Source organism: Eretmochelys imbricata, chromosome 4 (assembly GCF_965152235.1).
Source record: "Eretmochelys imbricata isolate rEreImb1 chromosome 4, rEreImb1.hap1, whole genome shotgun sequence".
NCBI lineage: Eukaryota > Metazoa > Chordata > Testudines > Cheloniidae > Eretmochelys > Eretmochelys imbricata.
Window position 1 is genome coordinate 85340555 of NC_135575.1, and position 288358 is coordinate 85628912.

Here is a 288358-nt window from a genome sequence, read left to right on the forward strand (position 1 = left end):
GGGAGCATTCTCCTCCTGCTAACCAAAAGCAAGTGCAGTATTAAATGCAACAGTTGATGAGAGAATTGCTCAGAGGACAACATCCAAAAAGAGAACTAAAGATGTCCTTATCTTACTATCCTTCAGCACTTAAGGATCTGAGTGTCTTGGCCAGTAGACACCACATCTTTTAATTTAAAAGATTAAATGGATAGATTGAAGAGCTATTGAAATGGCAGATGCCTGCATGCTCTGCTGCAGTAGGTATCTTCTGAGGGGCAGCTTTGTATGCCCGAAGCTGCAGATCCTTTCAGGAGGCTGCTGGGGGCTGACTTCCTTGCCTTCCAAAAAGAGCAGGATGGGACTTACTGCTAGATTCGACTTCGCTTCAGAGTGGCCTTTGAACATACATATTCAAGCATTTGCAGTGGAAAATCTCTGGGTGCAAATTCTAGTCTTCCATAGTTACTGCCCCCAAACCCCCATTTAATCTCAACAGAGAGCCATTTTGGAGGTTTCTCTGGCTCATCTCAGAAATTCCTATTCACACTTGTTTTCATTCCCATTGCTGTGAGGTGGCAGTTTTTGAGAAGGACATCTCACCCTTCAGAAGTTGTTACTGCTACTCTTGGAGGGTTGTAGACAGACAAATCATTTAGATGCCACCTGATAAGCAGTATATGAAAATGTCACGAATAAAATAAAATAAAAACTCTCTAATTCACAAGAGTTTGAAAACACAAGTCAGGCAGTATCATGGACAGTGCATGTGATATCATGATTTCTGCCTGCCAAACAAACCACATCATGTGCATTGCTCTTGTCCTTTTATAACCTCTCTAGTTAGTGTTTTGGAAAACTGAAACTCTCTGTTTTACCACCCCTAAATCAGTTTTGCATTTTGGGTTTGTGATTTTCCACAATGTGACCTAATGAAGTACAGACAGACTTGAAATGAGTAACAAGGAAGTGATACAGTAATGGTTGGTGAAAGTGCATAACTGAGAGAATCAGGTTTGAGATTTTTACTTATAGCCTGATTCTTCCACTTATATTTGTGCAAATCAGGACAAGCTACACTGTGATCAATGCATTTAATAAGTGTGAGGTCAGAACCAAGCCTTTGGCAATTTTGTTTTAATGCATTAAATAACACGTCATAAATATCACTGATTTGACTTGTTGGTGTATGAAAAGTAGGTCAATGAAGCTGCCCGAGTATCCCTGGCAGGTGATGTACCCATTCATTACAGCAAGACTACACACATGATGAGGTAACTTGTGAGTAGATTCATAGATTCCAAGGCCAGAAGGGGCCATTGTGATCATCTAGTCTGACCTCCTGTATAACACAGCCCAAAGAACTTCTGCAGAATATTTCCTACAACATATCTTTTAGGAAAATCATCAATTTTGATTTAGAAATTGTCAGTGATGAAGAATCCACTCTTGGTAAATTGTTCCAATAGTTAATTAGTCTGTAAAAAATTTATTCATTTCCAGACTGAATTAGTCAAGCTTCAGCTTCCAGCCATCGGATCATGTTATACTTTTCTCCACTAGACTGAAGAGCCCATTATTAAATATTCAAACTCCTGTAGATACTTATAGGCTGTGATCAAGTCATCCCTTAACCTTTTATTTGTTAAGCTAAATAAAGTGAACTCTTTGAGTCTATCACTTAAGGAATGTTTTCTAATCATTCGTTTGGCTCTTCTCTGACCCCTCTCCAATCCAGCAACATCCTTCTTGAATTGTGGGCGCCAGAACTGGACACTATTCCAGCAGCAGTCACACCAATGCCAAATACAGAGGTAAAATAACCACTCTATTCCTACTCAAGATTTCCTTGTTTTGGCATCCCAGGAGGGCATTAGCTCTTTGGCCACAGCATCACACTAGGATCTCATGTTCAACTGATTATCCACTACAGGCCCCAAATTATTTTCAGAGTCCCTGCTTCCCAGGATAGAGTCCCCTAAGTTGGGCCTACATGCTTTGCTCCTAGATGTATACATTTGGCCATATTAAAACACATATTGTTTGCTTGTACCCAGTTTACTAAGCGATCTAGTTTGTGCTGAATCAATGACCTGTCCTCTTCATTATTTGCCACTGCCCCCAATTTTTGGGTCTTCTGCAAACTTTAATGGCTTCTTCAAACTCATTGATAAAAATTGTTAAACAGCATAGAGCCAGGAACCGATCCCTGTGGAACCATCCTGGAAACACTCTCTCAATGATGAATCCCTGTTTACAGTTACATATTGAAACCTGTCAGTTAGCCAGTTTTTAATCCATTAAATGTGTGCCATGGTTAATTTTATTTTGTTCTAATTTTTTGATCACTATGTTATGCAGTATCAAGTCAAATGCAAGTAAGGCTTGTAGGATTGGACCCATAAAGAGGACAAGGAATTATGCATAGGTCTATAATACTATACAGTAGTAGTTAGGGGGCTGTTCTGCCTTTTGAATAGCAAAGAAGTGAGTCTGTGGCTGCTTTTCTGAAAAGCATAGCGTCCATTGATAAATACTCCCTCCCACATGACACTGAACACATCCTGTGAGATTGAGTGCCTTTAGCAATTTTCACAGGTGTTAGCACCTTACAAGATTGAGCCCTTATGGCCCTACTTTCAGAGATGCTGATAGGAAATTCCACTTTTCATTTTACAGGAAATTTGTTTTCATTCCAAGTCAGAACAAAACCAAATATTTTTCCAGTTATTGTACAATGGTAGAATGAAAGTGAACAGTAAATAGACAAATGATTCCAGGCTAATAAGGATATTGAACACAGCTGCATCTCTCACTAGAACACAGTACTTAACTTATTTTCTAGATCAAAGTATCAAACTGTTTCATTATGATACAAACAGGAGACACTTTGATCTAGGAAATAAGTTAAGGCATTTCAATCCATATGAAGTACAGATTGAAACGCCTTGACAACCTTAAAAATAAAATGTTTTGATTACAGTGTCTCATCATGTCACATCAGTAGTAGTGTTGGATCATATTAAAGAAGTTCTGTATTAAAATCACAAATGAGTTTGATTCCCCATAGTTTAAATTCCAGGGTATTACTAATTAAGAGGTCTCTTGGTTTTTGGTACTGTTTCTCTCCCTCTGTGTGTGAAACTTGCAAGCTGCTAATTGTGTTAGTACATTCTAAGACAGAGTCTGTTCTCAAAGCAATTCTTTGTAACAACAACTACTCACACAGAGAGAGACTCAAAGCAATACTCTGTAACAATAGAAACAGCACCCAGAGACTCCCCGCCCTTTTGTTGTATTCATCTCGCTGTGTTAACAATTGTGATTAAAATGGAGATAAAGGATGTATGTGGATGGATGCTTGGTGTGGATAATAACTGAATAATCAGGGAGGTGCCAGCCTAAGAATCCAGTGTCCATTGGCTGAAGAAGGCGTCAAGTGGAAATAACCAGAGGACCCCCGGAGGGCAGACTGGAATCCACCCAACAGCCTCAAGAATGGGAGAACCAAAGAACAAGATAACATCTGGCAGCACGGAGCCGTCAGGAATGTGCCATCTGCTGATTGATTCAGCAACAGCATGATGAAGCAATTCCCATAGACTGGCATAGGAAGAAATTCCTATAAAAATAGACTCTAGAAAGTGAGAACTTTTGGGGGCTGATTCTGCAAACCAAATTCCAGGAGCATCAGATGTGCATCTGACAAGGCCCTTCTCCCTCCTCATACCTGGCCAGTGGCTTGGCATGAGCAACTCTAAGGCTGGTAACTATGATAACAACCTTGCAGAACCTCTGTGTGTGTGTGTGTGTGAATAAATATGAGATTGAATGGAATGTTATAGCTATAACTAACTACTTACTTTGATTCTTTCTGTATTCACAATAAATGTGGTATTTTGCCTTTTCCCCTTTAATAAGATCCTGCTGGTTTTTACTTTATTGGTATAACAGTAGCATATAACATTATCCACTACTCATGATGTGTCGAAATAATGTTCAACATATAAGTAAGTAAATTAATGTAAAACATTTTGAAGTGAAAATTGTGTTTCCAAACAAAACTTACCTTTTTTTAAACAAATTTTCTGAAATGAAGAGCACAGTATTGAACCACAGTCTCCTAAGCACTGCACTATACATAATTTCCCTTACGGTGAAAAAGGAAGTATCTTGTATAACTCCCACCATCATTTTACAACAAAATGTGAGTACACTAGAAGAGTGGTTCTCAAAGCCAGTCCGCCGCTTGTTCAGGGAAAGCCCCGGCGGGCTGGGCTGGTTTGTTTACCTGCCGCATCCGCACGTTCGGCCGATGACGGCTCCCACTGGCCGCGGTTTGCTGCTCCAGGCCAATGGGGGCCGCGGGAAGCGGCGAGGGATGTGCTGGCTGCCCTTCCCACAGCTCCCATTGGCCTGGAGCGGCAAACCGCAGCCGGTGGGAGCTGTGATCGGCCGAACCTGCGGATGCGGCAGGTAAACAAACCAGCACAGCCCGCCAGGGGCTTTCCCTGAACAAGCAGCAGACTGGCTTTGAGAACCACTGCACTAGAACAGGATCAACATAGCAGTGGTCTAGCACCTGGAATATTTTTAAGCTTAAGATTGAATAAATAGTTCTATGTTCTATATGACCATTCTGACCCTGCCTGGGATAGAGGGCATGATAACTGGATGAAGGAATTATGTAGATCTGTGTGAATAATGGATGTTTTAGTATTTGGTCATTACCCAAAAAAATGGTTTCCGGTCAAACAAAATGTTTGATTTTGAGCATTTTTAATATTTAGTCTTTTAAATAAAATTAAAGAAAATTGTTAAATAAAAAGTAGTTTCAAATTAAAAACATTGAATTTTTCATTTCAAAGGTGTTAAACGAAGGTATTTTGATATTTTTAATGTTTCTTTTGACTGAAACAATTCAGAAAAACAGACATGAATTCATGAAATGTTTTGGTGTTGCTGAATCAGTATTTTTCACTGAAAAATTGGGCCCAGCTCTAGAGTTACAGCTACGTGGTCTTCTCTGAGCTTTGATCTTTCATTTCAGGTGGATGATTCCAGAACTCTGTCCTAGTATAGTTGCTTACACTGAAAAATCTAGTCACGAGGATGAAGTGTACCTGATTTTCAGAAATGTTCAGCACCTTGTTTCCACTGACGTTGGTGCAGTTCTTAAAAATCAATTATAAAAAAAGCTTTCCTTATATAATGCTTTTCTTTTGCTGTTGAAAGACCAACAACATTACTCACAACTTTACTGTTTCAATGGTCTATGTCAAGGGCAGAACTTACATGATTCTATTTGACAAGAGATTTAAATAAACAGAGTGCATTTATTTCATTACCCATCTAAATAACCAACTTGTGTGATACCTGGAGTTGTGAGCCTGCTCTGTGTATATCTGTGTACTGTGTTCCTACACGTTACTGGCTCCTGTTGTCCACCCTTAGGAGTTGATTGTAGTTTACTGGGACTTGTAAGCTTGTTGTTTAGTCCAGATGAACCAAGGGTTCTGGATACCTGGTAGCATGTATCGCTGTGTGCTACGGTGGTTATAGTCAGAAACAGTTGATGGAACCCTACAGTAATGCTGCTGTGATCTTTTGGCCACCTCCTGCATTCTCCATTTGACACCTTACAAAGATATCAATGGGGGTTTCAGGTGACTTGGCATCTCTTTGATGTCATGACATGTCCTCCTTTGGTGGCCAGATATGGTCTTTACAGTGGCAGTTCTGGGTGCTTGTTGTGCAACCCTAACACACAGAATCCACTTTTACTAACTGTGGAAGCTAAGGTACTGAATCAACAGCTTAACCATCTGGTAAGCCTAACTAAAACTCTCTCTGTCCCAACACGTCTAGTTTATTAACTCTCCCATCCACCTATCACGCTGCTTTGCTGCCTGCCTAGGAGTATCTAGCTTTGCTATCTTATAAACTCTGGAGTGCATACTGCCTCCTACTCACAGATTTATTGTCTAGTTTTCTCCCTGTGTGTGACCAGATGCAGGGGACTTGCTGCTCATGGGAAGGAGTAAGTGATTTGGGGCAAGAGGCTGATATATTTAGGGCCAGAACCGTTCCTTTCATAACAGGAGAAACATGCTAAGCAATTTTATTGAATTCAGCAACAGCAAGTTCTCTCTTTACTACTTGCCTTTTTATTTTTCTTTCAGTAGTAGTCTTCTTTCTCCTCAGAAACTGCAACAGCATCTTGTTTTTCCTTGAATTCTTTTCAATGGAAGCTGTTTACTCAATCCAGTTACTAGTTTCTGAGTTTTGTGCTTTTGCGGAAGAGCCAGGGGACCGTGTTTAGAGTTGAAGGTTACTGAATAGAAAGAGATTGCTAACGCAACTGGTACTAGCTATCAAAATTCAGCCAGTTCAATTTCCCATCCAATGGTGAAGGGTGGAAAATTAGATATTGGCTCAGAGTAAAGTGAATGGGGAAGGAAATATGAAGGTAGTGAGGGAGAATGGGAAGACCTGGGAGGATAAGACTCAAACCAAGTTTGATGAGAATATCAGTCAGCAGGAAAAGAGAAGGAAATAGTAGTATTTAAGACTGGGATGAGATGCAAAGGGCCTAAGTTGTCACTGCAGTATTTAAGTTTTATGCCTCCGATACACCATTGAGCTCAGTGGAAGTACGTTGGCATAAAATTGGAGTAAAACTGTGGTGAATCAGGCCTGTTCTGTTTATTTGGAAGTAAATCTATAGAATATCTAGCATTGGACATTACTGAGACAAGAAATATGTAAACAAATATGGTAGTAGAAAAATCACTAACAGATTTTGAAAATATGAATTAAAATCATCTGAGGTTGCATCATGTGTTAACCAACCTTTGACAGAACCCAGCAAAAAAGGAAACCATGCCATGGCTGCTTTTTTTAACTTCATCCAGCAAACATATGCTGAGCCATTTGCATGATTTAGAATATCTTAATCAGTAAAGGGTGCTTTAATAATATCTTTGTTATGCTATACAAAGCACATGGGATCTTTTATAAGAGAGAAGGCAAATACACCATATTTATTGGGAATACAACAGTTAGCATGTGCTTTTCAGTCAGACACACATACACATCATGCACACAGTCCTGCCAGTTGATGTTTTTATAGTTACGATTCTGTTGTAGCTTGAGTCAATCTAATGGCCAGTTAGACTGAATACGAGCGAGGAGCTGGGCTCTGTCGGTCGCGATGCTCCGAGATTTTGGCAGGACCCAGAGTTTCATGTCAAAACACCCCAGCTTTATACTTGTAAATTCCCATTTGAGTCCATCATTTTGCAATGTCATCCTGTAATCATTAGTCTTTAAGTGGTGGTAATCTTGCGGTTTTCCGCTGTTATCATTTGATGGTTATTGTCGGGCTTCCCATCGTTATCTCCCATTTGTTGTCTTTCCTTCGGGGGTGGTTGCCTTACCTTTGAGGCCATCAATGCTGCTAACATGTTTAGCATCTGATACAATGGATGTTTTCTGATTGTCTCCTGGTGTTTCCAAGTCTCTCACTTTTTCTTGACCATCTGGACATTTGTGATGGCTTTCACACCTTATCTTTTCCTGATGCATGCCTTCCTCATTCACACAAACAATCTCTCACAGAGAAGACAGCAGTATTTTATATTCAGCAGAATACATTGTAAATTAAACTTCACTAAATCTTGTGGTCAAAACAGTTTACATTGTGGCTCAGGTCTCTAACATTCCTTTAATCTAATTAACATAGACACAACACAAGATCCTGTCTTTTACTCACTAAATCTTAAACCAAAGAAATGACTAGAGGGAAGTTTATAATGCATATAGGAAACAAGATCTCAGTCTCAGACAGTCATTCCTTTCTTTTATTCAAAAAGGGTGGCTGGCAGAATTAATTCAAAGTTTACATCAATTTTTATAGTACAATTATAAAATCCTGTCCCTACATCTTCCTTGTCTACAGTGTACCTTAGATTTTAGCATAGACAGAACCTATTATGACAGTAGACACTACTGGCTTTAAAATAAACATACCATATGGCCAGGATAAATTTTGAAAATGGGTGTAAAGCTTCACATGGGTGGTTTTGCCTTTCACGCTGCACCTGTGAAAATAACCATATGCATAGCACACAATTTCTACAGATTCAGACAGGTGGTATACTACTGTGAGCATTTTCTAAACTTTTCCTAAGAGAACAGAAAATCTGTACGAACAGATGGAAGCTTGGAAACCCAAGTAGGTCAGTTTTCTAAAGATATCAATTGTGCCCCTCAGAGTTTTTTCTTCCAAGTACTTGATCATCTCCTGACAACTTTCTTGCTGCCTTTGGTAATTTATTCCACATACTTTACCTAATGTCTCTGTTAACACATTTCATTTTCTTGATAGTTACTGCTATTTCCAGATCACTAATAAAGATGTCAGATAAAACCAGGCTTCATGACAATTCTTTCAGTAACCTATTCATCACCTCCTCCCCAATACAATGCATTGGTTTTTGTTGTTATTCTTATGTAATACCCCTTCTGCTAGTTAGCAGTCCATGGGACAATGTAAAGCACCACCACAAAGTAGGCTCTGCTCATCAGCTGAGAAAAACATCGGAATGGTTATTAAATCTTTTAGTGGCTCAAGGTCAAAAATCTTCATCTGCGTCTCACCAAGTGACCACACAAATAACACACCTGAGTGACTTCAAAATGGAAGCACCACATCCTGCAGTGCTCAGTAATCAAAGGATCCTTTTCTTTGTAAAGTGAATTCAGTGCTCTTTAAAGGTACCTCACTGACAGTTCTGAAGACTGAAGTCTTCTATACATAGAAAAGATACAGTGTACACAGTGGGTAGTAGTACAGACTCCATTGTCAATGTGCCTGAACTTCTCCTAAAGGGACAATTTATAGGGATGAGAGGGTAGTTCTGTCTCCATGCTGATTCAGCCCTTGGCATCTCTGCTGAAACTACAAATTGTGATAGTGGTTATATTGAAATGAACAGTGATATGCTAGGATCTGCCAGGAGATAAATCTATTTTATTCTATTCAGGTTCTTAGACCATGCTGATAATCTGAGATCAGAGTACTTAGTTCTCCCAGTTCACACTAGCCATCAATCAGCTATGAAATTTTGGACAGTACTGACCTATGCTAAATTTGAAAAGGTGAACTAGAGGTGAAAGTCTTCACATGGGACTGGGAATTAGGACTCCTGAGTTTTAATTCTAGCTATGAATTAAATGATTTGCAGGGTGGCTTTAGCCAAGTCGTATAATCTCAGTTTCATGTTCCCTACATGCAAAATGGCAATAAAATACTTTCTTACCTACTGCACAAGTTTATGAGGATTTGGTGATCAGATTCAATGGTGATGGGCACGTTATAAGAATGTAGATTAGTGTTTTGGTAAAGTGCTATATAAATGCCACATATTATCAATGATTATCTAGGGCTCTCTACTCCTCCATAAGCTATTTTTTCATGTTAGTCCCCCTAGACTGTCAGCCAACGATCCACTCGAATCTGTATAGAAGAGATGAATGTCACAGCAAAAGATAATACATTAAAACCAACACAGAAGTGTAAAGACAACTAATAAGTCACTAACTACCACTCACAATGAATACAATCATCATTAAGCATAGGCCAATTACGTTTAATAGATTAGAGGTTTTACAAGGAACATGTCCAAAGCAATCCTTGTGTTTAAAGTCCACATTTCTGTATTCTTTATAACTACTTAACTTTTTAAAACAAAGGAATTAATTATGAAATGCAAACAGCAAAAAGCAACGGTGAAAACAAATAATGCAACAAAAACCCCACTGATTCCAAATTAATTTTGAACGATTTGACCCAATTAGCACTGGGTATTGTTCACATGAAGGTTAATTTCCAGCTGTTTACAGAAGAATACTGTACTCAGAGGCCCTGATCCTGAAAATACTTGGGAATACTCACATAAGATTACTCACATGTGTAAGCGTTTGCGGGATTGAGTTCCTATACTGTTATTTAAATAAATCCATTTACAGAATTAAAAACCCTCTTCCTCTAATATGGCAAAATGCTTCTATTTACAGCTCTCAGAAATCTTTAGAGCTCTTGAAACCACACAGGCCAATACCAACTCTTTTGTACTCCATGAAAAAAGTCAAGTTGAAATGAACGGAGCAACAAGGATTCACTCCCTTACAACAACAACAAAGTACCCAAAACTAATACGTAAACAGATATCATTTCTGGCTTTTTCAGATATAAAACTTTTTCCAGTTTCAGTAAAAATGTCAAACAAACCAAACGCCCATCCATAGCTATATGTCAACAAACCAAACACCCACCCATAGCCCCTTCTAGCTATATGCCTGGCTCTGCTGTAACATAGAAAAAAGGAGACATTTAAATCCAAGTCTCACACGATGCACAATTAGCTTCTTTTGCAGTAGCATTCCCTTTTTATTTCTTGGATATCCTGCACACTGATGGAGAAAACAAGTGGTACTTTTGAGTTTAAGGAAGTAATGAATGCTGGAATTTGCACTCTTGTTATTTGTTTCATTGTGCTTATCTTATACTAAATTTACTTTAAAAACAGAATGTTAGGTGCAATGCTCCACCATTTGAACTGTACAGTTACACTACGGTCTACTGCTAAACATTTCTCAGCCCAAGTGCTTTCTTGCCTTTAGACAGAGGCTTTTTTCAGCCTCCCATGATTTTATTTCCCCATCTATAGCTGATAATGATTTATTTAGCCAGCTTGGCTGTGTTTGTAAGAAATTTGACTCCCTTTAAAGAGAGAGAGAGAGAGTTATATCCAAGAGGGCAAAAACTCTTCAGGTGATTAACTGGTACCTGAAGTTAATGTGTCTCAGTACTGGGGAAGGAGTGTCCACCAAACAGTCTTCCTTTAGAGCTCATCACTCCAGTTAAACAAGATGAGGGACCCAGAGAGAACACTTAATCTATTTGGGGCCTGAGATCATCCTGCAATTCCCTTTCCCCCGCTGTATGTAGAGCCCTGGGGGCCAAATTCTTTACTGATTTACACTGTTCATTCCTACTGACTTAGAGGTTGTATGGTGCATAGACTACTCCTGGGGGAATTGTGCACCAAAAAATTAAAAATTTGGTACCTAAAAATTTTGCACACAATATTTTAAAATTCTGCATATTTTATTTATCAAAATAATGCAATATAATCATGCTAGTTTCAATTATTTTGATAATTTATTTAAACTACAATACAATGGATGTAGAATGGGAGTGGGGAGCATTGGAGAAAATCCGCAAATCCCCTTGCCGAATAGTAATGTAGCTAGGTTTGACCCTTTATTTCTAGTTATTTGTCAACAAATAGATGCAGCCATATGCTCAGTGTTACAGCACAGAAATTGAAGAGCAAATGGGGGCTGGGGAATCAAACTTACAATTTATACTGGCTGCTCACCACCTCCAGAAAGGTCAGTAGCAAACAGTTCATGGAGCAGAGTTTGATAGGAAATTTTTTCAGTCCAAAAATTTATTTCATTTCTAATCACTAAAGCATCATAAGCATTTATAAGGCCACACTGTTCTTTTCACCACTCTGGCCATGTAAAGGAGCCTTAAAACTTTTACACCTGTTTTATACTCCTGAGGAAATTCACAGAGACAATGGGAAGAATTTACTAAGCAGGCAGGCTGCTATATTCTGCTCCGCCTGAGGGTACAGAGTCTGCTCCACACCTATCTCCTAAGAAACAACTTGATGCCCTGCTCCTCCATGCTGAGCATGCTGCAAAAGCAAGCAAGCAAGGACAGAGTGTCTCTCTCATACATGCACAACTGCCCAGACCTCCCCACCCCCAGCAATGATTTACGTCTCTACTGGCTGCTCCAAATACCTGAACCGACCTTTCTGCGCTGCTGGAGAGGGGCGCGTGACCACTCTCGTGGCTTCCCTTTGCTTCCCCATCAGAATTCATTTTTTTTTTCAGGGAAACAAAGAAATCTGCAGCGCGGGCGGGGGGGGGAGGGGACGCAAAAATTCTGTTCATGCACAGTTACACAAAATTCCCCCAGGAGTAATAGACATCAGAGAATTTGTCCACAGAGACTAACAGATACTCTTACCTCTAAGTTGTGGAAATTGGACACTGGATCGCCTTCTGTCCCTAATGAAGCGATTGCCTAATCTTGATCTCATTGAAATCAAAGGCACAGTCAATATATCAGAATCTCACAGTCATTACAGTGAGACCAGATGAGAGAATCTATTTAAAATGCACTTCAAAGTCATAGATCTTTGTCACTAGCATTCGTGAAAGAAAATGAAACCTTAAGTGAGAAAGTGAAGCCCTTGAAGAATAATTGAGAGTGGTAACCTACGCATTTTAGTTATAATTTAACCCAGGTTGAGCTACAGAAATCTAAATTCTGTTTAGGACTTTATATTCTGTTTTGGAAAAGAAGCATGCCGCTTCTAGAAGTTCCGTGTTCAGCAGGGTCTGTCCTTATACATTATTATACCCCCTTTGGTCCCTTGTGCAGCAGCATGTGGACCAGTTACTGTTAGTCCCTTAATCATAGTTATGTACCTATTCTGGTGTAAATTTATTTTAGTGGAGCTGTTTTGATTTACATGAGCTGAGGATCTGATTATCCATAATTGTTATCAATCCTTACCAGAAAATATATTTTTAAAGTAAAACATTAAAATGTTCTTAACTCTGAAATAACTGACATGGTATTTTAAAGAAGGAATTACAATTGTCAAAGTGCAAAATGATTACGGCACAAATAAGGATTTCAAAAAGTGCAGGGTGACAAAAAGTGCTTTGGTCTTAACTGAATGTGAAGAGCTACAAAGGGATCTCACTAAACTGGGTGACTGGAAAACAAAATGGCAGATGAAACTCAATGGTGATAAGTGCAAAGTGATGCTCATCAGGAAAAAAACAAGTCCAACTACAAACACAAAATGATTGGACCTAAATTAGCTGTTACTACTCAAGAAAGATTTTGGAGTCATTGTGAATAATTCTCTGAAACAATCTGCCCAATGTGAAGCAGCAGTCACAAAAGCTAATAAAATGTTAGGAACCTCGAGCAAATGGATAGATAAAACAGAAAATGCCACTATATAAACCTACAGAACCCACACACCTTGAATATTCTATGCAGCTCTGGTTGCTCCTTCTCAAAAAAAGATATTAGAATTGGAAAAGGTATAGAGAAGAGCAATAAAAGTGATTAGAGGTATAGAACAGCTTCTACAGGAGGAGAGATTAAAAGGACTGGGACTGTTCAGATTAGAAAAAAGATGACCAAGGGGGATATGATAGAGGTGTATAAAATCATGAATGGTATGGAGAAGGGGAATAGCAAAGTGTTATTTACTCCGTCACATAAGATAAGAACTAGGGGTCAACTGACAAAATTAATAGGCATCAGGTTTAAAACAAACAAAAGGAAGTACTTCTTTCACACAATGTACAGTCAACCTGTGGAACTCATTGCCAGAGGATGTTGCGAAGTCAAAAGTATAACTGGGTTCAAAAAAGAATTAGATAAGTTCATGGCAGATAGGTCCATCAATGGCTATTAGCCAAGATGGTCAGGGACACAAACCCATACTCTGGGCATCTCTAAACCTCCTCCAACCGCCAGATGCTGGAACTGAACAACAGGGGATGGATCACTCGAAATTGCCCTGTTCTCATCATTCTCTCTGAAGCATCTGGCACTGTCCACTGTCAGGAGACATAGACTCTTGGTCTGACCCATTAGGGCGATTTTAGGTTATTAAGTACTTAACAGCGACTTTCTGTAATTTTTCCCCACAAAAAAAATTTTTTTATTCTTGAGCTGCTCACTTTGGTGTGCAGCACCTGAGTACAAGGAATGCTCACAGCATCCTCTCCCTGGTCCTTCTTTGTGTTGGTATTACAAGCAGGTATTGCTGCGTTCACATCTTTTCCCCCTCAGCTCACACTGTGTGGGTGTACTGTACAAGCTACACCGCCACTCCAGGATGAAATAGGTTACCAGTGACTTGGCTGAATACTTTTATTTCTCCATCTAGTGAAATTACATGAAATAACGTGTCCTCTGCTTACAGTACTTGACAACTGGCCCTGTGATTATTCCTAGAAACATTGCAACATGAGGAGGAAAAGCCAAGGGGCATGTTAACAGCTTTTCGGATAAGTACTCAGGCACCTAGATAAATACTTCACCACTGTGAAGAGCTACTCAGCTGTTTGCAGATGCTTGAATTTTCGCATCTGTTCCTCATGGTGTCTTTGAAATTTTTCTGGGAGTAATTATGTTCAAAATATACATTAAATAGGTTCAGTAGTTTGGGATCAAATGTCAGTGGGACTTTTTCAAACTTGGAGTTTGCAGGTTCTTGTACCACCAGTGCAATTGGACAGAGAGACAAAGAGCCTGACCATCAACCTGAACATCAACTGCTTCTCCCATTGTCAAGGAGCAATTCCAGACCATCCATCTTTCCCAACATCTAGCATAACTGTAGGTCTCTTGTGGAATCCCCAGCTAACAGGATTCCAAACCTCACTTAGTCAGTCCCTAGTGTCAGGTAGACCACAGCCGAGGCAAGTATTGTATACGCTTTAGCAGCTAACGTTTTTTTGCCTCTAGCACCTGGTGTGTTCCAATAACATCTCCCAACATCTTTCAACACCATGCTTCTCCCAGGGCCCCAAACACCCTGATCCTAACTGTCAGAGACGTATCCTTCCCCACCCCCCACAGGAGGAAAAGAGCAGCCACTGAATCACCATTAGCAGGTTCATCATTCTGCCCTTTCCAACACTGCTCAGCCAATTCATCACTCTAGTAAACTTTTCCTTGTTCAGGAAGAGCCACATACATCATTCTTAGCCTCCAAATCCTCAGACCTCTATCCTGTGACAAGTACCCTTAACCAAATACCAAAATTCTCCTACTACTTGAGATGCCAACCACTCAGACCAACAGTACTTGTAGCTCCCAAAGCTACCCCATGACCTGATATGACCTCCATTCTAGCTGCCAAATTCCCAAACACCCTTATTGCCAAAATCCATCCTACACCTATGTGGGTGTTGGTGGTCTGTGATATACAGGAGGTCAAACTAGATGTTTTAAACACTGGTCTTAAACACTATGACTTTATGACAACTTCCAGTGTTAAGCTACTCTTAACTGAACTTCCTCCCAACTGCCAAAACCCACCCGCGACTCATAGCCAGGCACCCCAGCTGCCCACATACCAGCTGCAAGAATCCCAGGGAAGAGCACTCTCCCATTTGCCCAAATTCCCTTGCTGTTGCTCACCTTCCTGACACAGTTCTCCAGCCACACCTCTGCATATCTCATAGCCACACTATCCAAATGCCAACAGCCTTGCAAGGTCCCATAACATAAGGCTGCCCTCACTTTCCTGGCTATCAAAACCAACAAGACACCCCAATAACAGACCCTCCCCTCAAGAAGCTTAGCATCTAAATTAGAAATAATGCAGGCAACGGAGGGGAGGATGCCACAGAACCAATGACTTTCTTCATGTTTGGCACCTCCCTTGTTAGTTCCACATTTTTAAAAAGCTTAGCTATTTGTAGCAAAGCTTTAATTGTAATTTCAAGGCTCTTTGCTCTGCCTGGAATATCAGCTCTAGTAAACCTCTATTCTTTCTCCCATTCCACTCATGTCTAAGGCTACAAATTTATTGCACAGATTGACAGCATAACTAAAGACGGTGTCAGGCTCTACAATCTGAAGCTCATTATCCAAAGCCACAGGTCTTGAGTCTGCAGAGTCTGAATATGCTTGAAAAAACTAATTTTACAGTTATTTATACTACCAACGCAGGAACATATTATAGAAGAAGTAAGGTCTGAAGTTGCTTATTTCCAAACACTTCTCAAAAGTGTCAATTCCAAACACCATTAATTGTCAGCTTTTATTTAGAGAAACTCGTTTAGCACTCAGGGAAATTTTTCATTCCATCTAGATACACAGAGCCAAATCCATTCCAGGTGCAACTCCTCTGACTGCCAGTGGAATTATACCTGGGCAGAATTTGGTCCACTCTCATTCTTCTTACATTTGTATTTCAATTATGTGAGTTTTAGGGCCCAGGAAAGTGAAGGACTAGCAATTTCAGGACAGCAGGCAAGAGCAACAAGCAATGTTGCCAACCCCTTCCCCCTGCTCAAAAATTATGGGCCAATCGTGAAACTGGCTTGCAAATTACGAGATTTATTTTTTATTTTAAATTCTCATTTTTTGGTCTGTTTTCTGATTTTCCTGGTTGTATTTCAGAAAACTCAGTCTAAAATGCACAAAATAATACTTTTAAATGCGGGGAGAGGATTCCCTTTTACTTCCTCAGTATCTTTCCTTGATCCCCCCTCCTCTCTCAGCTATGCCCTAGGCCTGCAGCACCTCCAATGGACACTCATGGGACAATAAAAATAAATGGGAACATTTTTATTAAACTTTTCACACACACAAAAACCCATTCCTTTTTTGCTGAAAAATTTCAAATTCAGCTCTAGGAATGACTCCCCCTCCCCTGACACTCTCCCCCGACACTGCACTTTCTTCTTACATGGATATTTGCCCCTCTAGCTCCCACCCATGGATACACTCCCCTGCCAACCAATATCCTCCCCCCCCCCACAAATCTGGACATTGGTTCTCCCCAACATCTGCCGCTGTTCCCTCCACACCCACCCCAGGCACAGTGACTGCTGATCCCTGCCCAGCCATTACCCCTGGCTCTCACCCAGCTTTCTCCCCTTGGATACTTCCCTGACCAATTGTCCTCCTAGTTCCCATCTTCTGGATATGTCTCTTCCATATAGCAGCTCAGTAGCAGTGGGATACACAGGGGAGAGTGCAAGTGGGCTGGAGCTGAGTCTTTGCAGGCCAGAGAGGAAGGGGGCAGACACTCCTGGGATTCCCCAACTCCTCCACCCCTTTGCTCATGTGCCCCTGCTGCCTTCTTCCACTAACTGACACCCCAATGCTGTCTATCACCCTAGGCTGCTGCTCCCAGGCTTTACAGAGGAGGCAGCCAGTGCAGCAGCATCCTTTCCAGGCTGCATCCAGAACTACAGCCCAATGCCTACCCTCTTACTCCCAACAGAGCCTCTAGTAGCTGCAGCCAGAATTGCAACATCTCTTACAGCTGATGCAGAAATTCTGAGCTGCCAGGAACTTCTTGTGAAAGCACAAGAAGCCAATATTATGGCTGCAAAATCATGGGGCTTGCAACAGGGTGACATCCTGCTTCTGTCTTCACAGACTCAGAGACCTTCAGTTGTTAAAACAGCCCAGGGAAGTTGGCTTACATTTGTTCTTACACAATAACTATTTCCACTTTCTCCTAAGTTCTCTGCCAAGGACCGGGATGAGCACTCTCTTCCCAGAGATCCTTTATAGTCTAACTCTGGAAGACTGTATTTCCTTCCTATGCCTTCTTAGATCTCCTGTGTTCATGGACTAATTTGCTCATTAGTTCTTCCCCAGCCCATTCTAACACACTAATTAGGCCCCATCAAGTCCACCCTAGGGGGAATTAATTCGTGTTTTTGTGACCAGAATGCTGGCTCAGCTTTTAGTTCCCAGCACTCTGTAACACACCATCGTGTCTTGCCTGTTGATCCTATTTTTAATTTCTTTGGGCTCTCCCTCCCTTGCCATAGGTGTTACGCCACCTGAGTCTATTCTCACCCCAGGATGGTCATCTGGGGTCCCCTTGTGGGGGTCTAACCCACAGAAATCACGTTTGGTGGGTGGAGGTCACCCCCACAATTCTGTTTCTGCCCACAAGTCCTCACACTTGGGGGCAACCTAGGGGACCAGCCTCCCTACTCTTGACCCATTCACTTTGTTGTGGGGCCTGAGGCCTCTCCTCCTCCACCTGGTCGCGCAGGGTCCATGTTTCTCCAAACCCTCCAAACTGTCTGGGCTCGGTCTCCTTGGTGTTCTGCCATGTGGGGTGGGGGAGGTTCTGATGACCACTCAACCCCAGCTACCAGTCTTGGGCTATTTACTACCCCTGCCTCAAATACCATATTTTTCTTCTCCTCCCTCTCTGTTTCTCAAGGGACGCTGCTTTCATTCCCTTCCTGATGGCTTGTTGTCCTAACGCCCATTGTTTGCCCATCCACCTACTTTCAGTTTTGGTATTTCTTCTTCTCAGTTTTATTTCCTTCCACCTGGGTTTCATTTTCCACTGCTTGGGCTCCTTGGTTCCACACTGTGCCCTAAATGGGAATAGGATCCAATCTGTGCCCAATACAGTGAGGAGGGCAACCTGTCTACTACCCCAAGCTGTTTCCACCCAAACCTTCCTTGGATCTCCAGGGGTAGCTGGGCCAAAGGGTAGCACCACTTCTCCCCATGGATACATTCCAGTTCTAATCCCCATCCTGGAATCATCCAGTGGGGTTTCATCAGCTCCTGCTGGACTAGTAAACAGCTCAAGGCTGTGTCCACTAAGTCTCTTAGCTTCCTCTTCCCCACTATGGTGGATGTGGTTGACAGTTTTTTTGCTTTCCCTGCCAAGTGGTCCGAGCACAACCACATTGCTCATACATGCAATGTTGCTGGGATAAGTTGTCTCTTCTTATGTATCCCTGATGCCCACACTGGTAGCAGGATGACCCAAGCCCCCACTGGGGGTTCTTCTGGGCTCTTCTTTTTTCCCTCCAGGCCTTTTCTGGGGGCAAGTTCCCCTGCCTTACTCCCCTGGTCTGCCCCCCTCCCCCGAAATGGTCAGCCTTGTTTCCTGGGGGCGGCTGCCCCTATGGATTCTGTCAGTTTAACACCCCCTCCAGTGTGGCAGGCTGATGTGTCCTGACCCATACATGGGTGTTCTGAGGGAGGCTCTGTAGAAACTGTTCAAGGATCACAGCATCCATAATCACCCCCAGATTCTGGTTTAAAAATAATAATGTTGGGGTTCTTTGCATTTGCCTTCTCTGTTTTTAGCCTTTTACTTTTTCAAACTTTTCTTTGTGTTGCCGTGAAGGCTACAGTGTACTTTAAAAAAATGGGAACTGAGGTTTTCATGCATTCACCTGATTCCAGGGACCAGGGCTTTAAGAAAAAACACCAAATTTCATGGATTTAGGAAAACATTGCAAGAGTTTTCAAGACTGAAGCTCATGTGATGTACTACCTTGTGTAGTACATGCTGAAGCAGCTCCTCCACCGCACTGAACAAAGGGCTGCATTTTTGAAGCTGAAGGACTTAAGTTTGAGTTTGGAATATACAGAACATCTGTTCTGAGTATTGATAAAGAGACATGTATACATGTTCTAGGTTGAACAAAAGAAAACATTACCATTCTATCCCATTGGTTTCCCTGCCCTGAGAATTTTCCCATAGCCCTATTCAGCAAGTGAAGCAGAAAGAGCCAGAGAAGGATTGAGCAAATCTAAGGTTTTGTCTACACTAGCACTTTTGTCGGTCAGGAGTGTGGAAAAAAAACCAAAGCACGCCCCTGACCAACCTAAGTTTCACTGACAAAAGTGCTGGTGTGGACAGTGCTATGTCAGTGGGAGACGCACTCTCCAACCGCTGCTCGTTGGGGGTGGTTTAAGTATGCCAGCAGGAGAGCTCTCTCCCGCCAGCACGGAGCGGTGTGGGAACCTTACAACAGTGCAGCTGCAGCAGTACAGCTGTGCCACTGCAAGGCTGTAGTGTAGACATAGCTCTGGAGAGGAAGAAAACAGTTCTGCCACCCAGCGATTCATTTTTTTTCTTGAGACTGTTAATACTCATTTATAGGAGAGAATTAACGGGACTGTATTCATTCTGTGTCTTTGGCATGTTCTGCAATGTCAGATTTTGAGTTCCTCTGGCAAAGCAGAGAAAATAATAATTTTTGGATAACGAAAATGCCATTTAAATCCTCAGATTTAACAAGCCAGCAGGCTAGATTGTATGGAAACCATGTATAACCACGCTTAAGGCCAGATGCTCAGCTGGTGTAAACAGATGGCCTTCCTTTGAAGTCCGTGGTGCAACACTGGTTGGCAGCAGTTGAGGACCTGGCCCTTAGCATCATAATGAAACAAGCTGCCTAGCTGGGATGTACAGATGATATCAGTAACTATGCAGTAGGAAATGAAGCTGAAGACAGTTTTATACTATTTAACTGTGCTGTGAAAGAGTCAGTTCTGAGCTTAAACAGTTTAATACAAATGTTGCTACATAAAAATGAGGGATAGGCAAACCAGTTTTGGATGTAATAAGAACTGGACTGCACCTTTCCTCAGAATTCAGATCAAACCTTTACTGCAGTTCGAGTAAGTCCAGCTATTGTTTGTTTCCTCATTTTCATGCACCACTACCCTCTCTGGTTTGGGCCAGGGCTGGAAGCAGAAGCAATGGAATACAGTGAAAGGGCATCCCTCTGGAATTCTCTGACTAGGACAAATGATAATATATCAGAAATGCTGTGAGACAGTTTGCACTCCTGAGACTTCCAGTTCCATGTCAGGACCAAAGAAAAAGAGGTGAGCTTTGGAGAAGTACCTAAAGTTTTGAGGTACACCCATCAAATTCATTGATACACGTGCTATCACCTCAGACTGCAGAGAACTAGATGCTTTTAATTGGACATTACAACAGCTTCAACAGAGTACACAGGGGATTGGTTCATAGCAGGGACAAGCAGCACTCCTGGAAGTTACAGAATTACAAGTAATGTCTGAGCTGACCCTTAAATAGATGGTGCAGATGGCATGCCACTCTGAATTAGTGAAACTGCAAGTGATACAGCAAGATAGTGCTGGACGCCTGGTGCATCAAGTAGGGAGGAAATCTTTCCGCTGTGAGGAAGAGAGAAATAAATGAAAACTCAAGAGGATGCAGGTATTGTTTTCGTGAGGGAGAAATGCAGCTGTTCCAGAAATGTAGAATCTAGGACAGAAAAGGTATTGACAGAAGAAATAGGCTATTGGGAACTTTTTCTGTGTTTCTGGTCCCAAGCTAAGCTTAAAGGGTTAACCCAAAGACAATTAACAATGTTGTTTAACTATGAGATAATTTGGGAATGGATGCAGCTGTGGTGTCAGACGTCCAGAACAGAGGTTTAAAGTGGAAGTGAAGGAACTACATCTGTTTTTTTGCTTCTACTTCTCTGTTGGTGCTTAGTACCGTCTGCAAAATGAGTTAAATGATATATAGGTATCCAGAGTCTACCCCGATAAAGGCTAGGATTACTGGACAGCGTTTTCTTTGAATACTACACTGCTCAGATAAAGTCTAGACAATGAAATGGATCTCCATGAAAGAACTGCATGGAAGAAGATGGAATTATATTGAGGAATAAATTGCATTAATTGTGGCATTACATGTTTGGTTATTTCCATTAAAACAAGAAGTCCCTAGCCTATGTGGTCAATGTGGCTGGAAGATTCTTCATAGTGGTGAGAAACTAGAGCAGAAGCAGAATGGCATAACATAGTCATGGGATCATTACATGTAATCTTGTCTCCACGAGGGATGGTTAGAATCAGGCATTTAAAAAACCAACAAGGGTCAAACCACAGGATACATCACTTAAAACTATCAAGTGAAATAAAAATAATTAATTACTATGGTGATTTATCACTCATATGGCACCCAGAAGGGACAAGCAAAAAGGAGGAGAGAACTTGTGTTAAGCCTGTAACTTTGGTAGTTTCATGATTTTGTTTGGTATATGTCCCCTTTGATACCTGTCCTAGAAAACCAGGTTAGAATTCATAGGCCATATAGAATATGTGGATGTTGAGCAGGGATCTGAGAGAGAGTGTGACAGACTAGGTGAAGGAAGGAGTTTCAGGTGTATTGTGCTGCTTGGAAGAAAGCATGAGTGGAAGAAAAACACTCATGAGTTGGTTAGACATAGTGATTTGAAGAGGGGCTAACCAGGGTGAGAGGGGTGGCTAGTTTTGCAATAGCATTTTGGGAGGAGTGGAATGGAACAAGGTAGGAATCAGGAAGGCCGGAGATTAAAAGATTGTAATAATATAAGAAAGATGATCAGGGTTTGGACAAGGGTTGCTATGGTAAGAATGGGAAGGAACAGGTGGATTTTTGGAGATGATGGGGAGAAAAAACTATCAGGATTTGGCATCAGTGTGAGCAGAAAAGGAGGGCGAAGGTTTGAAATGATATAATAATATTTACTATTTAGAGATATTGACAAAGTCAAACATTCGTATGACACAATAGATATTGCAGAGTATCACAAGGGATTAAACTTTCAAGCAACATCTCTTTCTACCTCTAAACATTAAATTGCAACACAATGCTAACTAGGGAGAGGCTAATAGCTACTATGGATGCCTCCATGATCTCTCAAAGCCTTTACACTATTCTTACCACCATCTAAACAACAACTATTTAGAACATGTAAAAGTATTACAGATTTAATCCCCTTCATCCCCATACCCTACTAAAGAGAGTTAAAATCTCTCTTCTTACATTTGTAAACTAAACTTGCTGCTCTGGTCCATCCAAAATGCTGCTGCCATTATCATCTTTCTCATCCATTGATTCAGCCATATCCTCCATCTCTTTGACACCTTCCTCTAGCTCATTCTAATACTGTAGATCAATTTCAAACTTCTTGTCCTTGCTTCCATGGTCCCACACCACACAGCCCCTGCCTACAGCACTGGTCTTGTCCCCTTTTGCATTCCTGCCACGCTATCTTCTCCAGCAGTGATGACAGCCTTGATGCCTCTTTCATCTCCTCCTCGGCAAATGTCTCCGTGCTTTCTTCCATGCTGCCCCTTGTGCTGGGAATGTGTTCCCTAAATCTATTGTCCAAGCTATCTTCCTTGCCTCATTCAAATCCTTCCTTCAATGATTCACTTCTGCCATCACACCTGTGTAAAGTGAGGGAGGAGAGGGATATTAAATACATAGATTCATAACATTTTAAAATAAAAAATTATTCTGGAGCCATCACGTTGTGTATACATCTCACACAGTAGCTACAGGATAATGCTACCGTCTCTCTTCTCCTTATTAACCTGTCTATAACCTTTGTCGAGTTCTGAGATTCCTTTATAGTCATGCTGAATTTAGAGTGTATTCGCTTCTGGACTGGAACCATGTCTTTACATTTGTTTGTTTGGTTGGTTTTACTTGCATATTTTTGGGCACTCACAAAATAATAAGCTACAACAACAACACATTATCCTTGAAGGCTTGTCTTTCTCACCCTAATTAATTGCCTTGTTTGACTAGCTTGTTAGAGAAAGCCTCTTTCCATGTTTACTTCACATAGGTTCAGAACAGCAATGAAATTTTCCAGTTTGTTCTTACTGGTGAGAGTTCCCTTCCTTAAATTGCTCAACTCTGTCCTGCTTGTTGACTAATCACCATATACACTGAGCTTTTAAAGCTGGGTTGAAAGTTCAACATTTTCCAGTTTTTCCTCGACTAACAAGACAACATTAAGAGATCTTAGCACACAGCATCCCTTGTGACTCATTCATTGGTTTTAACAACACAGATTTTCCTCTCACATAAGTACATTGTACGGTTCCACGTGCTACAGAATCCTCCAAGATGCCCCAGAAATGTGGACTCATTCTAACAGCTATACAAAGGCAATACAGCTTTTTGCTAAACTCATTTATGGGGAAAACACCGTTACTGTACTTGCTTTATCAAAGTGTTATTTTGGCAGCCCAGGTGCTTGTGTAACATATACTTTGAAGTGCTGGTATATTGTTTTGTAAGAGAAAAACAGTGCTTCATAGGCACAGCCTGTGGCAAATAATGGTGTGGAGGCGCACCTGGGGAGCATCGTCCAGAGACAATGTGTCTCAGACAGACAGAACATTTCTGCAATTCCTTTGATGTGCAATACAAGGAGTGATAATTACACCTCACTAAGGATCTTCTCATCTAAGTTCAGAAGCTGGAATTTTGGCCAGCCCTTTCATGAGGGAAATCATGCCTCACCAATCTATTAGAATGCTTTGAAGGGCGAGGGGTCAACAAACATGTGAACAAGGGTGATCCAGTGGATATAGTGTACTTATATTTTCAGAAAGCCTTTTATGAGGTCCCTCACCAAAGGCTCTTAAGCAAAGTAAGCAGTCATGGGATAAGAGGGAAGGTCCTCTCTTGGATCAGTAACTGGTTAAAAGATAGGAACCACAGGGTAGGAATAAATTATCAGTTTTCAGAGAGAGGTAAACAGTGGTGTCCCCGAGGGATCTGTACTAGCACCTGTGCTATTCAACATATCCATAAATGATCTGGAAAAGGGGTAAACAGTGAGGTGGCAAAATTTGCAGACAATATAAAATTACTCAGGTAAGTCCAAAGTTGACTGCGAAGAGTTACACACAAAACTGGATGACTGGGTGACAAAATGGCAGATGAAATTCAATGTTAATAAATGCAAAGTGCTCTTCAATGTCTTCATCAATGATTTAGATAATGGCGTAGAGAGAACACTTATGAACTTTGCGGATGATACCAAGCTGGGAGGGATTGCAAGTGCTTTGGAGGATAGGATTAAAGTTAAAAATGATCTGGACAAACTGGAGAAAGTCTGAATTAAATAGGATGAAATTCAATAAGGGCAAATGCAAAGTACTCCACTTAGGAAGGAACAATCAGCTGCACACTTACAAAATGGGAAATGACTGCCTAGGAAGGAGTACTGCAGAAACAGATCTGGGATCATAGTGGCTCACAAGCTAAATATGAGTCAATAGTGTAACACTGTTGCCAAAAAAGCAATCATCATTCTGGGATGTATTATCAGGAGTGTTGTAGGCAAGACACAAGAAGTAATTCTTCTGCTCTACTCTGTGGCCTCAGCTGCAGTATTGTGTCCAGTTCTGGATGCCACATTTCAGGAAAGTCCAGAGAAGATAAACAAAATTATTAAAAGTCTAGAAAACATGACCTGTGATGGAGGATTTAAAAAAATGGGTTTATTCAGTCTGGAGGAGAGAAGACTGAGAGGGAACATAACAGTTTTCAAGTATATAAAATGTTGTTACAAGAAGGAAAAAAATGTTCTCCTTAAACTCTGAGAATAGGACAAGAAGCAATGGGCTTAAACTGCAGCAATGGCGGTTTAAGTTAGACATTAGGAAAACTTCCTAACTGTCAGGGTGGCTAAGCACTGCACTTACCTAGGGAGTTTGTGGAATCTCCATCATCGGAAATTTTTAAGAGCAGGTTAGACAAACAATTGTCAGGTATGGTCTAGATCAGTGGTTCTCAAAGCTGGTCCATCGCTTGTTCAGGGAAAGCCCCTGGCGGGCCGGACCGGTTTGTTTACCTGCCGCGTCTGCAGGTTCGGCTGATCGCGGCTCCCAGCGGCCGTGGTTCACCACTCCAGGCCAATGGGGGCTGTGGGAAGGGTGGCCAGCACATCCCTTGGCCCACACTGCTTCCCATAGCCCCCATTGGCCTGGAGCGGCGAACCGCAGCCAGTGGGAGCCGTGATTGGTTGAACCTACTGATGCGGCAGGTAAACAAACCGGTCCGGCCCGCCAAGGGCTTTCCCTAGGCAAGCGGTGGGCCGGCTTTGAGAACCACTGGTCTCGATAATACTTAGCCCCGCCATAAGTGCAAGGGACTGGACTAGATGACTTTTTGAGGTCCCTTCCAGTCCTATGATTCTAAACCTGAAAGCCTTTAATTTAACTCATTCTATTGTGCTTATTAGCCCACATTATTATTAAGTGCATCTGGAATATTATGAAAGATTTCCTAATGCCCTGTAGTCTCCCCAGACATAGAGCTAGAGGGCCATATGAGTGATAATATTTTGTTAAAACAGGCTGAGTTAAAGACAAAGACAAATTCTCCACTGATTAGCATCTTGGGAAACCCTGTTGACCTCATGATGTCAGTAGGACTGGACAGCGTCTAAATGAGCATAGAATTTGCCCTGGAATTTAACCATACACCTCTGACTTCCTTGGTTTGGTTGGCATGAGCTTTTTCTTTACAACACCAGTATGTGAGTGTGATTTTAAACGTGTGTGTATATTTCTGAAACAACATTAATTTAGGTGCCATTCAGAAACTACCTGGTAAAATACAGGACAAATATTATAAAGATAATAAAGAATGCAACATGCCTTTCCCTTCAGTTATAATATACATATATTACATACAGTTCTAGGCAAGGCCAATTCAAGCAGATTGGGAGTGCAGATCACAAGTGGCTCTTCTGCAGATGCTGCAACAATTGAAAGTGACATGGAATAGTATAGAAGAGGAAAAGAATGATGGATCCTGTCCAGCCGGTTTCAAAGAAGTCTACTCTTAAAATCTGGAGTCCTCCCTTCTCCAAATTCATTCAAAAGGACTATTTGTATGTAGAGAAATGTGCTTGATGCCAAATTCATTTCAAATGGGGAGAGGAGCCATGTTGGTGCAGCGAGGGATGGAGGGAGAAAGGGAATCAGCTAATAGAGAAGTCTCAGATTTCAATCTGCCATTCCAGATGGGTCCAGGATGACCAGAACAGTTCTGGGTTGCTTGGTCAGCTTTAGTGAAATAGATTTTGGAGACATTTGGTCACCTCTCCTCTCAGCCCGCTCCATGGATCAGAGGAAGGAGGCAGACAGTAAAGCTGCTTAGCACTTGTTTTCCAGAGGGACATGAGGAGCTAGAAGCAGTAGCTCTAAGAGGAGGGGAATCAGGCACACAAGGCCAAAATTCAAGAGGAGCTGGGGCATACTCAGGGTAGGAGCAGGGCAGCAGAAGCCCGGCAAAGAAGCAGCAGTAACTGATTGACTTCATGGGGAGAGGAAGAGAATTGATTTGGTTTGGTGGTGTTTTTCAGTCTGTGATTTTTGTCACTTTTCCACTTATATAGCAACTTGGTAGTATCCCCTTAAATAAAGTGTGAGCCCTCTAGTGGCACTCTAGTTTCACTGTATTCCTGGATTAGGATCCCATCCTTGTCACTAATTGGTGTGTCTTTTGTTCTTTACACAATAAATATAATATGAAGGACTCAAACAGGCACAGTGGGGTCAAAATAACCATATTTACTAACTATATACAGTAGAACCCCGGAGTTACAAACTGACCGGTCAACCACACACCTCATTTGGAACTGGAAGTACCCAATCAGGCAGCAGCAGAGACCAAAAAAATAGCAAATACAGTACAGTAATGTGTTAAACATAAGCTACTAAAAATATAAAGGGAAAGTTTTAAAAAAGATTTGTCAAGGTAAGGAAACTGTTTCTGTGCTTCTTTCATTTAAATGAAAATGGTTAAAAGCAGCATTTTCCTTCTCCATAGTAAAGTTTCAAAGCTGTATTAAGTCAATGTTCAGTTGTAAACGTTCTGAAAGAAAAACCCATAAGATTTCGTTAAGAGTTACGAACATTTCAGAGTTACAAACAACCTCCATTTCCGAGGTTTTATTGTACAACATACAAGGATCAGCTACAATATACATTGCTTCTCTGGCAGGTGTATGTACACAGACCACAGTGGATGCTACCTGAGGGCTCACAAACTATTTAAAGGGATACTACTCAGTTCCTATAAACTATGCCAATTTTTGTTGGGGTGAGGGCCAGGGGAAAGTCAATTCACTCTTCTTGATGTGCATGAGAGCTGAGGGACTCTACATTCCTAAGATTGGCTCTGGCAACTAGATAGAAAGTATCTTGAACCTACACCTGTGCTCCTAGAAAATCTTTGAGCCACTTTTGGCCCAGTGCTAGGAGAGAATCTTTGGGCCATTATAAGCCTCAGAAAGAGAGCTGAAGTTCTGAAGTGGGAAAATATGTTGAGGGGAGGAAAGGGGGCAAGGAGAACAAGGGGTAGGAAAAGAAATCAGAAAGAAGGATGCTGAAAAGAGTGTGGGGGGTAAAAAGAACCGGGGGGAGGAGAAATACAGGGAATATAGGAAAAGAAAATTGGAGTAAAGATAAGAAGAAGCAAAAGCAGAAGAAGCAAGAAAGAGGTGACAGACTTGGGGGAAGGGAGAAGCAGGAGGGGAATGTATCTGAACATTTTTGGGTGACATTAGGTTAAAAGGAAAGTGAGAAGGGTGACCAGCAGAGAAGAAAGTCAGCCAAGGACGCAAGTGAAAACACACGGCAGCAATGAGGAATATAGAAACAGAAGGAGTAAGGAACAGAGAGAATTTTTTGTTTTGAAGAACTGGTCTCCCTACTCAATAGCCATCGCCTAGTCTGTGGAATGAGGAGTGGAGCATGCTCAGAACAAACTGCAGTGATAATTGAGCCTATCCTAATTGCAAATTCAACTGTTAAAAAGTAAGTGCAAGTTCCACTCCCTTTTTGGGTCCTGAAAGAGACTTTGGGGGCAGAGGGGAATAAAAAGAACAGACGGAGTCTACTGAAGAAAACTTCACCATCCTGGCTGCCACCTTCATCATGTCGTAGGGCCCTGGGCCTTCATCATCATAATCATGAGAGATGTCCTTTCCAGACAGGGCCAAAGAGGGACCCAGATGACACCGCCACCTCTATCAGCTCTAGATGAATCCTAACCACCACCTGGGATGAAACAGGATCGGACTTTAACAACGACAGCAACACCACCAGCTCCAGCTCCTCTCACCTAACTTCTTTCCCCCACAAAATCATAGAATATCAGGGTTGGAAGGGACCTCAGGAGGCCATCTAGTCCAACCCCCTGCTCAAAGCAGGACCAATGAGGGAGGCAACCTAGTGACAGAGGATGTGGAAAAAGCTAATGTACTCAATGCTTTTTTTGCCTCTGTTTTCACTAACAAGGTCAGCTCCCAGACTGCTACGCTGGGCATCACAAAATGGGGAAGAGATGGCCAGCCCTCTGTGGAGATAGAGGTGGTTAGGGACTATTTAGAAAAGCTGGACGTGCACAAGTCCATGGGGCCGGACGAGTTGCATCCGAGAGTGCTGAAGGAATTGGCGGCTGTGATTGCAGAGCCATTGGCCATTATCTTTGAAAACTCGTGGCGAACCGGGGAAGTCCCGGATGACTGGAAAAAGGCTAATGTAGTGCCAATCTTTAAAAAAGGGAAGAAGGAGGATCCTGGGAACTACAGGCCAGTCAGCCTCACCTCAGTCCCTGGAAAAATCATGGAGCAGGTCCTCAAAGAATCAATCTTGAAGTACTTGCATGAGAGGAAAGTGATCAGGAACAGCCAGCATGGATTCACCAAGGGAAGGTCATGCCTGACTAATCTAATCGCCTTTTATCATGAGATTACTGGTTCTGTGGATGAAGGGAAAGCAGTGGATGTATTGTTTCTTGACTTTAGCAAAGCTTTTGACACGGTCTCCCACAGTATTCTTGTCAGCAAGTTAAGGAAGTATGGGCTGGATGAATGCACTATAGGGTGGGTAGAAAGCTGGCTAGATTGTCGGGCTCAACAGGTAGTGATCAATGGCTCCATGTCTAGTTGGCAGCCAGTATCAAGTGGAGTGCCCCAAGGGTCGGTCCTGGGGCCGGTTTTGTTCAATATCTTCATAAATGATCTGCAGGATGGTGTGGATTGCACTCTCAGCAAATTTGCGGACGATACTAAACTGGGAGGAGTGGTAGATACGCTGGAGGGGAGGGATAGGATACAGAAGGACCTAGACAAATTGGAGGATTGGGCCAAAAGAAATCTGATGAGGTTCAATAAGGATAAGTGCAGGGTCCTGCACTTAGGACGGAAGAATCCAATGCACCGCTACAGACTAGGGACCGAATGGCTAGGCAGCAGTTCTGCGGAAAAGGACCTAGGGGTGACAGTGGATGAGAAGCTGGATATGAGTCAGCAGTGTGCCCTTGTTGCCAAGAAGGCCAATGGCATTTTGGGATGTATAAGTAGGGGCATAGCGAGCAGATCGAGGGACGTGATCGTTCCCCTCTATTTGACATTGGTGAGGCCTCATCTGGAGTACTGTGTCCAGTTTTGGGCCCCACACTACAAGAAGGATGTGGATAAATTGGAGAGAGTCCAGCGAAGGGCAACAAAAATGATTAGGGGTCTAGAACACATGACTTATGAGGAGAGGCTGAGGGAGCTGGGATTGTTTAGCCTGCAGAAGAGAAGAATGAGGGGGGATTTGATAGCTGCTTTCAACTACCTGAAAGGGGGTTCCAAAGAGGATGGCTCTAGACTGTTCTCAATGGTAGCAGATGACAGAACGAGGAGTAATGGTCTCAAGTTGCAGTGGGGGAGGTTTAGATTGGATATTAGGAAAAACTTTTTCACTAAGAGGGTGGTGAAACACTGGAATGCATTGCCTAGGGAGGTGGTGGAATCTCCTTCCTTGGAAGTTTTTAAGGTCAGGCTTGACAAAGCCCTGGCTGGGATGATTTAACTGGGAATTGGTCCTGCTTCGAGCAGGGAGTTGGACTAGATGACCTTCAGGGGTCCCTTCCAACCCTGATATTCTATGATTCTATGATTCAATCCCCAACTAAATCATCCCAGCCAGACCTTAAAAACTTCTGAGGAAGGAGATTCCACCACCTCCTAGGTAACACATTCCAGTGTTCACCACCCTCCTAATGAAAAAGTTTTTCCTAATATCCAACCTAAACCTCCCCCACTGCAACTTGAGACCATTACTCCTCGTTCTGTCATCAGCTACCACTGAAAACAGTCTAGAGCCATCCTCTTTGGAACACCCTTTCAGGTAGTTGAAAGCAGCTATCAAATCCCCCCTCATTCTTCTCTTCCGCAGTCTAAACAATCCCAGTTCTCTCAGCCTCTCCTCATAAATCATGTGTTCCAGGCCCCTAATCATTTTTGTTGCCCTCTGCTGGGCTCTTTCCAATTTGTCCACATCCTTCTTGTAGTGTGGGGCCCAAAACTGGACACAGTACTCCAGATGAGGCCTCACCAATGTTGAATAGGGGGGAACGATCACGTCCCTCGATCAGCTGACAATGCCCCTACTTATACATCCCAAAATGCCATTGCCTTCTTGGCAACAAGGGCACACTGTTGACTCATATCCAGCTTCTTGTCCACTGTAACCCCTAGATCCTTTTCTGCAGAACTGCTGCCCAGCCATTTGGTCCCTAATCTGTAGTGGAGCATGGGATTCTTCCATCCTAAGTGCAGGACTCTGCACTTGTCCTTGTTGAACCTCATCAGATTTCTTTTGGCCCAATCCTCTAATGTGTCTAGGGCCCTCTGTATCCTATCCCTATCCTCCAGCACATCTACCTCTTCTCCCAGTTTAGTGTCAGCTGCAAACTTGATGAGGGTGCAATCCACACCATCCTCCAGATCATTTATGAAGATATTGAACAAAACCGGCCCCAGGACCGACCCTTGGGGCACTCCACTTGATACTGGCTGCCAACTAGACATGGAGCCATTGATCACTACCTGTTGAGCCCGACAATCTAGCCAGATTTCTATCCACCTTATAGTCCATTCATCCAGCCCATACTTCTTTAACTTGCTGGCAAGAATACTGTGGGAGACCATGTCAAAAGCTTTGCTAAAGTCAAGGAACAATATGTCCACTGCTTTCCCCTCATCCACAGAGCCAGTTACCTCGTCATAGAAGGCAATTAGATTAGTCAGGCATGACTTGCTCTTGGTGAATCCATGCTGACTATTCCTGATCACTTTCCTCTCCTCTAAGTGCTTCAGAATTGATTCCTTGAGGACCTGCTCCATGATTTTTCCAGGGACTGAGGTGAGGCTGACTGGCCTGTAGTTCCCCGGATCCTCCTCCTTCCCTTTTTTAAAGATGGGCACTACATTAGCCTTTTTCCAGTCCTCCGGGACCTCCCCCGATCACTATGAGTTTTCAAAGATAATGGCCAATGGCTCTGCAATCACATCCGCCAACTCCTTTAGCACTCTCGGATGCAGCACATCCAGCCCCATGGACTTGTGCACGTCCAGCTTTTCTAAATAGTCCCAAACCACTTCTTTCTCCACAGAGGGCTGGTCACCTCCTCCCCATGCTCTGCTGCCCAGTGCAGTAGTCTGGGAGCTGACCTTGTTCGTGAAGACAGAGGCAAAAAAAGCATTGAGTACATTAGCTTTTTCTACATCCTCTGTCACTAGGTTGCCTCCCTCAGTCAGTAAGGGGCCCACACTTTCCTTGACTTTTTTCTTGTAGCTAACATACCTGAAGAAACCCTTCTTGTTACTCTTAACATCTCTTGCTAGCTGCAACTCCAGGTGTGATTTGGCCTTCCTGATTTCACTCCTGCATGCCCGAGTAATATTTTTATACTCATCCCTGGTCATTTGTCCAATCTTCCACTTCTTGTAAGCTTCTTTTTTGTGTTTAACATCAGCAAGGATTTCACTGTTAAGCCAAGCTGGTCGCCTGCCATATTTACTATTCTTTCTACACATCGGGATGGTTTGTCCCTCAATAAGAATTCTTTAAAATACAGCCAGCTCTCCTGGTCTCCTTTCCCCCTCATGTTATTCTCCCAGGGGATCTTGCCCATCAGTTCCCTGAGGGAGTCAAAGTCTGCTTTTCTGAAGTCCAGGATCCGTATTCTGCTGCTCTCCTTTCTTCTCTGTGTCAGGATCCTGAACTTGACCATCTCATGGTCACTGCCTCCCAGGTTCCCATCCACTTTTGCTTCCCCTACTAATTCTTCCCTGTTTGTGAGCAGCAGGTCAAGAAGAGCTCTTCCCCTAGTTGGTTCCTCCAGTACTTGTACCAGGAAATTGTCCCCTACACTTTCCAAAAACTTCCTGGATTGTCTGTGCACCGCTGTATTGCTCTCCCAGCAGATATCAGGGTGATTCAAGTCTCCCATAAGAACCAGGGCCTGCGATCTAGTAATTTCCATTAGTTGCCAGAAGAAAGCCTCGTCCACCTCATCCCCCTGGTCCGGTGGTCTATAGCAGACTCCCACCATGACATCACCCTTGTTGCTCACACGTCAGGTTTTTCTGCAGTTTCATATCGGAGCTCTGAGCAATCATACTGCTCTCTTACATACAATGCAACTCCCCCACCTTTTCTGCCCTGCCTGTCCTTCCTGAACAGTTTATATCCATCCATGACAGTACTCCAGTCATGTGAGTTATCCCACCAAGTCTCTGTTATTCCAATCACATAATAATTCCTTGACTGTGCCAGGACTTCCAGTTCTCCCTGCTTGTTTCCCAGGCTTCTTGCGTTTGTGTATAGGCACTTGAGATAACTCGCTGATCGTCCCGCTTTCTCAGTATGAGGCAGGAGACCTCCCCTCTCGTGCTCTCCTGCTCGTGCTTCCTCCCACTTCCTCACTTACCTCAGGGCTTTGATCTCCTTCCCCCCGTGAACCTAGTTTAAAGCCCTCCTCACTAGGTTAGCCAGCCTGCTTGCGAAGATGCTCTTCCCTCTCTTCGTTAGGTGGAGCCCGTCTCTGCCTAGCACTCCTCCTTCTTGGAACACCATCCCATGGTCAAAGAATCCAAAGCCTTCTCTCTGACACCACCTGCGTAGCCATTTGTTGACTTCCATGATTCGACGGTCTCTACTCAGGCCTTTTCCTTCCATGGGGAGGATGGACGAGAACACCACTTGCACCTCAAACTCCTTTATCCTTCTTCCCAGAGCCACGTAGTCTGCAGTGATCTGCTCAAGGTCATTCTTGGTAGTATCATTGGTGCCCACGTGGAGAAGCAGGAAGGGGTAGTGATCCAAGGGCTTGATGAGTCTCAGCAGTCTCTCCATCACATCGCGAATCCTAGCTCCTGGCAAGCAGCAGACTTCTCAGTTTGCCCGGTCGGGGCGGCAGATAGATGATTCAGTCCCCCTGAGGAGAGAGTCCCCGACCACCACCACCCGCCTCCTTCTCTTGGGAATGGTGGTCATGGAACCCCCATCCCTAGGACAGTACATCTCATACCTTCCATTTGGCGGAGTCTCTTTCTGTTCCCTTCTTTTAGATGTATCATGTAGTCCACTTTCTGCATTAGTACCTGTAGAGAGAACATGAAAACGGTTGCTTACCTATATCTGCGTTGCTGGTACATGGATGCTCCCCTTTCTTCTTCTGGAAGTCACATGCTGCCAAATTTCTTCACCGTCCTGTCCCTGCTGTGCAGCCTGCTCTGAATCTTCAGAGCATTGTGTCCATAGAAGCATATCCTGACATCAGTTATGCTGTTAAAAGGACAGTTATGACCATCTTTGCTACTAGGAGACTGTCAAATGGTGGAGGGGAGAGGTTTCATTCTAAAGACTCTCTCCAGTTAAAGGGAAAGGAAACAAGGGATGTAGTCAAAATGAAAGTCTTATTTAATACGGAGAGAGACAAGGTGGGTGAAATAATATCTTTTATTGGACCAGCTTCTGATGGTGAGAGGAACAACTTGGTTCAATTACAGATATTATCACTCCCTTGTCTCTCTAATATCCTGGGCCCAACACAGCTACAACTACATTGCATACAACAATGGAAGTGATTTAATACATTACATTTCAAATGCTTTAACTGTTTTTCGTTCTTTTCTTTATCTTTTAGTGAAAGTTAAAAGGATGTTTAATGGTGTGTTTGCCATAGTACTAAGCAGGATGCAGTCTCAGTATACCAAACCCCAGACCTTGTTTAACACTGTTTAATGTGGGGCACTGACTGGGTTATGTGAACACCTTTGGCCTATATATTCCATCTAAATTAATACAACAGTCCTTCCAGTATTGGTCCCCCCACAACCCACTGCAGGTTCTGCATCCTATGCCTGAAACTTGGTCAGTCTTTCTGGTCTGCTCTTTGTTTGAATTCAGATTACTTTTTTTTTTTCTAGTCTTCCACTTCACTGTGGAATTTAGCATTCATTAAGGAAAAAAAACAAAAAAACAAATCTGTTCTATTATCTTCCACAGACAATAAGTTATATATTTCCTTGATTTTTCAACAGACTGGAAATACTCACATTTTATTATCATCTTCATTATAAGTTTTGATTCTGCTGTACTGCAATTGGCCTTGCGCTTCAATGATGACATCTTTTCTGGGTTGCTGCTTCCAAATTGTTTCTGAAATAACTTAATTGTGCAACTAAAACACACACATTGCATGCTTATTGGAGGCAATAACACATTCACATCCAATATTGTCATGCAAATATAATTAATTTAATGATCACGCATAGAAAAAAGTATTAAACAACAGTTGATCAAATTAGTGAAACCAAAATTATGCTCTTAAAAAAGGCATTGACATCATTGTACATTGCCTAACACTGGAAACATTAACCTTGTATGTATATCTATAGTAACTTTATGTATGTTCATATAGGGATGCAGCGTGTCTATAAGGCACAGCCCTAAGTATGGGACACAATCCCTCCCTAGGCTTGTCACTGTGCAGATGTGCACATATGTAGGCTGATCCATGAGCTCTTCCCACCTTGCTCCATCATCAGCTCTCCCCTGCCTCCTTGCGGGGCTGTGCACTCCCAGGACTGCATGGTGGGAGGCTCCCCTGCATTCACGATTGTGGTTAAGCCTTTGCACCTTTCCCAGTGCTCCATGCCCCCTTCCCCACTGCTCTCCTACACAAGAGCCAGTCACATTGTGGCACTGAATATATGATATAATCATTGCTTTAATTGTATTTATTGGCATTTTCAGTACAACTTTCACTAGTCTGGAAGAATAGTCTGGAAATAGACTAAGAAATTATACTTAAACCAGGTATCCAGATGCCAGAACATTTAAATCAGCAGTTCTCAAAGCACGGCCTGTCAGCCGCATGCGGCCCAATTAGCACACAGTTGTGGCCCAGCTTAGCTGTGTGCTAAAGGCCAGCATGCATGCCAGGGTATGTCAGGTTCCCGGCCTTCCAGCGCAAAGGAGTCCGGGCTGCCCTGCTGCCTGGCTCAGAGTGGTCAGGGCTGCTGGCCCACCCCGCATGGAGGGAGTCTGGGGTTGGGGCTGCCAGCCAGCCCTGTAGAGTCGGAGGTCCGGGGCTGCTGGCCAGACCTGCAGTGTCTTGGGCCTGGGGAATCTGGCCAGCCCCACAAGCTCTGGGGTCCAGGGTCGGAGTACAAATTGCGCCTATGGCCCAGGTAACACATTGTGGGCCACATATGTCAGTAGGGATTCCATCAGAAGGGATTCAACATGGCAGGTTGACCTATAATGATATTTCTGCGAATAACCCACTGTTAGGTTGGGTTCACTTTCATATGTTTTGTGAGTACAGGAATCCATGTTGGTTCCAAGATGGAGTTTTTATGCCCACGTGAGCTATACATTAATTTTCCCCACTCTTTTATTTCTTCTGGAGTTGTAAACAACTTCCAGTCAGAACTGGTTTTCCTAAGGGGTTTGCCGGGCAAGAGTATAAAAGAATGCCCCAAACATGGCCTCAGGGATGTCCATCTGAGTGGCAGCCAGGGATGGTCACGGGTCCTACCTGCAGGCATCTATCCACCATAGTGATAGGAGGGCTAGGGATTTTCCTTCAACAGCTTCCTCACCTGCAAGAAAGGGAGAAAGAGAAGATACATCATCTGCCCCTGTTCTCCTGGATGCATCATCTGCTCTACCCCGTGGTCCTGAAGGAACATCAAGGGACTCCTTGGAGATCCTCTCCAAAGGCTTACCATTAGCCAGAGGATTGAGGTCACAAGCAACCACCGTTGCTTCAATCCAAGAGAAGGGTTTTTTTTAATATATATATCTGTTTATAGGGTTGAGTTTGCGGGTAATCACTGTATTGTGTTATTTTGATGTTTATTCCCCTTCTTATCTGTCCCACCCTTTGTTATAAACCCTTCAATACACTTTATTTGATTTTATTTTTATTGCTTGACTCCTCATTATTTAGGGTGGGAGTGTCCTCTTTGCAGGAGAAAGGGGCCCTACCAGATGATAGATGCTGGACAGGGAGGCTGAATCTAGGGAGACAGGAAGCATAAGGGTCTCTTGTTTTAACACACACACACACACACACACACACACACTCCTCCTTTGCCTTTCAGTCCTTTCCCCCTCTAACACCACCCACACCTGAAATAAATCAAAGTAGGAGATGACTTTAGGATAGGGAGACCAATAAATGGTGCATCTTGTACATTTGGGGAAAAATAAAATCAAAATGTGTAACAAATAAGAGTTAGGCACAATAACATACATATTTTTGACTGTGAGACAAGCCAAACTCTCTCTTTATGTTCTTGTATGCACCCATCAATATAATACCTGAGCCCTCACACAGACAAGGCGAGAAAGTCTGTTTAATGGCACTGTGTACACGCACATTGTCAATTAGATAAAAAAATAAAAATTATTATACAAATCAATTAACATTTCCAACCTCTTCAGTTTGAAAAAAGAAATCAACCCCCCCTACCGGTAACAAAAAATCCCCACACACTTGGCTACACCTTATTCCTCAGACATATGTGTTTTCTGATAACCCCCCTCGGCCTGAGGTAGGCTTTGCTAAACCAAAACCATGTGACTTAGGTGACCAATACTAAACTATCAATCCTGCTCAAACATCAAAACTGTAACACAAAGATTTATTGCAAAATTTCATCATAATAAGGAAAAGCTTAGTGGACATTTTTTTTCAGATTCAAAATTCATAGCCATTCTGTAGTTACATGGAATATCTGCCAATTCAAAAACAGACAAATGTCAATTAAAATGTTTTTGCAAGATATATTTTACCTCACATCTTTGGCAATGGTGTAGAGGTTCAGAGAAGATGATTTTAAGTGAGTTTTGTGCTTGCAAAAATTTCTGGATAGATAACAATGGAGAAGAAAGCCTTCTTTTTGCAGATCAAGTAAAGAGTGGGAATTAACCGTGCAAGCATCCACAAAACACCCTGACCCTGACAATATGATTTAGTTCTAGAGTTAGAATTTTTAATGCTGGAAGAAAAGAAGTACTTGTGGCACCTTAGAGACTAACCAATTTATTTGAGCATGAGCTTTCGTGAGCTGTAGCTCACGAAAGCTCATGCTCAAATAAATTGGTTAGTCTCTAAGGTGCCACAAGTACTCCTTTTCTTTTTGCGAATACAGACTAACACGGCTGTTACTCTGAAATGCTGGAAGAGTAATTCATTCTTCATCCTCACTCACTCCTTATTCTGTCTTCTGAATTTGCCAACAAGAATAACTGTTAGTGCTAATATGATATTTTATTGGTAATATGGACACTCGTCTCCTATGAACTCAATTGAAGCCACCAACTCATTTCACATAAGTCACTAAAAATGAGCACCTATCAGATGGCTAACACAACCTGCATAAGCTTAAGCAAAATGGTGGTTTCTTTATAGAAGATGATGCGCTCCATTGAAGTCAATTGAGCTAGATTGATTTATACCAATTGAGGGGATAGACTTACATTTTCTATAGTGAAATTGCAAATTTGTTAAAAAATGACTCCAAGAGTATGTGAACTTAACAAATTGCAAAAACATAGATATTATATTATTATTATTAATTATTTAACCAGTGCCATGGTCTGCTATGAGTTTTAAAGATCCAATAAAAGGCAGGCCCCTGCTCTGAGGAGCTTCCACAGTAATTCAGATATAACACAGCAAAGAGTAACAATAAATTAAAGAAAAGGAGTACTTGTGGCACCTTAGAGACTAACAAATTTATTTAGCTCACAAAAGCTTATGCTCAAATAAATCTGTTAGTCTCTAAGGTGCCACAAGTACTCCTTTTCTTTTTGAGGATACAGAATAACATGGCTGTTACTCTGAAACCAATAAATTAAAGTATGTGTAATGTTACTGCTACAATGATTAGGTTATGTCATAGACCACATAAAAGCTTACAATTCAAGTATTATGCCTTGGCTTACTATCTTTAGCCATGTCAATTACATTAAACAGAGATGCATCTGTTGATAAAGATGTTGGAATGTACACTGACTGATATTTAAAAGGAATCCACAGTAGGGAATTGGGATTTTAAGGGAGCACAACATTCCTTCAATTAGCTTTCAACTGATTAACCATTGGACTACATCAACAGTGTCAACAAAGCGGCTGTAGGTCTGATCAGCGTAACTCAAACTGACAGTGCTAGAAATTGCTGTCTGGTGTGTAACTGTTAATTACCACAGCTGACTTGTGAATGAAACCTGTGCCATTTCATGTTCAGGTTATTGAAGCAGAATTTTTCCGCACCAAATCACAAAGGTCTTGGGACGGCAAGAATTAGACATGATGAAACCGATGTCAAGTGGCAGATGGAGCAACTCATCCAATTTCATTTCTTATACAAATAAACATACTTATCCATCAATGCTGTTATACCAGCAGAGTTCACTATTTGTTAAAGAAACCCCTTGGTCAGGAAAAGATTAAAGAGCTTTGTCTAAAAGTATTTTTATGACAATTAGCTTTCTCAAAATAATGGCAAATGTTAACCTGTTGCCATTGATTAACATTTTGGTTTTAGGCTTGCCCCTTTTGAGGTGGTTGCATTACAATACAGTGTGATCTGATGTGTCTGTTAACATACATTGTGACTGATATACTGGCAGCTGGGATACCTTCGGGAGTTTTTTCATTTGGTGAGGTTATAGACATAGGACCGTGCATACAGGTGCTGAACCATTCATTCTGCTGCCTCTGACTCACTGGGTCAGGCCAAATAGGTCTTACTGACATTGCCTAAAGGGCTGGCTGAGACTCTTCTAAAGCAGGAGGGGCTAGAAGAAGGAAAAATTTCTGAAAGGGGCTCTAGGAACAGTCAGGTTCAGGAGGTAGCTCAACCTGAAGTTCATGCTTGTTTTTTAGTTAATAATAAAGGGAAAACCCTAGATGGGGGCTGGAGGGGGGGCGTGAGTTTTAACAATATAATCCCTTTGTAGTAAGAGCAGGTAGGAATGCCATCAATTTAACGTAAGTTACTTCTAGTACACTGAAAAGACTTAATATTTTATTTGATCTCTGCAAAAACTGAGAGTAATTGAGAAAGCAAAGAACACAAAGGTTCAGCTTCGTAGCAGACAAATCTATTTTATTGTTTGGAGCCCTAATCCTCCCAATCCTACAATGAGAAACAATTTTTGCATGTGATTACAAAAAGGTTTGTGAAACCTCCTCTTCACATCCTACTGTATGTTGGTTTTCTAGTATTAATGACAGATTTTTCAGTATGGATGCAAACTATTTCAGTAGCACATTAGGTATAATTTAATAGAAGCCAGCAGCTATTAAAGTAATTTCTCAGCAGGGATACAGTAATACTTCAAAAATCCAAGGACTTCATTAGTGCTCGCATTTGGAGTTCTTAACTTCACAAGATAAATTTTAAGCTATTGTGGGGTAGGGAAGAAAGGAAAATTATCATATCTTGCAAAGTCTTTAGACAATGCTGGAGGATGCTCTAAAGATGTGGACACTCACATAGGAACAGCTGCTGCCATGTTTTGGGCACTTCAGGGTCTCTGTGGGACATTATGACATCAGGCTTGTTATCAAGCTGCAGAACTACAGAACCACAGTTATACCCACTCTATTGTATCCGTGAAATTTAGGCACTGAAGAAGTCTGAAGAGTGATGGACTGATGTTTTTGATTCTGGTTGTCTTCCTAAATTCTCCATATTAAAGTGGCAGGACAAAATCAGCCATGAGGCTATTTATAGACAAACCCAGAAAACTCTTCCATCAGCATTGTTTTAGTTTTGGTAGCTTTCTTAGTAGAGACATATTATTGGAAAGGAAAACCAATGAATTACAAAGCTTGTTTACCAAAGAATGCCACTACACTGTTGGTGATCACATCATCACCAAAAGCTTGAGTGGTGTAAATATTCAGGCCGGTTCAGGCCAGTTACCTTCAGGACCTAGCTAGAGATTGAGCCAGGTGGTGCTTGATCTGCAAGGAGGTTACATCCCTTTGAGATTTGCCATGATGATGAAGATAAGTAGAATGGTCCTTAGGGAGATCAAACATGTTTATCTTAAAAATTGGCACAAACAGGGGAAGAAAATTTCATATAACACAGTTATTGTTCATAGATTCCCTTACCCTATGTCAAATATCTGTAACTCACACCTTTAGTCAGTAGTGCTGGTCCTGCCTTTCCCTACAATCACAAATGTATAGTCTGAGTAACTAAAAGCAAGTCTAGCTCAGTGAGTAGCACTTACTTATGTGAGTAGTACTTTAATAGGGGCTACCCTCAGAATAAGGTACTATTCAGTGAAAGGGAAGCAGGAGTGGTGTGATGATTTGGGAAATCTATGTACAGTTTATGAATTCTCTTTGACATGGGGGGGATCTTTATGTGTATCTGTCAGACTGCAAACTCCATTTTGAACGTGGGGCTTCCTGCCTTTGCTGTTGTCCTTTATCTGCATGTTGGACTGAAATTTCAAGGGATGATGGCACAGGGCTGACAATAGAGGGATGTTAAGCCTTGGTTGTCCTCTATTTGAATAGAAGCAACCTTGGAGAAAGAGCTGGCTGTCACTCATAACAACTAGCCTGGCCAGGTGGAAAACAGATAATTTGATGAAGCTGAACACAAGGTCACCTGACAAAGGAGCTAAGAGATTATAAAAGACAGGGTCTCTTACCAGCCATTTTGAGAAGAGACCAGAAGCAGCAGAAGCTTGGTTAGGAGAGCAGAAGGGCATTGACTGCAGAGCTCAGGGGAAGGGACTCCATGACTCTATGAGAAGCTGTGTGAAGGAGCAACCTGGACTACTCAGAGGACTCTGCCCTAAAATAAAAGAACTCTGTGGACTGGTGAGGAAACAGACAGGGAAATGGGTACAGGTGTGTTTATTGCTTTTGGAAGGAGTAATGGTGTTTAGAATCCTGTGCAAAGTCTGTCTGTATGTCTGTTTGCTTTTGCTGTCGCATGACCCTGAAGAGTTAAACTGTAAACCACAGTACCCCAAGGTGGAATTATGGAAGAGGGTGTATCTAAGATAAAGGAACTCTGGTGTGCCAGCTGTAACTCTATGGGCTAGGCAGTTGGACTGTATGGTCAGAGATCTCAGAAGTGGGTGCTTGACATCTTCACACCGAGAAAGTGCCTAGAGATCCCAGCCAGGGACAGTGCCTAGACTCTGTTCAGACTCAGGAGGCCTAAAGCACACAGGGCCGAAGGAGGTGGGTTCCAAACACAACAGCCTTGTGAGTGCCCAGCCAGGGAGAGCTCAGCCAGGGCTCTGCGTGTCCCCCAGGCGGGCTTGCAGTTAATAAAGCAAAAACTATCTGTAGGTAGAGATTTTACAACTGGTACTTTCAAGGTGTCCTTTGATATTATTGTGTGAGTTCAGTTGCCAGTTTTAATTATTTGTCTTAGCTAAATAAAGAGCCTTGAATGGATATAAGTTTGACCTATTTTTCACCTTTTAAAGCTCATCAGATTCCTGCTATTTTTCTATATTAAGATTTCTTTATGTACATTGATAAAAGCACTTTGATCAGACCAAGTTTGGTTGAAGCTGTCTTCATTACTAGGAAACATTTTGCAATCAACCTTTTTCATTTCTCTGATGTATTTGTTCTAGTCATATTGATAAAACCGCTTCAGTTTTCCTGTCTTTGCTTTTGATCAAATTTTAAATATTGAAAGTCGTGTTCCAGTGTTGGATCATATTAAAGAAGTTCTGTATTAAAATCACAAATGAGTTTGATTCCCCATAGTTTAAATTCCAGGGTATTACTAATTAAGAGGACTCTTGGTTTTTGGTACAGTTTCTCTCCCTCTGTGTGTGAAACTTGCAAGCTGCTAATTGCGTTAGTACATTCTAAGACAGAGTCTGTTCTCAAAGCAATTCTTTGTAACAACAACTACTCACACAGAGAGAGACTCAAAGCAATACTCTGTAACAATAGAAACAGCACCCAGAGACTCCCCGCCCTTTTTTGTATTCATCTCGCTGTGTTAACAATTGTGATTAAAATGGAGATAAAGGATGTATGTGGATGGATGCTTGGTGTGGATAATAACGGAATGATCAGGGAGGTGCCAGCCTAAGAATCCAGTGTCCATTGGCTGAAGAAGGCGTCAAGTGGAAATAACCAGAGAACCCCCGGAGGGCAGACTGGAATCCACCCAACAGCCTCAAGAATGAGAGAACCAAAGAACAAGATAACATCTGGCAGCACGGAGCCATCAGGAATGTGCCATCTGCTGATTGATTCAGCAACAGCATGATGAAGCAATTCCCATAGACTGGCATAGGAAGAAATTCCTATAAAAATGGACTCTAGAAAGTGAGAACTTTGGGGGGCTGATTCTGTAAACCAACTTCCAGGAGCATCAGATGTGCATCTGACAAGGCCCTGCTCCCTCCTCATGTCCAGGCCACTTGGCTAGTAGCTTGCCATGAGCAACTCTAAGGCTGGTAACTATGATAACAACCTTGCAGAATCTGTGAGTGTGTGAGTGAATGAATGAATGAATGTGTGAATAAATATGAAATTGAATGGAATGTTATAGCTATAACTAACTGCTTATTATGATTCTTTCTGTATTCACAATAAATGTGGCATTTTGCCTTTTCCCTTTTAATAAGATCCTGCTGGTTTTTATTTTATTGGTATAACACCAAAACATTCAAGAGGGGAAAAATCATCCTTTAGTTAGTAGTTAGGCATCATGGTGATAGGAAGCTTAGAAATGCTAATGATAGATAGATACATGCAGGTAAATTTTGCTGCCTCATTCATAGACAATGATGCTCATGCTGGGGCATAGGGTTCAGGAGCCCACCAGACACAAATGTCAACTATGGAGGAGAAAGGACAAGTATCTGTCTTATATGGTCCTCATAACGATAGTATCTGAGCACCTCTAATTGATTTTATTCTTACCTCTGTGACATAGGCAATTAGTGTTCCCATTTTTAGAGAGGGTGAATTGACAGGGAGACTATAAGTGATTTGTCCAAGTTCACACAGGAAGTCTGTATCATAGCTGTGAATTGATCCCAAAATTCCAGTCCAATGCTTTACCACAAGGCAAGCCTTCTCATTTTATAGATTTTTTTAAGTGGTATAACTATTAGGATAACCTATTTACAGCTCATTCCTCAGCTGTAGGCATTTGGAAATAACCACCACCTTATCTGTGCCTGCAAGGAATAGTTGATGATATAATGTTAATATTGAATTAATATTCCCAAGTTTTAAAGTGAAGACATGGATAAACATCTCCCAATTTTGGTGTATACATGGATGTGTTTGAAATCTGAACCCAGATCTGGATTTCACACATTGTCCCTATCATTATAAAGGCTCATGTTACAGGAAGAGTGGCAGGCACCATAGATATCCATCCTATCCTACAGTAGTACCATAAAATACTCCAACTTGATTTTTTTAAATAGCCTTTTAAAAAATGAAAGTAATATTTTGTTTGCCTCTGTCTAGCTAAAGAATATTCCAGCAGATTAAAATCCAAACTAATGGGTGGGAAATGTTCATATGGCCTTTAAAACTTCCATGCCAGTTTAAGCCTGTTGTTAAAATGGTGGCAATAGAGATTGCTTAAAAAACAAGAGCTCATAAGAGAAATTTTTGCACGGACTGTTAACTATAAACAGCTTGCCTTGGCACTGCTGTAGTTACAACAATTTCCCAAAATGGCCACCACAATACATATTTCAGTAATGAGGCATAAAATACAGCATGGTTATCACAAGGTAATCCAACTCCTATATCAGCAAGCAGGAAAGGATACAACTGTATATCCATAAGGATGCGGCGTGACTAGGCTCTGGAGTTGTCTATTGTTGTCTTGTTAATTATGTCATTGCGTGTTCAAATTAATTATTTAAAAGAATCATATATGGATATGCTTTTGTTCTCGTAAAAATGCTAAATTATAAGCAGAGTCAGGGTGCAAAACTAATAATCTGCTGCTAGAGTTTCGAGCAGCCAGTCAAATACTCCTTGGTATAAATTATTTGATAACTGCCGTTATTTTTCAGCCTTGCTATTGTAGTTTAATGTGCTTGCAGAATAAACATTTCCTGAATGTACATTCTATTGATCATGAGAGAGATGAAGTAGCCTCTCCATATCTGTGATGAGATTACAAGCAGAGAGAAATTTAAAGTTTTCTTGAGCTTGCTACCAGTCTCAGTTAAATGTTTGATTGGAATATTTATATTGTATGTGTTCCAGGGTAGCCCAGTCTATCCAAGAAGAGCTTTATGAGAATGAGTCCATTTCCGCCCGCCTGTAGGTAATTAGCTGCCTACGTGGCTGCTTGGCAACTAACTGGCTAAGAAAAGGCTGCCACAGGTCAGTTATAGGGATTATTTCTAGAGAGAAGATGCAGGAAACAGAACAGGAGAACTCCTAAGGAAAGACTTTAGGGGGAAGTTCTCCATGACAGCTTCAGGAGCTCCAGCCTCTGAGAAGCTGTATGTCGCCTGGAGAAGAGCTGCTGTCAGCAGGTCCTGAGGAGGTCCTGGCCCTAACAGACGAAATCAAGGCTGAGAGTATCTTTCAGATTCAAGGGCCTGAATATGGGACTGGTAGACTCAATTGATGTCTGCCTGGGTGAAGGTCTTTCTTGTATTGCTGTTGAACTTTCTATTAATAAATGAGACCCTTGGAAGACGGCTACTTTTAGCACTTAAAAGCCTGGTTAACTTACTGATGACTTAACTGGGAGAAACTAAGGTAGGGTACCTATAGTGCTGCACAGGAATGTGTGGGAATGGCACATTATTATAGCATATACAAGGCTAAACGAGGTCTGGAAGGGAAGAGCTAGTTGGAGCACTTAAAGACAATGGGCTCAATCTGACAACGTGTTGAGCATTCCTCTAAGGGAGTGAGTTATGTCAACTCTTGTTGACTTCAGTAGATGATGAGGGCAATCATGACTTCACGGGGAACATTCAACACCTTGCAGGATCAAGGCCGTTGTATCTCTGATTCAAAGGGAATGAGAAGCTGCTGCTTCACCTCTTGCCTGGACTGTGTAAAGTGTGGCATTTCACTGTTCCCACCTGAACTATGTAGCCATCTCTACTGGCAGATGTGGAGCAGGGTGGAGGAAGCATAGCGGTATGACTCTGTCCCTTCTGTACCCTTCCCTGCCCAATTTGGTGAGGCTACTGCCACTGTGGCTACTGTTATCACTTAGGATACAATGCTGCACCATTGAAGTGAATAGAAATGGAGCTAGTGACTTTAATGAGAGTAGAATCAGGCTCATAATCCTTGCATTTCCTGAGCAGAAAGAATGCATTTATGTCTGGTCCTTGTACATGGATGCAAGGAAGGAAAGCTCATTGTGCTGTCTTCCCCCTCCTCCCACCTGCCTTCTCTGTATCCATACAGGGATGGACACAGTTGAGCCCACAGTAAGCAGTTGTTTGAAATAGGCCACATCAACATTGTGTCAAAATAAAATGCTTACAATTACAATAGCTTAGTCTTTATTTAAATTAGCTCTTTAAAATAATATTGGAGCCTGATCCTGTAATGATGTATAGTAACAATGTGACTTTGTAAGGCTGGGAGTCTGTTTTCCAGATACACCTTTTCTATTGTTTGTTTGTATTGTACTGATCTCCTCAGTAACCTGATTGAAGATAGTTCATAAAGTTACTGCTAGGCAGGTGTGATCTGTTCATGTGTAATATAAAAATATATTAAGGAATTATGCAGAAACTCATGGGACAAAATAAACATCCCCTTGAAGAGAAGGGGGCCAAAAAAAAAAAAAAAAAAAAAAGACTTACAAGCTATAAAGTGTCCAGTAGTACCAGCTTTGGTCACTTATGACTGTCCTTACTGTGGCGTAGATAGGCGATTGTGAGTAGGTCTTCATTCAGGAATGATGTTTGACAGGTTTTGGTAGGAGGAGCTGCTGCTTATAACGGATGCTTTCTGTGAATCTATAAGCAGTGGTGATCTGTTTCCCATTTATCTGCCTAGTTCCTAGTTGCAGAATAACTCTCATTTAGTAAATTCTTAAGAGATTGGAATTCTCCTTATGATAAAACAGTACTCAATAATAAGAAAAGATTCTACAGATACATTAGAAGCAAGAGGAAGACCAAGGACAGGGTAGGTCCGTTACTCAATGACTTTAGTAAGGCTTTTCATACTGTCTCACAAAGTAGGGAAATATAACCTAGATAGAGCTACTGTAAGGTGGGTGCATAACTGGCTGGAAAACCATTCCCAGAGAGTAATTATCAGTGGTTCACAGTCAAGCTGGAAGAGAATATCAAGTGGGGTCCTGCAGGGATCAGTTCTGAGTCCGGTTCTCTTCAATATCTTCATCAGATTAGACAATGGCATAGAGAGTATACATATAAAATTTGCGGATCAGTCTAAGGTCAAAGGGGTTGCAAGTGCTTTGGAGGATAGGATTAAAATTCAAAATGATCTGGACAAACTGGAGAAATGATCTGCAGTAAATAGGATGAAATTCAATAAGGACAAATGCAAAGTACGCCACCTAGGAAGGAACAATCAGTAGCACACATTCAAATGGGAAATGAGGGCCTAGGAAGGAGCAGAAAGGGATCTGGGGGTAACAGTGGATCACAAGTTAAATATGAATCAACAGTGGAACACTGTTGGAAAAAAGCAAACATCATTCTGGGATTTATTAGCAGGAGTGTTGTAAGCAAGACCAAGAAGTAATTCTTCCACTCTACTTTGCACTGATTAGGCCAGAGCTGCAGTACTGTGTCTAGTTCTAGGTGCCATATTTTAGGAAAGATGTGAACAAACTGGAGAAAGTCCAGAGGAGAGCAAAAAAATCATTAAAGGTCTTAAAAACATGACCTGTGAGGGAAGATTGAAAAAATTAGATTTGTTTAGTTTGGAGAAGAGAAGACTGAGAGGGGACAGAGGGGACATGATAACAGTTTTCAAGTATGTGAAAGGTTGCTACAAGGAGGAAGGAGGATCAACATTAGGAGGAAGGAGGATCGACATTAGGAAAAAAACTTCCTGTCAGGGTGGTTAAACATTGGAATAAGTTACCTAGGGAGGTTGTGGAATCCTCATCATTGGAGATTTTAAAGAGTAGGTTTAGACAAAGACTTGTCAGAAATGGTCTAGATAATATTTGATCCTGCCATGAGTGCAGAAGACTGGACTGGATGACCTCTTGAGATCCCTTCCAGTCTTACGATTCTATGATTCTATCTTTCATTGTTTAATCTGCTATGACTCTCCTTAATTAAAACCTCAACTTTCCTCCCTAGGCTATTGATTTTAAAGTAATCTTTTACCTTGAAAGTTTCTTCCCATATCTTCCTGTATTAAGTCTGCTTATCATCTGTTACATATACTGCTAGCTATCTTGAGTAATTTTGTATATGCAAACTTTGCCACCTCACTGTTCTTCCCCTTTTCCAGATAATTTATTAACATGCTGAACATCAGAGGTCCCATTGTAGATCCTTGGGGGACCCCATATTTACCTTTCTCCATTGTGAAAACTGACTATTTATTCCAACCCTTTGTTTCCTATCTTTTAACCAGTTACTGATCCAAGAGAGGACCTTCTCTCTTACCCCAGGTCAGCTTACTTTGCTTAAGAGCCTTTGGTAAGGGATATTGTCAAAGGCTTTCTGAAGTCCAAGTACACTATATTGACTGGATCACCCTTGTCCACAAGCTTGTTGATATCCTCAAAGCATTCTAATAGATTGGTGAGGGATGATTTCCCTTTATAAAAGAAGTGTTGACTCTTCCAATATACCATGTTCATCTGTGTGTCTGATAATTCTGTACTTTGCTGTAGTTTCAATCAATTTGCCTGGTACTGAAATTAGGCTTACTGGCATTTATTGCTAGGGTTGCCTCTATAGATTTTTTCATAAAATTATTAAATTAGCCACCCTCCAGTCATCTGGTACAGATGCCGGTTAAAGCAATAGGTTCAATTGTGCCCACATATCTATTCAGGGGACACCATCACAGGGCCTAATAACATCAGCCACACTATCAGAGGCTCGTTCACCTGCACATCCACCAATGTGATTTATGCCATCATGTGCCAGCAATGCCCCTCTGCCATGTACATTGGTCAAACTGGACAGTCTCTACGTAAAAGAATAAATGGACACAAATCAGATGTCAAGAATTATAACATTCATAAACCAGTCGGAGAACACTTCAATCTCTCTGGTCACGCAATCACAGACATGAAGGTCGCTATCTTAAAACAAAAAAACTTCAAATCCAGACTCCAGCGAGAAACTGCTGAATTGGAACTCATTTGCAAATTGGATACTATTAATTTAGGCTTAAATAGAGACTGGGAGTGGCTAAGTCATTATGCAAGGTAGCCTATTTCCTCTTGTTTTTGCCTCCCCCCCCCCCCAGATGTTCTGGTTTAACTTGGATTTAAACTTGGAGAGTGGTCAGTTTGGACGAGCTATTACCAGCAGGAGAGTGAGTCTGTGTGTGTATGGGGGTGGGTTTTTGGAGGGGGGTGAGGGAGTGAGAGAACCTGGATTTGTGCAGGAAATGGCCTAACTTCATTATCATGCACATTGTGTAAAGAGTTGTCACTTTGGATGGGCTATCACCAGCAGGAGAGTGAATTTGTGTGGGGGGGTGGAGGGTGAGAAAACCTGGATTTGTGCTGGAAATGGCCTAACCTGACGATTACTTTAGATAAGCTATTACCAGCAGGACAGTGGGGTGGGAGGAGGTATTGTTTCATATTCTCTGTGTATATATAAAGTCTGCTGCAGTTTCCACGGTATGTATCTGATGAAGTGAGCTGTAGCTCACGAAAGCTCATGCTCAAATAAACTGGTTAGTCTCTAAGGTGCCACAAGTACTCCTTTTCTTTTTGCGAATACAGACTAACACGGCTGTTACTCTGAAACCTGTCATTATGCAAGGCACTGCATTTAGCCGTATGGAGTGGAAATCTATCAACTGCATGAAAAAACTTGCACAGATACAGACAGACATCATCTTCCTTTCCAAATGCAAACAGATGGACATCGTACCAAAAGGACTGAAGGTAAAAAATCCATTACAATCTACATACCACACAGACTATGCTGACAGCTTGTGCCACACGCTCTCAAAGAAACTGCGGAATCACCTGATCAACATCCTCTACAGCAAACAGGGAAAGATTAAGAATGAGCTCTCAGAACTGGATACTCTCATAAAAAACCAACCTTCCACACAAACTTCCTCGTGGCTGGATTTTACTAAAACTAGACAAGCCATTTACAACGCACACTTTGCTTCTCTACAAAAGAAAAAGGACACTAAACTTTCTAAACTACTACATGCTACAAGGGGCCACAGCAATGGTTCCCTCAACCCACCTAGCAATATTGTTAACCTATCCAACTATACTCTCAGCCCAGCAGAAGCAGCTGTTCTATCTCGGGGCCTCTCCTTCTGCCCCTCCACCCCCATGAACATGATACACTTCTGTGGTGACCTAGAATCCTATTTTCGACGTCTCCGACTCAAGGAATATTTCCAAAATACCTCTGAACAACATACTAATCCACAGAGGTCTCCCTACCAACACTACAGAAAGAAGGATTCTAGGTGGACTCCTCCTGAAGGTCGAAACAGCAGACTGGACTTCTACATAGAGTGCTTCCGCCGACGTTCACGGGCTGAAATTGTGGAAAAGCAGCATCACTTGCCCCATAACCTCAGCCATGCGGAACGCAATGCCATCCACAGCCTCAGAAACAACTCTGACATCATAATCAAAAAGGCTGACAAAGGAGGTGCTGTTGTCATCATGAATAGGTCGGAATATGAACAAGAGGCTGCTCGGCAGCTCTCCAACACGAGTTTCTACAAGCCATTACCCTATGATCCCACTGAGAGTTACCAAAAGCAACTACAGCATATGCTCAAGAAACTTCCTGAAAAAGCACAAGATCAAATCCGCACAGACACACCCCTGGAACCCCGACCTGGGATATTCTATCTACTACCCAAGATCCATAAACCTGGAACTCCTGGGCGCCCCATCATTTCAGGCATTGGCACCCTGACAGCAGGATTGTCTGGCTATGTAGACTCCCTCCTCAGGCCCTACGCTACCAGCACTCCCAGCTACCTTCGAGACACCACTGACTTCCTGAGGAAACTTCAATCCATCGGTGATCTTCCTGATAACACCATCCTGGCCACTATGGATGTAGAAGCCCTCTACACCAACATTCCACACAAAGATGGACTACAAGCCGTCAGGAACACTATCCCCGATAATGTCACGGCTAACCTGGTGGCTGAACTTTGTGACTTTGTCCTTACCCATAACTATTTCACATTTGGGGACAATGTATACCTTCAGATCAGCGGCACTGCTATGGGTACCCGCATGGCCCCACAGTATGCCAACATTTTTATGGCTGATTTAGAACAACGCTTCCTCAGCTCTCGTCCCCTAAAGCCCCTACTCTACTTGCGCTATATTGATGACATCTTCATCATCTGGACCCATGGAAAAGAAGGCCTTGAGGAATTCCACCATGATTTCAACAATTTCCATCCCACCATCAACCTCAGCCTGGTCCAGTCCACACAAGAGATCCACTTCCTGGACACTACAGTGCTAATAAACAATGGTCACATAAACACCACCCTATACCGGAAACCTACTGACCGCTATTCCTACCTGCATGCCTCCAGCTTTCACCCTGACCACACCACACGATCCATCGTCTACAGCCAAGCTCTGCGATACAACCGCATTTGCTCCAACCCCTCAGACAGAGACAAACACCTACAAGATCTCTGTCAAGCTTTCTTACAACTACAATACCCACCTGCGGAAGTAAAGAAACAGATTGATAGAGCCAGAAGAGTTCCCAGAAGTTACCTACTACAGGACAGGCCTAACAAAGAAAATAACAGAACGCCACTAGCCGTCACCTTCAGCCCCCAACTAAAACCCCTCCAACGCATTATTAAGGATCTACAACCTATCCTAAAGGATGACCCAACACTCTCACAAATCTTGGGAGACAGGCCAGTCCTTGCCTACAGACAGCCCCGCAACCTGAAGCAAATACTCACCAACAACCACATACCACACAACAGAACCACTAACCCAGGAACTTATCCTTGCAACAAAGCCCGTTGCCAATTGTGTCCACATATCTATTCAGGGGACACCATCACAGGGCCTAATAACATCAGCCACACTATCAGAGGCTCGTTCACCTGCACATCCACCAATGTGATTTATGCCATCATGTGCCAGCAATGCCCCTCTGCCATGTACATTGGTCAAACTGGACAGTCTCTACGTAAAAGAATAAATGGACACAAATCAGATGTCAAGAATTATAACATTCATAAACCAGTCGGAGAACACTTCAATCTCTCTGGTCACGCAATCACAGACATGAAGGTCGCTATCTTAAAACAAAAAAACTTCAAATCCAGACTCCAGCGAGAAACTGCTGAATTGGAACTCATTTGCAAATTGGATACTATTAATTTAGGCTTAAATAGAGACTGGGAGTGGCTAAGTCATTATGCAAGGTAGCCTATTTCCTCTTGTTTTTGCCTCCCCCCCCCCCCAGATGTTCTGGTTTAACTTGGATTTAAACTTGGAGAGTGGTCAGTTTGGACGAGCTATTACCAGCAGGAGAGTGAGTCTGTGTGTGTATGGGGGTGGGTTTTTGGAGGGGGGTGAGGGAGTGAGAGAACCTGGATTTGTGCAGGAAATGGCCTAACTTCATTATCATGCACATTGTGTAAAGAGTTGTCACTTTGGATGGGCTATCACCAGCAGGAGAGTGAATTTGTGTGGGGGGGTGGAGGGTGAGAAAACCTGGATTTGTGCTGGAAATGGCCTAACCTGACGATTACTTTAGATAAGCTATTACCAGCAGGACAGTGGGGTGGGAGGAGGTATTGTTTCATATTCTCTGTGTATATATAAAGTCTGCTGCAGTTTCCACGGTATGTATCTGATGAAGTGAGCTGTAGCTCACGAAAGCTCATGCTCAAATAAACTGGTTAGTCTCTAAGGTGCCACAAGTACTCCTTTTCTTTTTGCGAATACAGACTAACACGGCTGTTACTCTGATACCACACTTAGTAGTTTTGCAGTTTCATATTTGAGTTCCTTTAGAACTCTTGTGTGAATACAATTTGGTCCTGGTGACATATTACTGTCAAATTTACCAATTTGTTCCAAAACCTCCTCTATTGACACCTCAATCTGGGACAGTTTCTCAGGTTTGTCACCTGGAAAGAGTGGCTTAGGTGTGGGCATTTCCCACAGATCCTCTGCAGTGGAGACCAAAGCAAAGAATTCATTTAGCTTGTCTACCATGGTCTTGTTTTCCTTGAGTGCTCCTTTAGCACCTCAATCATCCAGTGGCCCCACTGACTGTTTCGCAGGCTTCCTGATTCTGATATACCTAGAAATATACTTGCTTTCAGTTTTTGTGTCTTTAGCTTGTTGCTCTTCAAATTCTTTACTGGCATATTTTATTATATTTTTACATTTGACTTGCCAGAGTTTATACTCCTTTCTAGTTTCCTCACTAGGGATTAAACTTATTTTTAACTTTAGGCACCTAATTTTGAAAAATTGGCATTCAATGCTTGACATCTCCATCATGACATTTCACAGTCTTCTGAAAGCCCCAGTGCCTGGAGTTACATGAATTCATGAGAATCTCAGCTTTCATTTTTAGAGAAGTTTCTAGCTGTCATGATTGCAAAGAAAAGAAAAGCTTGAAAGCTTACAGAGAAAACATGAGCCCTAAAGACAGGTTTCAGAGTAGCAGTCGTGTTAGTCTGTATCCGCAAAAAGAAAAGGAGGACTTGTGGCACCTTAGAGACTAACAAATTTATCTGAGCATAAGCTTTTGTGAGCTACAGCTCACTTCATCGGATGCATGCAGTGGAAAATACAGTGGGGAGATTTATATACATAGAGAACATGAAACAATGGGTGTTACCATACACACTGTAACAAGAGTGATCAAGTAAGGTGAGCTATTACCAGCAGGAGAGCCGGGGGGGCGGGAAGGGGGGAATCTTTTGTAGTGATAATCAAGGTGTGAGGAACAGTGGGGGGGGAATAAACATGGGGAAATAGGCTTGAATAAAGACTGGGAGTGGATGTGTCATTACACAAAGTAAAACTAAGTTTATTGTATTCAGTTTGCAAATTAATTCCAATTCAGCAGTCTCTCGTTGGAGTCTGTTTTTGAAGTTTTTTTGTTGATGAATCACCACTTTTAGGTCTGTAATCAAGTGACCAAAGAGAGTGAAGCGTTCTCTGACTGGCTTTTGAATGTTATAATTCTTGACATCTGATTTGTGTCCATTTATTCTTTTACGTAGAGACTGTCCAGTTTGACCAACGTACATGGCAGAGGGGCATTGCTGGTACATGATGGCATATATCACATTGGTAGATGTGCAGATGAACGAGCCTCTGATAGTGTGGCTGATGTGATTAGGCCCTATGATGGTGTCTCCTGAATAGATATGTGGACACAGTTGGCAACGGGCTTTGTTGCAAGGATAGGTTCCTGGGTTAGTGTTTTTGTTGTGTGGTTGCTGGTGAGTATTTGCTTCAGGTTGGGAGGGCTGTCTGTAAGCAAGGACTGGCCTGTCTCCCACGATCTGTGAGAGTGATGGGTCGTCCTTCAGGATAGGCTGTAGATCTTTGATGATGCGTTGGAGAGGTTTGAGTTGGGGGCTGAAGGTGATGGCTAGTGGCGTTCTATTATTTCCTTTGTTGGGCCTGTCCTGTAGTAGGTAACTTCTGGGTACTCTTCTGGCTCTGTCAATCTGTTTCCTCACTTCAGCAGGTGGGTATTGTAGTTGTAAGAATGCTTGATAGAGATCTTGTAGGTGTTTGTCTCTGTCTGAGGGGTTGGAGCAAATGTGGTTGTATCGTAGAGGTTGGCTATAGACAATGGATCGTGTGGTGTGGTCTGGATGAAAGCTGGAGGCATGTAGGTAGGCATAGCGGTCAGTAGGTTTCCGGTATAGGGTGGTGTTTATGTGACCATCGCTTATAAGCACCGTAGTGTCCGGGAAGTGAATCTCTTGTGTGGACTGGTCCAGGCTGAGGTTGATGGTGGGATGGAAATTGTTGAAATCATGGTGGAATTCCTCAAGGGCTTCTTTTGCATGGGTCCAGATGATGAAGATGTCATCAATGTAGCGCAAGTAGAGTAGGGGCATTAGGGGATGAGAGCTGAGGAAGTGTTGTTCTAAGTCAGCCATAAAAATGTTGGCATACTGTGGGGCCATGCGGGTACCCATAGCAGTGCCGCTGATTTGAAGGTATACATTGTCCCCAAATGTGAAATAGTTATGGGTGAGGACAAAGTCACAAAGTTCAGCCACCAGGTTTGCTGTGACATTATCGGGGATACTGTTCCTGACGGCTTGTAGTCCATCTTTGTGTGGAATGTTGGTGTAGAGGGCTTCTACATCCATCGTGGCCAGGATGGTGTTTTCAGGAAGATCACCGATGGATTGTCGTTTCCTCAGGAAGTCAGTGGTGTCTCGAAGATAGCTGGCAGTGCTGGTAGCGTAGGGCCTGAGGAGGGAGTCTACATAGCCAGACAATCCTGCTGTCAGGGTGCCAATGCCTGAGATGATGGGGCGTCCAGGATTTCCAGGTTTATGGATCTTGGGTAGCAGATAGAATACCCCAGGTCGGGGTTCTAGGGGTGTGTCTGTGCAGATTTGTTCTTGTGCTTTTTCAGGGAGTTTCTTGAGCAGATGGTGTAGTTTCTTTTGGTAACCCTCAGTGAGATCAGAGGGTAATGGCTTGTAGAAAGTGGTGTTGGAGAGCTGTCTAGCAGCCTCTTGTTCATATTCCGACCTATTCATGATGACGACAGCACCTCCTTTGTCAGTCTTTTTGATTATGATGTCAGAGTTGTTTCTGAGGCTGTGGATGGCATTGTGTTCTGCACAGCTCAGGTTATGGGGCAAGATGATGCTGCTTTTCCACAATTTCAGCCTGTGCACGTCGGCGGAAACACTCTATGTAGAAGTCCAGTCTATTGTTTCGACCTCAGGAGGAGTCCACCCAGAATCCTTCTTTTTGTAATCCTGGTAGGAAGGTCTCTGTAGGTTAGTATGTTGTTCAGAGGTGTGTTGGAAATATTCCTTGAGTCGGAGACGTCGAAAATAGGATTCTAGGTCACCACAGAACTGTATCAGGTTCGTGGAGGTGGAGGGGCAGAAGGAGAGGCCCCGAGATAGGACAGATTCTTCTGCTGCCCTAAAGGTTCAGAAACCTGAGGGAATAAAGAGAACCACAAATTTATTTTAAAAATCTCATTAATTTTCACTAGTCTCATGATTTTTAGGGCCTGATTCACGATTTTTGAGCAATTGGGGTTGACAGTACAGAGGCATTAACATTAGTGTTCTTCAGCTGCCAGGCCCCTACACCAAGTTTAATTTAGGAGCCAGCCTACCTCCAAAGTCTCTGTTTATGTGTAACCAGTTGGACTGAGCCAGTTCTTTGTGGAGAAGAGAAGGAGACTGCGAATACAGGAACATAATGGAAAAATAGAGGTTCCCCCCCCATCTTTAATTTCCACCCTCATAGATGAAAATCTGGAAGGAAGGATTAAAATGGGGACCATTTAAAGGAGAATCTTGTTTTAAAGGACATTTGTGTATTTTATTGTTACTATCATTTGTTTTCCTTGCTGCAAAGCATAGTGTGTACCTGGGGTTATAAAATCTTGCCTCAAGCAAGCTGAGATTTCTATGATCAGAAGAGGGGCTGCTAAATTGACGAGTAATTTAAACATGATTATTTTTCTTTAAAAATTGGAATCTATATTTCAAGCAGTCAGCTTTGTATAAAACAACAAACAACGAACAAGCTTAGCACTCTACCAAACTGGCCTTGGCAAAGATGTGGTATTTTTTCTCTTTAAGAGAAGAGAGCCTCCTTATTAGACTGCCTACCTTATCTTCTATGGAACCCATTTATAGAAAGCACATCATCAAAAAAACAGCAAAAAAATTATTGAAATGTTGCAGGTTAATATGCTTTCCAACTGCATTTTCTCCCTAACTCCATGGTAACACTTCTCCCTAATTATTAAGCAAGTGCCCACATCTGCTTACACCAATGGGAGAAAAAAATGCCCAATTTTCAGCCCAAAGGGCTTTCGTATGTTATTTCTGGAGCATGCCTTTCTTTGCCGTCACATGAATATGTACTTGATGAAAAGAGCTATCCAGATTAACAAAGAAGAGAGACCTCTTAGTTAACTTTACTTCATACAACAACAGGCTTTGCTTAATAAACCCTCCATTGTTGTGTGGCTTTAAGCAGGGATCCAAGCATGGAATGTAATGTATAATGACAACACAAAGGTCCCTGGGACATTTTAATATACACCTGTACTTGTTAAATTTTTCCAGGTTATTTTTATCCTTCTCCACAAGAGATAAAATCCATATTATCATTCTGTAATTGAACTGAGCTTCAACCCTTTCCATATTTTTAACACTTATTGAGGTTATTTACCTTTTGTTCTATACCTGTGATCTCCCTCTGTATTTAAAGGAGCAAAATAGACAGGCAAAGTGGAGCGGGACCCTTCTTTGTCATTACTATTCCAGCTGCAAAGTGTTTGCAAATAATCTCATTGCCCTTGTTTTACTCTCTGCACAGACTCATCACTGACAAAGAACTCACATCCGCATACTGTGCCTTCTTAATGAAAACAAACTACCTGGGACACAGAATCCCAATAGCTTTGGACAGGTGTTATCAAGTAGAAAAGCACAAGTAATTAGTAAGCCCTCATAGTGATGGTCTGTCATGTTTGTAACTCAGTATCTTACATTCTTACTTCTATTCCAGAGATTTCACGTTCAGGTCCCAACTGAGGCGCACACATGCTTCAACTACCATCAACCTAGTCTCTCTCATACCACATGGCTCACATTCAGAAGTTCTTTCAGATGAAATTAATGTGCATATTGCAGGCCATTTAAAAACAGTCATGGCTCGGCCAGTTTCATAGCTCTTCCCCATATTCAAAACTATATTTTACATTTGTCCTTTCCCCAGAAGAATAGTATAATTATACTACAGACTAAGCACCTGTCAATGTCCGCTGAAGTGGGTTAACATGTAGAGTGCTCGACGAGGCCTCAGGCGTCCTGGCTTATATTCCCAATCGGTCTGTGGCCTGCTGGATGACCATGCACAAATCTCTGTGCTTCAATTTCCCTGGCCTACCTGGATAAAAGAGATGGGTTGGGGGGATGCCTAGATACTACAGTGACTGGCATTCTATAAATACCTTAGTAAGTAGATAAATGAGCATCATCTGCCCAAACATCAGTGGAGAAAAGCTAGCAGAGATTTAACACAGCCAGAAGTTGATCAGAAACCTCCTTTGCTTTGAGAAAAACAAGCTGGGGGAATCCTGACAACAGTGGGGGCACATAATTGTTTGTGTAGGCCCAATTTAAGTGACTTTATAAAATAGCTATGATTGTTTTTGGAAGATACGTTTGCAAACTTATACTTTGATAGTATTGATCTCTCTATGTTGTGGAAACAAGCTGAAGAGATTGTTAGAAACCTTTTGTGACGCTCTGTCCCTTGGGGGAACCCCCATGTTCATCCTTGTAAAACGATTGTGTGGTATCCAATGCAAAGTTTGTCACATCGGGTGTCTTTGGAAGGTTCATGATACACTGAGTATTGTTGTTACAGCAATGTTATAGGTTATAATTTCATGTATATAGTTATGAGGCTGAAAATGTGTCTTCATGGTGTAAAATAAAAAACTTTCCAAGAGCAGAGAGGCAGTTCACACCTCATCAGGGCATGTATGGGACAAACCCAGCTCAGCCTCACAGGAACAAAGGATGCTGGCCTAGGCAGCAACCAAAGGATCTGTTGGACTCGAGTGAGTCACCCCCCTTCCTTTGGTCAGTTTGGGACAGCGATAAGGTAATGCTCACCTGGCTCTGAAGGGGGGGGAAGCAAAGCCAAGAGGGAAGAAAGAACATGATAAAAGGGAGAGATGCTTGCCATGCTCTTCTTCTCTCTTCCACCTCCATCTACAGACATCACCACCAAGCGACTGAAGCACTGATCAAAAGGGGAAAGTCTGGCTGAAGGGCAACCAGCCAGCCTGTGGTGAGAAGCACCTAAGTTTGTAAGAAGAGGAGTACTTGTGGCAGGGCATTGAAAGTGTTAAGATCAGCTTAGAAGGCATTTTGTTTTTATTTCATTTGACCAAATCTGACTTGTTATGCTTTGACTTATAATCACTTAAAATCTATCTTTGTAAATAATAAATCTGTTTGTTTATTCTACCTGAAGCAGTGCATTTGGTTTGAACGGTGTCAGAGACTCCTCTTGGGATAACAAGCCTGGTACATATCAATTTCTTTGTTAAATTGATAAACTTATATAAGTTTGCAGCTTCCAGCAGGCATAACTGGGCACTGCAGGATGGAGGTTCCTAGGGTTGTGTCTGGGACCGGAGATATTGGCTAGTGTCATTCAGTTGAACAATCCAAGGAGCAGCTTACGTGCCAGAGGCTGTGTGTGAACAGCCTAGGAGTGGGGGTTCTCACAGCAGAGCAGGGCAAGGCTGGCTCCCAGAGTCAAGGATTGGAGTGACCTAGTAGATCACCGGTCCAGATAAGACCAGAAGGGAATGTCACATCTTTATATATCCCTGTTGCAGAGTTCAGATAAAGTTTTACTTCAGAATGATCAAAGTAAAATAATATATTTCAATGGTACTTAAATTTATCTGTTAATTTTTTTTTTGCAATACCAATGGATGATTGACATTCAAACAGCATATGACACTGTACACAGTCGTTATTTTAAACATAAAAATATAAACAAATGTATATACTTTTCTAACCTAATTAGCTCTTGTACTTTGGTTATTAACCTTATAATTAGAGATGGGTGATAATGTTTAGAAAAAATAAAACCAAATCATTTTATGAGTGCATTAGGTAACTAAGGGTGGATTATTGGAAGGAAACATAATTAAGCCTGAGTAGTAACCATTTCAGTGATTTGCATTCCACCCCACATAGTCTATTAAACCATTTCACAATATTTGACATTGTATAAATATTATCTTTCATAATATTTAAGCCATTTTAAAATAGAAACCTTACATACTCATTTAAACCTCCATTGGCAAATTATTGTGCAAGTGTATAACAGGGACAACATGCTTATCTGATTTTTCTTCCTAGTTAATTTTAGGAATGGTAAAGTACAGAAATTGTTATCTCCAAATTTGATTGAGTTCTCTTGGTCTATCAGGAGAAACAAGACATCATTGGTATGTGAAAATATTTTACATCCTCATCGCAACTTTAACATCTCTCTCAATAATTCTTTTTCCAACTGTCACAAAAAGCAGAGATGACCTTTTGTGTATTTTGCATATTTATTTAGTTTTAGTTTCTCTCCCTTTTATCATTTTCTTTATACACTTGTGTGTGTGTGTGTATATATATATATATATAGAGAGAGAGAGAGAGAGAGCTGTTCAAGCCATTCTAATATATCCTTATAAAATCTAATCACTAAGCCATTTTGACAAAGGTTATATTGCAGCCATTATGAATAACAGATAAGATTAACCCAGAACAATTTGACTCCCTCCTAAAAATCTTACCCACATGTTGTACTGTTCAAAAGTATGAAAGTAAGAGCCCCTCTCTACTTCACTACCCATTTAAATGTCTTCTCCACATTGAGATAAAATGGTGCATTGATTCATGTACTTGCTTGCACAGGCTACATGTAGGGATGTAGCTCAGTAGCAGAGCATATGCACGTGTGAGACCGGTATGAAGACTAGGTATGTTCCAGTTTTGAGGAAGGATGGTCCGGTGATTAGCGCACAAGCTTGGGTTGGGAAGAACTGGGTTCAATTCCTGCTGCATCACAAACTTCCTGCTTCACTCTGGGCAAGTCATGTGGGATACTGAGGTAGAGAGAGACTATCTGTAAAATGGGGATCACAGCACTGCCCAACCTCACAGGGATATTATGAGGATAAAGACATTAGAGATTGTGTGGTGCTCAGATAATACAGTGATGAGGGCATGTAAATACCTATGATAAATAAATAGGATGGTACCATGCAGATCATTCCTCTGTCAGGGAATCAGCAGTGCCCACTGCACTACAGCTGTGCCCTCCGCCCCCAATCTCCTCACTGACCTTTGCCTCTCTTGCTGACTTCTCCTTGTGGATTTCCAGCCATCAACTTAAACTCAGCATAGCCAAAACAGAACTTCAGACTTTTCCCCTCAAGCCCTCCTTACTCAGTAACTGTGGTCAGCAGCACACGTCACTCAGGCACTGTTTTTGACTCAGCACATGCTCCATGCCCACCCCTCCTGCCCATTTTTAAGTGTTGCTGCTCCATCCTACATAACATTTCAAAGATCTGGCCTTTCATCCTTGCCCAAACCACCAAAACTCTCATCCAGGCCTTTATCATTTTGCATTTTAACTCCTGAAAGTATTGCTGTGCAGAGAAAGGTAATTCCATTGCATCAAGGATTTCGATTATTTCAGAATTTTGTTTTGTTCCTATTGAAAACCAACAATTTCAAAATTCTCCATGAAAAGGAACGGAACCCTGGCTCTGGGGCAGTCTGACAGCTGCCCTGCAGCTGCAAACCCTGAGAGCCCTTGGGTCCTGGATTCAGAGGCAATCCTCAAGTGGGCTACTGAAGAGCTTGGAGCCCTAAGTTCCTCTGCAGCCCAGCAGGAGGGCTGCCAGTGAGCTGGCAGGAAACTAGGCAGGTTTTGAAACCTGCTTAGAGCAGGCTGGGAGTTTGGAACCCTGCATGGGCTCCATGGGAAATTAATCAAAATGGAACCATTTCTGTGACATGTTTCAATTTCAACAAGTCAGCAAATTCTGATGAAAAATAATGTATTGTCAGAATTTTTCTAACCATCTTTAACTGCAATGTGGGACACCTGAAGTCTTGGATCACACATGGAAGAATTATTTACAGTGCAAGTTAAATATTAAAAAAGGAAAAAAAGGTGGAAAGTTTGAAATGTTTGATACAATGTAATTTCTTCCAATATACGCCACTTCAAATTTATGCCTGCTCTGAAAACTGTTCACACTACTTATTTTCAAATTGGTGCACTGGGGCTTACGCGAATGAGTCATGGTACCACTAATGAGCGGTGTGAGTGCAATTCCTCATACATACTGCAAAATTCTTCTCCCCAAATGAATACTCAACTATTGATAAAGAAATTCAAAGTTGATCAACAGCAGCAGGGGGGTTACAAGAGATGTTCATGAAACAAAACTATAATCTTTGAGAACTTTTTTTAAAAGCAAACTGCTTGCTTCTAGCTTTGATTACAGTCATTATATTTGTATAGTCATGTTGGTAGCTAATCCTACAGACATTTTTATTAAGTTATATAAGGTTGCCATCCAGTAGGCCTCATTGTACCAAAAGCTCATGCAACATAGTGTCACGAGTGAAGAATATTTGTGGTGGGTTAGACAGCAAATAGACATTGATCTTTGATATTCTAAGGCCTGCTTTAATAACACAACTTGTGACAAAGGCATTCAGGAACTTACACTATTACTTGATATAAACTATCCTAATTAGTCAATTTCTCTCAAACTAGCTCTGCCATTTTAGGTTTCAATCAAGATCAAAGCAAGTAAGTTACACATTCACACTTCAATATGCTACATCTATATATACAAATCCTTGCTGACAACTGAACTTTATTTTCAGTAGCAGAAGAATGATTAGACCTGTCAAAAATTTGTTAGCTTCATGATGGGCTCCATGAGCACCTTTTTCTCTCTCTCTTTCATTTTTGTTATTTTATACACATTTGTGTGGATTTGAATGCCAAATTTTAGGGGGAATTCCCCCCCCCCACACACACACCCCTCAAAATTAAACTAAGCAAGAGCCATAAAGTTTTGCTTTGCATCAGGTAGAAACCATGCAGAACCACTGAGTTGCACATGCTTTCCAAATGAAGCCATCAATCGGCCCAAGTTCACAAAAAAGCCTGTCCAAGTGTGCTCAAAACTAAGGTAAGGTTAACAAACATCTGCAAATTTGGCCCAGTGTTTGTTTTTTTTAGCAAAACCCAGAATGAAACCTTCATACTGATCTCAATAGGATGGTGTTCCAAGACCCCTCTCACATGAATATGTTGATCATCAAGGCTTTTGAAAATCCCACTAGGCTCCTATCTCCATCTTTCAGCACCTAAATACCATTAAAATTCTGGCCCTGCAAAATTAAGTTCAGATTTCCCCCCCAAAATATTTTAAAAGACTTCTGCAGTAGCTCATTCCATGATCTGGCTGTGTGTACAGCAAGCTACTAATAAGACAGATGAACTGATTGATCAACCTTCTCCCAGCTTGTAAATTCATTGAAATTTCACCTAACCATCTCTGAGAAAGAACAAGTGAAAACCACAACAGTGTGAGAACAAATTGAAGGGAGCATGAGAATCTTCATGTTGCTCCTCTCAGAGCACATTTAATTCATCCTCCCCACCTGTAACTACAATAAGCACAACGGGGTGGGGGGAATACATAAAGTAAGCAATTTTTCTCACAGTTGTTTATTTTAATGTATTATACACAATGCAGGGACAAGTCTCATAGGCATTCCCTGTGTGCCGTCTACCCTGTACATTGAATGAAGCGAGGTTCTGCTAAAATGATTGTCTAAATTAATTAGTTTTTCTTTTGATTTAACTGAAAGCCCCTATCCCTGACTTTGGGCACTTTTAGAGCAATTAAAATGCAGCTACAAAAACAGAACTCACACCATGGAAACACATTGTGGACTGCACACGTAACAATTGTCACCCGCAATGCCAACATGTCTGACCCCTTTACTCATGAACTCAGATCCCAATCCAAATGTCCAAGAAACAATGATGATCACTGCAACATGCTCTACAAGTGCCATGTCACAACCCCTCAGCCTCTTAAGCTGTGTGTAAATGCATAGACACAAGGATGCAAAACTTTAACGGGGGCATTTTCCTGACGTTTGAGTAGCTAACTTTGCACCCGCAACAGTCTTTAATGTAGATCGTGTATGGCATTTATTTGTTGAAGTTTTCCCAATTTTTTGTGGAGCAATTTATCTAGTAGTAATAATTGCTGGTGCAGGGCCCAACTGTGCTGGGGGGAAAACGGAAGTAAAACCCTACACTCTACCCTGGGGCTTCTCTGGATTGCTGCTCTGGGAGTGGGGAGAGCAGGTTAAAGAGACCCTACTGTTCTTCACAACCTTCGTTTACCACAACCTACAGCCTATTATACTCACTGTTCTGAACATTTAGGATTCGCAGTACTGAAATTCTTTCCCTGGACTGCCGAAGGGCAGTCCTTTCCTTAAACGGAGCTAGATGTAACAGCACCATCTAGCCCACCAAGATTAATATTCGTAGTTATTGTAGCTCATGCTAAAAGCAGTATAACCCCCCCAACACATCCCTTGTGTCATAATGAGCTCACAAAACAAACTGTTAAGATTCCTTAGAGGCTGTCTGAGACCAGTTAGGAAAAGCAGTTGCCTTTTGGTGCATCATGTTAAAATTGTTGCAGCAACTGCAAGCCTTGGTGCGTTCCTTGAAAGTTTTTTTTCAGTTGCAGGAGTAGAGAGTACAAAAGGTTGAAAAGGAACCCCTGGAAATCAAATGACACGGTTCCATGGCAGCATTCAGACTCCCCACAATTCCTGACTGTTGAGGGACCAGGATCCAGCCAAACAGCAACTGAAGTGTCAAGTCTGTGTTTTAAAAGGGTTAAAAGTTTCACCAGGTTGTTTATTTTGCATTCCTCAACATATTCATTGTATTTTTAATAACAAGTTTGATCAGAACCATCACACTCAAAGCAGGCAATAGATTCTGGCACTCATGACAAGGCAGCATGTACTGCATTTCTTCTCTACTGTTCGAGGGCAGGCTAACTCTTCACCCTCCCAAATAATTTTACAGCACATCATCTTCTCTGCCCTTGATCTCTCCCTTCCCTTAAATCAAGGGTTCTCAAACTTCTTTGCATCAAGACCCACTTCTGACTACAGGACCCAGGAGGGGGGACCCAAGCCTGAGCCCTCCCAAGCTCCACCACGCCAAGCGGGGGTGGGGCCAAAGCTGGAGCCCAAGACCTTCAGCCCCAGACTGGGAGCCTGTAACCTGAATCCCACCACCCAGGACTTCAGCCCTGGCCGGTGGGGCTTGGGCTTCAGCCGCAGCAAGTCTAATGCCACCCATGGTGACCCCATTAAAACAGGGTTGCAACCCACTTTCGTGTCCCTACCCACAGTTTGAGAAACTCTGCTTTAAATAAATTACCAGTATAATGCCCTTTTGTCTGTAAAAGAAATCAGTGGGTAGAATACTTTGCCTAATAATATAGTCATTGTAAAGTTATTAGAGGTATTCAATCTGAGATTAGGTAAGTATATGGAAAGTAGAATATAGAGTTGGTCCTCATTGATGCAAGGAATTGAACCAGAGTTGAATGCCTTGCATCACTTGAGAGTAACTACGCTATCCTTTATTTTTTATACACTTACCTTTTACAAATGACATCGACTGCACTGTGATTCCATTCATTTTCTACTGCTGTCCATTTTTCACAAACCATAATTAAAAGTTTGGGTTTTTTTAGTCTCAAAATTTACAGCAGTTTTCTTCATAGACTAAAAAGCTTGATTGACTTTCAGGTTTTCCCAACTTGGTTGATTTAGATGTAAATTTAATTTCAGTTAAAGCACAAACCCGTTGAATAAAAATGTATGCTCCCGTTTATATCAACCCTTTGATCTTGCTCACCATTTTTGTTCTGTTTGTTGTTTAAGAAAATGTCAGTCTAGTATATTAGACAGATTGTCACCTCTCCCTTCTACTGGGGTCATGCCAATTAGGAAGCAGCTTTAGTTTGCGCAGAATTATGTTTTCCTCACACTGACAGGGTCCCATGCTGGTTAACTTTCAACGTTGAATCCTACAGCTAACCAACCACTAAGCAATCCTGAGCAAAAACTGTCACTGGTTTTACCATTAATAGGACAGTCAGGGACTGACCCAAAATACTGGCCCAGTTTATTAAAGATTGCACCAGTAAACTTCCCAATCAGCTTCTCAACACAAGATTAACAACTCTAAGCCATTTAATAAACAGATGCTTTTATTAACAATGTTATTTGAAATAATTGTTATATCACGGTTCTTTTCTCATGGGAAGAGATGTAAAGGAAAAAGGCCATCTGATCCAACATCCCAGTCCTTTATTTGATTTATCTTAATCTCAGTCTCCTGCTTTTTCACTATGTCATACAAAAAATCTACTATAATTCTCGTTTATTTACACTTTCAACTGCAATTGCATTGTATTAGTGTAAATTATTACATGATAAATAACCTTTGCATATAATATTGCTATATTCCATATTTACTAATGAGTTCCTAAATTTTCAAATGATGTTCATTAGATTTTGAAAGCCTCACCCCCATGGGATACAATTTATGTCCATAATTTACGTGTATATTTTCTAAAACCTCCATAAGGTCACCTTGAAGTCTCTTCTTTTCCAACAATCTTTATTACCCTAAACTGCATCCTATGTATGGACCCAACCCAACACGCTGCAATCATTGATTGGAAAGACTCCCATTTACTTCAATAAGAATTCAGGCAAACCCCATGGCAATAAGATCCTGTGTAGTGCTGTGTATTGCAGTGACCAATACACCACTTAACATTCCAATGAGATGTAACAAGTGCTTTGTACAATAATAGCATCACCTTCTCTTGTTTTGCATTTCATCACTGTTTGCTTTTTTGACTACAGCCCAGCATTGGGCTGATAGTTTTATTTATGTGTTTTTACATTTCCCTTTCATTTGCCCATCTTATACGTATGTCAGTGAGTGGTATTATCTCTGACAGCACGGTTACGTAGGGCCAGATTGCAACATTTAGTCACTAGCTCATGTTGGCAAAGGTGTAGAGCTGCATTGTCCCAATGCTCGCTGGCACACAGGGGAGTGTGCAGGCATATCATCTATGGGGATGCTGCAGGCAACTTCCCTCTGTTCACCAGGCCAGGAGCAGAGCGGGGTACTTTGGCCCAGCCCCTTCCCCACTTCCTTAAGTGTGGATTGAGCCCCTTGGGGTACATGGAGGGAAGGTTCCTTCTTCAAGGGGCAGAGAAGCATCTTGCTTCCTCTCCCCACCTGTGCACCTATTCTGTACCAGAAACAACTGGCCCTTCTGTTTTTCAAACTCCTTTCTAGTTCTATAAACAAACACAGAGCAATAAATAAATAAGTACAAACAAAGTAGCTAGTTCTACCATGGCACATTTCTTTCCTTGCAGACATTTTATATTTATCAAAGTCAAATATTTTGAGCCAACTATGATGCAATAATGAATATTTCAGTAGTAGATTTTTTTCTTCAGTGACATAGTGCTTAACACAGCAGGGTCTGCAGGAAATAACACTGGAACATCAAACAGTGGAAGTGAATTAGCAGGAAAGAAAACAAAATAACCAAAAAGCAGATGCACTCTTTTGGCAACACTTGTAAGAAGTTGCATGTATGATACAGGAAAAAAGTTGCTTGTGAAAAATACTTAGCAATCTTCCGAAGCTTTTTATATGTATTTTTTGCTGTGGGTTTAAATGCTTCACAATGTAGACATTTGGTAATTCAATTACTTCAAATCTGTTTTCAAAAGAAAACATGAACTAGTGAGAAGGCTACTTAAGTTTTGTACCTATGTTTATTCATACCAGCCAGATTTCTTTTGAAAAGCAAAACAAAAACAGTAAGGAGACGCACACTCCCATCTAGTGGGCATCTGACATAACTGCAGTTTGATTTTTGAAGAAGGAAAATGTGCTGCTTGGAGCCAATATTACACAGTACAAAATAAAGAGAGATTTCAAAAAAGCTGCACTGAATGCCTTGCCCTTTTTTGTATAATACATAACAGATACACAGAGGAAAGCTAAAGTATTTTATTAATAATTTATTGTCAGTAAGAAAGACTGGCTAATGATAGTTTTCAGTAGAAACCTTTACAAGACCATTGCATCACAAATATACAGACACTATAAAACCTGTGTCGTGGTGGGTTTGGTTCTAAACAGGTATGCAGAGGGTCCCCAACACACTTTCCAAGAAGGGGAAAATGTTTACAATTCTAAAATACAGCAACCCCTTTAAGACATTTCCATATATCTGACCCAGAAAATATCAGATCTCGTCTAACCTATGTACAGCTGGAATCACATGAACATGCTGAAATCCTTATAATGAAATGCCAAACCTCAGAGGGAAGAAATGAACAAACAAACATACAGTGAAGCCCTGATTATAATAATAGTCAGGGTGCTAGTTTAATGGCACACTAACACCACTAGATTCAGTGGAAAATAAATTCACAAAATATCTACAAAATCTAGTTAAAACTATTAAAATCAAAACTGTACATAAAATTTACAAAAAAGATTGGAGAAAATTAATTTGCATTAGAACTATATAAATACATGTATCATGCTAACATGGTGAAGTGGTATGTGGTTTGTTTTTTTAAAATTTCTTTAACAGACAAAGTGAGTACAAAAAACACTTTCAGAAATGGCACAGCCAATGGAAACCTTTGATCTGTCCAATTACAGTAGGTCAGGAAATGGAAATAGGCTAATATGTTGAAATGAGCTGCATGATCCAGTGCAGCCATGCCAGTTTTAGCTCACTAAACAAAAGCGGTCAAGCACTGCTGCTAAGGAAAAAAAAGCTCCTCGAGAATCCTTAAAATTCGTTAAAGCCTAGGCACTTTTGTTGAGCGTGAGTGTCAGACTTCTGTATGTTGTTGGGAATCAAGTGGAGGAATTGTCACATCTTCAAAGTGGCCATCATCTCCACTCTCATAGTCACTCATCATTACCTCAGACCCCATTTCACAGCATGCTGACACATCGGAGCACGAAGCCGTGGAAGTGTACACAGACAGGGACATGTTGTCTACAGTGGGTGTTTCGAAGTCTCTATTGTACCCTAAAGTGTAAGGAGCATAAGGTTCTCTATAATTACTGTTGACTCCACTGGTTGTGTTCTGAGGTTCTGACATATCTGCTGGGTAGTGATGGGGAAGGTATTGATTAAGGTTGAACCTCTGTCTGCTTCTTGTAGAAGAACCCAAGCTGCTCACCGCTGGCATGTCTCTGGGTGGCTGTATTGATTCAAACTGGTCACTGTATTCTGGTGGTAATGGTGGGAGCTCATCAGGTGCAGGAAAGTCATCAGGTGGAGGTGGGAAATCGCTTTCTATGTCATAGCCTCCAGGATAGTAATCTGTATCAATGGCATTTGGATCTGTGTAAAGGGGAGCTGGCTCTTCAACCACCTCATAATTCGGGTACTCCTGGATACCTGGCAGTTCAACACTTGGCATCCAATCTGATGTATCCCAGTGATAACCTGCAGTGTGAAGTTTTTTTTTGTTTTTTTTTTTTAAAAAAAAAGCAGTATTAGTATTTTGCCCTCAAAGTATACTTGTACTGGAAAATCAACACACTGTACTGAAGACAACATGACCACTAGTAATAAGGACATAATTTATGTTAATTACTTCTGGAGCAATCTGCTCCTGGTTTCACAAAGACATTTAACACAAAACAACTTCATAGTACGCCATGCATTAGATATTTTATTATTTTGCCCACATTTAGAGTTTTAATATTTTGAACATCTCTCCAAAAGTGGGAGGTGCTGCAGTTCACATATGAGATGTACCGACACACACAATGGTATACAATCATTCTTTTGGTAAAAAAAAAATAAAATAAAATAACCAAAACAGCCTCCCTGAGGAACCTAAATTCCTGCGGAACAACATTTGTTGTGTAGTTACTGATTACACTAATATCAGTAGTCTTTTTTCCTATGAATATATATATTTAGCATATATAAACCTTGTGTTTCCTACTAAGAGTAGTAATCTATGTTTGGTAAAGTATATAGACGGTTTAAAGTAACTTTACCATTCTACTTAAGATTAACATACTGATTCCACTAATTACTGTCCTTCAACCCTATGACTTTTTCATTAATGGAATCCTGCAGCATATAATTATTACACATATATGTAAAACCTTTTCATCTCAATTAGTAAAGACATTTGCATTCAAACATAAAAACAAAATCACAAGATTAAATTTATCATGCATAAATAACAGAACTGCTCCCTATTTGTAAGCTTTTTTTCTGAGTAACTATAAAATGCTCCATTAGAGACTGGAAGCCAAACTAGTATGAACGGTGGAAAAGACCACTCAGTTTAAAGCCTTTTTACTTTTCAGATAGGCACTAAAAAGGAAAAATGTTACAGGATCTAAATAAGATGCAAAGTCTAGCAAATAAATAGTAATTACTGCAAACAAATACACAGCAAACAACTGAAGGTGAGTATTAAAACCAAATATTAACAAAGAGTTAAGTGAATATCAATGAACAACAACATGCAGAAGTCACCTCTTGAATTGCTGAGGTCAGGAACAGCAAAAGACTCTTTAGATGCCAAAGTGAGAAGAAAAAAGGAGAAAACATTTGAATTAGGAATCAAATAGGTGAACTAATGTGAAGGCACACAAATAACAGCTGTACAGCATGTGCTGCTTCTGATGGACATGCTACGCTCCCTTATTTTTCTCTATTATAATATTGGGGAGGGCAAATCTGCCATTAAGGGCCTGTCTACACTGCAAAGACACCTGTGGCTGGCCGGTGACAGATGACTTGGGCTTGAGGGACTCAGACAAAGGGGCTGTTTAATTGATTTACGGTGTTGGTGTTTGGACTCCAGCTGCAGAACTAGCTCTGGAACCCTCCCACACTGCAGGGTCCTAGAACCCAGGCTCCAGCCTGAGCCCAACCTGAGCGCAATTAAACAGCTCCTTAAGCCTGAGCCCCATGAGGCCAAGTCAGCTGGCTCAGGCCAGCTGCAGGTTTATAATTGCAGTATAGACCTACCCTAAGTTATACCTGTGCAACCAATGTAATGGGTTACTGGGGTAACAGAGTGCAAAATTTGCTTCCTGTCCTGTTGAATCTAGAAGGGCTGGAGAGCCTACCTTAGAGAAATGGATTATGAGAACATGGGGAAAGAGAGAATGAATAGAAATTTAGAGACTTCTCAAGATACTGCTGAGCAAAGGCAAAAATCAGTCCTTGCTTAGGCAAAACTCCCATTAAAGTAATTTTTGGGAGTTTTAACTGAATAAGGGTGGCAGGATTTGGCCTGATAATTGCTTCTTTGTTCTGCATGGTTTTATATATAGTTCTTCTTACAAACAGCTCTGGGTTTTCTTTTTAAGCACAAGTCTATCACTAAATGCAGAGAGATGATGTACATTTGCAGGGTATTTGGTGAAGCTTCAGGGTAGTTAAAATATCAACCCAGGTAAAATATTAAATGATTAAAAATAAAAACCTGAGTCTCTGAAGAATTGTTTTAAAGGGTACTAAATGTCTGCATCTCTCCTTGATACTTGGCGAATGTTCAGATCACTTGTAACTCCAAATAAAAATCCCACAAACATCAACTTTTCTCATTTCTAACCATTAGAACCACAGAAAATTGCAGTAACCTAATTTTTTCAAAGGTTTCTTCCCACCCATTCTCACAACCCTGCCCATTTATATGTGGAATACACTGTGATTTTGAAAACCTTTGATCAAGCACTGGAAAAGTATACTAGTGAAATGTTTTCCTGGCACTTGTAATTAGAAGGGGAAGTCTTTGCTTTAATCTACTTGCCCTTCTGTTTATATATTTACTATAAATACTAGACAGTACTCGGTTTTTATAGGGCAATAATTCAAATGGCAGCCACAGCTACAATAAATAATTTTATATTCTAGAGGTGGCTTCACTCTGAGCAAGGGTTTAACTGATAAATCCTTTCTAGGAAAGCGTAATACTTCCTTTCAAATTAAGGAATATGGAATAATCAGAGAGGCAGGAATAAACTTTTTCTCAGTAGCTGATCCCTGGATTCTATTTCAGTCCAATGCCTAAATCAGCCTCTGCAAATCCATGGAGGGGATGGGAAGGAATGGGTTATTTGCATTCCATTGGATCCTCTGGCCTGCTGAAGGCAACAGGTCTGAAATGGGATTCCATGCAGTACATAGGGTATGCACTCCTGCATGGACTTGACTATCTAGTCCCTACCTCGACTATCCAGCTCTCACACCAGAAATACCTTGGTTTTGCATGTAGGGGGACCTCCACAGCCACAAAGCAAGGGCCTGGGATTTGATCCACAGTCAATATTTTGAGCACATCATTTTATAAGGAAAGCAGTCTTTGTGTTACAGATTCTCAATATACCAAAGAGTCTGACAGACTCATTGGCAATGTTTTGTATCTTCTGGAGATTACTGAGCGTAAATAATTACATTATTGAAAGTTGTGTTTGTGTGTGAGGATGAGAATAGCGGCTGTGCACTGGCCCAGATCCAAAGACCACTAATGTCAGTGGTCTGATTCTCACAGACTTCAAAGGGCTTTGAATCAAGCCCATTGTGCCTAAGGCAGGCAAAATGCCAACTGGAATGCACGAGTCCCACCGCTCCCCTTTACTTGGTGCAATGTGTGCCAAATCTCCTCACTGCTGGCCCAGATCTGTTACGTGGTTTTGAAGGACAACTAGCCCATGGCAGCCTTCTCTTCCCACCCTGTCTACATGCTAGAGCCTTACGTAATAAGCCTATAAGGACTAGGATTGTGCCTGACCCGCTGCACAGGTATTTGTGCAGAGGAGGCACCTCCGAAAAACAGGCCAAATTTTGTTAGGTGCCTAAATTTAGGCACTCACATTTGAAAAATTGTAAATACATTTTATATATCTGTACTGAGAATATATACAACACACAGGAAAACAGACGCTACTAAAAATACACACATTTTTTGATCAGTAAACAACATTTTATAATTGCCCATCTACTTTACTACCACATTACTACAAGACAAAAACATGCAATATTCTGCCAAAGCAGTAAATAAAAAAGTGAAAACACATATATACCTTCTTTTTCCACCGAGTCAACAACAGCATTGACAAGGTGTATTACAGTCACTATGGAAGCTTGTAAATGGTATGGAAGGAGCAAATTAAAACAAACCTATAGTTAGTATCAATTTAAACAGCATACATGTATATAAAGACATCACAATAAAAATAAGTTTTCAGTGCTTTACTACCTTAACAAATAACAATGTAATATTAAATTATATATATATAATCTTTAATTTATTCTTCTGTATAAAGGCAATTTGATACCATAGTTAGACCTGAAACCAAATAATTTATGCACAGGGTTCCTTTGGTTAGATAGGAATTTCTGAAATGTTGGGTCACCAAATGACTGTAGCTGTGGTACTTATTCTAGAAAGATTATAAAATGGACTTTTCTAAAGGACACCAATGGGGAGGTTAAGGGTATTGAACTAGGGCTCCCATAATACGTATATATATATATATATATATTCCACTTTAAAACCAAAAATTGTTGGGGAATCTTCCAATGAAATGGGACTGAAATATAAAAGGATATAAAAGAGAATGAACAAGGAAAATACCAAGTATCTATATTTTACCTGAGCAATGTGTTTTTATTGTAGCAAGCTGCACTAGTAAGTTAAGTGGTCTTGTGCATAGCTGAATTTCAAAGGCCTTAGCACTTGCAATGCCAAATCAGTGTCACAATACTATTCTACTTAAAAAAAAGAAAGAAACAAACAAGAATGCAAACAAGAAGCTTACTAGACTGTTTGTGTGTGCGCTCTCTGCCTAGGGAGGGGAAAAGGACCAGGAGAAAAAGGAAGTACTCTTGCAAAGTCAGATTCTACCTCATATACACATTATATATGACTACTGTTCTGGCCAAAACTGTTCTAAACGAAGGTCCAGACTTGCCGTTGCTTCATGTCTAGAACTCCTACTCAAGCCAATGGGAGTTTTGTCTGCCTCAATGGCTTAAAGTGGATTAAAGGTTAGTCTCTCCCCTATAACTACATTTTCACTGCCTTCATTACTCCATGTAAGATATTACTTGACATATGGTACCTTTCACATCTACCTTTAACCATTCACTTTCCCATTAATATGTGATTGAAATTCTGGGCAAAGATATTTGAAAATTATGAGGTGAAGAGTGCTATTAATTCAACAGCAGCTTGCTTTTTAATGAAAACAGAAGTTTAAAAATATAATACCTGCTTACATATGTCTCAGCATTTTGCCAATAGACTGGATATCATTTTACTTTGATGAGCTCTAATATATACCACTGATACACACAACTTCACACTAATAAAAAGACAACATCATTCTACTTTGGTGAGAAGTAGAACTTAGTTTGTTCCTAAGTAATTAAGGAAGCTCAAGTAGATACATAAACAGACATCTTAATTTAATCATTTTGGATTTGTTGACACAGGTAAGGTTACTATCCATTTTGAAAACCGTGTTCAACCATTATCCTTAACCTTGAAACTTTGTAAATAAAAATGATGTGTTCATATAAAAGCAAAAAGTGTCTGTAATTAGAATGAAAATAAAATTGAGTGAAAGCTTCCCAATTAGTAAAAAGCAAAGACTGAAAATTAAGTTCACTGAGTAATTTTTGGTTGCCCAAAGTCACCATCAAAATACCATTTACAATGATTATAGAATAACATTGGCATGTTTTTGATATACGGAGGTTTTCTATATATTCATATCTGGTCACGACAAAAGCCAGATAATTACTACTATACTTCTACAGCAAAATCCCTTTTGCACAACTTCCTTCATTACTAATATAATCAAACTTACAAGCAGTCCCTTAAACTCTGCTCTCACTCAGTATTGATCTGATCCATATGGGAGCTGAGGCCGCAGCAAGAAAAAAAAAAGGAAACAAATGAAACTGTAACACCAAAAAGTTTTACTGAAAGCTGAATGTCAAAGCTAAAACTACACTTGTGCAGAGGCTAATTTTTTATAGAGCAGATATGGATAAACTTGTAACCAATGATTACGTATATCAAGAAACTTTTGTACTTCCTATCCACACCAAACACCTAATTCTGAATTTGTCATTGTTAGTATTTTACAGTGGAATAAATATTTTGTCAGGATACAATACTTAACATGAAATGTAATACAGCTGAAACACTTATTTAATTTTACAGGTTTAAGTAGCCTTCAGGAACTAACCAATAAAGTAAAGTATGTATTATATAAAATCTATCTATCTATGGATATAGATAACGATATACATCTATATGTGGTGACAGGCAGGGAGGGAACAAATGAGTGTGAGCAATAGAAAAGAATGATTAGGCATTACATACCATTGTCATCACATGACTCTGACTGGAAGGAGCTAAGGGACTGGACCTCAGACATACTTTCTCTAGTGCTGTAAGGATGAGAGGCCTTTTCCTCCAGAGGCTTCTTTGAAAGGCAAGGATCAAGATCTACTACTTTAGCTGAAAGCAAAAAGAAATGTAACGTCACAAAATTAATATACTCTGGATTGAACATCTTCATAAAAATTAATGCCCCTCAGCAGTCTGGAAGTATTTGTGACAAAACCTCAGAGCAAAAGGCAACTCCCATAACCAGTAAAATATATCCGTGTAAACTGTTCCTCATACGTGATGCATCTTGTGTCCTGCTGTTTACAATAAAATCTAATGGACTCAATATTTTATCTTTGTGTAAAACACATTCATAAACTCATAGCCCTATATCAGTACTACAGACTCAAACTCTGAATTCTAAATATAGTTGTACCACAAATATATTTTAACAAAAGAAGATTGCTTACTGTCATAATCAAAATCCCAGCTAGGTTTCTGAATTGAGTCACTGTCTGAAGGAGAGTTAGACGGAGGTGGGGGAGGCAAGTTAGGTGCCACACTGCAGACAGCTACTGCCTTTCGGTGGCCATGTACAGAATCTGGGTTAAAGGTACTAAACTCCGGATGCTCTGGGATGGTCGATCCCTCAAAAGAATTCCTATCAAGATTGTTCCTGGAGTCACTTGGAATGCTTGGAGTATAAGAAATGGGACGAACAGGCACCTGGGGTGGGATGTCTGAGTAAATGTTCTTATTCAGTTTTGAATCAAAATATGGTCTTTGCAAGAAAGCTGTTGTTGTTCCCAGGTGTTTATCTTCAGACTCTGGCTGGCGTTTCTTCTTTCTACTGATCAGTTTGCGGCAGAAAACAAAAATCCCAACTAATAATAAGATTCCCGCTATGAAAACAATAATTCCGATTACTTCTGCTAAGCTAATGTTCCAAGACGTTGAAACATATTTATTGAGAACAATCTCTGCACAATATTTTCCTCCAAATCCATGGCTACAATTGCAATGATATGAGCCATGTGTGTTTTCACAAAGGGCACCATTGAGACATGGGTTTTCTGCGCATTCATCAACATCAGTCAGGCACCTGCCAGAGTAGAGAAATAATAGTGAACATTGATGCTACTTAACTAATACTACATGAAACTCCTAGTACTCAGCAGTTGTAGGTTTGTTTTCTTTTTTAATATACGGAATTTACATTTTACTGAACAATTTCTATTATATTGTTTTCTTATGTGAGTCTTTATTTTGCAGAGTACAGATACCACTTTTATCTGAATTTTTTCACTGCTGTTTCCCTCCAAAATAATAAAAGGGGGAATCCATTTTATACTTTCCTAAAATATAAGCATTTCAAAGATGACAAGGCTGAGACACCAAATTTTCTTCACTATTTCTACCTTGTACCATCAACATATTATCTGAACTGCTTTGTCTATTTCCAAAGTAGATTCCAAGTCCCTAAACCCTTATCCCATAATGGGATCTACTGATGTGACATTCCACATAGGTATAGGTTTCTGAATAAGTGAATCCCACTGGAGGAGCTGGATCTTCAACTGTCAGCTTCATGCCTCCTTATATGTGTTGGGCATGTCACTTTGATTGTGTCAAGATGAAAAACTATTTTATTTGGGCAAGATTTGGCCATCCTTATTTATGCTGAGCAGCACCTTATGTTGCAAATAGCAGGAGAACCCATGCTTGAGGTGGGATAGGGAAGTTCTAATGCTTTTTGCTGCCAAGCTGCTGCAAAATTATGTTTCTGAGCAATTTGCTCGGAAACAACTGAAATATAGTGTGAATAAGGAAAAAACATTGCCGGAGTTTACAGAATGAACTGCAAATGACATTTTCAATTTTCCATGAAGGCATAAGTTGATTAAAAACAGATTAGGATGAAACTGCCTCTTTTGATCCTGATACAAAAATGTTAGTGCTTCCTTATTTACAAATGTACAAACTGAAAATATTAACATACTGATGAGTCTTTCCTCCTCCCAAGAGGAAGGGAAATTAGGTCTATAAATTCAACACTAGGCTGATATGGAAAAGACAGTCCTAAAAGAAATTCTCTTCTCTTAAGACAGTGCGGTTACAATGATCAAATGTGCAAAGAATACAGCTTCCAAATTTATGTTGTTTGCATTGTGATGTACTACTATGAGAGCTTTGAAGTTTTAATATTTTGGACAGTATTTGTCATGAAGGAATCCAGATATATCTCTAATGTGTATTTGAGTAAGATATAAACATTGTGCATACAAGGTAATCACCTATTTTAGAACTATTAAGGGTGAGAAATACTGAGCATAATTAAATCTGAGTGACAGAATCCTCCTGCAATTTTTTTTTTCATAGTTACGAAATTCTAAGGGTTCTGGCCCAGGCTAAATGTTCTTATGTTTGTACGAATCAGCTATGTGCTAATAAAAGTAATGTTGCTAAAACTGTAAATATAACCAGATGTACAAAGCTACTAACCTTTCTCCACGAAAACCAGCCTCACACTCACAAACGGGCCCATCCAAACTATCAATACACTTGCCACTGTTTTTGCAAGGGTTATCTTTGCAATATGGACCCAACTGACACCTGGAAAGGGAAAAAATGTATAAATTACTACTTCCCATAAGTGGTACAAACTACAGGCCTGATCCTGTAAGGTGTTGGGTGCCATCAACTTCATCTGACTTCAGTGGACACAAGGGTGTCCTCACAGGGTCAGGCCCTAAATAAGTAAATGGGAGAGGATATACAGACTCTTATTTATATTGTAGGACCCCAGAGGCATTCTTGTTACAGTACCACATTATACATTTATATGAAGAGTATAGTTATTGAATGTAATGACTGCATTTTTATAACAATGAAGACGTACCTCTGACCACTGTACTGTCCTCTGCACTGGCAGACAAAATCATCACTGACCGAAATACAAGTGCCACCATAAAGGCAAGGATTGGAGGCACATGGATTGACACTCACTTCACAATGGGTTCCCATAAACAAAGCAGCACACTTGCAATAATAACCTAAAATCAAGCAAACACTGTATGAAAGGTATGCCTTTAGTGCATTCAAAGAATCTACCATTTCAAACTTACCGGGGGGGGGGGGGGGGGAGGGGAGAAGGGGGAGAGGGAGGGAGAAGGAGCAGGGTTTGCAGTCAGTATCTCCTTTGAAGGGAAAGGAAGTCTAACTTCTCAAGTTTTTTAATCAGACAAATAGAAAAAACAACATGAAATGGCATTTGGATAGAGACAATATTTGTTAATAGCAATATAAACAATTCCAGAACCCACAACCACTCAACAACCCTCTTAGAAAAAACTTTAAAATTCCTCCGGGGGCATCTCCAGCTGGCCCAGGATCAGAGGATTGGAAAAGTGACTTAAAACAACCAGCAAAAGAATAAATAAAGCCTACCTCCATTGGGCAGTGGATTACATGCGCCTCCATTCTGGCAAGGACTGCCTGAACAGCCTTCAGTAGCAATCAGTAAACATCCAGGAGATACATCTACAGATTCTTCCATATGTGCATAATTCCGCGGTTTGCTGTTTAGTGGTAGCTCTTGCCCATTAAGTACAATGGAATCCATACATCCTCTGAAACCATTGCTGACCTGTGGACTCCTCCCATGCCTTGTACCTTGTTGCCGAACATGTCCACCAAAAAACACATGGTTATCTAGGTTTAGTGTTCTAAGCGTGCCAGGAGCAGTACCAGATGCAGTGTGCACCCTGTCTAGAACCAGCCGGGCATAGTTTCCATCCACTTCAAGAGACACTGAATGCCAATGACCATCATTAATCTGAATACTCTGAACTGAGACAATGCCAGGACCACTGCCGCAGTCAAATTTATATTGTAGCCTCCCATGGTGAATCTATATAGGGGAAAAACAAAAACAGAATAAACACCAACATATCATTAGCTTTTCTGTTACTCTTGACAATCAACCAACACTGTCACCTTAAGCAAATATGCTAAATATTTATGCCAGTAGAGGTTTCCAATTATGTTAAAGAAATGACAAAGCATTATTAGATGTTCATACGGCAGGTTTATTGATGTTATATTTCAAACACATTCATGATGATGATGATGAATCATTGCGCATATGGCTCTTTGTCTGGCTTAATTAAAATGTGTGTGCTTTACTTTGTCTTTATTTTTTCCTGTGGTAAAGGACATGACAGATTGTTTGAAGAACCAGGGTCTCCCTCTTCAATGTTCCCACTTGGGAGCTGTTTCAAGAATATATCTTAAATATCGTTTCTGTATGATATATCAGTATATTTAAAAAAGAGACTGATCCTTATTTTAAAGTTGATAGTTTTAGACAAATACCATCAGCTGCAACAAGAGCGAAGGATCAGTTTTATTAAAGAAAAGGAATTATTACACATTAAAAAATCTTTTGATAAATGTTTGCTGTCATCTGGATAAATAACAAATTTTTTTACTTTGAAGGCAATAGTCATTATGAGAATTCTGCAATGGTGGAATTATTAAATCTTTAAACTCTGGTAATAAAAATATCTTTTAATTCGGCTGATGTAAAAGCAAACTATGAGGTAGAGATCTATGCAATGGTAGATTATAATATACCTCTAAGATACTATAGTCTGTTCCTCGGGCATACATGACAACTGCATGGGTTGAATATGTTCTAAGCCTCATTGTGAGCTTCATTTCCTCTTTGTTTTCATTTTCCAAGAGACGATATTTTACATAGCTGCTCCCAGTAAATGTCACCGATGAACCAACTGATGCTTAAAAAAGATAGACAAGCATGAAACGATTTAAACACAAGATTAAAGCCAAAGTTCCCTTTCAAAGTACCGCAGACTTATCCAAAGACTTATCAGAATTAAAATCTCACCATGACACTGGCCAGGTTTGTCACTATGGCAAACACAGGTGTACTTTCCTTCCTTAAGATCTGCTATACATTCAGTACCTTCGGGGCATGAGTTTCCTTCACACACATTATTCACAAGGGGGCACTTCCCTTCTGTAAAACAGAACAAGTGGTTTATTTTTCGGGCAAAACCACCTTGAACTTAAAATACAAAACAAAATTCTTAACTTTAGACAATGGGAGAGTAAAGTGGTAGTTACGTTGGGTAATTGATAAGAAAAATAGACTAGGCAGCAAGTACATTCGGTAGCTATGGAATTCCTGAACAGTCATGATTTCAACTCCTGCCGGCAGAAACTCTGAAACAAAAATGTGCCTGTTTACTGAAGTAAATCCAGATAGATATTATTTTAGTGTGGTTTTTTTTTAATCCCCCAAACTGTGGAGGTTTTGTTTTTTTGTTTTTTTAAAAAGGCCATCAAAAGATGTGATCCCTCACCTACTATAAAACCTTAGTTATTTTAGAAAATAATACTGTACCTATTTTTTTTTTTTAAGATTCATAGGCCAGATCTGCACCTGCTGTAAATCAGCATAGCTTCATTTACTTCCAGGAAAGGTCCGGCCTGATATCTCTTGTTCTGCAGCCATGTTTTACTATCCCAGTTGAAGGTAAGGCTCCTGGCACTGTCCAGATGTTGTGTGGAGCAACATTCTAAGCAGCACCCGGGAGATAGACAGGTGCTTTGTGGGGACTTGCATGTCAAAAGACAGGCAACTATCCTAGCCTTCAATCATGAAGCAAGGTAGGGCTGCAAAATGGGATGTTCACTTTTATAAAACAAATAAGTAGAATGCTTGAGAAACAAAAAACCCTCTTATGGGTTTACACTGGATAAGCTATCAAAATGTGGACAGCTGTATGTGGGGCAAGAACTACCCTGAAATCATTTCCTTATTCTTCTCTTATTTAGCATGAAATGGCGCAATCGTGTCAATGGTGGCTATAGCATATTTTTAGTGTTTGGACTATTAAATGAACGTATCATTAATGTCTCTGTTTTTTTGAAATGATACCATTTATTTTCAGGGTACATTTTTTCCTTACCTTTGCAAAGACAAACTGCTGTTCTGTGATGACGTGGAGTGACAAAACTCAGCCTGGCTGTGCTGTGGGTTGACATGGAATTCTTGTCTACTGTCACTTTTTCTTCACAAAATTTCCAAGGACAATCCAGGCCTGCACAAAGCTTGTGGAAAATGTCAAGTATCCGGACACCTAAGATCTCTTCAAGGTCAGCTACAGAGGAGTTTATCTTCTGGAGCAGAATTCTGGTTGGATGTTGAGAACTAATAGATTTCTCAACAAGCAGTAGTACATCGAGGTTTGAAGGAGGATCAGAGGGTTGCAAACTAACAATCTGTATGTCACTTCTTCTCACACCCAAAATATTTCTTAAAGCTCTCTGGAAATTGCGCCAGTAGTCACCAATGAATTCTTCAGGAGCGAGGTTTGCAAAGCGTATAGCAATGCTGTGGTTTAGCAAGTCTTCTGTGATTTGTCTGATGTGCACTGTAATGTCAGCTGCAGTAGTAAATCTTCCATCTGTAACAGTGACATTCAGGAGGTACTGTCCTATGTCTAGCCTTTTGTGTGCTATCAGTTTACCACCTGTGCTAGAGACAGAGAATAAGGATTCCATCTTGGGATCCAAACTGTATGTTAAAGTATCATAAACATCTTGATCTGTTGCATGGATTTTCCCAATGACACCACCTGAATATTCGTCTCCAAAGGCTGTAATAAAGATTTCTAGTGGCAGAATTGCTGGAGGATAGATGCTCTCCTCAATAATTCTAATGTCAATGTAAGTCAAAGATGACAACTGTGGTTTTCCATTATCTGCCACCTATTAGAAAATAGAGAGATAAAGAATGGATTTTTGCTTTGTTTCATCAGCTTTTAACAGAAACATTTACTATACTGTAGAGACTAAAACACCCTTGCAACATACTGATTCAGGAACATATATTGTTTTTCTTATAAGAAGATGCCTTATTAAAGTTTCATACATAACACAGTGCTTGAGAGAAAACCTAGTAGCAACAACGTAAATAATTCATAATCAAAATTATAGATTATGTATATAATTATGAAATTATTTATGTATTTCTATTATCTGTGCAATAAAATTTAAACTGATAAAGCAGCAAGGACACTGTTTAATACCGTCACTGCTATTTATTAAAATAGGGGGAAAAGTTGTCAATGTGAAGCTCCAAACACACTATTACACAATACTAGCCACTGATTCATAGTTTTCAGGCAATAATATCACAGCAACTATGAAAAGCTAAAGATCTGAAATAAAGTTTCAAGTCCTAGTGATTCACTAAGTATCTAAAAAAAATTCAGATAATCAAAGATTAAACAGATACACTGTTTATAAGAGTAGATTTCTTTGCATTTCCAGGTATGTGTTAACAAATAAGAAATGCACAGTAGCTGGTTTCAGACAGCAGATGGCGCTTGAAGTATTCTTGTATTTCAAACATGGAAATATCCTACAAAGCCACAATGATTCATGCAACAAACATCCAAACACATTTCTCCATACAGTCATTGGGAGAACCTCAGTTAAAACAAATCCAAATTGTGAAATGCCAAACATTACATTAAATTGAAAAGGCAGAAAGTTATGTTTAATTATATTGTGTTTCATGATTTGTCATTGTGATGAAGAAAAACATCCTGTGATGATATTTGCTTCAAATAACTATAATAATTATCTTCAACAGTATCAGACTGTGTAGCTGCAACAAAATCCAAAGATTTTTTTAAACATGATGCCGGCAAACCTACAACCCATTCTAGCACAAGGACACATATTGTGATACAAAGAGAGGAAAAATAGAGTGAGATAATCTCCTCCCCTCCTTTCCCTTCCATTTTTCTCTTCCTTCCCTTCTCAGTTCTTCTCTTTGTATTACCTCTCTGGAGCAGAGTTCTGTCACAGACAGCAAATGTGAGCATTGTAACTCTAATAGCACACACAATACAGAGTGGCACAGGAAAATCCTATGTTGTAGTAAAAAGCATCCCTACAGTTATTGTATTACTGCTAGAGAGGGTTAGTGCTCTTGGAGACAGGCACAGGAAAATAGTTTTATATTTTCATACAGAAACAGAAACCCAAACTTATGAAAATCTGAACATAAGATTATAAAAAGGTTTTACACGTATGCAATAATTTACCATTTTAATATAGTATAATTATTTTAGAAAGATGGGCTTATGTCTGGAAAGCTGACTTTTAGTAACCCATATGTTTACAGAAGGAGACAGGACTCAAGCACATGTTATGTTTGGTTTTGCCTAGATTTCTGACTGGTTGTTCTAAAACAAAGGGCAGAATTCAGATCTGGGGGACAGGTAAAAATGGAGAAAAGAGAGAGAATAAAAAAGAACAAAGGGGCATGTAGAAAAAAAGTAGTAAGAAGAATTAACTAATGTGGCTATATTTAAAATAAATATATTGATAGTATTTTAAATGGAACTGGTTAGGAATTTTGTGCCACAACCTTTTTGCCAGAAACTTCTTGTGGAAACGTATCAGTTCAGACAGTGCTTTAATCAGGAAGGTTTCTCAGGTCCAGGATGGAAATTTTTGTGCAAACCAGAGATACCCACCTCAAAAAAGCCTACCTCAAAACCTGCTCTGCCTGGTGCCCTAGCCACGAGGCTATAGGATAGTCTTTCCCTCGCTAAGTTAGAGTACGCACTTGGGATGTGGGAGATTCAGGATGAAGTCCTTGGTCTGACTCAAGACTCAGGTACAGCAGGTCCCCGGTATACATTGGGGTTGTGTTCTTGAAAAGGGCAACAGATACCAAAACGACGTATACTGGGGACCCGCTGTTACAGCAGTGGAGTAGGCAGGAGGGGACATTTGGGTGGGCGGGCAATGATGGGGTGGGGTGCGGAGGGGTAGGAGTGAGCTGGCCGCCTCTCCACCTGGTCTTGCGGGGGAGGAGGCATGGATAGTTGCTCGGCCCAGAGGCTCCTAGAAAATTGGGGGCCCCCAGAAAAACGTCAATTGTCAGAGGCTGTTGGGGGACAGACTGACACAGAGAATAGCTCTACAGAGGCATCTGAAGGAGCTCTATCTTTCTCTCGATCCAGGGAATCTGTAAGCCTTAGGTAATGCAGGAATGTATAGAGACTGTTTTTAAGATCTGTGTTCCTCAAATGCTTTTCTTACACCGACCACCTCCTCCCTACATCCCAAGTCTTGGGCTGCATTCAAATGAAGATTCTGTCTATACTGGTTCTTATACTGGTGCCCATTACCATAGCATCTGTGTATGACACTCAAAAGTAAACCACAGCTCTCTCTTTTCTCTTCCTGCTTAGGGTAAGTATGGTATGGTATGGTTGTTATCTCAATATGAACTGAACCAGCATACACAGAAGAGTGGACAGGACTTCTCCAGGCCCCTGCATTAAGAAGTAGGAGGTACAGCTTATCTGAATTTTTTGATGAAGCATTATTTTGTCTGAAAATGCCAATTCGTCAGACAAACTTTCTGTGGGAAAAGGCTACTTTCAACAGGGTTTCTGAGGATGGAATTCCTGTTCAAAACCAGAGAGAAAGACACTCACCCCAGAGTAGCCTGGCAGTTAGCCGAGCGGTTAGGGAAGTGGGAGACCCTGGTACAAGTCCCTACTCTGACTGGTTCAGAGGTCTCCCACATCCCAGGAGACTTCCCTAACCACTTGGCCTAATACCTATTCTTGGGTGCCTCTCTGTTCATGGAAAAAATGGGAAAGGTTGCAGTTTCATCCCATTGTGGAAAAGGAAAATGTTGGAAATCTCAATTTATTTTTGCAGAATGGGAAAACAGTTTCCACATCCAGCTTTAGTGGAAAGCAAAGCTCTGTTTTCTCATGCATGTTAAATATTAGTTACGGGAATAATCTGGAGCTTTGGGGAGAGAAATTGTTATTGGCTTTTAAAGAATGTGTAGGAACAGAGCAGAAGATTTCTCCCAAAACAAGAAGTCTAGAAATGTCTGAGTCAAATGAAGTAAGTCCTGAAAACTTGTAAAATTTTGGGAAAACTTTTTTAGCCCTAGGATCTTGATTCCTCCGTTCATAGTTATCTTATTTATCAGATTATAGCTGAATTAAATAACATCTGATAAGACAATGAAGAGTCGTCTGATCTTTTCTTATGGCACAGTCATCTAATAGATATAAAAACGTATCTGGGAAAACTAAGCTATCAAAGAAAGTGAGATTTATTGAGTTAGATCATCTTCCCTTTATTGTAGATTGCTTTGATAGCAGCCTGTTGGGTTAGAGATTAAGCCAAAGTATAAAAAACATCTGGCACTTGAAAAAGTTACAATATCAGAGCCAGATCTTCAGCTGTTGTAAAATCTGTGCAGTTCCATTGATTTAAAGAGAATCAATGAAATATGCTGATTTACATCAGATGAGAATCTAATCCATTGTGTGGAAACACTGTTACAATACAACATGTAAATTAGTATCTGATGTGTATCATAAGAACCAAAACTGTATTGCTATTGTACTTATATAGAGCCATGTGAAAAGAAGATTGTGCTAAATAAAAGTGTTTTTTAAATCATTACGTAATATTTCAGCGCTGCAATGCTGTGAAGCCTTTATTAACCCCTGTTATGAGCATGTGAGCATTCTCTAGCTTATTCCTCCAGGTTTCAGCTGGAAGCCACAATAGGAAGAAGGATGCAACAAGACAATGCCCTCTATTACCACCAGTAGATGGTCTCAGGAACAGCACTACAGATCTAAGGCAGGGGTTCTCTACCTTTTTCTTTCTGAGGCCCCCCAACATGCTATAAAAACTCAACAAACCACCTGTGCCACAACAACTGATGTTCTGCATACAAAAGCCAGGGCCGGCATTAGGGGGTAGCAAGCAGGGCAACTGCCTGGGGCTCTGTGCCACAGAGGCCCCCACGAAGCTAAGATGCTCAGGCTTCAGCCCAAGGTGGCAGGGCTCAGGGCCCCCAGCTTCAGGTCGGGCTTCAGCTTTCTGCCCTGGGCCCCAGCAAGTCTAACACTAGCCCTGCTTGGCTCTCCTGAAACCTGCTCGAGGCCCCCCCCAGGGGGCCACAGACCCCTGGTTGAGAACCACTGATCTAGAGTATGGCTGTTTTCATGTGCAGTAAAATGCCTGATAAGAAATGAAGAAGAGGGACAGAATTCTGAAAAATAGACACAAAACAAAGGGGTGAACAAACACCCTAGGACAAATGTTCACCCTATTTACTCTTCACATATGCCTTAATCCTCCAATGAAATCCACAAAGACAGACCCCGGACCTGCTTGGAGTCCTGCTGATGGGGTTTGCCTGTGGAGTCAATGGGGTTTGCCTGTGGAGATCTCATTGCAAGAATCACTACTTGGGATATACGGGTCATATCACCAATATGCAAATGGCTATCCTCCAACCGCAGGGAAAAAGTGAACTGGGTAATTAAACTGGTTAAAAATGCAAACTGGCTAGAGATAAGTCTCTCATACCTTAACATGGAGAAAATAATGATCCTTCACTTTGCGTTTCAGTGCAACAGATGTGGTAAGCACTCCTTGGTGGTTAATCTCAAAAGCGTTCTCTTCATTTCCACTCAGCATGGTGAAGATGAAAGGTGGACCATTATGGGAAGAATCCTTATCTGTCACTGTAAGCTGGAGCACACTAAATCCAACAGGCTTATTTTCCTATAAACATATACGAACATTGCATCACACAGATTCATTATAACACTGTAATTAGCGAGATACTCTGATTTGGATTTCCTTTCCACAACAGAAAAAAGTCAATTGGTATCACAGTAGTGTCAAACAACAGTTGTTTTTTCTACTTCCTGGAAATTTTTCCAGTTCTTCTGGCTTATTGTGTTAAAAAATGTCTTGGCCTTGAAACAGGGCTGGCTCTAGGATTTTTGCCACCCCAAGAAGAAAATTTTTTGGCTGCCCCCGCTTTTTTTATGGAGAACTTTGAGCACCTAACTATTTTTATTTTCATATGCAAGGACAAAGGCATAAACCACAACAGGCAAACAGACAAGTTAGCTATGATCAGTCATCAACATGAGTGAAATATGGTTCAGGGTTTCCCTAAGTCAGGAATACTTGCTTATTTAATCTCTTTTCCAGTGCCATTATGTTCTGCCCAATTCAAATTTGTGTCATGCCCCTGGCATACATATGAAGGGCATACCCAATGAAAAAAAGTTTCTTATTTTCAGAGAGCTACTTTAATATCATGTTATTTTGTTATATTTTATTCTGAGTATTCCTGCTACCTCTATCTCCTTGTTTCAAAACTTAAATCCTCAAAACATCAGTTCACATCTACCGTCTGTACCCTGTGAGATGTGAATGACATTTCCTTTACAGCTGCTCAGCCTCATCTCTTAATCAGCCAAAGAGGGCTATGGAGCTACATGAATTAAATAATGGTCTATGTGCAGGAGTACAGAACACCTACTTTACAACAACAGAGCAGCCAAAATATAGTTTTCTAAGCATAATCTCTATCCGTGATTAGCAAAATAGGTCAATTTGTAATGTATGTATTTTTAAGCTGTACTGTATATGTATGTTGAATGTTGTACAGTGTAACCCAAAATAAAAATAGAATAACGTACATGTTAAAAGTGACACAGCCTATGAATGAAGTATTTCTCTGCAACTTTTGTAATAAGGCTGCACAATATGGTGCTGATTTTACAACACTTATTTACACTGATAAGCACTTAGGTAAACAGTCCCATTTATATTAATTCAGCCTTAAATAATAAAAAATATATATTTTTTTCTGTTGCAAAAATTTTCAAGTCACAGATTAAATCCAAAAACTGTACTTAGTTTGATTGTCATAAAATCTATAGTGCTATGTTTAGATGTGCTAGATTACCTGGATGATAACACTATAGTTCCCCTTTGAGAATACTGGAGGATTGTCATTTACATCTGATACATCAATGTTTACAGTAGTTGTGTTGACTCTGGATGGATTTCCATTATCTGAAGCTTGAACTGTCAAGGTGTATCCTGAAATCTTAAAAAAAAAACAAAAAAAAACACACATTCATTAAAAGAAAGAAAAAAGTGACAAACTGAAGAATTTTTATTAAGTGAGAAAAATATTTGAACCCACATAATACACTGGTACTTCAGACCAAGAACAAAGCTCTAATATATATCAAATACTACAATTAATAAAAGACCCTCTTCCAATCTGAATAAAACAAACACAAACTAATGCCATAAACAGATGGCGTCACTTCTTTAAAGTGTCCGTATTGAAAAAATTACATTTACCTATATTTTAAAACACCTGAAGTCATCAGAATTTACATAAATATCACCTCGGAAAATAGCAGTGTAAGTTACCTGTATTTTAATCGTACCAACTGAATTAAAAAAAAAAAGTATAAAACTTACTTACCTCTTCTCGGTCTAGAAGTTTAGTCACTTTTATTTCACCGTTGGTATGGTCAATTGTAAAAGGACTCCCCTGATTGCCATCTATAATTGAGTAGTGAATGTGACTGTTTGAAGGTCCATCAGCATCATCTGCCATAACCTAGAGGACGTCATATTTTCATTTAAAACTCATCTAGGTAGATACTGGTGCTCTTTCAATAAATTAATTCTAATGGAAAGCACAGCTGTTTCAAGTCTAGCATATTACAGAGTTATTAAGGCAAAAACTCCAATATTTGGATTTTACGGAAGTCAGCTAAATTAATTTCCCTGGAATCTCTCTGAAAATGAAATCATAATTCACATAAATGGACTACAACTAGTACAAAATATTCTGCACTTTCCCTATATGTTTTATATTCCCAGTTGTGAAAGATTTCTTAAAAGGTTAACAATTTACTACATAGCAAATCGGTATCCATTCATTTGTGGCCACCTTCAAATTAATATTTATTTCTCCAAGAGAGAAACTATGATTGGCACAACTGAATAAAACAGAGGAAAAACAAAAACAAAACCACATGATAATACGTACCGTAATGACCAATTGTTCAAGCATGGCATCCTCACTTATTACTGCTGTGTAGGTGTCTTGGCTGAACACTGGAGTGTTATCATTGATATCAGTTACATTGATATTCACTGTTACAACATCACTTAGTGAAGGTGTGCCTCCATCTGTGGCTTCCACTGTCAAGTAATACTCATGGGAACTTTCATAATCCAGGCTTTCAATAATAAAAATGGCTCCTACAAAGAAAAATCACATATTTTCATACTTTGATATTACTGTACTATTACATACTATTGCTTTTCAGTTTGTTTTAATTCATTTCCAAACAGCCCAATAACCTGATTAATCCCTGTGTTACAACAGTGTAAAATGGGAGATACACAGCAATGAAATGCTAGAATCTCCTTCCTTAGGGGTTTTTAAGGTCAGGCTTGACAGAGCTCTGGCTAGGATGATTTAGTTGGGGATTGGTCCTGCTTTGAGCAGGGGGTTGTACTAGATGACCTCCTGAGGTCCCTTCCAACCCTGATATTCTATGAAATCAAACCCTAAACATTTAGAAGCTACTGCTGCTGGAGCGAAAAACTGTCTCGGATCCAACTCACTTTCTAGGAAAACAAGAGTCAGAGAAAACATGTCCTGTTTTCATTTTCCATCAAAATAAATAAAATATGAGAAATAACCTTTGATTTCATTTAAACAGAAACCAGCTTTGATGTCAAAAATACAAGAGTATTATGTCAAGTGTATAGTACGGAGTGGGAGCAATAGAACTGCCTGGGCTATACACAGGTTTTGTAACAGTAGAAGGATTTTGGTTAGGAGTCTGATTTTTTTTTTTTTAAACCAAAATGGTACCACACTGTTATACCAGACACAGTTATATTTACATGAAGGTGCCTAATTCCAGTATAGCTTGTTTCTCTTCCCATATGAGAATAAGTTATACTGGTATAAGCACTTTTATACCAGTATAACTACATGTGGGGAGTGGGGAAGGAGTTGTACCATTTTAACAATAACCAAAGTAGTACAACTTGTGTGTGCAAATAAGGCCTTAGGAGAGAGAAACTCTTTTTCTTGAAAACACCTTTTGCAAAAAAGCTACAGAATATACAGGACTTATGCTGTAAGGAGAACTGAGGTATAAGTTACTCTTTACTAAAGTAGTAGAACTGGACACAATTTTCAAAAGCAACTAATGACAGGTTTCAGAGTAACAGCCGTGTTAGTCTGTCTTTGCAAAAAGAAAAGGAGTACTTGTGGCACCTTAGAGACTAACCAATTTATTTGAGCATGAGCTTTCGTGAGCTACAGCTCACTTCACTGGACGCATACCGTGGAAACTGCAGATGCACGGTATGCGTCCGATGAAGTGAGCTGTAGCTCACAAAAGCTCATGCTCAAATAAATTGGTTAGTCTCTAAGGTGCCACAAGTACTCCCTTTCTAAAAGCAACTAAGTGACTTAGTTCCGCAGTCCCATTGACTTTCAGTCCTTAAATCCTTCATCTTTAGGCTGGATACATTGATGGGTAACATAGCTCTATCTTTCCCTAATGTCATACCAACTCTTTTAAAATTTTCATCTTTGAGGACCAATGATCAATTTTCCTTGTCGGTTTAATCTCAGGTCTTTCTTTGACAAAACCTCATTTAGATTATACATAATGGCTTTTATGAACAGACTGTTACCTGTAATTATAGTAGTTGTTTTTTGTTTATGTTTGTGTTCTTTTATTTTTGGCATCGTGGAGAACACACTGGTTAGGAAACTTCTACTCTACTTTGTAGACTAAGTAAGGGTATCCTAAATAGCAGCTATCAAAAACATTACATACAGTTAATTTTTCATATATTACACTCCTTTCCAAGACTATTTTTAAACGAATGAACATTTCAGCAGACACTAACAAAACACATCAGGCTAAGATATCACTGACTTTACAGGACATATGTTTTAAGTCTATCTGCTTGGCTTATCAGTTGCATGATGTGTAATAACACTGCTTGGTGAAAATGATACAGCTAAATATACATTAACACACATGCTTCTGTTAATTCACCCTTATGTTCTGTTACCTGTTGCTGAATCAATACTGAATTTTCCATGTTCATTTCCACTGACTATTGAATAGGTGATCTCAGCATTGGCTTCAATGTCCCTGCTAGCAGCATAAATCTGAAGAACTTCTGTTCCAATTAAAGTGTCCTCTGATACAGTGGCACTGTACTCTCTATATTCAAATACAGGTGGATTGTCATTTATATCCAAAACAGAAACCACAAGACTACCAATAGAGGACAGTCTTCTAGGTAAACCCTGATCTAAAGCTTTTAAAGTCAGAGTGTACACTGCCTGCAACTCCCGATCCAAAGGCTTCTCCAACCGAACAATTCCAGAGAATTCATCAATAGAGAACTGCCCATCAGCAGAGTTCACTAGTGAGTAGCGAATTTTATGGTTCATCCCTGCATTTAAAAACAGAAAAGCTTTTTATGGAACATGAAATGACAGCTAAAATGCATTGCTATAGTGATTAATCTAGATTACACTTTTTCATGTGTATTCTTAACACTGACATGCACATTAAAGCAAATTTATATAACTACAGTGGCTACAGTCAAGAGTAAAAGCTACTGATATGGTATAAACTATATCATAAGCTATAGATTTGTAACTTCTACTCCAGAAAGACTGAAGTAGCTATCTGTTTTATTCACAGTCTCTGTTAATATGAAAATATCGGGTAGTAATAGAAATTTAATTAGAACGTCAAAATGTTAATTTCTGCTTTAGAGGGTGAAATCCTTGAAAAATATTATATTATACACACACATACAAAGGCCAGGTTGCATCAAATAACTAGTCTCTAATCCAGTAAGTTTATTTAAGAATCAAGTACACAAGATGAACGACATTCTCTGGCAAGAGTTCTGTATTAAAATAACAACATAGCATTTTGTGCCATTCAGTTTGCTTATGAGCCCCAGAGACTGGCAAAGTATGAAACTGGCTCTCTGCTGCTACCTTCTATTATGCAATTTAACTTTATCATTATAAATAATGTTTTTCTTAGCACTGAGGCAATACCAAATATTACAACTTGACTATCAAGACTTGACACGTATGGGACAGTGTTGTGCCTTCAAACACAGAACTCATACGCTTCTGTAATTCTCCTGTTGAGTTTATAAGCACAAAGCGTAACTCTAAGTTAGTTTTAATGTCAAATTCAGGCCATATTCACACAGCACTTTATAGCTAAACAATGATGAACTACTTATCTCAATACCACTGCATATCATATAACAGTACAATACTGTATGATTCTGTCATGATCTATTAGACTGAGGGTCATTTTTTAAAAATGTGACTTCTGTTAGACACTCCCTCGAGAACAGAGAGCCTGAAAATAAGGACTAAGCCAACGAACTTACAACATTGTAAAATTAGTGTACGTGAGAGGAGACTCGGGCCCACACTTTTCACTCCCCTCCATATTTTGCACACAATTAGTTACAAATAGAGCTGGCTGGGAATTTTTTGATGACACAGTTTGTCAGAAAATACAGATTCATCGAAACCTGATATTTCTCAGGACTAGGATGGAAATTCTCATCAAACCAGACAGAGGGAGAAACCCACCCTAGAACAGCCATCAGCCTGGTGCTTAGGGTACTCACCTGAATGTTGGAGACCCAGATTCAAGGCCCTACTGAATCAGGCATAACAAGGACTTAAACGAGGGTCTCCCACTTGCCAGCTGAGTACCTTAACCACTGGGCTACTGGCTATTCTGTGGTGGATGAGCCTCCCTCTTCCTCTGTTTTTTTCACAAAATAAAATCCAGAAGATTTTGGTTTCATCCCGATGTGTAATGGGAAAAATGTTTGAAGTTTCAAATTTTTTTCAAGTGTGAAAACTATATCCTGCACAGCACTAGATACAGGCACAAATACACACTTTCAAAGCTACTAAGATGAAAATTGTATTGAATTTACTAGACCTAAACATACCATTTAGCGACCTGATCCTGAGAGGTACTGAGTTCCTACAAGTTCCACTGAAAGACACATCTACATCTCCACTAGCTAATGATTACTATAATTAGTAAATATAGTTAAGTAACATGTACCTGCATCCACATCTGTAGCCTGCACTCTTGTCAACAGTGTTTTAGGCTCAGTGTTTTCAAACACTGTAATGGAGTAAGGATCAGCTGTAAACTCTGGGGCATTATCATTCACATCTTCTAGAGTGAGAATAACATTAGCCTTGCAGAATCTTCCTCCTCCATCTATGGCTTTGACTAAAAGATTATAAACTGCTTGCTGCTCACGATCAAGTGGTGCTAATGTGGTCAGTTCACCTATAAACAGAACAACAGATGTAAAATAAATGGACTTACTTGAGTCCCCAGAATTAAGCATTCCAAAATGATTTGTACCATGATGTTTTTATAAAATCTTTCTTCTTTTTTACTTACAAAAGCTAAATAACCATTTTCCTTTTGAGGATAATTTTGTCAATGGCTGAGACAACAGCTGCACTACACTAATGAGCCCCATATTGGGCAAAACATGTCAATGGCTGTCTGTTCAGCTTATAAACATTAAACACTGAAACCTTTTGCTTTCTAAAAAATTCCTCTAAAATTGCAATTGACCAAATATGTAGCACGCAAAACACAGAACATATACATCTATGCATACACATACATGGTGCATTATTTGAAAACAAACATTTTAAATAAAAGAAACGTTTGCATCCTTGCTTTAATGAAATGCAAAGTTAGAAGAAAATGTATGACATGTTATCCCTGGAGTGAGGAAAGGAAGAGATGGTCATGTGAAGGTTACAAATGGTTTGGAGTAAGGGAAGGCGGCAGCTTCATTATGTACTAAAAACAAAAATGAGAGTTTTTGCCAGTGATTTGGTAGGGGAGACCTCCCCTTTGCCCAAACACCTAGGAAATCCACAAGCTCCTCTCTCAGGCCATTAAGTTGCAATCCTTGCATGGGGAACCTACCCTTGGCTCTGTCCCTATGGCTCCACTATTTACTTTGCTTTATTTTTGTCACCCTTTGCTTCTGCACCCTGCATTGCATTGGACTGGAGAGTGGGATGCTTAGGCCCTCAAAGTGGTCCAGCTTGACCTAACTCTTGCTTAAGTAGCTCTGAGTGGCATGGAAACCAACCAATAAGAGTGTGACGGAGTGCAGACCACTCACTTAATGCTTCCAAGCAAGCCTGGGGTGGTTCTGGTTCACTCATCCTATTTAATTCCCTGCCACTAGCTGCAAAGCTTTGAGAACACTGGACCTCCCTTTTGCACTATTTTCTATGTGTACAGCAAGATTTAAATCCAGCCAGAGGGTTGGCCACCAGAATCTGACTGAAATGAAACTTGCTATTTTTCAGGTCAAAAGCTATGGTTAATAACCAATACATTAAATATGAAAAAGAACAATATTTAAGGTATCCTTTTATTCTGAACTTCTTTGGCATGAAGTCTGATAGCAATTAAAGAAACATGACTTTTGGCTTCAAGGTGTTTTATATTTTTCAAGAACATAAGAATGACCATACTGTGTCAGACCAATAGCCCATCTAGACCAGTATCCTGTCTTCCAACATTGGCCAGTAGCAGATGCTTTAGAGGGAATGAACAGAACGGAGAAATTATCGAGTGATCCATCCCCCGTTGTTCAGTCCCATATTCTGGCAGTCAGAGGTTTAGAGACACCCAAGGCATAGGGTTGTGCTCCGACCATCTTGATGGACCTATCGTCCATGAATGTATCAAATTTTTTTTTTAAAACTCATTTTTATCCTCGGCCTTCACAAAATCTCCTGGCTATCCACAAGTTAATTGTGTGTTCATTTCTTTATTTCTTCTCCAAATACTGAATGTTTACTGTTTTCCTCTAAAACAATTTAACATTGAATTAACATTTTAAAAATAAACAACATTTGTTTTTGTGCATACATATTGATTTAAGTATCAACATTTACATACATTTTATTTAGTTGTAAATATTTTTTAAAAGGTAGTGTATGCAACTTTATATGTAATATTATATAGTCTGAATTTTACCTGTGTCTGGACTGAGCTTGAATTTTTCTGCTCCAGTGCCATGCAGTGTATAAGTAATTTCTGCATTGGAACGAATATCTGCATCTGTAGCAGAGACTTGCATGATCAGTTTGCCAGGAGGGGCATCCTCTGGAACAGTATCAGTGTATAAAGCCTAAAAAGTTTTAAAGAAAGATTAAAATGCATTAGAGAAGCAATGCTTAATTGGGGAGGGAAAAGAGGACAAGGACAGATGAAATTATCTGCTTGACATTAGAGGATTCTGGAACATGTGAAGTGAACCAGAGGCTGAAACATCTGAAAATGATAAAGACGTGATTTTCTAATTAATTGCCTCACCATTAATAAATTGTTCAGTGAAGTAATTATTTATTACTGACATTCACAAACTCGAGGATTCTGAGTGCCAAGGCACAGCCAAGAGCTTCAAACACCTGAACATCTGATTAATTATTTCCTGATATCCACACCCCTACTGTTGTGAATTTCATTCAACTTCCTATCTCGAGCTACTGATAGGTCATATTGCCCAGGTCTGGTCTGACTTTCAAGGAATTGATTCACCCCTTTTATAAAACAGCTTAAGACCTATAGGTCTCCAGTTAAAAACAGACACACAACACATACAGGCTTTAAAGACGTAGGTGAGATCTCATCGGTGAGATGGCAGAAGTAAATTTTTTTTTTAAATCAGAAAATCAAAAGTGGCAAAGGATGGCTCTGTCAGCAGGCTTGAGGACATATATGGATTACACAATTTTAGGACTTTGACACTGCAATTTCCTTGCCTGTACAACCCTTCCACTCCTATCAAGGATAGCTCCGGCACCACTGAGCACAGCACTCTTTTAATTCCACCTCTATTAGCATGTGCACAGCAGTATCATCCTGCCAAGTGCAGGTACCTGGACTTCTTTGGAGCCACACTTCCTATGGAAATCAGTTAGTATCCACTGCCATGGCAGCAGCATAAAGCATGCTCTCTCCTTGCTTTATCTTTGCAATGCCTGCATTAACATGGGAACTTAAGAACTGAAAATCAATTCACTGTCTTCCAATCCTCCGCATAGTGGCACAGTGAGTTATGAATAGGTTGCTAGGTCAGCCCTATGAGTTTTTAAATTATAGTGAAATGTAAAGAGACTGCCCTTATTCAGCAACCTCTTGTCTTAGTGGCCCAAATAATTTCTTCTCCACATTTATTAGAAAGTCACTTCCATAAAAAAAACAATTTTTCTCAGTCTCTTGAGTGGTCACCTAGGATAAAGAGGATTTTACAATGGAAGTGTACATATACTGAAAATGGCTGCCCATGTAAAATTCAAGCCTACCTTTTCACAAACAGGACTGTTGTCATTAGCATCTAGGACTTTAACCTCAACCACAGCTTTTGTTGCAAAGGTCCCATCAGTAGCTGTAATGTTTAGAAGGTAATTGTCCTTTTCTTCCCTATCCAGAGGTTTTCTGACATAGACTTTCCATTCATTTTGCAAGTTTTCAATTGCAAACTGTCCAAAGGGATCACCTCCTAAACAGTCAAAAATGTGTCATTCAAGCAAAGAGATAATGGTACTATTTAGGAGAAAAAAAAAAAATCTAAAAAACCCCAACAATCACACCTCATGGCTTTCTGTAAAAAAAAAAAAATCTTGATTTTTTTTTTTGGGGGGGGGAGTAGCATTTTAAATCAGGTTTTATATAAATACACATAAAAAGAATTTAAGTGCATTCAGTATTTGCTATTAATGTTGCCATGGTGATTAATGTAGCATTATAGAGGATGACATATTTAAACAATTACACTAAACAGAAAAACATTTTTAAAAAAATCTACTGAAGATTAATTAAAACTATGTTCCATCTATTATTTTATGGATTTTTTTTGCTTTGTTTTTCATTGCACTAATTTATTTCAGTCTAACTATCTCCTCCTGTAAATATAAATATCACAAAGACAAAATGAATGATAACTAAACTATTTTAAAACAAGGTAAGTAAAAAAAGTGATCCATCCTGATGGCTTCTGAAACATTTTAAAAATTCAAAAAATATCATATATGCCCCATTTCAAATATTTTGTAATCTTTTTAAAGCGGGTTACCTCACTTCATTCTAGTTTTATAACTCAAGTTAATATTAAATGTTTTAAAACATTTACCTGTAACATAATAGGTGACTTGTCTGTTAGATTCTTCTGTATCAGCATCAGTGGTACTTAAGATAGCAACCACACCACCAGGTGGATCGTCTTCACTAACTGTCCCTTTGTATATCTCCGCAGTAAAGCGTGGAGGATTGTCATTCACATCTGTAACAGTAACTTCAACCACTGTCATAGAAGACAACTGAATTTTTTCACCACGATCAGATGCAACCACTGTAATTTTGTACTTATCCCGTTTCTCATGGTCAAGCGCTTTGAGGGTGGTAATCCAACCTGTTTCCATGTTTATGGCAAAAGACTCTGTGACTTCCAGTTCTTGTGATGGATCTAAACTATATGTAACCTGCCCATTCAGTCCTGAATCCAAGTCAGTTGCTTTCACTTGGATGACTCTTGTTCCGCTTGGCATGTTTTCAACAACGAATGCTTCATATGGACTGGACTCCAAAACCGGTTTATTGTCATTTACATCTTTTATCTGAATGCTTATATCTACTGAGGAAACAACATTATAACCTTCGTTCGTATAATGTGCCAGCACTGCAAACTGATACCACTTAGTTGTCTCATGATCAAGACTCTTCTCAAGTTTCAGTCTCCCATTTTGTGGGTCAATCACAAAGCATTCATCCCTATTGCTTTCAGGAGTGTTCCCTTTAACTAGAGTGTATACTAATGTTTGATTATGTTCTGCGTGTATAACATCAATCTCAGCGCCAATAGGAATGTCCTCGGAAACAGTATAAGAATAAAATGGCTCTGCAAATTGGGGAAGAGTCACTTCTGGTGGGAGTATTCTAATATAGACAGGAACCACTGATTGTTTTTGGGGAGATCCACCATCCCGGGCTTTAACAAAGAAACTCAGAAACTCATTTTCTAAACCAATTAAACTTTCTTTTGTAGTAATTACACCAGACAAAGGATCAATTTCCAAATTCTCGTTGACACTTTCAGACTCTGCTTCAATGGCATATGTAATGTCTGCATTTGTACCCTCATCAGCATCAGATGCCAAAACTTTAGTGATAAATGTTCCTCTTGGAACATTAGATCCAATATTCACTTCATACTCTGTTGCTCGGAATTGAGGGGCATTATCATTATCATCTGTAAGTATCACATTAACATTGCAAAAAGCAACTTTTCCTCCAGCATCCTTGGCCATTAAACTAATAGAAGTTACTTTTTCTGTTTGTGTTTCACGGTCAAGCTTTTCAGAGGTAAATATTTGCCCTCTCTCATTAGTATAAAATCTATCTTTGGCAAAGTCATTTACAATATGATAAGTGATTTGTCCATAAGTCCCAGAATCTTCATCTGTCACTTTAACTTCAGTCACCAAGGTATGCAATGGAGCATTTTCAGCTAGTTCCACTTCATATTCATTCTGACTGAAAACAGGGCTATGCAAATTGGCTCCAGTAACAGTTATCTGTACCTGAGCTGAACTTCTAAAGACCCCATCAGACACAGACACATTAAGATTATAAAGACGCTTCAGAGTCTGTTTGCGTGGGTTTGAGATGGAGATAATGCCAGTTTTGCTATTAATTACAAAATTCATGTGATCATTGCCTGTCAGAATTGAATATTCCAGTTTGTTTACATCTGAACTGTCTGCATCTGAGGCTTTTACACAGGTTACAAAGTGTCCACGGGGAGCCAGTTCACTAATTTTAGCTTCATAAAGCAGTTGGTTAAATAATGGTGGGTTATCATTGAGGTCAGTTATATTGACAGTTACAATGATGTCACCGCTCAATGGGGGCATTCCACCATCTATGGCCCTTACTAGTAATTGGTGTTGCTGGATCTGTTCATAATCCAAAGTTCTTGCCGTTAGAATGAGCCCACTGCTGCTATCTATGTGGAAATACTCGTGACTCTTGCTATTATTTTCAACCAAGTGATAGGAAATCCTTCTGTTTGTTCCAGAATCAGCATCTGTAGCACTAACTTGTACAACAGATGTTCCAATTACAGATGCCTCAGAAAGGACTGCAGTATAAGATAGCTTTGTAAACAGAGGATGATTATCATTTATATCTTCCACTATTATATCTACAAACACCTCAGCGTGAGCCCCAGTTAGAGAGTCAGTTGCTCGTATGCTCAGTTTATAGGCGGGATGGGACTCAAAATCCAGAGTGGCAACAACAATTATAACTCCAGTATTGAAGTTGATAGTAAACTGATTGAAAGGATCTCCATCTGTGATACTATAAAACACCTTAAGTCCTTCTGGGCTGTTTGCCTGTACATGGACAACAGGGCTATGCAACTGGATGTTTTCAGGTATCTCTGCACTATAGAAAGGCTTTTCAAAAACTGGCATGGCTTTATTCATAACAGTGATTGGGACTGTAACTTCAGCAGAAAAACTTGGTTCTCCTCCATCTTTTGCCACCACTGTGACAAGATATTCCTTATTTAGCGTGTCTGGTTCGAACTGTCTCTTGAGTGAAATCTCACCAGTGGGCCCAATATGGAAGTGTTCATGATGGTCTTTGAGGTAATAGCGTACCTCTCCATTACTCCCTATATCTTTATCTACTGCTGTAACGCGTCGAATAACATGGCCCACTTCAGTGTCTACTTTAACAGCAGCATAATATGGAAGATTGACAAAAACTGGAGCATTATCATTTACATCTTCTATAGTGACCTTCACCACAACATGTGCAACTACTGATGGTTTATGCTCCTCTGTCACCTCTACCACTATATCAAAAGATTCTTGTTGTTCTCGATCAAATGGTATTCCTGTGGTTGAAAGTACTCCTGAAGTGTAGCTGATTTTAAATCTACTGTCTGGATTTAGAATATGATAAAACAAAGGCTCATTTATTTGATTCCCTACAGCAGTAATGACAGCTATTGTTTTCGCCTCAGTGGAATTCTCTCGCACTACTGCAGAGTAGGAACTCTGTGTGAACTTGAGTTGACTTGCTTTGCTTTCCTTCACATTAATTTTTACAGATGCAGTGCTTGCAAATCTCCCATCAGATGCTCTGACTGTTAATTCATATCTGCTTCTTAACTGAGTTGTATTTTGTACAGTTATAGTTCCAGTCTTAGGATCTATTGAAAATTTGTCTCCAATATTGCCTTCAGTGACAGAATAAATTAGTTGTGAAAAAGCTCCTGAATCAGCATCTGTAGCATTTACGGTAATGACTTTCACTCCTTTATATGTAGGCACCAAAAGGGATGCCTCATACAACTCTTTTGAAAACACAGGAGGACAATCATTGATATCAATTACATAAATAGTAACATTAGCTGCATATTCTGCAAATAAATGTGGTGTCCCCATATCATGTACTTGTACTGAAAACTGGAAAATGTTTGTCTCTTCGTAGTCCAAACTCATAATGGTACGGATGGCACCAGTGCTAGAATCAATGGCAAAATACTTGTGCACAGATGGTTCAACAATTTGATAAACCAGCACAGCATTTGATTCTTGATCAGCATCTGTAGCTCGAATTACTAATGGGATATTCTTGTCAGTTAGAACTACACTGTTAATTGAAGCTGATTCACTGATGATTCCCGTGTATTCTGCCTGCATAAAAACTGGTAAGTTGTCATTCTCATCCCGAATATGCACCAAAACAGTTGTATTAGTCGACAACCCAGCCATGTTGGTTCCCTGAACAGTTAGCGTGTAAAAAGACAAAGTTTCAAAATCAAGTATCTTCTTAGAGATGATGACACCTGAGTTTGGATTGATATCAAAGGCATCACCTACATTACCATCTTTTATCTGATAAACTACAGAAGACTGACTATACGCAGTAACCATTCCAACAAAGCTACCAATGCTGACACCTTCAATGACTTCTGTAGAATATTCCTTCAGTGTGAATTTTGGTGAGGCATTATCAGAAATTGTGACAAAGATAAGCACTGACGTTACTTCGCTCATTGGAGGATTTCCTTTATCTGTAGCTTTCACCATCAAATTGTACTCTCCTTGGTTACTACAATCTAGTTCTTTTGCAATTCTAATAGTGCCCAAGATTGGATCGATAGTAAAAGAATTTCCAATATTTCCTGCAGAAAAAAAAAAAGAAAAGAAACAAAAAGTTAACAATGAAAGAGACAAAGATAAATGTACAAAAATTAAGAGTCTGTGCCCAACTGGCCATAAACTAGAAGAATGAATAAATGTTGAGAACCAAGGGAGGTATTAATGTTTCTTAGTTTTGTTCTAAAACAATTTCTAGTCATCTGGAATTTTCCTATAAAGAATTGTTAGTACTAACTTTTGTTTTACTGTAAGATACTTTGCTTTAACATAACTGGAAAAGTTGTCCAGGACTAAAATAAAATGCAGAAATGTAGACTGTCTTAAAATATGCCAAGTTTTCTATAACCTTAAAAAAATTACAGGTGATGTTACTTCTTTAAATCAATCTTCTTAATGAGCTCATGGTCAATCAAATCAAAGCAGCCATTAAACATAAAAACATATTTAGGAACTCAGGTTAGTAGCATTATAGTTATATTTCAGGAATTAAAATTAATTGCTGCGTTTTTGGGAAAAAACAGTGCTTTTAATGTGCTCAAGTGCATCTCAATTAACTGTTAATACAAATATCCTTTAAATCATTACTTCTAAATTAAAGAGTCCTTAGTGAATTAGACACTATGGAATCCCTCAGTAATTGATGAACATCATTCAGAACAGCGATGCACATATGACATGCCAAGTAATACATAACAGCGAACTGACTGACACCCGTAGTAACCTCAAATAGCTTAAACAATGATGTCTTATGTTACCCACGCTCTTTTAATTAGTAGTGGACTGGGTAATGAGAAAGACCACAGAACAATCAGGGGCATACAATAGAATTTCACACAGAAGTTAAAGGACCTTGATTTTGTAGATGACTTCAATTTGCTATCCCATACCCATAGGATTTTACATGCAAGCCAAAACAAACCATCTGCAAGAATGAAAATCAACACCAAGGAAACAAAAACCATGAGGATCACACAACAAGAAACCCCAATAATGCTTTTTGTGACTGACAAAGAGGAGGTCTGATATTTTGCATATTTCTGAAGCATTTTAAGTACAACAGGTGAAACAGATGAAGAAATTAAAGCAAAATAGCAAGAGCTAGTCAAGCCTGTGCAACTCTTAAGCTGAGCTAAGAGAAACAGAAACCTTGCCTTACAAACTAAATTTTGAATATTTAACACCATTGTGAAGTCAGTCTTACAATATGGCACTGAAACTTGGAGTCTTATTAAGACCTTACTATCTAAATTCAAAGTTTTCATAAACAGCTGCTTTAGACAAATCCTCAAAATCAGATGGCCAGGGAAAAACCCATCACACATGAACTCTGTAGGAGAAGGAAACAGAAATCGATAGGCCAGGAAATTACGGAACAAAATGGAGATGGGTAGGACTTGCATGGATGAAAGTCCCAAATAACATAACAAGACAGGCATTGGACTGGAACCCCCAGGAGAAGAGGTGATGAGGCAGACCAAAGAACACACACCGGAAGCAGAACATGGAAACACACAACAGAAGCAGAATTGAAAGCTATCCAAATGACATGGGAATAAGCTAAGACTGCAGCAGGAGACTGGCAAAGACAGAACATAGTGATGAAGGCATGGAATAGAGAGGCAACAGAGAGAGAACTAGAGCAAAAATTTCCCCCCTAAATTGCTACTAATTAATAGGCTATACCCTGTGCTAAAAATGACAGCTTTCTGAATATTACCAGCTGCAATTTGATATAGAACAGTTGAAAACAAGTTGTTATGAATAAGCCCTTTACAAGTAAAGAAACTGTAACGGATTTTGCAGCCTGTAAGATTTCAACACATGCACTGAATTAGACTAGAATTTGTGGTTCCTCAAAAGTTTAATTAAAGAACAAATATAGCAACTATTACTAAAATCATGTTCTCAACAGGGAAATATTTTATTTAAAATGTTTGAATTATGCAGATGAGTGGGCAGTTGATATTTTCTTTTCTGTTAGTTAAGGCTCTAAGCACAGTGGTGTTCTTAGAATATCCCATTACAAATCCCATCAGCCATTACAAGCATGTAAGGAATGTTCATTCCATATGCTTAGGATATCAGCCATAATGCTTTAACTTCCCAGTAGTTGACAATTCTATAAAAAAAAAACTAAGCTAAGAAAGATAAAGTTTAATATTTACTCCCACAAAAATCTGGAGAGACTTGGGAGGGCAGGGGAAGGAAGGGATGAAAGAGAAAGAGAGAATACTCAAACTCTTTTCTTGAAATGCTTTGGCATTCATAAAATGGAATGCACTGTTTATCCAGGTAAGTCAAGAATAGAGTTACATGAACACTTACATATTGCCTTAGGAAATATGTAATATTTCCACAAATAGAAAACAACTGATACATTTAAAGGAGTTTATCATGTTTACTGGTTTTCCTCCTTAGAGTATCATAATCAAATTTATTTAAAAAATTATGAAAATAAAGCATGTATTCTATTATAGTTGCAATGGCTTTTCATATTTGAATGAAATTTCAGCAATAAGAGTCTCTTTTTTAATATAATAATGAATCTGTATGGTTTAAAAATCCTTTTATAGCTGGGACAAATCATAAGGTATAATTGTCATTTGCAAAATCACATAGTTTTTGTATTTTTTATACTTTTTAATAAAGTTTCTGATGCTTGATACTGACTTTTGTTTTATAACATTTTGTAAAGCTAAAAAATAAATGTAACTCCTTTTCCAATGGTGGGTTTTTTTTAAATTGGTAACATAAACGCAGAGCATGTTCATTTTGCAACATGTATAGTTGGTTCAGGTGCTTGGCAAGGGGATATGGAGCCATTCATAACTAATTCACTGGTGTGACCAAAAGTCATTACCAACTGGCAGATGCTTGGTAGTCCAAATAAAATGAGGTAGTGATTTCAGTCTGGCTCCTGTGGTATTTATTCACTTCTTAAAGCTACCTATCATTGCCACTTGTGGGCACCTTAGGAAAGATACCAACAAGACAAGCATTGGAATGAAGAAGCATGAAAAGTGAACTACCACCACCAATGATCTCTCCACGTAAGGGATGAGAAACACTGGCGAGTCGGGTATGGGATGCTGTTCATACTTTCATTACTTTGTGGATAAATGGAAGACCCCATTTTCTAATGCTTAGAAATCAAGTGCAATTAATTAATTAACTAACAGAATGAACAAGGTAATGTATTAAAGAGATACCGTGAGGTTAAAAATAAGTGGCCGAATCCTAGATTCCATTGTGGCTGCTTTGCACTGGTTTGCCAGCACAAAGCAGTTGCAAACCCAAGTTAACAGGTTACCCAAGGACTCCCTTCCATCAAGGACAATCCTCAGGTGGTGTAGGGCTACCTGATAGCAAACTCCCACCCCTTTTTAAACCACCTAGTAATGGGTCATAGCTTGGGAGCCGCTACATCTCCTAGACTGGAACCAGGCAGTGCTCCATGGATTGCAGGAACATGAAGGTGATTTAAAGTGAACTTTCTGTACCCCTCCCTCCATGCTGTACCATATATCAACGAACCAGATCCAAGAGTCTGGCCTAATATTTTTTAAATTAAAACATTTACTTATTTATTTTACAAAATACATCAGATAATAAAATCAAAACGTATTTAAAATCTAATTTACTGTTCACTAATTATAATGTTTATGCTCTTTTAAGAGTAACTTTTTTTTCAATTTTCTTCACTGGGAGAACAAAAAACAGATGAGTCAGTTTCACGTTGATTTCTATTTGGTTTCTAGTCATTTTCACTTTGAGGTTCTCAAGCAGCAGCCAAATGAAATAATGTTTAGGATTTAATATGTCCATTTGAATCTGTGTTTTTTTAAAACATTATAGAAACATTTATATTGACCTTTGATTCTATAATGGCTTATTTTTACATACTTACATTTCAAGTCAACGATGACCAAAGTCAATTTTAAACTATATAGAGGACTTACGAGACTGTGGATATACCTGATTCAATAGAGTACACAATTTCTGCATTTTTCCCTTTGTCTTTGTCTAATGCTGTTACTTGGAGTACCGCTGACCCAACAGCTGCTGACTCATATACCCGTCCTTCGTAGGGAAAGCTGGTGAACCACGGAGCATGATCATTTGTGTCACTAACATTAATGACAATTCTAGCAAAATTGCGTTTGACAGGAACATCTTGATCTCGTACCTAAAACGATGAACACATTATTAATAATTAGCAGCAAGCTTTATTTATACTACTACTAATCCAATTTCTGAGAGAACTATTACGAATTTAGGCCTCGATCCTTACCATTTAAATAAATGGGACTACTCAAAGAGAGTAAAAGTTAAACACATTTGTAAATTTCGCCAAGATCAGGACCTAAATGTATATCAAAAGCATTCTAACTGTAATGTGAAAAAGGTAAGCATGTTATCTGCTGCAGAGTAACAGGTAGGCTTGTTTACCATCACTGTAAGTATATGTTGGTGGATGGCCTCATGGTCCAATTTTTCAGAAGTATAAAGAGAGCCCGTTCCAGGATCCAAACGAAATTTCTTGAGACTGATGGGATCAATGCTACTCTGCATTGTATAAATTAATTTATTCTTCTCATCCCTGTCGGTGGCACTGACTTGCAAAATTTCTGTCTCTGGCACTGTGTCCTCAGGTATAATGACTTCATATTTTGAGGTGGAAAACTGAGGTCTGTGGTCATTTGTATCTATCACTTTGATGTATACCTGAAACGACACAATGGAAAAAAAGATTATGTTGATAAATATTGGTGAAAATAAAGAAGAAAACAGGACACTCAGGAATTATGGAGGAGGGAAAAAAAAAAAAAAAAAAAGATGTACAGAATAAATCCAGAAGTCCAGACAGTTAAAAATCTTTAAGAGGAGGTCTCTTAAATGGAAACCATTCATGTATACTGTACAATTAAAAGAATGTTTATTTATTTTACAGTAACTGCGGTTCTTTGATATGTTGTAGTCAGTGTGGATCGTGCTGTAGGTGTTCATATGTCTTATTGGAAGAATCCCATCGGGAAACTATGTCCAGATTCCACGCTCTTTGCGCTGCCAGAGCAATGCAATGCAATGCAATGGGGACAGAGCAGGGCACAGTACCTGGCTCAAAGTATCTCAAAACACTGTGCAAAGTACTGAGTTAAATATTAGCAGTGCTATGATTGTGTAAGCAAATATAGCAGCTCAACATTCATTCCCAAAGCCATTAACATTAGAAAAAATGGTTACCTACTTTTTCATAACTCTTCTTCTAGATGTGTTGCTCATGTCCATTCCATTCTAGGTGTGCACACACATCCACATGCATGGCTGTGGGGAGTATTTTGCCTTAGTGGTATCCCTAGGGTTGGCTATGGCACCCCCTTGAGTGCTGCACTTATGCCTCGGTATATCAGGCACCGCCAGCCCTACGCCATCTCAGTTCCTTCTTGCCAGCAACTCTGACAGAGGGGTAGGAGGTCGGATAATGGAATGGACATGAGCAACACACCTCAAAGAACAACAAAATGTTCAACCTACGAAAAGGTAGGTAATAGTTTTCTCTTCGAGTGCTTGCTCACGTTGATTCCATTTTAGGTGACTCACAAGCAGTGTCCATGCAGCTGGGCTCGGAGTTCATGGTCATGCAGTTTGCAGCACTGCTCCGCCAAAGCCAGCACCGTCTCGAGCTTGTTGGGTAAGTGGATAATGAAATGCGAATGTGTAGATAGATGACCAGGTAGTGGTCCTACAGATCTCCTGGTTTGGAACCTGCACCAGGAAGGCTACTGATGATGCCTGTGCTCTAGTTGAGTGTGCCATCACGATTGACAGCAGAGGCACGTTTGCCAGCTCATAGCAGTATTGGATGCAGGCAGTGATCCAGGACAAAATCCTTTGAGTAAACCCTGGGCGATTCTTCATTCTGTCTGCCACTGCAACGAACAACTGTGTCGACTTATGGAACGGCTTTGTCCTATCTATATAGAAGGCCAGTGCCCTCCTGACATCCAGGGAGTGCAACCTGCGTTCCTCATCTGAAATATGAGGCTTTGAAAAGAAGATAGGTAAGTATATGTCCTGGCCAGTATGAAACTGGGAAACTACCTTGTGCAAAAACACCGGGTGCAGTTGCAGCTGGACCATATCCTTGAAGAATACTGTATAGGGTGGTTCTGAAGTAAGTGCCCTGATTTCGGACACCCTGTGGGCTGACATTATCTCAACCAGGAATGAAACCTTTCAGGAGAGGCGCAGGAAGCCAGAGGCTGGAAGGGAGGCCCCATGAGCCTCGACAGCATGAGGTTCAGGTCCCAGGGAGGGACGGGATCCCAGACATGCGGGAGGAGACGCTCCAGACCTTTCAAAAACTGGGCTGTCATGTCATGAGCGAAGGCCGACCTGCCTTGGAACAGACGGTGGAAAGCCAAAATAACAGCCAGCTGGACACTGATCAATGACAAGTCCAAACCTTGGAGTTTGAGGTGCAGAAAATAATCCAGGATCTCCTGCAGCGAGGCCTGCTCAGTGCGGATACTGTGTTCTGAGGTCCAGCACGTGAACCTTTTCCACTTGGCTAGGTAAGCTGCTCTGTTTCCTGCTAACAAACAAGACCTGCTGAACGTGGGCCACGCATTCCCGTTCGAAAACATTTAACCACGCAGCGGTGATGCTATCAAGTGTGGCACCGCCAGGTTTGGGTGCAGAAGGCTGTCTTGGTTCAGGGATAGCAAATCTGGCCAGAAGGGCAGCTGCCGAAAGGTCCAGCAGTGTGCTGAACCCGTGTTGGTGAGACCACGCAGGGGCTATTAGGATAACTTTCGCCCTGTCCTGTTTGGTCTTCACAAGGACTCTGTAAATCAATGGCGCTGGTGGGAAGGCGTACATCAGAGCCCCCGTCCGCAGGGTGAGAAAGGCATCTGATGGAGCCCCTGTCCCTCCCCTGGATTGAACAAAACACGTGGCACTTCCTGTTCTGCCTGGACGCGAACAGGTCCACCTAGAGAGTCCCCAACCTCTGGAAGATTGTATTAACTACCTCTGGATAGAGCAACCACTTGTGGTGAGATGAGAAGGGCCTGCCAAGGTGATCTGCTAATACGTTCCTGGTCCCAGGAAGGTGTGCAGCTACCAGATGAACGGCCTGCTGCACACAAAAGGTGGAGAGCTTCTTGGAAAAGGGCCAACAACCTGGCTCTGCCCTGCCTGTTGATGTAAAACATGGCAGCGGTATTGTCCATCAGGACCTGCACCACCTTGCACTTCAAGTGGAGCAAGAAAGCCTGGCAAGCCAGACTAATTTCTCTGAGCTCCCTAATATTGATACAGAGGGCCAGATCATCCCTGCGTGCTGAGCTTGCCCAGGTGGGTTCCCCAGAGCAGGTCCAAAGCATCGGAGACCCTTGTCAGTGACGGGGATAGGGCCACGAAGGGAACTCCCTCCAACACTAACCACGGAGGTTCAACCACCAATCCACAGACAACTGGATGTGATCCAGTACCCTGACGCCAGCCACCCTTGCAGAGGCTAGAGATGAAGCCAGGCAGGACTGACTATGTATGTAGTGTGACAAAGTTCCTCCTCTACCTTGGTGGGTCTTGTGCTTATTGGCGGATTTGTTCGCCTTGGAGCTTCACGGCAGCCTTCAGTTTGGCTGTTTTCATGAACCCACAGTCCAGGTCAACTCCTCCTGTGTCTGTCCAGGAGTTGGGAGGTTTGGGGGGAACCCGGGCCCGCCCTCTACTCCGGGTTCCAGCCCAGGGCCCTGTGGAATGCAGCTGTTTAGACTGCATCTTGGAACAGCTGTGTGACAGCTACAACTCCCTGGGCTACTTCCCCATGGCCTCCTCCCAACACCTTCTTTATCCTCACCATAGGACCTTCCTCCTGGTGTCTGATAATGCTTGTACACCTCAGTCCTCCAACAGTCCGCGTTCTCACTCTTAGCTCGTAATCCCTCTTGATCCCAGCTCCTTACACGCACACCACAAACTGAAGTGAGCTCCCTTTTAAACCCAGGTGCCCTGATTAGCCTGCCTTAATTGATTCTAACAGCTTCTTGATTGGCTGCAGGTGTTCTAATCAGCCTGTCTGTCTTAATTGTCTCCAGAAGGTTCCTGATTGTTTTGGAACCTTCCCTGTTACCTTACCCAGGGAAAAGGGACCTACTTAACCTGGGGCTAATATATGTGCTTTTTATCACTTTCCTGTAGCCATCTGGCCCGACCCTGTCACAGTACATATGGCCCAACAACCGCAGGCAGGTGCAAGCCATGGTGAACAGGTGGTTTTTCACATGGGAGATCAGGTCTGACATAGCCTAAAAACGCACCTCCAGAAGGATGGCTCTGCTCCACGTGGAGTCGAGAACTGCTCCAATGAACTCTAACCGTTGCACAGGCCTTAAGGTGGATTTTTTGTCGCTTATCAAAAGGCCTAGGTTGCGGCAGCTGGAGCTAGATAGAGGCTCCTCTGCACTTATTCTGGAGATCTGCCCTTGATGAGCCAATCGTCGAGATACGGGAAGACCTGGACTCCTTGACATCTCAGGTAAATGGCCACTGGCGCCATACATTTTGTGAACACCCTTGGGACTGATGAGAGGCCAAAGGGCAGCTCCATAAACTGGAAATGGTGCCCGTCCACCATGAAATATGGAAATAAGCGTCCTTCAAGTTGAGGGTGTTGTACCAGTCTTGTGGATCCAGGGATGGGATGATGGAGGTCACGGAGACCATATGAAATTTCAACTTCACGAGAGACTTGTTGAGGCGTCACAAGCCTAGAATAGGCCTGAGGCCCCCTTTTGCTTTTGGCATCAGGAAGAAGCAGGAATAGAACCCTGTTCCCTCCATGTCCCGAGGAACCTCCTCCACTGCCCCCAGGTGCAGTAGGTTCTCGACCTCCTGAATGAGGTGTTGCTGATGAGAAGGGTCCCTGAAGAGGGATGGGGAAGAGAGGGGGTGGGAGAAAGAGGCAGCCGACAATTGCAGGGTAAAGCACCGAGCAGTCCAAGGTGACCCGCAAACCAGGGCGAATGGTAGGGATGGAGACGGTTCAGGAAAGAACCAAGTTGATCTGGGGGGATGACTGGGATGTTGGTCTCGAGCACACCCTCAAAAAGAATGCTTTTGGCCCCCTGTATGCTTTGCCGGACTGGGCTGCGTGGGTGAGCAGCAGGAGGAAAGGCAGCAACAACTAAAGCTCGTATCTCTATCCCTTCTCCTTGAAGACCCCTGTCAAGGCTGCTAAAGCCTTGGTGAAGGGGATGGCCAGAACTACCTCCTTGCAGACTGCGGTGTATTCATGCCCAGTGAGCAAAGGGTAGACCGAGTGTCCTTCAACCCATGCAGCCGTGCGTCTGTCTGCTCTGCTAAGTGTCCATTCCCATCAAATAGGAGGTCTTGGCTTGAGATCTGTGTTTCTTGGGAGAGGCCAATGGTCTGAAGCTAGGAGCTTTGCCTCATGACCACCGCCGATGTGACCACCCTAGCCACCGAGTCAGCCCATCCTATACCACTTGAAGAGAGCATCTTGCTGCCATAGTACCCTCCTTTTCAGCCCTTGTGGAGGTGAGAGGGATGGATAATGGAGTTTCCCAGAGAGCCGTGGCAATTTTCAGGACCCCATCATGCACTGGTAGTGTGACACAGGCAGGGGTAGAGGCCGAGAGCATACTGAACAAGGTGTCCACCTGCTCAGCCATCTCCTCCACCTATAGGCCCAAGTTCTTGGCTCCCCGTCAAACCAGGGCCTGGTGTTCTCTTCGTCCAGTGGACTGGCGCTTGAGGGTCCTGCCACCATCTTGTCTGGGGATGAGGATAATGATTTTACAGCTGGGGGATGCCCTGGAGCACCATCGTTTTGGCATGGGCACTGACTCCTCTACCCTGACCTCAGAGTGTGTTTCCCGAACTGAGCCTGGTGCCGTCAACTGTCGCTCCAAGGTGGTGGCTGACGGGTGGTGTGAAGGGGTCATCGGCATCACAGGCATGCCCCACGCACTCCAACAGGTCACTGGTCATGCTGCCAAGGCAGCGCTGTAGAAGTCGACACAGCCTCTAGTGCCCAGTCACATCAGTGTTGCCTTGGCAAGGGGCTAAACTGACCTTCGATGCTGGAACAATCCCCTTCTGGTGACCACAGTGCAGCCGTCAATGCCTGCGTTTGACAGCTGACTGTCGCTGCTGGAGACTGGCGCTTCAAATAGGAGGACCGCTGCTGGGGCAACCAGTACTGGGATGGGAAGATGACTGTTGGGAGGCTGAATGGTGCCGGTAATATGGAGACCAGCACCTCCCCCTAGGCAACCCGCTTTGAGAGGCTGGAGACTGTTAACATGGTGCCAGTGATCTAAGGTGAGCCCCCGAGGATCCGGGCTGCGAAGCCGGAGATCTATAGCTCAGAGTTGGAAAGCACTGCCTTGGCATAGGAGATCAGCAGTGCTCCACTGTGCTCTGGGCGGGTCTTGGTGGCTGGCTTGCCCACTTAGGGAGCCTTTGCCGCTTCCTGCAACACACATGGAGCCAGCGGCGCTGGTAGAGGCCTCTGCTCTTTAGGCGCCAGAAGAGCATCGACCTCGCCATAAGTCTGGGTCCCCTTTGAGTCAGCAGTGGATCCTTTGAGGGGCTAATGGCCTCGACTGAAGGCATGTCCATGTGGCTCAGATGTGGGTGGTTGGCCAGAACTGAGCCCTTTGTCCGATACCCCATGGCCTTTCTTGCCCAATGCTAGGAAGCCATGTTTCTTGGTTTCCTTTCTGGGTACCAGTGACAGAGAGCGGTGCCGAGTGGAGCTTGGTGCCAGGGGTGTACTATGCACCGAGGCCAAGGTACTAGGGTAGAGTCCAGTTGGGATGACTCAGAAGCTGTTCAGAGAGCAGCCTCCATGAGGAGAGCCCTCAAATGTACATCACGCTCTTTCTGGGTCCTGGGTCAAAAGTTTTTACAGACACAACACTTGTCTTTCACATTTCATTTCCCCAAGCACTTGAAGCAACTGTTGTGGGATAGGCCTGTTGCAGTCCGAGTAGGGCTTAAACCCTGGAGACCGAGGCATGCCCCGCCTGAGGCAAAGTCCCCGATGGGACTCTAACTTCTAACTACACTTAACTACTATAAACAAACTATTTACAAGGCCCTAAGGCTGAAATTCAGAAGAGACGAAACCGCTAGCCCTTGCTATAGAAGCTTCGAAAGGCACTCCAACTAACCACCTTGGGTGGTAAGAAGGAACTGAGAGGGCATAGGGCCAGTGGCGCCTGATATACCGAGGCATGAGCTCTCAAGGGGGTGCCGCAGCCGACTCTACAGATACCGCTAAAGCAAATATCACCGACGACTATGCACATGGGCATGTGCACACCTAGAATGGAATCGACATGAGCTAGCACTTGTAGAAGAACTGATTTAACTGAGAAGGGGAATGTTGAGCACAATACCAGTATTATCACCTTTAATTTCCCCTAGTACTACCAAATGACATAAGCAGAAGGGACCTCAGGGTTAACTCTTCATTAAGGAAGTGAAGGACAACTGTCTTTATCAAGGAGGATTTCCTTAATAGTGTACTACATTATTAATGTTGAATATGAGCTCAAGTCTTGCTGAGGTACTGAACACATCAGCTTGAATTCCAGCCACGAAAAGTGCTGCCAACTAAACAAATTAAGGCTAGGTCCTCAAAGAGAATTTAGACACAGAGTTGCAACACCTAACATTTAGACACACTGCCACCTAATGGAATCCACAGCTCCAAGTTAGGTAGCCAGGATCCCTCTATAATGCATGGGAAGAGTTAGGGAACAAAAGCCAGCAAGCTGAGTGGGGCGCTGCCTAAAACCAGACAATAGGAAAGAATGAGGAGGGGATGTGGACTATAAACCACACACCAAAGAAGGATTTAGGCGCCGCTGTACCACTTCAATAAAAATGCTCTCCGCTTTTGGCAGAGTTATTCCACCTCCCCGAGAGGCGGTACCTATGTTGACAGGGGAAGCTGTCTCTCCAACATAACGCTGCCTATACCGGGGTTAGGTCAGTATAACTACATCGCTCAGGCGTGTGGATTTTTCACACCCATGAGCGATGTAGTTATACCAATGTAAGTCTGTAGTGTAGATTAGACCTAAGTCTGGGCCAGAGGAAGGTACCTCCCCCTGCTCGGGATTCACAGTTGCACTCTCCTGGGGTTCTGTGCTTAAGCTCTCCCATTTTTATTTTAAAGAAACGCAAGGAAAAGAACATGCCCCTTTTTACCCAGTACCGTAGTGGTGAGAGGATTAACTCTGTCCACGGAAGACAAAGGTTCACCATCTGCCTAATGCGGAGCAAGAACTTGAATTTAGGTTTCCCTCCACCCAGGTGAGTGCCTTACCCACTGGGCTATATAAAGTATCCTGCTGTAGGTGTCTCTCAAGCTCTCCTGTTGAAGATGTTCCACTGTGTATAAGTAAGCATTAGAGCAGGAACATGAACTTGGGTCTCCCAAGCGAATGCTGTAACCACTGAGCTACTGAGTCAGCCATTTGCACTCGTTCTGTCTCTGGCCTAAAACATCAGTCAAGTCACAATCAAGCCCAAAAACTTAAGACTCACATTTTATGTTTGACCTAGTCATGGAGTTGAAAAACTTTAAATTTTAAGTTTCAGGATGAATTTCTCAACCATTGGTTTCAGAGTAGCAGCCATGTTAGTCTGTATTCGCAAAAAGAAAAGGAGTACTTGTGGCATTTTAGAGACTAACCAATTTATTTGAGCATAAGCTTTCGTGAGCTACAGCTCACTTCATCAGATGCATAATGCATCATAATGCATCTGATGAAGTGAGCTGTAGCTCACGAAAGCTTATGCTCAAATAAATTGGTTAGTCTCTAAGGTGCCACAAGTACTCCTTTTCTTTTTCTCAACCATTAAGGTTATTATTTTGTGTCTACCTACTTCCATGATGGCAGTGTACAGTGTCTCTGGAAGTGTATAAAAATAAAATAAAAATGTACATGGATCAAATTTTCAAAGCTATTTCAAATCAGTCTCTACCTGGCACTGACAATTTTCACAAACAAGTTTTTCACATAAAATGTTCAGATCCTCATTTTTACACAACAAAAAAATTATAGGTGTAATTTTAGAGGCCACTCCAGAAAACATAGGCTTCTGGGTAAGCACAATGCAAACCACAATCTGTATGATACCATCTTAAACTGAAATCCATAATACAATAAAAATAGCTATATAAAGCAGAAAGCAGGGTATGGATTACATTTAAAAGAAAATATTATAAAATTGCTTTGAATACAATAAGGTAGTAGCTTGGAGGGAGAAGATGTAGATCACAGGAGCATACCATAGAAATGCTTGATGCTAATAGATCATAATGGGACCTCTGAAGTAAAGCAACCTCGAACCACAGATTTTCAAATCATTTTACAGAGGTATATAAATGGCCTTATCACACCACTGATCTGCACACACATTCTCACTGACATCAGTGAGATCTGGGCAGGCAGATCTAGGGAACAACAGAGTTGAAAGTAAGCTGGAACACAAGGATGAAAACCCATTAATGGTATCACAGGTGACAGCTAAATTGTGATAGAAATATACTAAGATGGAACTTATAGAGAAAATACTTGTCATTGCCACAACAAGTAAAATTCCAAAATGAGAATATTCATCCACAAAAAAAATCTGAATGTTTCATCTTTTGAATACATTCACCCTTGTAAAATATAGTTTAAAAACAATTATTTTATTTGTTGTATTTTTTACATTTACCCTCGTTTCCTTATGTAGCTTAAGAAATATTTTATCTCCTTCTTACTCATAATTATATCTAACTACAGTTATATTCTTGCTCATGAATAGTCTGTTTTAAAAGTTAATGCTTGTGAGATAAAAGTAACCTTATTCTACTACCAGAGAAGCGTTTCTGTGGAGCAGTGTGGTCATTTGCAAAACGCAAATTTAACCAATAGCGGCATTCTAGCCTCCTTTCCCAAACTGACCCCAAACAACATATGTATAAATGGATAGCAATACCAATGACTAAAAGTGGCTGTGGCAGTAAACAGTATTTTTCACAAAAAACAACTGAGTAGTTCATGCATTTGTTCTTATTTCCCATGCATAATCTTTCCCATTTAAGGCCAAAACACTATAATCCAAAAGGATTAGTACTTTGAATGAATCTGATTTTTTTCAATGCTATTCCTCCCAGTCATCTCCACCACTGTCAAACATCATTACAGGAGGCCTGGAATTTGTTTATTCTCTTTGTGCATCATGCATTCAGCATTTAGCAGCATATGAAACTCTAACAGCTTCACGCCCACTGCCTGAATATTTTTCAAACGAGCAATTTAAATAAAGTCACGAAAGAGTCAAATATTCCACAGATGTTCATGGCTTGCAGCCAGCCAAAGCCTTATAGTTTAGAAGTCAGACACAATGAGTTATTTTTACATAATGGGGCTGTATATTTTATTTGCTATTTTTCTATAGACAATAATATGATAAAGTCATTTCCTTTTGAAAGTTAAATTTAAGATTACTTGAGAAATAACTATTGTTAATCAAGGCTTGTTAAATTGTTCTTTGTATTCAAGTGCTTAGTCAAAGTATTTTGCATGTTGAAAAGGTGTCCATGAAGGTTTATTATACTTAATATTTCTGAACACACACAATATTCAGATTTACAATTTATTTGTGTGTATCACAATTTGCTTTCTACTAATAAGTTCTTACAAAGATCCAGCATGATTTCAGCATTTGAACTATAATCATTGTCACTAAAGGTGTCAGGATTTAAGTGCAACTCAGTTTTCACACTGGTAGTCCTAAATAACTCATTTTCAGGGGAAATAAATTAACATGACTGTGAAATCAAGTAAGAGATGAGGTGGGTGAGGTAATATCTTTTATTGGACACAAGCTTTTGAGCTACACAGGAGCTCTTTTTCAGTGAAATAAAATGTGAGGATGCATTCCTGAAACATACCCTCTTAATTCTAGTCCTGTGGACTTTCTTAAATAGATTGGTGCATTTGGGTTAGGTAGGGATTATGAAAGAGAGGAGGAAGATGAATGAGCTCTGAAAGGTGATATATCCAGAGTAAAGCCAATGAACATTCTGTTCATGCACCACCAGTTTTATAGTTTCTACTAATGGACACTCGTCAATCCATGTGCCACAGTCATATGAGATTCTAACAGCACAGCCATGCTTCCGCCACCAATAGAGGAAAGAGAAAGATAAGGAAATGGAAGACTGTGTGTTCTCCTGCAAAAGAAACCACAACCTCTGCTTCCGCCAACTCTAGATAAGAAGGGAAAGGCCAGAGAGAGAGAGAGACAAAAGAAAACCACAGGAAGCAATCAGTGAATTTAGAGGAAAAAAAGACGACCAGTTAATTACTTCCAGTCCAATTTTCCTGGGGGAGATTGCAAAGTAAGTATTTACAAAGTTCACCTTGTTTTACAAAATGTAGAACAAGCAGCTCATTTAAACACAATGGGTGAGAGTCTGTGTGCATCTAAGGGTATGTCTACACTACCCGCCGGATCGGTGGGCAGCGATCGATCCAGCGGGGGGTGGGGGTGGGGGGGTTGATTTATCACGTCAATTGACCCCTGAGCGCTCTCCCGTCAACTCATGTACTCCACTGCTGCAAGGGGAGCAAGCGGAGTTGACAGGGGAGCGGCAGCAATCGACTCACCGTAGCGAAGACACCCTGGTGAGTAGGTCTAAGTACGTCGATTTCAGCTACGTTATTCACGTAGCTGAAGTTGCGTAACTTAGATCGATCCCCCCCAGCGTAGACCAGGGCTAAGAAGCACAGAGCAGAATCATACAATCCCCAGTTGATGGAATGGCCTTTGGGGGGCACTGGTAGCCATCATAACTTAAAGCAGTATTCAGGATGCTGTGATTTCTGCCACTATCTTCTTTCCCTAGGCTCAGGAAGACCTATATGTAGCTTAATATAATGCTGGTTCTGTCATAACACATATGCCATAAATGCATGCAGGAGTGTGCAATGCTGCAGGGATGAAATGGTATTCAATCCTTTACTTTATCTTTTCTTGACATTTATATTTTAACTGTATACTTCACTTTAACCTATACTTCACATTGAAGAATTTTTCCACATTTAACTGAAAAATAAAAGATAAATAGCTATAAGTGATGCATACTTTATGAGCTAACTGAGAATCATATCATACTCTTCCAGTTCAATTCAGGGGTCTTCCATGAGTGGATCTACTCCCTTCAGTGTGGAAGGGAGACTCAGCCTCCATGGCATTGCAACCTGGACCTGGCAGAGTGTTCTCTGTGCATTCAGGTCCACACTGGGGGAGGAGATTGGGATGGGTTCTGGGAATGCACATCATATCCTCCCTGGCCACAGGCTGCATTTTCTTCTCTGCATAACCTCCCCAAAGGCTGCCAAGCCAAGAAGAACTCCCTGCTAGTGAAGTTCCAAGCAAGCCAGAGCTGGTACAGAGACACATGACCTCTCCTGGGTCCTCCAGCCCTACACCCTTTTCCATACGTGGCAAACCGCCCCTCCCGTGAAAGGCAATTCAAGGGAATCTTCACAATGGGATATGCTCACTGAAATGTCATCATACAGAACTTGTTTCCATGGCTTTCATTGCAGGAGGGGGAAGAGATGGCTCATAATATGTTGCAGTTAGCTTTGTTTTGCAGAACCACAAGGATATTGATTCTATACTGAAAGTTTTCCATCCACAGCTCTCAAAGTGATAGACGATGATTTAATGCCTTGCTGAAACACTCATGGAGGTTGCTGATTTTTAAAAATTAATCCTTTTCTTGTAAGTGAATCACATATGTAAGGCTGAGCTCCTGTTTTTCATTTACTTTGATAATATAGGAATAATTTGAAAGTTGTTAATTCAAATTGTACTAATCTATTTACCACAACCTTTCCATTTCAGATACGAAACACTAAGGCAGAATCAATGTCATAATCCACTCCTTTTTCAGATGCAGTCCCTAATTTATACATACCATTTGTATGTCCAGAAAAAGAAGGGCTACAAGTTCTTCATTCATAAGTTCTTCTCAAAAACACTATTAGAAATCCATTACCTGGGTGCTGATAGAGCTGGTTCCATCTGTCGCCTCTACTGTCAGGTTGTAATTTGATTTCTGTTCTGCATCAAGAGGTCTAGCTACAATGATGGTTCCAGTGCCCTTGTCTACATCAAACCGGCTGTCATAGTTGCCACCTGGTTCAAAAAATTGAAAGAGACAGAAGTTCATAAAGCACTGCAGTGGTGTACTTTTTCATGTACATACACTTTGTTGTCTTAAGACATTTAAGCTTGGGTCTGAGTTAATCCTTCATATGTCTTTTTGCTGACTTATGGGATGGCACTGATTGCATCCTGTGGGAAAATTCTCAACTCTCCATCTTTTGAAATCTTGATTTAAGGACTGGATCTTTTCTAAAGATATGCTCCAGCTCCAACACAAACTACTGAACTTGTTTCAGGAATTAGTGGTTGAAATAATATGAGCTGTGTTTTGCAGGAGGTTCTTTCTGGCCTTAAAATCTATGATGAGTAGCAAGTCCTCCTAACCAAGGGGGCTGTCGCTATTAGTGTCTTTGAGATCAAGGTAGAGGAAGTAATAAAAATGATGGAAACAGTCAAGAAAAATCACAAAGACATAGCTCCTTGAAAGGCACTAAGCTCCTTTTCTGAAACAAATTTGTTTACTTATAAAACTTCAAATTGCCCGAAGAAATATAGTTCAATAACCACAATGAAATGTAGCTGAGTAACCAGCAGCCAATCATAATAATATTTATGATACTTTAAGCAGATTGCCCTGACAACATACTACTCAATAAGACCAAATGTTGTTAGCAGTGATAAATACTGGCCATTAACATCAATTGGTTTAGACTTTTAGATGAACTATTTAAAATGAAGAAATTAGTTTCTATTGTTGTCAACGTAATGTTAGTTGTGGCTAAGCCATTTATCCTAATTACATTGTGTACGTGTTTTTCTAATTATACATTTAGAAGCACATTATTCAGACATAAGTGGAGTGATTTTTTAAGATATTAAATGCATATCTTAGGAAATCACTACATTTCAACTATAAAGAGACATGCACAGAAGTGAGGGAGTAAAATATCATGGATGGTAAAATTCGACTTAATCAAAGTAAGAACAATACTGAAATTAGTGCCATTTCCTGAAAACGTTTTACCTTCAGAGGTTGTTCTGCAGGACAGATATATCAGACAAGGATAGACTGTCTGGAGCAGGAGTGGGCAAAATACGGCCTGCGGGCCGGATGCAGCCCGTCTAACATTTCTGTCCAGCCCACCAGGTTCTTTGGCTGCCCCCTCGCAATCTCCAGGCTGCTAAAAGTCCTGCTGGGCAGCGGGGCCTCAGGCAGACTGCCTGCCTGCCAGCTGTGGCCCCACACCACTCCTGGAAGCTGCTGGTATGACTCTGCCAAGGGGCGCACAGAGACTGACTGCAGACGCTTCTGGGAACGGCGTGGGGCCACAGCATGCAAGTAGCCTGCCCGAGCCCGGCTGCACCGCCAGCTGGGAGCCGCCTGTGGTAAGTGCCTCCCAGCCAGAGCCTGCACCTCGTAACCCCTCCCATACCCCAACCCCCTGCCCCAGGTCAGAACCCTCTCCTGCACCCAAACTCCCTCCCAGACCCTGCACCCCCCCTTGCACCCCAATCTACTGCCCCAGCCTGGAGCCCCCTCCTGCACCAAACTCCCTCCCAGAGCCCATACTACTCACCCTCTCCTGCACCCCAACACTCTGCACCAGCATGGAACTCCCACCTGCACCCAAACTCCTTCCCAGCTCCTGCACCTCCTCCATTAATATAGTAGAAATGTGAGGCCCGTGATGACTTACCAAAATTCGTGGAGTGGCCCCCCTGCAAAATTACCCACCCCTGGTCTGGAGTCTGCCTCACTGATTGACAGATATTTAGTAACTATGAATGATAAGTGTATTGGTGACTTGGGAGTCTCACTACACCCCAGCTCCTGTCCCAGAGGAAGTTTCCCTAGCATGAACACAGACATAAATTGAGTAATGTGAAACTCAGCAGTTTTGGTTTGAATGGGTTTTATATATATAAAACGTTGGTTTGGTTTTGGGCCAGAAGTCAAACTTCAGAAAGTGTGCCCATAAAATTAACTTTTACTACTTGTAGGCCATATAATCTTTTTAGATGACAGAAAAGGAGAATTTCAGGTCTCGGTTTAGTCACATTCACCACTACAGGAAAACAGCAGAGTGAATAGATGAGAGCCTATCCAGCTGCACTTCCTCTGAAATGAAGACAATCCCAGCAGCAGACTTTTAGTTTCTGGCCAGGAAAGCATACAAGTCTTGCAGTATTTTTACGAGGAAATCACATATGCTTTGCCTTATATTACTGTTCTATTAGTGCTGATATCTGTCAATCTCCTGAAGCAGCACCCAGTCCATCTGGCAAATTAAAGGTGCAGAAGCAACAATTTAGGACAAAATCCAAAACTAGAACTCTGATGTGGTGCTGTGTGTACTTACAGATAACTTAAAACAAAAAGTCACAAAAGCATCTAAGCAAACTTTCTTTCTCAAAGAGATAATAAGATATTCTAAAGTTGTATGTTTTATTTCAGATCTCATAATTGGTTAATAAATTATGTGATCTCAGCAGATACCTTCTGCTGTACAGTTCAGGTCACAAGTCATCTGAAAGATGTAAAAAACTTCACTAGCAAGTTTGTCTCCTGGCACAGCCAAAAAGAAAGAAAGCATGGAAAGCAAGCACAGAACATAAAAGAAAGTTGTCAATCAAATTATGTCATGCTATTAGAAACAGTAAAGAGGTGCAGTAAGAATCTGTAAGAACAGCTGATAATTTGACAATGTGATGTAGTCACATAGCTATCAACCTATCCAAAATAATTTTTTATTAAACAAATTTTACAATGAAAGTAACAAGTTACACTCCCTGGACCCAGTACTACCATCAATCCACACACAAAACCCCAGTAGGAGCCGTGCTTAAGGAACAATAGCAGGACAAGGTTAACTGTCTTCAGTATGTTCACAAAGGGTTAAGCATATAAATATGAACATTAAATGTTTAAACTACGCAGCAGGCCGAGAAGAAAAATCAAAAGAAAAGTATTAGAATATTAATACTCTATACACAGTACATAGTAGTTGAAATAAAGGAAACAAATGATCTAAGTGTCTAAAAGCATAGCTAGGGCCCTACCAAATTCAGGGTCCATTTTGGTCAATTTTCATGGTCATAGGATTTTAAAAATCGTAAAATTCATGATTTCAGCTATTTAAATCTAAAATTTCATGGTGTTGTAATTGTAGGGGTCCTGACCCAAAAAGAAGGTGTGTGTGTGAGGGGGTGGGAGGGGGGAGGAATCACAAGGTTATGGTAGTGGGAGTTGCGATATTGCTATCCTTACTTCTACGCGGCTGCTGGTGGCAGCTCTGCCTTCAGAGCTGAGCTGCTGCAGAGCGACAGCTGCTAGCTGGGAGCTGCTAGCTGGGAGCCACCGAGCAGCAGCGCAGAAGTAAGGATGGTATAGTTTGGTATTGCCACCCCTACTTTTGTAATGCTGCCTGCAGAGCTGGGCCCTCAGTCATCCGCCGCCACTGTCCAGCCGCCCAGTTCTGAAGGGAGCAGCACAGATGTAAGGGTGGCATGGTGTGGCATTGCCACCCTTACCACTGCGCTGCTGCTGGTGGGGCGCTACCTTCAGAGCTGGGCGCCTGGCCAACAGCCGCCGCTCTCTGGCCGCCCAGCTCCGAAGTCAGCGCAGAAATAAGGGTGGCTACACTGTGCCTCCTCCCAAAATAACCTTGACACACCCCTGCAACTACCTTTTGGGCAGGACCCCCAATTTCATAAACACTGGTCTCCCGCATGAAATCTGTATAGCCCAGGGTAAAAGCATACAAAAGACCAGATTTCATCGTTCGTGACACATCTTTCATGGCCATGAATATGCAGAGCCCTAAGTATAGCATGTTCCAAAACCAGGGGTCACAAGATCCTGTTTCATGAGACATCCCAGCAAATACTATTGCTTTACTCCACTGAAACTGCCTTATAAAAGTCACCCATAACCTCCTTCTTTCCGAGTCTAAGGTCTTTTCTCTGGACTTATTTTTCTTGCTCTCTGTTAACCACTCCTAAAACCATCTCCCACTTACGTCTCTATGATTCTTTCCTTTCATGGTTTTCTTCTGTCTGCCTGTGGCCAGCAGGAGATTTCTTTTCCCATCACACTGGCTCAACTGACCGACTGGCTCAACTGGAACACTGATGGGAGTAGCCTCAAATCTCTGCTTATATCCCACCCCCGCCCACCTCTTCACTTACCTATTCCCCTCCACTGTCCACCCGCATGTGCATGGGGATAGGAATAGCAGTCCCTTGCTTGTTCTCTCCCCTATGCAGTTACCAACAATGCAATCATCCCTTAGAGGGATGCAAGGGGGCATCTATGCTTCCTCTCTCCCCTAGATAGGTGTGTAGGGCAGAAGACTTCTCTACCCCTTCCCTTTGTTTATTTTCATGCATTTGTTGAAATCTGATTGTAATCTTTGAACAGCGACCTGTCTTTTAAAATTCTTTATAAAGTCCCACACAAGTGTATGGTTCGGTAAATATTTAATGGTAACAACTGCATCACAACCACCACAAATCTCACTTGAACATGAAGCCAGTCTAAATTAAAACTAAATAGGACTATTCTTGAAATTCTTTCCTCACAACTCAAAAACAGTCCAGCTCCATGCACACGGCTAAAATTTTCAAAGGCAAGTAAGGGAGTTAGGAAACCAACTTTACTGGTTTGCATATGCTCCCACTGACTTTACACTGAGTTTGGTGCCTTATCCCCGCAGATGCCTTTGAAAATCCCACTCCTAGAATATGTACGGATTAGGTAGGTTGTGACATGTCTAGCAATAGTGCATCATGGAATATCTCCAGAAGCAGGTGCTGGCAATCTCTGATTTTGAAAGACATAAGTGGCAAAATAAGTTATTTTTAATATTGGTTTCATGTTGAATTCTCCCCACACGCTTGCGTTTTGGGGTATCCAACAGATAACCCTGCAGTTACTGGGTCCAAATAGGGGTGCTGGACATTAGTGATGGGTGAATCCTGGGCTCAGGGAGGCTAGCCTGCGGCCCAGACTACTCCTTCTGCCCGTGGTCCCTCTCTTCTCCCTTTCTTCCCCTGCTGGGGCCCAGAGGGCCAACCTCCATGGCTGCCAGCTCCCCCTCCCCCACAGCCCACCCAAGTGCCCCCAACTCCAGAGCTCTGGGATAGCAGGCGGTATTGCTCCCAGCCCTGGAACCCGGGGCAGGTGGCCAGAGCCTCGACAATCCCCCCACATCCTCCGCGGAAGAGCTGCAGCAGAGTGCCAGGAGGCAGAGTGTTGGTGGGGCCATGCAGAGCTGTTTGGGGAAAGCCAGGAGCTGCGGCAGCACCCCCTGAACCCTTAGTTCCATCACCTATGGGCCCATTTCACTCTACCAGCACAGTGTCTGCCCCTCAGTGGCAGAAATTCAACCCCAAATGGGGTACGAAGGGGAGTTGCAGTGGGGCAAAATGCCTATTAGAAGCTATTAGTTTGGCTCCAAGAATTGGCAGCACTTTAAAGCTTCCCTCTCCTGGATGAGCCTAGGGTTGGGTGTAAGAAAGCAACATGAACATTGCCTGCTCTCTCCCACAGGTGAATCTATCTTTAGATGCAGCAACCCTGACTAGCACAGAGAAGAGCCATTTTTCATTGCTTCCCCTCCCCCACCACAAACTTTAGGAGTAACTTAATCCCACTTAGTTTACATACAAAATATCTGCACGTCATTTTCAAAATGGTCATAACAGAATGTTGCAGTGTTATATTTTATGTTTACAGGTAGAGAATTTCAACTCCTTATAAGGTTGTGAGCTAGGGTAAGACAAAAAGGCTGCAAGGAATAATGCAAAATATCAGCTAGCACAACATTCACCAATATATATTAATAATGAATAACTTTAAGGCCTCCTTACCGGTAATGTCAAACCAGAGTGGTGTGCCAAGAGGTTCAACAGCTATTACACCTATCATGTGAGCTACTGGATCACTTTCCATGACCGTAAAGGAAAAAAATGTTTCCTCAAAAGAAATGGGGTCTCTGGGCGGGGTGGGTTTTGAAATCCATTCTATATGAAGCCGAGTAGTTGAGGACCTTTGTGGGCGACCATTATCCACAGCCTTAATCTATGAAATACAAAAAAAAGACAACTTTTGTGCTAAAGCAATCATGTAATCTTTGTATCACAAAAATGAAAATATAACCAAAAAAGCCCAAATATGCTCATCACTAGCAAACAGATCTGAAAAGGTTTGAGTGCCTCTTGAAAGGTGCTATGTGCCCTCAAACACCCGTGAAGCTAGTCAGAGTTGAGGGCACTCAGCTCCTCACAGGTTTGTACTTTTGGTTATCATAAATTTCACACTTATTTCACTAGCTTCCTTGAAGAAAGTTAAAGCTTAGTTGCTTTTGTTTTCATTTCTGCAATATGTCACCATCAACCTAGCTCTTGAAAAGAAAAGCGCTGTTGGGATTCATGATCTCAATGTAAGTGACAGCTGAATTCACAGTTTGGGGGAGGAACCTTCTGGTCCAGTATCAAGTATTGTCTGACACTTGTTAAATTGCAAACACTAGAAACACTCATGCATCAGCTACTGAATAACAAGTGATGAAAGCACAGATAAAAGAGCACTTTAACAAATTCATGGCATATGAGATCTTGACTCACTGAAAGAATATCATATTCTCCTGCTCCAGAAAACTTCTTTGATGATACCACTCCAGTTTTCGGTTCAATAAAAAATTTGCCATGTTCATCACCATCTTCAATACTGTAAGATATCTCTGCATTGGGGCCTTCATCTTTATCTGCAGCTATAACCCGATAAATAGGTTCTCTCTTGGCAGTTCTCTCACGTTCTGGTTTCTCACGCTCTGGAAGCCTGATTTTGTAGAACTTTTGCAAAAACTGAGGTTTATTGTCATTCTCATCTAAGACTTTCACAACCACCCGGGCAATAGTTGACTTTGCAGGAATACCATTGTCCGTAATGGTTACCTATTTTTATAAGAAAAGATGATAAGGTTAGTCTTCATCTCAAGCATGGTCTTTTCAAGATTATGCTAATGAATTTTTTTATCCAATACCCTTCAAATACACAGATTTCTATTCTAACCATAGAATAATTCCTCAACTATGTTTACTCAAAGAACGCTAACTATATTCAATGAATATTTTAAAAAAAGCACTCGATTTATTCAGCTTTTTGTCCTAACATTTTGACGCTTGAAGCGTGTCATGTAGGAGTTAATAGGTACACATTAAAGCAACTGCATTATTTTCCAGCATTCTAGTTGAAATACTAACTTCATGAATGTCAGCAACAGTGAGCAAGTCTAATACACTTTTTCAGTTAATGGCTTTATTGTAGTAACATTTTTATATATATTTTTAGCATAGTATTTTCTTAAAGGTTTTATTTTGCAATTATTGGCTTGATTTCCCTGTTCAAAAGATGCAATTTATAGGAAGTGCATAACTTTAAACATTTGACGGGATTATACATTAAAAGATAGTAACACTAAGACATAAAAGCACTATCCAGTTCGAATTAACATTAAAAAGAGATAGTATTTTAAAAAAAATATTAGGCACGGAACACGTATTTCCCGAACTTAAAGGAAATGGGAAATGAAAATCTACCCCTACTCTCTCAGCAGTCACAATTTCTAGAAAGGCCTCAAAACTAAGTGATCTTTCTCAACATTACTTCCAGGGCTGACCTGACATTATTGAGGATACTGATGCACAAATAAATAATAAAAATCTTATGTTAATTTGAACTTATTTAGAAAGCAAAGAGGAAATCAATAGCTATGAAGTGGGAAAGTACCAAATGTATAGATGAATTTAACACATCTAAAGAGCATTACAAACAAGGTGGTGTTAAATATGTATTTTAAATTACTTTAATATCTGTTGTAAAGAGATAACAGACTTGAGTTTAATGCTCCTGACCCCGCAGCTGTCACTCATGTGAACAGTTCCATTAATGTAACAGCTAGGGAGTCAGGCTCAATGTTTGTATGTTGTACCTACAGCCTTTTACACAACCAATACGTTTAGAAATTGGGTGGTAATGGGGGAGAATTTAGCTTCTAGCATGATCAGCATTCTTAAAAAACAATACCAGTACAAAATCAACAGCAGCAATTTAAGTCTCATAAGTATTCTGCGATTGCCCATCTGCCCCATGCCTTCCACTTGATGTTGTGGATGTTTTCCAGACAAACAGAATGAAGATTTATAGAACAATGTTCATGAAAACAGATCTAAACCTTGCTCCATTCATTCATTTTTCTCTCATTCTCTTTTCGTTCCTTAGTTTCTCTTTTCAGTTTCTCAGGTTTTCCTTTTTGTTTTTTGCTTTTTATGTCTCTTACAAAACCCGTACAATAATATAGAGTGGTTTTTTGACCCAGAGAAGCAGTCTCTTCTTCCATATTATCTGTTGTGTCCTCTACTAGTTTTCTTTCCTTTGCCTCTCTTCTTTTCCTTCTTGGTTCTCTTTCCTTGCCTTTGTGTTCTATGTCTTTACTTTACTTCATCTTCTTTGTTATAATAAAGGAAACACAGGAATGCCTGAGGGTCACCAGTATGTAATCCCAGGAAACTGATAGAGGGGAATATGCTCACTTTATCCGAATGGATACTTGCTTGATGGAAAAAAGCAAACCAAAACCCAAGGACTCTGCCAGTAGGTTCTGGGGGAAATTTCTTCCCTACATCAGTTTAATTCTATATGGGATTTTATGGGGGAGAAGGAGTCTGTCTGTGAGAGAAACTTCTTTTGGTAGAAGGTTGCTGCAATACTGTTGAGGACTTGCTCTAGGGAAGATTGCTGCTAAGCTGTTTGCTGTGGTATTATGGAGAATATTGGTGCGGGGTTCAGTATAGGGGAGAACAAAGGGTTTTCTTCCAGATCCTTTCACAAATTAGTTGGATGACCTCAGGAGTCTGAATATGAAAATGATGCAGGAGGCAAGGAGATCGTGAATATAAAACAAGATCCTGGGAGAGGGGCACATCAGATTGGAATCTCAATATGAAAAGGGAGCTAGGCCATTGACTTCACTGCGGATATGATTTTACCCTATCTACATATGAAGAGGGAAGGGTTGTTTGACTTCTGGGTAAAGATGGGATTGGAAATGTTGTATAATACAATCTGTAAGCATAAATAATAAATCTAAGCACTTACACTTCTTCATTTTATCAATGACAAATACATTAAACGATATAAATTATATTTACTCATCCTCATATCCAAATATATGGCAGCTTTCCTGCACTATTAAATACTATTTCCCTTAAGAAGGTGAATGGAGAAAACTGCACACTGGCTTCTAGAGTAAAGCTGAAGCATGATGAAATCACGCTGGAAACAAGAAAATAGGCAATGCCAAGGTTGTACAAAATAACAGATCTGTTTGCAAAAATAATAGCATTACACTTGCCCAACAAAATAAGTTGCAAAACTGAAGAAAGTCAAATACAATCTGAAAACTGAGATCAATTGTAGGTTTCTTAGGTGTTACTAATAACTAAGTAAAACAATTGTTTAAATGTGAATTTTGAGACAAAAGTATCACTTTTAGCGATAAGAAAGGTAAGATCCAATAGTAAAGGACAACATGAAGACAGCCTAAATTAAATCAGCTATGTTTAAAAAAAACCGCATCATTTAATACACATGTACAAAATAGGGAAACAAAACAGAATGGAGCACATTATTTATTACTATGCAAACAAAAGTGCAATCAAGGATCAATTTTAATCGCACACAAGGAATAAACCCACCAACCAATCTGGACAACTTTTCAACGCTCAATTAATTAGCCAGATGCACAGCCCTTGGCTTAAGCTGCATATTATATTGCCACCATTCTGTGAATTTCTGGGTTTCTTCCCAACCTGTTTTCAAGGTTATCAGCATAAAATTAACAAAATGGGGAAATGTCTATTTCAGACATTTTGGCTTTCATTATAGTATAATGGTAAATAATTTTTCCTTTGATACTTTGCAGACTCTAATTTACCGCTTTATTGGTTAGGTCACAATGGCCTAGAAAGGGAAAAGGAGAACTAAAGGAGAAGGTATACCAATACAAGGAGATAACCAATAACCAAAATCAAAGAGGAATCAGTACTTTTATTATTATTGTTTGCATAGAGCACATTACAGTAATATTTATATAATGCTAGGTGAAGTCCTAATCTAAAAATCGTGTCCTATTGCCTTGAAATAACCTCAGATCAAAATTTGCTCTGTTTACAAGTTATTTGTTATTATCTTTTATTTGTATTGTGGTAGCGACCAGAGGCAAATCAAGGATCAGGGCCACATTGTGCTAAACACTGTTTACACAGATAATGGAAAGATGATCCCTCTTCCAAAGAGCTTACAGTTTGTGTTGCGGGTCATATCAGAGATCATAGATGACTTTAGGGAACTCAGAAGCTTGCGAAGAAGAAGAGTGTACATGCAATCTTCTCAGAGATCCTTCCTGACCCACAAGCAAAGGAAGACAGAAGGCAGAAGATTCTGGAAGTGAGCCGCTGGCTTGGTAAGTGGCATAGGCAGGAAACTTTTGATTTTGTGAAAGACTGCTCTACCTTTTGTGGGAGAGGGGGCTGTATAGTTTCAATGACCTCCATTTCATTAGAAGCGGGCCAATATCCTTGGGGACAGGCTGGCTAGAGCAATCAGGAGGGTGCTAAACTAAAAACAAAAGGAGTGAATGAAGAGAGAGGATATGAGGAGGAAGCACAAAACTGAAATGTTGAGAACAAAATTAATCAAAAGAACCAAAGGACATGATGAGAAGAAATTCTTTAGTTGCCAATACACCAATGCTAGCTAGCAGCCTGGGTAATAAACACGAGGTCTCACAGTTGCTCATTTATTAGCATAAATTTTGATCCAGTTGGTATTACTGAAACCTGGTGGGATGATCTGCATGAATGGAATACTAAAATCAATGGTTATAACCTATTTAGGAAGGACTGAATGGTCAAAAGGGGAGGGGAGTAGCACTCTATATCAAAAATGGCATTATTTGTTCCCAAGCCACTGGCAACTCAGAATGATCTCAAAAACTCATGAATCAATGTCCTAATAGATAAAACACATTATGGGTATTAGCTGGCCTCTGCTACCGATCACCATTTCACACTAGGGAACAGGATGACTTCCTCAAACACCTATCTATAACGTGTGTGTGGGGGGGGGACTTTGTGATCATTAGGGGGTTCAATCTGAGTGCCATATGTTAAAGGTCTCACACTGCCAGTACTAAAACATCCTTGGAATTTCTAAATATAATAGATGACAATTTCCTAACTCAATAAGTGCTGCACCCAACATGGGGAATTCTGTTAGACCTTGTCTTGACAAAGAAGAACTGATCACACAACTAAAAATTAATGGTAGCTTAGGTACAAGTGATCATGATTTGATCACATTTATAATATGCAAACCAAACAAAATCCAAACCAGTAATATGTTTGGTGCTTTACAACGTGCAATTGCACAAAGTTGAAAACAATTATGAAGCCAACTCAGCTGGGGAGGAAGAATTTAATCAGAAAAGTGGGAATGATAACTGCGAATTGTTTAAAGAAACTTTACAGATGCTCAACTAGCCACAACCTCACAAATGAGGAAGAAGGCCATACAGGTTAAAATAACACCTGGTTTGGAAGGCAAGTGAAGGCAGCTATGAAAATTTTAAAAAATTATAATATGTAACAAATGGAAGAAGGGGGAAGTTCTATGGACTGTGTTACAGAGGAGGTCAGACTAGATGACCACAGTGGCCTTCTGGCCTTGAAATCTATGGAAATATAGGACAAGAAACAAAAGATGCATACAACAAATAATGGTGAAAAATACGGAACAAAGAAACATTGACATGATTATAACCAGTGTAATAAGCAGTGGGCACAAACAGCAGCTGTGTAACCAATCTCAACAGTTTTGTAGGGAACACTGTATAAGTGGGTTTTAGGAAGCGATTTAATGCAATGGCTTTGCAGATTTACATGGACAAAGATGATTTTTCCAACTAATACATCACACTTGCACATTCAATCTGAGCTCTGTAAATCAAGCTGTGTATCTTCCTGTTCATTGTTACCAGTAAAATATTCTGCAGCCTAAATTCTGCCCTATTGTTAGAGCTGCATAATCACATTGTCTCCAAAGGTGATAAGAAAATTAAACTGATAGTTCCAATTGCAGGGCCAATTTTTGCTGAATGGCTAAATTCAACCCGCAGCTTCATGGATGTAGACGGGGGTCAAGAAGATGGTGTGAACAACCAGCACATTGTGAAGATCTCTTGTGCTGTAGGTAGCATGCAGGGGATCACAGATGATATCTGGGAATAAGTTCACCAGTATATCTAGTTTAGTTTATTTCTTGCATTTTTTTCATAGAATCCTTCTAGAGGCTTAGTGTCTTTCTAAGTTTTGATTAAACCCAAGATTGATGCTGCTGCCCTATTGTTAGTTTCCCTAGCTAACACTGCAGTCCCTTTTTATCTCCTTAGAGCTCAGGAACAAGTAAATGCCCAGTGAAGTATTAGATATACTGTGAATATCAGTGCCTTCACTGTGGATGTTGGAATCAGCACTGTGCCATGACAGCACTGAGAAAGCAAGACTGGTGTGGGAGCACTAAGTAATCCAAGAATTTAAACATTAAGATAAAATTTCAACCACCTTTCGCATTTACAAGTACAAAAGAACCAGAAGAAACGGAAATATACTGGATGGGATATTAAATATAGCCTACAAAACAAAACCTGACCAGACAGAAATTCAGGGTGATGAAACTCTGGGATATCAATAAAGGTGATGAGATAAGACAGACAGAAGAAGGGCTCATCTAACACATCATATTCTGCAAGATTCGTGTCCATCTAACAAAACCCCAGATCTTACTGGGCAGATGAAGAAAACAGTGACCTGTAATATGAAGGCCAATGGAACAGATACTATGATGTTATATGTGAATGAGCTCTCAAACTTAGTTTGGACAAGATTGTGAGTCAACGTATGTGTTTATGAGGAGGGTTTCAGGGTGGAAAGTGCCTTCTTACTCCCCTGCACAGACTACCTATACTGGGGGGATACACTGAGGAGGGAGCAGGAAGCAAACTCCCCTTCCTGAGCAGGTAACTGGAGCTTAGACTCATCCACCCTTACACGCAAACACTGGTCACCACAGACAGATTTTCTTATTTCAACAAAGGTGCAATCAGCTCTGTACTTCTACCTGATGCTAATTAACCCACCCCACTAATTAAAACAAAAAGCCACCCTCTGGTTGAGTGATTACAGTAATTCTTACCCAGGGGTTGCATGAGGTTTAATTAATGTTTATAATGCTTATAAATCGTGTTGAGAAGTTCAAGTAACAGCACAATTATTGATTGTTAACAAAGCATTGTACTAGAAAAAGTAAAAAAACAAGCATCCTTTTATTGTATTTCTGGATCAAAAGTATTTCATCTGCCCAGAAACTGTAGATCAACTCTTGAAGTGGGAACAGATGCACTACTTGGCAAATCACATTTAATGAAGTTGACTAAAGGACAGGGTCTACACTTTTACAGGTTTGTGTACAAATGTAAATTTGGTAGTTTCATGTCAGAGAAACTTGCAGCACGCACAGTAACAGTACAACATATTGATCTAGTTGTATATTTAGGTTATATATAGCACAATGTTTTGAGTTTCTTTTCTAAATAATGTTTTCCAGAGCGAATAGATGGTATTAGCTGAGCACTAAACTCCAGTTCACCCATTAAAAGCAGATATAAGTAAGTAAAGGAAATGGCCAAGGGTTTCCATACCTAGATTACTGGACTCTGAATCCACAAGACACATGTTTAATATTTTACCTATTAACTTACCAGACATATGTTCAAGTTAAAATGCAGGTTCCCAAGCAGAATTATCCTTAAGTTTTGAATGTGACAGATAATTGTGTTACAATAGGTGGAAAAATACCATGTCATCCTTCTAACATATCATCCATATATTTTAACATTAAAGGTCTGCATCTGTCCTTTCGGAGATATACAGACACATTCAGCCAAAGACAGTTATGAAACAATTATTCTCACATTTATAGACAGCAAAAAGGAGAAAAGAAAACCAAAGTATTTCCATAGCAATGCCTCTGATCTCAGACCATATTTGGAAGAACCACACCACCTCAGTTTCGAGGTAAAAAATTAGCATGCATGTTAGTTCTGTCTTGCATCTGTTCTAAAAATAACAATATTGACACACTTTGTTACTATCAGGTGCTTAGTTCCGTGAATTGTTATCTATTAAAAATAAGGATTAATTTCTCTCTCTAATTCTGTTTCCTGAATTCATTATGTAGAGTAGCTCATATGGTAAACATTATATTCCTTGTAAACTAATGGGTTCTATGTTCTATGCAGTTGTTATATTTCAGAGATCTAAAAGAATCATTTACCTCCAGTATGTGTTCACTTTGCTGTTCTCGGTCTAGCTTTCTTGATGTGGTTATAATTAGCCCTGTAAATATAAAAGAGTAATTTATCAGTCCTTGCAGAAAAGTAATTGTGATGGAGACTGAGCCAGTAATCAGCGATATGCCCAACCCGGACGTCTTCTTTGGTGGTCTCATTCATGTCTGCAGAATTTAAATTTTCATTAAAAAAAGTTTCTAGTCTGTAATTGTGAAGATATCCCTTGGAATGTGAACCAAAGTAGAGCTGTTTTAGTGTCTAGACAGCAGATCCAATTTTGTTCTCAGATACATCTGTACAGCTACTATGAGCCAACAGGAATTGCATGTCTACATCTCACATACAAAGACATATGTGAACTGACCCCACTCATTGCAGGGGGATATTCACTCATAAGTCAATTGTAATGTCTGTCAATCGTTTTAGCAGAAGACAGCTAATCTAGGACTCAAGACTAGGCACTGATCCTCTCCTGTGTCAGATTAAAGCTTCTCTACTAGTGCAAAACAGCTTTAAAGTTGGTTTAGTTGGCCACCAGAGGGAAATCTATGGTGCAGACACATAAGGAGGAGTTCACAGTAATCAAGAAAGGAGATGACATGGAGCCAAACATTTTTAGCTGTAGAGAAATAAAGAAATGGGTGGATGTTAGAGATGTTATGGGGGAAGATGTAATGGGCATTGCACATGGCTTGGTATTGCAACAGGGAGAGAGGAGCCAAAGACAAACGCCAGGCTATGTGAGTGAGTGATGGTGAGAATGGGGAGAGTGACGAGCATTTTGAATATGATGTCAAGAAGAAAGGTTCGATCAACAGTATCCAAAGCAGTGGAGAGGCCAAGGAGAAAGAGAATGGAATAGAGACACTAATATCTGACTAGGAAGAGGTCCTACCCAAATTAATCATTTCTAGGGTCAGGTTAATGACATTAGTCATTGAGACACATTCATGTGAAAATGAAATAAAATAATACCACCACTACACCAGTGGCGTAGCCAAGAGGGAAATGAATCGGAGGGGCGGGGGGTGGGAGAGAGAGAGAAAGAGATCTGGGCACGCCTCCCTTCGACCATTACCAGTCCACCTTGCAGGGGGTGATGGATACTCTGGCTAGGGCCGCCTAGAGCCCCAGGTCCACTCCCACCTCCGGGAAGAGAAGCTGCTCTCTAGCGGCAATGGCCCCTGGCCCAGTCCCATGCTGGGCCTGGCTCCCCAAGTGGCAGGCCTACCTCTCTGAGGATTCCTGTGCCTCCACTGGGTCGCCTGAAGCTCGCCCTACTCCCAGTGGCGAAATAGCCACTGGGCAAAAGGGGTGTGCCCAGGGGCCCCAGCCAATTGGGGGCCCCCAAAAAAACAGGCACCCCACCACAAGCCCCGACCCCACTCCTTGGCAGAAGCACTGGGCAGATTGAGGGAGCTGGGTAAGCCCTCGACCGTGCCCCCGGTTGGAGCACCAGGCTGGCAGAGTGGGGCAAGCTGGGGTCGAAGCAGAGCCAGGGCCCCTGCACCAAAATGCAGGTCCACAGCATCTCTTATCTGAGGATCTCTAAGCACTTTGCAATTATGGGTAAGTACTATTATTCTTGGCAGAATTGAAGTATGGAGATGTTAGTGACTTGCTCAAGATCTTGCAGTAAATCAGTGGAAGAATCAAGAATAGAACTCAGGTCTCCTAATTAACAGTTCTATTCTACCTCTTTTTTATTATAAACACACCTTTCATAACAAAAACATCACAAACTTATCAACTAATGAAAACTGAATTGCTACACCGAAAAAATCTATTTTGTGTCACAGCCCTGATAGAAGTAGAGCTTGAAACTCAAAAAATGAACATCAATAAGTTTCCAGTTTTACTTACATAGAAATGCCAATAGAAGTAGAATTCTGGCATAGCTAGCAAATACTCTGCCACAAAAGAATTCTAGCCTACATACACCAACAAAAATGGACAATCACGTCTAAATAATATGAGTAACTCCTATATATGACAATACCTGTCAACTATATAGACGACTATTATTCTTCAAGAAATGGGTAGCATAAATCACAATCCTTTCAATTATGGTCAAAACTGTCCTCGTTTTTCCAGCAATTTCATTCTTCCATTGTAGTGAGTACTTTTTTCTATCTAACATTTGCTGACCGTTCCTCCCATTTTGTTATATGCACCTCCCCCCCCCATAATAATTATAATAGCTTTTAGTAATATATGCAATGGGTACTTACAGTTAAGGCTAAGATTTTGCCTCGGTTATTTTTAGTAGAAGTCACAGACAGGTCACAGGCAATAAACAAAAAGTCACAGAGCCCCTGACCTGTTTGTGACTTTTACTAAATAAAACTAAAAATAAGTGTACAAGCTGCAAGGCAGGGGCACGTGCACATGGTGGGCTGCAGCCCTCACTGCAAGCTGCGGGGCAGGGACACGTGGCCCCGGCTGCAGGCCCTAGCAGAAGCTGGTACCCCCACACGGGAACAGGGGTGCATGGCCCTGGCTCCAGCCCCAGCCGCAACCCCAGCTTCAGCTGCCGAAGAAGTCACAGAGGTCCAGTAAAGTAATGGAATCCATGACTGCCGAGACCTCTGTGACTACATCATAGCCTTACTTATAGTTAAATATATGGCCACCATACAGTCCAAAGAGAATGGGAATTAATTAAGTACATTAATGAAAGAAAACAGAAAAAATCTGAAGAAAAAACAGAAAACTATAGAAGAGCTATACATTGGGGAGGGGGTGGGGGGGAGAGAGGAAAAAGTCAGATGCACTGACTGTGTATTCAGTTCCTCAGAGTTACATCTTCCCACACAGAGTACAGAGCTGTGAACACTGGCAAGCTTCAAACATTTCATACACGCAAAAACAAAGCATTTACCAAGCCTCTTGGCTGAGGCTGATCATTCCATCCCTTTTCTTGTCACCTGCACACTAGGGAGCGGCTTGGAATTGTTAAATGGAAATGAACAAATGAAGGACCAGATGCTTTCCTCCCCTTATGTAGGCAAAAGGAGCAAATATTTAGATAGAACTTTGGGAAGCAGCAGCTCTGCTGTATGTCTTGTTCTGGGGAGCCCATAAAGTGCTTCTAAGGAAATTTTACATATGCAGGGGGGGATGAACTGCTCTATGAAGCATGAGCACCTTGAGACCCCTCTGACTGAAAATCTGAGATGGAACTGAAGCTCTAGCCTTCTTTCTGCAGTTACAACCACCTTCACAGAAAAACGCAGAGCAGAACAGAGAGTGCCAGCTCAGCTGCTGATGTGTCTTGCTATTGAGGGGTTGGGGAACAGGGCAGGGAGGAGCCCACCAGAGACCACAGTGAAGGGTAAAGTCATTCTAAGAGATCCACGTGCTTATGCTTTGTGTTGCCCTGTGGATCCTTAAGATTCTCAGACTCCACCTACTCCACAAGGCTGGGAAACCCTCCCTTTCAACAGTGGCATGCAGACCTAACTCCATAAGGTGAACCCTGGGAACGACACTAGTGAATGCCAAATACTGCCATAAAGGCTTACATCATAAGGCAAATATATACTAACATATCCCATCTTTACTGCAAATAAATGCCCCAAACTAGAAGTCCAAGGTCTAACCTACTTCTGCACATTACCATTTGTGAAATGAATTTGTCAGGTTAGACTTTTCTGCAACTGAAGTTGATTGATACATTTTGGAAACAGAGAAGTAAGCAATATACTTAAAATTAATATGCTTTGCTGTATTAATAATCATTTTCTAATAATCTTTTGACTAAGTTTTCTGATGTTGCATGCCACACAGTTCTGTTAAAACACTTCAGACTGTTAACAGAAGGGTTTAGTCTTCACCATATATATCCTGTAAATTCAGCAGAAACTAATGCCAACAAAGGAAATATAACACCTCTGGATTTAGAATCTCTCTCTCTCTCTGACAGCCACACACACACACACACCATTCTTTGCATTTAACTCTTTACTGGTATCCATTTTCCTAAAGAAATAAGTAGTATTTAAACATTTATCTGAATAGGATAGCTGCTCTGCTGCAATGTAAATCAAACCCTTTACACATATTAAACACAAACATTCTGAATGTTTAGTGCGGTCCTGAATAGAGAAGGGTGAATAACTGATGTTTTAGTACACTGGAAATTCCAAAAAAATGGGAAAAAAAAATCAGTTCAGGTCAAACTGAATAGAAAAATTGCAAACTCCCCCCCCCTCCCCCAGCAAACTGAAAAAAAAAAAATCAATTTAGGGTCAAACAAATCAACTGAAAAAATATTTTTTCCAGGTGAAGGAGGAGAAGGCAGCAGTCTCACTTGTAACAGTTAGCACTGTGATTAGGGTACTTACCTGGGATGTGGAAGACCTGGGTTCCACTCCACACTCTGCCTGATGTGGAGCAGGAATTTGACCTTGGGTCTCCCATGTTACAGGACAGTACCCTAGCCATTGTGCTACAGGATATAATGCCGTAGGTCCATCTCAATCTGTCCTGTTGAAGCTATTCCACTGTGTATAAATAACTAAAGTCACTGGAGCATGGATTTGAACTATGAATGACAACTCATTGCCTCTTTGAATCACAATTAACAGCTATTGGACCTGGGAATTAAGAGTAAGAATGACTCTATAGCCTGGTGATTAGGGCACCCACCTAGGCTGTGGGAGAGTCAAGTTCAAACCCTTGCTCCAATTTATGCAAAGTGGAGCAGGTTCAACAGGACAGATTATCCACCAAACTATGGAGTATTGTAACCATTGAGAACAGAGGGCTCCACTCAAATGGGGAAGATCCAAGTCCAAATCCCTTTTCCACATCAGGCAGAGAGTGGAACTGAACACTGATCTCCATATCCCAGGTGAATGCCCTAACCATTCAGCTAACTGCTTTAAAAGGGAAGAAGCCTTCCCCTTTCTCCCACTTTTTTTTGGGGGTTGCCAAAACTATTTGGCAAATTCATGTCAAATTCTCAAATAATTTCAGGTTGACCAAACCTGAATTTTTCAGCAAAGACACTACTACTCCAAAAATGTTTACTCAGCTCTAGTATTAACTCAAGGACGTGTCTTTACTAAGTTGGGGCAGAGGGCATAGTAATAAGGCCCAATGCTTCCACGGACATGCAGGCAGCAAACTCCCATTAATGTCAACAGAGATTGTGGGTGAACACTGGCTCCAAATTCTCAGTAACTTTTCAGTGGGGCCAGATGAAGGGCACAACATGACTTTTGCTAATCATGGGTTTTGTAGTGTTTTAAAATCAAGTTACTTTCTGTACTTAGGTAAGGATAAGTATGCTCAATGGTCCAGCTATCAATGTATTTTGATAGAATACATTTTCAATATTGTCAGGATGCTAGTACACTTTAAAAGGTTTCCTTTGTTTCCTTCTTGCCACTCTTCAAATCCCCATCCACGTTTGTTATGGGTGTCAATATCAGGAAACAATTTAGATTGAAAATGGGGGACAAGAATTCAAAAATTCTAATTAAACATGTTTACATACTTACCTTAAAGTCAGAAAGGAAGGAAATACAGAATGAATGCCAAAGTGGTGGAAAAGTAAAGGATGAAGTTTAATTGAGCACTGAAGTAGTTTACGTCTGTAATTAGGTCTGTTCTGAAATCCTTATTATCTGTTGGTGACCATCTTCTGAATAAGGGAAGTGAGTATTGAGCTCTGACAAAACTGGCAGTTTTTGTTCAGAAAAGGAGAGTGTCATTTTACAATCAGATTTTCCTATTTTTTATTCTATCTGCTCTTGCTGAGTGAAACACACACAAATAAAGTCCAATAACTTACAATATTAACTGTGATTTTGCATGTGAATCAATACATACACTCTGTACAGAGTGGGCGAGATAGGTCAGGCATCTTGGGAAAACACAACCTTATGAAAAAATCGTTATTGAGCTAATGATGAAACAAGTGATATTTCTAGAAAATTGGTGTGATTTTACAGTTGGTAATGTTTCAAAACTTGCCACATCAGTAACACATTTTCATAAGGCAGCTTAATTACTTAGAGAGTCTTTGAAGAGATCACAGCCGTGCCACACTAAACAAAAAATGCCAAGCGTAGGTGAGGCTCTATCTAAAAATCCCAGTCATCCTACAAATCATAGAACAAAATATGATTTAACACTTCTCATTGTTCTCCTTCCTTCCTTTTTTGAGTTCGCACTCTTGTGATAGGTTTCAGAGTAACAGCCGTGTTAGTCTGTATTCGCAAAAAGAAAAGGAGTACTTGTGGCACCTTAGAGACTAACCAATTTGAGCATAAGCTTTCGTGAGCTACAGCTCACTTCACTGGATGCCTCTTGTGATACTGTCTGCTTGAATTTCTAAACAGCTCTATTCGAGTTTCGAATCTCCAGATTAAAATCACTTCAGTTTTGTCTAGCCTAGGTTAAGTACCATTGAAACGTTTGGGGAAAAAATATAGAAGACCAAAAATGTAATAATTTAGAACTTTACGTAAATAGCATAAATAAGACAGTCCCATATGCAAACAGCATCACTCCCTAGATAAAGCATCGTTGGCAAACCTGTGTTCAAATGTCAGCTCAGCTACCAGTTCACTGTGTGAGCAAATCACGTGTTAACCTGGCTATCTCAGTTTCTACAAGTATAAAACAGTATAGCGCCCTACCATCTCCCTTTGGCCATTAAGGGACTATTAGTTAAATCCTGTAAAGTGCTATGTAACTCTTAATGCATTATCATATGAAAACTAAGATTACATTAAAAAGATATTCAAGAAGTTGGATCCCAAGTAATACTTCATTTAATACCCATCAGCAAAAGCTTTAATTAAAAAAACAAACAAACTAAAAAAACAAAACACTGCCTATTCATTTTATAATGTCATCTCAGTTTCTGCAAAGGAAATGGAAACTCCTGAATTTCACTCTTGGCAAATAAGGGGAAATTAAATTTCAAATATGTTTTAAATTTACATAAAGGATTTGAAGATGTATTTAATACATTTTTTTGTTTTATTCTATCATAAAAAACTGGACCATTTACTTATACAGTATGGCTAACAAAAATGGCATAAAAAAGGAGGAGAGGTTTCAAGATTTGCTGTTTTGTTGAATTTTATGCATCAAGCACGTTCAGTTTACAGGTTTAAAAAAACCCATCTCCTCCTCCCTCCTTCTGCCAGCTTTGCAAACTCAACCTGGGATCTGAGAATTAAGGGAATTCCTCCCTCCTTCCCCAAATAAATCATCACCAGTTATAAAGGTTCTGCAGTCTAAAATAGGCCCTCAATGACACCAATTGTTTTTAATGGCTTTGCGCAGGTGTAAATAATTAGAATATAATAAACAATTCTTTCTAGAACAAATTCATAAGAACCAGCTCACTCTTGGCTCTGCAGGCTTAACAGAAGTAAAAAGCAGTAAAAACATATTTTGGGGTCACTAAAGTCAGCAGATACAATACACTGGGAGGAAATCTGATTAGTGAGGTGCTATTGTTTCAGTCACTTGTTTGAGTAGAACCACACTTTAAAATAGTTTTAATCTGACAAGGACCATCCTTCTTCTTTGTTTGCTTGTTTTGTTTGTTTATTTTTCTTATAAATTCACCAATCTGACTCTGAAACACAAAAGCATAAGCAACCAGTGTTGATGGATTATGTTCCACCACTTTTTGTTTTGTTTTGCTGAAACAAACAGCCATCCAGTGAGCAGAGGTGCAATGATCAAACTTTAGTCCTAGAATCGTGCAGGCACTAATGATGATGCTTTTCGCAAATACCACGTAAATAATTTATCACCAGGTTGACTTGTGCAGAAACAGAAGGGAAAGTTTTTCCTAAAACGATCATTAACTAAGAAAAGGGACAAAACTCATAGACGTGTAAATGTAACATTTATTTCCTCAAGAGAACATTACAAACTATGGGAAATGAAAAAAACCTCTTTTGAAGTGCTGAACGAGTGGACTATGCATATAACTAAATAGTCACATAGCTACTAGCAATGTAGTTCAAATACCTGCTTAACTTTAAGCACATGCTTAATTCCATCCCTGTTCACCAAAGCATTTAAGCATGGTCTAGATAAAATAGTACTTAGTCCTGGCTCAGTGCAGGGAACCGAACTAGCTGATCTATCGAGATCCCTTCCAGTCCTACAGTTCTGTGATTCTATGTGTGTAACTTCAAGTATGAGTAGTTCCATTGATTTAAATGGGACTTAAGTACAGTAGAACCTCAGAATTACGAACACCTCAAGAACAGAGATTGTTCGTAATTCTGAACAAAATGTTATGGTTGTTCTTTCAAAAGTTTACAGCTGAACACTGACTTAATACAGCTCTGAAACTTTATGAGGCAGAAGAAAAATGCTGCTTTTAACCATCTTCATTTAAATAAAACAGTAACAGAAAAAGTTTCCTTACCTTCTCAAAAACTTCTTAAAAATTTCCCTATTTTTTTTTAGTAGTTTACATTTAACACAGCAATGTGCTGTATTTGCCCCTTCCCCCTTCCCCTTTTTTGGGGGAAGGGGTCTCTGCTGCTGCCTGATTGTGTACTTCCAGCTCCAAATTAGGTGTGTAGTTGACCGGTCAGTTCGTAACTCTGAGGTTCTACTGTACTTGCTTAAGTACTTATGTACATGGCTCCAACACTTAGGACCAGATCCTGCTATTTTCACTCAAATAGTGCCTTACTCTGAACAGTCCCATGGAACTGTGCAACAAGATAGGTAAAAATAACATGTAAATGGGATTTTGTCATTGACTTCAATAGTGACAGGATTTCACCTAATGAGAGTAAAAAGATAGCAGCCCGGCCCTTACTGATGAGCTTGTATCATAAAGTTAGAAATTCAATAAAGTACAATGATGTCAATGTTTATGAGTGTTGTGTGTGTTGCCATGACAGACTGCAGGACTTTATATATTGGATCAAAGGTCCATATCTTTATCCCATATCTAATATTTCACAGAGTCACTTGCGTTATCAGTAGCCAAAGAACTTTACTCAGTCTAGTACATAATTTCACATCTCTCTCAGTCAGACCTACCTCCCCGCACTATTTCAACAGTCGTCAGCAACAAAGATTTGGAATTTGCTGATCATAGAAGGCATTAATCATTTTAGTGATTTCACTCAGGAAGTACAGACAGGACCTGCAGCCTCCCAGAGATTAATAATGTATGGGCTAGAGACGAAAAAACAGCATTACACAAACATCTGAAAGTCAGTCAAGCGAATAAACATTTTGAATCTTTAACTTTTTGTATTAGAAGGCTGAAAACTAGTTTAGTGAGTGTATTATGGTAAATTGCTTATATGCATCATCAAAATGGCAACTATGCAGATTTGAGCACATCTACTTTCAGGCTATACAGACTCCTTTTATGAAGGCATAAGTCCTTGAGAAAGTAATATCTAGACTTAAAAGAACTGTTTTCACACTGGAATATTTTAGGGCTCAAACCACAAAGGGATTTAAGATGTTTAATTGCAATTACTTTAGGTGCCTAAATCAAAAATTCAAGTCCTCAAAACCCCTGCTTAGCACTCTCTAGGCACCTAAAGTCCTTAGGTGCCTAAATTTCCACTAGTAAATTCCCCATGGCACCTAAAAGTTTGCCAGTGAGCATATGCACATCTCTCTGTCTAGATGTCCAGGCACCTATCTTATGCCAAAGTCCCACCACGATTCCGCAAACTATGGTTCTCCCACTTATCTTGCCTGTGGACCCCAACCCAGTAGGCATGCTCAGAAGTCACCACCTGGATCAGGACCCACAAAACACAATGCTGGAGTAGGAGTTGCCCCTTATAACCTTTAGCCTAGTGGTTAGAGCACTCATCCACAATGTGGGAGACAGATTCAATTCTCTCCTCTGCCTGACGGGGAGAAGAGACTTGCTCTCCCTCCTGGCTCCAAAGAAAGCGCTTAGGCATCTAACTCTAGGAAAGGGTTCATGGCTGTGAATCCCAAGCAGAAGGCGACTTTGGCCATTACTCTCTTCAGCATTGCCTATTGGCTACCTGAGGCAGCTCCCCACCCAATGTACTCGTTGTTGTGGCCTCATTTCATAGGTGCCTAACTCTCCTCATGCATTGCATAAGGAGCCTGGGTGCCTAATTCAAGGATGGGGATTCCAGGTGTTGGAACACTGAGTCTAAGTGCTCTTTGTGGATCTAGCTTTTAGTGTGAACTGCTGGAATTTTAAACTACAGCGATCAAAATCACTGTTGTGGATTTAGGAGAGAAAGACATCTAAATAAAAAAAAAAGTAGAATGAATAATTTTGTTTTGATAGCAATTATTTGGTTTTGCTTTATTCACAGATTACTGAAGGACTAAATAATATCATCATTTTGTCTCCACCAAGACTTTGTTATAAACAAAACTTCCCCCAGAAAGATAACGATTCCACAACCTTCGGACTGAGTGTAAACATTTTCAAAAATTGTTAAGTCCCATCAATTTACAATGGAATTTAGGTGCTTTTGAAAATTTTATGCTGTTGTTCAATTGTCTTAATTTCTTGTGCTGGTTCACATACCCACTCAGATGAGGCAATAATACAATACATCTTAATAAAGGTGCAGAATGTACATTTCTGCAAAAAACATTTAGATTTTCCTGCCCTAAAGAAGTGGGAGTACAAGTGATTAAATTAACTTTCCTCAAAAGGTTGTTACGAAGAGGACAGTGATCAACTGTTCACAGTGTCCACTGAGGACAGGACAAGAAATAATCAACTTCATTTGCAAGTGAGATGTAAGTTAGATATTAGGAAAAAACTTTCTAACTATAAGGATAGTTAAGCACTGGAATAAGATTCAAAGGGATGTTGTGGAATCCCCATCACTGCAGGTTTTTAAGACCAGGTTAGACAAACACTTGTCAGGGATGGTTTAGATATACTTGGTCTCGCTTCAGTGCAGAAGGCTGGACTAGATGATCTCTTCAAGTCTCTTCCAGCTCTACATTTCAATGATTCTACATCATCAATTTAAAAATCATATTTCCTTCTGGATTTAAACTATTATCATTACAAGTAACCACTAAGGTTTTGTCGTCACTAGACAGTGGTACCACTTTAAGCAAACCACCAGTACAATTAACGCAGGACACACAACTCCGTGGATGCAGGTTATATAGGAGTATAAAAATGCTTTACACTGATCTAGCTATTCCCACTCCGGAAGGGGCATAACTATACTGGTATGTCGCCTTTATAAGCGGTGAAACTACATCTACACTAGGGCCACATCTCCATTAGAAAGTTTTACCAGTAGCATTAGTGCTGGCATACAGCTGCCGACAATGCAGTTTTTCTTGGCTGTCTTTGCTGCTGCTGCAGTGCATCCTCACAGCAACAGGTTATATCAGCAAGGTATGCTGCAGTGTGGGTAGGTATCCCAGTTATCTTCCATGCCACTGTCTGGGGAACTGCCTCATGGAAAATTTTTTCAGTGCATTGTGGGACATCAATGTGCCTCTCAGGGAATTGTGGAAGCTTAAGATGAAATTCCCACAAGTCCCTCTATTCCATCCCATAATATTATTTTTGTGTTTGTTTTTTAAAAAAAAATTCTTTGCAATTCCTCCATTGCATCTTATAGCTTTTTACTGGTCTAACTTTTTCTTTAAAACCAAAAGGGGGTGGGGCAGGAGAACACCCCACACATTCTCTCCCATCTCCACCACAAACCAAACAGTTATATTAGTAAAACTTTAAAATGTAGATGAGACTTAAGGTTTCTGTAACTGAAACTGATGAGTGAGAGAACAAATTTCTCCCAAGTTTTTCCAGTCTGCTTACTCTTACTCTGTATACTTGTGCATAGTCAGGTTCCTTCTAAGTATTCATGTTTGCTTCTGTTGCTATTTTGTTAACAATACATAATTTCCTGTAAAATGAACCTTGGTTTTGTTGGAACAAGCCTTGGTTTTATTACCACTAGGTAGCAAGTAGCATTGAACTCCTGTTAAGTCTCCTCTCTCCTTGCAACAGTATACTGCCTTCAGTGACATCCAAACCACCAAAGCCACAACCAAATAAAATACCAACAGTCCAAGTCCATTCAGAAATCAGTATGTGAGGTGACTTCCTTTTCATTGTTCGCCAATTTCTTCCTCTTCTTGAGTCCTAAGCTCTTTAATAGTAAGCTCACCGCTATTTGCCCAGTGTCTCATGATACCTGGCAAGACAGTTTCAAGCTGTCATAATCGTATTGTTTAAACAGCTAATAAAAATTATCTCCTCTATAAAAAAACTTAAGGTTTATTTCAGCTAATGCAAATATATATTACTCTACTCAAACAGCAAAATCTCAGTGAGGCCAACATTTTAGTTGTTAATCTGTAATAAAGTCATGATCAGCTGAAAGCAGAAACATAAAAGAGTAATGATTAAAGGATTAGTTAGTTTTAAGGTTCACTTCATCTGCTCCAGATGTTTTTATACTTCATGATTAAACTGCCATAAAATGCCTGCACCGTAAGTATGAATCTCAGAAGCTTTTGATGAATTCTTCAGGATAGAAAAAAAGACCATACATAACTCTTTGGACTTTTCTGCTCAGTGTAAAACTTTGGTTGATGGATACTGGATCTGACATTTACTGTAGCTAAACAAACTTGAATATTTAACTTTTTTTCTTGCATTCATTAAAGACACCCCACCTATTCAACTCAATACATTTGTATAGTGGAGCCAGCTATCAACCACCATAAATTTGGACTCAGTATTTATGGTGGCTTCGCCCTGCTGTGCAAACAGTTTATGAACTTTAAACCTGCCATTTTAATGTTATTTGGTAATTAGCAATATCTTGTTTCAGAGAGAAACATCCCAGGCATTTTAAAAATATAGTGAGCAGTTTTTCCAAGCTGTTACAATTGTCAGGAAACTTATTTTTACTACAATTAAACCGTTTTTACTTAGGGAAAAATACTTCCACAATGTTCATTTGTGCTTTATTTTCAATTATAGCACAAGAAAAATGGCAACACTATTGAAAATTGTAAAAACGACAACAAAATAAAAATCTCACCAACTGAAACTCTTTTTGGACACACGACATTTCTACAGACATCAAAATGCATCATGGAACATAAACAGAAAATGTATTACTACTTGAAAAAAATCAATCTTTTGCCAGCTACAAAAGTAGCACAGAAACTCTCTCATTAAGTCTGACACACCAAGATACGGCCAAATTCTGCTCTCCTACATACTGGTGCAACAGAGCAACAGTTGGTCCACAGAAGTTTATGTAGTCAGCTGCATGAAATCAAAAGATTTCAGGAAAATTATAGTGATGTGCCTTAAGCAAAATAAGAAATTAAAATGTGTGGTTTAACATGTAAGCTTCTTAGTACTTAATGTATTATATTAAAAGGAGCTGCCTTTTGGGAAATAAGACGTTCCAACATACCCTATACAAGATGTCAGATAAGGCAACAGCATGCAGGTTTTATGTTAAGTTAGTCTGCCCTATTACAGTGTTGTAACTCTATCCTTGGAAAGCAAACTTTAAAGAGCAGATTTTCATCTCAATTACCTTGGTCTACTCTAGAGCCACTCTAGCTTTACACAGAATGATCAAGAACAGAATTTGGACCTAAATGTAAAGAGATACTATATTCAATTTTGCCCTCAGAAGGGTTCATTGTTAATTGGTGAGAGTCCCCGTGGCCTAAACAAGGCCAAAATAAACTCTATTATATAGGAAATCAAAAAGAATGCAGATGCAGCTGATAATTCAGTTGCAGTCCCCGTCCCCCCACCCCCGTCACATTCAGTGTTACCACAGTATGCCTTATAACACAAGCAGAGAAAACAAAACACATTACATGGTAAATATTAATTTTAGAGAAGATGAAGCAGCAAATTAGTTTGATTTGAGAAGATATTTTAAAAAATGATTAAGAAATGTTATCCACTTTAAAGAAAAATCTCAAGACAAAGGATGAAAATCTAAGCTAGTTTGATTGCATTCTGCTTAGGTGACAAAAACATGTTCCTTTCCTTTCTGTTTAAACTACACATGGGACAGGGAACACAACTTTCTGAGCTAAATTATTAGCTTTTGTTTGATTGTTTTGCTATTTTTACCTGTTTTAATTTATCTGATTTAAAGGGATTTTTTTAGGATACTAAACTTTAAATTCACTGCTTCCACTGAAAGCTTTTCAGTTGTAAAAGATGGATTTCCTTCATCAGCTTTAACAACTTCTGTACTCTATTCTAGTTGAGAATCAGGTCTCCTGTAGCAACTTTGAGAACTGATTTTTGGCTTCACACACAGAAAAGTTAATATACATAACTCCCTCTCCAATACCAAGAGAAAAGTGGAGAGTTTTCCAAAAGATTCAATATGCATATTAAAACAGCAGATTTGGATGGAGCTGTGCCTAGACATGATACATTTCTCACGAAACTGAAACAGTAAGTAATGGCTGGTTACCCAAAACAATAAAAAGAGATGTAAAAATATAGCATTAACCAGCCTGCCTCACAATGAATTTTTTTTTCCAGCAAAAAGGATTCTTGTCTTTGAAAGGAAAATATGAAATTCCAAACATTTTGGTGCTTGGTTTTTTGTTTGTTTTTTGCTGGGCTGCTATGAGTTTAACACTCATCTTCTTGAAATTTTTTCTGACTACATATCTAAATCTTCTCAAAATGAAAGAAAAGTTAACCTGAAAGGATAGCAACTCTCTGAGATGGGATTCTCATCCACTGTCTTTTTATCCTTTGATATTAAGAATGGTTTATGTTGGACATATGCACACTGACAGAAATCCAGAGGAAGCAGGAGTTCAAAATGATATCAGGAATACTCCTCCTGACAGCTTTATACATTATCTTAAGATTTCTTTTTGTGATTTGTGTGCGTGCATTGCTGCAGGCTACTAGTTCCATATGCATGTTATTAAAATAATAAATTAAAACATTTCAAAATTAAGAATTAAAACACAAAGAACCCCAATATTTGTCATCTAACTTATACTGCCCTGTTTACACCAACTGACAAGTAGGTTCAATTAAATAAAAATAGGCAACACACACTGCCCATACTTGAAAATGGAACTTGAAGCTTCCCCCTCTCTTCCAGAGCCTCTTCTTCCTTTTCATGAGCAAATTTACTCCTCTTCCTCTATTTCTGTGGTGGAATTTCAACCCATACTAGATGCTGAAAGTTTCTTTGAGGGATTTCCCAACAGCAGAGCCCTAGAATACACACTAGCCTAAAGATAGTGCTCTGTGCTGCTAGTAGGGAGAGAGAAGGACACAGAACAATGCCAGACAACATCTGAGTATAAAAATATTTCACCAAGAAGAGTTGGCCAGCCATGCCAGAAGAAAGACTGGAGGCAAGGGATGTGATTTAATTAGGCTGCAACTTTATTCACCAAAAATATCTGGGAATACTTGGCAATAAGTTGTACAGTGCAGGTTATCATAATTTCCTTAACCATTTACACATAATCCCCTACCTGGCTCCAGCCACACTGTAGCTAGAACCCTGCGACCCTCCCCTCACAAGAGGAGGGTCGGCTCTCCACTGTACCAGACAAAGATGCCCCAAAACTCCCCCTTCTTAGCTCCCTAAGGGATGCTTTCCCTCAAATCCTCCTCAACTCCATTTTGTCTGATAAATGTATCCCTTCCATCACAAGAACTTGCACGGAACAGCTGTCACAAGTTTCACTTACTAAATTGTGAGATTATAACTTAACTCCCCAACACCACTTCACCGGGTGCCAAACCTGCTGTGGGGAAGGGGAAAAACCCCCACCACACCTTGGCCAGTCTGGCAGAGAGAGAAAAATTCCTTCCCTGGCCCCAAGGAAAAAGGGTGATAAGTGTGATGCCCACAGCAAGTCATGAGGAAACTCGGTCCTTTTGCAAATTTCATGGGTAGATGCTGCCAACCCAATCCTGGTAAGTTCTGTATGGGAAAAATACCTCCCGCACTCCACCCACCCAGTCTCAGTCTCCCTGTCGGAAAGAATGGCAGTGCCCTCCTCCTGAGTAAGCCCAGCTGCTTCCTCCTCTTCTCCACAAACTTCCCCTTCATCCCCCTCTACTACCCATTTGGGGGGAGATGGGGGATAGAAAAACCAACTTAAATGCAACAAGTACCCTTTTCCTTCATCATCAAGGACTCACTCCATGGATGCTGTAGTGAGCACATTTTGAAAGCAACAAGGGGAAGGCCTACATATGAGACTATTTGCTCCTTCTAGCTGGTCTTTAATTCTCAGTGCAAGTCCTGTAACTTGATTGTGTTTGCTCAAATAAAGACAATCCAAAACAGCAGAGGTGTATTCTCATATCTATGCAAACATGAAATAAATAGGTGCAACCTAACAGAAATCTGTCCTATTTTTTTCTTTTCAAATGCTTTTAATAGTGTGTATACATAACGGTGACAGAATTAAAAAGAAATTCTGACAATTTTTTTTCTGACAAAGAAAAAAAAATGCCCTTTTTGCACAACCAAAATCAAACTGATGGTACCCTGCTAGAGGACTTTTGTCATTTCACTTTGTCAGTGAAACTGACAAAAAACTTTTCTGGAGGACTGCTAAGCTGAGTGCCCAGGGGCAAATTCTGGGGCTGGAGCACCAGACAGCCCAGGCACTCCATCTGCCCCCAAGCCCTTGGAAGACCAACCTGGGTGCTCTTCCCCTCCAGTGCTGGAACTGTGGACTCTGACTCTCCAGCAGCTAGGCAGGAAGGTTCTTGTCAACTTTACTTGTGAAGATCCAAAACAAAATGAAATTGAATTTTTATCAAAAAACCTTCCCAAAAAAAATGTGGTTTTGACCTTTCGTCCCATTTTGGGGCAAAATGTTTTTCAGAAACACAATTTTTTTTTCATGGGAAGGGCTTTCCATTTTCCATCTGGGTCTACACTGTGCACTTACAAAAATCAGCCCTGTGCAAGGAGCAGTACTTACCATCCAACAGGGAAGGAACCATACCTCAGAAAGGCAAGATACTCTTCTTGATTCCAAAGGTTGTAATGTGCTATGATTATTATTATTTCCACATTCTAGCTCAACTCATCTGTGATGGCATCCAACCCCCCTCCACACAAGCAGAGTTCCAAGTACATAGTACCATGCCTGCAGCAGGAATGTGAAGTGGTTGCACAATAGCATGGGAAGGGGATCTTATTTTTCCTTATGCCTCTGCAATGCTATTTAAGCCAGGCCACAAGATGGCCTATCCTGTTGCAATTTAGAGTGACAACAATTCTGGGGTAGTGGTGTTCTTTCATTTTCTTTATTTTTCTTGCTTCATACCCCACCTCTTTTCTAAAAAGAATATAGTGGAACTATATTTTAAAAAAAATATTCATTTAAAAGACTACAGACAATGTCTGAAATAAATCTGTCAATAGTCTAGTCACATATCTTCAAACGCTTGCTAGTACTTTTATAAAGAACAGTAGTCCTGTGCTAAATTAAATTCTGTCTTCAAATGCAGGGCTATATATTGACCTCAGTCTGTATGTGCAATCCCCATTGATTGAAATGGCAGTTTTGCAGCCTATTAATTTCAATAAGACAAAAATTTGACCTGAAGATAGCAAGACTGCACATCTTCATTTATTCCTCTCCCCAATATATGTCAAATAAGCAACAGCTAATCATATAATTACTATATACCTTCTGAGATTTGTGGCAGAAATGGATAGGGCATAAATTGGCACAATCTGAACAGCTAAAAATCGCAGCTAAATGCAATTTTGGTTTTTCAGAAGATTTAGCATATGATTTAACAAAAAATGTTTGATTCTAGTTTTGAAAATGTTAGCTCAACCAGGATGAAGAGCCACAATGTTAAACAATGAAGATTTCCTTTGTTAAAAAGAAGTATATACCCCACTGTAGCCACAGGGCCTTCATTTCCTAACTAAGCAGTTCTCCAACAATATCGGAAACCCTTGGAAGTTGTTTGCAGCTGTAGCCATTTCCTATTACACTTTGCTCAGTCTCCAGATCAGCCACAGCAAACTGACATTGCTTTGAATGTTAGGAACAGTTGTAAACTGATATGAGCATGTGACCTGGATGATCTGCCATTATACTCACTGACTATTAGCATTTTATGACTTCACAATACTCTAAGGATTAGCAAAGACTAGACTAGTCAATTGACAGGAGAATCCTTACACTAAGCATGTCCAAAATTTTAATCTCATTGTCTGAGGTTAAACTTTTTAAATTAAATCTGCATTATACGGTGGGACTTTACGTATAAAAATAAAGGTGACATTTTCTAAAATAAAATAAAATAAAATAAAATAAAAGCCTTTAATTCAAACACTTTTTTCGTGCTCAAATGTTATGCACATTTTAAGGCCCACAGGCTATGGTTTGAACTACAGGAGCTGCCACACATTAGCAAAATTCCTATCAGACTTTTTTAAAAAGCAACAACATTCAAACACAAATCAAACCAAAGAAGTGCAGCAAAACTATCAGTGTTACATCAAAAAGATTATTTTAAAAAGAACACTAAGATTGCAAACTCAAGCACTCACAAGTTAGGAAATACCAGGATTAACACTGCCTATGCAACCTTAATTCGCTCCCTTTGTGTGTATCCCTCCTCTTTCAGGGAGGATTAAAAAAACAGATGATTTTAAGAAAGAAATAAAGCAGGTTTTTAAAATTGTATATTTTAATAAAAATTAAATACAGATTTATTTTAAAAAACTATATAAAAGTACATTTGAAATTATTAGAACCTGCCTTAAGCCCTAACCTTACTATAATCTATTCAAAATCATTTTTTTTAAACACACACACACAAAGTGACACGTTTGCTGCCAAAGTCCTAAAGGAAGCCAAATGACTGAATTGGTTGAAGTCACTTGCTGAGCATCTGGAACCAGAGTTTGAAGTGCTAAGTCAGCTTTTGAAAGCACTAGCTTCTTCTACAGGTACAGAGAGAATGTTTCCTTCATTTAAGTATTTTCAAATAGTTCAGTGACTAGTTCACTCAAAGTTAAGCAACCAACTGGGAGTTCAAAAAGCAGAAAAAGTTTCTCTCTCTCTCTCTTCCAGTCTATGAACAAAAAGTAGGCGTGAGATGATTACATCAACTAGCTAGAAGTACCAATGTGAAACATGATTAAAATAAATTGTTTAAATCAAGATTTCCTGGTTGGTGATTTAAATCAGCCCACCCTGTGGTCTTTAATTACATGACACATAGTAGTTTTTCTACAGCCCCCTGACTCATTCAGTGTACAAGATGGATTATGCTCACTGAATAGATAGCTATTCAATATTTCCTTTTATCCTCCATATTCAATGTGTGGCTCCCAGCTGTATTTGCCACCTACCATCCAAACCCTGTACTGAATACAAAATTATTAGTTTCTTTATGGGTATGGCTATGGTGTTCTCATCATAGTATCAGAGTATTTCACAGAAACAAATGCATTTTATCTTCATGACACCCCAAGAGTTTAGGTGGTTTTATTCCCATTTTATAGCTGGAGAACTGAGGTGCACAGAGATTAAAGCAAAAATTGTCAGTGTCCACTAATTTTGGCTGCCCAGATTAAGATAGCTACTTCCGGATTTTTCAGAGTTCTTAGCATCATCATAACATTTTATATGTTCACAAAGCACAGATCCAACTGACTTCAGTTGCAGTTATGACCACTCAACACTTCTGCAAATCTAACCCCAGATGTCTCATATTGGGCACCCAGAAAACAAGGAAAACACAATTAATGACTACCTGTGATAATCTGGGTTTAAGTGAATTGACTAGGATCACATAGGAACTCTGTGGCAGAGGCAGAATCCAATTCTCCAGGGTGGCATTCAACTTCCTTGCACAGGAGACCATCCTTTCTCATCCTGTAATCCCGTCTCATTCTCTGTACACTACCTGACTTCTACAACAAAATGTGGCAGAGATTCCTACAGACAGTAGTGTCATTCATTGCACATGCCCAATTCATTCAGAATGCAGTCTGTCCTGTGCATTGAATGAGGCAGGATTCCTCTGGGAAAAGACTAGACATATCAATCTAGCAAAAATTAATTTTATTCTCCATTCTAATGGACAAATCCCTGTCTGAATAGATGGATCTCTGTTGGGGAAGAGAGTGGATGCAGCCTTTTCACCTCTCTGGCAGCCGAACAGGATTCTAGCCTCATGCTCAATGATATACTTGGTGGAAATCAGCTACCAAGGTAACTGGTACCCCATTTGCACTGTGGCCCTCTGTCCTAACATGGACTGGCAATGCTGTTCCCACCCTCCCAATGCACGCCCTCTAAGTAACAGAAGGCAGCACAGGCCTCTTTTCCAGACAGCTCAAAATATCATCCTTTCGTGTCTCACTCTTAAGGCTGGTCTACACCTAAACCATAGGTCAACCTAGCTACTTCATTTAGGGGTGCAAAAGTTCACACCCTAAGAGCCATAGTTAAGACGACCTATGCCCCAATGCAGACATGCCTAGGTAGACCCTCAGGTACAAGTGACTGAAAAGCCCCTTCCGGCACGGTAGCAAGTGTCTATAACACAAGCACTACACAGTCACGTAGCTGGAGCACAGCAACCGTGCCGCTGTACCACAGACATACCCTGAGTTATAATACAGCTTGAATTCTTTAACAAAGAGCCTGGTTTATACCACAGTACAGCAGAACTAACATATCCATGTGAAACATATATTCAGAGGCTGCCCTGCCAAAAGTCAATCAAACCCCTTTGTTTGTGGACTACAACTTAATGGCTCTAGGCCAGAGGTAATTAACAATACTCAAGTGTTTTACCTGCTGAGCCATTATTACTTGGTCAGTTAAAGCTCAACCCTTTCCTTTCAGTGGAGTTTTCAGGCTAACAAAAAATAACAGACATAGTACAAAATTACAGGAAGTAATAATAGAAAAACAGCATCCTGCCACAAGGGGATTTTACCTTAAGGAAATATATAATTTAAAGTAATTGCATTATGTAAAATAAATCATAAACAAAAATATACAGTGCTTTACAAAGAATTCACGAATACACTCACCAAACCCCTGTAGAATAGATAAATATAAGTCCTCTGTAAAATGAAGATTAAGTGACTTGTCAAAGATCAAGGCAAACACAAAGTCAGATTTCCTGACTCCACCAGTTCTGTACTTTTATTTAGCTATCCTAAGGCAAACAGGAGGTTTGGAAGTAGAGAATCTAGTAGTACTTGTTTTAGTGCTGGGTGCTATATAGCATCTCAAATACACACATTTCTCTGAATCTCAAGTAAATGTATTGTTCCAGGGGGTCCCAGTATGTTGGTGAAGGAATGGATTTGAAGAAACATCAAAACTCATCTTGTTTTAGACTTTCTTCCCCAACTGAAATGCACCACTGGAAAAAGTCTCTTTCCTCTACTCAACTATAGCACTATGCTTGTATTTAAATAGTCTCTTTGTAAGCTGGCAGCATTTGTAAAAGGTTAGTGCTATATCATTTTGTGGAGGTTTTTTTATACATTTGTCTCCTATATAGCAATGTGTACCTCTAGAAGGCGCCTCATTGCCTCCCAAGCACCCCCTTGTGACTAGGCATTGCTCTGCTGTGGCCAGCCTCAGTTTCTCCCCTTAATAAGGGGACACTGAGGTCACAAACATCTCGGTCAAGGAGAAGCCACTCTACAGCAATAAATAAATCTTGCTGAAAGCAGCACTTGTACAAGAGTTTAAAGGCTTTTACTTCAGAGCCTGCATAGAACTTTAAAGTCCCAAAACAAAATATCTCTAGGTTCCAGCAGCAGCTCCTTCTACTGTAAGGCCTCAGGCTGTATAGCTTTGTAGTCTCTCTCCTGGTTGTTTAGGGTCTCTCCCAGGCATCCCTATCTGGAGAGCTTTTGCCTACTTCAGATTCCCTAGGAGCTCCCCTCCCCTGGAGCTTCCTTTCTTCTCAGGAACTTTTTTCAGCTGAGCTCTCTCTCCTAAGCGTTCTATTAGGTCCATGTGCTTTTTAATTAATTAACTGCCTTCTATCTACTTAGGCAGTTAACTATCCCCAGGTGGACACAAGTTGGCTCATTCTCTTCGGTGGAGCTTGGCATAGGTAGACTAGGCTAGGCATCTGACTCCCTTAAAGGGCCAGCACTATAACAAGACCATAATAATATCTGAAATCTCCCAGTTGTAGTAAACTGCTAATAAAGCAATGGGGAAAGGATCAGAGTCAAATGTGTTTAGTCAGTTGTGTTTGTCAACATGAATCCAGCAATTTCTTATTTGAAAAACTGGATCTTTGTGACTTTGGCTCCCCATTCTCAAAGTAACAGAGAAACTCCACATTTCCATATATAAAAGCTAGTAACTAATTGATATTGTGTGACTATGCTACAAATCCTTGCTATAAGATGCTTCCAGTGCTAAGAATCAGAAAATGAATAACTGGACTGCACTTAATGGGTAGGGAAAATGGGTAAAATGCTCCCTATCAGACATATCAGGGGAAAATAAAAGATCTGAACATGAGCCTACAGTGGTGGACCTCAGTCACAGGAGTCCAGATTTTTTGGTACTCAATTATTTCTGCTAAACATCTGGGTGGAACACAGCAGAAGTGGCTACATTTTAGTAATAGGTAAATTCAAACACACTACTGAACAACCATCAGAATAAAAAGCAATATATACATATAAGATGCTATAAGGACAAAGTACAATCTCTCCACTCTGGCTTCCATTTCTGAGCAGTGGTAGGATCAAACTGATTGACTGGCCTGAGCCACATATTCTGAAAGGCTATTAAATGTTGCTATTTCAACCTCCTTCTTCCAAAATCTCTGAGTAGGTCTGGAGTCCCACAATTTTGGTTAACCTGGGCCATATTTAGCCTTAATCCATTTCTGCAAAGAAGAATGAAGGAACAGTGAAGGGCTCTACATGTGCTAGTGAATCGGGAAAGTCATCCTTTAATACTGATGGATTAAATGATCAAAACCATAGAATAGTTATCATGGATTGCATATTTGGCTACAGTCTAAGACCAAGAAAGTTTTGCAATTAATCTCTGCTTTGATTGTCAGTTGCTAAATGACCAATACTATGATACTAGTCTCATTCTTGCTGGCTAGCTTCTTTTGTGCGGCAGCTTTCTTCATTACAAGTGAACTCCAAGATCCAAAAACATGATAATACATTAATCTCATCAAAGCACAGATGTACTTGAAGTAAATAAGGTAAGAAACTGTTGCATATAAAGAGGAAATGTGCTACGCTTTCTCATTTCATATAGAACTACTGCATAGCATTTCTCTTTACAATATAAGGAAATATGTTTGTAAAAAGTTTTAAAAATGCACAGTTGTGTTTATAACTAATTAACATAATCAGAGAAATTGCTTCCAAGGGCTACTAAATGTTTACTGAAGGAGACGATATCTGATACCTGGACTTCCTTGGGCACATGGGAGATACCACTTCTACAGGTACCACTTGTTGAACAAAGATCAGTTCACCAATAGTTATGAAAATAGATTTATTTGCACTTTAAGGTCATGCAACATGACACCCCTAGATAGGTGATTGTCTGTGAGGACAGAACTCAAGACCTTGTGATCTAAAAAATATAAGCTTCTCCTGCATGACGCTAAGGCTATGTCTACATTACAAGCAAGGGGTGTGATTCCCCTACTCGTGTATATATACACATTTGCACGCTAACTCTCGATGAACTAGCACAAGTATAAATAACCACGTTGCTATGGTAGCACAGGTAGCAGCAGCAGCAGGAGAATGCTTGAGCCATGCTACATACCAACCCACCTGAAACTGGTGGGTATGTACATGAGTCGTGCCTCCGCTGCCATACCATGGTTACACTGCGATTTATATTTGGACTCACCTGTAGTGTAGACATAGCCTAAGGACAAGGCCCCTTAGTGTAAAAGCTGTAAGGGCAGGTCCTCACTACCCGGCAGATCGGCGGGTAGTGATCAATTTTTTGTGTCTCGTCTGTTACAAATTATACCTAATACAAACTAAAATGGAGTCACATATGCACATATACTAACTTTTCCTTAACACTTCTAGATGCGATAAATTGATCCCCGAACGCACTCCCAGTCGACTCCGGAACTCCAGCTCGCAAGAGGTAGAAGCGGAGTCGAAGGGGGAGTGGCAGCGGTCGACTCGCTGCCGTCCTCACGGCCAGGTAAGTCAACCTAAGATATCTTAGGTCGACCCCCTACCCCGTAGCGTAGACCAGGGCTAACAGACCCATAAAGCTCTGTATACGGATTAGCCACCAGCAGAGGACAAGAATCACTGTGTTAGCACAGGTTACATCTAGGTTATTATTATTTATACTGCAGCAGCACCTAGGTGCACTAGTCATGGAGCAGGACCCCACTGTGTTACTTGTGCAAACAGAATAAAAAAGACAGTCCATACCTCAAAGAGTAGGTGACAATCTAAAACCATTTCAAGCGTATTTCCAGTATACACTTTAAGAATTATAACATAATGGCTCTAAAGCATATACCATTAATAATAATTTGATCATTTATTCCTGGTTTATTAACATAGGGCTTGACCAGAGTTATCACAAGATGCTACCTATAGGGCTTCACATGGCTGTGCAGTCCCAAGAGCAGATCAGGGGCTGAACTGTGACACACACACAGAATCATAATGCATGCTTGTTTCCCCTTTCCCCGAAGGAAGAAAGTCATCTGCACCAGCCCCTTATCTGGCACCATTTACTTCCCCTTCTGTGATGGCTCAGCTGTTGGATGGTGTGGTAGAGCAGAGTTATGTCTCTCTCCACCTCTGTCTATCCATGTGGGAGGGAGCACAGGTGCACCATGAAGGCTGCTTTTCCCCATGCAGTAACTCTTGGTTCAGTAGCCCTTATAAGGAAGCAACTTAAACCATTTAAACCCTCTTATATCCACTATGTAGGCAAGTGGAGCAGGTTACCATCTCGCTCATAATGAGATCACTTGTACCCAGATGTACTGCTCAGTTCAGTCCTATTTTAATTAAAATACTTATGACCTTACTATTATAGAATGATGTAAACTGCATTCTGTAGTTAACACAATATCTAGTGTCTTTTAAAGACATTTTGAAACTTTTTTACATTCTAACCCATTTGAAAAAAATTAGCCCTAAACAGGGCCTAATCAAAGTATATTTGATTTCCAAGAGAGAGAGAATGGATACTTGGAAGACAATGGCCCTCATAAACTCAATCCAAATGCATCTTGATCACTGACTGGGGATCTGGTGCAGATCAATACTCTAAAACCAAAGAGTCAGGCAGAGAGCCTAAGGCCTTTTGGGAATAAGGAATTCTTACTCTCTAATGCCAGCTTTGACCCAAATGCTCTTTGAAGACTTGGACAAGCCACTTAACCTCCTTTGCCTTAGTTTTCCCACCTGTAGAATAGGAGCAATAATATTTATTTGCCTACCTCCCTGGATTTTTGAGTGTAATAATTAATTAAAATTTGTAATGTGCTGTCTATGCTAAGTAATAATACTTAGAGCAGGGATAAGAGCAGGGATGGCCAGCCTGAGAAGGAGCCAGAATTTACCACGTACATTGCCAAAGAGCCACAGTAATACATCAGCAGCCCCCCATCAGCTCCCCCTTCCCCCTAGCCCTCAGCACCTCCCACCCACTGGCAGCCCTGCCATTCAGCACCTTCCTCTTCCCTCCCCACACTTCCCGATTAGCTATTTCGTGGCATGCAGGAGGCTCTGGGGGAGAGGGGGAGGAGCGAGGGCACAGCAGGCTCAGGGGAGGGGGAGGGAAGGGTGGAGAGGGGACAGGGCCTGTGGCAGAGCCAGGGGTTGAGCAGTGAGCAACCCCCAGCACATTGGAAAGTTGGCGCCTGTAGCTCCAGTCCAAGAGTCGGTGCCTGTACAAGGAGCCGCGTATTAACTTCTGAAGAGCCGCGTGTGGCTCTGGAGCCACAGGTTGGCCACTAGTGATGTAGAGGGAGGGGAGAGACTGATGAGGAATGCTGAGACAAAAGATGGAGAAGAAAGAATGTGACATAAAAGAAAGCAAGGAGATGGACAACTAAGAATAGAGACAAGCAAGAAATAGAGAATGTGAACAAAGGAAATGTTGCTTTACAGAGACAACAGAGAAGGGAAAACCACAACAAGAGAAAAAAAAGAGTAGACACAGTGACAGGAGAGAATGTGTTTTGGTGATGGAAATAATGGGTCAGCCATGAATGGAGAGAAAAAGGAGAAAGAAATGGAAACGGAATAAGCAACAAAAGGCACAAAAATTTTGGTTAGGGCATTATAGTTTAATTTATTTATGCTTTTTTATACTGTTGTACTTCCTGTGTAAGGCTGGGAGCAAAGGTACAGGATAGCCTATGTTAGTCTGTGATCACCACTTCCCAATTATATTATTTAGATTTAGAAATAGGATTTTAACTTTAAGCTTTGGTCCTTTGAATCCCCTGTGACTAGCCCCTGTGTGAATGGACAAGGGCAGTGGGGGGTGAGGGGAGGGGAGGGAAATGCAGAATTACTTCCATTGTTCCCTAGACTTTGTGTGGTTGGAGAGTGAAACCACTGTTTGTACTAGCAATGCAAGCAATACTAACCTGCCCAGAAAGGGAGGCAGGGTGTGGGTGAAGACAAAGCACAGCTGTAGTATATACCTCCCTGGATACCCAGGAGGCATTTCTGGTTGACTCAGTCAGAAGTGCTTCCTGGGACTCCCACTGTAATATAGCAGCTGCACATACCTCCCACATACAATGCAGAGCTGTGCCCTAAGCAATGATATATGATTAAATTGAGAATCATTGACAAGTCTCGGCATTTGCACCACTTCCTGTACCTTTTGTAAAGACTAATGAAAAAAACAGCATACATATCTTGAATGTTTTCTACAGTCATCCAAAGGCAGATATTATTGGGTAACCTTTACATTGTTCTAAGTAACATTTACTTTCTTTTAGTTCATTGTTCTGTTTCAGTTAAAACTAACAACAGGATTTAGCTTCCCATCTCTCCATTCTTACACACATTTCAGTATTCCTAATTTCAGCATCACCCATTTCTTCTATTTATGCTTCTGTAGAAACTGCAATATTTCTAGGTGCCCCCAAATGTTAGCCATAACACTGCAACAGAATTGTATCTGGTACATTTTGAGAATAACAACATTCTCCAGTTTACCATTTTCAAATTATGTGCTAGAATACTAACTCTTTACACAGGTGAACAGTTACACAAGTACGGTAGTCCATATTGATTTCAGTGGAACTACTTGTATGAGAAAATGGTTGATAATCGTCCCTATGCTATTTGCCTGTCAACAAAAATCTCAAGTGGAAAAAATAAACACAACAACTTGAAAGAAAATTACATGAGGGTCATATTACACCCAACAAGTTTAAAAATCACTGAAATCTGGTTCTCTCTTTAACTGTGTGATGTCAAAGTATGACTAGAACATTATAATCAAAAAGCTACTCAATAGGTAAAAAATACTTTCTTAATTATGTCCATTCCACAGCATTTACACAGGACAATAAATTAACTGATACACATGTCACATAAAGCTATGATATACACGTACCAGTTTTGGGGTTTATTGAAAAGAATCCCTGTGGGTTTCCACTTGTAATCTTGTAGGTCAACTTTTCACTAGAGCTGGAATCAGGATCAAATGCCTCAATCCGAATGACAGATACATCCTTAGGTGAATTCTCCAAGACTTCTGGGTAATAAACAGGTTCTGTTGTCTGCGGAGCATTATCATTAACATCCCCAACTTCTATGTAGATTTCAATGAAGGAAGATAGAGGCACAACACCCTGGTCTGTTGCATAAACAGTTAACCAGTAATGTGAGGTAGTCTCACGGTCCAGCAGATCAGCTGTCTCTATTACACCTGTTCAACAGGAGGGAAAAAAGCAACAATATTAAATGCTCCATAAGTATAAAAAGTTAAAAAAAAAAAAAAGTTAACCCCCCCCCCCCCACCAAACCCAACACAAAAGTCACAAATGAATGGCACAGATTCGTGTGTGTGTGTGTGTGTGTGTGTGTGTGTGTGTGTGTAGGGTTAACCTGAAAGTTTAAAAATGAACGTCCTTAATTAGTACTAAAAGGGTCTGAATTTTTATATTGTATTGTTTCAATATTTATAAATCTATTTTCTTTTTTAACCTCTCTTGAGAATTATCTGATCATTTAACATCATTCCTGAAACTATTTCTGCCCAGAAGATATTAATTATGAGTTATCTGAAGTCTTTGGGATTTGATTTACCCTCTCAATTCATCACTCCTAACAATGAGAGTTTAACACTGTATTAAATTATCTAACTGATTTAGTACCAAGGTTTTGAACTATTTATCACCATTTAAATTAGTGAGAACCTATTTAAATTTGGTTTCAGAGTAGTAGCCATGTTAGTCTGTAACCGCAAAAAGAACAGGAGTACTTGTGGCACCTTAGAGACTAACAAAGGTATTTGAGCATAAGCTTTTGTGGGCTACAGCCCACTTCATCAGATGCATAGAATGGAACATACAGTAAGCAGATCTCTGTATGTGTGTAGCCTCTTACAGTTTGTACGGCAACTTCCACCTTCTCTGTCACTTCTTACTATATGTTCCATTCTATGCATCTGATGAAGTGGGCTGTAGCCCACGAAAGCTTATGCTCTAATAAATTTGTTAGTCTCTAAGATGCCACAAGTACTCCTGTTTTTATTTAAAATTTGGTGACATATACACTCATATGTATCTATGTGTCTGCGTGAATTATGTAAATGAATGTTTCTTAATGTGTATAAATACTTGAATCCATATACACAACCTTTTTGAGAAATCTGAAAATAGAGAGAGGTTTATGTTGCCCTTCTCAGCCTTAGCTACAGTGTTTGCCATTACTTTGGCAAATGAAGGTGCTCCTCTCACCCTCATTGCGTATCCCAAAAAGAACTAAAATTCACTATTTCTAAAGAAACAGAGGAGCAGCTACAGAATACACACTTAATACAATTTACCTCCCAAATCTACAGGAGTTTGTCTGAACAAGGATACCAAAATCTGACCCAATAAAGGGAAAATACATACAGCACTATTTTACACGCATCTTACTGCCCAAGGTAAAATTATAATGTATATGTTTCCATGCCAAGAATGTGGCGTATAATGTAATTTATTTGACAATTGGGATAATATCAAAAGGTTTCAAAGAGCAGGACACACTAAAATCATTTCACCCTCTTTCCTTTGAGCCAATCTTTCTTACATCATCCAGACTCTCTTCTCCCAGGCATCATTTTCTAGCTAGACCCAAAGAGGACCTGACATAAAAACACCTTAATATCTACAAAGAGAGGGACCAAAAAAAAGCAACAGTATGTGATAATCATAAAGGGGCACTGTGAAGGCCGGTCATTATTAACCATCATCATTATTTTTTATGCTACAGTAATGCATAAAGACCTAATCGTGATTGGAGCCCAAATGAGCCAGAACAGTGACATGCCAGCTAGGTTTGGGATTGTGGACACATTTACATGATGTGCATGTAATATTTTCTACTATCCTGTGCCTATCTGTTCTGCTCATGCATGCTGTCAGTAAAATTGGATCGAGGTAAACACACATTTATGAGTGTACCTTCTGGAGCATGATGTTTGTAAAAATAGTACTGCTGCATTTCCCCTGCTTTAGGGGCACTGTAACACCTCTCCCTTCATTAAACATAATTAATGTTTGCTTTTAATAGGTGGGGGGGAATATTGCCCCTCACCAAAACTACTCTAAGAGGTTTAAACATTGTTAAATTTATATCTTCAGATTGTGTATCTGAGGACAAATTATGGTCCAAATATAACTGCCACTGAGGTCCCATTAGGAGTAGTATGAACAGAGAGCACAATTTGGCCGATGCAGAAGATAATACGATTAACAGTTTCTCAAACTCTTAATTGTGTCTTTGTCCTTACGGGAAATTGCATGAGAGTCTGATCATGAAAACCCTGAATCCAAAATGAAATCAGGGTTATTTTCTGAAAAAGCTAGCTTCTAATACAAGAAAGAAAATTCAAGTAACCTTTTACTGTTAAAGCAGAAATGCACATCATTTCAAACACAGTATTCAACATTTTAGAATTACCACCAGATGTCACTATGGAAACTGGTTGTGTGAAATGTAGAAAGCGGTAGGGCTGGAGTAAAGGACAAGGGCAAATGAGAGTTCTGTATATTAAATTATATTCTGTATAGGATGCTCTTAAAAACAAAATAGATAATAGTGTCTGTCTAGGTACTTTTTCTTTTTGCAGAGGAATCCACTAATACCAGCAAAGTACTGAAAAGATAAGGTATTACTTTAAAATAAGTTGGTATTTTATATTTTCCACTTTTCTATTTTGTATTTGTACTTTGTTTACCTAGGATTTTCTTTCAAAAAACCACAAATAATCATAATATGCAATCACTGTATCTCTGTTAAGCAGTTGCCAATTAGCTGTGCTCTTCATCCTGCAAGCATAATGTCTAAATATCACAGAGAACATAAATTATTTTTAAGTGTATCTGTCTGATCTGTATTCCCCCCGAATGTCCAGGATCTATTTTTATTATTTACTCCTGTTGTATTTTTTATGTCTTTTTACTTATTAAGAAGACTTACTTGAGAGTTAATGAACCAGATTAAGAATCCTGACTTCACTTTTAACCACAGCATTTCCATAGAAACCCCATGTGCTGAATGTGGCATGCAAGAGTTTCAGTTGTACAATCTGTGCAGGCTGTGCCCTTATTTATCCTGTGGCAACTTCGCAAAAGCTACATGCCCTACTGACCATAAGGCTAGATTACATTAATTCCCTCCTAGCAGGGCTTTTAGCAGGGCTTCTCTGTTGCTTGCAGCTTGTGTAGAATGCAGTGGCACGCTTATTTATTAGGTTGAGCAACTATCATCATAATATGCCTCCCCTGCATTCTTAACACTGGCTATCTCAAAATAAAATGGCAGATTAATATTAAAATGGCCCTGTATGGTTTTAAAATTCTCAGAAGGGTAGACTTTAAGACAGACCTCCTCAAGGCACTCACCCACCCCCTTTTACAAATTCCACCTCCTCTCCTTAGTTATGGTGACTCCTAGCTACAGACAGACTGTCGAAGTCTTGCTCCCTTGACATCTCTCTCCAACACCTGAAAACTTTAAATCTACTATTTAAACAAGAAAAATGTTTTTGCACAAAAACAAAAGAAACCTAGATTCAGAGGGGAACCATATAAAATAGGTTGCTAACTTTCTAATTGCAGAAAACTGAACATCCTTGCCCCACCCCTTTCCCAAGGCCCTTCCCCTTCTCTAAGGCCCCACCCCCCCACTCTCTCCCACCCTCACTCACTTGCTCCTTTTCACAGGACGGGGGTAGGGGCACAGGCTCTAGATGGTGCTTATCTCAGGTGGCTCCCTGGAAGCAGTGATATGTTCCTCCAGCTCCTAGGCAAAGGGGTGGCCATGGGGCTCCACGTGCTGCCCCTGGCCGCAGGCACTGCCCCCACAGCTTGCATTGGCCACGGTTCCAGGCCAATGGAAACTGCTGAGCTGGCACTTGGGGCAGGGCCAGCACACACAGACTCCATGGCCGTCCCTCCGCCTAGGAGCCTTCCGGGAGCCGCAGGGAGCCTGCCAGCCTCACTGTGCTGCCAACCGGATTCTTAACGGCTCGGTCAGCAGCACTGACCGGAGTTGTCAGGGTCCCTTTTCAACTGGGTGTTCCAGTCAAAAATCGGACACCTGGCAACTCTAATATAAAAGGATTATCAGGGTAACAACCAGAAACATGACACTCCTGAAAATGTTAGTACATTTATGTTTAGTTTTATTTCAAATTCAGTCTGGGTCCATAAGATGATTTCTACAAACTCTTCACTTTGACAAAGCTATGATTTTTGTGAAAATTTACAATGACAAACCTACAGTGCTACTGATTAATTAACCAGTGAACAACTCATCTAGCACAGATGTCTACCCAACAGGATAGTGTTGGCTTTCAGAATTCTTCCAATTTTAACTTGCTCTAGGGTCACCTGCACTGTAAGTCTGCATTAGTGATTAGCATCCGGAAACCTGAGCTACCTAAGCTGACAGTGAGAGTGAAATGAATCATTCTTCCATTTTTTCCTGTTGGAACAAATCCCAAACTGTTGAACAAATATTTCTTCAATAGGACTGCTGTTTAAAAGTTTGAATCAGATTAAACAAGTATGAAAGAAGTTCATTCTATGGAACAGTTGAGAAAACAACAACACTGATATCTGTATTGGGACCTGAACTTAATGTTAAAAAAAGACATTACCTGATGCGAAGATTCCTCAAATTTGCAAACAAAATATAGCAGAAAAACAAACTTCTCCACCTCCCTTCACTTCAGAACAGCTATCAGTGATAGGCACATTAGAGAAGATAGATACCTCATTACAAATGGACACATACATTCTAAGAATTAAGTTAGTCTGACAATATTAAAAACGAAAATACAAAAAACCACTGCTTCAGTATACGGTACATGCAAAAGGGAGCTGGAAGAAATGAGGCCAAGCAGCTTTCCCTCACACATTGTACACAGGTCAGCCACAATTTCTTTTGGAACCAGACCCACTACTCCTGGTTAGTAGAGCTAACCTGGTGAAAAGGATATGGGAGGGGTGAGTGCGAGGGTATGACTCAGCTTTCCCCCTTTACACCAGGACAGCTCTGAGGAGTACATCTTTCAAAATGGGGCAGAGCTACTAATCCAATGTGCACTCCCCCCGGAGGAATTCTGGCTGTGACAAGCCAGACTTTTTCCAGGGCTCCCCCTACAGAAATATACAACCCAAAATACATTCAATAGTTTAAAAATCACAGTCCAGTTTGTATCAGAAACTATGCACAAAGCCACACCTTAAAATCTCTTACCAGCCCCTCTCCTTCAGATCTGACCTTAAATGTTTTAAATCACCAATAAAAGAATGACACTAATAGTCGCACCTTAAATCTCAAGGGACACTGGACCACACAAAAACACACACAATTCAATAGATTTTTCAAGCTCTGCTCATGAAGTTACAGGCCTGGAACAGATCAAGCTAAACCAGGATGAAGATGCTTTTCTCAAAGATAACAGTATTTTCTTCCCTATCACTAGTCCAGGACCAGTGCTCCCAAAAGTGAATTGGTCCTTAAAGGTCTTGTGCTGGTCTGCCAACTATTCCTCTTTGCAATCTTTACTATATTATTCTAGTAGCCCATCTCACGCAGTTTTAGAGCAGACTAATGCTTTATGCTAGCTAGACTAATTCTTTATGCTATTTGGAAGCCAGCATTCTAAGCTTTCAGACCTAGTAAATCATTGGATTAGAGCTCCAGTGGTTTTCAAGAGAGCAGTCACAAAAATTATGTTTCATTTCAAATACTAAGAAGAAGAAAGAATCAGAAGGTGTGATTTCTGATACCTTGTGACCAGCCAAGTCCAGTAAATAAATGCTCTTTCCACTGGGATAGCTGTGGGTAGAGTTTCCACCTCTTCAGCAGTATGAAAAAAATATATATATTTGTTTTTAGCTCTGGTGGTTTACAAGGTATCAGGTCTTAAGCTACATTAGATCTACATTTATCCCTCCATCTTCCATTGCTTTTTTGGCATGGGTCCAAGAACAAATATAGCAAGTGCTGGACTTTAGATAAATGTAAATTTCAATTCCTGACTGTGCTACACTTGGCTCTAATCCATGCTGCAAATCCATCACTTTAACAAGTGCTTAATTCACATAAATATAGAACATTCACCACCATATAGAGTTTGGGATTTATATTTCTGATTATTTTCCCTTAACACACCTCCAACTGACCTGCTCTCATGACAAAAGATGAAGATGCTGAAGGACGATTTTTCATATCACACTGACAGTAAAGCCAGTATTTCAGAATGAAGAGGAAAGGTAGAACATCAAAATGCACATACTGTGTGAGATTCTCGTTTATATTAAGGCCCTTTTACATCAATCTGGCAGTGTAATGAGGTCTTGAAAGTGGGACTAAGTTACACTGACACCTACTGAAAGGTCTTTTTACGCTGTCAGGGTGGTATAAAGCAGTTTTATGTAAACAAGAATCTGGCCCTTCATAAGCATCACTAATATCTTTCAGTGTTAGGCAGTTTTTAAATGGAAGGTGGTTGAATGGCCTCCCCTACATTTTAAACACTTTACAGATAGGCACTACTACTTCTTATCACTTTTCTTTCATAGAAAGGAAATTTTATCAGTGAATTCTTCACCCATTTTTGCCTAGGCAGCCTGGTAATCTTGCCTTTTTACAATGCTATGCTCCCTTCCCTATCTTGCCCCTAGACCTAGTTGCATTCTGCAAAGAAGGAAAATCACTATTAAAAATTTCTTTAGTTTCTGTATCTGCTAAAGAATTGTTGTCCATCAAATACAGCTCTGTTGGGGGGATGGTGAAATCTGAACTCCAAAACCCTTTTTCTCTAGGCGAGATGTAGAAGTTCTTCAGCCTTTCAAGAGATCAGGACAAAATTAGGGTTTTACTCCTAGACTAGTGAGAAGAAAACATAATTATGTGATGAATCTTATCCTAGACTGTAATCTGCAAAGGGACATCAGAACTGATATTTCCTTTTGGGAAAAAAAAATACTAACCTAGAGTTAAGAAAATTCACTAGTGTTCTCCAATTAGAGCTGAGCATGGGGCCATGTTCTTCCCTCATTTACACACAGTTGCAAACTTAGAGCCAGATCTTGCTCCCACTGGAGCTAATGACTTCAGTAAGAGACGCTCAGTAAGAGCGGATGATCCTAAATTAATTCAATGGGATAGCATCAATCTGGAAGAATAAATTACCCCAAGAGCACAATATTTGAGGAATTAGGATTGGAGGTTGAGAGGTACAACCCTCTTTTTCCTTCACCACCGGGGCCACATGTTTTAGCCACTTCACAATTTGGAGAATATCATGGATGCTGTAGGTTACAAAAGCCATAATGGATTTATTTAAAATGCAGTACATTTCTCATTCTCAACAAAAAAGAACTGTTGACAAAAATGTGAATTTTCAAGGTCTTAATAGTATGTCTAATTTAAATTAAATAGCCCAAACCACTATGACCAAAGTCACTAATAAACCAAGAATAAATGTATAAATCTAACGAAGGGCAGACAGTCTTATATACACCAATTCCAACCAATTAACAAATGCTCCAACTATAATACTCCCAATTCCCAAGGATGATCCTCCTTAAGTGTGCTTATCCGCGAAAACTCTCATTAACAATATTAATGACTCTGTAATGGAAATCAAAACCTGCAATCATTTCTCGGCAAAGCATGAAAATGCAGTTTAGCAGAGCTTGCCCTGGGAATGACATTTGAAACAAACAAAGAGAAATCCCTGGCCTGGAACATGATGCTTGAAATCTGATTACAAACTTAATTAATCTAAATTCTAATAAGCTTGGTAAATCAAAACCTTCCTCAGCCACTTTTAAAGCCTGTTACTGCTATATGAAGTAACAGCAGTACTATTTTGAAAACTAAGTGAACATATACTTTGATCACATATGACCTTCAATAGACAGTTCAAATGAAGGATTAAAAATTAAACAGATTAAATCTATTACAAACCAAGACGCATGCTTTCCCTACTGTCACTTGTCTGTATTGACAGCAAAACAGTATGCTATCTTTTAACTCATTAGTGAGACATAAAAGTACAAAACATTATTTAAGCTGTATACTACCCATTTTCAAGTAGCAAAAGAAAAAAACAGAGGAGGCTTTAACTTAATGTTTATTGAAATTCACTCTCTCATCCAGTCCCTCCCTGCTACGTACATGTATGCACAGCTGTATTTCTCCTATGCACAGTTGCCAATATTTGAAAAATAGGTTCAAATCAACCTGAAGGCCCACGGCCACCAGATGACTGTGTGGCTTTTCTGGTCAAATTTCTGGTTTGTTCTTTTTTTGTTTTTTGGTGTTTTTAAGTGTATGAATCACGTAGGGACAGATTCTGATACTTATATGATGCTCATTAGTACCATGCTCCTTGAGTGATACTGATGGGACTTCTGGGGAGCATGAATAAGGCTATCAAAATTTCTCTGTTCATTATAACGGCTTCAAAATAGATACAATTTTCCGGCTGTTCTTAAAACTCCACTCTTCTACAATAACAAAGGTCCAGGAAAAAAAAATAGAGCAAGAGAGATATCCTCCAACATTTGCATCCTCTGCCTTTTTATATTACATAATGACATCACCTTAATATATGATATAATGATGTTACAATAATGATGTTTCAGTGCAAATTTATACAAAGAATGATGGGGGTAATCCCATTTTATATGGTTTCATTAAAAATCCTAGTAAGATTTGGATTTTCCTATTAATTCATCCTCCGCACCTGAACACAAGTACATATACCCACACAGTCTCACCTCACTGATCCAAATAATCTGGAATTCTAGCTCCTGTTTGTGTCTTTCTGGGGCAGTTTGGAAGAAGTGTGGCCCCTATCACTACTAGATTAGATGGGAATGTTTGCTGGCCTGCTCCTCCTCTGTCTTGGCAAGACACATTTCTCTCTCTCTTCCTCTTCACAAGATTCCCCACTTTTGTCTCTTCCTGTGCCATTCTCCCTTTCCTAAACTCCCTCTGCATCTCCGTTTGCAGTTTATGAGTTCCTCCTCTCCCTGGCCCTAACCTTAAGGTTGCTGCTGCCCCTGACCAAGGCTGGCTAGATGGGAGAAAGCTCCTGATGCCTCTTTACCACCTCCTCATCCTACATGCCTCACTGACGTGTAAAATTACTAAGAAGACAGCAGCACCAGCAGGGTGAAGGAGTGAAGACCATCTGGAAAAGGAGGAAAGACAGTGTTTGTCTGCTGTTCAGCAGTCTCAAGAGGCTTCAAGGAGGAACATCACAACTGTTTCCCCTTCAAGTAGGGACAAAGACAAATCAGGAGAGTTGGCACGTGTGATTCTATGTGTTACGTGTCCTTTAGAGCCTCATACTCACCATCAGACATGGTAAAGGAAAGCAAGGTAGATGGATAGAAGGCAAAACGTTTCATTTTATGTAGGGATGGGCAAACTATGACCCAGGGGCCACATCCAGCTCTTCAGACGTTTTAATCCGGCCCTCAAGCTCCTGCCAGGGAGCGGGGTTGGGGACTTGCTCCGCACAGCTCCCGGAAGCAGCGGCACATCCCCCCTACAGCTCCTACACATAGGGACAGCCAGAGGGCTCCACACACCTCCCTCACAGCTCTCATTGGCCAGCAAACAGGGCCAATCGAAGCTGCAAGGGCGGCGCCTGCGGACGGGGCAGTGTACAGAGCCGCATGACCACGCCTCCACGTAGGAGCAGGAGGGGGGACATGCTGCTGCTTCCGGGAGTTGCTTGAGGTAAGCGCCGCCCAGAGCCTGAACCCCTGACCCCCTCCCGGGCCCCAATCCCCTGCCCCAGCCCTGATCCCCCTGCCGCCCTCTGAACCCCTCAGTCCCACCCTACTGCACCACAGAGCCCGCATCCCCAGCCAGAGTCCTCCCCTCCCTCCTGCATCCCAACCTCCAATTTCGTGCACATTCATGGTCCACCATACAATTTCCATACTCAGATGTGGCCATCGGGCCAAAAAATGTGCCCACCCCTGATTTAATGTATTTACCTATGTCATAAAAATAAAGGGAAGGGTAACCACCTTTCCGTATACAGTGCTATAAAATCCCTCCTGACCAGAGGCAAAACCTCTTCACCTGTAAAGGCTTAAAAAGCTAAGATAACCTCACTGGCACCTGACCAAAATGACCAATGAGGAGACAAGATACTTTCAAAGCTGGACCAGGGCGGGGGGGGGGACGACGACCAAAGGGTCTGTCTGTCTGTGTGAAGCTTTTGCCAGGAACAGATCAGGAATGCAGACTCAGAACTCCTGTAAAAACTTAGTAAGTAATCTAGCTAGAAATGCATTAGATTTCCTTTTGTTTAATGGCTGGTAAAATACGCTGTGCTGAATGGAATGTATATTCCTGTTTTTGTGTCTTTTTGTAACTTAAGGTTTTGCATAGAGGGATTCTCTATGTTTTGAATCTGATTACCCTGTAAGGTATTTACCATCCTGATTTTACAGAGCTGATTCTTTTACCTTTTCTTTAATTAAAATTCTTCTTTGAAGAACTTGATTGCTTTTTCATTGTTCTTAAGATCCAAGGGTTTGGGTCTGTGTTCACCTGTACAAATTGGTGAGGATTTTTATCAAGCCTTCCCCAGGAAAGGGGGTGTAGGACTTGGGGGGGATATTTTGGGGGAAGACGTCTCCAATTGGGCTCTTTCCCTGTTCTTTAACACGCTTGGTGGTGGCAGCCTAGGGTTCAAGGACAAGGCAAAGTTTGTACGTTGGGGAAGTTTTTAACCTAAGCTGGTAAGAAAAAGCTTAGGGGGTCTTTCATGCAGGTCCCCACATCTGTACCCTAGAGTTCAGAGTGGGGAAGGAACATTGACAACCTATATTTCTAACACACGGAGATAACAGTCCAGTATATTCTGTTTACAGTGTGTAAAAATGTAAAATGACTACTACTGTAAAGTTATAGCCACTTCCATGCTTCTGATCCTTTGAAAATTTAACGAATCTTCTAGAAGATTCGTTAGACTAGATTATGCCTGACTGTGCCAAGGGTGAGTAAGAGAAAGGGAACAACCCTGAGCCACGGCCATGGACAGCCACAGTCTTGTATGCCAGAAGGAGTTCTACCTTTGGAAAGGAGTCTGAAAACATTTAACCTCCAGAATTCCCAAAAGTAAAATTATTTCATGCCCTCAATCTGGGGTGGTGCAACTCCCCACACCTCCCAATGTGAGGCATTCCTTATAAGGTACAATTGAGCCTTTTGTCTGCAGTTTCACTAAAACAACATCCAAGAGTAATGTCAACAAAACTGCATATTATTTGTCCAACCACATAAAAAACCCCACCACATAATCTTACTGGATCTTTAAACTAGGCAAAACGACTGCCCCATAGCACTTAAGCTGTAATGTCCCGTCATGGAGACAAGGAACTATTCAGCACTTAAAATGTCATTTGAAAAGACCAAAACCTCGGTGCTGTGAACTCTTTGAAGCAATCTCCTGCTAAAGAAGGAATGGAATGAGATTCCTTTTGCTAAAGTAAAATGTCAGCTTGTCTACTGTATAAACAGGGCAGAGTGCCAAAAGAGGCACAGTCTAAACTCCTTAAATGCTGAAGATCTGTGGTGGTCAATGTGAGCTTTTAAAAATGACACAAGCTGATTTAAATAATGTCTTGATAGCATAACTGAGCCAAAAAATGCTGGCCTTTCCCTTTCTTTACTTATATCACATATATACTTTGAATAGAAAGTATTATTTGATATTTTTTTCTGAAGAATAAGGAGCGATAGCCATACAGAAAATATTTGCTCTCAAATGCTAGGCAGTTTAAGTTTTATCATCAATAAAGATGGATTACACAGGTAAATCACCTATCAGATTTCTTAAAACTGATTTAAAATTGCCTTTGTTTCAAAATATAATCTTTATTTGCAATTTTTGAATTACATGTGCACATGCTTTTTCCTCTGCTCTAGAAACTTCTAACTGGGCATAAATAAGGAGACTGGTAACTTAGCAACAGCCAGCCAATGTACAGCCAATGTAATGCCAGCCAATTTACTAATTCATGCAAATTAGTTGTTTGCAAACTTATAAGAAAAGTATGAATGTGCATAATTAAGAAATCAATTTAGTTTCAAGTATTTTCACTGATTTGTATACTTTTTTGACATTTCAGTGGCCCATTTATTTTATGTCTGAGCAAAGATGAATCTAACAACAACGTAAAACATTTCTAATTTGTTAAAGAATTCAATTGTGTTCTTATTTTAAATGTATTCAAGTTGTATTCAAGTTTAATGCTTTCAAAAGCAATTTAAAAGACTGATAAAAAAGGATGTAACCCAACAATGCAGTGGGGTGTATATTTAGGGATTCTCTAATTTACCACAGCAGTCCTTAGATAATATTACCTCACCGTTCAGGTCATTTGATTTTTTCTCCAATTTTAATAATTTTTGGTCATATTTATGTTTAAATTTTATAATTAAATAAAATATACCCTCCTTAATTTAATAAGTTTTCTATGAACTGGTCTTATGCAGCATTGCAGATTCAATATTCCCCTCTCAGTAAGTCAGGAGAAGGGTATTAAAATACATAAAGATTTCGTTCCTACACTTTCTAATTTCTGCTTCAAAGGACTCTCAGAAGAATGTTTTGCTGGTGCAGCTAGGAATAAATAAAGCAAGGGCAGGTTTATATAACTAATTCACTTTGAAATAAGAGTATACTGGAATTTCAATTTCTTTTTCAGCCTTAAATAAAGACATAGTAAACATACAAAGAAAATTAAATGATGTCAACAAAGATTTTTTTAAAAAGAAAAGGAGTACTTGTGGCACCTTAGAGACTAACCAATTTATTTGAGCATGAGCTTTCGTGAGCTACAGCTCACTTCATCGGATGCATACCGTGGAAACTGCAGCAGACATTATATACACACAGAGATCATGAAACAATACCTCCTCCCACCCCACTGTCCTGCTGGTAATAGCTTATCTAAAGCTCATGCTCAAATAAATTGGTTAGTCTCTAAGGTGCCACAAGTACTCCTTTTCTTTTTGCGAATACAGACTAACACGGCTGTTACTCTGAAACCAAAGATTTTTTTAGTTACCACTAAAGATGATTCTTTAATATAGCTGTATATATTCATGCTAACATTTACCTAAACCAGTTACTAATATATCCTGCTTAGACAGGGTTAATAAATGAAAGAGGATACTGGTAACTGTTCTAATAGTCCTTGAGAATATCAAACTGCCCATTCTCTAGTATATATAACTTTCTCAGTTTCTAGTAACTAATCACTAGCAATATCGGCAATCTGTTACAGTTGAAGTGCGTCTGCACTAAGAAATTCATTAACAGGTAGATGACGGTTCTACTTTGCAGTGGAAGGGTCTTCACAGCATGACTGGACCTTCTCCTCTTCTAAGTAGAAACAGGTATATGAGAGAGGGGGAGAGGGGGCAGAACACTACTCCAGAGGGAATGAGGTGCTTGGACTATACATTATGTACTAGCCATTGGTGCAGTTGGGTACATATACTTTTTGCAGCAGAAAAATACACTCACGTCTGTTTCATAAGATGATTTTGCTTTAACACAATACTTGCTACTACTACATATTCCTCTACAATATATAGTGACCTGTACAGAAAAATATAAGCAACATTTGCATGAGCATATCTAATGCTCTATTTTAAAACTAACTGAACAAAGTAGAACCTCAATATTAATAAAATAAAACAGTTCAAATTCAGCCTGATTTATACCTCAAACAACTCCACTGAACTTAGTGGAAAAGAGAGTAGAATTTGGTCTAGTGTCAACACATTAAGTAACTGTGATGCGAGTACGTATTTTTCAAAGCTGTTAAATGTTGTAAACTGCTATATCAGTGGCCCCAAAACTTTTTCCGTCGCCTCCCCCACTTTATCAGTAATGGAACCTGTCCGCCTCCCCTCTCCCCGTCAACTGCGGTCAGGAGCTGTAGCCGGGAGCAGAGCCAGAGCTGCAGCTGGGAACAGAGTGTGGCTGGGTGGCACTCCCTCTCTCCACCCTCCCTTCATACTATATGAAAATGAGACTATTTCTGCATATTGTTACTACAGTAGAAGAAAGCCCCCTTAGCAGAAGAATTATGTATATCAGTATCTGTTCTGAAACTTTTTATTAAGGCAAAGATACCATGAAACATGAAAATATTACATTTTGCATTACTTATACAGGATCAGGTTAATATTTAAAGAATCTGGCTAAAGAGACAGGCTTCAAATCTCGACAGCCTCAATACCACAAAGTAAAGCAACTGAAAATGCATACACAGTAAAATGTTGCTTCCAAACAAAACTGGAGAACCTAGAATGCTCCAGCATGTAGTTGAACCAAAACCCTGACATAAAACTTAAGAAGCAGAATTGTTTGGGACTACCTCACTTCTCTACTATGAACAGATGGTAGGAAGATAAATTGTGTTCAAATATGGAGGAAAGAAAGGAACAGTCACTCTGGACTGGCACTACATGTAGCTCAAGCAGTCCAGAACAAGTTGGATACAGTGGTATGGAAAAGAAATTCTGGAGTCAGCTAATGGCTAATTGAAATTTAGTTGTGTTCATAAAGAGGATACAAACTTTTACAGGCTAAAGTTGGTCAAAACTGAGCATTAAGCTAAGAATATACTTGTAAACATTGAGAAGAGACTTTACAAATCTTAGTTAAGACTAAAAAAAGTAAAACTACATCTCAACAAAAAATGAGTGATCACATTCCTTTCATTCTTACACAAAAAGTCAAAATTACGTTTTTTAAAATAGCCTTTTAAAAAGTTGTTCACAAAAATTATGGGTCATCAGAACCATATCTGGGTTAAAAGAAAAAAAGAGCATTAGGGTACAAAGTGAGCATGCATTCAGAGAAATAGGAGGAAAAGTTGATGCAATCAATCAGAAGATCCCTGATGCAGCTGCCTTAGAATTTAGCCTATTACTTCCAGTTCAGGAAATCTTTTGGGACAAAGGCAGACAGTTCCTATTATCTTTCTAGTTTACAGTTATTTTAATAGCTCCAGCTTATTTCTGTCAACTAGGCTACTTGTATGTCAGATTTTTGGACAAGCAGTATAACTGCTATACCAGAAACAGTTTATACTGCTGAAACCTTGATGTAGAGAGGCATTTAAAAAAAAACAAAACAACAACTTAGTGTATATTAAATGAAATGTTAACTATTATATTGCTAGGAAAATGTAGTCATGCACAGATAACTGATTTCTTGGCAAAAAGGGGAAGGAAAAGCAGCTTTTGTTATGGTCAAGCAACATGATTTCTAAAAAGAGAGAAAGGCCTGAAAGCCATGGTTATGCTACTGTAACAATGAAGCACTACAATGGTAACATTATTGAAAAAAAAAAAAAAATTGCCACAAGACTTTGGGCCAAATACTGCTCACCTGACTTACTAAAGCAGTCCAGCTAACTTTATTGGGGCTATTAATGAGAGTATGTTCTCATGATTTGGCACAATCTTTTCTCCAATTATCCTTACTGGCATTCAGGACACATTCTTGTCTTCAGGGACAGACAAAACTGGTATCGACATCTAGATATACAAACTTCCCAGACATGCTGCTATTGTCACCATCGTTTTTATAAATGTCCTGGGAGGAGGTAAACTAAAGGTAATGGGCCAGCAGTGGAAACAATATGGGTCTGTTGTAAATCTGAGGAATCCCAGAATGTGAAACTATGCATCTTTCGAATCATCTGAGAAAAGAAACTTCTTTTGACAATCACAGCTATGGTGGCTTGGAGGGATTCCATTTTGAGCTTCTGCTATTTCTCAAACTGATTCAGCTACTTTAAATCTAGAATTGACCTCAGGTCCTACAATTTTCTGAACACTACTAAGTCCCTTGATTACACTCCCTGTCCTATCTGACTGTGGGGATCAGAGAATATGATCACCACACAACAACAACAACACCACTAACCCAGGAACCTATCCACGCAAGAAAGTCCATTGCCAACTCTGTCCACATCTATTCAAGGGACACCATCATAGGGCCTAAGCACATCTGCCACACCATCAGGGGCTCATTCACCTGCACATCTACCAATGTGATATATGCCATCATGTACATGGCAGACGGGCATTGCTGGCACATTGGCCAAACCGGACAGCCTCTACGCAAAAGAATAAGTGGACACAAATCAGACATCAAGAATTAGAACATCCAAAAACCAGTAGGAGGACACTTCAACCTCCCTGGACACTCAATTTCAGACCTAAAAGTTGCAATTCTCCAACAAAAAAATTTCAAAACCAGACTCCAATGAGAAACTGCAGAATTGGAATTAGTTTGCAAACTGGACACCATTAAATTAGGCTTATATCATATTGGTAGATGTGCAGGTGAACGAGCCTCTTATGGTGTGGCTGATGTGATTAGGCCCTATGATGGTGTCCCTTGAATAATCACATCAGCCACACCATAAGAGGCTCGTTCACCTGCACATCTACCAATGTGATATAAGCCTAATTTAATAGTGTCCAGTTTGCAAACTAATTCCAATTCTGCAGTTTCTCATTGGAGTCTGGTTTTGAAATTTTTTTGTTGGAGAATTGCAACTTTTAGGTCTGAAATTGAGTGTCCAGGGAGGTTGAAGTGTCCTCCTACTGGTTTTTGGATGTTCTAATTCTTGATGTCTGATTTGTGTCCACTTATTCTTTTGCGTAGAGGCTGTCCGGTTTGGTCAATGTGCCAGCAATGCCCGTCTGCCATGTACATGATGGCATATATCACATTGGTAGATGTGCAGGTGAACGAGCCCCTGATGGTGTGGCAGATGTGCTTAGGCCCTATGATGGTGTCCCTTGAATAGATGTGGACAGAGTTGGCAACGGGCTTTCTTGCATGGATAGGTTCCTGGGTGAGTGCTGTTGTTGTTGTTGTGTGGTTGCTGGTGAGTATTTGCTTCAGGTTGGGGGGCTGTCTGTAAGCGAGGACTGGCCTGTCTCCCAGGATCTGTGAGAGTGAGGGATTGTCCTTCAGGATAGGTTGTAGATCCTTGATAATGCATTGGAGGGGTTTTAGTTGGGGGCTGAAGGTGACGGCTAGTTATGTTCCGTTACTTTCTTTGTTGGGCCTGTCCTGTAGTAGGTGACTTCTGGGTACTCTTCTGGCTCTGTCAATCTGTTTCTTCACTTCACCAGGCGGGTACTGCAGTTTTAAGAATGCTTGGTAGAGATCTTGTAGGTATTTATCTCTGTCTGAGGGACTGGAGCAAATGCAGTTGTATCTTAAAGCTTGGCTGTAGACAGTGGATCGTGTGATGTGGTCTAGATGAAAGCTGGAGGCACGTACGTCAGTAGCTTTCCGGTACAGGGTCGTGTTTATGTGGCCATCGCTTATTAGAATCCTCTGGATAACTTCCCACAGCTCCCAGCACAGCTCTCAGAAACAGGGGATACTATGGAGAGATATCAACAACTGCTGGTGTACTTTGGAACAGCAGGAGGACTACTTGAACCATTCATGCTATTATAACCTGCCACCTATATTCACAACGGTACTAAAACAGAGCAATCTAACAGTGTTTCCAGCATTTGTGGCATCTGCGCATCTGGATGTGAAGGTGTTTTACACAAGAGCTAGGAGGATCAAGTAGTTCTTAGTACAGTCAATTTCTTTTGTCTATTCAAAGTCTATAAATCCCTAGATTGGAATATATGGGGTCCAGTGACTCTGGGAGCCATCTCCATCAGCGTTTTGACAGAGTCCAAATATATTAACCTTCAAAGGCCTCCATTTATTTCCTCAGGTTTTCAATTACAGGATATGGATAGGTATATTTGTAGTCATATAATCAGGGTGGATTTTACTCTTGAATTAATATGTTGCACTAATTTGTATTGTTTACCTCTGTACAGGAGCTTTTAAAACAAAGCCATGTGTAAAAATAATCTGTGGTTTGCTTTTGAAGTAGGAGAGAAACTATTTAAAGGGATATAGGCAAATAGCTTACCTTGATAACAGGTTATTTTAGGTCTTGATTATTAATTACCAAGTGAGAAATACCCTACATATCTAAACAAATACTTAGGTATGCACTGAAGAATCAATAGTTAACTTGTAGACCATAAAGAGTTCATTATACCAGGTAAATATGATTTACAGCATCAAATGTACCAGTATTTATTAATTTAATAGGTATTAGTTAAAAGTTGGCTACAATCCTTTTAAAGTAGACACAGTGGATACCAAGTTTGCAGGGCTCTGTTCAATACATGTAGGGCTTTTATTACTAATTTCATTTTGGGGGGGAGTATTTTTAGCAATTTTTGAGTTTTACATAGATGTCCAAAAATCAAGGTTTTTCAGGGCTCTCTCTTTGTATATTCATTACAGTACTATATACCAGGGATGGCCAAACTTACTGACCCTCCAAGTTGCATACAATGATCTTCAGAAGCTCAAGAGTCAGGGTGCCCCTGCCAGAGCTTGAGGCTTCAGCCCTGCAGTGGGGTCAGGGGGGTCTCGAGGCTTCAGTCCCACTGGACACGCCTGCTTGGGCTTGGGGCTGAAGCCTCGTTTCCACTGAAGCCCAAAGCCCCAGCAGGCACTTCCCATGGGTCCGAAGCCCCAAGACCTACCTCCTTGTTGAACGGAAATCCCTAGTCCTACCACCCTGCGGCAGGGCAGAACTCCTGAGCTCCCCCAAACAGTCTGGTTAGTAGAGAATGGGGTAGGGGAGCACGGGGGGCTCTGTGAGCCGCAGTTTAACTGTAAAAGAGCTGCATACGGCTCACGAGCCTGCTATATACTGTAATGAGTAATCTTTTTGTGATGTTCCCTAGTGCACACCAGCAGCATCTACATTGAAAAATGAATGTGCAATACATTAGTTGATATTTAGAAATCACACTCGTCGGCCACATTACTGTACAGTGTAGACAAGTCCTTAGATATAAGTAGCAATTTTCAGTGTTTTTCCAATGTTCATTGGATAATACCAGTGTTCCCTCTCATTTTTCCCACCCATGTGCTGAATGAATTTTGTTATGTGTACCAATATGGAGGTGATGTGTGGCACATCACTTCCATATTGGTGCACATAACAGAATTCATCGGTGCACATAAAATTCGGGGTGGGACCGAGGGGTTCAGAGTGTGGGAGGGGGCTCAGAGCTGGGGCAGAAGGCTGGGGTGCAGGGAGATGAGGGCTCTGGCTGGGTTTGAAGGCTCTAGGGTGGCGCCAGAGGACTCCCTTCCCCCACCCCGCTCTCTTCCTGCAGCAGCATCGGAGGGGGGGGGGGGGGGGAGAAGAGAAAGACGCCTCTCCCCGGCCGCAGCAGGTCCGGGCCAGGCTGGGGCACCTGTCCCCCGGCCACGGCAGGTTTGGGGCTCGGCTGGTCGGGGCTGGTGCTCCTGTCCCCTGGCCACAACAAGTTCGGATCTGGGCTGGGGCCAGGGGAGGGGTTCTTCCTACACTGATTTAGGTACTGCAAGTGAAGGATCACTGTTATTGTAGGTAAACTATAAACCATTGACAAAACTGAGTTTTCTATTGAACCATTTTAGAAGTTTTTTATTTGTTTTTGAGAGAGATTCACACACTCACAGAAATTAGAAACGGAAGAGACCAGTAGGTGACCTTTTCTATCCTCCTGCCAGTCCAGGACTGTTCCCTACATTATATTCTCAAGTACTTTGTATTCTCATATTAGAGTAGACAAAACAACTGAATTTTCAAAGGACTTTACATTCCCTGAATTACACACATAACACAGCATACATTCCCAGCTCTATTCAACCTAAAGGTCACACGCTGGATCAATATTCACTTTAAACCTAACCCTTAATAATCTACAGCGATCACCATATTCTCTTAACTGTAGACTCATTAACCAGTGCACATCTGTAAATTGACTCCCTTGTAACTTACTTCACAACTCATTTTTTTCTATCACTGTTTTTCCAAACTCCTCACACTGACTTTCACCTACCTCCTCTGAAGCAGCAGTGTCTCTTTACAATGAAGCACTATTCAATATCAGCATGTTAGATTAAGAACTTCTGACATTATTCTGTCCTTTGGATGGATTTAAAAGAAAATTTAAATTCCACCACTAGCACACACTACAGATGGCTATTCCAGTCAGTGTTTAGCACTTACTTCTCAGAAAACATAGGGATCTATCTGGCCAATAAACATGCAGTTGAAAATATTTATGAGTACAACTCCAGATCTCTGGACCTTTGTACTTTAGCCCATGTGACTCCTCATTATGAAACTGATTAGGAGTGGTATGAAGCTGACAGTATGGCAAATGTCTTTCACAACACCCATACCACCTCACATACCTACCAAAAATTCAGCACTTCTGACAAATGTGCATTTTCTCCCAGCAAGTTTTTACCATAAAATGTTTTAAACAGAAAAACCAACAAGTCCAAACTATATCCCCTATTGGATGATGTGCAAATCACATGCATAGGCAATACTATTCAAAAATATCGAAGAGGCTCCTTTTCCACATCTGAACACAGTGAATTACTTAAATTATAACTGTGATATGCAGTCTAGTTTCAACAGAGTGAACTAACTATGGTACAAACCTTCTTTAGGAAACTACACATAATTACCATGCATTTTCTCAAAGCAATCAACATTCCTTACATAAGTAGCTGAACAGTTGTTAATCATTAGCTGTTCAGTGAATAAAAAAAAGGAGGGAGAGAAACCACATGCTAGTATACCCCATCTTCATAATGGATGCACAGAGAAATAACTTTAAAATAAAGAACTGAATAGTATGATAGGGCAACAAATTTACACCAAAGAAGTAATCCAAGAGCAGTTCCATCTACCACTTGAAGTGCAGTTTTTACTTACTGCAAATGCCAGTCTCTGATACTTTGGCAACTCCTTTTATGTCTTAAGCGGAGTCCGGAATTAAACAATAAAACCTCACACTTGTAACTAAAACAGTGTCTTTAAAGGGGTTAAAATAAATGAAATAGGACTGTCGCTAATCTCTTGGGCAAGTATATGACCAGAGTTTTAACACCAAAAATTATAGCCATATAACAACACACAAATTCAAGTCTTATCTAGCCTCACTTTGATTCGCCACCCTACCTTGCCTTTGTTACAGGAAGGGCATGACTTTTGGATCAAAGAGAAAATTCCACAGACAGAAGTTTTCACATGCCTGCTACTACAGCAGACTAAGCTCCTATCACAGGGAAAACTAACTTTCACAGAGACAGAATATACAAACCTACAGGTACAGTGTGACATATAAGTATTTTTGGGAACAGCTGTATTAAATTTATGAATGGGGGTTCATGTATGATTGTGTTCCACTCCATGGGTAGGGTTACAACAGCTCCTCCAGGAACTAACAACAGTGAGGGGATTATAAACAACTCCAGAGCACAGGGAAGAGGTCTCAGACTTTTCAAGAAACTAATGGGGGGGGTGGGGGGACAGAAGCAGCAATTAAGAACCAGTGAAGAAACAGCAGCTGTTGACTTCATTTTGTACCAGCAGTAAGATTAATTTCTTCAGACCAGCAGCAAACTAAAGGTGATAAGCCAAGCTATGTTCCCAGGATTTGAGGCAGAATGGGAAACCTACTCCAGACTGGGATCTAGGAGAACTCCCTTTTCCTCCTATAGGGGACCAAGGAGATGGTGCCACAGATGGTCCAGCAGAGGAAATAGTGAGAGGACCAGAAACATGGAGGCTGGAGCTGGAAAGACCCAGGAGCGATGGATGGAGCTGGAGTGACAAAAGCTTGCTGACCAGGACAAATACCACTGGCTCAAAGAAAAGAAGATGGTCAAGTCACACCCAGGAGACTCAGAGAAAACACAAGGGTGGTGTACCTAATCAGGGCTAGCAAGCAGGCAGATTTGGATATGTTGAACCCAGCACTCTGCCTGTAGCCTGAGTCAATATGGACACCAAAGAAAGTTCTGGGATTCTGACTGCAGGAATATGTGAGGTTACATCTTATGACATGTTATTTTTGGAAATGAAAATGGGGCTCTAAACCCAAATCCAGCTTTTCCAGCAGCAAAGACGGACAGGGGCTATGCCTACCTTAGCACTTTTGCCCGAATAACTTAGATCACTCAGGGGTGTGAAAAAAGGGGAGTGACATAAATTACGGTGACAGAAGAGCCAGTGTGGACAGCGCTATCTTTGTAGGAGACACTCTCCCGCAGACACAGCTACTGCCACTTGACAGAGGTGGTTTAATGATGTCGATGGGAGAGCTCTCTCCTATTGGCACAGAGCAGCTACACAAATGATCTTACAGCAGCACAGCTGTATTGGTATAGCTCTGCTGCTGTAAACTTGCTAGTGTAGACGTGGCCAGGATGATACAAACACCTCTAGCTGACTCAAAAGGCAGAAAGGTTTCAGCCTGAATGAAAGAGGAGCTGACACAGAAAAGGCGTGGGGAGGGGGAGGGGACTGGAAGTAGTGTAAGTAGCTAAGAAACTGATACATAAAACAACCAGAGAGGTGGGAGAACTTCTTCCCCCAGTCTGACTTCCTGATGGTCTGTGAAAATTGTGGTGTTTAGATGTTGCTTGTAATTATTAGAATTGGGAGCACTGGCTGTTGGGAGTCTGAAAGGACAGGAAACAGGAAGGAGGGGGGACGAGTTGAGAGGCTGGGAGAGAGCTACAGAGCATGCAGCAGCAACTTGGAAAAGAGGTTTTTCCACTTTGAAAATAAAGTCCTATTGAAGCTTGTTAGTACCTTGCCTGGTCGATACAACAAAAATGTAAAGGACCTTGAAACAGGAGGGGGAAGAAACACTGATCACCTTGACTCAGTGTGTGCGGAACAAACTGCCTACCCAGGGTGTGCGGGTGAGTCAATACTTCCTCCTTGCCTTAGAGACCCTGAGGTTATGTCACAAGACTCCCCAGGCCCTGACCTCCCAGAAGGTGGGACAGAGGAAGAAATCTGGCTATGGGGGGAGAATCTTTATTGCATGAATTGTTGAAATTTGAAGATATAAAAAGGAATTGGCAGACCAATTCACCATCCATGGAATAAACCTGTGGATTCTCCTCATAGGCTAAAGAGCTGGCATGGCCAACCAGACCATGACCCAACCACTTTTTGGCTGGACACTGTGACCCCATGTCAGTTGCAACAACATTTTAAAGTGTTATGTGTGTGTGGGGATATTTCTCCTTCTGCCTGACCCCTCCTCTCTTGCCCCTGGGCCCCTATACTCACCCCATCCAAATTTGGATGGGGTGAGTATAGGGGCCCAGGGGCAAGAGAGGAGGGGTCAGGCAGAAGGAGAAATATCCCCACACACACATAACACTTTAAATGGCACTCCACAGCGCCTGGTTCCCTTAGGATGCCAGTCAAACACCCTACCATTTCTTTATGGGGGAAGATGTAATATATTACAACCCCATGCAGTAGTATTTCCTAGAGACAAACAAAGAAAGGGCTTTTGGTGCAAAAAGCTAAGCTTTAACTGACACAGGGCTTTCATATTGATTCAGCAAATGGACAGGACCAGGGGTTCTCAGGGGCACCTCTACACTGCAGCTGGGAGGTGTGAATCCCAGCATGGGTAGACAGACTCAAGCTAGTGTGCTGGATGTTGCAGCACTGGTTGTTCAAGCCCACTCAACCCCTGGCACTGAGCTCAGGCACCTAGCATGAGCTGCTCCCAGTGCCACAATGTCTACACTGCTATTTTTAGTGCACGAGCTTGAACTGAGCTAGCGCACATCTGTCTACCTGCACTGGGAATCACACCTCCCAGGAAACCTACACTGGGAAACCCCAACCCTTGCTGAAGGGTTGGAAAGTCTGACACCTACCAAAGCCTTATGCAGCAGTTGGAGGAGACCTCTGGTAAACTCTCACTGAACACGTAAGAACTTTTATTGCTTTTTGTGTTTCCTCTGTGTGCATTTTGGTCCTTAAAATAAATGTATTCCGTTAAGACAGAGCTGTGTGGTCACTTGTAAAAACACAGTAATTGTACTAGGAGAAAAGGCACAGCCCAAGTGCTGGGCTTTAGGGAGGCTGGCTTGCTGGGGATAATCGCCACATATGGCAGGGGGCAATGCTGCTTTAAAAACCTCCAGTCAGCAGGGAATGGGACAAGGGCCTCTACCCAGAGACAGATGATTGCTGGAGGCCTGAGACCAAACAGGGCACTCTTGGAGTGGACCATGGGGGGTGGGGAAGTACAGTGCAGTTACTGTGACAGGGGAGATCTGAAGAAAGATCTCTGTGAGATACTGATTCACCCCACCCATCCACCAGAAAGGCTGTGGAGCCCATCCCCAAACCTCCCAAATCCAGATCATTCTTGCAGAGGGGAGGAGTAGAGGGCACAGCCATCAGCGTGAAAATCACGTCTCCTTATTGATTCTAGATCCTGTGGACACACCCCAAGCTTCCTGGTAGCACAGGTCCATTGAGCTGCTCAGTCTAGGCATAGCTACTACAGGGACAATTAGGAGGAGCTATAAAAGGGAAAGACACATTGGTTAACACAATGGATTCCCAGGTTAACCCATACTTAACCTAATTTACCTGCCTAAATTTATTAATTTTATAATACCAGCACTCAGTTACCAATGACACCTAAATCAAAAGTCTAGTTTGTTACCTGTACAGACTGTTTTCCTTTTGTTGAAGCTAAATATAATAATGGTCTCTTCACAGTAAAACAGGGACCCGATCCTGCAAATCAGTCTAAGTAAGACTCAGCAGGCTCTGGTCCTTTATTTTCCTTGAAAGTAATAGCATGGTTTTTTAAAATCAGCAAAATGGAAATGGTCTGTAGTATAAGTAACTAAACTTGTCATTTATGTATTTGTAACTGGCTGATGTAATTAAAAAGAGCCCTTGGAACTACTCCCGCCTGTAAAGATTACTCAGGAGAACAGGAGACTGTAGGATTGGGCCCTAACAGAGTACAACCACTGAATTTTATATATAATTTTTCATCGTATAGCTATACATGCTCAAGTTGTGGATTCTTGATGGCAAAATGACAATTTCTGCATAGCTACAGACCTCTGAATGCAAAGAATTCAAATTATCTTCACTATTGGCTGGTCAAGACAATTTACATCCACTGGTCAATAAATTTCTTCATCACGAATACCTACCAAAAATATACAATGCTCTAAAAGAAATATAGTTTATTGTTTGAGCCTCGTCCAGATATATAAGTTAAACTGAAATGCGGGCAGCTATTTAAGTGTGAACGTATCAAGTGGTGTGCAAGGTGAAGTGCTAATAGAAATTATTCCTTTCTGAACCATGAAATATTTTTTGCAACCATTTTTTTGAATTCCTTGGCTACTTTAGAATTTCCCACAAGCCCTCTTAAAAAAAATCACTAGTATTTTAGCACATTATTTTTTTAGTTAGGTTGGAGCACACAGAGTTGAAAATTAATCTTCATATTCAGACAAGTATGTTTAAATTATGGATGCAATAAGTATTATAAAACATTAAGAAACTGACATGCGAACCAGAGTTTCAGTGGGATCAAGAATTCAGAATTAATTCAGAATTCTAAAGTTATGACTACTTCTTGCTATAAATATATAGGAGCCTGCCAAATACATGTGTAGGATTGCCTTTTGTTAAACTTGTCCAAATGGTGTTTGATTAAAATTTTAAATCTCAAAGAAAAGAGTAAACATTACATAATAATTTTCAAATTCCCCTCATTTGACCTTAAAACGTACTTCAAGTCAACAGATGTACCAACAGTGATATGGCAAGATGCACCTTCCACAGCTTTTGGCAATCATTCCTTTTTATTATTCCTTTGCTCACAAGTGCTTTTCAAGACAGAGAGAGGACTGAACAAGTTAATGGGCCTGTAACGTGTACTCTGCTGCCTGCATTGATTCCTGTTTATAAGGTAATCTTGAGACCACATGTGGCTGTTTCACACAGCGTGTCAGTAAATCTCCTACAGTGAGACAGCCCATGGGCAGCTCTGTTTTCATCAGACCAGATTGTGACCTAATCAATATGGTTCACAGCAAAACAATCCCTACTTTCAGCAGCCATGCAGAAGTGGAGGTTGAGGCAAGCCCAAGCCTTTGTATAGAGTCTCTATTTACCTGTCACCGTGATGGTTTACCCAGCAGGATATTTAAGAAAATGATCAAACTACCTTACCATATGCCTTTGCCAGCAGCAAATCACAAAATAAACATGTTTGTTTAAGACTAATAAAACTTATTCCAAGGGATAAATTTCAAAATCCAAACAATTACAGCACTTTAATTTGTCTTTATATTATTCTTAAATCTCAAGAGATGTAGATTACAAAAAAAGAAACACTTATTTAAAGCCCTGTCCATACTACCATTTTTAAACTCTGCTTAAGGATGTTCTGCATCAATCTTACATTCAGAAATGGTATATCAGAGCTGAGTTTCTGCTCTGCTGCACCTGGGGTTAGATCCTTGATCACACTTCTGATTTAACACTAGCTCTCCAGGAGGCTGAGGGATCATCCTCTCAGCGTTAGTGGAAATCTTGAGTGGATTTAGAAAGATAGCAAATAACCACTGTCATCAAACTACCATTAGAGATATTTGTTCTATGTGGTCAAAGAATCCCAACACCCACCAACTACCTCATTTAAACAAGCACAACAGTTTGGTGAAAAAATTAAGAAGCTATGAAATTTTAAGCTAAGGCTTTTTAAACTTGACTTTTTAACCTAACCCAGGTAGTGCAACCGTATGCAAGTTTCTGAACACCAACTGACTTTACATACAATAGGCCAAACTCCAGTGCAATTCCTCTTGACAGGCAATCTTGCCAAGACTACTAGCAGAAGCAAAGAACTGAAACCACACAGAACTTCCTGGCAACAGACTTCTCCCCTACATTCCACATCATGCTTATTTCCCTATACATACCCCCAAGGGATCATTACATACAGAACACAAAAACACTTCCCATCCTATTTGAATATTAGTTTAAAACCATGGGACATTAAAATGTCTATGTGACTGTGCAATCTTAAAATTGCCCTGCAGTTTCATGGTTCCTTAGACAGGAGAGCCTGCCTTGCAGCAGACCGACTGAGCCAGGGCCCCAGCTCCACTCCCACTCACGCCTCTCAACCTTCATCCCTACCTGTGTGGAACACAAACCCATTCAAATGGGTGAAATGAAATTAGTAAGATGTGGTGCCCGTTTTTTGCTGAGCAATATAACTGATGGATCATTATGGTCTGTAACTATAAAATCTGTTTTAAGGATGTTTTATGTGCAAATCAAATCAATCAGTTTTGCAGTCTTCAGGTGGGTGGGAGGAAGGTCCATGAAGGAAATTCCTGCATGGTCTTTTCATGGCCACTAGGGGATGCAGAACTGAAGACATCGGGATAGTCCTTGTTCCCCAAATCAATTCAAGTTGCTTATCCCTCCTCAATGCAGTTTATGCAGTCCCACTTCCCCAATTCAATTAAGAGGCCAGGATAGATAGATACTGCAAAATCACCAAACAAAACAAGCTCATTATTACTGCCAGAACACTAGAAACAGAAAATTATACAGAATTATCAGCACTACAAGAGCTCTCTAGGTCAAACTGCCCAGTAATCACAATACTCACACTTTTTTTTTCTTTTTTTTTGTTAAGTCCAATAAATAGTTATTTAATAATTATTATAAATTCTCTGCATATGAATGTGCAGGAGATAAGGTAGTTCTGCGTCTGTGGCCTAACTTTCCCCCTTACATAAAGCAATTATCCTTACCATGAAATGAAATACAAAAATATCTTAAGGAAATATTTTCTTCTTTTAGTAACAAAAATGGTCAGTTAAACAGAGACAAACATTTCATGCAATGTTTACAGTTTCTCATAAATACAAATATTTTTCTTTTTGTTCTGGTACAAGTAACTCCTATCACCAAAACTTAGAGAAATTACGGAATCTCAACCAGATACTACTACATAAGAGATGCCCTTGCATTCTAAACCTGGAATCTTTAAAGGTTTTCCACCCATTTTTGCTTTCATATATCAATGTGCGAAGTGTCTTATCACGTCCATATTCCAAGGAATAATCCTAAGAAGAAGTAGTTAGCAAAAATGCCTCTCCACTTACTAGCTTTTTTTTTCTCCTCCCCAGAAAGTACATCTTCATCACACATTCTCCATAGACAGACAGTTCTGGTTTTCTTAATTGATACCCAAAATGTCAAGGTTACCTACCAATCATTCAAAAGATTTAATACATTAAATGCATTTACAGACTATGTTGGGTAACCTCAAATGTTATTTCCTTTAATACAAAATCCTCTCATGAATCCAGATTCTGATCCCACTTAAACTAGTTTTATCCTGGTACAAATAGAGTTATATAGAATTTACACCAGCACTACTGAAAAAAGAATTTGGGTCATTATGCACATTGTCTCCAATTTCCTCAGCAAACCTCCCCCCCAAAATCAGGATATTTCAGATACTGTTCTGTCATTTTCGATCTGGCCATGCAATGCAGAATTGCTGTTTGTATTAGGATTTAATTAATGTAAAAAACTGGCTTCAAGTGCTCCTTTGTCCAGGATTCTACTAAGCTCTGCTATCTACTGGCTTCTTGGTAGGCTGTTAGATTCAGATGTTCAGTAACTTCAGTTCTCGAACGGGTCCGGATCTTTGACATAGCTGTCCTCCTGTGGGGATCTGTTAGACTATATAGAGTGTCTGATCCTGGCATAGTATTCACAGAAGTAGTTGGGAGGAGGGAGGGACAGAAAAAACAGGGAAATTCCCCATAACTTTCTGATCAGCTACTGTTCTTTCCCTCACACTAATCTTACATTACTATTCTTTGTGGCTTAGCATGGTCATTCATATGCCAGTTTGTTTTCACCATCTATGGCTTCATCATTACTAGCCTGCTGAACTCTATTCCCTCAACATGGCAGGGAGTGGACTCAATCTTTACACCACTAGTAGTGTCCCTTTCTGCCCTTCTTAACACCATCTCATGGAACAGGAAATCAGAGAAGACACGCTCATCCACAGCAGCCACATGGATTAACTACTTTGTAAGTGAATCACTTGATTCCTCTTTGGGCTGCTTTAGTAGGCCCTTCATATCTCCTTTTAGAGCCTTTGGAATGGCTCCACACATCTTCCTTAAGGCAATAAGAGTTGCCTTTGGCTTGCAAGCTCCTCCACATTTTTGACAAACTAGGGGAAAGACTCTGCTAAAGGCTTCCCTGTCAGTCATTCTGTTGATTAGTTGTAGGTGATCAAACTAATCTCAAATTCATGCTCAGGAAAAGATTGGAACCCTTCTAATAACCTGCCCTGATGACAGGTATACAATGTAAGGGTAGAGAGGGATGGGGTGAATGAAGAAAAATGTTTTACTAAATTTTCCAGTGTCTCACACATGCAAATAATGTAATATATAAACACATTTTCCCCAATCAACTAACAATGCCTCAATCTCACACTTAATACCTTCTATAAAAAAAGTGGTCTGGTCATCAATTTTTCCACTACAAGTTTCACTGAGTGTAAACCATTAAAATATGGAGATTTATTTAAACAGAATTCAATTATTAAAACAGCTGACAGATTTAGCATGATTAGAAATACACACAAAATATGCAACAGATGGCTTTGATAGGAAGATGATCTGAGCCTGCTCCATTTAGCTTAAGTAACGAATAGTCCTTAGCACCGCTTAGGTGTAAACTCTGGAAATTACTGTCTTCTTTAAACTTGAGTAAAGCATGAAGTTCTCATATTTCCTTATGATTGAGTTTTATTATTTTTTTACAAAAAGAAACAAATTAGAACGTATTTAAAAAAAATTCTCAAGGTACAGTTTTAGGGCAAGTAGATCAAATTGGTTTACTATATGAATCTGAGGCAAATCTAAAAAGATCTGTTATAGGACGGCTGAGTTATAAAACTGATTTGCTTAAAGGAAATAACAAGAGGTCCTAAGGTTTCAATTCTGTATCATAAATCTGGATTAAAAAGCCTCTCCCAACTGTGACATGAATTTGGTGATGTGCTCATTTAATGATCACAATTTTTAATCTTTGTAAATGTCCACACTCATTACAGTATTAAAATTCAACAGTAATGAATGGTGTAACAACAAAAAAAGTTAAATAAAAGCCAAAGGGCAGCCATTGAAAATGTAGAACTTGACATAATCCTTTTAAGTATTTAATCATAAATTTAAATCATGTTCCTTTAAAAAAGGATGTAATTACCAGTTGTAAGCACATTTTAATATGCTCAGTTTATTATATGCCCGGTTAAGACTGTCCTGCACCTATTAGCAGCATAATTCAATATTTTACTCTAAATCTTATTCACAATTCTAATGAATTACCTCCTTTCACTCTTGGAAATAGGTTTGGTATTGTGTTGGAAATAGGATGTCTGATACCCAATAAGTCTTACTGATGATATTCTATGGCACACAGAGACAGTCCTGTAAAGCAGATTTTTGTGTGTGTATATATAATTTCTACTCTTCAATAAATCTTTACCATTTTTTACACTTTGTAGCAAACACACAAAATCTTCTTTCTCAACTTCATCTAATCTTATGAGTTTGGCAAGTGTATTAACCCTCTGAATTTCAACTAATCACAGGGATATAAGATATTCTGAATCACCTGAAAGCAAAACAAGGGTTGATTGTTACTTTCAGGACAAAATTATTGTTATTCTGTAATACACAAAAAATAACTAACACAAACGTTAAATTGCACTGTTCAGATGATGATGCTAGAACCTCATTAATATGGTTATGGGAATAGGAAGGGAGGACAAGAAGAGACCCAGTAGGTATGTGGATTGAATGTTGGTTGCGAGGTTATTGTGAGCCATCTAACCCTGACCCTGCCTGGCACTGGCTAAGGCTTTGGAACATATATAGGGCACCTGCTAGCTGGAGGACCAAACTTACAATCCAGAGGTTAACACAAAACATGGGTGGCCTTGATGAGAAATTCAGCCTCCCAACCAGAGCTGAAATGGGTGCTGGGATGCCTATCAAACACTATTCCTGGAAATTGTTTAGGGGCCCTGTTTCATTTCAGCCTCTGGCTGATGTAAATGACTGACTGATGGAAAAGGGGAACAAGCATTCTTCTTTGTTCTCCCTTCCCTCTGTAGAGCATCATTTTAGGACCAATATAGGAGTTGGGACAAGGACAAGGAGGGAAGGGATTTCTGTGTTTCTATGGCCCTGAACAGCTTCTGCTTTGCGTCTTCCTCACCTATGACTAATTCCAGTGTCTGCCTCTGCCGCCCCTCAGAGCTTCTCCAAACAGCAGCAGCAGCTGCATAAAATTGGAACGATTTATCTCAATTTCATTGTTCAGTGCGTGTATTTTTAACAACACACTGGAATCTATATCAAGGTGATACATTCTATCATTAATATATTCCACTGTTAAATTCATCAAATTCTTTAAGAATACATTTACCTCTTGTTTAGTAGATATACCTGATCATCTGAACTTGCAGACTGCTCTTCAACCTAAGAATGTGGGACTTTATTTTCTTTTATTCCAAGGTCTACTGTGTGGTATCTTCCTTTCCAGATATGCCAGTGTGACTTTGCTGGATAGCTTCACTTTGTGAAACAATCTTAGTTTTTAATTTTAACATTGAGCACACACTAATCTTTGCGTATACTCGATTATTTTGCACTCAGCTGCAGTATTTATTTTGAAATGCAAATGTGTTTACTTATTTCAAGTGTCACAAACAAGTCTGTTGTAGTTCTTTCTGCATCATTATCTAAGACCTTTCTTCACCAGTTGTATGTTCATTAGTATATTTTGTGCCTGTATTTATTTGTAAATTGTGCTGGGAGTGACACACTTGCAACCAAGAGAAACACCAGTAAGAGCCTGATCATTATTTCCTGCCCTCAGACACCTGACCTGGGTCAGGGTTATAAAAATATAATTCCAGTGTCACACAATAGAGGTCAGTTTATGTTGATTTTAGTGGCTTCTGATCCAAATGTCATCTTTAACCTCTTTCCACAGCTGGACTCAACCCCACGAGGATCAGAGTCAATTTATCTAATAGCCACACCACTGCTGAAGGGGAACAGAGGTGGGAAACTGCCTCACTAGAGTCCCTCACTCCACATAATGATCTTGGGCTACTCTCAGTTTCAATGGAAGTCACACAAAAGCTATTATAGGAGCAGTCAGATTCTGACCTTGCCTTAAGCAACAGGAAAGAGAGAGATGCTGAGCAGAAGCAGCAGCCAATGCTGTAGCCCTATTGTAGAGCATTAACACCTAGAATAGAATGAGGAGAGGGAATAAGTTCGTTCACGCACTGGACCACATGGTACATATCACCTGCATTTGCTCTGCCATGGCAGCAGCACTTCACCATTTTGTGATCCAGTAAAGTGTGAACATAAAAATGCATGATCAATGAAGATTCATTGGTTACTGAAACAAGGAGTAGCAAGGTTATACTGTATTTCTCCCCAGAATATAAATTAAGCTATTATACATTAATATTATAAAAAACTTGTTTATTTCAGTTAATTAAAAATAAAATCAATAAATACAATAAAGGACAAGTGACCACATAAAAATTAAAAATATATACTTAATTAAACATACGTTTCAGTGTATTCAATTTGTTTTAGCAGGTTTCTGAAAAAACACTTTAGCTTGTACTATAACGAGCGTTCAAATGAATACTAACATTAAAATACCGATTGATGATGCACTCAAAAAATATGAAAAACTTTAGGTTTACCACAAAACTACAAAAGCTGTTTTACTATTATTAGTAATCCCCAGTATCTGAAGTCTTTATTAATAAGCAAATCACAGCAGTTGAAGTTATGGACACAGTTAGCTATACTGCTGGAATTCTTGATGTTTGACAAATCATCTTATATTACCAAGATACTAATTGCTATCACAACTGGATGAAAACGTTATTAAGCAGCTGATGCTTTTGAAAATGGCCAGCTTTCTACAACTACTCTACATTCACCAGACTTTTGGGGAGTAAATATGGCAAAGAATCCATAATATAAGTTCTGCCAGCAGTAGTATGATGTTAACTTTTTTTTTTTTTTTTAAAACCCAACCTTACCAGGGTTTACAGTGAATACAGAATTAAGCTATTTGCATGAGTTCATCTGTTTAACTGGGGAAGCTCTCCTTAGGCTCAAGTGACAGACGGTTTTGGACCTCGAAAGCTAAAGTATTCTCTCTCCAGCGCCCCAGGTGCATGTGTACGATTTATACAATATTTTTGTCTGTAGTACATATATTTATTATGGAACACGTTGGAGATTTCATGCTACACCTCTGGAAACTAGTTCAGAGGTGATTCTCAACACATAGAACTAGCTATGGTATCATTTCCTGGAGCCACGTGAAATGCGTATTTGGGTTCACACATTTTTGGTGAACCTAAACTGGATGGTCCCAGCTGTTTCCCCTGAGGTTTGCTTGTTTTGGTTTCCCAGCAAATCTTGAGCCAACCCCAATAAAACACCTGTTTCATAAAGATCTGAATAGGTTTTACCCCACTACACCAAATAGTCTCCAGTAGGGCCTCCTGACCTTAAGCTGTCTTCTAGACTACAAACTTCCCACTCAACCTTCAAAGATGGCCAGCTGCCCCACTCTAGGTTTTTGGTAGCCATACAGTAAACCTATCCCATGTATAGATCCAAATAAAATACTGAAAGGGAAATGCAAGGGGTGCCCAACTTCCTCATCACCATTCAATAGCAGTGAGACTAGGAAATACGCCTTCATTTTTGGAGTTCTTTCTCACCACAGGGCATTCTAGGGCGCAGTAGCTCCAAAAAAAGGGGGGGGGGCATTTAAAACGACAGAAACACATCTAGGGGATCATTTCCCAATCCTCTGGCTGCCAAGGTGGGGAGTTGGGGTGCACAAGGACATGGCTCCCTGAGAGTATATCTTATAAGGGTACGTACATACTAGTACATGAAAAAGCATGTTCTAGAGGAGGGCAACTGGCGTGAAGGCATTAGAAGAATATTAAGGTGGCAAAAATCAGTCATTTAAAAAGATAGGAAATGGCTAATTTAAGGTTGCACAGACACTCAGAAACCAATCTTAATTCTAGTACACTAGAACCCTATTTTATTAACTAATTGGGGACAGAGTAGTTCATAAAATCAAAAAGTTCATAAAACTGAACATCTCAAAAGTTGCAGTAGGTAATGTGTTAAGTATTAGTATAGTGTACTGCATCATTTTCTTCTTATCCTTTCAACCGCTGCAAAGTGATTTTCAATCCACTGAAGGAATTGGAATGTGAAAAGATGTTGTTCTTCACTGACATCGCTTCCATTATTTAATTTCTCCCCTCCCCCCCCACAAAAAAGGTTCATATAAGCGATCGTTCATAAGAGACTGGTGTTTGTAAAATTGAGGTGCTACTGCATTTCCTAACTTTTGAGCTTGACTTTGCACACTCAAGGTTCTTGTAATCTAAGTTTTGTAGGTAATTTCCTAGCTTTCTGAAAAAACAAACCACCTCCAGCCCCAAGAAATTCCATCATGTTGAACTGTTTTCTCTCTAAAAAAGAAAAGGAGTACTTGTGGCACCTTAAAGACTAACCAATTTATTTGAGCATAAGCTTTCGTGATGCATCCGATGAAGTGAGCTTATGCTCAAATAAATTGGTTAGTCTAAGGTGCCACAAGTACTCCTTTTCTTTTTGCGAATACAGACTAACACAGCTGCTACTCTGAAACCTGTTTTCTCTCTCTCTCACACACACACACCTCTCATAGGTTTTAAATTCCCCACATGCACTTCATGTGATTCCCACCTTCAATTTCTTAGATATAAGATAAGTGGATCCCTTTAGATACTTAGTATCTTAGTTTTGACTCAAAAAAAGCTTCCTAAAATATGAAGTCTACCTACCTTTGGACTGTGAGTAACATGAATGAAGGAATATGATGCTGCCAGAGGAGAATACCTGGGAGACACAACTGGCTCAAGGAATAAAGGGCTCTTCCCCTCCTCCTCAGTGAATCTAGAAAATCAGCCACCCAGCTGTTTGTCAGAAGTCCAATCTGGTCTGTCCCCCGGGTCCAATCTCTTGCTTCTGTACTCTGCCTCCCGGTCACCTATTTATCAGCCTATTCCCTATTACCAAGAGCAGAGGCAGAATACCACGGTCATGAGTGGTATGAATACTTAGACATAGAATTGTAATAGAGTCCTCATAAGGTCTCCAAAGAAGCATAATTAAAAGGTTTTATTTTTAAGTGGTGTTTCAGTATCAAAGACTTCTATATTCTTAAAACATACTGTGAAGAGCTTGGTAACTTTTAAGGATCTTTTCTCAGCTTTCTTTTCAGCCTTTTTTGCAGGGGGTGAGGAAAATTGCCCTCTTTTCCCAAAAAGGCTGAAAAAGAGACTGGACATAGAAGTAAGCAATCTAATTTCAACAGCATGTATAGTAGGGCCTCCATTATTAAAATCAAAACATAGAAATAACACTAAATATCAGCTATGAAAATAAGGTTAGCTAACAGCAACTTTTAAACTTGAGTTTACAGATATCCACTACAACACTATCCCTGCCAAAATTATTAAATAGACGCCTTGGGACCAAATCCTGCTTGCCTTACATGAGTAGTCCTATTAAATTCAAAAAAGTAAGGCAAACAAGGTTTTAAAAAAAAAGTTAGGTAAATGAAAGAGTAAAAGGAAACATTAGACACGTGATTCTGCCACCTACTTAATAAGAGTGGCAGAATCACGGCCCATACACAAATGAACTGGCGCTGAAGAAGAAAGAATGGCACCTAGATAGTAAAATGGCAAAACTGGATTAATTCTACAGACCCACACATGGGATTAATAAAACTCTTTTCTACATAAAACTTTGAAGCTCAGAATAAAGCAAACTTGAATATATTTGCACTAAGGAAAAGGCAAAATACTGAAAAGTGTCAGTAATCTGTCAAGCAAGCCAAAAACTAAATGTGAAATTACTAAGGCTTTGAAAGTACTTCATTAAACTTTTCTAAACCTATTTCGTAATCTTAACTGTGTACTTTGTACAAATATAAGGTAAAAAAGGTGAGACTTAATTACAACTCTGGAGACCTGCTCTTTAACAAGGTCCAATATTATTCTGATAAATGGTTGACTTTCTAAGCAACGTTTCAAGTGACATTTTGCGCTTCTAAATTTTGAACAGGTAAACAATCTTATGGGCACAACTCACCAGTACTCATGGGACACTACCAGACATGTATAAATAGGGGTCTAACTAAACTGCAGCAAAGTCACCATTTTTTACAGGTTGGTTAGGGCATAAATAACAAATTTTGTGGAGATGTTCATACAGTTTTATATTTCATGCCACCTCTACTTCTGTGCTGCCGCTGGCGGTGCTGCCTTCAGAGCTGGGTGCCCAGCTAGCAGCTGCCATTCTCCAGCCACCCAGCTCTGTAGGCAGCACAGAAGTAAGGATGGCAGTGCCGGTACCCGCCCTACAATAGACTTGCGACCCCTGGTTGGGTTGCGTTGAGACCTCCAGTTTGAGAAACTCTGTGTACTTTCACTGTAGGGTAAAAGTACACAAAAGACCAGATTTCACGGTCCGTGACATGTTTTTCCAGAGGCACGAATTTGGCAGACCCCTAGTATAATATATGGAATCATTATTAAGTGAGTTGTAACTAGAGTTACCCACAGACAGGAGGAATGTCTACACTGCAATTAAAAACCCGCTGCTGTCCCATGTCAGCTGACTCAGGCACATGGGACTTGGGCTGCAGGGGTATTTCATTGCTGTGTTGGACTTCCAGGCTCGGGCCTGGGCCCTGGCTCTAGGACCCTGCAAGTTGGGAGTGTCTCAGAGCTCAGGCTGCAGCCTACACCTGGGTGTCTACATTGCAGTTAAATAGCCCCACCTAAGCCACATGATCTCAAGTCTGCTGACACAGAATAGCCACAGGTGACTAACTGCAGTGTAGACATACCCTGTGAGACCAATTAACAAAACATGAGCGAAATCTTCAGATACCAATGAACTAATATGAGTTATGACAGATTACCAATGGTGTAACAGCGCAGAACTTTGCCCATGATAGCTGCTTAACTCTGTTATTTGTACTTTGGTAATCTAACACTGAAGGTATGTGAAAATCAATACAATTATTGAACACAAAGTATCGGAGACTGTACAAGATGACACTCTAAATTTCTTTGCTTTTAAAAAATAAAATAAATATTGTTAAATTTCATAAAGGAAGAAAACCGTATGGGGGAAGGTAGAAGGAGTAGCAATTTTCATTTTAACTGTGCTGAGACACTTATTCAAGAAATAATTAATAGAATTTCAATCTTTTACTGAGGTTATGATGACAGCCCCTTTGAATGAATTACACTGGAATAAAATGCCTACAGCAGTTCTTAACCTATGAATCACCGACACAACAAAGCAACTCCTCTAAATCTGTTATACCAATGCATGTATAGATCCTTTATCACCATGATATTTAACAAACTGCAAATGTATTTATATTTTGTTTGGAAAAAGTTTATTTCTGTTTGTTCACCAAAAATATACAGTTACTATTGTTAGGGTGAACAACAGAGAAAGCTATCAATAAATTTACCCAAAGCAGCAAATATAATCATCACAGATATATCATTGCTATCCTTTGAATATAGCTTCTCTAACAAAGAGAAAAAAAGCAAGAAAATTCCAGAGTTAAAGCTTCCACTCTTTCTCTAAGGCCAGACTGTGGCATTCTGATGAGTCCTCACTTATGGAACTATTCACATGAGTTAGTTCTCAACAACGTAAGAGCTCCACAATCTGGGCCCCATGTAATATTCCTTTTGGTGCTCATGTGGGAGAGGTTTTGAGACCAATTTATTATATGTGCTGTAAAAATTTAATCCAAGTAGGAAAAATGTAACTTTAGCAAACATTTTCACTTTGTTTCACTTCCTAACAGTGTGCATCCACTAAAACTGTGAATAAATTATATATAAGAAATGTTTAATAAAATAATGTAAAAACACATTCTTATTACTGTTAGTGCTTTAGGTTTGGTGTTTTTTTGTTTGTTTGAAATACTGGAAACAGAATAAGTGAATTAAGATGCTGACAAAATTCTTACCTTTTTCTTCATCTATTCTGAAAATGCCAACACCAGATCCATCTCTGATTGAATACCTAATCTCTCCATCTCTTCCTGCATCCTCATCATAGGCAGTCACTGTCATCACAGATGAACCAATAGGGACATCTTCTTTTACAAAACCCTTATCCACAAAGCTGGAAAACCGTGGAGGGTGCAAATTTTCATTTACGTCAACTACCTCAACCTCAACGTAACAGGTAGAAGATAATGAAATCGGCTTTCCTTTGTCCTTGGCCCGTACGGTTAGATTATAAACTTGTCTCCTTTCAAAATCCAGTCTTTGTACAATACGTATTGCTCCACTCAATTTATCTACATCAAAGGTTCCATCTCCACTATCTAAAAGGCTGTATCGTATTTGACTTGACTGGCCCACATCAGGATCATACGCTTCCAGCCATGTGATAATAGTTCCTTCTGGAAGGTCCTCTCGAATTTTCACATGATAATTCAATGGAATAAATTTAGGAGGATTGTCATTGACATCTTCTAAAGACACTTTCAAAAGTACAGTGGAAAACAACTGAGGTTCTTCATTTGGCTGGTCCCTGGCTTCTATTTTCAGGAAATGCACGTGTTGGATTTCACGATCCAAAGCCCCTACAACGTGCATAACACCTGTCGTACTGTCAATAGCGAACATGTCTGTATCTGTAAGAAGAGAATATTTCACTTCCCCATTGGGTCCCAAATCTTTATCTGTGGCTTCAATCTGAATGATTTCGCTGTTCAGCTCCTTGTTTTCACTCACTTCAACAAAATAGCTGTCCTGTAAAAACTCTGGTCTGTTATCATTGGCATCCAAAATTTTGATATCTAAAAGATGCCACGCAGACTTTTGTGGTATTCCCAGATCATACACAGTAATATTCAGAGTGTATTTATCTTTTACTTCTCGATCAAGGGGAGATAAAACCTTTAACATTCCTGTTTCCAAATCCACAGTAAAACTACTATCATTATTACCTCCAGAGATAGCATAAACTAGTTTTCCATTGAAGCCAGTGTCAAGATCAGTGGCATTCATAAGTATTATGCTGGAACCCACAGGTAGGTTTTCCTTTACTTCAACACTGCTTGAAAGAGTACTTCGAAACTGAGGTGCATGTAGATTCATAGAGTGAGTATCAAAGAAAGCATCCTCAACCTCACCATGAGAGTGCGGCTTAGTTGCCTGCAGTAATTTCTCTGCCAGCATTTTGGCTACACCAGTCTCTTCACATTGCAAGTTTACTGGTTTACGACTGGCAGCTACAGTTATGTTGATATATAATGGTACTGCAAAGTTCTCACCATCTGTAGCTGTAATTCTCAGACTATGAAAAGATACTTTAGCACCTAAACCATCTATTAGAGATTGCTTCAGGGAAAGCACCCCAGAGTTTGGATTTAAGATAAATAAATCTAATTCATTTCCAGATTCAATCTGGTATCTCACCAACTGGAGCTCATCAGCATCAATAGCAGATACAGTAGTAATTTGTTCTCCAACACCAAGATCCCTAGGGATTGTTCCCTCACAATTTATTTTCTCAAATAGTGGTGTGTTATCGTTCAAATTATTTAAAATAATAGTAACAGGAACTTCAACTTCTCGACGATATGGTATGCCCCAATCAGACGCTCGAATCCTTAAATTGTAAACCCTTGGCATCAATTCATAATCCATGTCTTCTGTGGTACTGATAATACCATTGAAATGGTTAATCACAAATGGTAAAGGATTCAAGTTTGCAATGCTATACGTCACATAACCATTCTCACCCTCATCAAGATCTTTTGCATTCACACTCAAGACACTAGTACCAACTGGCACATTCTCATCGAAGGAAGCTTCATATGATGTCTGAGTAAATTCAGGGGGATTACTGTTTGTGTCTTTTACTTTAATCAACACTTTTGCAGAGGCTTTTCTGTCACTTGTCATGACTTCAAGTTCAAAATGGGATGCATATTGTGCTTTTATTGGTTCTAAAGTGGTAATAAGACCTGTGTGCGGGTTTAAGTTGAATCTGACTTTGCCTGGTGCATTTTTAAAAGTATATTTTAATTGGGAATAACTAGGTAAAGCTTTTACCATTATCACAGGAGTGTTTGGAGGGGAAAATTCACTTATCTCTGCTCTGTACACATCTTTTTCAAATCTGACCGGTCCAGACTTAAACAGTGGAGATGTCACATGAATAACTTTTACAGAAGAAAACTGTGAAGGATTTCCTTTATCTTTAGCCTGAAGAGTCAGATTATATCCAAAAGGTTGGCTCTCCCAATCAATGTGGCCGACAGCTTTGATTTTATATTCTTTACCTCCTGGAACAGACCTCACCGTTTTGAACTGTTGAAGTGGGTCACCAGCCACAATACTTAATGATGCTATTTCTCCATTTGAACCCTGATCAAGGTCCTCAACCGTTACAATTGCGTATGTTGGATCCTTGTCCAATTCTGAAGGAGCCAATACAGCAGCTGTAATAATAGGAGCATATTCATTTGCTTGCTCTACGTGAACAGTTAGCCTTGCCATGCTGCTAATACCGCTGCTGCCGTACAATTTCATTCCACGATCCACTGCGAGGATTTCCATCTCATAAAGCTTAGTTTCTGCATAGTCGAGTCTTCCAGTTAGAACCACTGCACCACTTGTTGGATGTATAGCAAACATATCTGTTCTTTCTTTAAAACTGTAGTAAAATTCTCCATTGGTTCCAATATCTGCATCTGTTGCACTTACTCTTGCAATGCTGGTCCTTATTGCTGTATTTTCAGGCAAAGAAACACTGTACGATGTTGGAGAAAACAAGGGTCTTAAGTCATTTGTATCCAGTATCTGCACCCTGACCTGTGTGCGTGCTTCAGCATTAGTATTCTTTTCAACTGCTTTTACAGTCAATATGTAATGGTCTTTCACCTCTCTGTTAAGAATAGCTGTATTTCCTCCCTTGGTCCGTATTCTCAAAAAGCAAAAGTTTCCAAGAATATACTCTTCAGCTTTGAACAAGTTTTCATTGTCACCAGAAATAATTTTGTATCTTATATCCCACAGTGGATTTGCAAGGTAAATGCCCATTTTTACTGGCTGCTCAATATAAGTCTTGGCTGCAGAATTTTCATACACCGTGGCATTGTACTGGACTTGTGTAAATTGCACGGGTGAAGTATGATATGGTCTTTGATTTCCTTCACAGTTTCCAAAATGCTGCACCAGCAGCAACAGCAGCATGGTCAAGGGTCTCCCCATGGTGTCAATTATCAAAATCCCTGAAACAAAATAAAGAATCATTAACTGAAGCTTTGCAAAAATTACTGATGTGTCATTTTAATTTTGATTAATTATGTGATTTAAAATACAAAGGATTTAGTTAAAGTCTTACATCTCTAATGTGGCTAAAAGTAACATGACTAGATGATGATCTCTCAATAAAGTTTCCATATGTTTCAGACTATTTAAAGGTAGTCAGATAATAAAAATCTTAAAAATGTAACACTTGAATGATGGAAGTTCATAAACCAGAAAAATAGGGAATACCGCTATTACCATGGAAGGATTAATAAATTAAAAGCCAAGGTTAATTACACAGTTTTTTACTCTGTCTTGAAAGGACCATCTGAAAGCAACTACTAAAGAAATCTAATAACTTCAGTTTGAATTTTCTTGCAAATATTAAGTTTGGCTATATAACACTAAATTTAAGACTACCCTAATTTTTTACTTAAAGGGCTTTCATTTATTGTAATTTGAAAATCAATTTGGAAAGTATTCATTTAATATAACTATACCCATAGCTACCCAAAGTTAATATGCTTTGTCATATAGCTTATTAATGCTGTATTTCTCACATCTTGACCTTAAAACTAGTGGCCTAGTAATGGCTTCAGTTGTGCACTTTCTTTATCCATATGAATAAAATTCCTCCACATGTAACAAACATTTCTCATTCAAGCCCAAATAAAAAGCAGACAATGATTAGCTGCCGCAATTGTTATTAAGGTTATACCATACTAAAAATAGTCTTTGAAATGTCACCATTACAGGCCATGTGTTATTGACTTGTTTTATAAATAAAAAATTAGTGGTGTCTGGATGCCCCCAGTGCTTCATAACAGACTACCGAACCTTTCACTTCAGGTTACTGGGTCACATGTGGCATTGGTACAATAGTGACAGAAAGTCATTCTCATGCCTTCTAATTTAGGCTGTTCAATGGCTAATGTCAAAAGATATTCTAAGAATTGGACTGAGACTATGTTAAGAGTGTAATCATTCACTCCTCTGGACTTCCGAGTGCAACCACTCTGTTCTAGGTCTGTTTTAGTTACTTTACAAGCTTTCTGGGACAGGGACTGTCCGTATATTGCATCTTGAGCAGGTGGCAGTGCACACCACAATGAATACTTTCCCAATTAACACTAAATTGGAGAAGATGAGGATTCAGCATGCGGAGGGAATGAATTACTTTCTTACCCTTAGATCTATCCCCATCAAAACAAAGTTGAGGCAAACAAATGTTATAAAGGAAGAAAGGAGGACTGGCCCAAAAAATTTGGGAAGGCCATTAAAATTACCTTTCTTAAAGAACCTCTCCAAACTTTTTTTTGACATTCCCCATATTTAATGGACATGGGCAGAATCTTCAAGTCACCATTAGCTTTCTTTTCTGCACCAGCAGGAGAGCCCAATATTGTAAACGTGTTGATGCATAATTGCCAACATTTCAATCCAGGACAAATTGTGATGAGAGGGAAGAGCTTTGAGGACCTCACAACTACTATAGCACCACCTTTCATTAGGAATGTTTGCCCTCATACCACTATGATGGTCATTCTAAAGGTCTTTGTGGACTCTGTAATGGTATTAGATACCCAAATATCAATAGATAAGGAATCGACTCTGCCACCTGCAGCAGGACCAGTGTGTGTTCCCCATCCTAAAAGATTCAAAGTTAACCACAGTGATCTTCACATTCATGGCCTCCATGCTTCATCACTGCAATGCAATGCATTGTTGGAATTAAGTCACCAACCGTAAAAAAAAAAAAAAATTAAAAAAGTAGCAGCCTTGATTATTCAGCAAAAAAGAATGGTGAGACCACATCACTCCAGTCCTCTGAATACTAATGAATAGAGAATCAAGTTCAAGGCTTTTGTCATTATCTTCAAAGCCCTCTAAAGGAATGGCCCACATTAGCAGAGATTCTTCCTCATATAGCATGCATATAACCTCATAAAACAGCCAGTTTACACTGGAAGAACGGAACCATCAACCACAAGAGCAAGACTCTAGGGCTCAGGAGGCAGAATTTGCTCTGCAGCTGGCCCATGAATATGAAACTTACCCCCAACAGATGTCAGAATCACCCCAAAACTCAAAACTGTCAGATCAAAATGTTAAAACCCTCTTCTTTGACATCCCTACCCTACAGTAATAATTGCTAGCAAAAAATAAATATATAGTTTTTCTGACAAGAGACGAGATGGACAGAGATCCTTGTGTGGTTCATTTAGATTTTACAAAGGTATTCAGATGCCACAATGCTGAATATGGTAAAAGAACCACAACAGATAGTTTGGAGATGTTTGCAGTGGACCACACTCCAGGTAACCTGAGGCTTTGGGAGCTCCGTTTCCTTCCCCATAAAATATAGGCTATTACATAGGACATCTGCCAAGAAAACACCAAAAAAAAAACCAACATAAATTACACAAAATTCACTAACCCAGGTATTTTAAATCTTTTGTTTTTTTTAATCCCTTCTTCAGTTCCGTTATCCTATTTTTTTCTCCTATGTTTGACTATTCTCTCTTGTTTGGTATTCTCTTAATTCATTACCTACCATACGTGGTCTTTCCTATTTTCACCCATTCTCCAGTGTCACACTGACTCTTCACTGTGCTCTTCCATTGTTCTTCTTCCTGTGATCCTCCCCTCCTCCTGAATTCTATTATCTCTCTCTTCTCCCTCCCTCCAGTCCTTGCTTCTAGCGTGGCTTCAGCCCCCTCCTGTTGTCTCTTTCCAAAGTCCTTCCCATTGTGCCTTCTTTTTCCATCTCTCCTCACAAGGATTCACCCTCCTCTAGTTCCCACTCCCTTAAGCAGGCTTCTGAAACAGGACAAGTAGGCCAAATCCCCACTACCTTTTTACCCTACACACTGATAAGCACCTGACCTAGCTCAAGAACTAAGCTAGTCCATCTCATGGCTAGATGTCACAATGACAACTCAGAGAGAGAGAGAGAGAGCTCATTCAGGCAGCCAGATAATGGCTCACCCACAACCACGAATCAATTACTCAAAGTCCCTGAAAGCTGTGGGACTTAAGGCTTGGACCATGAAGCTTGTGGCCATATGAAACCATAGAGGGAATGGTTGATAACATGATCAGTAATTGTTTGGGAAAAAAAAAATCACTGTGATAATCTTTCAAACCAAGTAATTAGTTTACACGAGCAAGGCTATTTCCACAACCAAAAAAGACTACAACCTTTTAAAAATTAAATCTAAGGTTAGAATTGGTACTTAAATTATCTTAAAATTGGGGTGGGAGGTATGATTTTGTGGGCCTCAAATGACAGCTTTGTCAGGAAGCTTGCACACTTTACCTGGGCTGTCACCTGTTGTGTGTCCTTGGATCCCCAGGACTTTATTTGCAATAAATTCACTTGAACAAGATAAATAAATAAATGAACAGTTTCACCCTAAAATTACTCCAATAATTCTAAAACTCAGGGCAATTTAAGAGGCCATTAAATTGTGCTAAAGGCCATGTTATAAAATGACTAAGCCATTTTTTAAATGCAATCAACGAGAGACTAAACAAAAACATATCTCACAAAAGTGCTTTGACTATACAAGGATCTCAACTGTATCTCTGCTTTTGCAAGCAGGCACTGCTTTCCGTGGCACAGAAACATAGGAAGGGTTGTCACCTCCACAGTCTCGGACCCCTCACTGAAGCTGTTCACGTTTCACTTTTCATCGGTATAGACGGGAGTGGAAGAGTTGTCCAGATTATACACATGCCTTATCCATCTCTCTAACGTATTTATGGAGCACTGATCATCTTAGTATCTAAGCAGTGAAGCAGAGCTGAGGCTTGATGATTATGGTCTCCATCCCCTTAGAAGGGGCAACAACTTTAGCAGAAGCCAGGGTCAAGCACATGGCAGCAGTACAGAGGGGCACACCATGCATGCATGGCACTAATAATCCCCTTTCTGTGCATTAGTGAATCTTCTTCCTCTGTGCCCTCCCTAAACTTTCCCCACAGACAGGATGATTTCATGGAAACTCCACAAACTCACCCTTACAGAATTTCTTGTGCCCTCCTATTACCATCCTGTGGCTATTTTCACATTAAGGTATGGTTTGCCCAATTTGTTAAAATTAAAGGGCGAGGAAGGAGTCTGCCTCTGAATTTGTCTTTGCATTTAAGATTATATTTTAAATTCCTCCAATTCTGGGGTGGTGGTGGTTGGTTTTTTTAGTTCAAAAGCAAACTTTCAGAAACCACTCTTTGATAGAGCTTACATGATGTGTCACAATGCACATTTCCCCTTTCCTCCCTCAATAATATTATGGAATTCTTCTTTTTAGAAAGGTAATCAGACATGCCAAACCCACAAAAAAAAAATGCAGAAATTGCACTTGTTTTTGGCTTAATCGGCTTGTTGGCTAGTAGCTGGTTGCTTTTTCTTTTTTTTTTTTTTTTTTTGGAGGGGGGAAAGAGAGTGAGGGGTGTACAGTGGGTCCACCACAGTCCCAGACTGCACGCCGGGGGGGGGGGGAGGGAGGGGAACTAGTCACAGAGTGTTGGGGTTCTTAGGGATTGGCTTGTTTCTGTCTTGTTTTGAAATGGAATTAGCTTGATTTTTGGCTTATTGTGAAAGTCGGGGTGCTTATTTACCTCGTGAAAGTTGGCAACTGTGTGTTTCCATTACTGATAACACTGCTGACTTTTGACACTCCTGCCAACCTTAAACTTACCACTAGCTGTTCATATGGTACCAAAATTTGAAAGATCATATTCCCTTCATAAAGAAAAGTGAAGTCTGTTTACAGATGAATGCATTATTATCCTGTCCTCCTCACATCTCACTTTGACTGAAAACGTGAATCTTGAATTTATGAAAATACATTACATCTATTCAACTCAGAATTCTGAAAAGTGTAAACACCATTAGCATTTTAACTACTCCAACATTATTATGTGACATCTAATAATATTGTATTATACTTTTAAGCAGTTATTGCTTAATTTCCATAGGAACTTCAAATATAGAATCTGTCACTTCTAAACAGTACACAAATATTTAAATCATGATTGCCTGGCTGCCAGTAAGGAATCCAGCCCTGAACAGCAGCTTGGGCAAATTGCTGATTTAAAACCTGGAACAAGAGACGTCTATCAGTTACACAGAATAATATCCCACCTAGATAAAATTACTAATTGATATTTCTGTACCTCAAAACATGAAGTTTTAAATGTGGGATTTTTAGTTTGTGACATAATTTAGACAGATATTGGAAATTTTAAATAATAGATCTCAGATTATCTGAAGACCTCTATGTAATATGTCTTGATTAAGACCCAAAGATATGAAATAATGTTAATTCTATAGACAAAAGAATTATGGGGGGGAGGGGGGAATCTAACAATGTAAAGATGTCAGGTGATGTAGTATACAATGCTTTATAAAAACATCAGACTGTATTTTAATCACCTATAACTCATTCTTAGTGAGCCAAAATGACTACATTCCAGAAACATTTTAGCCAAAGCTACATTTTAAACTCTTAAAATGTTATCTCTGAAATATCACGAGTCTATGATTTTCTATCCATTTTCAAAATATAGCAAAACAGTTTGCTTAACTAAATTTCATTGCCACATGTTCATAAAAGTACACAGTATACTCCTCTGGAATGCCATAACCAGACATTCTTTGATTTCCTATTTGGAAGAAATTATTTAACTAATATTCACATTTTTCTTCAGCGTTTCAGTTTTAAATATATGATGCAATTGTTTTTCTGTAGTGGAAGCTTTCTTACATAAAAGGAAACTTAACTGATAAAGATACTATATCACTCTGAGTAAGAAAAAATACTAAGACAAATTAGTAAATATTCAGACAGCAACAGAAAGAATGAAATTAGGCCAAAAGTTAGGGCTAGTATGCTTCCAACACTACCATAGCTGTAAATCACTGAATTAAACTGGGCATCGATCTTTCACAAACGTATGCAACTTACTATTATTTATATACTAGTGCCTACAGACTATAACCAAGCTTGGGGCCCCCCATGTACTAGGCACCACACACACACACACACACTTACTTTAGTAAGAGGCAGTTCCAACACAAAGGAGCTTGGGACTATGGAAGACATTCAAAGGAAGTTTAATTGTCCCCATTTTATACATGGGGAACCAGACATGACCTGTGCCTGCTGATAGTGGAGGGTGCGGGTGGGGTGGGGGCAGAGTAAAGGACGCCAGCTTCAGCAGTGTTACAGACCATGCTCTGTACAAACCAAGCAGCAAATCTGGGGGGCATGTGACCACTTATGCCTCCCCTCTCCTCCCTCCCCCCCCCACCTCTGTGGGGAACTAAGACAGAGAGATATGCCCAAAGTCACATAGAATGACCATGAAAAAACCAGGAATTAAAACATAGATTTCCTGAGCCCTAAGTCTAGCACCTTAACCACAATACCATCCATCATCTACTCACAAGACTATCTAGTTGAGTTCAGTGGGACATGCATACGTGACTACAGGATTAGGGTCTTTCTTATTAGCACAGTTTGTCCTATAGCTACAGGGAAACTTCAATGGGAGTTTTGTGTACTCAAGAAATGCCTCTAGTACATTCTTCTGCCAATGAAAATTGGGCTCTACAGTAGTTTCTGGTGTTTTGTTCTACTGAGATTTTTCCCATGAATTTTTAATAAGTGGGAACTAATGTGTGTGTGTATATAGATATATACAGAGAGAGAGATAAATGTAAATATACATGCATACACACACACACTTACGTTAACAACTTCTTTAATTTATATACTACCTTAACAAGCCAAAACATCTTTATGCATCAACATCACTAATTAACATCAAAAAAGCTCTGGTGAGTACAATTTGTAAACTTCTAGGATATGAATCTGCAAATGCTTTTTTCATTCAAAAAGTTGCTACTTGAGTAAGAGCTTGCATGACCAGGCCTTTGCTGCAGAGCCTGAAGAGGGAGACAAAGACAATGAGTTTGTAGACCCTACCAATATATTTTCATTTCTCAGCAATTAAGCATTACCTGTTTAAAAGAATAGTTGCTTATAGCCCTGAAGTTTCCATATTAGACTGTAACTGTTTAAAGGTGAGTCAAGTTTTAGGTCAAAATCCCGAGACTAGTTTGCCGGGATGGGTGGGGGGAAGGGTTTGTATTCAAAAAATTAACACATGATGAAAGCTTACAGTTGAATTATTTTATTAAAGCCAGAAAGTTATTTGGAAAATGCACATTGTTGGGAAGATTAACATAATAGTTTAAACTTGTGGGTAAACACAAGCCCTATATGCTATAAACATTTTGGCTTATTAAATCCCTGAAATTGACCTATTTCATAACTACTCTATGTAGTGCACAAATACTCTGAAACTCACAACAGGCAAAAAGAAAATTTAGAAGTTTTGCATTAGCAGCGATATTTGCTTGAGTAAAGGTTGAAGGACTGAACCCTCACTCCAGGAAAAGGAGACTTTAATCTTTATTGTGTCTCAAAACGGCTTACTATGCCAAAACAGCTCTGTAACTTTCTTATATTCATATGTAACAGTGGCTTTAATGATACTCTATCATTAAAAGACTCTTAATCAGCCATTATTGTTGATGAGTTTCACAAGGGAAAATTGTAATGAGATACCATATAATCTCTTGTGCAATATACATAATGCTTTTTTTATTATAATATACAGAAAACTATCAAATACTGTGAAAGTTTTAAGTCTCAACGTAGCAAGTGATTATCTTGAAACTTTTGGTGACCAAACCACTTTATCTAAAAGGGGTAACATTTTAAGTGCAACTTTGTTTTTTAAGATTTTTCTTTTAAGTATTGTACTCCTTTCTTCCACAGAAGGGAATGGGAGTTTTGCCACTGACCTTCAAAGGAAGCAGAATTGGGCCCCTATAAAGCTTTTCTTCAAGTGAAGTTATTAGACCATTGGCATAACTGACACCCATTATTGCTTCTCTTTTAAAGTGAAGAGACATTACAGTAGTAATAGATGAAGTTTCAATCAAACAATATTTAAATCTGCACATATAAATCAGAGCTTTATGCATAGTGTAAGGAACACAATAACTACAAAAAAATGAATGTAGGTATCCCTCCCATACATCTATTAATACAGTAATTTAAAACTGTGTAAAATGTATCATAAGTTTAATATTCAAAGATATCAAGGGCAGTATAACAGCTTTTAAGAAATTCCCCTAAAAATAAGTGACATTATTAACATTATGCTTATTATTGTATCAAATTTGTAACTGTAATAAATACATGGTAAGTGAAAACTTACTAAAGGGGTTTTTGTTTTTTTTAAAAAGTACATTTTTGGTAGTGAAACTTCACAATTTATTATGGTTGCTACACAAAATGTAAACTCCTAAAGAAGAATTTCAGCTCGAGCATTTTAGAAACAGAACATGGGGGAGGGGGAAGAGGGAGGAATCAGAAACCTTGAGTTCTTCAGTGCACGCTTTGCTCTTTACGTGTCAAAGGAATCCAAGGGACAAACAATGGTAGATACATTGCAAAAGCGCAAACAAAGAGGAAAATCAGCCGGAGATATTTATTCATTGCGAATCTTCGTCGGCTTACCATGGATATTAAGTTTACAATGGGCCATTAAATGCATAATGCGTACAGACAGACACCTTCCCTTCAGGGTACAAAATTATCTCCTCCTCTCTTCCTAGGCGTAATTTAATAGACTCCTGCAGACAAAATTACAGCCAAGTCTCTGACTATTTCTCTGCTCATTTAAACTCGTAATAACAAGACCCTTTTACAAGCATTAAAACGAGAGAAGCTGTAGCTTCATAGTGAACTGACCAGAAACAGCCACCATGCCACACAAAAAGAAGTCTCTAAAGCATAGCTGGGAGGGATGAGAATAGGAGATCTTTCACATTTTTCAGCTCCGTTTCCGCGATAACGTGGCCTGATGGAGCCAGGCAGGAAAAGAGACTCGTGAGCGCAGGTTTAACTCGTCCAGGTCTTCTCCCCCCACGCTCCCTGCCCCTGCATCGTGGCTTTGATTTGATTGTGTAGCAAATGAATCCAGGCCATTAACGCCGCGCCAGCCTCTTGTTTCCAAGCTCACTTCCAGCGACTTACTATTCCCCTCACGTCTCCTCTCACCCACCCCCTGGCCCCCACCATGCTCATCGACCCCGGGGGAGGCAAGACAGTGAGCGGCGGCTGCAATCAACCTTGCAGGAAGGAGGTAGCGGCGGGGGGAGGGCTACAGGCACCTTCCCATTCACCGTCCACCCCCGAACGCCCCCTCTTGCGCCCAAACTCCCTGCCCAACTTCCAGGACACAGTCCCCTCCGGGGCCGGGGGCTGCAGCCTTTGCGGGCTGCGTGCGAGCGGGGCAGCGGGAGCAGAGCCCGCGGACAGCAGCCCGGGCTCGGCAGGCTCTGCACCCTGCCGGCTGCGCTCCTTTCTCCCGGGCCCCCAGCCCCAAACTTCTGCCCCACGCCTCAAACTCGCCCGAAAGTTTCCCCAAAGAGGCCGCCAGAGCCAGGCGCGCCAGTCCCTCACCTCTCATTGCCGGCGGGGAGGAGATGTGTGGAGGGGCTTCGTGGGCGCCCAGCGCCGCATGGTGACCTGCCCCACTCCTTCTCTTTCTCCCCTCGCCGCCGTCCCGCTCCCCTCTCCCGGGCCGCTGCACTCTGCATTTCTATATTCCTCCGCAGGCCAGGCCTGCCACCCCCCCCCTCCGGAACTAATTTCCCTGGCATGAAAACCTAAACCGCACTTCCAGAGACTCCAGGGCTCCCAACCATCTGGCTCCTAAATTATTATACCCTTCACATCAAAAGATCCACTATCTCTCCTCGATGGCAGGACTCATTTCACTGGTTTTTGCTTAAAAAAAGCTTTCGGTAACAAATCAGAGGCAGCGAAAACTCAGCCTTCGCCCTGCTAATTTTTGTTCTTATTTCTGTTGGTATTTGCAAGTTAAAAAACGAGCAGAGCGGGGTATGATGTCAGTAATCTAGAAGCTGAAAACGGGGGATCTTTTCTTTTGTTATAAAAACTTCAGAGTTTGCTGTTTCAAACCATCCGAGATTATTGCAATCGGCATTTAAATTTATCTCCTCTCGTTTACAGGACCATCATTGCTTTATAGTTTCCTGCTTATTCAACGAACCCTAAAAGGAATCCGGCTAGAACCGAATCAACCTCCTCCAGTGATAACACACCACACAGTACAAAGTTCCCAGTGCAACGAGTGGGAGTGTTTCCCCAGGACTTGTATGCACAGCTGGGTAAGAAAACCTAACCTCTGCAAACTCCAGCTCTGGAAAGTGGCATGCATACTACGCCCTGTAGCCCAAACACCACTAACCTCCTCATTATCCGGCCAGAAATTGAAGACGGAAAAGACAAAAATACCAACTTGGGAGACAAGGACAGCTTTGCATTCCATTGTGTACAGTTATTTTATTAGACGGCTTATTTAAAACTTGAAAAAAGCAGAACTCTTCAGACAGTAGTCTGGACATTTGTAAATATCTAAAAGGAAGTCCAAAGATACACCAAAAACAAAACAAAACCTTATGCATAAAGATTATCAAGTCCAAAATGTAAGCGACACCGGACCAAACCCTGGACGCCTTACTCACACGAGTAACCACAGTGATTACACTGAAGAGAGCAAGATTTGGCTCAGTGTAAGAATCTCTCTTGCCCTTCGCTTATTCCCTCAACCTTAGAGACAAGTGTTTAGGGTGTTTAAAAGAAGAAGTGGAGACCTAAATCATGGGAGCCAAAAAGATTGTTCTCAATAGGGAGCTCTCCAGAAAGGGTTTTTTGGAAGGGGAGGGAAAACCAAGGTCAGGTATTTCATGGCTCCCAGCTGAATTCAGTTATCATCATTCAGTAGCTGTGTACATGAAAGTCTCTAACAAGTTATGGAAAGGGGAAAAAATAAACAACTACGGGGACATCGAGACAGAACACTATTGCTCCATGTAAAGAAAGAACTTTTACACTGACCTGAAATTATAACCCTGGGCTCGCTGGTACTTTTATTTGTAGTAACAGTGTACAATTTGCGGTTTAGTAGATAATAGCGTGCAACCTAATATGCATACACACACATATCCCTGTTCTCTAAGATAGAAAATCTTAACCACAGGAATGGGTGGGATTGGCCAAATTATTTATATAAATGACCAGATGTAAAATGTGGTTACCTGAGTGGATCCTGAAGTCTTATCTTTTACAATGTTTGCGAAATTCTACTGCACGTTAGAGGTGCATTGGTTTTGAAAAGGTCCAACACCTTTGATTTAGTTCCTAGACATTGCTTGAAATAGTAAATGCTACCAATAAAGAAATAGCCATTTGGGATAAAGCTGAAATGATATCGTCCTGGCATGTACATGTAAATAACATTAAAGATTAATACTCCCAAATGTTCCTTGGAGTGATCGCCATTCATTAATAAATGATAAACGCTTAATAACGATCAAACATTTGTTTAGGGAATTCTGACTCGGCAGACTCACTGAGAAACCTAATTGCCTGGAAGAAACCGGAGTTCATCGCCACAGGAAGCAAGCAAAGGGCGAGAGAAGATTACAGGAGCACGTTTATTACGCATTCGCCGTGCACCGTTTTTTTCCTAGCCAAATAAATCAATCGATCGATGCGGCAGCACTGGGAGCCCCAACGATTCCTGCTTGATCTATGACTAAATCTTCACACACTCAGGACCGGATCAGAAGTAATCGACTCACAAATATCTCAAGTTTGCCTTTTTAGTGGCTTGATGGAAATGATTGTAAAGTGAGGACAGGAGTCCTGACGCAAAGACCCCGCAACCTCATTTATGGTTCTAGACAGAACTGGAGCACCTCTGGAGCAAGGACCAGCGGGATAAGAGGGCAATGGGGCTCCTCCCGGTCCCTTGTGTCTCCAGACAACGCTGAACTTGGCAGCCGTGGGGGGAAAAGGAGCCGCTGTACCCAGTGCGCAGGCTAGAGGGCGCTGCACCACAACACATCGCCCCGGACTCCTTGTTCTTCTTCCACAGGCACCATTTCTAAAACAAGTTACACTTTAAAATAATGCAAAACCCAGTCGAACATCTTTGCAACAAGCCTTCTGAATTTGGTTCCGTATTGTACAGGTTTTGACTGAACTATCTAGATATCTTTGTCTATATCGAGGGAAGGAAATAGATGTGTATGTGTTGAGGGATCAAAACATAGGTATACATAGGAGTGTGTGTATATACCCACACACACTAGCCAGACAAACACAGTAGTGTGTACTTCATTAAAGCCTATTTATGCTACTGGACAACATAAATACAATTAAATATTTTTTTAAAATCCAGGGAAAACAAAATCTAAGAACTCACCAGACCAGCTGGACTTAATACTTCTCTCCCAAAGTCCACTCTAGTTTAGTTGATTCCCCGCACACTTTGTTTAATTAAAAAAAATTGTCAAGCGTCTAAAGTATGAACTTTGCCACCCTTCTGTTCTTCAGCACAGGTCCAACGCGCAGCAAATCCAGCGCCCCTGCCCATATCCCGATGGCCGCATTTCGGCGTGTACCCATTCGATTTTCAAACTTGAAAGGGGGTAGGGAGGGGGAGAGAGAGAAAGGCGAGGGACGGAACGACCCAAGTGTTTCAAGACATGTCCAGGCAAAGAGCGGGTAGAGTTGAGCAGCAGGCTCCGCAGCAGCAGAAAGCGAGCTGCAGCGGATCACTGACTCACTCCCTCTCCTCTCCCTCGCTCGCTCTTGGACATCGCTCGCTGGAGCGCCGTCCCCTCCCTCTTCCAAGCGTTGGATTGAAGGGATTCTCCAGCGGCGGCAGCCTTTCCTCCTACCCCGGCCCCAGCGGCTCCCTGGGGGCGGATCTCTGCCTCCACAGCAGGGGCTATCAGACACCTGAGCCGGAGACCCTCTCTCACTACCGCTCGCAGCGTTTCCCGAGCCCGTGTGTGGCAGCAGGTGAAGCGCCGCCGCCTTTCCTGGAGCTGGGGCTCAGTGGGGATGCGTCCCGGGTCTAAGCCCCTGGCCCGGGAGTCGGGCTCCGCTGTCACCGTTCCAGCCCTCTTGGCAGCAGAAGTTTGGGCTGTTGCCGTTCCCTTTTCCAAAGCGCTTCCTCCACTCCTGTATCGCCCCCTCCCTCGGCCTCTGCACTACAGCAGCACAGCCCAGCCTGTAGCAAATGCTGGGTAACTTTCCCCTTATAAACCTTTGAGCTACCACTCCGCTCTCATGATTTACTCCTCAGACGCTTTACCAATACCCCACCCCTCGGAGGGTACTGCACATGCACCGGGTGCAATTTCCAGCAGGTCATACCTGGATCAACTCCAGGCCATTTATCAACAGGACAGTCAAAAAGGGCGATTATGCTAAATTCCAATACCCCCCTCCCTCACCCCAGCTGTTTTGGCACTAGATCTGCATAAATAAAAGAGGGAAGAGTTGGTTTTGTTCCTAACGGGGAAAAGATATGTTTTTCTCCCACTCTCTTCATAATCCAATACATAAATAAACTGTTTTGCTCACCCATTCAAACAAAAAAAATCATCCTCCAGCAGAAACCAGACTGGAAAATTTCAGCCTCAAAGGTCAAAATTTCAGAAAGTTGCAAGTAACTGTAAACAGGGGGCCAGAATGGTAAGGCATATGAAACAGAATGCTACTTGCCTATGTGACTTTGACTAGAGCAGTCACTGCTGCTCCTACAGTAATGCTTACTTATGTGCCTCACAAGGGTGTTGTGAGACTAAATTTGTAAAGTACCCTGAGAGTCTCAGGTGGATGATGGAGTAGGAGTGCAAAGTAGCATTGTATAGCACCTTTCATCCCTAAGGATTTTCAATCACTTTACAATCTATGGCCTTGATCCAAAGCCAGTTGAAGTCAATGGAAGGATTCCCAGGGTCCAACCGGAATAGCATCTACAGCCCCTTTCTGTCACACACTTAAGGTACTGGGGTTACTGCATCTGTATAAAAATGGAACTGTAGCCTCTGCTGTAGTTCACCTCAGGTTTCTCACAATGTAGGCTCCTATAATGGACTACACCGGGTGTAGGAGCATTGGAGTTCAGCAGATACAGGGTGATGTGTCAGCAGACCAGAGGCAATGGCGTTACGTGAGGCCATGTGCCCCTCCAGATTTCTGCCAGGGTGGGAGTTGGGCTGAGCATGGCTGAGAGGGATGTGGTTGGGAAAGGCACCGACACCTAGCATTCGTGCCGATCCCCACTAGGAGGTGCCTGGAGCAGGGAAGAGAGATGGGGCTGGCAGTGCAGCTCCACCAGAGGGGACACAGGGAAGCCTTCTGAGTCTCATCCCTTCTTCACCTGCAGCCACAATTACCTGCGGTGTCTGTAGCTCGCTCTGGCTCATGCCATGCCTGCAGCAGGGAGGCAATAGGAGAAGTGAGTGGGGAAGGAGCTGTGAAGGGAGTGGGGGCAAGTGGCACTGGCTTGGAGCAGGTGTGGGAAGTGCAGGGGAAGTAAGAAAGGGGCCAGAAGCAATGTGTGGGGTGCTCAAGTGCCCCCAAACCTTTAAATTGTATCCCCTCCCACTATCAAGAGTTATGGATCAACTCTGCAGCAGATCCTCCAGAACAGCAACTATATGGCGCTTAATTGGTACAGAAGGCCTTGCCCTCATGGTAGGCCAATTTAACTGGATAACAATAAGAAATTAACCCACATCAGACTTTGCAACAGATGGTGATTATTCATACCCTTCTTTCTTTACTTTGCCAGGGAAGAGGTGGACACTGAAGGAAGATGGAAATACTGGGAGGGAGCTATGAGCCTCTGGTGAAACAAAGGTGAAGCCTCCTCAATGGTTGATTAAGTGGGAGTGGTTTCTCAATCTGGATGATTCATCGTCTCATTCCTCATTTCATATTATTCCAAGACTAAGCATGTGGTTTCTTCTTCACATAAATGGCTTACTTCCTCAGTTGGATTAAATTGTCACATTTATATATTTTATGAAATAAATACAACCACATTTGAATTACAAGACTATAATTCAATTTGAGGGCTCTGGTTTCTACACAGGCCTTTCCAACTTGAGTGGCTTGTGTGGTCACTAATAGCTAGAGTTGGCACAATTTGATTTTTACTTTTTTATAGTTTTGATGAATAATATTGATGTTTAGTTTTAAGCATTTTGTTCTGATTTTTATCAATTTAAATGTTCACAGTTGGGCAAAATTGAGGGTCTTAAGCATATTTTATTTTTATCGATCAAAATTTTCACAGTTACAAGAACTTATGGAGGGAGTCAGACAAAAATTATTTAATAGCAGCAGACACTGAGATTCAAAAAGCTAAAACTTTAGAAACTGTTAAAACACACACTGTCAACCTCACATATTAAAGTGTATTAGGTAAATATTCTTAAAATCAAACTCTAATAAGTTAATAAGCAGCATTTTTCTTACTTTGATGGAAAAATATATCCATCAATAAATCAAATTTTCAGATAGGTAGTCTGTGTGTGTACATTGTAATCAAAGATTATCAGCAATTACCAATAATTATCTAATCTTTCCAAGTCTTATTATAGCCCAGTATTTTGAAGCTGACTATTATATATCTTGTTGGCTGTGTGACAGACCTAGACCAGTGGGGTACAGGAGTCTGGTCCTATTGGGATCCGGGAAGTAGGCAGGGTACAAGAGTCTGGTAGAAGGCAATATACTGGCCACTGGATGAATAGTTTTCTGTTCCCTGAGTGACCAGAGCAAGGGCTGCCCTAGAGCAATCAGGAACCTGCTAGAACCAATTAAGACAAGCAAGCTAATTAAGATACCTGGAGCCAGTTAAGAACTTACTAGAATCAATTATGGCAGGCAGGCTAATCAGGACACCCCATTTAAAAAGGACCTCCCATCAGTTGGGGAGGAGGGGGGGTGTGCTGCTGGAGGATTGAAGAGTATAAGCGTGATCAGGAGGAAGATCCTGAAGTGAGGATAAAGGTGCTGGGGGAAGGCCATAGGGAAGTATCCCAGGGAGTTGTGGCTGTCATGCAGCTGATACAGGGGACATTGTAGACAGCTACAATCCACAGGGCCCTAGGCTGGAACCCTGTGTAGAGCGTGGGCCTGGATTCCCCCTATTCCTCCAACTCCTGAACAGACACAAGAAGAGTTGACCTGGTCTGTGAGAAACACCAGAAGGGAAGGTCTATTTGGAAAAGGGATCTGGCCTGTCCCCAACCCACTAGGTGGGTCAGCAGAGACTGTGGAGATTGTTCTCCATTTCCCCCATGCTGGCCAGTGATGAGGTTACCTGAGTGAACGGCAGGTTTGAGCCTCTAGCGGAAGCGGCCAAACTGAGGGCTGCCATGAACCTCTGAGGCAAGCAAATCTGCCAAAAAGTGCAGGGCCCACCAAGGCAGAGGAGGAACTTTGTCACAGCTGGTTTTCATGGGTCAGATAATAACTGGTCAAGGTAGTAGGTTAGCCTTGTAGGCTTTGCTTCAGACTCCCAAGATTTAGAGACATTTACTAGCTAGTTGATTAGATGATGACCATCCAAAGGTGGGCCAGTGAACTTCTCTTAGGAGAAGCTATAAAGGTGTGCATATGTCCAGAAATTCAGAATTTAGAAGGATTGAGATTTAGGTGAGTATCACTACTCCTCCTCATAGAACACCCTATCCTATCTCATCCCCACACTATGCTGTGTGGTTCATAGGGAGTTAAAATAGAGAACAAAGGAGACACAAGGTCACTCTGACACATTGAGTGGCGATATTTATAAGAAAAAGGATAAGCCCAGATCTCTAGTCATTGGTGTTTGTAAGTTTTATTATGTGTATAATTTTTATGATCTTCTGTAATAGGTTTCCAAGATAATGAACCATACTGACTAGGTAATTTTTGCAAGATGGTTACTCAATATTCTATTTTCATTTTATGTTTTCTCTCCTCTTTGATTTTTTGGTCTTAAAAATAATGTCTATACAAACAATTATAATTATATTTGACTGCACCATACTTAAGGATGTATCCTTGCAGGGTGACTTCTTAACATGTTATCCAAGAGAAAATTGGTATATTATGATGGTATTTAACAAACCCACTAGCAAGACAGAGAGGCTAGCATTCAAAATACAGGCACCAGTGTATAGTGAGAATATTGTTTCATTCCAAAACAAAACAGGGTGTCTGTACAAGAGAAGAACACTTTGGGTGTCTCTGAAAAGATCAGACTGAGTCATGTGGGCCCATGGTTATGAGACACAACATTGAGAAGTCTGGGAGAAGAGACCTGGACACTACTTTAAAAGATCTTTAACACAGTGCATTTTGGAGCAAAGAATATTCTGGACTAGGTAATCACACACCTGATCAATGAATACAACAAGGAGTCCGGACTCCTTGTTGTTTTTGTGGATACAGACTAACATGGCTACCCTCTGATACCTGATCAATGAATGTGACAAGCCTTTGTAAAGGTGCCCATAATGGATTAAGCTTTAGCTCTGAAACCTAGTTCCACTGTCTATTATTAATAATACTTAGCTCTTTAGACAGATTTATTTTTTTAAAAAGAAACATACACCCATTGTCTAAAATTCTGGGCATATTTACAGCAACTAAGAGACAGCTAATAAAATTTTCAACATCATACTCCAAGCAACTGACTACATAAAAGGACGCATCATAAAAAGGAGCAAAAACTCAGAAATAATATCTCCAAACACAGTAATCAAAAAACCTTTTTTAAGGTCCGAGCACTTTTCCACAACAACCTATCTCAGGCAAAAGCCTAAGCACACAAATGAGCTTTTTACTATATAGTTAACAAATTAGAGTTCTGATGGAACACTTACAGAAGTGAAAGTAAATACTGAAGTCAAGGGTTCTCTACAGAAATAACCTTGCCGCCATCCCCCAGAAATTTACATTGAGGGACTGCTCTCATGCATTTCAGCTGATCATTCAACTATTGCGATTGTACCTGGGGAGAGTCGCAGTCACTTAGGCTAGAGGGACCTAAACTACATGAAGATTTAAAGATGAAAATCAGCGCTTTGAATTACATCCAATTTAAAGATGACAAAGACACGAATAATTGTGACAAGGTCTGTATCAGAGAGAAAAGGTGGCAATTGTCACACAAAGTGCAGATGATAAAAGGTGCTTCTGAACATCAACACTGTCTGGGCCTTCAGGAGTAATCAAGGATCCATAACCATCTGTAAAATTGTGAGCCTCCATGGCAAAGGATACATGGCATTACTTTTCAGTAATGGGGTCAGGCACAATTTCCAGCAAATTCTCAGTTAGTTATATATGAAGTGATATGATAAGACTGAAATTCACTCCTGTGCAGGGCCTATGTACTACTTAAATCCCACTGATGCCCTCAAAGGAGAAGCAGAAAAAGAGGGGATGCTACAGTAGTTGGCACAAATTGTAGTCTGAACTTGCTCTCTTCCCCCATGTAACATCAGTAGCTTAATCATCACTTTATTCCTCCCACCCCGGACAAAGAAGATGCTCCATAGTGAGGATTGGGCCAAATTGGAGGATTGGGCCAAAAGAAATCTGATGAGGTTCAATAAGGATGAGTGCAGGGTCCTGCACTTAGGACGGAAGAACCCAATGCACAGCTACAGACTAGGGACCGAATGGCTAGGCAGCAGTTCTGCGGAAAAGGACCTAGGGGTGACAGTGGACGAGAAGCTGGATATGAGTCAGCAGTGTGCCCTTGTTGCCAAGAAGGCCAATGGCATTTTGGGATGTATAATTAGGGGCATAGCGAGCAGATCGAGGGACGTGATCGTTCCCCTCTATTCGACATTGGTGAGGCCTCATCTGGAGTACTGTGTCCAGTTTTGGGCCCCACACTACAAGAAGGATGTGGATAAATTGGAGAGAGTCCAGCGAAGGGCAACAAAAATGATTAGGGGTCTAGAACACATGACTTATGAGGAGAGGCTGAGGGAGCTGGGATTGTTTAGCCTGCAGAAGAGAAGAATGAGGGGGGATTTGATAGCTGCTTTCAACTACCTGAAAGGGGGTTCCAAAGAGGATGGCTCTAGACTGTTCTCAATGGTAGCAGATGACAGAACGAGGAGTAATGGTCTCAAGTTGCAGTGGGGGAGGTTTAGATTGGATATTAGGAAAAACTTTTTCACTAAGAGGGTGGTGAAACACTGGAATGCGTTACCTAGGGAGGTGGTAGAATCTCCTTCCTTGGAGGTTTTTAAGGTCAGGCTTGACAAAGCCCTGGCTGGGATGATTTAACTGGGAATTGGTCCTGCTTCGAGCAGGGGGTTGGACTAGATGACCTTCAGGGGTCCCTTCCAACCCTGATATTCTATGATTCTATGATTCTATGATCCTGTTTTTGGACAGTAGGAATGGTTCAGCAGTTCCTCATTGTGGTCTGTCTTTGGTTTCCCTTCCTTACAGGTCCAGGATGAGGAGGACAGAAGGTCCCAGCTGCTGCGTGATTCCTGGCTCTGACTCTCCACAAACCTAGTAGACTGGAGCAACCCCCCTCACCTTCACTTATCTATGGATGCCACCACTATGTCATGGCAGGAGAAAGGTGAGATTTGCGTAGCCAATACACATCTGTAGGATTGGCACTGAACACACTCAATTAGCTGACATTATTTAGGTAGGAATATTTTATTTTTAATAATGTAGCTTTTTGTTGAAATTATAGCCAGGGACTTTACACAACATAGAAATAACGCATCTGTAGTTACTGTTTTATTGGGCTTATACAGACTTTTCAAAGAGATACTCTCAAAATAACAAATCATATATCACCATGAATACCATGGAAATGCAAAAGCCCTCTCAACTATTTGGTAGTATGTCATGTGTACTCTGAGCCTGAAGATAAGTACTGGAAGCAACTCAAACATTAGACCCTGTGGTGGATTCCCACTAAACATACTTGCATTTTGTAATAAAGATGTCTTTTGGTAGGGTTACAATAAAAGGTACAATATCCCAATTATTTCACTTTTTGTTTTTTGGTTGAACTCCAATTAACCAAATGTCTTGGGACAACCAAAATATTTGGATAATCTCTATTTGATTAATTGGGAGAACTAGCTAATCTGAGAAGCCAGCTGTTCATCTCTCTTAACAGCAAGTTTGGAAAGTCTACAGTGCATCTCCCACTCAAATGCCAACTGACCTTGAGCAAGACAGGCAACCTTTTATTCAATGCATTTCAAGGGTACCGATTACCCTTAAGTACCAGCCAACAGTTGGGGAACAGCTTCACTGTGCTTTGGAAATGTGAACCTACTTAAGAACGCAACACTCTTCCCCACCAACCTACTTTAACACCTGGGCCCACAGATGAGCTATTGATTATATAGTGAACAAACTGGAATTCTGATGGATCAACTGGCTCTTTATAATGCCATCCATCTTACTGTTCATTGTGTTCTGGGGCTGGCAAACCAATGTGTAGCTGCAAATGACTGGGGCATGGGCTGTCAGGCCTCGGGGTCAGAGTAGAGGGACAAAACCAAAGACAATGGCAGGTACCAAGCCGAAGGTCAGAACCAGAGAAAATGTCAGGGATAAGGCAGAGGAGCAGGGGCCTGGAGTAGAGCAGGAAAGCAGGAACTGGGAGTAGACAGGAGTCTGGGATGGGAAGACAGGAACCAGGAGCAGGTGGGGAAGCAGGAATTGGGAACTGGCAGGAAGGGTCCATAGTAGCAGCCAGCCAAAGATTCCTTTAGCTGCTCAGACAACTTCCTGAATCCTGATGTGACTTCCTGGCTTATATAGGTCTCCTTAGCCAGTCAAGGGGCTGGATGTTTCTTCCAATTGGGAGCTTTAGGGGTTGGGCCCTGTCATAAATATAAAGGGAAGGGTAACCACCTTTCCGTATACAATGCTATAAAATCCCTCCTGGCCAGAGGCAAAACCCTTTCACCTGTAAAGTGTTAAGAAGCTAAGATAACCTCGCTGGCGCCTGACCAAAATGACCAATGAGGAGACAAGATACTTTCAAAGCTGGAGGGGTGGGGGAAACAAAGGGTTTGTGTGATGCTTTTGCTGGGAATAGATCTGGAATGCAGACTCAGAACTTCTGTAAAGTTAGTAAGCAATCTAGCTAGAAATGCGTTAGATTTCCTTTTGTTTAATGGCTGGTAAAATACGCTGTGCCGAGTGGAATGTATATTCCTGTTTTTGTGTCTTTTTGTAACTTAGGGTTTTGCATAGAGGGATTCTCTATGTTTTGAATCTGATTATCTTGTAAGGTATTTACCATCCTGACTTTACAGAGGTGATTCTTTTACCTTTTCTTTAATTAAAATTCTTCTTTGAAGAACCTGATTGCTTTTTCATTGTTCTTAAGATCTAAGGGTTTGGGTCTGTGTTCACCTGTACAAATTGGTAACGATTTTTATCAAGCCTTCCCCAGGAAAAGGGGTGTAGGGTTTGGGGGGATATTTTGGGGGAAGACATCTCCAAGTGGGTTCTTTCCCTGTTCTTTAACACGCTTGGTGGTGGCAGCCTAGGGTTCAAGGACAAGGCAAAGTTTGTACGTTGGGGAAGTTTTTAACCTAAGCTGGAAAGAATAAGCTTAGAGGGGCTTTCATGCAGGTCCCCACATCTGTACCCTAGAGTTCAGAGTGGGGAAGGAACCTTGACAGGCCCTTCCCTGGACCTTCCCTAGTTACTCAGGTGAACTGGGTGGCAATTATGGCCTGAGCACTACTTTAAGGCCTGTGATCCCTCACAGTAGTCTGCTGCTCAGTGCTAGGCAGACTTGGCAGCATCATCTGCATCAGTTTTCAAATCTCCAACCTCAGGGAAGCTAGCCAGTGGCTCTTCACTGCGCTTTATACTGTATTTGAGGAACTCAGAGTACAGTAAACAATACAGTACAATCCCTTATGTGCCACAGTGACCATAACCAAGTTTTGGTTATCCACAGCTCAGTCAATCTGTGTTGGACTGTGTTTATATTATGAACACTTGACACTTAGAGAATATCTTTGAAAATCTGGGCCTAAGGGCCCAGGTAGCTTTGGGCATGTCTACCAGGGGAAACACAGGCTCCTAGTAGAATTCAAATGCCTACAGCGTTATGTGGCAGCTGAGCAGTGGTTCTGAGAATGTCAGTGGCACCTACATGTTGGATATAGGTGCCTAAAGAGGCAGTTAGTTGCCTAAGTATCTTTGTAGATCTAGCCTTAAGTGCCTAAGTCACATTTGAAAATAAGATTTAGACCTTATAACACTAAGTGGGACTTGCAACACTAAGCCTTTGGCCCATTTGAAATGAATGGGAGTTAGGTGCCTAAATACCTTTGGAGGGTCTGGGCCCTAGTAATTAAAATGGTGAAGTACATAAGACAGTAAGAAGAAAAAGTCTGGCGTTGGGATACAGGAGTAGAAGAGGAGTAGTCAGTGGGCTCAATGACTGTGATATAGTGAGGGGATTGAAAGTGGGAAGCTGAAGGTACTGTGTTGTTACGAGTTGGATTACTTTACTTTCACTCAAAGTGATCAAGTGATAATTCCTGTAATGTACCCAGCAGAGCTGGATATAACCATTTATTTTCCGGGGCTCATTCGCTTGCACAATGTTGCTGTGTCCCCAGTTTGCACACTGGAAAGGAATTTGTAAATTAAAAAAACCTTCTTTTCATGGAATAATTTTTTTAACTCATAGAGGGAAAAGTCTATTTATTTTCTTCCAAAGACAAACGTTGCATCTAAACTCCTTGACGGTGTCCATTTCAGCATGGTTTTATATTCTCTTAGTTAAGGTTATTTCAATTCATTGAATAGTTTACAATATAGTAGACTTAAAATGTTTGTTTTAATTTAGGGTGGTCTTTTTACATCAGTGTCTCAAACAGTTCTTAAAAATATTTAACATTCTGTAGTAATAAAGTTTTATATTTGCATCATTTCAGGCAACTGTTTTACTAAACATTACCACACTTCTGAGGTATTAATTTCATAAATATAGTGACAGACATAAAATTAGACATTTTTTGACAACCAACACCACTGACACTAATTAACTGATACAGTGACATTCTAACATTCTTTAATATAATATACAGTTTTTACACATACATATTAAATAGCGATTCCCTCAAGCCAACATACAACCTACAATTACATGAATATCTATATCAGCGGTTCTCAACCCACGGCCCAATTAGCACACAGCTGCGGGCCAGCTCTGTGCTAAAAAAAATTCAAATTTGCTTCTCTAGTCTGACAAGGGGCAGAGCTGGCCAAGGGGGAGACAGCGTCTTGCAGCCTGCACCAGTGCTCCTGCCAGCAGGGAGCTGGTGAGTGCCGCAGGGGGCAGGAGAGTGGATCTGTGGGCACGCTTGGGGTGGGGGTGAGGGGCTCTGGGCAGTGAGGGGGTGGGTGGGAACTAGGGGTGTGCCGGGGTGTTGAAGCAGCCCCAGGTTTTAGGTGGCACTCTGCTCCTGGCCCCCCTTCTTGGGTTCTGGCTGCCAGCCTGCATCGGGCGCTTCGCTCCTCCCCACGCAGCAGGGTCCCGTGGTCTGGCCACCTGGCCCACACCCAGGGCTCCGTTCCTGGCCCCACTCTTTGCAGGGGGGGTACTGGGCATAGGGGATGTGGGCGTTTTGGGAGGAGCGCTGTGGTTCTCAACCTGTGGCCCATGTAACACATTGTGGGCCACATATGTGGCCCACAATGGTAATCAGGTTGAGAAACTATATATCTATATATACACCACATTAAAAATATATCTAGGTGTAATTAAACTGTATTTAAATCCAGGCTGATTAGATTTTGTTGGCCAGTGAGTAAGGGTGTTTATTTATTTTATTTTATTTTATTTTATTTTATTTTATTCTTTCTTTCTCTATTCCTGCAGCTCCCTACTCAATGGAATCACATGCAGAAGACAGCAGCCTACCCAGCAAGCTGCTTTGCTTCGCTTCCCTACCTCATTCAGAATACTTTAACAACCTCTCTCGTCACCTACTGTTCTGCAATATGGTCCTAATCCAAGTCCAACTGAAGTAAATGGAAAGAGTCCCATTGACTTTTGCGGACTTTGAATCAGGCCATATGGCAGTAGTCTAAGGGCCTATCCACACAGAAAGTGTGTGACAAGCCAGGGTGTGAATCTACAAGGTGCCACTCATTAACTGGCTGTGTAGACTTTGCTAGGCACAAAGTGCACTGTGGAACTTTTAGTGCACAGTACCAGGATCCACACAATGACTCAGTGTGTGGCAGGCTGGTGTGACGTAGGTTCAAACCCTGGCTTGTTGTGCACTAACTCTCCATGTAGGCAAGCCCTAAGTATGTAGCCAACAAGAGACGCTCAGAGTAGCAAGGAGCACTCCTCACCTGGGACTTCTGGTACAGCAAGCAGGGAATGGGGAAGATGGGAGGTCTCTGGAGGAGGGAGGAGGAGCCATAAAGGGATAGGGAGAGATATGGTGAGGAAGAACTAGGGGAGTGATTGGTGAGAGAGGCAACCTAGCCTCCTTGGAAGCAATATATTTCTTATGGCATTAAATAGCTAACCTCCAACTAAGAGTAGCAATGACAGAGATGAGGGTAGCAGGGATCACTCTGTTGTTGGGACTCAGTCAATTAATAATCAATCCATAAATAAATTCCCATAAAAAGTAAAATATCTTCACCACTGTTAATGAAAATGTAGGTGAAATTTTTCAAAGCGGGGGCCAAATATTCCAAATACAGATACCTAAACTTAGGCATCCAAATCCACTTTAAGGCTCTTAAATAGCCCCCAGCAGTTTTCAGAATATCTGAGCACTACAGCTCCTATTATCTTCAGTGGGAGTTGTGGCTGCCCAGCACTTCGGAAAATCAGGCCAGTTTTATACAGGTGCCTAAATGTCGATTTAGATGTTTAACTTTAGACACCCAACTTTGAAAATGTTTGTGTTACTATACAATGGATACAGTATTTTTACATAGTTTAAGAGCGGCACAGTAAAAAGCACTTTTTTGGTAGGAAAATGTATAAAATTGTACTGTTAATGGAAGAGATTCCTCATTTTTAGTATGTTCAAGAGAGTCTGGCCACAAAAGTAATATGTACATTAAAATGAAGATTAAACTAAAAGGATTTAATGTACATGTAAATTTGATTTTCCTACCTTCGTTTTGAACATCTAAATTGAAAATCAGCATTTTCAAAGCTCACACTAATCTTTCATTATTGTGTTAAAGAAATTTTCTCCCCACACCTTTTTTTTTTTGGGCAGAGCTTTATATTATGAATCATTAAATCACCAAAGGCCACACAGACAGTCCGAGGTCAATGTAATGCACCATCCCCCATAACAAAGCTATAATGTCTTGTTTGGTCTCTATACTATATTTAGTAGTGTTACGGCAACTCAGATAGGGCTGTTACTATGTAAATTAGACAGATAATGAACACTGTAGAATTGTTCATTTAGACCAATATTGCATTACGTGAATGTACTCAAGAATTTCTTCACCTAAATGGGATCATATAAAGGTCAATGGTTGTAAAATAAAAGCATATATGTTCTTTTCTGATTGCAGTTGTAACATCATTTTATATTTACCTACTTTTATTTACACAACAGGCCTTCAGGCGTGAGGTGCCCTACAAATAAAAAATTACTGTATTATTTTTTACGGCGACAGTACTTATTAAGTCAGTGTCTCAAAAACAAATTCTGCAGTAAAATCTGAAATGGATCTGAATGCCACACAGGCTCAGTCCTACAGTCTTGACTCACATTGAGTGATCCCACTGACATAATTGAAATTACCCTTTGCTCTGATTCAGGCTGGGTGAGGAGGCAAAGTTTGTTGCAGGGATCTGGACAGGGAAGGGAAGATAGAGTTGGGAGACGAATCCAGACTGGGATGAGCCAGGGTGGGTAGAAGGTGAGAAATGATGGCTGTGAGAAAGCTGGCTGGAGTGCAGAGCTGAGGCAGGGCTGGGAGGAGAAGAAGCAGCCAGACTTCATGGACGAAGACAAGAGAGAGATGGTGGGGCATGACTATGCTGAGGCAGAAGGAGTTTGGAGTGCAGAAGAAAGAAAGGAAGAATCCTCTCCTCAAATGAAGATGATACAGAAGAACAGGCCTACCATTTGTCCCAGTAAAGATGTGCAAATGTGTAATACTATGGGTTTCTTGTAATCCCATACAATGCAAATTTATGCAGATTATATGCAGATTTTTCAATGATCCAATATAGTTAGATATGGCTGTGTCTTAAAACTACAATCTTGCCCTTAATACTGATACCCAAAGACGTTTGTCCTGATACTGTCTCTTATGTATGGACTGGTGCAGCCCTATGGAAAGAATTCCACAGAGATTGCTTCAGGCTGTTGAGACAAAACTCCTGCCATGCTGTTGCTAAAGCTCTCGCTACTGAAATGAAATGTTTAACAAACCCAGTTTTTATAATTCATGGTGCATATTAATTGACACACTAATACCCAAAGGAAAAAAATATTGCAGTTGATTTGTGAACAGAGAAAATCTAGTAACAGCATTATTGTGGATCATTAATTAATATTTTATGTTTGCCATTACCAATAAGTTATATCAGTATAAAGTCACTTTGAAGGAAATTCATATTTAAACAACATTTTCTTTGATGGTGTTGTCCTTGTGATTTTTTTTTCCCATTTTGCAGAATATTCGTATTAAAGCTTTCTTTCTGACAAGTAGTTACAGTCCCGTGCTTACAAAAGGAATTATGGTCTGAATAAGTCAGGAATGCCTGTCCTGAGTTCTAAACCTGATACGAACTCCCTCGCTGGCCTCAGGCAAGTTATTTATGGAGCTCTCCGTCTCAGTTTTCTCTTCTGTAAAGCAGATATAATGTTTATTTTGGGTTGGTGCAGTATGTTGTTCCCTGTCTGAGAATGGGGCATCAGTCAACCTGAGATGTAATTGGTCGCTTTCGTCTCTTGCAGCTCTCCAAGCAGACTTAATGGCAATGGAATCTCTGGCGGAGCTTATGTGCACTAGCACATGCAGAGTGGAGGCTGGGGTATTCTTCAAACTGTCACTAAGAATATGAGCTGCCAAATTCAGCTCCATGTTGATACACTTATTGTGGTGGCTGCAACCAAGACTGCAGAACAGGATTTAGCTGGAGCAAACACCAGGGCCAAAATAGATGCCTGAAGGGTCTGCTCCCCAGGAGGTTCCCAATAGTTTTTCAAGGCAGTATGGGAAGATGTCTTCCTTTTCAGATGCACCTGGTGAGCCTGGTATGTCAGGCTATGTTCAAGTCTTACTCCCAAGTATGTGGCAATTGGATGGAGTGGCAGTAACTGTCCTTGGACATGGATCAAGATGAGCTGATTGGCAAGACAATTGTTTAGATGGAAACTAGTTGCCACTGTCTTGGTTTCACTGTAAATTAGTCTCCATTGCTGGAAGTAAGTGGTCAAAGTATCCATGTCTTGGCTGAGATTCCTTTCAATCCTCTGGAAGTTGTTTCCAGTGTCAGCAATACAGATGTTATCAGAATACACGTATTTATCAGGAAGGTCATATGTGCATATTTTGAAAAAAACAGACCAAAACTGACCCCATAGAAGGCCATTGTGGGGACACTTAAGGTGACTGGTATTCTCTCTAACTTATAGAATGAAGCTTCACTTGCTAATACTTTCTTGCGTGAACCACACTGTTGGCCTACAAGGAATAACTTGCAGCAGCTTGGCAGTCAGCCCGGCATGTCACACAGTGTCGAAGACTGCCCTCAGATCAATAAAGACTGCACCAACTTTCCTTCCTGAATCAAATGTGTCTACATCTCAAGTCAGATGAAGTGTCTGATCTTGGGTGCATCACCCCTTCCTCACTCCAGTCAAGTACAGCTGCAGTGGCTCAAGCAGCACGAGGGGCTAGCTACCCCAAGTACGATCTCGTCTGAGACCATAGGTATGTGTTCAGAATGGCTAGTCCTTCCTTTCAGCACTGCTACACTTCTCTTTTTTAGCATGCTAGGTTCATCACAGCTAGCATGATTATGTCTCATCAAGCTGGAATTTACCCCATCCAGCTTCAATGTAGACACACCCTTGTCCAGCTTAGCGCACACATGGTGTAAACAGGGAAGCCTGCAGTCTCACTCTCTGTGGTGTACTTGTTCAATGGACTGAGGGATTCAGTTTCTAAGGCGGTTAACTCAGTAAATTCAGGCAGGTGGTAAATTCACTTTAAAATAATGTTTTATTTTAAAAGATGCCCCTTTAAAAATTAAGGGTCAGTTCTGTAACTCTCACTGAATGGAACTTCCTGCAAAAGTGCCACCAACACAAGTAAAGGGGCAGAACTGGGCTCTAGGCAAATAAAGCTAGATCAAAAGGAAAATTGTTCACCAAAGTCTTAAACCACATATGACTCCAATCTGTTTGATGGGAGTGAATTCAGAGAAAACATGTAATATTCTCAAAGTAAATTTTGTGATAGTTTATTCCATATGTGGACACCTTTAAATTTTTCATTTGTGGGCTATGCAGTCATCAAACAGGAACACAATTAGCCAAGAATTGATCTTTTTAACTGTTTTCCCCATTAGGGTTAAAATCTTGAAATATTTTTAGAAACAAGCATGTGGAATAGAATATCCTATTCTAAAATAAACTGACATAGTTTAATTATGCTCCTTTTCAATCTTCTATTAAATGAATAGGTTTTACCATGGTAACCCTTTTCTTAGTTAATACCTATCCTGTTACACAAGTATGAAGTAGACACACATTAACATGTTGAAGTGTTGAAATTAATCGAAGTGCGCAGAAGACACTTCAGTGGCTAGGCCCTTTGTAAAAAGAAAAGGAGTACTTGTGGCACCTTAGAGACTAACAAATTTATTTGAGCATAAGCTTTCGTGAGCTACAGCTCACTTCATCGGATGTGTCCCTCGAACATCCAGCTTATTTGACAAATTATTTCCTTGAAATCATTTTTAGTATATTGGCACCTGTTGGGCTATACACTTTCAGATGGCAATGAGGGAAAATACTGCTTGTCTAAAAATACAAAAACAAAACCACAACACTCTAGGTAGAATTTCAGAGTGATCTTTTGTCCTCAGCCATCAGCCCCTACATGCCTTCGTCCCTGGCTTTGTCACCATGGTGTAGTGGTGGTTCATGAAACATGAAGTGAGTTAGAAGACAGCTAGAGTGCCAGTGATAGAAGTCTAAGGACTGATTGCAACAAAGATTTATCTGTAATTATTATGCCAGGGTGTCCAGAAGATGAAGAAAAGTTTCTTCATCTCTGTGAAGGAGTCTCTGTCACATTCTGGGGTGCAACCCAGACCACTGAGGGGTTGTGTCACTGGCTGCCCTGTAGCTCTGTAACCTCCAAATGCTCGGTCGTTGTTGCACACTCCCAACCAGCATAGAAGCTTGTGTGGATTCTGTATTAAACACCTCTGATTCAGCAATTTTGATTTCAGCAGCCTGCTTGTTACAGCCCAGTAACATTCTGGTTACATATGGCAAGATGACCCCAACATGCTCTAGTCCCAGTTTTTCCCCAAACCATTGCTCTGCAATGTCCAGCCCTCTTAATTAACCCTGTTAATTTTGTATGTAAATAACTCTCCATTGTGTTAACTTACAATGCATAATTTACATGCAGAGAGACAGGTGAATAAACATCTTTGGTCTGACAGAAAACCGATTTGTCAACTTTGCCTTGATACAGACTTCAGGAACATATTTTCAGTATATACACATAACTTCTTGCATAGTATCTGTACATACATTTTACAACAATATTAATAACCAGTGTGACTTTGGCTTTCATTTAAGACTTCATATGATATTCTCTGGAAAACCAGAATGCACAGACCAGGAACAGAGTATTCTTGTAACCCTCTTGCCAGCTGGCATTGATGGATTATAAGGGTCACTGAGGGATAATCATATGTTAGAGATCTGCTCAATCTATTCTAGGTGGCATCTCATTTTAGTATCCCAAACCAAGAGTTGGGTTTGGAGATAGAGCGTCGGATAGTAGCACTATATTTTTTTCCAATTTGACCCCTGATCTTAAATGCAAGAAATCTCCATGAAGTAGTTCCAGAAGACATCTAATCAATCCTGGTAGCTAAAGGGGATTACACAGATAACTTGCTCCTTTTCAAGTTATATAGTACATTAAAACTGATATGGAGCAGGCAATAAGGCTGAGATTTTCAAAACTATTTGGACAAAGTCATAGGAGACTAGATGCCCAGTTCCCAATCATTTTAATTTCCTATGACAGGTTTCAGAGTAACAGCCGCGTTAGTCTGTATTCGCAAAAAGAAAAGGAATACTTGTGGCACCTTAGAGACTAACCAATTTATTTGAGCATAAGCTTTCGTGAGCTACAGCTCACTTCATCGGATGCATACTGTGGAAAGTGTAGAAGATCTTTTTATACACACAAAGCATGAAAAAATACCTCCCCCCACCCCACTCTTCTGCTGGTAATAGCTTATCTAAAGTGATCACTCTCCTTACAATGTGTATGATAATCAAGTTGGGCCATTTCCAGCACAAATCCAGGTTTTCTCTCCCCTCCCCCGCAAAAAGAAAAGGAGTACTTGTGACACCTTAGAGACTAACCAATTTATTTGAGCATAAGCTTTCGTGAGCTACAGCTCACTTCATCGGATGCATACTGTGGAAAGTGTAGAAGATCTTTTTATACACACAAAGCATGAAAAAATACCTCCCCCCACCCCACTCTCCTGCTGGAGAAAACCTGGATTTGTGCTGGAAATAGCCCAACTTGATTATCATACACACTGTAAGGAGAGTGATCACTTTAGATAAGCTATTACCAGCAGGAGAGTGCGGTGTGGGGGGGTATTTCTTCATGCTTTGTGTGTATAAAAAGATCTTCTACACTTTCCACAGTATGCAGCCGATGAAGTGAGCTGTAGCTCATGAAAGCTTATGCTCAGATAAATTGGTTAGTCTCTAAGGTGCCACAAGTACTCCTTTTAATTTCTTACTATTTTAAACTGCTTTGAAAATCTTAGCCCAAGTTGCTAATTCCATAAGCATACGTGCCATTCTGCAGTGTCTTTTACACAATGAGTTTCAGTGGGTTACACAGGGAGAAAATCAGTGCAGAATCTGTCCTTTAGTTTTAACCTTTGCATGCGATTTTGAACAAACTCAATGTATGGTCACCTGCTACATACCATTATCATTATTCCCTACTGACAAAAAAGGCAGTACATTTACAACCATATAATAAAAATAATACATCAAAAAGAACAAGCAGCTATGATCTTTACATCTACTTAATTGCACATGGGAAAGATTTAGACCATGAAATGTGGAGTAGTTAGTTTACTGTAAATAATTAATAACAATAAAAACATTAAAACCAATGAAACATTGTTTTTCATCGTTCCTTCAAAGATGAAAAATACAGACTCCTATGGTTCAAACAGCTGGGAAGAAGGTTACTGCATGGCATGACTGACTCCTTCTTGGCTATGTCTTTTTGTTCAGCATGGTCTGAGAAACACTCATTTTCCAAGGGCATCTCAATAATTGAACTCATAAGCAGGTACAAGACTTATATCTTCCTCAAGCTCTATTTAGAAGTCAGTACAGATATGTTCATACAAGTCAATAAAACATGATGCATAATAATTTATATTACCTAATAAAACAAAGATCCATTTATTAAATCTTTACCAAACTACATACATTAGTTTGATGCCAGATTTTCTTGGGATCTGTGCAAACCTTGAGGACACACATGAAACCGTATGGGATGATGGGGAACATCTAAAGAGAAGAGTATGAAAAGAAATACAATGAAAAGCTACATTTCTAATTGAAAATAATGGTGTAGTGACCAAATGAGCTTCTGCTCCTTTCCTTTTGCCTAAAACGTCATGGTCTAAAATGAAACTTGTAAGATATATGTTTCATATTATAATTTGTGAAATGTACATCAAATATTACTCATGCATAATATACAACTATTTTTTCCCCCAGTTATACTTTGACAAAACCCCAGCCAATTGGCATGCATTAGCACAAAATAACAATCTTACAACAAATGAATTGCCCTAATGGGCAAAATTCTCCTCTTGGTTACATGGCAATAACTTACATATGAGGGTCTAACCTAGGGCCCATCAGATTTCACAGATCAAAGTACTGATATTTTGATGTTTTTTTGTTCGAAGTTACTTTTTCCATCTGTTCAGAATTTATATATGGATGTATGCCAGTGAGCCAGTCACTGAAGATTTGAAAAATTTAGAAGAATGAAATCAGAACGGTGATTAAGTACTTCCATAAGAAAGGCTTCCCAAAAGGAAATCCATGAAGACATGGTGGCTGATGACACAGCGGGATGATACCCCTTCATATGCCTCAGTGAAAAACTGGGCTGCTCAATTTAAGTGCAGGAGAATCAGCACCAAGAAAGAGTCATGATCAGAACACCTCAGAGAGGCCACTACCCCTGAAAAAGTTGATGCAGTTCACAAGGTGGTGGTGAATGAAAGAAGATCTACAAGCCAGACACATAGCTGAGACAGTGGGCATCAAAACTGGGTCAATGCACGCCTACCTTAAAGAAGATTTGGGCTTGAGAAAGGTGTCAGCAAGTTGGGTGCCCAGAATGTTGAGGGATGATCACACGAGAGAGTGACTTGACCTTTTCAGGGAATATTTGGAACTTTTTGCTTCTCCAGTACAATGAATCACCTCACACATCCCAGGTTGCAGTGACTATAGCAACCAAATGTGGCTTTCAGCTGCTTCCCCATCCAGCTTATTCAGCAGATTTGGCTCCCTCAGACTTCCACCTGTTGCCCAAGTTGAGGGAATACCTTGGAGGGAAGAGTTTCGGTGATTATCATGAGTTACTTTTATTGGCTGAGAAATTTCTGGACATGCAGGACAAGAACTTGTACAGAATAGACATAGTCAAGTTGCAGCTTCTCAGGACCAAATGTATTCATGTCAAGGGTGGAGGATATATAGTGAAAATAAAACAATTGAACACAAACTATGTATTTTTCTTTGTAAGGCAAGAAACTTTCTGACTGCCCCTTGTATTAAGCCTCTCTATATAAAGGAAAACAAACATATTGAGTAGTTATAAAAACATATTTCAGTTATTGTTATTTGAAGGATACCTTTTGGTAAAAAGGTCACAGAAAATGAGATTTATTCAAATACAAGCAAAGCATGACTTCATATTTTTTTGACTTTTTGCTGCATACAGAGATCCAGCATTGTCTGTCATGTCTTTATTTAAGCTTGAGGAGCCATAGCTGCAGTGAATGACATTGCCCTCTGGTCCTTAAAATATCATAGTTCAGATGTTACAACACAATTCCTAGGATAAGTTCACTAAAGGGAAGTGGTCTTACTTCATGGAAGTTGCTTAAGTTACACCAGGGATGAATTTGGCCTCAGGGGTTATTTAAACACACTATAATATTATACAAACTGAAAACAAGAGTGAACTCCTGGCTCCTATTGAAGTCAATGGGAAAAAACCCCTCCCATTCACTTCACTGGGGCCAGGATTTCTTCCTACATATTTAAGGCTAGGGTGTGTCTCTCTTATACTCCTGTGAGTAGCAGCTCACAATTTGGCCCTTTCATTCTAGCTCAGGGATCGGCAACCTTTGGCATGTGGCCTGTCAAGGAAAGCCACTGGTGGGTCAGGACAATTTGCTTATCTGCAGCGTCCGCAGGTTCGGCCGATTGCAGCCCCCATTGGCCTGGAACAGTGAACTGCAGCCAGTGGGAGCTGTGATCGGCCGAACCTGCAGACACTGTAGGTAAACAAACCATCCTGGCCTGCCAGTGGCTTTCCCTGACAGGCCGCATGCCTAAGGTTGCTGATCCCTGTCTAGCTCAAACAGCTAAACCAGAGCAGTGCCAATGCCAAGCTTACTTGTTTTGGTTTGCAGTGGGTTCACTTAAATCTCTTTTCCAGTTTCAGTTCACTTGACTTCTCCCCTCCTTAAGTTTAGGTGCCTGAACATAGCAAGACACAATCTTCCCACAATTATGTAGGGAATGGCTTTGCCTGTATTTTCCTTTCTGTATGGATACTTTATTCAGATTCATATAGGGACAAAGCCATACCTTAAGGGATTAATCCACACTCCCCTTATTCTCATCTGTTCAAGTTGTCACACATTTGACACTCTGGCTTTGATTATGCAAACACCACGGGGCCCAGAGCTGCACTATAATCAGGGACAGCACTAGGAGGTTGGGAGGGAATGCTGTCTAAAACATCTCTTCTCCTGCTCCTCAGCTGGCTGGCTGGCTGTGCTGACTGATGCATAGAAAAAACAGAACCATAGCTCTGCCTGCTCCTTGCCCCTCTTTTCTCCCAGGGAGGTGCTATTTGGTAGTACCCAGAGTTGAAATTCTGGTTCTCTTTTCTACATGAGGAGAAAATTCCTTTCTCTCTAACTCTCCCACTGAGCACCCACATGGGGTTGGTCCTCCCTATGGGGGAGGAGGGACACAATTTAGTCTTCTTTCAGAGTAGCAGCCGTGTTAGTCTGTATCCGCAAAAAGAAAAGGAGGACTTGTGGTACCTTAGAGAGTGATGAGTCGTCCTTCAGGATAGGTTGTAGATCCTTGATGATGCATTGGAAAGGTTTTAGTTGGGGGCTGAAGGTGATGGCTAGTGGCGCTCTGTTATTTTCTTTGTTGGGCCTGTCCTGTAGTAGGTAACTTCTGGGTACTATTCTGGCTCTGTCAATCTGTTTCTTCACTTCAGCAGGTGGGTATTGTCGTTGTAAGAATGCTTGATAGAACTCTTCTAGATGTTTTGTCTCTGTCTGAGGGGTTGGAGCAAATGTGGTTGTAACATAAAGCTTGGCAGCAGACAATGGATCGTGTGGTGTGGTCTGGATGAAAGCTGGAGGCATGTAAGTAGGCATAGCGGTCAGTAGGTTTCCGGTATAGGGTGTAATCGAATGACCAAAGAGATTGAAGTGTTCTCTGACTGGCTTTTGAATGTTATAATTCTTGACGTCTGATTTGTGTCCATTTATTCTTTTACATAGAGACTGTCCGGTTTGGTCAATGTACATGGCAGAGGGGCATTGCTGGCACATGATGGCATATATCACATTGGTAGATGTGCAGGTGAACGAGCCTTTGATAGTGTGGCTGATGTGATTAGGCCCTACGATGGTGTCTCCTGAATAGATATGTGGACACAGTTGGCAATGGGCTTTGTTGCAAGGATAGGTTCCTGGGTTAGTGGTTCTGTTGTGTGGTGTGTGGTTGCTGGTGAGTATTTGCTTCAGGTTGGGGGGGCTGTCTGTAAGCAAGGACTGGCCTGTCTCCCAAGATCTGTGAGAATAAATGGACACAAATCAGACATCAAGAATTATAACATTCAAAAACCAGTTGGAAAACACTTCAATCTCTTTGGTCACTTGATTACAGATCTAAAAGTGGCAATTCTTCAACAAAAAGCTTCAGAAACAGACTCCAACAAGAGACTGCTGAATTGGAATTAATTTGAAAACTGGATACAATTAACTTAGGCTTGAATAAAGACTGGGAGTGCATGGGTCATTACACAAAGTAAAACTATTTCCCCATGTTTATTCCCCCTTCACACCCCCCACCCCGCTGTTCCTCAGACGTTCTGATCAACTACTGGAAATGGCCCACCTTGATTATCACTACAAAAGGTTCTCCCCCTGCTCCCCCCGCTCTCCTGCTGGTAATAGCTCACCTTACCTGATCACTCTTGTTACAGTGTGTATGGTGACACCCATTGTTTCATGTTCTCTATGTATATAAATCTCCCCACTGTATTTTCCACTGAATGCATCTGATGAAGTGAGCTGTAGCTCACGAAAGCTTATGCTCAAATAAATTTGTGAGTCTCTAAGGTGCCACAAGTCCTCCTTTTCTTTTTGTGAATTTAGTCTTGTGTGATTTTCACATGTTCTTCATCGCCTGATTCACATGTGAAAGTCTGTGAGATCCTGAAGGAGCTTGCTTGCCAGCCCTGGAATCTGTTACAAGCAGCATAATAAGACAGCTCTTTTGATGCCTGAGCATGATCAATTGCTACATAAAAGATTCAGGTCAATCATACTTTTGCCTAGCCTCTTCTGTACCTTTCAGCGCAGTTCCACTATCTACATCAGTAACAATCAAACCAGTTTATTTTTCATTAAGAAAGAAGCAGCATGTTACCTGTTCTGCTCTGTTATGTCATGTCATCTTTTCTCCTAACAGAAGTTCAATTGTTAAGAGAGGTTTGTGTTTCTACATGTCTTTAATTTTTTTTGTTAAAGATATGAGCTGCAATGTTTAATGTGGGAAGGCCAGTGGGTACACGACAGGAAATGAATTACATTAGTGACATTCCTTTCACCAGGCAGAGCAAATCAGGAAAAGGTAAGCCTTGTTCTTTTAATTACCCTATAGCACAAGTCTTTTGTATTAGCATTTAATTAAAAGTAGCATAAATGCAGCAAAATGATGACGCCAAACAATCAAAAGTCTGAGCCTGTATTTTCTTGATTCATTGACTTCAGAAGTTTGGCATGAGTATGGAATGCAGGACTGGGCCCTCAGTGTTGTTGTGAAGATGCAGAGGTGGTACCTGCACAGGGCTTAACATGTCATATGTTAGTTTTTTTATGTGCCGTTTGTTCTACGTTTCACCCCACAGGGTAAAAATCTGTTTCCTCATTTTAATTAGTTAAGTTTCAATTCAAGTTTTCAAAACTACTTGCCATGAGACTGAAAGATTATACACTTCTGTTTTAACTTGATCCTACTGTTTCCCTATTGGTCCTTGATGCCTAAACTTGAAATTCATTCAAAAAAGTTTGGGTCATAAGATCCAAGCCACCTCGTGCAACTCACCTTCTTTAAAGCCTTTTGCTCCCTCTCAAAACACAGCAACATCCTGAAAGAAAAGGCACTTCAAGTTTTCTTATTGTTATTTTTGTAGGTATCCTTGACCATCCAGATGTAATATTTCATTTGTCCATGTCATGAAAGGTGCCCTAAGCATATAATGCCACACAGTGAAATAATGACTTGACAAATGCTTCTAGACACATCTCTGGATCATTGTCTCACAGTAGCTTTTTAATGCAGTTATAAAGTTGTATTTTCCAGTTAGCAAGAAGAGACATCAGTTCTCTGGTGGCAATAACAATGTTAAAGGCTTTTAGAAGGTGGGCAAGTGCTTGAAAACATTTCTTTTGGTTTTGGAGTAGCAGCACCATGTAATGTGGGATGTTTTTGACATTGTGGCCTACACATGCATTTTGTATCTGGTCCCCTTTATCTCCAAAAATATTTCTCTTTAATGTATGGTGCTATGGAGATGATTTAGTGATCTAAAAGGTCAAGAACAAGAATAATAACAGACAGATGCAAAATAATGTAGTTCTAGTGAGCTGTTCTTTTAAAGATAAATAGCACCTATTTGCCTTGAAACTTTGAGAGCATTTATATGATATAGATTGAGGCAGTGAGCTGGATCACTCCCTTCTAGAGCCAAAACCCATGAGACGCATCCCCTTACATTTTCCTCCCCCTTTTCCTCTGTAGTGATCTCTGGTGAACCCTCCTTACCTACATAGTTGATCTTGAGGTCCATACATATCTATTGGGCCCTGATGTGCCACTTCATAAGCAAAGTGTTGTGCATCAGATCATGCAAGAATCTGGGATATGCAGGGCCTGATGTCACACAATCTGGTATCACCTGGGATTTGGAACACCCCAGAATCTACCGGGTGCTAAAATATGCAGCAATTCAACAGGAAGGTACCATATCCAACATTGATACAGCTGGGTACCAAGTTCATCTTTGAAATTAGGGAGGAGTGCTCTGGCGTGTTGCCTGTATTTCACTGCAGGCTTCTTGGACTTCATGTGCTGCCTTTTGGCTATCACTGATTCAAATTGGCTTTCAGCAGATATATCACAAAATGTGATGAGACTACAAATACTCCTCTCTATCAGTTTAAAATTCTCTGATGCTTTTAGCTTTAACTATGTCCCTTGGCAGACTCTTCTATATTTTAACAAGACTTTGGATGAAACATTTATTTTTTACGACCCAGGTTAAATATCTGTTTTATCATTTTAGTTTATTCCCCTGAATTTTATTATAACACTGTACTGAAAGCAAGTGGATTCCTACTTCATATCTTCCCTTTCCCCAACACCTTACCCCCACATATACTCGTATAACATTATTAAGTCACCTTGCAATATTAAGTCTTTATTCCAATTTAACATCAGCTCCTGCTGATTCGTGATGAGGCCTAAGCAGCATCTCTCATAATGGAGTCATTATCTCCTGAGGTTTAAATTTTTAATTTAATTCCCCAGTTGCAATGTTATATAACTGTCAATAGACAGATACTGTTGGTCTTAAAAAGAAAGATGAAGGCAAAAGGAACAGGGAAGGACTATAAAAATTAAGGACTAGATAGAGTATAAATCAGGGTAGCACCACTGAAGTCCATTTACAGCACCTGAGGATCTGTTCCAATGACAATTAACACAGTTTGCAGAAAAGTTAAACATCACTTTAGTAGTATCTGATTAAAAACTCATTGCGAATTAACTTAAATTAACTTACTCTACTTTATCCTTTTCCATGAGATAAGTGTACTCACCGTTTTCAAATGTACTGTGGCATTCTTCAATACTGGTTCAAAGCACTGGGAGTATCATTTCCCAAAGCACCTAAGGACTATCTCCACAAAGGGGGTTTCTGCTCAGAGTTGCAATACCTAACCTTAGGCACCCTGTCATGTGGTAGAATTCACAGCTTTGAGTGAGATGCCCAGGCTCTCTATGCAAGAGAGTTAGGTGGGCAGAATTAGGTGTCTTGGAATTTATTTGAGCATAAGCTTTCGTGAGCTACAGCTCACTTCATCAGACTCAGTGGAAAATACAGTGGGGAGATTTATATACATAGAGAACATGAAACAATGGGTATTACCATACACACTGTAACGAGAGTGATCACTTAAGATGAGCTATTACCAGCAGGAGAGCGGGCAGGGGCGGGGGGGGGGGGGGGGACCTTTTGTAGTGATAATCAAGGTGGGCCATTTCCAGCAGTTGACAAGAACGTCTGAGGAACAGTGGGGGTGGGGGAATATACACGGGGAAATAGTTTTACTTTGTGTAATGACCCATCAACTCCCAGACTCTATTTAAGCCTAAGTTAATTGTATTCAAAACTTATGCTCAAATAAATTTGTTAGTCTCTAAGGTGCCACAAGTACTCCTTTTCTTTTTGTGAATACAGACTAACACGGCTGCTACTCTGAAACGTGTCTTGGAATGAGATTCAAAGAAGCCAGCAAGCTGAGCAAGGAACTGCCTAAGAGAGCCAGTGGGAAATGCCAAGGAGAGGGGTAGGTCCTAATTTCTGCCTCACAAGGGAACTTAGGCCTCTAAACCCCAGGCTAGAGGGAGGTGCCTATCTCCACTCAGGATTCACAGCCACAAACCTGCTCCTAGATTTAGGTGTCTAAACCCTTTCTCACAATGAATAGTGGTGGAGGTTAGCACTCTCACACATGACCTAGCTTCAGATTCCCACATAAGTCTGATTCAGAACCAGAGCTTGAACCCAGGTCTCCTAGCTGAGTGCCTTAACCAGTGGCTTATACAGTATTCTAGGGTTGGGTTTTCTCTCCTGTCAAGGCTATTCCAGTTTGTATAAATATTTCCTGGAGCGGGGACTGGAACTTTGGTCTCCAAGAGAATATGCTCACCCCTAGGCTATAGAGGCATTCTCGTGCTCTCTGTGGCCCAGTGACTAATTAAAGTATTTTATAATAGTGGAACAGCTTCAGTGGGAGCATTTGATGCCAGCTCCGAATACCCTATAGCTCACTGGCTAGGACACTCACCTGGGTTCAAGTCCCTCCTGAAAATCAGGAAGAGAAGGATCTGAATCTGGGTCCCCAAGGTGAGTGCTATGTAAAAGGAGGATATGGTTCACCACCGTTTCCTTGCCTGTCTTTTGTGCAGGTTAGCCATTCTCTGAGAATGCTTATTGGATCAGGCAGGATAAGCAGGGGAAAATCTAGTGTGTTGAATCCTGCTGGGTTTAGGCATGAGCTAGGTGCCATGTAGCTTGGTGGTGTTAGGCCTTAGGCAGCTTTGTGAATGAGCACTGACAGAAATGTAGGTACCCAGGGACTTTACTGATGAAAATGTAGATGCCTACAGGATTAGGTGTCAACTGAGCAGGTATTGAAGATCTAAACTTTGTGACTTAGGTACCTAAATCTCTTAGTGGGTCTAGCTCAATGTGACTTTGAGGGTAGATTTTTAAAGGTATCTAAGGGCCTAAAGATGCAGATAGGCACCAAGAGGATTTTCAAAAGTGGCTAGGAGTCAGATTTTTAAAGGCATTTAGGCGCCTAATGAGAGAAATAGGAGCCTGCTGTGGTTTTCAAAAGTGCCGAAGCAGGTGAGATGCCTAACTCCTACTGATCTTAGGAATCTAACCTGCTTAGGAACTTTGGAAAATGTTACCCTACATATTATAATAGCATTCAGAGTGTTTTGGCCAATTTCTGGAAAATACTTCAGTATTTGTATAAGGCTAGAGCTCTGCCTTATAAATGCATTTCTATGTTTTTCAAAAGCCATTCAAGTGTCTCTGTGCTGGGCAACTGAGGCCAAGTTTTCAAAACTGGACTCCTAAGTTGTTCCTGAAACATATGTGAATTTGGACACATGAAAAAAGTGACTGCAAATACTAACTTGTGTGCATAACTGCTTTTCTGTGTGGAACTTCTTGTTTTCATTGTAAAGTTAACTGCTTCTCTTCTCTTTTACATTTCTGCATGCCTAATTTAGATGTCTTTTTAAAATTTGGGCCTTCTTGTCCTTCTTGAAGCATAAGAGGAGATTAAATTTATTGTATTTGCTTCTTTGCCTTTAAAGCCTATTAGGATTTAATGAAGAATAGAGATTTGGGCGGTGGGAGGGAGTCAAGGAAGATCTAAGCACAATACAGTATTATGCAATCCCAGCTGTGTCACTGATTCACAGAGTAACCTTGGAAAAAAACAGTTAACCTAGTAGTCTTTCTTTCCCCATCTGTAAAATGGGGATAGTAAAACTTACCACACAGATGCACCACGGTGATTAATTATTTAATGTTTGCAAAGTATTATGTAGTGGTAAATGCTTAGTGTTTATTATTATTAAATACTATTTTTATTTTATTAAACAGTGGGATTGGTGACATCTACTTAAAACATTGCTCTAGAAGAAGAAACTCGAAGAAGTAGACTTGAAAAATGAATGCTAGAGCCCTCTCTCCCCTTCTCTGAGTAATAACTCTAAACTCTCTTAAAGCAACATAATTGTGACCAAAAATAATATAACACAATGAACAATATGACAAACCTATTGGCTAATCAACCAAATACATTGTAGTTAATTAAACAGTAAGTGATATTATTCTTCATCTTTTTCCTCTCTTATATTTGTATCTGCACACTTATGAGAGTAACGGTATGTCTACACTAAGAAATTAGGCTGATTTTATAGAAGTCGATTTTTAGAAACCAATTTTATACAGTCGACTGCATATGTCCACACTAAGTGCATTAAGTCAGCAGAGTATGTCCTCACTACCATGGTTAGCATCAACTTACAGAGCGATGCACTGTGGGTAGCTATCCCACAGTTTCAGCAGTCTGTGCTGCCCATTAGAATTCTGGGTTAAGCTCCCAATGCCTGATGGGGCAAAAACATTGTCGTGGGTGGTTTTGGGTACATGTCGTCCGCCCCCCCCCCCCCCACTCTCTCTGTGAAAGCAACGGAAGACAATTGTTTCACGCCTTTTTTCCTGGGTTACCCGTGCAGATGCTATACCATGGCAAGCATGGAGCCCACTCAGCTCACCATCACCATACATCTCCCGGGTGCTGCTGGCAGACACGGTACTTCATTGCTACACAGCAGCAGCTCCTTGCCTTTGTGGCAGATGGTGCAATAGGATTGATAGCCGTCGTACATCTCCTGGATGCTCCTGGCAGACCTCGGTGAGGTCAATCAGGGGCACCTGGACAGACATGGCTATTCTCCTCATAGAGCACCAAATGGGAGCCAGAGACTCCAGGTCATTCTCTTCTTTAAGTTTTGTCTCATGGAGATTTAGTCCTGCCAGGAATATCATGCGAGCTGGAGGCTTCTGCCTCAGGCTGCTCTCCCAGATGGCAGCACTGCACGGTCGCACCTACCCCAGCCTACCCCTTGCTCCCATGGCTTATGAAGCCTGGACAGTAGTAAGGAGCAGTTCAACTATAGGTTGAGCAAGTGCAGAATGGTGGTAGAATGTGCCGTTGGACATTTAAAAGCTCACTGGCACTGTTTGCTGACGAGGTCAGACCTCAGTGCAACCAACATTCCCATTGTTATTGCTGCTTGCTGTGTGCTCCATAATATCTGTGTGAGTAAGGGGGAGACATTTATGACGGGGTGGGAGGTTGAGGCAAATCACCTGGTGTCCAATTTTGAGCAGCCAGACACCAGGGTGATTAGAAGAGCACAGCAAAGCGCACTGTGCATCAGAGAGGCTTTGAAAGCCAGTTTCATGACTGGCCAGGCTACGAAGTGACAGTTGTGTGTGTTTCTCCTTGATGCAAACCCACTCCCTTTGTTGATTTTAATTCCCTGTAAGCCAACCACCCTCCCCACTTCAAAATAAAGTAACTATTGTTTTGAAACCATGCATTCTTTCTTTCTTAATTAAAAAAAAAATGAGATAACGGACAAGGTAGCCTGGGTACGGTGTGGGAGGAGGGAAGGACAAGCTTATTGTAGCGACACTAAAAATCAAACTATTTGAATGACAGCCTTCTGTTGCTTGGGCCATCCTCTGGAGTGGAGTGGCTGGGTGTCCGGAGCCTCTCCACCCCGTGTTCTTGGGCATCTGGGTGAGGAGGCTATGGAACATGGGGAGGAGGGTAGGTGGTTATACAGTGGATGCAGCAGGGGTCTGTGCCCTTGTTGGCTTTCCTGCAGCTCCAAAAGACGCTTCATCATGTCCGTTTGCTCCCCCAACAGATGCTTTATCATGTCCATTTGCTCCCCCAACAGATGCTTCATCATGTCTGTTTGCTCCCCCGTAAGCCTCAGCATCGCGTCCTGCCTCCGCTTTTCATGCTCACTTAATTCTTTCCTGGCCTCTGCCACTGAATGCCTCCATGCATTCAGCTGTGCCCTATCAGTGAAGGAGGACTGCATGAGCTCGGAAAACATGTCATCACGAGTGCGTTTTTTTTTGCCTTCTAATCTGTGATAACCTCAGGGACGGAGATGATAGGGGGAGTGTAGAAACATTTTATGCTCTACGATTATGGGGGGACTGCATGGTCACCTGTGCTGCTGTGTTCACCATGCTGACCAAACAGGAAATGAAATTCAAAAGTTCCTGGGGCTTTTCCTGTGTACCTGGCTAGTGCATTGGAGTTCAAATTGCTGTTCAGAGCGGTCACAATGGAGCACTCCGGGATAGCTCCTGGAGGCCAATACCATCAATGTGCATCTGCACTACCCCAAATTCGACCCAGCAAGGTCGATTTTAGCGCTACTCCCCTCATCGGGGAGGAGCACAGAAGTTGATTTTAAGAGCCCTTTAGGTTGACGGAACAGGGTTGGTTGTGTTTAAATCGACCTAACGCAGCTAAATTCGACCTAGTGTAGACCAAGAAATTTGGTACCACATCAGATGTCCAAATGTTCACAATATTGCATTTTTACAAGATTGGAAGAAAATTCTTATTACACACCATGAGTATAAAAAAATTGTTAAAAAACACTCTAACTCTTTGTTGGAAGAGTGCCTGGATTCCTATGGATAATATGGAGCCTCTAGAAGCCAGGAGTGAAAAACAATGATTTAAAAGAAAATCCACCAAAAACTGGAACTCAATTCAACAAGATTTGCACATTTGTCTATAAAGAGATGAATTCTGTTGTGAACAGTTTCATTAAAGACAATGGACTATATCTGAGTCTGTACTGATTTACAGTGTGGGCAACTCCACTTTTTTCAACTGGGCTGCACTGAGTACAAGTCAGTGAACAATTTGACCCAACAGGAGAACTGTATACAGGCAATTTTCCATGCAATCTCCCCCAAAAATGTTGGATTTAACAGTGAAAATAATCTCAGTAAAATCAGAGGTCTTAGATGAACTGAACTGAAACCAATCTTTAAATGGGTTGATTTTTGTTTCAGCTCATGCAGAGATTTGCAAAAACATTCCTTTTTAATTTCTTCTCATTTCATTTCTTTTTTCTTTTATTCTGTTTTTAACTGATCTGTTCTTTTGCAACAGAAATCTTATACAACATGTTTTTCAACTTAAATAGATATAAACTTAGTATATACACAACTATACAATTATAAATTGGTCTTTGGAAGTCCCTAAATCTATCATGACAAGGCCTACTACTAGTCACTTTCTTCAACCTTGTGATATTGATCACATATTGTGGTTGATGTGTTTCTATTCTTTTCTTCTGTCTTGTCAGTTGATAGCATCAATTAAAGTTTTTCATTATCTCATGGTTAAGTGCAAACTTCTGTTTTTCTTACATTTAGATGCATAATCTGTTTATTAGCAGTCCTATCAAAACTCTATGTGATATTAAACTTTTCTCCTTTTTCATCCTATCTATAGTCCTCATTTTAATGTCTTAATTTTCAGGTTAATTTGGGCAATTGTTGATTGTGCCATTCTGGGTTCCAGCCAGGACTGGAAATGGAAATGCTGAAAGGATAATAAATTTGTTCTCACAGAATTACTCTTTAAATATCCATTGACTGCTTCTGTACCTGGTTTCTAAGTGGTTCTTCATCTCAGTGCATTGGTCCAAACCTTTACAGTATTTAATTGTCCAATCATATGTTATTTATTATTTAAAGGTTTCCTAAGGTCCAACATTGGTTGCCTTCATTTCCAACCACAGAAAGGCAGTTTGATGCCAGTAATTGACTTATCCATTGCTCAGTCATAATTAACTATAGATACTGCTTGTGATGGTGTCATAAATATAAAGGGAAGGGTAAACCCCTTTGAAATCCCTCCTGGCCAGGGGAAAGCTCCTCTCACCTGTAAAGGGTTAAGAAGCTAAAGGTAACCTCGCTGGCACCTGATCAAAATGACCAATGAGGAGACAAGATACTTTCAAAAGCTGGGAGGAGGGAGAGAAACAAAGAGTCTGTGTCTGTCTGTATGCTGGGTCTTTGCCGGGGATAGACCAGGAATGGAGTCTTAGAACTTTTAGTAAGTAATCTAGCTAGGTATGTGTTAGATTATGATTTCTTTAAATGGCTGAGAAAAGAATTGTGCTGAATAGAATAACTATTTCTGTCTGTGTATCTTTTTTGTAACTTAAGGTTTTGCCTAGAGGGGTTCTCTATGTTTTTGAATCTAATTACCCTGTAAGATATCTACCATCCTGATTTTACAGGGGGGATTTCTTTATTTCTATTTACTTCTATTTTTATTAAAAGTCTTCTTGTAAAAAACTGAATGCTTTTTCATTGTTCTCAGATCCAAGGGTTTGGGTCTGTGGTCACCTATGCAAATTGGTGAGGCTTTTTATCCAACATTTCCCAGGAAAGGGGGGGTGCAAGTGTTGGGAGGATTGTTCATTGTTCTTAAGATCCAAGGGTCTGGGTCTGTAGTCACCTAGGCAAATTGGTGAGGCTTTTTACCAAACCTTGTCCAGGAAGTGGGGTGCAAGGTTTTGGGAAGTATTTTGGGGGGAAGGATGCATCCAAACAGCTCTTCCCCAGTAACCAGTATTAGTTTGGTGGTGGTAGCGGCCAGTCCAAGGACAACGGGGGGAATATTATGTACCTTGGGGAAGTTTTTGACCTAAGCTGGTAAAGATAAGCTTAGGAGGTTTTTCATGCAGGTCCCCACATCTGTACCCTAGAGTTCAGAGTGGGGGAGGAACCTTGACATGGTGGCATAGTGGTGGGATTAACCTGAAATCATTTTGAGATCCAGTTGAGATTTTTTGAACTAGAAATACAGATTTTAAAAAGGAATTTTTTTTTTCTGTGGAAAGAAGTCCAGAAAGCAGCTTTGAAACGGAAAGCAGCTTGGTTTTTCTCTGCTTTGTGGCCAAGCAGAGACAAAAGGGGATTATCTTTGTGAATTGCAGGTTTTCTTTGCCTGGAGGCAGGGTACTTAACTCCTGCAGGGAAATTCACAGTCTTCCAACCCAGAGTTTTTTTTTTCTTTTCTTCCTAAAAGTAAATGGGGGCGGGGGGGTGTGCTCTACCCATTTGCCTGGAGACAAAAGTGGCAGGGTTTTTTTTTTTAGGATTTTGATTTTTTTGTTTTACAAGGAGCACAGGTTTGAAAAGGAATTTTTTTTTCTTTGGGATGGGTAAGCAGGTTTCCAAGTAGTTGGAGGTTTTTTGCTTTAATTTGGGCCCAGAGCAGAGACAAGAGAATTGTCTTTTTCTGTAGGCTGACAATCACTATCAGAGAATAGGTATTCTATTCCAGCACAGCAAAATTTTACAGCCAAGTTTTGTTTGTTTATTTCTAAACCTCGGGTGTAAAGTTAGTTAAAAACAGAGAGGTTAGAAAGGCAAAATCCGTGGCTCGACTACAGCTCGAATTAGCCAAATTTCAGGCTGAGGAAAGACAAAGGGAACATGAAAGGCAGATAGAACTCATGCGGCTGAAGAAGGAACAAGAAAGGGAGGCAGAACAACACCAAGCGGCTGCTCACAGGAGAGCTATGGAAGCGAGGGACAAAGAACTGGAGGAGAAGGAAAAAGAGAGGAAGTATGTGGAGGAGATGGAGAGGATAAAGGCCCGGAAGAATATACCAACCAACCCTAGCAATCCTTCTCCAGGTACCACTTCCATCCCAGAAAGTTCCCCACCTACAAGGCAGGTGATGATACTGAGGCCTTCTTAGAAAACTTCGAAAGGGCCTGCCTTGGGTACAACATCTCTACTGACCAATACATGGTAGAGCTGAGGCCGCAGCTCAGTGGACCCTTAACTGAGGTGGCAGCTGAAATGCCTAAAGAACACATGAACAAGTATGAACTGTTTAAATCCAAGGCGAGAGTCAGAATGGGGATAACACCCGAGCAGTCTCGTCGGAGGTTCAGAGCCCTAAGGTGGAAACCAGACATGTCATTTACCCGACATGCCTACCACATTGTGAAACATTGGGATGCCTGGATATCAGGAGCAAGTGCTGAATCTCCAGAAAATTTGCCCTTCCTAATGCAAATGGAAGAATTCTTAGAGGGTGTTCCTGAGGAAATAGAAAGATACATCCTAGATGGGAAACCCAAAACTGTAATCGAGGCAAGAGAGATTGGAGCCAGATGGGTGGAGGTGGCAGAGAAGAAGAAAACTGGTCGCAGTTGGAGCGGAGACCAGAAAGGACCACCCCAGACCACACCCTATTACCGGGGGCCGCCCAAGGCCCCACCTACCTCCCAAAGAACCCTCCAGACCCCTTATCGTCCTGCCACCCCGTTCTCCAGCAACCCTCCTCGCCCCAGTGACCCGTCAGCTGGACGATGTTTTAAATGTAACGAGCTGGGGCATGTAAAGGCCAACTGCCCCAAGAACCCCAACAGATTACAGTTCATTGCACCAGAATCACACCAGAGGTCCACAGGCCCAGATACCTCCCAGATACCCTTGGAGCGGAGGGAAACTGTGAGTGTGGGCGGGAAGAAGGTCACCTTCAAGTCCAACTCTTTCAATTTGCCTACAGCCAAGTTGCCTGTCCAGTACAAGGGCTGGTCAGGAATGTGGACTTTTGCAGTCTATGATGATTATCCCATCCCCATGCTGTTGGGGGAAGACTTGGCCAATCATGTGAAGCAGGCCAAGAGGGTGGGAATGGTCACCCGCAGCCAGGCTAAACAAGCCGTGAGGCCTAGCTCTGTTCCGGAAACTTCTATCAGGACCCGGTCAGAGGTGATGGACCCGGACCCCAGGCCAATATCTGCAACAGCAGTAGTGGATCCAGTCCCACAGACCCAGACGGAACCAGTCCCAGAACCGGAACCAGCCAAACAACCAACACCAGACCCCGTGCCAGCACTGAATCCAGTACTTGCAACCTCAACACCAGAGGGCCCCACTGAACCTGAACTGGCAGCAGCCGATAACCCTACACAAGAGGCTCAGCCGGAGCCTGAATCCCAACATAGTGCACCAGCGGAGAGCGGTTCACAGTCAACAGAAACAGCTCCATCCCCTATATCGCTTCCAGAGGGACCAAGCCTAGGTCCACAATCCAATGAGGAACTGATGTCCCCAGCATCAAGGGATCAGTTCCAGACCGAACAGGAAGCAGATGAAAGCCTCCAGAGAGCTTGGACGGCGGCACGGAGCAACCCACAGCCTCTCAGCTCTTCTAATCGATCCAGGTTTGTTGTAGAAAGAGGACTTTTATACAAGGAAACTCTTTCTGGTGGACACCAGGAAGACTGGCATCCTCAGAGACAGTTGGTAGTTCCAACTAAATACCGGGCCAAGCTCTTGAGCTTAGCCCATGATCACCCTAGTGGCCATGCTGGGGTGAACAGGACCAAAGACCGTTTTGGGGGATCATTCCACTGGGAGGGAATGGGCAAGGATGTTTCTACCTATGTCCAGTCTTGTGAGGTGTGCCAAAGAGTGGGAAAACCCCAAGACCAGGTCAAAGCCCCTCTACAACCACTCCCCATCATTGAAGTTCCATTTCAGCGAGTAGCTGTGGATATTCTGGGTCCTTTTCCGAAAAAGACACCCAGAGGAAAGCAGTACATACTGACTTTCATGGATTTTGCCACCCAATGGCCGGAAGCAGTAGCTCTAAGCAACACCAGGGCTAAAAGTGTGTGCCAGGCACTAGCAGACATTTTTGCCAGGGTAGGTTGGCCCTCCGACATCCTCACAGATGCAGGGACTAATTTCCTGGCAGGAACTATGAAAAACCTTTGGGAAGCTCATGGGGTAAATCACTTGGTTGCCACTCCTTACCACCATCAAACAAATGGCATGGTGGAGAAGTTTAATGGAACTTTGGGGGCCATGATACGTAAATTTGTAAATGAGCACTCCAATGATTGGGACCTAGTGTTGCAGCAGTTGCTCTTTGCCTACAGAGCTGTACCACATCCCAGTTTAGGGTTTTCCCCATTTGAACTTGTATATGGCCGTGAGGTTAAGGGGCCATTGCAGTTGGTGAAGCAGAATGGGAGGGATTTACACCTTCTCCAGGAACTAACATTCTGGACTTTGTAACCAACCTACAAAACACCCTCCGAACCTCTTTAGCCCTTGCTAGAGAAAACTTACAGGATGCTCAAAAAGAGCAAAAAGCCTGGTATGATAAACATGCCAGAGAGCGTTCCTTCAAAGTAGGAGACCAGGTCATGGTCTTAAGGGTGCTCCAGGCCCATAAAATGGAAGCATCGTGGGAAGGGCCATTCACGGTCCAGGAGCGCCTGGGAGCTGTTAATTATCTCATAGCATTCCCCACCTCCAACCGGAAGCCTAAGGTGTACCATATTAATTCTCTAAAGCCCTTTTATTCCAGAGAATTAAAGGTTTGTCAGTTTACAGCCCAGGGAGGAGACGATGCTGAGTGGCCTGAAGGTGTCTACTACGAAGGGAAAAGTGCTGGTGGTGTGGAAGAGGTGAACCTCTCCATGACCCTTGGGCGTATGCAGCGACAGCAGATCCAGGAGCTGTGCACTAGCTATGCGCCAACGTTCTCAGCCACCCCAGGACTGACTGAACGGGCATACCACTCCATTGACACAGGTAATGCTCACCCAATTAGGGTCCAACCTTACCGGGTGTCTCCTCAAGCTAAAACTGCTATAGAACGGGAGATCCAGGATATGTTACAGATGGGTGTGATCCGCCCCTCTGAAAGTGCATGGGCATCTCCAGTGGTTCTAGTTCCCAAACCAGATGGGGAAATACGTTTTTGCGTGGACTACCGTAAGCTAAATGCTGTAACTCGCCCAGACAACTATCCAATGCCACGCACAGATGAACTAATAGAGAAACTGGGACGGGCCCAGTTCATCTCTACCTTGGACTTAACCAAGGGGTACTGGCAGGTACCGCTAGATGAATCTGCCAAGGAAAGGTCAGCCTTCATCACACATCTCGGGCTGTATGAATTTAATATACTCCCTTTCGGGCTGCGAAATGCACCCGCCACTTTCCAAAGACTTGTAGATGGTCTCCTAGCGGGATTAGGAGGATATGCAGTCGCCTACCTTGACGACGATTCCTGGGCAGACCACCTGGAACATCTACAAAAAGTCCTTGAGCGCATAAGGGAGGCAGGACTAACTGTTAAGGCTAAGAAGTGTCAAATAGGCCTAAACAGAGTGACTTACCTTGGACACCAGGTGGGTCAAGGAACTATCAGCCCCCTACAGGCCAAAGTGGATGCTATCCAAAAGTGGCCTGTCCCAAAGTCAAAGAAACAGGTTCAATCCTTCTTAGGCTTGGCCGGTTATTACAGACGATTTGTACCGCACTACAGCCAAATCGCTGCCCCACTGACAGACCTAACCAAAAAGAAACAGCCAAATGCTGTTCAGTGGACCGAAAAGTGTCAGAAGGCCTTTAACAAGCTTAAAGCGACACTCATGTCTGACCCTGTACTAAGGGCCCCAGACTTTGACAAACCGTTCCTAGTAACCACAGATGCGTCCGAGCATGGTGTGGGAGCAGTTTTAATGCAGAAAGGACCTGATCAAGAATTCCACCCTGTAGTGTTTCTCAGCAAAAAACTGTCTGAGAGGGAAAGCAACTGGTCAGTCACTGAAAAAGAATGTTACGCCATTGTCTACACTCTGGAAAAGCTACGCCCATATGTTTGGGGACGGCGTTTCCACCTGCAAACCGACCATGCTGCACTGAAGTGGCTTCACACCATCAAGGAAACTAACAAAAAACTTCTTCGGTGGAGTTTAGCTCTCCAAGATTTTGATTTCGACATCCAACACATCTCAGGAGCTTCTAACAAAGTGGCTGATGCACTCTCCCGTGAAAGTTTCCCAGAGTCAACTGGTTAAAATCGTCCTTGAGATGTGGAAAATATTGTTAGTCTTTATGTACTTGGTAGTATATTTAGAGATGCATGTGTCTTATTAACTCTGTTTTTTCCTAGAGCTCCAGGAAGAAATCCCAGCCAGTGTTTCACCCTAGCGTGTCATAAATATAAAGGGAAGGGTAAACCCCTTTGAAATCCCTCCTGGCCAGGGGAAAGCTCCTCTCACCTGTAAAGGGTTAAGAAGCTAAAGGTAACCTCGCTGGCACCTGACCAAAATGACCAATGAGGAGACAAGATACTTTCAAAAGCTGGGAGGAGGGAGAGAAACAAAGGGTCTGTGTCGGTCTGTATGCTGGGTCTTGGCCAGGGATAGACCAGGAATGGAGTCTTAGAACTTTTAGTAAGTAATCTAGCTAGGTATGTGTTAGATTATGATTTCTTTAAATGGCTGAGAAAAGAATTGTGCTGAATAGAATAACTATTTCTGTCTGTGTATCTTTTTTGTAACTTAAGGTTTTGCCTAGAGGGGTTCTCTATGTTTTTGAATCTAATTACCCTGTAAGATATCTACCATCCTGATTTTACAGGGGGGATTTCTTTATTTCTATTTACTTCTATTTTTTTATTAAAAGTCTTCTTGTAAAAAACTGAATGCTTTTTCATTGTTCTCAGATCCAAGGGTTTGGGTCTGTGGTCACCTATGCAAATTGGTGAGGCTTTTTATCCAACATTTCCCAGGAAAGGGGGGGTGCAAGTGTTGGGAGGATTGTTCATTGTTCTCAGATCCAAGGGTCTGGGTCTGTAGTCACCTAGGCAAATTGGTGAGGCTTTTTACCAAACCTTGTCCAGGAAGTGGGGTGCAAGGTTTTGGGAAGTATTTTGGGGGGAAGGACGCATCCAAACAGCTCTTCCCCAGTAACCAGTATTAGTTTGGTGGTGGTAGCGGCCAGTCCAAGGACAACGGGGGGAATATTTTGTACCTTGGGGAAGTTTTTGACCTAAGCTGGTAAAGATAAGCTTAGGAGGTTTTTCATGCAGGTCCCCACATCTGTACCCTAGAGTTCAGAGTGGGGGAGGAACCTTGACAGATGGGTTTGGGCACAGAAACCCCTTGGGGACTGCTACCTGATGTGCTGAGACTACCTCTGAGCCCATTATCCCTGGCAGCTTGGGACTTCAGTACCCTCTCTTGTTGAGCCGGACATGCTAGCCTGCTGCAAACACAGACCCAGGTTTGAACCACATCCCCCAAAAGCTGCAGGTTTAACTGAAAACAGTTTAAGAAGTGTTCCTGTCTCCAGCACCCAGATATCCAATTCCCAAAGGGGTCCAAACCCCAAATAAATCAATTTTACTCGGTATAAAGCTTATACAGGGTAAATTCATAAATTGTTCACCCTCTCTAACATTGATAGAGAGATATGCACAGCTGTTTGCTCCCCCAGGTATTAATACTTGCTCTGGGTTCATTAATAAGCAAAAAGTGATTTTATTAAATATAAAAAGTAGGATTTAAGTGGTTCCAAGTAATAACAGACAGAACAAAGTAAATTACCAAGCAAAATAAAACAAAAACATGCAGATCTAAGCCTAATACAATAAGAAACTAAATGCAGGTAAATCTCACCATCAGAGATGTTTCAATAAGCTTCTTTTACAGACTAGACTCCTTCCTAGTCTGGGTCCAGCAATCACTTACACCTCTGTAGTTATTGTCCTTTGTTCCAGTTTCTTTCAGGCATCTCTTTGGGGTGGAGAGGCTATCTTTTGAGCCAGCTGAAGACAAAATGGAGGGGTTTCCAGGGCCTTTTATAGTCTTTCTCTTGTGGGTGGAAACCCCTTTGTTCTTCTGTGTAAAATCCCCTCAACAAGATGTAGTTTGCAGTCACCTGGGCAAGTCAGATGTCTATGAATGATTGAGCTTTTTGCAGGCTGACGCCATTGTTTACATGCTAGTTTGAATGTTCCAAGGAAAGCTCAGATGTGGACTAGTGTCTCCTAAAGTCCATTGTCAGTTAAGTGTTTATTGATTGGGCACTTACTGAGAATAGTCCTTTCTCAGAAAGCTGACCAAATGCTTCACTAGGGCTACTTAGAATCAAACAAATACATAGACAATATTCATAACTTCAAATACAAAAATGATACACACATACAGACAGCATAATTATAACCAGCAAACGACAACCTTCCCATAGACACCCCATGTGGCCTCCTCTGTATAAGAACTGGTGTAACCATAGGATCCTGGTTGCAACGATGATCTAGACGGTCACAGTTTACGTCAATAATGTCACACCACTTGAAACAGATACATCATAAGAAAAAAGGTGCCTTATCTACATTTAGGATGTCATTTGTGATGTCTATGTCATGTTTAGTCATCATAACCAAAGTAGTGGGAAGTTTTTATGGTCTAGCAGAAAGGCAACTATAGTACTGGGAGTCAGGGAATAGGGGGATCTATTCCTGGTTCTGCCATTTACTTGCTGCATCACTTCAAATCTGTATGCTTCACTTAGCCCATTTATAAAATGGGAATGGATAATAGTACTTTATAAAATGCTATGAGATCTACTATGTAAGTGACAGTTGTTGTTGTTATTACATAAGATCAGAAACATACGGTCAGTTTATCTACACCAACTAAACTTGTTTATTCTGCTATGCATACTAGTTACAATTGTCAAAGAACTCACATTTACCCAAATCTCTTTGCCACCTGTATGACAGAATCTTTAAAATGAGTGGAATTTCAATTTTAAGAAGAAGAAAAGGAGTCCTTGTGGCACCTTAGAGACTAACCAATTTATTTGAGCATAAGTTTTCGTGAGCTACAGCTCACTTCATCGGATGCATTCAGTGAAAAGTACAGTGAGGAGATTTATATACACACAGAACATGAAAAAATGGGTGTTATACACACTGTAAGGAGAGTGATCACTTAAGATGAGCTATTACCAGGTGGAGAAACTCGTACAGATACAGACAGACATCATCTTCCTTTCCAAATGCAAACACATGGACATCGTACCAAAAGGACTGAAGGTAAAAAATCCATTACAATCTACATACCATACAGACTATGCTGACAGCTTGTGCCACACGCTCTCAAAGAAATTGCAGAATCACCTGATCAACATCCTCTACAGTAAACAGGGAAAGATTAAGAATGAGCTCTCAAAACTGGATACTTTCATAAAAACCAACCTTCCACACAAACTTCCTTGTGGCTGGACTTTACAAAAACGAGACAAACCATTTACAACACACACTTTGCTTCTCTACAAAAGAGTAAGGACACTAAACTATCTAAACTACTACATGCCACAAGGGGCCACAACAGTGGTTCCCTTAACCCACCCAGCAATATTGTTAATCTATCCAACTATACTCTTAGCCCAGCAGAAGAATCTGTCCTATCTCGGGGCCTCTCCTTCTGCCCCTCCACCCCCATGAACATGATACAGTTCTGTGGTGACCTAGAATCCAATTTTCGACATCTCCGACTCAAGGAATATTTCCAACACACCTCTGAACAACATACTAATCCACAGATACCTTCCTACCAACACTACAAAAAGAAAGATTCTAGGTGGACTCCTGAAGGTTGAAACAACAGACTGGACTTCTATATAGAGTGCTTCCGCCGATGTGCACGGGCTGAAATTGTGGAAAAGCAGCATCACTTGCCCCATAACCTCAGCCGTGCAGAACACAATGCCATCCACAGCCTCAGAAACAACTCTGACATCATAATCAAAAAGACTGACAAAGGAGGTGCTGTCGTCATCATGAATAGATCGGAATATGAACAAGAGGCTGCTAGACAGCTCTCCAACACCACTTTCCACAAGCCATTACCCTTTGATCCCACTGAGGGTTACCAAAAGAAACTACAGCATTTGCTCAAGAAACTCCCTGAAAAAGCACAAGAACAAATCCGCACAGACACACCCCTGGAACCCCGACCTGGGGTATTCTATCTGCTACCCAAGATCCATAAACCTGGAAATCCTGGATGCCCCATCATCTCAAGCATTGGCACCCTGATAGCAGGATTGTCTGGCTATGTAGACTCCCTCCTCAGGCCCTACGCTACCAGCACTCCCAGCTACCTTCGAGACTGACTTCCTGAGGAAACGACAATCCATCGGTGATCTTCCTGAAAACACCATCCTGGCCACTATGGATGTAGAAGCCCTCTAAACCAACATTCCACACAAAGATGGACTACAAGCCGTCAGGAACAGTATCCCCGATAATGTCACGGCAAACCTGGTGGCTGAACTTTGTGACTTTGTCCTCACCCATAACTATTTCACATTTGGGGACAATGTATACCTTCAAATCAGTGGCACTGCTATGGGTACCCGCATGGCCCCACAGTATGCCAACATTTTTATGGCTCACTTAGAACAACGCTTCCTCAGCTCTCATCCCCTAATGCCCCTACTCTACTTGCGCTATATTGATGACATCTTCATCATCTGGACCCATGCAAAAGAAGCCCTTGAGGAATTCCACCATGATTTCAACAATTTCCATCCCACCATCAACCTCAGCCTGGATCAGTCCACACAAGAGATCTACTTCCTGGACACTACAGTGCTAATAAGCGATGGTCACATAAACACCACCCTATACCGGAAACATACTGACTGCTATTCCTACCTACATGACTCCAGCTTTCACCCAGACCACACCACATGATCCATCGTCTACTGCCAAGGTCTACGATACAACCGCATTTGCTCCAACCCCTCAGACGGAGACAAACACCTACAAGATCTCTATCAAGCATTCTTAAAACTACAATACCCACCTGCTGAAGTGAAGAAACAAATTGACAGAGCCAGAAGAGTACCCAGAAGTCACCTACTGCAGGACAGGCCCAACAAAGAAAATAACAGAATGCCACTAGCCATCACCTTCAGCCCCCAACTAAAACCTCTCCAACGCATTATCAAGGATCTACAACCTATCCTGAAGGACGACCCATCACTCTCACAGACCTTGGGAGACAGGCCAGTCCTTGCCTACAGACAGCCCCCGAACCTGAAGCAAATACTCACCAGCAACCACACACCACACAACAGAACCACTAACCCAGGAACCTATCCTTGCAACAAAGCCCGTTGCCAACTGTGTCCACATATCTATTCAGAAGACACCATCATAGGGCCTAATCACATCAGCCACACTATCAGAGGCTCGTTCACCTGCACATCTACCAATGTGATATATGCCATCATGTGCCAGCAATGCCCCTCTGCCGTGTACATTGGCCAAACTGGACAGTCTCTATGTAAAAGAATAAATGGACACAAATCAGATGTCAAGAATTATAACATTCATAAACCAGTCGGAGAACACTTCCATCTCTCTGGTTACTCGATTACAGACCTAAAGGTTGCAATATTACAACAAAAAGACTTCAAAAACAGACTCCAACGAGAGACTGCTGAATTGGAATTAATTTGCAAACTGGATACAATTAACTTAGGCTTGAATAGAAACTGGGAATGGATGGGTCATTACACAAAGTAAAACTATTTCCCCATGTTTATTCCCCCACCCCCACTGTTCCTCAGACGTTGCTGTTAACTGCTGGAAATGGCCCACCTTGATTATCACTACAAAAGGTTTTCTCCCTCCCGCCCCCCCGGCTCTCCAGCTGGTAATAGGTCATCTTAAGTGATCGCTCTCCTTACAGTGTGTATGATAACACCCATTTTTTCATGTTCTGTGTGTATATAAATCTCCTCACTGTATTTTCCACTGAATGCATCCGATGAAGTGAGCTATAGCTCATGAAAGCTTATGCTCAAATAAATTGGTTAGTCTCTAAGGTGCCACAAGTACTCCTTTTCTTTTTGCGAATACAGACTAACACGGCTGCTACTCTGAAATTTTCAGAAGGAGTTTCTTTTCAACATGTGTTCTTGCTGGGTCCATAGATCCAGGCCATACATTTTTACATTGGATTGGAGGTATATAAACTTACCTGTCTCTTTAATATAGAATTGTTGGGCCTGATTTTGCTCCTGCTTAAGTCAGTGACTAAATTCTTATTGGGCTCAATGGGAGAAAGATGAGGCACAATTCATTTCTTTTTCCATGAGTGTATAATAAACACATTTAAAACAAATGTTTCCTGGGGATTGTGATAATATACAATTGTCTTTACTACCAGCATCCATACATTCATATTTATAGGGCTTTACCACCAAGCCATACTTAAACGACTTTCATCTGCAAAGAATGTGCATATAAACATTCCATTCTTTTCTGGGAGTTTTCCTATAAACTATAATATCCTTAACCAAAAATAACAGCTGTCCAGCCTCACTCTGTTAATGGGTTTCATTTTTTTTTAAATTCCTTCATTGCTTTAGGCATTATGTGTATTGACACAGATGAACACAGTTGAAAGATTGGCTTTAAAAGGAAATCATGGTCCACTATATTGTGGAATTATATCTGGCAGGGAGAAAAAAAGTTCATTCTTTCCTAAATACTCTTTGTTGACCTAGCCTGGTAGGAATGTGAAAAAAATTCAGGCTTAATAATTCATGTTTTTATATCTTTCCTACTCTTTAAAGCAGCTACTTCCATCATAGGAGGATATTTCACGTGCAGGGTGTTATGTTTGTATTGACCTAGACCCAAAATTTAGAGAGAAATTGAGTTCATGAAGACAGCTAAATTATTTCTTGATTCTTTTTAACATGCATACTGTATTACCTACAAAAGTGTAATCAATGGAGAACAATTAAAATCTGCATTATTAACCTGTGGTTTTCATGCAAATGTCTAAGAAGTTTTTCAAAAGCTGAAAGCATGACAGTCCTTCTAAATGCTGCTATTTTTCAAAAGTGATTATTGTAGCTGGGTCTGTGTAATTTCACTGAAAGATATTATTCAATCCCCTACTACCTATCTGTGTTTAATCAAATACATATCTTGAAGGAACAATTCACTCAGAAGCATGAATGTGCCACATCAGTGGTAATTACAAGCGACTTATTCAGTAACCACAGATGACTTAGATTGCAGGTTATTACATATTAATGTAACATACTATCTACAGTATTTGAATTATGCAGAAATCCACCAAAATGGAGTCATTTCTGCAATTATTTTCTACACATTCAGCATGCTTCCTACACATTTTCCTAACCATCCATGACAAAACTTGTCAAAAAATTCAATTTAATAAGAATATTTATACCAGTTTGGTTTGCATAACCTCTGTCAAAAATGTAGTAAAATAACTTTCCCTTCACCTCTGCTTCCCATAAATTTTATATGCCTGCTGTCATTTCTTGAAATAGTACAGTAGTATTCTATGCAATTTAGAAAGCTAAATTAGATTTTAAGTCAGGAATTTTACTTACATTTCTGGGTGTTATTAATTTTTTTTCATGTTGGTAGAAAGCAAGTTTAGCTCAGGTAAAAAATATTTTTGAGGCTGACATTCAATGGCTATCCCAGCATAAATGCATTCAAACTGTATTAGAATCGGAACCAGACACATAACATCTACTTCTTCTGCATCTTGGCTTTCTTCAATCTTTGAGACTATTTAACTTCTGGCTCCCATATTTGTGAGAGCTTCCAATAACAATTTAGAAAGGATGTGGTTCTGAAGGTGTTGCTTCCAACAGCAGAGTAAGTGCTTGATTTCTGTTCGGTAAGTTAGTAGTGTAAATAATTTTCTTTTGTTCTGTAATTTCTCTCTTAATTGCAGAAATGTGCAAAGTTAAATTACACCATATCTGTCAGTGTTCTTAAAATATATGTGCTGTAAATGCAAACTAATGTACACGGTTATTAAAGAAGAGTTAATGACTGGACAGGTATCTGATTTAAAACTGCAGGTCTGATTTACATCAGTGTAAATCAGCAGCAGTAACTCCATTGGAATCAATGGATTTACACCTGGGTAACCTAGTAAAAGTGAAGAGCAAATCAGGCCCAATAGCCACATTTCTCTTACAGATCCTAAATTGGCCAGACACCATAAATTAAATTGTGCAGTTACCGCTGACTGTGATTACTTACAAGCACTGGATTTATCCTCCTTGTAAAAGATTTTTTTTGTCTGTGTGCAGGTATTCTTTTTGTGTCAAATTGGAACTACTGTACCGTACCCAGGATAATCTCATTTTGACTTGGATCTAGGATCCTAACAGTTTTTAGGGTATAATATTGTCAACTCCTTTGAAATATTTTGGAACTATCAAAGGGAAGATAGCAAAATCTGGCAGAGGGAACAAAAGACATAAAACTCACAGCTCAGCTAAATTCTGTGTCAGCAGTCATGATATGTAAGTAGTGACAATTCTTAATTTTTGAAAGGATCCTCCATAAAAGATCCCTTATTTCCTCCTCAAGTGAGAAGAGAATCAGGTCGCAGACCTGCACATGGATCTTGAGTCTCTTGTATAGTAGAAACAGAGTACTAACTGTTACGACGTTGAAAAAGCAAGAAAAGGTGTAAATTAAAGTTTAGACAGAATGAAGATTAGGAAATCTACCAATGAAGTCTCTGTACCAGAATTTTGTAATTAAAGTCCATTGCTTGTAATTAAAATAACTATTATTTTTATTTGTGTTACCATACTGTCTAAGAGCCCCAGCCATTCAGTAGGACCCCATCGTGCTAGGTGCTGTACAAACATTGAACAAAAAATGGTCCCTGCCCCAAACAGTTTGGAATCTAAGTATAAGATGAGCCAACAGAGGGAAACACACAGACATAGGAGAATAAGGAACCAGTGATACAGTACTGGTCAGCATGATAGGCCTATTTAGTTTGTTAGATTACCGCTTTAAAAATCTAACTCGCACATCAGCAAATTCATAAAATAGACCCCATTCATGTTTATGTAATTTGTAATACTTTCAGGGATTCCTGAAGCACTTCACGGTCAGATCCTGAGAAATACTGAGGACTGAAGTTAATTGGGGTAGCCTGTGTTCTCAGGATCAAGTCTTTAAGACGGAAGCATGTTTCTGGGATTGTTTTCTTCTCAGTGTATATACACATTGGATAACCACAGACATTATTTAAATCCATCTCAGCAATCAGGTCGAGTCCATTTTGCAGTTTAAATAAAGATATATCTTATATGATGGACAGGATACATAGAAAAGTTTTGACAGCACACGTGGGTATCAGATCTGTTGTGTATAAACACAGAAAGTATCAGAAAAAATTCACATACTCAGCAGTGTTATTTATATTTTGTTGACAAACTGGAGTGCATAGATTTTAACCTTTTTTTGGGAGACACTGTAAATACCATGAAATAATTTACAGTATATACTAGCCTAATTCAGTATTTAGGAAGTTTTGGTTGTCCTTCACTACAGAAGTTTGATTATTCTCACTGAAGCTATTTGTTCAAATTTGAAATAACCCTAATATCAATACTTGTGCAAACTGTCCTTTCTCATGAGAATAGTTTTGTTGATGTCAATGGGACTACCCATGTGAGGAATGTCTTGCAGAACTGGACTCTTAATTTTCTAAGAATCTAAACTAAAAACAAATAGTAGATCATTTTTGTTTGGAAGAATCTAGCTCAAAATGTCAGGAGATAGTCAAAGCTACCTGTTTGAAATCTCTTCCTTGGACCTGCTGCTTCTTTTAGCATTAAAGGGCCAGACTGTGATACACTAACAGATTGTCTGCAAGGTGAGGGACGGGGTACAGCCTACAGTGGTGTGATTTCTGAAGTGCACTAACATGTTGTATATTAACTAGTCTGTGTAGACCTTGCTGATGTGCTTTAATGTAGTGCTGTTTGTAACTGTACTATGTTAAGACACACCAGGGAATCTTTTGTGCACACCAGAAGAATTTACATGGACCAATAAATGCACCACATGTTACTATGTTTAGAAATCATGTCCTCCATAGAGAGCATTGCCCCACCATGTAGACAAGCTCTTACTCATACTGAGTAGTACATTATTCCTCAAGTAGTAACAGTTCAACTGACTTCAGTGGGACTATTAATGGTTTCAGGTACTATTCAGTGTGAGTGAAGGTATCACAAACTATCCTAGAGAAGCAGATGTAAATAATGTCCAAAAATGCACATATAAACACGGGGCATGATCCTGCAGCTCTTGATCATGAAAATAGTCCAATTTAAATCAATGGGACTCCTCACATATGTACAGGCTGTAGGATCAGGCCCATGAAAACAAACAAACAGAAAGAACAGGCACAGCCCCCATTGGCCTGCAGCGGCGAACCACGGCCAATGGGAGCCGTGATCGGCCGAACCTGCGGACGCGGCAGGTAAACAAACTGGCCCGGCCCACCAGGGGCTTTCCCTGAAAAAGTGGAGTCCCAAGTTTGGGAAACACTGCTTTAGCTTATCCCATTGAAGTCTATGGGAGTTTTGCTGCTGATTTCAAAGAGAGCAGCCAGGATGAGGTCCTTAATCATTGCTAACTGGATGAGTGAATGATTGTTTAGCTATCAGAACAGTCTCTACAGCTAAATCATTTACCCAATAATATTTACCCATTCAAAATACATTATAGCGCATTGTCACAGATATGTATCTCCCTTTTATGTTTTATCTTGCAGTTACATCTTTAAGCTCTATGAAGTGAAAAACTGCGCATGTGGATTTGGTGAATGTTGACAATTTCATAGCAGATAATAGCATGTAATAGGAGGATGCTATTTTAAAGAGATTAACAGTAAAAATGAACTTTTTTTTGAACACACATCCAAGTAAATTCTTAATGACCCAGTCACAGACTCCAGTAGTTTATCAGAATTATACACTATGGATCAGCAAGCACCTTGACGAGAGAACTTCTTTATGTCTGATATAAATCAATGGTTGCAGCCTTAATTTAAAAACTGGATGATGATAAGAATGCTGTGACTCAATAAATTTGAGCTTCTAATATTATGCAGAAGAACATAAAACCTGTTTGTGCATTATAATGCAGCAATAATGTATTCATTTCTAATCATTGGCATATCTAAATTTATTAGCTTGCCTATAGCATGCATAATAAAAAGTGCGCAAAATGGGGAGAATTTTTAATTTTCATATACCTGCAATTTTAATCCCTCTAGCTCTTAGAAAACTACTAAAAACATGAAACTGAGTGAATAAAATATAATTTGCAGACTATATTTTCTTATCATTGCCTCTGAAAACAGCATCAAATTGTCTATATGAGCATATAAAATTTTCTGAGGCCAAGAAGATACATGTTAACACATTTATCTTTATTTTCTTAATAAAAAAAACAAAGAAAGAGAGAAAAAACAAACAAAACTAAGCAATAGCCTAATGTTAGCTTAAATTGCCTCAGGATTTCAGAATTGAGGATTGTGCTTTGCTGGCTTTATCAGGAATTTAAAATAAACAATGAGCCAGATCCTCAGCTGATGTAAAACTGGCATTGTTTCATTGACATCAATGGAGTAAGACTAATTTACACCAGCTGAAGATCTGGCCCTTTATGTGGGGCTGACGAGCTGCCCAAGCTCTAGAATTAACAAGGGATAAGAACTAATTGTTCCACACATAAAACTGTTAGGAGGGTATTGGCTACCAATTAGTTCATGTTGACCTTGTATCTTGAAGTAGCGATCTGAGAGGAAAAAAATAAAGTAACTAAAACAGATATGAAGGCAGAAAGAGAGAAAAATAGGGAATGTGCAATATTTTTTAGTTTAAGAGTTCAGTCATTCAAAATACACTCAATGGGCTTCAGAGGGTATGTGTGTCTGTTAATATTTCAAAAATACAAAAAACAACACTATAGAACAGCTAAGCAGAAGGGAGAGAATACAAACTACAATATACAAATGGGGTGAATCTATCAAAGAAAAGAATTGTTGCCTACTTTGGAATCACTTCACAAAGAACATTTTCTAGAAGGCAATTCAATATAAATCACATCATCCTAGTTCAAAGCACTTAATGTAAACAAATATATAAAATATACAAACTTGCAAATTCAGGATACTAGTTTATCTCTGGTGGTTTATATTTCTCACCCCATTTTGCAGAGTACGGAATGCTAAAAACAACTAGATAGACCACAGACATTTTAATTTTAGCAGAAGGGAAGGAAATAAGAAATAAGAAGTTGTATTTTACCCTAACATAAGTAAAGATTTATAACCTGCATCTTTTCTTTTGAACAAGACATGTTTCACAGACTTAAAAAAAACCTTGGCATAGATAAACAATATTTTTATTTTAGCAAGGGGGGGGAGGAATAATTTTGGTAAATAGGCTTAGAATTGGTTTTTACAACATCTGCTAATGACCTCACTAATGGAAGGTGGATTATGCAATGTATTTTGAATCAGGCTTATGCTTGTAGCAGCTATCATCGGGCAATCTGTCTTAAATTTTGATATTTACTTTTAGACCTACAATTCTTCAAATAAAAGAGCACAACTTATGCCAAAGATTGCTCTTATAGTGGCTGCAATGGCCTACACTGCCACACTTGTTTTAAGAAGTCTGGAGCTTGCGGGTATACACACGTTTTGATTAATAGAAAATATACTTCTCTAGCAATTCAACCGTAAGTATGAAAAGCCCTTAAAAGCATGCATGATACTTACATTTCATTTGTGTCTGTTTCTGACCATCTCTTATATGAGCAGATACTCTACCACATTTTAACACTGTATGTGTCTTTGGGCTGGAAACTTTGAGATTTATGGCATAGATAAATAATCTCTTTTAAAGCACTGGAAAAATAAAGGAGTCTGGTAAACATGCTCATAACTGATGTTTATGTGACCCCACTAATGGAAGACAGATTATGGAATGTATTTTACAGCAGGTTTACGCATGTAGCAACTGTAGAGCACAACCGTGATCTCACTGTAGTCAATGGCAAATTTCCCGTTGACTTCAGTGGGAGGGGGATCAGGCATGACTGGATGAGTCATTGCCAGTAGATTTCGCTGCTTACTTTTAGAGCTCAATTTTTTTTTCTCTGTTAAGAGTCAGATTGACTTCTTGGCTTGCCTCTCCCCCTATGGCATGGGTGTATACATTGTAACCCCTAGCCCAATAGGGAATCTATGCTGTCAGAGGCTTTCACCCCGGGGTAGGGCTGGTGGGAGTATTGTTGTCTGTTCCACCCAGGAGTTCACCTACGGAGGAGTGGCGCCCTTTTTGGTTTTAACGGGTGGTATGGCTTCATAAAGCCATGCATGCCCACAGAGGCTCCCTAATGAGCGTACTGAATGAGTAAAACTTTCATAATCACCCTGATTCTGCTTAAATCTGGGTCTAATTAATCACTGGCTTTTTCTCAATTCCAGGAGTTATGGACAGCATAGAGCAGGAGTTACTGCTGACAGGGACCCACAGCCTGGGTTTTGCCAGCTTCCATTAAGGGGTGAACCCAGGTCAAGTTCTTAAGTGAGGTTCTATGCTGTGCTTCTAGGAAGTGCTCCACAGAACTCACCACCTAGGGGCTCTGGAGGTGGGAGAGAGCCCTCGCATAATTTTAACAGCCCTGGAGGCCTGTCTAAATTACAGCAGCCTCCTTGGGCTGCCCAAGGGACGCAGTGCTCCCTGGAATCTCCGGCAGGGTTTGTGAGGGGGTTCTCAGAAGGTAGCCTTATAATTGTCTGCTGCAGTACTTGCACTGGAGGAATTCTCCTGCAGCTGCACACAGGCCTTTTACAGTCCCTTTATGTTGCTCCGGCACTTGCATATGGCATGAAGAGGCCAGATCTTGAGAGAGGCCCTTGGGCCCAGAGCCACAAAGATAATTAGTGCCTGAACACCAGATTTAAATTCCTGAATCCCAGATGCAGGTGCTACAGTGAGTCGCAAAACCCCTGCTGTGGATCTCCCTCAGTCTCTCCCATTGAAGCTGTTCCACTTTGGAAAATATTTAAATAGTTATTGGGCCAGAGAGAGAAAAACTCTGTTGGCTGGGTGTTAGAATGTCCCAAGGGGAGGCGGGAGACCCAGAGTCCATCCTGCTCAAATGACTTTTTAGTTATTTATACACAGTGAAACAGCTGCAACAAAAGAGATTGAGAGAGAACCTTCTTTGGAATACCATACAGTGCAAGCTGAGAGGTGGGGAACCCCTTATTCAAATCCTTCTCCCCCTGAGGCAAAGAGGGAATTGAACCCATGTGTCTCGAATCCTGAGTAAGCACTCTAACCACTGGACTAAATATTGTAAGAGAAGCTCTTTCTCTTTCTCCAGTGTTTCAGGCAAGGAACAGCTTAGGACCCTGAACTGCCTTAGTCCAGGACAGGGGGTTCTGGCTGTGGATCACAGGCAGAGATAGGCGCCTATCTCTGTGAGAGGGGAGTGGCTTAGTATTGACACCCCCCCAATCACCATCTCCCATAGGCTGCCTTAGGCAACTCCCCACCTAGCATGTTGGCGTTTGTAGAACCCATGCCTGGGTGCCTATCTCTCCCCATTGTCTCCTGTGGGATGTACTGGCCTCCACTTCCAGCAGCTCCCATTGGCCTGGAGCAGCGAATCACAGCCACTGGGAGCCGCGATTGGCTGAACCTGCAGACACAGCAGGTAAACAAACCGGCCTGGCCCGCCAGGGGCTTTCCCTGCACAAATGACGGAACAAGTTTGGGAACCACTGGGTACCTAACTGAGGGTTTGTGGATCCCATTGTTGTTCCAGCAATTTTCCAGGTGACACAAAGATAGGTATTGTGATGGTGAGCATCACAACGCCAAAGTCCCTTTGTGGATTGCGGCCTTACCCCTTATCTATAACGAAACGTGGCTGATATCAGGTTTGATTGTGTGTGATTCACTCAAATATGCAATAAAGTCACATAAAGCCCAATGCTGCTCCCATTGAAATGAATCGAAAGTTTGCTGTTGATTTCAGTGGCAACATGATCAACTACTGAGGGCCTGATTCTGATCTTATGTACAGTGGAGATGCAATGGCATAAAACTGGTGTAAGTGTCAAGAGAATCAGGGCCTGGGAGCAATTGTGTAAACAGGGCTATAAGAGCTGAGCACTAGTTGTCAATGCCAGGATTTCAAAAGCTTGTGCTTGCACAGGTGACCTGTTGTGAACTTCAAAATGACTTCAGGTGATTTTCTGAACAATTTGTACCCAACGCTCCTGAGTCTTGAGTGATCTGGGGGGAGAGATCTTCAAGTGGATGGTGCATGAGTGTGATTAAAAGGATGGCTGCCTAGTTAGCAGTTTCAATAGCACTGAGACCCTTACTCAGTCAGCCAAGAGCAGTCAGGGACACAACTAAGTCACGGATTGAGCTACTCAGTTCCTCTGCTTCTACATCTGTAAAATTAGGCTCCTTCTTCCCCAGCATCTATTTGCCTCTCATATCCTTGCCCTGGTGCAGAGTTAATGCTAAGTGGGTGTAAAATGTTACCACATGAGAATGGATTGGACCTTTACTTAACACTCAGTTTGCACAGAGGTAAAAGGCTACACAATATGCAAGGCAGTGGAGAATAAGGCCTGGAATATATTTTTGTGCATCTGTACTTTTATGGTACTTTTGTATATTGCCATATTTTAAATAAAATGTACACCAAAGCTTTGAATAGATTGCACACCAGTATTTTTTAACTGATGTCATTCGAATGTAATCTCTGGTGTGTATGTTAGCATCACATCTGTCTACTAAAGCTGCTATTGACATAGACTATAATATTAGCTCGAGAGCACTTTTTGGCTTTCAGGAACAGCACAGTCACTGCCTTTCTTCTCTGAACCCAAAGGCATGAGAATCATATAATCATCACACTGTGTACAACCAGGGATTGGTTTACATTATTGTCCAAAATGCAAATAATTTATTGAAGAGTTTGGAAATCTATGGTAGAGGACAGTGACGCATACTGAACATTTTACAGAAGGGATCAAATTGATCCCTGGTGTAAATCTATTGCCATCACTAGAGAGGCATTGATTTTGTCAATGGATTTACACGTCAGTGTCCCTCTGGTGATATCAGTAGATTTACACTAGGGATAAATTTGACCTCATTTATATATTTGAAATGGGTTACTGAAATAGCTGATAAAAGTTACAGTTGATAAGACTCCCGTTGTTTCTTTGCAGTTACACATGACTTATACCATTATTCAGAGACCCTTGTGTTATGCCATCATGCCTTCTTCCAAAGAGTCTGTGTAGTTCAAAAGTGTGTCTCTTTCATCAACAAAAGTTGGTCCAGTAAAAGATAGTACCTCACCCAGTACCTTGTCTGTCACCTATCCTGGGATCAACACAGCTACAACACTGCAATCTGTTAGTAATGACTTTGCCAGTTTAGTCAAGATTGCAGCTAATGAGTGATCTAAAGATAGGAGACTCTATTAGTTCATTGCCAGTCCTCTGAGCCCTTCATTATACTCCCTGACACACACACATACACACAAGTATTATCCATTAGGTGTTTTTTTTTAAACTGATGGTTTTTGCTATTTGTAATTAACTATAAAGTAAACATTTTTTTAAAATCTGCATTCACTATTTTATCATCCTTCAGATACTAACATTTTAAATGACACTGTATGCAAAAGCAGATATTATTTATTTTACTCTTTTGTGGTCCTTTAGTTCTCACATATTTGTGACAAGCCTTGGAAAATGAGACAATTTTTGAGGAAGGCCGTATGCATGTAAAGAAGTATGAACAGCGAATGTGATAAGAACAAACCTGAAGAAGACAAAGAAAGTGAAAATAGAAAGAATTCAGCTGGGATGTGAAAACTGTTAAATTGATAAGGGGGTGCGAGGAAAATTAAAAGGAGAGAAAACACTTTGGAGGTTATATTTTCAAAATATTCCCCACACATAATGAAATGTTAATCTGCTGAGAAAATTTAGGAATGCAGCAATTTGCATGAATGTTGGGTTTGTAGTAAGCAAATATTTGTGTGAAAATAAAATATACATCCTTATAGTTAAGATCTAGTCTTCTCTTACAATCTGATCTTGCTTCCATTGGAGTCAATGGACCACATTCACCCAGGGTCTGTACCAGCTTTCGAAGGCTGCCTGCAAACTGTCCCTTCCCCTCAGGGCTTTCAGCCAGTCAGTGTAGCCCAGAAAGCCGGCAGCCAAGGAGGCAGCATGTACTGGGCATCTGAAAGAAATGTTGCATTATTCATCTCCTTAGCAAATTTTCAAGGAAGGACTTGAGCCCTCAGTGGAGATTAAAGCTGCCCCTAACTAAGAGGTGCAGGCCGGAACAGGACAGGCAGGCACAATGTGCTTCTCTTTGCACAAGTAGGGCAGAATATAGCCCAATGGGAGTTACATATTTATAAGGGGAGGACAGTGGGTGTCAGAATATACATAGAAAGGTGAGAAGGAGGAAGAACTGTTTTGTCTGAGCAACAATTTTCAATAGCAAATGTGCACAAGCCTTGCCATTTCAGGTATATGTTTTTGGTATATTTATGTAGTGTTCTTCATCTAAACCTTATACAATATCTATCTACAGATATACACATGTATATATCAGTATAATGATGACGTATAACAGAATATTACCATATTTGCTAGGAAGCACTAAAACTAATTTTGCTTTTTAGAAATAATTATCTCCATTTTCTCTGTGGGCTTCCTCTGTCAAGGAAGAGCTGTCAATATACGTCTTTCCAACATGGCTCATTGTTCTCTTTAACTTTATTTCACTTTTACTTATATGGAATCTACCCAGCAAGTGGCTGTTCATATTTCTGACTGTTTTCATGTCTTCCCTGTTGAGGGATTCCTTTTCTCGGTTTGTATTATTATAATTATTATTATTTTGTAGCTCTTCCAGCTTTGAGCTATTAGGGATACAAAGGTGACTGAAAGACATAATGTTGTCATCCTTTGTTCTGAGTCAGTCAATTTTCCTTCCAAGATTTTACATCCAATTATGGATGGTAAAACAAACTCTAATAAGTTGCATATGTCATTCTTGTGCTTTTGTTTTTTAACTAAAGAACTTAGATTGCACGTACACATACAAATACACACGCACGCACTTAGAGACCAAACCAATGCCTATTGAAATCATTGGGAGTCTTTCCAGGTACGTCAGTAGATGTTGGAGTGGACCTATAGTTAGTGGCTAGGTCCAAATTTTCATGGGTGCCTAACGTCAGCTAAATCCATACGTAGATAACAAAGTATTTGGCCTGATTTTCAAATAAACTGAGCACCTGCAGCTTTCATTCACTTCAGTGTCCACAGCATCTCTGAAAAAAAATCAGGCAAGTTATTTATGTGCCTATATGAGGATTTAATTGACTAGCATTAGTCCTCTGCATTTGAACTAGGGTGACCAGATAGCGACTGTGACAACATGAGACGGGGGTGGAGGGAAATAGGTGCCTATATAAGAAAAAGTCCCCAAAACTGGGGCTGTCCCTATAAAAATGGGACATCTGGTCACCCTAATTTGAACACTTTTGTAGAACTGATCAGAATTATTTGCCCTGCCCCATCCCAGGGAAAATTTTGACTTTTTGGAGAATAATAAAACCAGAAATATTTTGGCTGAAAACTTTGAAATAATTTAATTTGGAAATGCCTCTGCAGTGCCTCATGCTCCGATTTTCCTCTATACGATTACATCTCCCATGACATGCTGCCATTTCCCCTCAGAGTGAGAAGCGGCTGCATCCATAAATGGAGTCTCTGGCCATAGTGCATCATTGTGGATGTGGTCTGGCTGGGAAGCCTGGCCCATAGAGGAGAATGGGAACATGAGGCAATTGGACTACATCTCTCATGAGACACTGTGGCAGCATTTTGGTACTTGGACATTGATTTTTTGATTGAAATTTTCTGCAGAAATCGTACACTTTTAGTGAACAATTTAGTTTAGTAAAAAAACAAATTTTCATTTAAACTGAAAATTTTCAACCTGCCCTACATAGTTACCATAATGCCAAACTCTGATGAGTGTGGGGGAAAGTGGTATAATGTGCTCCCAAACCAGTACACATAGATACTGCAAAAAAACCCTATGTGATAGAGTGCAGTGTCCTTACTATACTACTGGCAGTAAGGGGATATCTGGGCCTTCATCCTTGGATTTAAAGAGATCAAGGTAATCCAAGCAGCTCCATAAAAAGAATGCTTAGGTTACCTGGGTTGGTGCTGTGAGGAGGCTGAGTACTAGATCAGATGGAGAAGCGGTTCTTTATCTGTAACATGACTAAGGATTTTTGGTTTTCTGCTTGTTATAAACCCTTTGTGTTTTGTTTGTTTTTAAATTTAGTTAATGCCACAAGCTGGATAATAAAGATTTTGGAGGGAAGCCATGTTTATGAAAGACTCTTTGTTTTACTGTTTGGATCACATGAGTCAATTCTGACAATTTACTCAGTCTTAACATCTTTATGAGCAGTCTAATACCCAACACCTGCCCCCAAATACTTTGGATATCTCCCTACATCAGAACAGCCCCTAAAAAACAGAAATGATCTGCATGGATAGATGTGCACAGCAGCCAGGGCTAATTCAGTGAATATGGGCAAATTAATATGTGGATCATGTCCTGGTCCCTTCATTATGTCCTATCACAACCCTTCTTCACTCCTGTCTCAGAGAACTGGAGATCACCAGCACCATATTTAAGAAGACTTAAAATTGACATAGCTAATTTCCAGTTTATATTTCTGCTGCCAGCCAAAGGTTTGCAGATATACATCTATATACATCATGAGTAGAATTTGTCCTATAGAGTGTGTATGAAGAAAACTTCACAGAGTCCCAACAGAGATAATACAATATTTGAAGTAGGAAGAAATCTAAGAGGGAAAGTGCACTAATAGTAATGAAGCAATAAAGGTAGAGGACAATTTTACTCTTTTGGACATATAATTGTGATTATCTATGTCTAATAGGTTGGCAAGATGAAATAATTCAGAATCTCTCTGTGCTAAATGCCTTGATGCATTCAACTTCACACGCTTAACATGCATATCTAATGTGAGATGGTACCACTATATAACAAACAAGGAGGTGTGCCAGAAAAGCTGACTAGCATCTGTGTCTGATATTATTGGAGAAAGAGGACTGCTGGCATGGACATATTACAACTTTATCTTGTAGTAAAGTTACTCACTAACATGCAGATTGGAGTCCCTCTGATAAAGAGTTATAGAGAAGACCAGTGAGTGAACTGGTAATGAATCAAGGTAAGAAATACTCATATTATGGAAATAGTCACATTATGGAAGCCAGCACCCATCACAGTGGAATCTAGATGCATCACATATGGGAACAAACATGAATATAACTAGAAAAGTGAAAGTGGAAGTGTGGAAAGCAGAGCTACTTAAATAGTAAAAAATGTGGTTCATGAATATTTTTGGAAATAATGCGGCAAGCATGTTGTGTTATTTGTGGGGCTATATTATTCAGTGTTCATGAGTGTTCAGATGACTGTCATTGTATTCATGAAAATATTTGCTAGTCCTGAAAATTTATCCTGGAAATGCATTATTTGCTATTTATTATTCACTACTCATCATTCATCATTTGCCTGTTTATAAAGTTTGTTATCCACTCAATTAACAGAACTACCACCATTTGATTTCTGTGACCAGTTACATACCACAAATAATGGATAGCAAATGCAAAGAAGTTAAAGACATTGTTAAATTAAATCATTTGCAAACCACAAATAGGCTGTATTTGTTAACAAATAACACCAGGCCAGACAAATGCAGGACTAGGAATCTGTTGGAGTGATGAAGAAGCCTCTACACCATAGAGGTAAAAAGCACAGCCACTCCCCTTCCCTGATCTTCCTCAGGCTCATGATGATCTGAATGCCATGCTGGAAAATGGTGAGCCAAAATCATGTCATGCGAGCCATTCAGGCAGGCCTAGGCTATATAAAAAATCCATGAAATCATGGATGTTGCTAAGTTCATTAGCTGTCTACTTTGCATTGATTAGCACTAGCCAGGGTTAAGTCCACTGTTAGACAGTGAGAGGAGTGGAGGAAATGAATACATCTTCTAGCTTGTTTTAAATATCTTAGAGCTTAAGCGGAAATGTTCTCACAGCTGCCATAAAAGGTCATGGATTCAACTAATTGTCATGTTTCTCTTAGCTCTTGACATGTGAGGGCAATAAACATTCATCAAAAATTTAATATTTAAATCTTAGGGTTCATGGGAGGCTACAAGAATTGTCAGTAACAACAAGGAAACAACATATAGGCCTAAAACTCTTTCTGAAAACTTTAAATCCCTAAGGGTTGAGAAGGTCCCCTCTGTCTATTTAAATGTGGGGTCTTTGGTTGAATTTGCAAAAATTGGCTGTGGTCTGGGAATTCCTGTATTCCAAATTACTCACTGTTATCACAACACATGTGCTATTCTTGTTATTCACCCTAAACATGAAAAGATAAAGGTCATTTCAGACACAGAATAATGCCTGTGACTTTGGACATTTTCAATTTCTTGTGTTTCTATGATTTTGCCCCTTTCCCTATGAACACCCTTCCTAAAAGTCACCATGGCAAATCACAGACCCACAAAAATAGAAAAGACAAAGATATGTGAAACCAAAGTCACAGTGCTGGATCAAAAGAATTCAACAAAGAGGAAATGAAATAACAAAGCATTTCAATTGCTAATAACAAAGATCCACATTTAGAAGCCCAGTAATGGACTCTCCGCTGATGAGAATATATGTATGTATGAACAGGTGCAAAAAAGTAATTATATGTCATGTTATATTAATCTACTTGGGAATTATGATGACTTTTAGGCATACACTTAGAAATCTGAACAAAAAGGTCTGGAGCAAAAATTAGAGATGACAAGCATGGAAATACTTTGTGCAGGTCTGGGATGCTCTCCTAAGGCATATCATAGAGTTTAAAGCCAGAGGGGACCACCACCAGATCATCTGCTCTGACCTCCCGCATATCATAGGCTACCAACACCACCCAGCACAGGCACACTAAATCCAACACATACGTGCACCAACTCTTCTCTAGAGAAAGAACATAGCCTATATGACACAACCTAATTGGTGATGAAGTATGCACTTTGACCAATGCATTGGATACAGGACAAATGGAGAACGTTATGGGGCCTTTGTGTGCACTGGATCTCAAACACAGGATAGACACAAACACCAGTTCTTTATTATGCAAGAAAAATTTACAAGTACAAAACCATTGAAAGATACCAGTGCAGAGAACACAGGAGTAAAGGACACCATGTAAATGATCAATGGGGGAAAATATGCTGTAAAAGTAGAGTCTCATGCTTATTTATATGACATACAAAATGTCATGTATTGAATTATCCAGAAGGACACACTACTAATTATGACACTCTGCACTGATTGGCCTTTTTTTCCTTTTCTAAGAATATAAATGCTTTCTTCATTAATTACTTAATGTCTTATGCTCCAGGTGACAGGAATGGGTGACGCCGCTGGTTACCTTTACCTGTTTTATACCAGTGGAAGATTCCCCCTACACAGTGAGAATTGTCCAGGGGAGTGTCTAGTCAGTGTATGTTCACTTGTGCTGCATTCTCAGTGCAAAATGAGTGTAGCAGACTTGAGAATCTAGCCTTAAATATTTGAAGTGCTGACAATATATGATTCCTTCTCCTCAATTTATTTTTATTCCTCCTCCACCCCCCCGCCCCCGGCGCAGTTGTTTCTTCAAATAGCAAACTTTTTGTTATTTAATGCAGCGAAATCCCCCTCTTATGTGGAAAAACTAAAAAAAAAAAGGGGGGGGGGAACCCCTTAAGTTTCAAAAAACACTTGAATAAGAGCATAGATAATGCAATGGTTTCCATGGAGGAAGAGAAAAGAGGCAAGCCCCAAAGGAACCTACCCTTTGACATGCTCTTTAATGTCTCTCTTCTTCCTGATAGCATGATCATCTCAATGGCCCCTACAAGAGTGCACTGCACCACCTTCTCAGGAGGCTAGCAGCTGTGAAGTATGATGTAATAATATAAAGAGAAAATTAAAGGACTGAACTCGATTCCAATTAAGTCAGTGGGTGTTTTGCCATTAACTTGGCTGGATCAGGAACAGGCCTTAAGGAACACAACTAGTTTCCACTGAAATTGTGTGGTATTGCTGTTCCTCTTAGCACATTCCTTTTTCATGGTCAATCTCCACACAACACTGAACATTTTAATAGCAAAACTATGGTCCTGTGGTTAAGGCACTGGATTGGCCAAGAGATGTGGGTTTGATTTCCAGTTTTAACACACACTTTCTGTGGCAAATCACTTCTCTCTCTATGCCTTAACCTCCCCTTTTGTGAAATGTGGATAACGTTTTTCCTACTTCACAGGGGTGATGTGAGGATACACTCATTAACAAGTGTAAAGCTCTTAGATGCTACAGTCCTGAGCATCGTAGGAAAGCTTTGGAAGCAAGGCAAGTATATAGCATGGCTACTGTATCCTTTTGAACTTGTCAGCCACATTTGGCTTGTACTTAAATATGTTTGCTACTCTCTGTGCTAAGCAAGAGAGGTGAGTCTTTGACCTTGTTCATATAAAAGTGCCAAGTGGTATATTAAAAAAAATGAACAAGGATTTAAAATTATGGATTAAATGCTAAAATAAATACAAACAGGCAAGTTTCATTTTGTGAACCTAATAGGAGATTGGTTTATTTTGCGGAGGAATATAATACCATTTTGATAACAGAGAAATAACTAAGGAATATTGTGGGCCCTTTTAATGAAAAAATTAATTGTCTGATAACATTTTTGCAGAGTTGCATGAGAAGAGTACAGAATGTATTTTTCCTACATAAGTTCCAATTTTTTCTTGGTTTATCAAGCTGCCTTGTGACCTGCATGTAATAAAACCTGACCACAACACATGAATATGGAAAAAAATAATCACAAAGCATGTAAGGCAGGCCAAAAGAAACAAAAAGGACTGTAAAGTGAATTTCTGCTAATGTTAAAAGAAAACCAAACAAAATCAAAACCCACCCTGCTTTTGCCTCTAAATATGGGTGTAAGTAATGAAAAGTATAAATGTATAAGTAACAATTTATATGCTTGACACAAGGTGGGTAGGGTAATATATGCTATTGGATCAATTTCTGTTGGTGGAAGAAACAAGCTTTCAAGCTCTACAGAGCTCTTCTTCAGGGTCTGTGGATCTCGAAAGCTTGTTCGTTTCACAGACAGAAGTTATTACCTCCCCCACCTTACTGCTTTCATATCCTGGGGCCAACACAGCTACAACAGCACTGCACACAATTTATATGCTTCTCAGTTATGTACTGTATTGCACTGCAGGATGTATCTGGGGCAAGTCATGCAAATGGAACACTGTAGGTTTCTCTTAATACTATATTTGTTAGACTATCCAAAGAGAAATTCCCATCATGAACATCTCTTATAGAGATACCATCTTCATGTGGATTGGTTATTGACATGAACAAGAGCCAGGTATATGAATGGAAAGTGGTATATAGTCCACACAATGGACCTGAAGTAAAATTCCACTTCTGAACACTCATGAACTTTGGGGAAGCTTGTGTATGAATCCAGATCTGCTTCTTAACAGCATTCCACAATCCTCTCTAGCCCATATTATATAGAACATATGTTAGAACATAATATAAGCCTTTGGGAAAAATCCTACTCCTAGATCTGCCCACAAACCTGAAAAAAGGAAAAAAATAACAATTTTAGTGGCTGAGAACAGCATCCATGCGTCTTTTTTATTTTTCAGTGTTCTGACAAACTACCAAAAATTCAAGCCTCCATCTCTTTATGTCTTCTGTATTTATGATGGCAGTTTCTCCTGGGGCATGTTTAAATGAAAGGTGGACACAGTTAGCAAAAGAATTAAGCTATTCTTATCCTGCTGAGACTGCTGAGTTTTGTTGGAATAACTTATATTTAAACTTCAAAATGTATAACCATAACTGCCTGCATGAGATTTTAAATATCTTTAATCTAATTAAGAGATCTGAATTTAAAGCTTTCTTAGGGGCTACAGATAGATTTGTGATACCAATAATATCTTTAGGACTTGGTTTCCAAAAATCAATTAATGGATAAATTATGAATAAATGTATTATGTTAATCGGTGATGGATACAATCTTAATCTTATACTTGTCATGCTACTTAACTGTTTCAGTTTGTGTGAGAGATCAGATGATAATGTATATTGCTTATGCTAGGGGGTGCTATAAAGAATTGGGAACCAATCTACATCCCCAGATCTATCAGTTTATTTCCCAGCAAGCACATTTTGATTTTTAGGTTCCTATTCAGCATTCTCCCTCCCTACTTCTATGGCAAATGCAGCCCCCGTGACTGCAGCTGCAGGAAGACCTCAAGCTGCTGAGATGGTGCAGTTCTGCCATGGAGGGAGGGCTGAATGCTGGGGGACCACTGTGGGAGCATCGCTCATGAATGAGACAGAGATGAGACCAGAACTGCCATATGAATCCTTCTATCATGTGACCTGCAGGGAGGGGACATTTAAGGACCATTAGACAATTTGGAGTGATTTGGTAGCCTGGGGAAATATTCCTCCACCTTTCTCACAGTGGCGCTTTGGGAATATGGATCCAATTTAGCAAAACACTGAAGCAGATGCTTGTGTGTTTTGTCAAACTGGGGCCCATGTGCATATATTTTAAGCTTGCAGGATTTCCTCACTGTGTTTCAGCTGCAGGTATTATGTCCAGCTTTGTTAATGTAAAATATGCATCCACTCAGTTTTTATTTGGAGGTTTTATCTCTGTTTTTTCTCTCTTTACCACCAGTTACAAAATAGTGTACTACATCTCTGTTCATTCATACATGATAACTTAAGGATCACCTGTTTTGTATGATAGGGTGCAAAAGAGAAGAGACATTTGGGTGTGTTTCAGAATTCTTTGCACTTTTTTTTTTCCAAAAAGCACAATGGTTACAATGGCACATAAGATGGGGACAGTGCTAGAGACTCCGGGACTCTCTGTGGGGAAGACTCAGAGCACTCTCTTGAGGTGGCTGAGAAAGCTTGCACAGAAGGTAACAGATCCATATGGATCTTCCACCTCAGTGCACCAATGTCTCTCACACTTTGGTGCTGATACACAAGAACCTTCTGTGGCATTAAAACAGTCCATGGTTTTGTTAGCCAGGAAACAATAGAGGAAAATCATGAGTAAAAAACCTTTGATGCATGGATCTTTACATTAGAGAGCACACTGAACAAGAAAATCTTCAAACTGTAAGTTCTCAGCACTGTATTAAAAACAGAAACAGAAGCCTCAGGTGTAATACAAGATAATACATTGTTTAAAAATGGAACAACTGAAATAATTGAAAAGAAATTACAGGTAAGCATCATCTGCTATTAGGCATTAAAGAAGGGCTTGAGGCTACTGAGTCTTAAGAGGGATAATTGGATTTACTGGAGGCTAGCGTTTTGGAAATAAAATGTGATCCCCCACTGGAGATCAATAACAGTATCTTACTTTGTATAGTGTCTTTCATCCTGAAGAATCGATATACACTTTGGAGCAAGAAACGGCACAGAGCAAACTCATATTTACAGTAAGCAAGGTGAATTTGCATTGCCTTCAACAGCCTTGCATCTGCTTATATCAGATCTGAATGTGGTCCTGTGTTTTTAACAACACATAGCAGCCCTACACAATAGTTTAGGACAGAAAGAGAAAAATAATTCATTCATCAGAAACTAAAAGGGAAAATTACTTTAGGTAAATAGAATGTATTCATCTAAATTAGAACTTATCCAGGATGCTAAGGTTAATACTAGTTAGAAGGGTGATTAGTGCCATATAAGTATGGATAATTAGATAGGCTAGAACTCAGTGAAATGTGCTGTGTGATCTAAAATGAGAATTTGTCAGGAGATCAATTCTAAGTTCCATATGAAAAATGGCACCTCTAACGGATGTTCCTAATACCATACTGGGTGTTTATTTCAGTGATGATTCAAAATAATGAGTACCGCCTACTAAATGATCAGCACCATTTCCTCTTGCACTTGATCTTTAGAAGTCTCCTGTTTAAATACCAGTCCAATATGATTCTACTCAATTTGGGAGATTGACAGCATCACAATTTAACGTGGAATGGATATAGGCTTTTTAAATCCCAAGTTTACAAATTTGTACTTCAGAAACTTTGATAGAAAAGAATTATTGTTCAATCATTTGTATTCATTACTTGCACAGGTGACAGAGATTGGGGAAAACATAATTAATCACAGAAAAATTGTTACAAAGAAGACGGGGTACATGTACTTCTTGGACTTGTTTTGAGCATCACAATAGTGAAAGCCTTCATTTGATATTCTGAAGTCTTTGGATGAAATCCTGACCCTGTTGAAGTCAATGGCAACAAAACCAGGTCAGGGGTTAATTCCGTTTTTCCTTCTACTGTACTTATACAGACGTAGTGTTATTTACCCTTCCAAACTGTGTCTAATCCCGGATGGCACCAAATCTCCATATACTTTTTATTTTTCAGATATAAAAAAATAAATATAGACCAAACCCAAATAAAAATGGCTCTGGATGCAAACTGCCCCAACTTTGGTTTTGCAATATCTGAATTTGATGCACAACATTTGCATAATTGAAAGCAGGGCTGGTCCTGGGCCTGTGACAAAATGTGTGGAGAAATGATTTTGATGTGGGCTGGCTATTTGTATTATTCATAACATTTACAAATTGGAAAAAAAATAAATAATGAGAAGGGGAAATATTTTAGCGCTCAAAAGCTTTTGGCTGGGTGAGTAATAAATACATTTCCTTCTACTTTATAAAAAGATTTAATGGCACAGAAGGCATGTTGAACTTGGAATAGCCACTTTCTCAGGCTGTTGTCCACAAGGAGAAAGGTAATTGCAAAATGCAGCTCCTTTCCTACTAATGAAACTAATATACCTGCAAATTCAGTGTTTGTTTGTTTTCCTGATTCACTCTGTTTCTTCCTCTGCTGGTGAACAGGCTGTTCTTTCCCCCGCATTTTCTGTTATTAGTTTGCAGCCTGGAGGGAATCCAGGGCCACACACAGGCTACTGAAGCCAAGCACAGAACAACTTATTTTCATCCATGAGAAACAACATTTTGTAATGCTGTAATACAGCACTGTATGAGAAATGTTTGCCATTAACTTACTTGAATATCAAAAATGAAGATTGAAAGAAGAATTTAGACTAGGGTGACCACCCGTCCCGAATTGGGAGGAACAGTCCTGAAATGCAAAGTTCAAGTCCCAGTCCTGGGCTGAATGACTCCAAGACAGCATTTGTCCCGGATTCCCTGGGGCCCCCGGCTCTCTGTGCCTCTTCTCCCTGCCAAGGCCCCACCAGGCCAGAAGTCAGAGCCAGGCAGTAGTAAGAGCTGCCAAGGGAGCCCACGCTGCTGTGAGGATCCCCAGACCCTCCACCTGCCCTGGCTGGTGCACCCCAAAGGGTGGGGACACAGGCCAGAGGCAGCTCTCGGGTCCCCAGTACTCTGCCCAGGGCAGATGGAGGGTCTGGGGCTCCCCACAGTGGCCTGGGCTTCCTGGGTGGCTCTTACCATGGCCTGGCTCCTGCTTCCAGCCTAGCCAGAGGACAGGGCACTGAGGCGGGGGGGGGAGGAGGAGGGGGAAGGAAAGGAGGTGCAGAGGTGGGGCCTTGTGTGAAGAGGTGCAGGGGCGGGGCCACAGAAGGGGCAGGGCTCCTTCATGTGTACCTCTTTTGCCTTTTGAAAAGATGGGCACCCTAATTTATACACAAGGGGAGAGACCTGTGGAGAAAAAGGAAGAACATTTTACAGCCAAATTACTAACCTGGAGAACATCCTTCATTCACCCACACACCCCAATTCTTCTCCTTCTTCATCCAGAGGAAGACAAAGAAGAAGGAAAGTGGTGGTGGTGGGGGGAGGGGCAGTTGGCAAAGGAAGTAGAGGATATCAGTAAAATTAAGACTAAATCACCACAAGTAAAGAAAAGAAGAAAAATATTACAAATTCTGCTTATATGCTGTAATATTATTAAAATGGTGTCAGCTAATGAAATTATGTGGAATGGAAACATGAATGTGCTAGAAGTACATAGCCCTAAATCCTGCCCTGTACAAGTGTTTATAAAGTAAAAAGGGTCTAAGCAGCAGTGCATATAACATGGCCAACCAGATAGCGTGCAGCTTCTTGCACAACACTGTGCTCCTCGTGACTATACCAGCTTAGTGCTGCAGGAGGAGACACCTCGCTGATCCACAAACCAGCTAATGTGTAATGGCAACACATGCTGTCACGTACACAGTGTGTCATTATGTGTCACTCAGAGCATATTTATATTGTGGATAGAAGCAATAAGAAGTGACTTGCAATGCAGTATGCTAGGACAATATGTAGCATCCTATCCTGAGCTGGGAAGATTTTGGTTGGTTTTAGCTGTAACCCTTCTGCCTGTCAGAGTTGGCTGCAACAAGGGCCGGGTTCAATATCTAGGAGTTCCATTCCAATAATACAATGCAAAACCAGCTCGAGACCCCACCCAGTGACCTGGGACAAATATATACCACCCCCTCTCCCCCGGGTACCTCTAAGAGGCAATACTTCCCCTCTTACAAGCACAGAGACAGAGTGTAGCAAAAGCCTTTTAATAACAGAGAGAAACAATGTGGCATTATGTTGGGGAAACACCACCAACAGGATTCATTACACAAACCATGAGCAAAAACCCACCCCAAGCAAATTGGGCCGTGTCCTTTCCCTTTGGTTCTTGAATCCAGCAACCCAAAAGTCACCCAAAGTCCCAAAAGTCCAACAACCCCAAATTCCGCCACCCAAAAGTCTCTGTCTCTGTCCTTGGTGAGTCTAGAGTTCAAAAGTTCATCTGCAGGGTTTTAACCCCCCTCCCAGCCAGTGTGGAAATGGGGTGGGGGAGTAAAGGGGCACCTTACATGCTCCAATGGCCGACTGCCCTACCTCTCCATGGGTTTCTGCTGCAGCCTTCGCTGCCAGCCATTCCTCTCCACCAGCTGCTCCTCTCCAGCAGCCATCCTGCGAGCCATTCACCAATATATCTTCCAGCTCCCTACTACTTAACACAGTACTTAGTGATTTCAGCTCATAGTAGGAGAGCCTCAGTGCTGGTGCACCATTGGCCCAAAGTGAATTTAGCTCACAATCTGTAACCAAACTCCTAGTGGAATCAAAATTAGCTCTGCTATTACACAGTGGAGAGTAAAGAAGGTACACAGTTAGTATTTAGGGCCCTCAGAAGGTGACCATACCACAAAGTACAAATGCCTATCCCCAGCCTCTCTCCATTCACTAAGTTTTGGAACCCATGTCCCTTGTCTATCGAGTGCTACTTAGTTGATGGCAAGTCCCTCCAGCATAACAAAAAGCCAAGTACAGTTTCACTGTCCTTGATTCACATAATCAGGATAATAACATTTTATTCTTCCTGCCCCAATAACAGAGAAACTGGGGATCCCACAGCAGGCAAAGTGAGCATCTAGGTGGAGTGGGTGTGGCTATGCAAATGAGATCAGCCCCTGAAGTTCTTTTCCACAGCCTGCCACAATTCACCACCAGATGTCAGAGTAGAGCTCATCCTGACTCTGCTTACATCACTTTACGGTACAGCATAGTCATCTACCCTCCCTCCCTTGCATACTGTTAGGATTTGACCAATATTTTGGAAAGATTAAGAAAATAACTGGCACAACAATAAGACACAGTGTCTCCTGGAGGCCTTACTGGTACAGTGCAGCTCCATCCATCCCCCAAGCTAGTGCAGTAATTAATTGCTCAGCCTGTCCCTCTGCCTTTCAAGACTCATTTGAGGTCATGCTGCAGGACCTTGAAGCCTTCTTTCAGTTATCATTTTCTCTTGCATATTTGACAGTTGCTATTTTGGCTGACACACTAGAGACTGAATCAAGGACCTACAGAGGTAAAAGCATGAGTCGCTACAGCTTGAGCTAAATAGCCTGGCTCTGTAACAGATTCTTCCTCTGTGGATCAGGCAAAGATGACAGGCATAACACGTGCTAACCAGCAGATTACATATCTGCTCTGGACAAAGGAAGCTTACCCTAGCCATCAGGGGCCCCCAACAATTTAAAGCATGGAATTATGTGAAGCTGCTAGGTTGAGTAACACCAACAATTGAGACAGAGGCCTCAAGAACTGAACACATGACTCTTTGTGGCTTGAGCTAAACAGCCTGCTGGGGGAACTCTATTACTTACACACACACACTGTACATACACAAAGGGCCAGAGCTTCAGCTGATGGAAACTAATGTAGTTCCATTGGAGTTACTAGAACTGAGGATATGACTCAAAAATCTTAGTATATCCCGAATTTTAAGACAGGGAATTGAAAAGGGGCTGGAAGATAGACTGTTGGACTGCATTTTTAGAGATAGATGGAACAGGCTTGAATCATAGACTCATAGGAAGGTAGGGCTGAAAGGGACCTTGATAGGTCTATTCCAGTTCCTGCACTGAGGCAGGACTATGTATATTTAGACCATCTAGATGATCCCTGACAGGTGTTTGTCTAACCTGCTCTTAAAAACCTCCAGTAATGGAGATTCCATAACCTCCCTAGATAATTTGTTCCAATGCTTAACTACCCTTACAATTAGGAAGTTTTTCCTAATGATTAACCTAACTCCCTTACTGCAATTTAAGCCCATTATTTCTTGTCCTGTCCTCAGTGGATAAGAAGCAGAGCTGTCCTGTCCACAGGAGGAACCGGGAAACCACCCTGGGCGCTGCGCTTTGTGGGGGACCTGTGCTTCAGGGGGATGCAGGGTCCAGGGCGGCCTGGGGGATAAGTGGGGACCTTGGCCCCTGCAGCAGTGAGCGACCCAACTCCAGGCTGCCCCTGCTCCACTCCACCAACTCCAAGAGTCACTCAGAGGAGGGGGCGGAAGCTGGAAAGAGGCGGGGTGAGGGAGGGGAGGTTTGGGGAAGAGGTGGAGTGGGGGTGGGGCAGGGTCAGAGCGGGGGTGAGAAAAGGTGTAGGTGGGTGGGCACTTGGGGGATGGGGGGAAGTGGAGACGGGGCCTGGGGCAGGGTCAGAGCGGGGGTGAGAAAAGGTGTAGGTGGGTGGGCACTTGGGGGACGGGGGGAAGTGGAGACGGGGCCTGGGGCAGAGGTGGGGGTTGTCTCAGGACCCCCCTCTGCTAGGGACAGCCCTGATAAGTATTTATCACTCTCCTCTTTATAACAACCTGTTATATACTTGAAGACTGTTATCTTGTCCCTAGCTCAGCCTTCTCTTCTCCAGACTAAACAAACCCATTTTTTTCAACCTTTCCTCATAGGTCATATTTTCTAGACCTTTAATAATTTTTGTTGTTCTCTTCTGGACATTCTCCAATTTATCCACATCTTTCCTAAAATGTGGCACCCACAACTGGACACAATACTCCAGCTGAAGTCTTATCAGTGCTAAGTAGAGTGGAAGAATTACTTCTTGTTTCTTGCTCACAACAGTCCTGCTTATACAGCCCAGAATAATATTTGCTTTTTTAGGGAACAGTTTGGCATCCCTTTTTGGCATCATTCACAAACTTTATAAGCATACCCTCTATACCATTATTCAAATAATGTATGAAGCTATTGAAAAGAACCGGACCAAGGGCAGATCCCTGCTGCACCCCACTCAATATGCCCTTCCAGCTTGAGTGTGAACCACTGATAACTACTCTCTGAGTATGTCAAGTATCAGAGGGGTAGCCGTGTTAGTCTGGATCTGTAAAAGCAGCAAAGAGTCCTGTGGCACCTTATAGACTAACAGACGTATTGGAGCATAAGCTTTTGTGGGTGAATACCTCTTGCATCTGACGAAGTGGGTATTCACCCACAAAAGCTTATGCTCCAATACGTCTGTTAGTCTATAAGGTGCCACAGGACTCTGCCTCTCTGAGTATGGTTTTCCAACCAGTTGTGCACCCACCTTATAATAGGTTCATCTAGGCTATATTTCCCTAACTTGCTTATGAGAAAGACATGTGAAACAGCCTTGCTAAAGTCAAGGTATATCACATCTACTTGTCTTGCCCCCTATCCACAAGATTTATTATACTGTCAAAGAAGGAAATTAGATTGGTTTGATATGACTTGTTACTTATAATTTTATTATCTTCTAGGTGCTTACAAATTGTTTGATTATTTGCTCCATTATCTTTCCAGGTACCAAAAGTTAAGATGACTAGTCTATAATTCCATATGTTGTCCTTATTTCCCTTTTTTATAAATGGGTGCTATATCTGCCCTTTTCTGGTCTTCTGGAATCTTTCCTGTTGTCCACAAATTCTCAGGGACCTATTCAGTCAGTTTCTTAAGTATTCTAGGATACATTTTATCAGGTCCTGAAAACCTAAAGACATCTAACTTGTCTAAGTAATTCTTAACTTGTTCTTTACCTATTTAACCTCAGAGCCTACCCAATTTACATTGATGTTCACTGTGTTCCTTGTCCGATCCATTGCTAACCTTTTCTGTGAAAACTGAAATAAAAAATGTATTTAACACTTTGTCCATTGCTGCATTTTCTGTTATTGTCTTTCCCTCCTCATTAAGTAATCGGCCGACCCAGTCCTTGTTCTTCCTCTCGCTTCTCACGTATTTGTAAAATGTTTTGTTATCCTGTACGTCCCTAGTTTAGTTTAGTCTTGTTTTGTGCCTTGGCCTTTCTAATTTTGTTCCTACATGCTGGTGGATTTTTTTATTTATCCTTCATAATTTGACCTAGTTTCAACTTGTTGCATGACTCGCTTTGCGTTTTAGATAATTGAAGATCTCTTGGTTAAGCCAGAGTGGTCTCTTATCATACTTCCTATCTTTCCTACACGTTGGAATAGTTTTCTTTTGTGCCCTTAATAATGTCTGTAAAAAGCTGCCAACACTCCTGAACTCCTTTTTCCTGTAGACTTGCTTCCCATGAGCTCTTACCTACCAATTCTCTGTGTTTGCTAAAGTCTGCCTTTTTTGAAATCCATTGTCATTATTCTGCTGTTTTCCCTCCTCCAATTCCTTCGAATCATGAACTCTATTATTTTATGTTCACTTTCACCCAAGCTGCCCTTCCACCTTCAAATTCTCAACCAGTTCCTCTAGATTTGATTCTGACAACTAGGGAATTCCTTCTCCCCAGTCACTTTCTCTACCTTCTAGAATAAAAAGTTGTTTCCAATGTACTCCAAGAACTTGTTAGATATCTGTGTCACAGTGTATTATTTTCCCAACAGATGTCTGGATAGTTTAAGTCCCACATCACCATCAACTCCTGTGCTTTGGATGATTTTATTTATTTTAAAAGAGCCTCATCCATCTCTTCTTCCTGGTTAGATTGTCTATGGTAGACCCCTACCATGATATCACTTTTGTTTTTTTTAATCTCTTTTATCCTCACACAGAGACTTTTCACAAGTCTGTCTCCTGTATCCATCTTAACCTCAGTGCAAGTGAATACATCTTTGATATAAAAGGCAACATCCCCTCCCTTTTTTCTCTGACTGTCCTTCCAGAACAAGCTACACCCTTCTGTACCAATATTCTAGTCATGTGAATTATCCCACCAGTGTGATGCCAACTATGTCATAATTGTGACTATTCATTAGTATTTCTAGTTCTTCATGTTTATTCCCCATATTTCTTGTATTAGTATACACACACATGTAAGATGATCATTAGATTTCCCCCTATATTCCCTCTTGTCTCTCCTTTGTCCCTGCTGCGA

The 288358-nt window shown here is 40.7% G+C and overlaps 1 protein-coding gene across 2 annotated transcripts; it reads right to left on the minus strand.

Moving 5' to 3' along the window:
• Positions 1 to 68771: 68771 nt before the first annotated feature.
• On the minus strand, positions 68772 to 202459 carry FAT1 (FAT atypical cadherin 1). 2 transcript variants are annotated; one of them, XM_077814556.1, is made up of 27 exons: positions 199198 to 202459; positions 160869 to 161183; positions 133256 to 133317; positions 125428 to 125757; positions 124672 to 124882; positions 118691 to 118830; positions 106030 to 106305; positions 105556 to 105766; positions 97536 to 101603; positions 96709 to 96905; positions 95378 to 95531; positions 93416 to 93649; positions 91359 to 91748; positions 89299 to 89513; positions 88726 to 88863; positions 88192 to 88335; positions 86793 to 86990; positions 81326 to 82127; positions 80239 to 80370; positions 79965 to 80122; positions 78777 to 79239; positions 78229 to 78382; positions 77832 to 77942; positions 75800 to 76431; positions 75321 to 75458; positions 70451 to 70486; positions 68772 to 69397 (listed from the first exon to the last, which is right to left on the minus strand). In XM_077814556.1, the coding sequence occupies exons 1-27, from the start codon at positions 202457 to 202459 to the stop codon at positions 68772 to 68774; spliced, it is 13797 nt and encodes a 4598-aa protein (XP_077670682.1). The 2 variants fall into 2 exon arrangements, with proteins under 2 accessions (XP_077670682.1, XP_077670683.1); XM_077814557.1 differs by lacking the exon at positions 70451 to 70486.
• Positions 202460 to 288358: the final 85899 nt, after the last annotated feature.

Coding starts and splice junctions, on each gene's coding strand:
- FAT1 (XM_077814556.1), bottom strand. CDS start 202,459: ATGGGGAGACCCTTGACCATGCTGCTGTTGCTGCTGGTGCAGCATTTT. Junction 86,991..88,191: donor ACTATAGTGTTATCATCCAG/GTAATCTAGCAC, acceptor ATATGTTTATAG/GAAAATAAGCCTGTTGGATT. Junction 80,123..80,238: donor CAAACCTGGCCAGTGTCATG/GTGAGATTTTAA, acceptor TTTAAGCATCAG/TTGGTTCATCGGTGACATTT.